Here is a 288,358-nt window from a genome sequence, read left to right as displayed (position 1 = left end):
GCCACTATAATAATAATTTAAATTAGACTACTATACTCTATCCTTGGATCTTAGTCTCTCTTTACATTACTTAGTTAATGCACTATATCAGAAATACTTCATAGTTAACCTAAACATATTCTCTTTCGTTATATACTGTATGCACACCTTAAAAACATTCCTTTTTATGTGTACAGAAAGAAAAATGTACTGTATAGAAAAATATTTTCCTGAGTAGTTTTGTGGCCCAAATAAAATTGTCATTTCTTACCTGAAAAATAATCCACTGCCATTTTGGAAGAAAATGCCAATAGAGCCAACATGGTGTGCAAGTCAATTTTTTCCTCTTGAGTTAAAGCAGTGCTGATACCAGACGGTTTAGCAACGGTTTAGCAAGAATAGGCCTCAGAGTAGGCTCTAAAAGGCCTACTCTGTGTTACCTTTACACAGAATCAACTTTCCTCTCAGTAATTTGCCTTTCAGCTAGAATAACAGAGAATAACAGTATGTTCTGAAGCAAACTGCATGTTTTGTAGATAGGGTCTGCTTATGGGACTGATAACAGCGTTATAGTTGTCAATGATTCTTGCTTGAGCTTAGTCTTAGAAAATCCAAGGTCTCCGTTAAATTCCTTGCTAATTATAAAGAAGGGCCAAAGACAAACAAGACTGTGAAAAACAACTTTGTGATGTCTAAATTAACTTGATTCACAAACTCTGGCGCCGGAGGAGAGATAAGTCCAGTGAGAACCAGAACAACATCTTCTCCTTAAGGCCGCCTGCACTTGTCAACAAGAAGGCCTCGACCACGCTTGCGCAGAAGCACAATTATGGGGGGATTGCGACCACTAGGGACCCCCAGAGACCACCCAAGACCCCTTCCCCAATTTAGTACGCATATGCAAAGACAATTACATAATGTATTAGCATATGCATAAGTTTCTTGGAATAGGTGGGCTTTTCTTGGAATTACATGAATATTCATTTTTCTATAATGTATATAATGAGTGTGCTTTTGTCCCTAGGTGTGCATGCTGGGAGGAGAGATCCCCCATGCACCCAGCGCTGCAATAAACCAATGTCGGCTTTCTAAACTATCATTTGGTTTAGAGAGTTTTCTTGGTTACTATTTTCTGGTAACACTGCCATGTACAATGTCTGCAGGGAACAAAATTTTGATGGGAATTACACCAGTAAAAATCCAGTACAACTCCAATGATTTCATCAGATTATTTCCCCCTGCATTTTATCTGTGTAAAGAACAGAACAACTTGGCCCAATCCAGACAAATATGTAGGGGAATACAGGGGAAAATTGGTACTAAAACACAGGGAAGCACTGAGATGCTCAGATTATACCATATGATGCCAATAAAATCACTTTAATTCAAGCAGAATGGTATGCTTAGGTGATCTTTCAATGGGACATACTGTTTATGAGCTATGCACCCAAATCAGCTAAATGAGCAACCAGTAAAGTGTTCCTGAATTTTGCTCCCTATTGAATTCTGGAAAACAAATCGTACCTCCAGAAAAAATTGAGTTAAAACAATAGAATTAAAATATTAATAATTTTTGACAGGCCTTGCACGGTCTGCACCATTAGACATTGAAAAAGTGCTTAATGTTAATAAAAGTCTCACAAGTAAAAGTAAAGAATATGTGTAAATCATGGCTGCACCAATATAATTTTTTATGTACAAGCAACAATAAATGATGTACCAAATTATGTGCTTTACCTAATAACTGTCTCCATATTATGTAATTTTCAATTTTAAAATAGCAGGACCTTAACTCTCGGTATCAACCCTTGGGTAGCAGTACAATGTCCAACAAATGCAAACTGTGTGCTCCTCTTTCAAACATTGCTTGTTTACTTGACATGCTGAATTTTTTCACATACCAGTTATTCTGCTTTTTTTCTCCCCAAATAACAAACCTGCAGTCTGTACGTTAGTGCACGTGTGTACCACATGAAGAAGCTGGCATAAGCAAGCAGCAGTCATTTTGATGTGACAGATTAGAATGGCACAGAAGGAGCAATTTTGGTGTTTCAAGTTAATAATAGGAAAGATTTGCCCTCTATGATACATTATGCTAAAAACCCACTTTATAGCCACATTCAAATCAGGTTCTTATTTAGATCAGAGAGATTAACAACTCTGAAAAAGTCATTCCAAACTATGAGACACGCATTTGCAAAATACAAGTATAAATTTGTAATACATTCATAAGATTGGTTAAGGCATCAGAGTATATTGCTTTGCCTTCCATACAATTTTTTTACTTACAAATAAAATACATGCATTTTAGGTCTGACAGAATCAGTTAAGGTGACAACCAAGCTTAGAAACAAAAGTACCATATTCAAATATGCAGCCCATTCCACTTATAACTCAAGTCTTTCAAAAGCAAAGAAATTGAGTTAAGACATATGCTACCCTTAGCTGCATGTTCTATGCTTTTCCCCTAGATGCAACAGTTAAAAGAAAGCATTAGTCTCTACACTGATTTCTGCTTTGCTTCTACAATGCCTTTTTCTTCACTTTTATACAGCCTTTATGTTATTTCACCCTGGGAGAAGGGAAACTGCATTTTGTAAATAACTTTGAAAAGTGCTGCCTGTTCTGGAGAAGACGCAGAAATTTGCTTTGTTCTTTTACCTATAGAAAGATTTACGAAATACAGTAGAAAGACGGATTCAACCACGAGGCAGACAGCTGGTTTACAAACCCTAGAAAATTTCTGAGGTGTTCAAAGCAGAGGTTTTTGTTCAGTCAGTTACAGAAATAAAGGCCAGCCATGAAAATTAGATCTTCAGTTAGATTTGGGAACACTCATGTCCCACTAAAGTTCGGGCGTTCTGATCTGCGTTTAGATCCCTATCTGCTACAAAGACTACATTAATTTAATGCGTTATAACAAGAAAAATTCATTCTTGCCACAGACAGTAAAAAAATAAAATTCAAAGACAAATCATTCTTCAAAGGAAACAAGGGCCCCATCTGCTGATGTTTAAATGTACTACATTAACACACGCACTACAGTGCTACCAGAGATAAGAAAGGTATTGAAATGAATTGCAAAGGCAAATCACCACATTAACTGTGCTGCATTCTTCTGGTATCTTTTTTATGGGTTAAAAAAAAACCCACGTTTTTAGGCCCTTGGATCAACCCATTTCCACTGATGATGAGAGATTTACCTGTGAAAAAAACTGGGAGACTAGGAAAGAAATTCAGGCAGGAATTTGAATTTGCACAGCAATAAAATAAGGGAATAAAGCCAGTCCTATATATAGCAAAACAAAATTATGCCTACATACATACAATGAACAGTTATAGAAAATAATAAATTATTACTATTTAAATCTCACCCAAAATGCTAAAATTATGAATGATCAGAATGTCTAAAAACACAACAGAGACATTAAAGCAGAACTTTAAGAGCAACGATGAAAGCAGGCACCCGGGAAATGTAAAAGTCAAACTTTTCTTAAGTTTAAAACATCTTGTTAAAGAGTCTAATGGTTGTTTATTGAGAGTTCTTAAAACTAAGTACTGTTTTGTTTACAGAAAACCCATACATAGCAGACTTTACACTATATTATGGCAAAAAATGGCAGGGACCTTAATGAAGACAAAACAAATATTCTTATTATGGACAAGAATATTTCAAACATTGTATCACCAAAGAGCTGGCATCTGAATTTATAACTTCACATGACTATATTCTGCAATAAAAAAGTATGTAATTCTGGAAGTAGTAAAACATTTTTGTTTATAAGGCTACAACATAGAAAAGGTTTGTTCTGATATACCTGGATGAAGCATGCGCCTGGCCTCTCTCCCCAAGCCTAGCAGCATGGCAAATGAACCTCTGACTAAAGCTGAAGAAAGCACTAAAGAAATTTGTTGCTTTTCTTCTCTCCTGGACTAGCCAGAACTGCAGTCAAAGCAAGCTAGGTGCTTATTTACATGAGCTGTCCTACACCCCGGTATTGTAACTCTACTGTTGAGAATTCTGGTGTCTGCTTTAACCTACCTAAATGAGTTTCTGTGCCATAGATCCTGTTTTCATCTGTGATGCTGAAGGTCACACTAGGCCAAACAGTCAGTGCTACAGGACAAAATCCCATCAATCAATCATTGACTTTCTCAGGAAATAAGAAATGCATAATATATTTCCAGTAAATATTCTAACATAGTAACAAGAGCTATGCAAATGTACTAGACATGCATGCACCTTACAAAATTCTTAGTCTTCGCTACCAAAACCCTGTGAAACTTGAAATGATTTCCAGTTGGGCAGTAGTCAGAAGGCAACATGCAAAACATCTCACTGTGTGGATAAAAACAATAATTAGAAGCTCAGTGCTAGTGAATTCTTCAGTAAGCATGAATACAATCCACACAATAAACAACGCTGGCCTGGCTTTTGACTGAATAAATTAAAATTCAAAGTAGTCTGAATATAGTCCCAAGACGTGCTACCAAAGTTCAAGGCACAAAACAAAACTATAAATAAAACTGCTTCTTCAGAGCATAATGATATCGAGCGTGGTTTTCTGGCATTTCCTTATAACTGTATCTTTAGTAGAGTTCCTTCCATCAGCTTTTGTATTATAAACCTATTTAGAGATGCCCACAGTCTAATTACTGAAATGTACTTCAGGCTGAAATATGTTAAACGAGGGATTTGTCCAGTGGAGTAGGGAGATAACCTTGCCCATCTGAGACCAAGAGAGCATAAGACTAAGGTCTAGTTCTGTGGATACGGCATTTCCTCAAAATGACATTTAGCATTTACGTTAAGCGCTAGCATTCAGCTGGCTGTATATATCCAGCTGCTTTTACATAACGCATGCCTTTTTGGGCAGGTTGTTATTTGGTTGAGCATGATCACTCATAAAAGAGGAAAACAATCAAAAGCTGTCAGAAATCAGCTTCTTCAAAAAAGTGGCTGGGAGAAAAACAAGCATTCTCATTCTTGATCACAGATAACACAAAGTAACTTTACTATCCCCCTTCATTAGATCAGACGTCAATCTCCAGTGTGATAATATATGTCAGGAAAAGTAATTATATCTGCATCAGTTATAAGCATGTTAGAAACAAAGCCGCTGCAACTGAATGTTGTCAAAGGTGAATCTGCTGCTTTGGGTGAAGCTACATGTTACACGGTGAGCTGATCCCACTCACTACTGCTGTTGAAAAAGGAAAAGCTCAACTCTGTCATCTGCTCACAACTGTGCGCTCCTCACCACGCACTCCTGTCTCCTGCCTCTGGCTCTTCCTGGACCTGAGCTCTTTCAGCCAGGCAGAACAGTGGAGAAGCGACCCAGCAAGCAAAGTGGATAGGATAGGATCACGCTACAGAATCAAGTCCAGCAAAGAGTTTGACAAGGGAGGCGAAGGCAACTTCCCCTTTTGGCAGTGAGAGCACAGCTGTGATTATAATTTGATGCTGAACTTCTCAGCTGTACTTCTGCATTTCTGCAGCATTCAGAACCCAATCTATTTTGAATAGTGCCCTGATCCTAACATTATGTTGTCGCTCCTTCACAGGCATGCCAGTGTTTCGCTTTTTGGTTTGTGCATCTGCCTGGGAATTTAGCAGTATCTCATTGCACAGTAGATGAAGAATAAAACTGGCTAGGAATGATAACATTTAGTAAGTACTTACTTCAACTGCAATCTTACAATCTAAATAACTTTCTAAAAAAGCAAGAATTTGGGATCTTGCATCCATAAATGCTCCAGTCAAACACTACTAAGTCCAAAACTCAATTTAACATGTGTTTCAGTGTCACTGACTTCTACGGCATGAAACATCTAACAAAGACCCATTTGAAATGAACAGTGTTAGGACCTACTTACGTCCCAGGTACCACAGATGAACCAACAACTTAAGAGGCTGGCTATTTCAGTGCTTTTCTTGAGCAAACAGCAATATATATCACATTACACGTATATGGCTGCCTTGTAAATCTCAGCTACTTCCATTGGGATCATGCATTTCCAAAGACAAGTAGTTAAAATCTCAATAAGCAAATCCCCGCCTTTTATTGCCTTGGAAGACATCTTTTTAAATTAATGCAATGACGTGCTTATAATTCCTTAATGTTTTAGACTGATATCAATTTCATCATTGATACATCATTTCCCTTTTTACTCATATACACACACATTGCTTTATATGACATTTCTTACAACTGCTCCCTTTCTGTTTTATTTTGGCTTTTGAAAAGCCAGTTAACATTCTTTGAGGACAATGTAATATTGAATAAAAGGAAATACATACTTTGGATAAACAGAAAATATGAGAGCTGCAGCTCAGCAGAACTGGGAAGACACAATTTTGAAAATTTGGTGAAATACTTCACGAACATTTTTTAACAATTCCTGATTTATATTTTGATCAGTTCAATAATTTTTCCCCCTCTTTCCTGCCTTTCTCAACCCTTCATAACACGTTTTAGCTTTATAAGGGAAAACACAGAACTCCAGAAATCTGATTGGTAGATATAAAGGCTGGCAGGCACAGAGGGTGCCTTTTTGATTTAACAACGAAGACTTATATTGTTGTTTTGAAAGACCTGTGAAACAGAATGGAACTCTCCTTTCAAACCTAGTATTTCTATACCACCGCTTCTGTTTGGAAGAAGCAGCTCTATTTTGGCTGCTTTTGGTCTCTTTTGGAGGCATCTGTTGATGCTTACTAACATGTTAATGAACACCATTGCAGTGGTTGAAAGTACTGGATATGAGGCTTTTTTGGAGCTTATTAATAGATCTCTTTTATCAGCCAGTGGAGCTGCTGTACTGTGACACCTGGAAGTGTGCTGTCTCTGAAGTGCTCCCAGTCACTGCTGGACCACAGAGCAACACAAGGGGCTGAAATGAACATCATCACAAATAAGACTTACACAGACTTTGCAAACACATAAAAAGGAAAAAGCTGAGACTGAAGTTACACGATAAACTGAGTGTTCCCATTACTTTTGTCTTTAGTTAGGAGTCTTCATGTTTTAAGTATACTGCTCTACTGCCCATATGCCTACACCTCACTACAAATTAAAGTTACCCTTTATTTATCAATAGTTCTACAACTGCATGTCTTGGGACATGCATAGTTTTCTTCCAGACACAGGGAACACTGTGCACAGTGCATTGTGGAGCTGTCAGTCTAAACAAAAAACAACAGCAATAACTAGCCATTATATAAGAAAAGATTTAGACATCAAACCCACAAATAAGGAAAAGTTAACTTTCTTTTGATAGCGATATTGAGTCTGAAACTCCAGGTGTGTATGGGGATGTGTGATTTTGAAGTCTCCCTTGTCTTCTAAGAACTTGAGGTACACCAAGGAAACATGTGAAAAAGTATTTTGTCCCTGTATCAGCAATTTTGCCCAAATGCTTCCCTTCCCAGGGAACCGTAACTATTGTTTAGGTGAAGGCTGGGTGGGAGCTTTCTACCACTCAAAAGATATCTCATCTCTTACTATGAAATGACCCTTAAAATTGTTATTGCATTAGATTATAATTGTAGTGTATCTAGCTGTGAAATTGCATAGACATTTTTGTGCCTCTACATTTCTAAGTACTCTCCCTACTTGTTAAGTCAAACAGCATTTTGTTTTCAGTGTTCAGTGCTGACTATCCATGGAGACAGAGGCATGCAAGCACGTGCACACTGTCTCTTTGCTCTTTCACGGAGAATTTACATCTGCTTCTTCTTGGGTTTTGTTCTCTTTCAGACCAAGGCTCTCTGCTCTTTCCATACAGGGGAAACCTTGCAATAACAAATAACTATGATGTCCAATAACCTAACTATAATGGAAGTATGCTCAGAGGAAATGGATAGTGTTGCCAACTCTCATTATTTTCCTATGAACCTTGTGATATTTGCTATTTTTCTTAAAGCCCTGACTGCTGAAATCATATGAATAAATGTAAATCTGAGCTTCTGTTAAAAAAGTTTCTAGATTTCTCAAACGTGAAGTAAAACCTGAATATATGAACCAAATGTACCCAAAAGGGCTAAAACAACAAAAGGTCAATTAAAAACAAGGAGAGGTGTTAAATTACATAATAATTTTCATATAATTTCTTGATTTCAATGCAATCCTGAACAAATCAAATCCTGATTTGACAAGTAGTGCAAATTGGCTAAAATCCTCAGATAAATGCTGGGCACTACAATATAAGGAACAAGGTCAAGACAAGGGAGGAATTCTCCCACTTAGGATATAAATCGGCTCCCCAGGAGAGTTTTCTGGCCCAACGTTGGAGTAGTAGCACCGAACAGACCTTCATTGCCAAGTCCATCTTTGCCACCCATGCCTTGCTGTACCTCTCCTCCAAGGGCTGCTATGCTTCAAGGTCTGGAGCTTTGAACTATCCAAAAAGCATTTACTATTTTATACATCCAGATATTTCTTTTTGTCTATGGGTCCTACAAGTACAGTATGTGGTTACTTCAGAAGAACCAAAAATTTCTCTCTGTGTAAGTAAGCAAGTAAAGTTAGGTTTTATTTTTCATGGCTATAACAAAACCATACATCATTTGTGAGCCAATTTGTAACGGAGACTCCCACAGCAATACAGAGAACTGTTCACAAGGGCTATCATGAACACAGGATCTGGTACTCGGAGAGGATATTGCTTTTTCCCATGCAGAATTATTTTTTTAAAGTAATTAATAATATACTTAATATAAACGAAGTAAATAAAACAGTAACCCACACAGCTTGTAATCCACCGAAAGGACATAGAGTTGAAAGCCCAGATGCTGGAATGACTGATATTTAGGAAAAGAAAGAAACATTTTCTCATAATTAATGTTTAATTGATTTTGTACACTGAGAAGAATGGAATGATGTGCTTAGTGTACAGTGACTCACAGGCCTATGGCCACAACCCTAGCCTCTCTGCCATTATACCGGCATCCTTCCCTTTGCCCTGGAGGTGCAGGATGGCAGCCTGGTCCTCAGCTACACTTCTCGATAATATTAACGTGACAGAATTTACCCTATCATCTCACACAACCTCTGACTTAGTGGGAGACGGGTCATGCTTCCTCCACTCTGTTTCAGGGAATCTTATTAGTCTACAATACATAGTTCTTCATGTAAATTCAATAACTACAGAGAGGGAGAAAAAATAACAGAAAATATCTTACCAGATGGAGAAAATTGAAACATTACCCTTGTTTCTTTGCCAGCACAGATCCATTCTGACAGGTTGGAAATGATTTATGGTTGGAGGGGGGCATGGAGGAAGAGTGTATGGGGAGAAGGAAACATACTTACACTAGCAGAGATATTATTAATTGCTGTACAATGTTCAAATCTTTGCATTGTTTTGCATACAATTAGTTACAAGGCTTACATATGCAGCAATGTTTGCATGCTGATCTCTGCATGAGACAAATAAACCTCGAGTATATGATGCATGCTAGAAATTGCTTTCAAACCACTGTAGAAGACATTGTGGTAAAGAAATGATACAATATGGCAACTCAAAAGCTGCATTCAAGGAAACAGATTACCTTTGAATATATGAATAGGTAAATACTACAGCATGTCCAAGATTAATACTAATCATTACTATTTTAATATATAAAACATTATGGATATTGCTACCCAGCAGTGATCAGGCAGATATCTAGTCTTCGTAAATTAAAAACAGATATTTTTCTGTATCTAATTGATTTTTACATTACATTAGGCAGCCAAGGCTGCAGCCTTCCATGACATAGTATCTAAATAAACATTTATTAAAATATTTTAATTAGAGTAAGAGAGGAAATATTGTTTCCAATTATGTTTTCAGGAGGAAAAAAATCAGACCTATTAAGAATTAATGTAAACATAAGTGTAATGTAACATTTAAATGCAATAATTACGCCATATGATTTATACAATGTGAGTTATTTCTAATTCTTAAACTTTTAAAAAAGGACTACTTCTACTAATGTATTGATTGCCTCTTGCATCTTATGGCTATGATCTTGAAAAATAATGAGAAGGGACACTCGAAAATGTGAATAGTGATTTTACAAACTGAGGCATATCTGTGTTGAGCAGAAACTCACAGAATTTATCTTATAGATGTACAAGACTTAATGGTCATTAATAACAGTCCTCTGCCAGGGCAAGAGTGCCTCCCACTCTAAAACGCTGAGGTGCTTTGCCTGGTCTAGCTGTAAATGTCCCAAGTGACTGGGCTTCTGACATTTCCCTTGGAATACCAAACAGCCAAAAACTTATTCCCAGGGGATTTGGCAGGGATTGTTAGAGTCTCCAGATGACTTATAATTTTTTGCTATATACACGCATATACCTGTGTGCACAGATATTTTGGCTCCCTCTACTCTTTTTTATGGAACAGTGAATTTCAGATCCTGACATGATTTAGCACAGGGAGATTGAGTCAGGCACAGTACGCTGGTATAATCTATAGCTTATAGTACTGATAAGTTGTCATGCCTTATTGAAGTCATACATTTCTTGATAGTATAGTTCCACACCACAAGATATATACACGTGAAGGGGAATTAGTTTATATCTCACAAACCAGGCAAAACTTGGTGTGGAAGTGAGGACAGCATCTTCTTCACTTCAGCCAGGAGCTGGCAATCACATGACTGTCACTGCAGGGAAGCAACCAGGGAGTCTTCTATGCCTTTTAGTTTAAGACATTATCACTTACCAAGAGCTGCTGGAAGAGTTTCTGGCTGTCATATAAAAATTGGCTCACTGTTCTTGACATTGATATAATCTTTTAGAGACACTAAAGATGCTACAGGAGTGACTGCTTAAGGAAGATGGGGTTCCTGAATCTTTTAAATCAGGAATTAAATCCTGGGCCATGGAAAGAACTTTTAAAATGGACATTTCAGTAATAAATGTATGCCTGCAACATGCAGACAGAAATGGAGGCCCCTGAGGAAAACCTTAACAATTCCTCTCTTATGAGTCTTGCTGCCTGTTAACTAGTGCCTTCATTTTCCTCACCAGAAATTTCTCTTTTGAGAGACTGCAGTTGTTCCTAGGTATGTCATAAAGGATGCTATTTTTGTGCCCTTCATTGTAAAAGTATTCATAGAGGGCAGAAAAAGAGAAGGAAAAAAGCTAGTCCCAATCTAGACCTTCCATAGGTGGAGAAGGATGGTAGAAAAGAATCCATTGTCAGACAAATATCTTGGAAATGTAAATACTTTCCCTGGATAAAAAGAGTATTCTCAAATACAAATGTGTCTTATTCATCTCCCTCTTCAGCTCCAAGAGGCTAGTCCCTGTCACTCCCCATAATGTTTGTGTCATCATTGACTTTCATTCCCTTTCTCTTCCATCAAGTGTTTCTGCAAGTCTGTAACATACCAACCAAAAAATCAAATGTTTAATATTTCCCATTCATATCCTCTCATAGACTACAAGACTGCTATCCTGCTGGCACTCTGCCATTCCAGCTCCAGTTCCAACCACTGCAGCATTACCACATAAAGCAGAGAGCATGACCACACCATCTCCATCCTCTCTGCCATTCATTTTCAGGGCTTACTCAAAAATGTCCATGGAGTCTACACTCACTTCTAGTCTACACCTTACTACAATCTACCAGCACTGAAAGAGCTGTTATCCCCTTTGTTCTCTCTTAAAAAAAACAGAAAAACAAAAAAACAAAAAAAACCAAAAAAAAACACCACAAACCACTATGTCTTCTTCAAGGCCAGTATTTCACAACACAACATGACTACAGTTACAAATTCATATTTAGTTTCCTAAATTAGTAAGCACTTAGATTTTAAATATTAAGTGCTCAGCTTTTAGAGAGAACATTTAATGGGTTAATTTTAGTCACTTGTTTATTAAAATGTTAGTTTTGTCTCTCTTTCACATATTTCACTTACACAAATATCATAACTTAGTCAGCACAGAATGCCTCTAATATCTTCATACCACTCTGTGTAACAGATCCCCTACATTGCCTTTGCATCCAACATTACATATATATTCCAGTAACCATCTTCACAGGAGGAAGGGGTAGGATTCAGGCACCATCATCCAGCATAAAAATAAAAAATTAAACCTTGATGCTTCTGAAGTGCTTTTTAATTATAATTTATTTTAATTAACATTTGCTATTTTACAAGTGTTTTACTGTAAGCACATATTCTAAATGTTCTATGCTTAATCTATGACTAAATTCTGTTTGACTTTTTTTTATGTTCTACATCAGAGGCATCAGAGTCAGAGTCCTTGAAGATTTTAAAGATTAAAACTCCGCTGGGCCTCAGAGATACTAATATCCATTTCCCTGAGTTAGCACTGAAGGACTTGAACATACCTTCTTGCGACAGAACGTGCAGTATGTGGCATTTTTTGCATGTTTATTTTCAAGGCAGTTACAGTATGAGAGATTCATTTTGGCAGTCATGTTATCTTCATTTTTACCACAGTGGCAACGAATACTCTGATTTTTCAGCAAGAAAACCCCTCCAAGTTTTCAGGATTGTTATTTTCATAGTTACCACAGTACTTCTAAGTATTGTTGTACTAGATAAAGATTTGTGAGCCATTGTGTTTAGCAGCTCGCTTCCAAGTGAATTACACATCTCTTACCAACAGCCATGCAGAAGCAAAAGCTCGGAAATAATGAATACACTGTGCAGTGGCACTTTTGCCAGCCATGGGCTTCTCCAAACTGTACAATTTCCCCAGTGATTGCACTGTCATTATAATAGGTAATCATTAGATTTATCTTTTATATAATTTGTAACATCTTATAGTATTATATGTGCATTTATGTAGCTTCATTACTGCCAGGAGTCCTCTTTTACTGAGATGATAAGTAAATAAAGTAGAAATTACACACCAACAGGAACCTGGAATATGTTGTTTTACTGTATGTCTGAGAGCTCCCTTTAGCAAAGCTAATCTGCGCAGCAGTTACCATTATTTCTACCTCAGTGAGCACTTCCTAATTGCTGTGTTATTGCTTGTGAAGAAAATATATTATTGAAGTCCACAACTTATGACTTGTTGCACATCTATACACGGAAGGAAAAAATCTTCTCATTTCATCAGACCTTAATAGGTTTTGAACAGGATGATCAGCTGAGGCTGTTTTTCTCTTGCAGATCTGTTCATTACCGTTTCATAATGTCAGTGGCTCCTTCTAACAGTCAAGATGCATTCATAATTTATTCAGAAACCTGAAAACATTACTAACCCAAACTTACTTAATTCTCCATGAATCAGCTCAGGCCTGTTTTGGTAGCAATTTGTAATGAACAACAATTATAAGCCCAAAGGAATCAGTATTCCTTTTTAGTTGTTAATGTTTTATACCCAACTATTGGTCCACTGCCAGATAATGATCCATAGAGCATTAGAACTGTCTATTAATATTATCTTTACAAATGCAATAATATTCAGTGGAGGATAAAGTTTTGATGGACTTCTCTTGTGTGCTAGTTAAAGCTCTACATTGTCGAGGAAAAAAGTCAGCACTAGCACTTTGTTCTGATGGGACTGCTAAGAACAGGGCGACCTTCAAAATTTGGAAATATAATCAAAATGGCAAACAGCATCTGCTGAAATTAACACAGAAAATAACTTCAGGATTTTTTCATCTTCAGAATTACTGAGATGCCACAGGTGTTTACAAAGCAGGGCTTGTGAAGGGATTTTAGGAAAAAAAAAAATATTCTGCATTCTTCTAGTTAAAAGTAACAATGATGAGACTTATCTCTTTTAGTGAGCAAGCCAACACTCAAGAATTCCTGAAAAGATGATCAGCTTTCATTCACTCATAGACAGACTGTACTATTTTTGTCTGTTTTGAATACTGAGTGTGACTTACTTTTACAGGATGTCTGGGGCAAAACATACGAATCATTTCAAGAACTGCATTCCATAGATTCTACCTGGGAATAATACTGTGCACTTATCCTAAGAATAAATATTTGCCATTTTTAAGTTGTTTTAATACATAGACAAGATGTGGCTGCACACAGAAAATAAAAAAGCCGAACTCAACTCTTGTAACCTAGAGTGGCTTCTGCACAAAACAGAGAGTTTTGGACAGTAAGAACGGAACTCAACAAACATTTCAAACAGAAGACTGACATGTTGATTGTGTTAATAATGGCAGGGCTTCAGTACACTGAGGAACAGTTTGCATTTATATTATTGACATTCCTTGCTAAAGATCTCACTTCCCGGATTTGACTCCTGACTAGTTCGTGTTGTTCCCAAGTAGCCTGCATCACAACGCTTATGAAGCTGAGTGGATGTTTTTATTTGTTTTTACTATCAAGACCCCTGAGAACCGTAAAAACTAAAAAGCCATTGAAGAGTTGAGCTTCCACTTAAAGCCCTGTTTGCTTTTTTCAAAAATACATGGTCTGTTTCTGTTGTCACCTGGAATGACTAAGCAAGAGAGAGAATAGACCAATGTATTTGTCAGCTCTAGAGACCAGCCATAGAATGTCCACAGTCAAAAGCAGTTCAGATTAAAGGATGAGGGTGCATACTTTCCAATTGTGCTGGTTTTGACTGGAATAGAGTTAATTTTCTTCACAGTAGCTGGTATGGGGCCATGTTTCGGATTTGTGCTGAAAACAGTGTTGATAATGCAGGGATGTTTCAGTCGTTGCTGAGCAGTGCTTACACAGTGTGAAAGTCTTGTCTGCTTCTCACACCACCCCACCAGTGAGCAGGCTGGGGGTGCCCAAGAAGCTGGGAGAGGACACAGCTGGGACAGCTGACCCCAGCTGACCAAAGGGATATCCCAGACCATATGACGTCTGCTCAGCAATAAAGCTGCGGGAAGAAGGAGGAAGGGGGGGACATTTGGAGTGATGGCGTTTGTCTTCCCCGGTAACCATTATGCATGATGGAGCCCTGCTTTCCTGGAGATGGCTGAACACCTGCCTGCCCAAGGGAAGTGGTGAATGAATTCCTTGTTTTGCTTTGCTTGTGTATGCGGCTTTTGCTTTACCTATTAAACTGTCTGTATCTCAACCCACGAGTTTTCTTACTTTTACTCTTCTGATTCTCTCCCCCTTCCCACAAGGGGGGAGTGAGTGAGTGGCTGCGTGGTGCTTAGATGCTGGCTGGGGTTAAACCACAACACCAATGCACTAAAAGACGTAAAGGTCCTTTAATAGCATCTCTCTAAAACACCTGGGCATCTAATTGCCATTGTCTGCAAAGAGAGTCAGGATCATGGGTGTTTTTAAAAACTCCATTAGGTGCCTCTGCATCTTCAGGAGCTTAAATACCTTTAAAAATTTGCCATAAGGCCCTCAGCAGGTAGCCTCAGTAGCCTCATATGTTCTTTGGAACAGGCAGAGAGAGAGATAAATGATGCTATGTTTTGATCAGAGCAGTAGCAAACATTTGGTGTCTTATGTATTCTTTTCCCTTTCACATGGAGAAGATGATGACAGAGTCAGCTACTTCTTTGATGCAAAGCTGTTTATTTTCAAAAATATATATGTCCTGTGCCCCTGAACACAGTGGGAAAACAGCACTTGCTCAGTGCAGCATGCTGCTTTTTTCTAGCCTGTACTGAAGGGCTCCCTTCTAGCTTTCTTTCAGGGTCACAGAAACATAGAATGGTTTGGGTTGGAAGGGACCTTAAAGATCATCTAGTTCCAACCCCCCTGCCACAGGCAGGGACACCTTTCCTCTAGACCAGGTTGCTCAAGGCCACATCCAACCTGGCCTTAAACACGGCCAGGGAGGGGGCAGCCACAGCTTCTCTGGGCAACCTGTTCCAGTGTCTCACCACCCTCACAGGAAAGCCTCACAGGCTCATGTTGAGCTTCTCATCAATCAACAACCCCAAGCCCTTCTCCTCAGGGCTGCTCTCAATCCATTCTTCGCTCAGCCTGTATTTGTGCTTGGGATTGTCCTGATCCACATACAGGACCTTGCACTTGGCCTTGTTGAACTTCATGCAGTTTGCACGGGCCCAGATCTCAAGCCTGACAAGGTCCCTCTGGATGGCATCCCTTCCCTCCAGCGTGTTGACCACACCACACAGCTGGGCATCATTGGCAAACTTGCTGAGGGCGCACTCAATCCCACTGTCCATGCTGCCGACAAAGATGTTAAACAGGACCGGTCCCAACACCGACCCCTGAGGAACGCCACTGGTCACTGGTGTCCACTTGGACATTGAGCCCTTGACCGTAACTCTCTGAGTGCGACCATCCAGCCAATTCCTTATCCATCGAGTGGTCCATCCATCAAGTCTATCCAATTTAGAGACAAGGATGTCGTGCAGGACAGTGTCAAATGCTTTTATTTTCCTGCCCATCCTCCCTTTGCCTCTGCCATACTGGGTCTGTCTGCCATCTTTCCTTCATCCATACTCTTTCCTCCATGTAGCCCAGCTCCTGCCTGGTCTAGCCTTAGACTTTCAAGGGTGTCTCAGCTATCTTACTACATGGCACTTTAATGGCTTCTTATGTTTATCCTAAATGAATGTGTCCTGGTTTCATGGGATAAAATTTATAGAATCAAGTTTCTGTTAGAATTTGTTTCAGTTTGTGGCCAGCCATGGTGATCAGGGCCATTAGCAGTTAAACCCAGGGCAGCTGACCCAGACTGGCCCACAGGTATGTTCTATATCATCAACATCAAGTTCACTACTAAAGGAAAATCCTGCTGGGGAGGAGCAGGGCTCTTTTTGCTCTCCTCTCCTCAGTATTCTCAATGATTGCTATTCCTGGAGCAACTTGCTGCAACTCTGTAGCTAAGTATAATTTTTTGTGTTTTGTATTATCATTTATATTTGTTTCTTTATTTTATTAAATCTATTTAGCTTTAACCCATGAGACTCCCTCCTTTTCCCAATTCCCTTCCTCGGTCAGGGAAAGGACACTGGGTGAGAGCAACTGTTATTGTTTAGCCCCAGGTGCGGGCTAAACGAAGACAGAATGACAGCTCTTACACACAGCAGCTTTCATCAACTCCCCACGTAATACACTGAACAACAGGTAACCTAAACTTCACATAAAGCTATAGGTTGTGCTACGTTTTAAAGATCATATCATCTAAACAGCTTCAAACCCAACACGTAAACGTTTCACTATCTGATTCACATTTCAAGGTATGTTTTAATAAAAAGCATCTCATTAAAAACTCACGTATTAGCATTTTAGACAATTTAGAACTTGCCGGAACAGATTTTACTCTGAATTGCAACAAGCAAATTCCTTGATACTTTAGTTCCCAACAATGACTTTGTATCCTCATCTAAAGATATTCTGCAGCAGGAAAAGAAATTGCTAGAAAAAAAAAGTATGTGAACAAGGAGAACCAAGTGAGAGTTTGGTGGGAAGGTGCAGCTCATTGCCCAGCTCTCCCTATAAACAGAATGAGTATGTACATGAAAAGTAGAAACCCAGCCTGGAATGCATTTTGATCTATCTAAACATTAATAACACATATACAGGAATAGCTGAGTTTGTATTAGTGCTGCCAATAATACACGCACTGTAGCTAATAACACAGACCATGGTAATTTCTCTTAGAAGTGGGTTCACAGCTAGTCAAATCACAGATTGCCACAGCGGAAATCACTGGAACCTCCTCCTTGCATTTCAGATACTGCAATCAGTAAAAGCATCAGGCATTAAAAAAATAAATAACACACTCTTTTTTTTTGACGTGAGGCAAAAACCAAAGCTTGTTACTATAACACCCAAACGGAAATAATTAGTCCTTGGGTTTTCAAGTGGTAAAAGCAAATAGGTTCTTTAAGTGCAATGAAACGTATAGCACATACTGAATTCACTGCTATTTATTGATAGTTGTTAGGATTTTCAGGCTGTAAGCACCAGTTCCTAACAAAATATTGGTGATTACTACTCCACTCTGTACAGTATAAATAATGTCAGAAAAGATCATGAGATTCCTTCATCCTTAGAAAGAACCTCAATAGACAGAAGGCACCTTTCCTAAGTAGAGACTGCATTTGTTATGCCATTATGATATGATATCATGAAGCACCTTAAAAATATCCAGCAACTTTTTTAGCAAGCTAAGTTTACTCCATTGAAAAAGATTCACTTTCATTTCCAAGGCATGTGAATACAACTGTTTTAAACAAGGAAACACCACCACCTACCATAACTCCTCCTGCTTTAAAGTGCCCTTATCAAGCGTAACTCTGAAAACCTCCTGGCATTAATTGTTGTGTTTTAAGGGCTGATCTGAACATCAGAGAGAAGCCTTTAAGTATGAAGAAGCCTTTTGTTTGATGATGTTTGAGCTCAGCATGACATCTACTTTTTTCTATGTCCTGCTTTTATTTTGAATGCAAGATAATAACCAAACAGTAGTTAGACCTGGATAATAAGTGAAAAATGCAGGGAGTTTAAACATCTTACTTCTCATTAGTGACATTCTGCCTAGCAAAACAAAAGGAATCACAAGCTGTAGTTACATATTACTTCAGTTTAACCCTCCACTAGTTATTAAGTGATTTCATAATGACATTTTCAAGAGGGAAGTCAAACTGACAACTTTATATGATGAAGACACATATAGCAGTAGGAGATAACAAAGTTTATTCTTTCAAGAAGGTTTTTTTTCCCCTCCCCTTTTGGAACCTGAGAGTAATTAAAACATTCATCGTCAATCTGGTGACAAGACACTTGAGCTTGATTTAATTATGGATTGCTTTGGTTTTGAACCAAGAACAACAATGACTATATGGAGGTTCACACTGCCTTTTCTGTTATGATTTCTGAGTATTTTCTCACGCATGTGAGTGGTGGGAACAGAAAAAAAAATAAAAGCTGACAGAAAAAGAACTGTCTTGAACAGGAAATAAATATTTTGCATTGTCTGAAAAAAAATAAAAGAAGAAAATTACTTAAAAATTAATAATTTCATGGACAGAACTAAAATATGCAAAGGTTTTGGAAACCAAACATTAAGGAAAAAGATTAAAATAAAGGGTGATGGAGCAGTATATCAAAAACAGTCAGGTCTGCTGCATGCTTGACACTTAATGAAAAGACTGAATTCTCTAGTGCTGGAAATAACCAAAGAACAGGAGTCAATCACGGCCAAAATCTTTTCCCCAGTGATCAGCTACAATAAATTCAACAAGGCACTGGGGAATTCTATCAAATGAAAACTGTGTGTTTGCTGTATTCACACATAATTTGGGGACCAAAAGGTTGCCTCCATAAAGGAAACACAAAAGCATTTTTGCAAACAGTGCAATGAAATTGTCTGCTCAGAATCAGCAAAATTTTAAAATTAAAAAAAAAAGCAAACAAAAATACAATGCTATATTAAGGCAGGGAAAAGAATTAAAAATATATATCTATCTAATTTGAGGGCACCCTTCTCATCCTTAATTCCTAGTTCTAGTTTAGTAACCAGAGCTCAAAAAGAGTGGAGCAAAAGGAAAAAAAAAAGGGGGAGGGGGGGAAAGAAGTTATCAGAGGCTTGGAAAGACTTCCTTATAAAGAAGGATTGAAGTTTTCAGACACGCCTAATGACCAGCTTTGGGGAGAAAGCAACTTTTTGTTTCCAAAGTAACTTAGACCTTGCCTACATTTCAGGTGCAAAGACACCTGATCCGTTTGTAGAGAGAATCTCACCTCAAAAAAGCGTGGTGTGGATACTTTTAAGTGAGCTAGACCCAGGCCCAGAAGCATATACGATGCACAGCAGCACTGGCCCTGAGTTACTATGTGCTTCTAGTTTACTGTTTAAACCCAGGCTAAGGCACCTAGCCACAGGCACAGCACCACAGTGCTCTGCAAGAACATCGCAGCCCAGGCAGTTCAGCATAATGTCCACTGCAGCATCGAGGTGTTCCCAGAGACACATAATAACTTATGCTCCATTGCTTTGTGATTAAATTTTGGCTCCCATGTGTCTAATGACAATGTTTACAAATGTGTATGTTGAGATATAGACATATTCCTAGAAAGAGTCTCCTGAAACGTTCAAACAAATCGGTCACAACTTTCAGTGATTTCTACGGATAAAGACCTCACAGACAAAGTTACAAACAAAACACAAGACCCTTTGCACAAACTGTTGGGCAATGGCAGTTCAGCTAGAGCTGAGTAGAAAGGTGTTATTGACAATAGGGGAAGGGGAAATGCAGGGAGAGTAAACACATTGATGCAAATGCATACAAATATAGGAGTTACTGAGGAAAAGGAAGGGAGCAACCAACAGGAATGGTCACGTGGGTCAAGGGGTTAAAGATATGTACCTTGCAGCATGCACATGCAAATCAATTCCAAACGAGATTAGTTTAAATGAGAAGTATAATCGGGAGGGAGGAACACTCTCATTCTACCATAAGTGTCTCCCTATTTCACCGAAGCATAAACACAGAATAAAGAAAGAGGGGTCCAGTGAAAAGATGATTATTCATCAGCCCTATGGATAGCAGAGTATGTATAACCCCTGAGATTCATACAGGCACCTGCCTCCAGATTGGCTGCGTAAGGGACAATTTATCATAACTGAACATGTAGGAGTGGGGGAGGACACAGTGGTCATTGCCTGCACTGGAATTTATGATGGAAAAGAAAGTTAATTAAGTTCTGTGGTCAGTGCTTAAGGGAAAAAATAGAAGAGCTCCCAAATGCAATTCCTTGCTGGAACAGATATTTTGGCTGAACTTGCTAATTACTATATTAAACTGTTAATTTGGCAAGAGAGAACTAATTTTCTTACAGTAAGTTTTCAGGGAAAAATGCATAGAAACAAAACAGTTTTGTCATCTGGCCTTTTGCTGTCAAAAAGGAAAATACACCTGGCATACTCTGTAGTTACTAACATCATTATAGCACAGCACATAACTGAGTCTAATACAGAGAGAAAGTAAGAGGCTTCTGAAATCAGTGGAAAAGGAACTAGTTTAAGGAAAAATGCAAGGCAACTATATGTGTGACCACATTTGGCTAAATTAAGACAACTACAAATTGTAATGTAGTAATTCAATGCAAAACATCAGATGACTAACAGGGCCCTTACGGCTTTGCATGATATGAGCCGGCATTTCTGGTTTTGGCAAACCCAATAAATTAGTTTTATGTTGCATTCTTTTATATTCTGACATATATATATAAACCCAGAGGGATAACTAATCCTTATTAAGGGCAGAAATCCTCAGGGCAAGACTGACATCAAGTACAATAATTTAGTCAACATCTGCTCCAGCCACATGACCTGGACTATCCATAAGATTCCCAGTTTAAGAGCCTTACATGCCTCCAGTTCTGAAGCCAACTCAAAGACACTTCATTAGACATGGGCGTGAAACATACTGTGAAGATCTGCATTCACACTCTCCAGATATAGCTACAGACCAGAGCTTTTGCTTGTGATAGCACATGGGCCAACAGCAAGAAGCAGGAGTGTTTCTGGTTATTTTCCACGCTACTTATCACCCCATTTTTCATCTGCAGTTCCCTTGTGGAGCTGCATTTCCCTTGAAAAAGAAGCTGATAATAATCCTGAACCTCATACCATACCAATGTAAAGAATTGGTATTCAGCAGTGAATTAGTGCAAGGTGGGAAACAAAATTGTAAAGAAAATACAAGCAAAACTCTGCACACCAATCACTATAAGAAAAATTTGTAAACCAGTTCTGACTAGCTATTACATTGAAACAGAATAACCCAGTGCTCAAAAAGGTCTAAGGACACAGAAGTCCTAGATACGCTAGGCTGTGAAACAGACACACGAAGCTAAGAGGGACTTCTGCAAATTCATAGCAGATAGGTGAAAACGGGATCCAAAACAGAGCAAAATGTTCTTTCCTTCACAAATATGCCCTCAGATGAAAAAAAATCCACTCCCTGGCCAGCCAGAATATATTTAGGAGCTACAGCATGACAGCTTACTTAAGATAGCTCACTTCAGTAACAGTGTTATGCAGCTTCCCAAGACAGGCATCAGAAAAAAAAAGAGCCATTGTTTTATAAAAGGAGAGCAGATGTAGTTTTTGCTTATATTTAGTTGCTGCATTCAGGCAAAAAAAATCTTAATTGGACAACCATGATTGATAGATTCTTTCAAATTCAACAAAGTAATTTTTGCTAACAGATCATAATAGGTGAATGCGAGCGATGTAAAAACACATCCCTTGAGCCTAGGGTGCAAAGGGAGTGGGGGGAACAGACTTCTGTTTCATTTTAACCCATAAATAAACTAAATATTTGAAAAAAATAAACCCACAAAGTACAAGATAACAAATTGAATTACAACTAAAGCAAGCATTCAGTTATAGTGGGTTTAGTAAGGGGGAAATGATTTTTTGTTTACTTTTTAAGCTGTTAATCCTTTACAAATTAAGGCTTTTTCCATAAACAGCAAAATTCAATGGGCAAGAACACTCAGTATGCTCAAGTATGCCTTTTTTTACAGTGAAATGTTACTTTAAAAAAAAAAAAGTCACTTCTACTTACTAGGATTTCAGGATGTATAATAGCATTATTAATATAAAACTTCACTAAACTACATCATTTAATGTGAATGATGAAGTGCAAATTACATGGAAAAGCTATATGCACATTTAGTGATAGGATTTGGCCCTCTACTTCATTTTTCTTACCTGAAGTAGAAAAAAAAGAATTTGTTTCTTAATTTTAATGCATGTCCATGTCTTAAACTATGTTTTTTACTTGACTTTCAGCAACTACAGTATATGAAACCAAAATATATTCCTCTTTATACATATTTTATAATTTGTTTCAAGTTGCATCTTAAAAGGTATTTAACTTTTTCTCCTGGATCCTGATTTTAGTTAATGGCAGTAGAAAAGTCACTGTCCTTGATGTAGAATTGTTTAGTAAGAAGGAGTCAGGGCTAGAGGCACATGAAAACATGTCAATCAGCTGTAATTGCTCTCTAAAAGAAACCCTATCAAACCGAAGAACAAGAACTAACACTAAACACATGGATTCACTGCAGCACCTAATCTACTAATGAGCTCAGCTTGTTATTTTCAGGCTTGCTATTCAAAAAGTTCAACATAAGAAACATGACAGTGAAGGACAACATTGCTTAAATAGTTTTAAATAATGTATATTACAGGTGGAGCCAGTAACATCACCTGTAGGTAAGGTTGCTCAGTACTGCCCATGACACTTCTCTTGCCACTATGTCCAGCTTCAACTGTTTGGGCTGAAATTTTCTATACAAAGTGTCTTCCTCTGACTAATATTTTTATTTTTTCTTTCATTAGCTTGATGATTTTTGTTATTATTTTATCATCAGAGGAGAATGAATGACATTAAGGAAAGAAGAAAAGTAAAGGGAAATGTGGTTTTACCATAACATCACAGCAGGTAGAGAAGACAACATTTACCCTGAAGTTGACTGGTCGTGTTCTTGGCACTAGGTCTGCTCCTCCTCTCAGTATAGAAACACCATATCTGCTCTGCTTCTGGACCCAGATGGACAATAAACCTGGCCCACCCACACAAGGCAGGCACAGTTCAGTCATAGATGTACACTGAGTCTTTCCTTTCCATGTCACATGTACACTAACGTGTTTTTTCCCCACGATTCACAAATCTCAACATTTGCCTGCTGTCTACAAAAAATCTTTCTTCATTGACAAAGCATATGCCTAGTTGTGTGTTGGCAACCTACTACTCTTAACAGTTACCATCCCTGGATGCAAAAGTTTATGCAGTTGATTTAAAGAAATGTTCCTGGTGCTGAAATCTGAGAGTCTCAATTAGTATGCCAAAATTAACACGTATTGAGATCAATAGGAAGGGATCCGTACACAAAACCCATTGCTGCTACCATTCTAATATCCACATTGCTTCAGGCTGCAAACAGTGCCCAGTAGCACTGGAAAGCATAAAGTATGCTCCTGGTGTACATCTTCTGGTTTATTTTCATTCAGAGAAAAGTAATTCCTATGATTCATAGCAAAAAAAAGAAAAATCACACACAGAATCACACAGAATGTTAGGGATTGGAAGGGACCTCGAAAGATCATCTAGTCCAATCCCCCTGCCAGGGCAGGATTGCCTAGACCATATCACACAGGAACGCATCCAGGCGGGTTTTGAATGTCTCCAGAGAAGGAGACTCCACAACCTCTCTGGGCAGCCTGTTCCTGTGTTCGGTCACCCTCACTGTAAAGAAGTTTTTCCTCATATTTAAGTGGAACCTCTTGTGTTCCAGCTTGCACCCATTGCCCCTTGTCCTGTCAAGGGATGTCACTGAGAAGAGCCTGGCTCCATCCTCTTGACACTTGCCCTTTACATATTTATAAACATTAATGAGGTCACCCCTCAGTCTCCTCTTCTCCAAGCTAAAGAGACCCAGCTCCCTCAGCCTCTCCTCATAAGGGAGATGTTCCACTCCCTTAATCATCTTCGTGGCTCTGCGCTGGACTCTCTCTAGCAGTTCCCCGTCCTTCTTGAACTGAGGGGCCCAGAACTGGACACAATATTCCAGATGCGGCCTCACCAGGGCAGAGTAGAGGGGGAGGAGAACCTCTCTCGACCTGCTAACCACACCCCTTCTAATACACCCCAGGATGCCATTGGCCTTCTTGGCCACAAGGGCACACTGCTGGCTCATGGTCATCCTGCTGTCCACTAGGACCCCCAGGTCCCTTTCCCCTACGCTGCTCTCCAACAGGTCTGTCCCCAACTTGTACTGGTACATGGGGTTGTTCTTGCCCAGATGCAGGACTCTACACTTGCCCTTGTTATATTTCATTAAATTTCTCCCCGCCCAACTCTCCAGCCTGTCCAGGTCTCTCTGAATGGCTGCGCAGCCTTCCGGCATCTCAGCCACTCCTCCCAGTTTTGTGTCATCAGCGAACTTGCTGACAGCACACTCTAATCCCTCATCCAAGTCATTAATGAATATATTGAATAGAACTGGTCCCAGTACCAACCCTTGCGGGAAACACCCAAACTCCTCCTTGCGGGAGGCCCAAAATGGCCTCATACACAAGACAGATGAAGGATTGAGGACTTCATTCTGACTCCTGCTTTACCAAAGGATCTCGGAAGTTCCTTTGTGGAGCTTGAACATAGATTCAATGAGTAAATACATGAATTTGTGGAGTAAATATTTAAAAAGGAGATGGATTATTTAATGTAAAGAGTAGTATTCGTAAGACATTAAATACACAGTTACACTGGAAATTAGAAGAAGTCTAGGATCTTCAGGGGCCAGGTCTTGCTCACCTCATAATGTTAATCAATCAGATCAGAGGTTCAGAAATACATTTTTCCTCAGGTCATCTTGGCAAAAACTTGGGTTAAGAAGGAGTGCTTCTCATGAGGCACAGTCCATTTTTTTAGCAATTCGGACACTTCAACTCATTTGAGTCACTAAGCGTACTGAAAATGCCTTTCATCTCTTCTGCTTTTTTCTTGGGAATTAGTTTTTGTTTAAAAGGCCCTAAGTTCAATAGAAGGTGATGGGGAGCTTTTGCAACTTGCAGTAAATAGTCTTGGGTACCATGAGAATGTCCTCTTAACTTGTTCTGGTTTTCCTACCTATAACAATCTGTGACTACACTAATAGCCCAAGTGGCTAGAAAGAGTGTGCCCTTTGTGTTCTAGATGTCCAATTTGTGATTTCCGGAAGCGCTAAAAACTTCTACACATGAGCAAAATCAGGAGGAACTCTACCAGAGAACACACATTATCACATAGTCCGCTAAGCATCCTTAGTATCTTAGACAAAATACTTGGGTAAGTCAGTAACAATCACTCTGTGGCTCAGTTCTCCCTTTGTAAAATGGACATACAACTTCCCTCTTCCAAAGGTATCATGAAAATTAATGTATACATATTTGAGAAGCATTTTGAATGACAGTGGTGAGCAGCCTAGATAAGCCTATGTAGAAGTGAAAATTTCTCTAAATAGAAAAGAATATGAGTATTTCCCAGATAATATGAGTTAGGGCCATACATGAAACAACAAAACTAAAATTCTGAACTCAGAGAACATAACCCATCTGTGCAGTGAATGAGGCAGTGGTCCTGTAGGAAAAAAAACAGCATGTGACCCAGTAATTAAAGACTGTTCATGAAACATAGCCACAAAGCAGGCAAAGGCTTTTAAAGGAGCAAGCTTAATGCTGGCATTTCCTGACTTGAAAGTTTCATTTTGCAACCCTAACATTTTCAAGATTTTTTTACGATACATAATTTAGGCCCAGTTAGAATGAGTACATGCATATATTACATTAATATTTTCTAAAAATTCTTCATCATTTACTGGGAAAGACTGCTCTTTCTCCTTCCACCCAACAAATAAGGTTGTAACAATTATGCAGCTATAAGGACTGCTTTAAGGAATTATGCAGTTCAAGCTTCTTGGTTTAAATTTTACGGTGCAAAGAACAGGCTGTTTTATGTTTGCAGAAAACAAAGGAAATCAGGAGAAAAAATGAGAAGGCTTTTCCCCTTTCTTGACAACACAGTTCTATTATGACCTGAAGACTCTCTAATATCCATCCCTAATCCCCTGTCATCCTCCTGTAAATGCTAAAAAGTGCTGCAATTTGCATCAGCTTGTGTGCTAGATATTTTTATATGAATGCTAACTCACTGAGAATAGTAGATGCTCAGTTTGTAATCTCAGGCGAATGTGTAAAGGACAATGCAACTGAATACTGTACAAGGGCATGGAGCATAAACTAGGGTGTCTCCTTGTAAAATCTAACTAGTATAGGCAGTTGTTAAACAACCCAGCATAAGTGGGCTTGTGTGATGAATCTATACAGATGCCTAGACTTCAGTTTCTCGAAGGCTGGCCATGCCATGAAGCACAGATACACCCTGCATAGCAGAGCTTGTTTTCTCTCAACTCCAGTTCACATGAGGCTCATTTCCTAGATCTGAAAGGTGCATTTGTAATAGCAGTCACGTCACAAGTTAAGCCTATGCAAAACTCGGTTTGCTTCTCATGATTTTCTTCAGCAACCAAGCTCTCTGAGATCTGGAGGCCTCTAACACTTTTTCTCTTCTCAGCCTGTTCACAGAGAAACTCTACAGTTTCTCTATACCTGCTACACATTTGCCAGCAGTTTGTTTTGAGAATTGCAATCAGGTGCAAATCTCCATCAGCTGAGGGAACGCATGTCTGAGACCTAAACTAGCACTCATGAAAGTCAGTTGTCATGGGATTAGATTTCCATATGAACGTTCCCACAGCCTACAGGGTACTACAAAACCATCACTCAAAATACTTGATCATTTCATCTATGTCTGTATTATTTTGCAGGGCATGCAACAAGCAGAAATCCACAAGTCATTTAGATTTCTGACTAGTTTAGTATCATTCCTAAGGCAAATCATCATTCTCTAGGGTACCTGGTAATTTACACAAGTTAGAAAATGAAATGTCCTTCCAGGCAGGTTATGTCATACAGTGGACAACTGTGTGTTCTTGCACTTTCCTCTTAGGAATATGCCTCTGGCTGGATTCACAGACAGAATACTGGAAATCAAACTGTGTAATATTTTTAACTGCCCCTAAATACCTTTGGAAATGAGAATCTAGGGAACTGGTTCCATAATTTAAAACTAGACATCCACTTCAGTGATTAAGCTAAGCAATTGTCCTGAACAGAGCCAATCAGAACTCTTTAGAAAATGTTAATAAAATTAGTCTTTTGAATGTAACACAGAATAAACCGATAATCAAGCAAGGAAGTAAACGGTTCAGCTTTCAGGCAGAGATTAGAGATTTCTTTGCTGTACCAGTGTTGTTCCATCCGATTTGAGTCCAGGACCAGTGTAAGAAAGCTCAAAAATTAATATGACTGGTTTAGTGCAGAGCTATACAAAACACACACTTATATAACAAGAGAAACATAGCGAGATAACTTGAAGGCTGATACAAGATAGGTTTTATTTTTCAGGTCCACAGAAAGCTAGGGGATGGAAATAAGCATTTATTTCATGTCTAACTTACTCCTAAGATTCAGACCTTAAGTCTCCTGTAGTATAATCTTTCATCTCCAACTTCACGAACCTGCATGCCAAGTACAGCTGGTCATCAGATCTAAGAGTCCCCATGCCAGGTACGTCTGGCATATAGGGTCACAGGGTAGGAGAAATGGTGAAGCACTATGTAGCCCTGGAAATCATCTGCCCTCTACAGACAACTTCATGGTAAAAGGTGCCTCATTTTCCAGGCTTTCCCAAACAGCAGCCTAATATCTACCAGACTTCAACAAAAATAGCAGAGTCAACTTTCAGAATATGAGAACATAATAATTTTGAGAGACCTGCAGATCTTTGAGACCCCACTGCAGAATTCATACGCTCCTTTATTACCAATTTGCTCCTAAATAAGCAAATCTATAGATTTACTATTTCTATAGGGTCACAAAAAACATACAAGCTTATTACACTTTTCTGACACATTTTAGGTAATAATTTTATACAAGCAACAGATGTGATTTAATAGAAGTCAACTGCCTGCTTTTCCACACAGGAATTGGAGGGTTTGAAAATACCTTCATAGAAAGAGGAGGCAGGGAGGCGGGAACAAATCTTCTGTTGTATGATTGCTGTAAAATATGTTATCATTGAAATACATTTAACTAGTCATCTTCTGTTTGGGGAATTCACAGTGAGTGAGTTCCACTTCATTACTTGGAGGGCTATGGTGCTACTGTCAAGGCCTCAAATCCAGCGAGCTGGCCTAACCCCCAGGTTAGAGAGGCTACAATAGCAGAAAGGCAATTATACTGTAGGAAAAATGTTGTCCACTAATCAGCTAGCAATCAATTACTAAGAAGAGAAGATAACCCTATCCCCACTCAAGCTCTGCAGTATTAATAGTGCCATCATGTAATTACTTTAGGCATGGGCAGGTGCATGAAAGGACAGACTCTATACTACACTGCATCTAAGATTAATGAGTTCTGTCAATTTACCCAGCAGACATCTGATTCTTTGGCTTTATGTAGCCACTAGTTTTACTCATGCGTAGGGGCTTTTTTTTCTGAAAAAATCAACTACTAATTTAAATCCATCCAAAAAGCTTACATCTTAAAAAAAATCCCTACTTTTACAAGTAAGGCTGCACCAAAAAGATTCCTAATATGAATATTAATACAGCATGTTTTCCTATTTCAGTTATTCTTTATTTTAGTCACAGTAATGAGTGAAACACAAGGTCCTACAAGCATATAATACCTCCTAGAAAAACTGACAACACACAGTTCTGTCGTCACAACATTCTGAATTTCACTCACACAATCAATTCCAATAAGTAAAAAGAAAAAAAAAAAGGAGAGAAAAAGAAACGTTTCAGTAAATAAGTCATTGCTCAGAAACCAAGACAAAGCAAATACAGAAGCATTTTGCTGCTAAGTTAGCAAACACGCTGAATGAGCAGAGCTGCCAAAAGCAGAATCATTGTCTGTGACAAGCTACAGCCTACAGAGTTAAGTCAGGGATACATAGGCCTATGGGTCAAGAAAGAAATGGCTTAAAATAGAATTTCTATCTGGAAAGTGGTTTCTTCTTCCTTAAAGTTACATCTACTGTAGTCAGCAGCAAAAGCCTTTTTTTTAAAAGAAAGAGTTCTCAAATGAAATACGACCAAGTTCTAGAAACATCTTCCCCATTTGGGAGGTGCATGAACAACTCCCATCCCCAGAAAAATACAATCTGTTCAGGATTTTAAGAGACCTTCACTCTTACTAAAACCCAGTTTCAAGAAGGTGCTTAAACACTTGCTTAAATCTTTCAAAAATAATCCGAGATATTTAAAGTCATTTAGCTGCTTAAACATGCAGATAGTCTCTCAAAGATCCTCTTAGGCATCTCTCTGAAAGTTCAGGCTCTTAAATACCTTTGAAAATCTGGCTCAAAGTGCTTGGCTGTACATATACACACAGCCCTCATGAAATAGCACATTGATCTGCATTTGTATTTCTAAGTGGAATCCTTCAATAATAACAATAAAATAAAAAAAGGGGTTGGACTCAAAATCAAAAATTCAAGTACTACAGCTAAGGAGGTTACAACTCATCAGCCAGATTTCACTAACTGATCATAAGCAAGGTCCAGTTCTCTCAACTGCAAAAATCTAAACTACTAACAGCCCCAGGAACCATGATGAAGGTAGTAAGCGTTAACTTTTTTTGCTTCCACTAACTAGGGCTGAATTTGATCCCAAAACACCAGTGTAGCTTCTGCATTATCAAAGTATCAAATTCACTGGCCTGGAAACAATGATTTTTTTTATTTTTCAAAGTATTTCTTCAAAAAATTTAAGTCCCTAAATATGGGCCTAAGCCAAAAACACAAAAAAAAATTGTTCTCCAAGCTTTTTCTGTGACAGGTACAAGAACTGACCTATTTATTTCTCTCCAAAGTCAATGTCATCCTGTTAGTTCCTTTTCTGTCACTTCTGTTTGATTATGGAAAACAGTTAATGGTATCTATTTTTTTCCCTTCCATTTAGTGTCACAATTGACCACCCATGAAATCTTTCTCAAGACTACATTTATTGGATATTAGATTCTGCTAATTAATTCTCTGGATTAATTTCTTCTGAAGAAATGTTATCAATTGTTTCCAGTAAAGAAAAAACAGGCCAGCAGTAACTTGATTTTCACATAAATGGATTAAACCTACACAAATGCAGTGGCTGAAGATATCAGTGATCCATGTTCATGGCTGCTGCTGCTGTTCCAATTGTTATTTGATATGGTAAAGGCCAACAGAGTGGGAAATGGTTTTGATCTGAAGCAACTGTTCTAAGGAGATACCGGCAACTCTCTCACAATACATAACTTACAAAATGTATTCTATGCATTAAAAAGCACTAATCCTTAAAATTATAACTATTTCTGAAACTCACAGTTTATGGTTTGATCCTGAAAGATGCTCAAGTTCACAGAAGACATTTGAATTGAAGCCACTCAGTATGCAATAAAAATGTGTGGGAATAACCAGGGGGAGGAACTATTCTACAAATTGAAAAGAGGCAAAAAATATGAAGTGTCCTTGAAACTATGAACTGGATATCATCAGTTAATGATTTAACATCGAAAGGCAAAGACTGCTGTAGTAGTCAGCATTAAATATGTTAAAGAGAGACCTCCAAAGACATAATGAAAATTTAGGGATATCTCTCTCTTTCTGAAAGCTACTGGGAAATTGTCATCAAACTTTTTTTTTTCTACATCTGAAAATATCCTCTTTTTAATTTCTTGTAATGATACTCTTGGAAATACCGGTTTGGCATGTTGTATTCATTATGCACTGAGTGTTGTACCGTAGCATAAGACCCGGAAGTCCACATTTGAACATTATTCTTTCTTGATTCTGTTCAGTTTTGACCACAAAACAAAGTTTAAATTTAAAGGTTGCTTCAATTCATGTCAGCTGACAAGGGGTTCAAAGAATATCAGAAAGGCTATCCCTTTCAACTCTTCCAATGTGGGAAATGGACTGGGCAGGAAGAACTGACCTTTCTATTTAGATTGTGCTCTTGTGCTCTCTCTTTACCAGCATGACACATCACTGACAGAGTAGGCAGTTGTAGGCAGTTTTTGCATGAAGGTGCAGGAAATTAAAGTTCAAGAAAAGAAGGAATGAAAAGCGAATGGAAAACAATGGATTTCACCTCATTGAATTTTATGTTTGATAGCAGGGATTCCTAAATTTACTTCAGTCACCTACTGTCATGAGCAGCACTAAATAAGAGCAGATAAACTGCTATCACTTCCTCTCTCATCTTACCTCAAAACTTTCTGCTGCACAACCTCACTCCCTCCAACATAGGACGCCAACACATGCCATTAGCTAACTGCACAGATTAAGGTCTCAGGCCCTACCCCCTACCCAACCTTACCATACCAGTCTTGGCCATACAACTTCAGGCCAGATATACAGGTCTCATTTCTTGCCAAGTTACTGCAGGCGTTGCCAATGCACCAGAACATGCATAGCAGATAGAAGCCTGTATCCCAGCTGCTTATGTCAACAAGGTGATGTATAGCTGTACGACCGGGAAGCAGTCCCCATATCATCTGTACTATGCTCTCTACAACATGGGAAAGTACTTCTACAGATTTGCCTTGGACACTCAGAGAAAAATTCTCATTTATTTTGCATGTCTCATTCCTACTGTCTTCTAGAGACAAAATGGATTCATTACACAGCATTTCTGGCACATCAGAAAGCAACTCTTAATTCTGCTTTAAAGGATTTACGTGGCCTTATCTGGCCTGCCTCTGCAAAACTCTTGCATCTATTTTAAAACTTTTTGCTCCACCTTTGCTGATGGTTTTACCAACAAATCTAACATTGAAATACATTGCCTCTGCATCTCATACAGACTAGGTAATAGAAAAAAAAACCTTTGTTTTTTTTATTTACCACAATTTTAGTAGAAACACATTTTTCCACTGCAGAATCTTCTGAAGCTGCATAGAATTGCAACTTTAATATTTTTTAAACTTGGTATAAATTCAGATAAATCCTTACTGTTCTTCTTAATAATTATGTACTAAATATTTAAAATATTTTCATAACCATAATATTTACAGCCAGAGGGGTCTTCACACACTGTATCTTTCATTCTCAGTACTTCATTAAGAAAATGTTATAAAGAGGAATCTGCCTGGACATTGTGAGCATTCACATTTTTTGTTTATTAAAACTGCTTAAGTTGTCAGTGTTTATGAAAGGGTTATCACTGTAGGAAACTTGCAGTGTAAGTTAAAGTATGTCATGGTAATTAAAAAAAAAAGTCTGAAGAAGTTTCTAACTGTTTCAGTTCCTGCTCAGCAGAATATCACCAACTGGTTAATATACTCAGTTCATTTGATTAATTAGCTTCATAAATTAGTGCAAATTATCCTTTTATCTCTGTGGTATTAGCAGCTCTCTGTTTTGAACATGTAGTCTGCCTGTAAAAATAGTGACTGCTTATTCAATAAGTCTGCTCCTCACATAAAAATTTGTACCTTCAGAATCATATTTATTAACTTTAGTGACCAAAATAAATAAATAACCGTTAAAGTGCTATTTTTACTCATGTCAGCATTGCAGAGACAGTAGCTAAAGGAAAGCAAGGCAGATTCAACTCATGAATTGTGAAGAATTAGTCTTATACCACAAATGCAAAACCGAAAGCTAATCGTTCCAAGAGGAAAAGAATTTCCTGTGTTCTACTTACAAAAGATAAGGAGATTACCTAGCTATAACTGAAAGCAGAGTTAGAACTGCTCATATTTTTATTAGTGATAATTACGCTTGAGCTAGAAAGAATCTGACTTCAAAATTCAGAGACCAGTTGAGTTTGCTGAAGAAGCAGTTCAGAAATTCATCTTTGACATGCCATCTCTGCAAATGTAATAGGGAATCACTGAGAGAAATAAACAAGGAATCTGATCCTATTTTAGTACTACATTTTTCACACTAATATTGAAGTATACAGCAAAGGCTGAAACATTATGAAAAAAGAAACAATCTAGTCTTGTTGTACGTATTTATTCACTTGTCATGTCATCAGCCAACTTCCTTCCCGCAAGCAGAAGTGAGCTGAATTGTTGAACAAGCATGGCAATGTTTTAGTTCATGCTTCTCCTCCTGTTTGTCCCTCTGTGACCAAAATATTCACAGACCTATTTTATTATGCTTCACATTTCTCTCTAAAACCTACTAGCATTGTAACGTCCACAGAGCACGACTTGCCCTTAATGGTCATTCAGGATAAGAATGGAAAATCATTTCTGATCAGCTTTTTCTACCCTTTCCTGGCTATCAAAAAGCCCCAAACAACTTGTCTAACCCATACTTTATTTTCATCATCCTTTTTTACTCAATACAGCTATATGTAAAATATGAAAGAAAACAAATTTCACCTTTTGTGGTAAGGTAGGGAGCTATCCTTTTTTAAAAAAACTATTCCCTTCACTCACACAATAGGGTGAAAGCAGTTAGAGTTTCTGAATCCTTTCAGATCAGAAACAAAAGGATTTGAAGGATCTCTCTTAAGATCATATGTTACAATTCGTGCTTAAAATGACCTTTTTCATGAAGTTAGGTATAGGGTGTACCAGACTTATTTTCCGTTAGCACAGGGCACTCACTGTAGTGGACTTTGATCTACTCAATTCCTATCTGATCTACCTAATTTCTAAGAAACTGCTTGCTTACTGCAGAGTTACTTTGACAGTTAGGATCAGCTGTTAACATTATATGAATACTTTCTGGGTGTCAAATGCGAGAGATTTCAAACAGAACATTTTCAGTAACACTTCCTCTCTTTGGTGTACATGTTTGCTCAATTCCAAACTCAGTGTGCAACTCTCTTGCCTCACCAAACTTGAAGGAAGCAGATGTGAACCTGAGAAGTTTAGAACTACACTGCCTGGGTTAATCATATGTCTATAAGCTTTAATGCACGTGCTTTTGCCAGCCATATTTTATAAACAGAGTTACACACGGAATTGGAACTCTACCATAAATTTACCATTTCATTATCATCATTCTTTTTACTCTGTACCCTGCAAACTGAATGACCTCTATCTGGTAACCATATTGGACAAGTTTTCCTGATTGTATTTGCTTGTTTGTTGTGTTTTGTTTTGATTTCTTTTAATTACTAATCACTTCTTCCAGAAGTGCTCTTGAAAGGAACTATACACTGGAGGATCACATTGATGTAAGTCTAAACAATAATCTGAGAGAAACAGGTAGGATAAGGACAAGAAAGGAGTGGAGAAGATTTTAAATAGAAACCCAAAACTTCCTCTACAAATCCAATTGTATTATTGGAAAATTCAGGTTGGAAGAGATCTCAGGAGGTTTCTAGCCCAAACTCCTGCTCAAAGCAGGGCCAGCTCTGAAGTCAGATCAGGTTAAACAGGGCTTCATCTAACTTGGTGTTAAAAACTTCCATGGATGGAGACTGCACAGCCTTTCTGCATACTCTGTTCCAACGTCTGACTGTCCTCAAAATGAAACAGTTTTCCTTCATATCCAGTCAGAAATTCTCTTGTCCCTGTTTAGCTATGTCCTTCCTGTATTAGGGGCATAAAAACTGGACCTGGTATTCTTGATGTGGTCCTCACGGCCTGTAGTTCTAACTACAGATCAACACTAGTGATTCTCTGGAGCGAGCCCCTCACCTCCACTGCCACGACTCTTCCAGTTTAAAGTAGCTGAAAAGCTCATAACGACAACTCTCATTCACAGCTCTGCAGCAGAAGAGGTGTTACAGGCAGGTGCTCTGCATTTAAAAATAAGCCTTCAAAGGATGGTAGAGGGCTCTGTCATCATAAATACATGTTAAAGAGATTTTTTTTTGTCTGAATTCCTCATTAGGAAAAGAAGCAGGTTCCACAAACACCCATTGCTGCTGTAGAAGGGCTTGCTCCCCCATACTGCCTTTTTTTGCCCACCAACCGGTAACATGGGACAAGTTCAGTGTGTAAGGCAGCTGCTTCAAAAAGAAAAGGGCCTGGTTCCAGGTCATCTTTACTGATAGCTAAGCTCATGCTTATAGAATTTCTGCAAATTTTAATATATGTTACAGTATTACAGAACTGATTGATTCTTTCTTTTTCTTTCTCTTTCTTTCTTTCTTTCTTTCTTTCTTTCTTTCTTTCTTTCTTTCTTTCTTTCTTTCTTTCTTTCTTTCTTCCCCAGCACCTCTCTACTCTCTTCGGTTTCTGTAGATCATGATTTTATATTCAAAGAAAATGCTTAACACTAATCACTCAGAGAGATTTGCCAAGGCACCCTAGGGGCTCCAATTCCCGAGCCCCATTGAATTTTTGACGGAACTTGGCACCAAATTCCTTCAGGTTCTTTTAAAAAATGTCATTCTTAAATGAATATTGTGCAACTGGAAGTATTTGCTCTGAGTATTAAAAAAACCTTTCCTGTTCTGCTAGTTTTATTTTCTAAATATTTCTTCTCACAGATTGACTCAACAGCCACATCAGGGTAAATCTAAGTGGAGTAAGAATAAGCTCCTCATTCAGTCACACAGTACACTCCTGCTTGATTGGAATGGATATTGCACATAATATGTCCCTGCAGATGTTTTCTCCAGTGGGGCACATTGAATTTCATTTAAATGCCAAGGCTCAAAATCATAAAACAATGTGACTTTAACAAAAAATCTGATGAGGAATTTGATGAGAAAATGGCAAGAATTCCTGTGGCATTTGGGTAACAATTTCAAGCCTTCATTTTAATAGAATAAACAGGATCATATTTCATTCAAATCTGGCAATGAGATGAGCTTTGGGTATTACATTGATATAAACCAATAAAGAATTTGCAAATTTGAAACACTAATTAACAGACACAATATTAAATGAAAAAAGTCTGCTCGAGGGGCAAATATATTTTGAAGACTTTAAACTTTTATTAAAAGACAATTTTGAATAGCTTCTTCTGCATTTGACTATTTCGTTAGTTTCAAAGAGGGGGATTCTTGTGTTTTTAAACTAGCATGTTTAATATTGTAGGAATATAAATGAATAAAATAACAGTTTCACTTCTTCCTTTCTGAAATAATAACTCAATGTCATGTCACTTCAAGAGAAAAGAAAAATACCTCGTAAGTTGAACCTACACAGCTGAGAGCTGTGGAAGAGGATGTTAATATTTTCTAACCTACATTGAACTCCAATGTTATTTCTATTAAATGACTTTTTTTAAGTCTTACAGTGCTGAATCAAAAAGCTCTCATATTTAGAACCTGACTGCACTATTACGTGAGTCCTAGTAAAAATGTATAAACTAAAAAAAAAAACCAATTTGGAAGTTTTGGTTTACCGGTCACATATGTACCATAGTAAGGATTTTCTCTACCTAATTGCAATGCTGCACATAGTAGCCTTCTTGATACTACAATATCTAAGACTTATGTATCTAAAGACTCATACTTCAGAAAATGGGAATGTCAGCTAGAATATTAAGGAACGAAATCTATGAGACCGACCTTCACATAGGATACTAGAGACTGTTTTTTGAAACAAGTGGTTATTTCGTCCTAAGCATAATACCATCAAAATCTGCTGATGATAAAGTCACCTGCTCTGAACACTCAGCAGCTGTGCAACACTTAAAAGTTGTCACATATTTAATTCTTAGCAAGGCAGTTATCTTCTTGTTTCAAGAAATGAAGTATTTTTTTACTTCTAAATGTAAGGTACCATTTCCTCTTTTACACTCTATGATTATTGTGCACCTGTATCTAACTCTCCAATGGCAGCTCTGTGCTCCCTTGTACCTTATCTTAGGTGATGCCTCCATTTTTTCTAACCACCTTCATTTTTCTTGTCTTAATACAGTTGATTGTGGTACCTTTTTTTTCTTTTTTATTTAAAGGAAAATTATGAGGTAAGTGTTTAGAAAGGTAATTGATCTGTAGTTTAGAGATAAAAGGCCTGATCTTTCCTTCTGATACTGAATGCGCATCAAAGTCAAGTTGAAGCACTTCACATGCACTGCTTCATGAAAACTTGTAGAAAATGGAATATAAAAAAAGCCATTACTCATAAAAATAAATGACAGGGAATTCTGCAACCTATTCACTGAAGATTTGTGTATCACTTGGATTCAAAATTTATACAATTTACACACAGACATGCAATACTGCACGTTTTATGAATACCTGATTCACAAAATCCCCCATGTAGAGTATGCAAACTGTATGCTCATAACTCTGCACCTGAAGAATGCCCAGAATAATTTGGGGCTAGGATCCAAAATGAGGCAGCCTGTGTATTTTTAAAGAACAGACATAGAAAGCCCACACAAAAACAAACGCAAAGTTTGGAAACAGAATGAAATGTGTTTCTTCCTCTCTACACCAATGCATATCTCAGGATTACAGGACATACTCCCAACACTAGACTAGTGGTCAATGTGTGAGAATTTACAAACAGAGCATCCATGCTTCCACATGCTTCTATCCCAACCTTACAGCCTGTTCAAAAACCAAGGGAGAACCGTCTGTAGTATATAAAAGGCATAAAGGCACTAACTGTGAATAGGAATACACATCCTCCATGGCAGAAGTCAGAGCAGAAGCCGGAGTCAACACAGACATGATCTGGATGGGGGAAGTAAAAGAGAGTCTCTGTCCCATGTGCCATGCTGGGTGTGATCACACATGCTCCAAGACATGTGGAGAGTACGATAGTCCCCTTAACCCTCTTCCTAAAACCATGCCCGCATAAGCCCACCACAACAAGTTGGGTTTATTCTGCTGTTAACACACATTCTTTATTTTCTCAGAAAAAGAATGTGATGCAAACAAATGCTTCAGAAGCCGAGTGAAATGTAAAGGCTGTTGGGCTTGTCTCCTGTGCAGCTCTACCACAATAACAATGAGCTATTAGAGAAATTACCTAACCACAAACCAAGGGAAAAAGCTTTAGGTATAGAGAGCAATTATACCATGGACAAGTAAACAAATGGATGCGGTAAGCTAGAGTGGGATATTGCAGCACTACAGCTTCTCTGTATTAATTCCCCCATTGATGCCACATTACTAAGGAGTACGTTATCTTACATTTACCATGAGTTAAGAGAAACCAAGCCTGCAGTTTCCACTGCAGTGCTGCCAGTTCATGTTTTTGCTTTATGGATGCAGTTACTTGTTTGCCCACCCATCTTGTTACAGAATTAAATAACAGATCGTTTCCATATTAAAAGAAAATTCTGTATTAAAAGCTATCATCTCCTTCATATCCTTCTATAGTCCTCACTGCACTGCACTGGTGAATGCAATTTTCCAAGGAAATCTATCATAGCTCGGATATTTAAGATAGTTATTGATCTGTAATTGAAAGTATATATGAGTAAACATATTTGCCTCTGTAGCTGCCACATTATAAGACACTTCTGAGGAACTGATGGAAGGATATAAGTACATTTATTGATGTATGCAATGCAATGCTGAATCTTAAAATTCTACAGGAATGAGTGAAATATCATGAACCAGAAGAAACAATTCAGCCTGAACACTGAGGGGCTCTGAATGGCACAGGAGCAGAGATGGAATACAGCTAGCAGTGTCGTGAGCTGCTCAGCAAAAATGTTTGTCAGTGATCACAAAAGCAAGTAAGATATTCTGCTATGCAGAGACACGGAGAGAGAACAATACTGAAAATACTAGCTCATTATCCAGATTATCCCTTTATTATCAAAGGAAACCATAAGGTGAGATAGCCCAGATAAAGCAAAATCACAGACATCATTATGAAATAAAAACCAAAGTTTTAATTGGGAGAAGAAAAGCTAGCAACACTGAAGTACAGAGATCCTAAATCATGCACAATGAAACTAAGCAAAACCACACAACACAGAACTGTGTAAACTCAGCTATAGCGTATCCAGGCTCAAGTCAGTTCATGCATGGTTAACATGAAAACTTCAATAATACAACTGGAGAACTTAACTGTAGAATATAACACTGATCACAAATCATAGTGCAACTTTTTAAATCGTATTTCATTTAATACACAGCCTGAACTATACCAGGGAAAAATTTAAAAGGCAGAAGTTTTAGAACTACAAAACAATATTTTCAAGGTAAATAAATAAACACTTTGTGGAACTTACTGCTGTATGTAATCCGCTAGGTTGAGAGTTTGGCAAGCCTAAAAAAACAAATGGAATATTTATGCAGAGAAGGATAACTTCCAGAACTACGATAAGGTCTAGATCCTGCAAAGAGACACCTACTTTGCAATGTCAATAGGAATATGAACATTTTAGGAGAGTACATAAGTGCCTGCAAGATTCAGGTCTCAGTTAAGATAAGATGTAGCAATGCTATCAATTCTCATGTACTTTTCTGGATTCAGGAAGAGTTGTTTCCTAACCAAGTTCTATAGTTCACGCTTTTCACTTTGATTACAGTACCTTTAGCCTGTTCTGAAAACAGCCAAACTAGACGAACCACAAGTATAGCACAAAAGACACTGAAACCTCAACCTCATCAATTCACCAGAGATGTCTTAGCTGAACAAAACACAGCACTTTAAATCTGGCAGAATTTACTGATGACTACTGAAACCAGCACTGCTGAAATCAACTGGTCAGCCCAAGAAGCAGCTGTATTTGTTAGCTTCTCTGCTTTACATCCAAGCTAATAAAGTATCTAAATGCTTATATTGGAAGTCTTTAATATTTCTGAATATGGTGTCCTAAATAGGAACAGTCCCAAGAAAGCCGCAGAGGAAAAGGACAAATGCCACTGTGTATTATTGCAAAAAAAAATGCTTCAAGCTGTTGAGACATTTATGATTCTTCAGTAGCTATTTGAATCTCGTAAAACAAGGGCATTATGCATAATTCTCCTTGACATACACAACTTCAGCAAAACGTTACTGTAATTTACTCCCCCAAAGTAGCTTACTTAGAATAGGAAGTTTTTCACAGAATCACAGAATCGTCTTGGTTGGAAAGGACTTTTAAGATCATCGTGTCCAACCATTAACCTAACACTACCAAATCAACCAGTAAACAATATCCCTAAACAATATCCCTAAGCACTACATCTACTCGTCTTTTAAATACCTCCAGGGATGGTGACTCCACCACTTCCCTGGGCAGCCTGTTCCAATGCTTGACAACCCTTTCCGTGAAGAAATTTTTCCTGATATCCAATCTAAACCTCCCCTGGCACAACTTGAGGCCATTTCCTCTTGTCCTATCACTTGTTACCTGGGAGAAGAGACCAACACCCTCCTCGCTACAACCTCCTTTCAGGTACTTGTATACAGCAATAAGGTCTCCCCTGAGCCTCCTTTTTTTCCAGACTAAACAACCTCAGTTCCCTCAGCTGCTCCTCATGAGACTTGTGCTCTAGACCCTTCACCAGCTTAGTTGCCCTTCTTTGGACTAGTGAGGGGCCCAAAACTGAACACTTTTTGCTGTAAAGGAATAATTTATTACATAGTAACTCATGTTTTCTTAAAATTCTTCATTTCTGAGATGTTGGCAGAGATTTTTAAGAAATATACCTAAGAAAGCAATTCAGTAGTATGGCAGCTGACCATCTTCAATAGCAGTTAGGCTCTTTTCAATAGTCATTCCAATAAGAAAAGTACACTACTGGCATCATCTCATTCTAAACAGCACAAGCATGCACAGCTTCCCACAGGTAGGCAGCAGGATTTGCACAAGGAGACAAAAGAATAGGCAAGTGTTTTGGAGATTAACAAAATTGTGCTTACTTTAAATTTTCAACAGCAGCAGTGAGAACCAGGTCAGGCTATTCAACCACAGTTCAGAAAATAAAGTGCTTAATTTTCAAAAGCTTTCAGTATTAATTTAACTCTTTTCTCACTGAAGTCAGTGGGAACTGCTAACAGGTTTCAGTGTGAGAGTCAGATGAGCCTCGAGAAATTTTAGAAATCTGATCTTCAAACTCCACCACCTTAGTCATTGCTCAATATATATTATATTCAAGTACACATCTACACGGTGTTTCTTGCCTTCTCTTCGTTTCTCCCAAAACACACATATGAATGCACTCAGAAACACAACAACTGAAACGAAAATTTGAAGTACTCATGCAATTTCTATCTGTGTGAATTTCTCCCATTAAGAGGAAAAAAAACACAAAACAAAACAAAAAGGAAAAAACCTACAAAGAACAGTACACCAATCTATTTCAACCACTTAGTGGGTAGTTCAGCAAACTTTATAATTATGGATTTCAGAAAGAAGATATTTTAAGCTCTACATACATATCTGTCCCGTAACATTGTTCATAGTTCCACAACTTGGAACATAGCCTTTCAATAACTCAAAAGAATATGGCTGTTTTTAAAACAAGTACAGTGCCAATTAAGCTGCTAGGAGAGATAAGCAGCTACATTTATGGATTCCAGCACTGCTGCTGGGGTAAGACAGAATGTTTAGAATGAAGTCCCTATCATGACTGCCCACTGACTTGTCTTATGGAATAAAAAAAACCCTATTCTCCTCCATTCTAGGATCCATGCTCAGCTCTATGAATTTGAAAAGACATAAATAAAATTCTACATAAGTGTATCACAAGGGTTTCTGAGAAAAGGAAAATGTGTAACAAGCAGGCACTTCTGTGAAAAATGCAAAATAGTCATCTCCATAGGATGTTACTGCTAGAGAATAAAGCCATTGCCCTATTACAATCCCTCACAGAAAAAGTGGCTTAAAAAAAATCATACATCTCAGGCAATCAGTATCTACTGACCACTCAAAGCAAATCTTTCAACCTCTCAGCTCTTTCAAAACTCATAATACTTAGAGATATGTAGACCTCTGCTTGCTGAACACTCCCTAGACTGTTTTTCTGGAGTCCACATCTCAGAATACAAGTTTCTGAGAACAGACCCACTCTCTGTCTCTTTTCTGTACTGTGTCACACTTCCTGGGCAGTCTTCATGTCTCTGTCCCTTTCCTTATTACCCTCTGAGAACAGCACCACTCAGAATTGCTGCTCTCGTCATTGAGACCCATGATAGACCACCAGACTCCCCTACAGCATACACACTCACTTTCCATACATCCATGTCTTCCCCAGTTTTGAGGTTACTCCTTCACGTGTAGTAGCAAAGCCAGCAAACATGGAGGTTTTGACAAGATTTCCACATAAAGCTCTTTTTGGGAGAGCAGAAGAGTCTCACATACAAATATACATATATAGAACATATCCATGCATGGGCGTGTGCGCACACACACACACACACAGAGACATTAAAAATCCATATCCATTTCCCTTTCCTGAGCCTCTTTCTGGGCTCAGGTCTCATGGGTCAGTTCTCGCTCACATACACACTTTTGAGTAGCCAACAATTTTTCTCTAGCAGTTCACACTCATTTTTTGACATGTGTTTTTCCCTTTTCTCCTCAAATCAGTTGCTTGTCCATGGCAGGCTGCACAATTAATTTTCTTCCTCATAACTTTCCAGTTAAACTCATCCATTCCCTCACTAAAGCACCCTTTAAAATGGTTTCTATATTTTTTTTGCATATAATCCCCAGCCATCTTTCCACTGGTGTCCTTACAAGGGCCTCAAACAGTCTCCAGCACATAAATGGAAAACCAATCAGGATTCATATATTTTATATACACAGATTATGCAAGTATGCAAGTAATTTTTCAGTAATAATTTTCCAGGAATACTTTACTGTTCACAGTTTCTTTTGGTTACCATTACTTTGCACAGAAAACGGTTCAATGAAACTCAGCCCTGCGACTATGTGCGTACGTCTGGGTGCTACCAAACTCCACTGTCAGACTACAGCATTCTAAAGAAAACCTGAAGTAACTGTAAGCAGTTTTCAAGTTTCTCCAGGACCGTCATTTGTGTGACAGGAGGACCTTTTATGTTAACTCACAGACATTTCTAGCAAGCATTTAGCATTGATTTTGCCTACACAGGCAATATCCTGTTAAAGACAGCAAAGGAAGATAATAAAAAGACCCTCTCTACACAGACTAAGTTTTGATTAATCCTGGGTAGTTCTTCAGAGGTTAGAAACTCAGCCAAACATGTGACTTGAAAATCAGAACTGTACAAGATTTAAAAAGAGGCATGCTTTGCTAATAAGAGAAAAGAGATGTTAGAAAACATGCAGTGGTTTTTTTTTAAGGTCTAAAACATCCATCTTATTTAAGAGTTCAGAGGTCAATATATCACAGTATGGGTGATAAGTTCAATTTATTGCTAAGATCAATTGGAGCTTAAAATGCTACACAGACATTTTTTGACGTTGGATATCATATTTGAGGTAGGTAAATTACTCATCATACCACGGATAAGTAAACTGAGGCACAGAAGTTCATGTTCTTGGCTGAAATCACATAGTGTTAAGCAAAGTCTACTTTAAAAAACATAAAGTACTTCACTTAGAAATTATTGTTGATGAAAATCAAGTGCCTAATTATAATCAAGTACTAACAAGTTAAGCTGTCATGTGAGAGTAAAAATGAGAAACACACTGAAACCTGCAGGCTTGTATTCTGCATCCAATATATATGGGCTTGGAGTGCTTTCCAAATTATAAACTGTCATTAAAGCATTATCTAAAAACAGGAAATACATCTTACAGTATATTATTTGCCCAGTGCAGTCATCCTATCCTATGAAATTAGGATACATCCTTATGTACATCCTGTCATGTTGCCCTGCTTTTCCACCAGTTTAAGTAAAACTTCATAATGAAATCTAGCAGTTCTTTAAAACTGTTATACAATGTTTATTCTTCAAATATCAATTTTCAGTCTTGGCCCAATCCGGTAAGGTACTGAGTGCCCTGAGCTGCCATTTGACATTCACTTTGGCTTAAAAACTCATAAAATGTATTACAATGTCACATCTGACTGATAAATGCCCCAGGACAAGCCATCATTTTTTTAGGATAAACAAGAGCAAAAGGAAAAAAGCAAAACATAACTGAAAATCGGTGTAGCTTCCGACACATTGGTCACTAGCACTCTCTTTCATTTCAATGCACTGATGGAAAAAGGCCTAAGAAATAAAAAGGAAGACATGAGTCTTTCAGTTGAAAGTTCCATACTATGTAGTCATTTATTTCCTTCTGAGATTGCTAGACTGACAACAAAATCTCTTAAGTTGGTAAATATTAAGGGAAAGGAAAACCATCATTTTTTTCTTTGACAGTTATATAATATCTAGGCAAAAAGGGAACAGTGGACACTGATATTTTTCATGACAAACTGTATGAACAGTGGAGAAGTCACATGTCTTTAATGCTAAGTAAAAAAAAAGCTAGGTTATTTAGGAGTGGCAGAAAGGGTAGTTCTCTTACTTCAAAAAGGGTGTTTGCACATGCTATGAACACGATTAATCCAACTACATTACATCACTACATGTAAGCAAATTTAGCAGGAGTACTCCAGTAAATATGGCATCAGCATTTTTTTCCTATTTTGGTCCTGAATGTGTCATCATCTCTACAGATCAGAATAACTGACTATTACTAACAAAGAGTGTTTACATTCTAATACAATGAAAAGGAAAATAAGTCTCAGAAAGCTCACCCATTAAAAAAAAAACAGAGTACAGTTTAATTAATTTTCAAGGCTAAAAGGCATCATTAGATTATTTTATCTGACCTGTTCCATAACACAAACCTTAAAATGTCACCTGGTTCTCCTTGCGCTAAATCAAATGACAAAATACCACTGCCTCACTGCACATCTGCTCCACCTTCCTCAGAACTGTACTTCCACACATGTACAGAAAAATGTGCGTGACCAAAATGGGAAAATGAAAGGTTTTAATCTAAAACAGTAGGATCTCCCTCTCTTACAGCAAAACACCGTTTGTTTGGTACAAGCAGTTGTTTTGCAGCCAGCACTAACTAGACCACTTATTATTGTAGCCTGTCCAATTTCTCATCCAAAACTGCAAGTGGTATCCAACATATACTGAGAGCCCAAGGATACAAGAATTAGAGCTGTAGTGTCTCTAGCTCAGTGATTCTTGTTATGCAGTATTTGGGGTTTGCTCCATTACAGAGAAACAGATTTACCGCAACTTCTGGACATTCATTCAAGCTTCAAGCAGCAGATAAGTCAGCCCAACCAATGATCCATTACAATATTTATTATACTAACAGAATGATCTTTCAGTTATTGTTCATGTGGATTTACTGACAGAAGGAGAGTAAAGAACGAAAAGTAGAGAACAAAGCTGACAAAAGGCCTGAGAGCAAATGTTGCCTTATGTTAATCATGAGGCCATAAATATGTGAGTATTTTTGGCTGAAGCAACTTTTATTGTTTAGCAGAAAGAGGATTTTAAGATTTTTTCCTCTTTCTCCATCCTAAGTTTCGGCACTAGTCTAACTTCAGACTTTCAAGAGTGGTAAGCTTAAGCAGACAGGCGAGCCTCCTACCTGACTTTATACAGATGCCTAGCAAATACCCATGCTGTTTAGTGGCTGAGAAGTGGGAGGACTCAAATGTCAAAAAACAACAGATCATGTACAGTTTTCAGTACAAAACCCTCTAGCTAATGCATCTGCTAATTGAAGGGAAGGGTTTGAGACATGTTTTTCTCAGGAACATACAAATAGTCTACAATGGAGTTTTCCATGTTGCGTATATTCAACAATACCTGTTTTGTACTTAGTATTTGATGTTGATAGTGGACTGTTTTGAAATGCACCTTAATTATATGAATATTAAATATGATTGATGAAACTGATTCAAAAATGTATAATTAGGATGCAGGGGAGTTAACTATTAAATTATTATCTTTTTAAACTGTTAAGGATAAAATGCTGATATCGAGTTCTATTAGCAAAATAGTTCTTCAGGAATAAAGAAGCTATGAGGACTGACATTAAATCAATTCGAGAACAGTAGTAATGGTAGGGAGTTCTAAGGTTTACACTTTACCTGCATTAGAGAATTCTGAAGAAACAAAAAAAGAGCTAAAAGTTTTTTTCAAAATGCAGCACAACTCAGCTCTTCTAGCACTTCTACCATAAGCAGTGTTGAAAGCTAACTTTCCCTTTTAGTATGACAGGTAGAATTGTCACTTAGACCATCAAGCCATTAAACCAGTTTTTAAAAAGTATTTTGTAGATTCCATAAGACTAGCATTCTAGATAATTTTCCAGTGCCTTTTCAATCAAGAAAATCAGGCTAAAATTGCACTATCTGACCTTTCGATTAATGGCCCTGCCTCTTGCCTGTCATACTAACACAGAGTTTGGGGAATAGTTAGGCTTCATCTGGAAGTGATATAATTTCTGCCTTTGTCTTTCTTTTCTGGACGCTAATGGCTTTTAGTCAGTCCTCTTCACTCAATGTATGACATGTAGTCATTCTATTTTAGTTGTCCATTAACTTCAAGCTTTATGACAAGAACAAAGCAACTTCTTAAAGAAGTTGAGTTCAGCTATATGTATTAAATGTCGACAAATCCTTTGTTTATAAGGTGCTGTTTTCAATTGTCACTAATGCTTATCTGAGTGCAACAGTATCTATCAATAATTAAAAGAGGCTGCTTAAACAAATACAAAAGGTCACAAGACCTGTGGATTCAACATTAGTGTTACTGTTCAGTTTCTCTATGCACTTCTGTCTGATGATTTTTTTTCTACAAGTTATCTACTTTTTAAAGCAAAAACTGTGAAAAAAAATCAACACTCAGAAAGCTACAGTTGGTGGTCTGAAGTCTAAGGCCTCCGCATGGTACTCGATATTGCTTCCTCGAGATCATGCAAAGTAAAGGCTATAGATACCACTCATAAGCAGAAAGTAATACATACATTTCTATGGATACTTACAGGATCACTGATATAAACTACTAGGGGAAATTGATTCTATTAGGAAAAGTGACACCTGTAGTCCTACAAGCTTTTAAAATAATATTTCTGCTCTTTAAATATTTATCACTGAGCTGCAAATTAGACATCTGTAATATCCTGTGGAAATGATGTGCACTGGATGGCTTTTCGAAATATGTTTGGCTGTATTAACATTTTACTTAGTTGTACCAACCTGACATCTGGTCAATATCTGTATTAAGGCTGCATTACAAAGCATTTAAATTCCATTTTTATTCCTCATACTGTTTTAAAGTAACAAGAAATCTCCCATCCATCATTATTAGGACATCAATAAGATAGGAAGTCTCTAGGTATTGCTGAGAGATTCGAGAAGCTCAGCTATTCTTGGAGCTTCTCTAGCCAGGCAACACAGTAAGGTTCCATTTGAATTTAGGTGGCATTAAGGTCTATGTGGCAAAGGTGTTTTACTCTGAGTCAACAGTATTTTTGTGTGATTGGGCTCTGGTTGAAGTTAACAGCAATTTGCCTCCTCCCTGGCCAAATTTTCCCAGGACCAGCCATGCCTGTGAAATGATACTTGTAGCCATGCTTTTCTGTGCCTCCCAATGACAGGATGTTCTATCCTAAGCCATAGGCACACTCACAGAGCTTAAAAACAAAGCGGGCATGTTTATCTTCTATCCGAAGCTGGATTTTGCATTGGGTTTTTAGGACACAGTGGTTTGCAGTACCTGATACTTCCAGATGTATGTGAGACACCTTCTTCGGTTTCTCACCTTGGGACAGACCAGGAGTAATGAGGCAGCATTCCCAAAAGCCTAAAAGCATCAAAGACCTCACTTCAGCTGAGTGAATCTGCAAGACAATGAATAAAACAAACTTCGTTCATAAATAATATGAAACCCTGACAACCAAGGTTTTACCAATCTGAACTATCCAGCCATACTGCAGTATCCCAAACAGAACAGGCATCTTTCATTAAGGCACTAAAACGACATTTCACACAGTATGCTTTTAAACTCCTATCAGTCTCAAACCACAAACCTGCTGCACTCGAAACAATGATTCTCTACTACTTGTCTATCAGGTGACAAGCAATATTCAAAAGATGCCTTATTTCAAAAGACAACTAAATCTATATGTAGTAACTTTTGTGTTGTGCTATATTTTCTCCCTATTCTTTCTTGTCAGCCCTTCATCAGAACACCTCCCTGCAGAGGGTGATAGGCAGTGCAGTAGTATAACATTAGCTTTGCCCTTCAATGAACAATCATCTGCTTCTGACGTGTGCGTCATAGGACACGTTCAACAAAAAGTGCCTACTTATTCCCTGTGCTGTCCTTTCTTTCTCCATCCTCTCAGATTTTAAGAAAACCCAATCATAATTGGGATAGAGAAGGAACCATCAGGTAAGTAAGTATCAACAGGAAGAACCCATTCTCTCTGATCCTGAGACTTCTCTGTTAATCTGGATCCAACAGATCGAAGAAAACTGCTGGGCGCATTTCAGGCAAGGCCCTGCACTCAACCCTACAAAGCTAGCTACTGTCTGTTCAGCTGCACAGCACAAAGTTGGTGGTGGAAGTGAGGATAGGATAGTGGTGTCTGTGACAAAAGACAGCTGAGAAAAAAAAACAAACTGTCACATACCCAATGCACTGCCAGGCAACTCAAAGTGCTCAGCTTCATATAGGCTGATATCTCAGGTACTCTGAAGTCAAGGGAATGGCAGGTAGAAGATTCTCCAAAATCTTCTACACCAACTACTTGTCATTATGAATATAATTTTGTAGGTGAATTTTGAATTACAGGCTCAGATATCAAAATAAAACACAGAAACAGCCCGGTACAAACAGCTATAAAGCAATGTAGTTTTATCCTCTTCCTGAGGATAAAACTCCCTAGAGTATGTTCGCCAGCAAAACCACACAGCAATGCTACACTTGTAACATAAGCTAATCACACAGGCTAACAACATTAGTTATGTTTAAGCTCTCAAAGTAAGGTATAGCAAGCAAAATAATCAGCATGAAGCTTTATACGTGGCTGCAGACTCCCCATGGATTCCTACTGCTCAGCTCACTTCTTCACTCCTACTTTATAGCAATCCAGTAAGAGCTATCACCTGAATCATTCATCTGTTTTCCAAGAGTAAAGGGTACTGCCTGCCTCTTCCTCTGTGACAAATGCATTCAGTCCACCCCCTCAAGCAGCTCGCTGCCACCTGAGCAAGGTTTAACTTACCCATGCCCACACAATTGGGACAGGGTTCATTTTAGACTGCTAAAGAAACACTATATATGATTGTCTACCTAACCACAACTAGCCCAACCACCTGCAAAAAGCTAAGGCTTGGCACTGTTTGTCCAGCTTGTTTGTGTTGTTGAGAAACCTACAACATACATTTCCAGCTTGAACCACATAGCAAATATCTATGTAAGAATTTGAAAATGCGCAAGCTTTTCAAGTCACCATTTCTTAAACGTGGGACAGAATCAACCCTCCATCGCCATCTCTCTTTCATCTTTACATGGTGTGGCTATGTAGTGCATTATATTCACAGACCATGCAGCTGTGTAATAATGTTAGCTTTGTCCTTCAGTGCAAAATCATTTTTTTCTGACATGTGTGTCTTAGGACCCATAACACTGAGGCATCTGAAAATTGAGATTCATTTTAAAAACTTCATTCAAGCATCTGCACTAAACAGAATTTACAAAGAAAGAGACATTATTGTGATCATACGACTTCACTGTTTTGTGCAACCTACACTGCTTTGTGTTTCCTACAGCCCACAGTCACTGAGAGGGATTATACTAAAGGCTGCTTCTTTTTCTGTATGTTGCTAGACAATTTCCATTTACGATACAAACCTAAATTTCAAGGTAAAAGGCATTTAATTCTTTAGGTTAGTTACATGCTTAAATGCCTTAAAAAAAATCCAGCCATTAAATATATGAAAAGGAATTGTTAAAACCCCCAAACTCAAAATAAAAACCCCAAGGGTATGTGCATGTGCCGGGTTGGGGGTATTAAAAATGCAATGAGCTACAGAGCATTTTTTGAAGTAAAATGCTTTCATGTAACCCTTGAGAACTATATACTTGTGTATGCTTATGCCCATACAGACATACACACTAAAATTAAGGCAACTTGCCCTCATCTACTCTGGTGCAGCTCTTTCTGATACCATAATTGAGGTCACGTAATAGAAGGAAATCACACTAGCAGAGATAGATTACTCCTGTTCAGATGATTCTGGAAAATAAGGGAGAAATAGAAAGGTGAATTACAGTGTAATGACAGAAATTAGTTTTTATGAGAAAAATCAGATGAGGGATCTGGACAGGCGGGATCGATGGGCTGAGGCCAAATGTATGAGGTTCAATAAGGCTCAGTGTCGGGTCCTGCACTTGGGGCACAACAACCCCATGTACCGCTACAGGCTTAGGGAAGAGTGGCTGGAAAGCTGCCCGGTGGAATAGGACCTGAGGGTGTTGATCAAGGGCTGGCTGAATATGAGCCAGCAGTGTGCCCAGGTGACCAAGAAGGCCAACAGCATCCTGGCTTGTATCAGAAACAGTGTGGCCAGCAGGACGAGGGAAGTGATTGCCCCCCTGTACTCGGCACTGGTGAGGCTGCACCTCAAATACTGTGTTCAGTTTTGGGCCCCTCACTACAAGAAAGACATTGAGGTGCTGGAGAGAGTCCAAAGAAGGGCAATAAAGCTGGTGAAGGGTCTAGAGCACAAGTCTCATGAGGAGCAGCTGAGGGAACTGGCGTTGTTTAATCTGGAGAAAAGGAGGCTCAGGGGAGACCTTATCGCTCTCTACAACTACCTGAAAGGAGGTTGTAGCGAGGTGGGTGTTAGTTTCTTCTCCCAGGTACCAAGTAATAGGACAAGAGGAAACGGCCTCAAGTTGCACCAAGGGAGGTTTAGATTGGATATCAGGAAAAATTTCTTCACGGAAAGGGTTGTCAAGCATTGGAACAGGCTGCCCAGGGAAGTGGTGGAGTCACCATCCCCGAAGGTATTTAAAAGACGTGCAGATGTGGTGCTTTGGGACATGGTTTAGTGGTGGACTTGGCAGAGCTGGGTTAATGGATGGACTTGATAATCTTAAAGGTCTTTTCCAACCTAAACAGTTCTATGATTCTATGACACATATTACCCAAAATCACTCTGTAACATCAGAAGGTGGCTACATTATAGGCTGAAGGAGAAGATACTTGCAGTGATAGTCATTGATACTAAATGCAGAGAGGAGAAATAAGTCAAGGAAATGGAAAAACAATAAAAGAGACAAATCTTAGAAAATATATACACCAAGCTGATGACAGAATTAGCTTGGTTATATTAACAGGTAGGCTTTAGCATAAAATGTTGGACAATATAAGGTAAAAACAAAAGACATTTTCCTAGTCTACTAAAAACTAACAAAATCATAGATACAGATACCATTCAAAGTAACCAGTATTAGCTGGATGGACAATGAAACCTCTTGTTCTAGTAATGTACAACATCTTACCATAAATGTTCCTAACGGTGTAGTTTATCATGAAATGTGGGACTCAAGACAAGCTGAATGGAAGAACAATAAGGTTGTCTATAACCCAACTGTGACCAAACAAATAGCTGGTAACATTTCCTTCTGATTAGACAGTGTCTGCATAAATTAAAGAATTATAATTATGTCAGGAACTACACATTAATGAAGCTGATTTTAATATACCGTGAAGTATATTGGTACTATTTACTATGAATCAATGTACATAAAAACTTTGCTTACTCTTGTTTTGCTACCAGCATGCAGTGTATATTAACCTGTCCAACTTCACATAGTAACCAGTTGTGACTATTACAATCCATATAATTTATCAGATTTAGAAAAAAAATTAAATCCAAGCAACACCTTTCCATATGGCCAATTAGTGAAGTCATAAAATGCAGCAAATATATGATGCTGTATTGAACATCTGTGCTGGTTATCCTATGGGAATTTTTAATAAAGGACCAAACAGCATATTGATGTTAATTCTATGTTACCAGGACTTTAAATAAAAAAGTAAAATAAATAGCATCCATTAAACTGATCATACTGTTGTAACTCAAATTGTGTTTATTATGCTAATGGAACATGAAATTAAGAAAAAGACCTTTATGCCAGTGGAATTAATTAATGAGCTTTATGAAGGCATTGGGATGTAATTTATTTCTAGATAAGTAAGTCTAATTTGCAGTTCCATGGGTCTCTGCAATGCTGATTGTAATAGTTATTCCTGCAGATGTGCTGCTCACAGCATGTCTTTCCATTAGAACTGAACACCTCATTATATAAACTGTACCTAATTAAACATAATACAGTGGTGACTTGTTAAACTGGCCTTTTTAAGTCAGCAGCTGCTTAAGCTAATAATACCGTACACAAGATTTATATCATCTACCATATAATACTGATATTAAAATATAACGCCCAAGGGATTGACAACTAATTTACCAATATGTAACAGGTACACTTCAGATTCTGCAACGGAGATTAAAGACTACTAGTCTATAAAAATCAATGAATTAAAGTCTATTTGGAGTTCTAAATAATTATGAAAGTTTTTCAATAACTTTGTTCTTTTAACAGGCTATTGTTAAAACCATAATCAGAGAATAACACTTTTCCTATGTTCTTTCCCCAGATCCGATGGGGTGTTTTTTCTTATGTGGTCTGAATTATTACAATATTTGAACACAATTAGGTATGTGCAGACTCACATTGTTTCAGGTAAAACAAAAAGAGAAACTGTCAAGAGAGATACAGCTATTTCTTTAACTTTGCAAGTTTGATTCTGTGACTATTCTGTACATGTCCTTTCCACCAAAATGTAGATATATCTCATATTCAAAATATGAGTCTGTCCCCATGAAGTCTGACTATTTGGGTCAGAAAATAAGAAGGTCAGAAAATAAACTGAGAACAGACTGATTCTCTCATAAGATAAGATAGGAACATTTGAAAACTACACAAGAATATTTTGGATAAACAATGTTTGATCATGAAAACTTCACATTTGTATATACCCTGTGGTTAACACTTGTTTTCCGTTTCTCTCTTCTTCAGAGGCTGAATGAACTGCCAGTTTATGTTCTAACGTAGAGTGGCATTACTTTTGTTCTTCCCATTTTGCCAGTCTGTATGAAATAGATACGTTTTGCTTTCAGGTATACGAGTGGAATGACATAGCTATCCCTTTTCCCCTCAGAAGTCTGGGATTCTTCCTTTCCTTCTTGCTCAGCTATGCAAAACTGGCTCAACTTCCACTAGCTCTTGCTCTATCCCACAACTGAACCATCTGAAGATCTGTGAGCAGCCCTGCATACTGCTGCCACCTCTCCTCTGAATGAAGAAAATGATGCTCAAATTCTAAACATCTTTTCACATATGTCATTCCAGGCAATAAATTTAAAAACATGCATAAATTTAGTTGAAGACTTGAGTCCATTGATGTCCAGTATCAAGACTCAAGTTCAAAGTTAAGGAATGTCAACACGTTTACTCCGTGAAGACTTAAAGTTCCTGACAATATTCACTCTCTTGCACAACCTTTTCTTGCACAAAGAAGTTAGAAAACACACACACACAAAAAAAAAAAAAAAGGAAATGTGGTCATATTACTTGAAGCCCATCACTTTGGATTCTCTTCAAGTTATGGAGGAAAAGATTAGGAATCAGATCAGATTTTCTCTGAGCCACTTTCCCTGTCTTACTGAACACAAAACAAAAAGACAGTGTTCTTAAATCAGCCATTGCTTTATCTTTGTTTTCAGTAAGCTGTGACAATCGAACCACCATCCTCTTCTAAAGACTGCTGCTCTGATAGCAACCTCTGTCACTCTCATAAACCTTAGTATCTGCAGCGTCATACTTTACTTTTAAGGTTTCTTAGTAAAGACAGTTTGACAACCATTCTCCTCTTCTTGCCAGAATCCATATATCATTCTGGACTGTAGTGTGAAATACACGAATCACTGCAAATTAAGGTAAAATTACAGTTTGTGCTAGAGTTACAGGTTCAGAGAAAAGGGATCTGTCCTGTCTTAAAGGATGTGCATCAAGTAACAAAAACATGTGCAGTTTAACTTTATTGGCAGAAAATGAAGAGCAGGCTTCCAGGCTGAAACAGCTTGTACACAACTAGCTTATCCCACCAGCAGAAAGGGGGTCCTGGGGGCAGAGCTGACAGCATGCTCAGAAGGAGCGCAGCATGCCAGGATAAAGAATAAAACAGGTATTTGCATGGGAACCTGTGATTAGAAGCAAAGCCTGTATGGGAAATAATTTCCTATGTAGAAATTGTGTCATAATCACTTTGTTTGAACTCTGTCTCTACCAAGGCTGCATTTAAATTTCCTGGATGTCACCATTTACTTCACGCTTTCAGAAAAGAGTCCTCCAACTATCATGTAAAGTATTTAATTCTTGCTTGGGATCTTTATTGCAAAAGCTTTTATTATAAAATCCCTGTACTAAAACAACTACCTTTAAAATAAAGGATACTGTTTAAATTCAAAAACAGAGATCTTTTTTTCATAGAAGTCCCATTTAAATTGCTTCACTCTCTCTCAGTAATCAAATATGAAATGTAACAGAACAGCAACACAATTTGCTGTGAGAGTAAAATTTAGCAGAATCAATCAACAATAAGAAGAAAATAGGAGTTCATGGGTGCCATGGGTCCATTATAATTATTATTTTTAATTAAAGTATTCCAGATACACATTAATTTTCTTTGCTCGCTACTTTTATTGTTTGACTTGCCTTGAAATGGGAACGATGAGCACTTTGAAAAATGGGTTGAAAGACTCTCTTGTTTCACAACAGATTGAGTAGTTACTTCTCCATCCTCTGCCAAAATGCATTTTAGTAACATCACAGCTAAACTCTTCCATGACTCGCCACAGATATCCTCTGCCTCTTAAAGCAACAGAAAACTAGGGAAATATTTTCTCTATACCTCCATCAATGAAAGCACAGAAATCTCACCAAAGGTTTAGAGAGATCTGAAGAACTGGCCATGTACTGGATCTTGAATTTGAAGAGTGTCTTCAAAAGTGATGTTATTTTAAAATTTACAATATCTTTATTAGTGTCTCCAAAAAGAAGAGAAAAATCCTGTCGTCGTGCTCCTCAACTACATACCAAATTAAAAAATATTAAAGACAAACAAAAGTCTGATAAAATAAAATACACATTTCTTTAATGGGATCAATAGAAGGTTTATGAATTTCATTCAGATTTCAACTATTTTATAGAAGCATTTTACAGTTTCTTACTCTGCCTGGGTCTGGTGAAAAAAAAATTCTAAATACAACAAGAAGGGTGGCTTCAAAAGCCTACTGGTGCAACCGAGTTTTCCAAGGTCATTTACAGTTTCAGGAAATTCATGAAATTGAAAGAAATTGGAGTACTGAGTTCAGCTCTGGGGCCCCCAACATAAGAAGGACATGGAGCTGTTGGAGCGAGTCCAGAGGAGGGCCATGAAGATGATCAGAGGGCTGGAGCACCTCTCCTATGAAGACAGGCTGAGAGAGTTGGGGCTCTTCAGCCTGGAGAAGAGAAGGCTCCAGGGAGAGCTCATAGCAGCCTTCCAGTATCTGAAGGGGGCCTACAGGAAAGCGGGAGAGGGGCTTTTTACAAGGACAAGTAGTGACAGGACGAGGGGGGATGGTTTTAAACTGAAAGAGGGTAGATTTAGATTAGATATTAGGAAAAAATTCTTTCCTGTGAGGGTAGTGAGACGCTGGAACAGGTTGCCCAGAGAAGTTGTGGCTGCCCCCTCCCTGGCCGTGTTTAAGGCCAGGTTGGATGAGGCTTTGAGCAACCTGGTCTAGAGGAAAGGTGTCCCTGCCTGTGGCAGGGGGGTTGGAACTAGATGATCTTTAAGGTCCCTTCCAACCCAAATCACTCTATGATTCTATGATTCTATGACATATCTAGATAATTTGATGCTTACATGAGCTGAGCTTCTAAAACCTTTCTGAGAAAGTGACTCACAACTGGTCTGATCTTGTAAGTGCCCGAGAAGACTGGCTTGAAAATTATACTGCCTATTTAACTTCTTTCTTTGACAGTTAAGTAGCATTATACACACAAGCAGTTATCCTGGAAGCATAAAAAAGATCTTAGACCATCATTTATAGCTGATCTCCAGCACCCTTGGTAGATGAAGGACAGCAAACAACCGGGATCAACCAAAGTCTCTCAGGAACATTCCTGTCTAGAGGAAACTAAAAATATGCAATAATGTGATGAGTGGGGAAAAAATTATTCCATATTAAAGACCTCACAAAAAGACAGTTATTATTTCAGCCAATTGCTGCTACCATAGAGTCAAAAGAAGCTGTTGGATGAAAGAAAATGTTATTAAATTACTCATATTTTTCCTTTCAAACCAAATGCAGAAGCTTATTGTCTGCTGCATTGAGAAAGACTTTATTCATAGGTTCTCTAAAACTTTAATCCTCTTTCTGGAATTCCTAAATACATACAAAAAGACCTTTAAAAAATTGTTAACATACCATCACCTGAATAATCGGTATCACATGGTGAAGTGGGACAATTGCAGGAGACATAAACAGCACCTTCTTCCAAATAACTCTATAAAACCTGTGTCTGGGGGAAGCAAAACCTCCTAATCCACACTCAAGGCAACAGAAAAACAGCAGAAAAGTTCCATTCACTAATGTCTCACGCTATCACTTCTTCTCAAACAAGACAATCATTTTTTAAAACCCTGAAAAATAATGAAGCTTTTTTTTTCCTAATGACTTGGAAGGCAAAGAGAAAGTATATGCATGTTATTTTGAGTTCACTTTGTTGCCAGAACTCAGATACTGTAACATTGGGAGGTCACACAGTCAACTTGACAGAATAGAACTGACCGGTTTGTTAATTGGCGACAAAGTTACAGCACTAATATCTTTTCAATTACAACAATATTTTAATTATTTGATAGGTCAGTCTTCATTCCCCATATGCATACCGTAAAGAACACTAATGAAATGTTGTGAGTACAATTCAGACAGTTGTTTCTGCTCCCATTGAGGACAGAAATCTCCACTGACTTCAATGTAAACAGAATCAGGCCCTTCATTTGTGTATTAAATAAAGCAGACGCTTCTGTCTCAATCTTTTCTGAATACATGCTTTTGATGCCACAAAGGAGACAAGACAAGCCGATAAAAGTAATAGATGAAGGTATATTATTAGCTATACTATCTCCATTATAAGATATAAAAAACTCTGTAGTGTCTGTATGTATTACCATAAGCTACTGTGAAAGTTGACCTGGTTTCTAGAGGACAGATTTTTAAGTATGATGCTGCAGGAATTTTTGATTACATACTTTTCTACATTTCTCATGCCACTAAAGATTAGATATGTCTGCAAAACGCAATATAAATACAGCACCAGAATTGTATCTTATCCCTTGACCATTAGCTATGAAGTAAATGTTTCAATATTGTTTTCTATGTAAATATGAATAACTAAGACTTTTCCTCAGATTTTTTTTTAAAAGACAGACATTATTATTATTGTCGTTGTCACTAATAGCAAGAATTACTACTTTTTAATTGCATGTTCTCTTTCCTCCCTCTCAGGAGGCTCCAACACAGTATCCCTCTACAACATATTTTAAAAGCACTGGCATTTTGACTTAGATTTCTTTAGCTTCAGAAGCAAATTCTCACAGCACCAGGGTGAAAAACAGTAAAAAATCCACAGAAGGACGCACAACTTCCCTGGTGAAGGAGTACCCCTGTTCAGTAGGTCACAAATCTGCAGGGAGAAACAGAAGGGTGGGTTTTGCAGACCCAGCAGGCCTTCCTGGAGAAGAGATGTAGGCTGTTATCATTCGGATGGCACCCCAGGAGGCACACGGGGTAAGCCAAGTACAATCAGGTGACGTTGTTTTCAAGGCCCAGAACACACTCTACTGAATTACAATTTAATACATTAGGAACTGCATTGGAATAGTACTATAAGACCTCAGTTAGGCATGTGTGATGTGCTCTGGAGAGTTTAAACTCCATAAGGAAGGGCTTACACAAGGTGGGAAAGGAATGTTACTGACTCTACGAACAAGGAATCAAGTCAGAATAGATTTTGGCAGAAAGCTACTGGATGATTACCCTGTGTGAAGGAATCCCAGGCCAACTGGATCCCAAAATAACATTTCTTCTTGCCAAATACCTCATAGGCTCCGTCCTGCATCAATTACTGGAACCCTCACCATAATACTCAACAGTGCCGCTGTTAGCGAAGTTCTTTTTTCCTGAAACTGAGAGCATCACAAGTTCAACACATAATTTAAGGGAAAGACAGTTAGTGGGAAAAGATAAGAGAAAAGAAATGCAAAGATGCCTTTGATTCTTCCTCTCTTTGCACAATGAGCCAGTTTCTCAGCTAATGCATAGCCTCATTTTTCCATTCATACCTATTGAACTCCAATATTCTGTACAACTGGTGTTTAACAGGAGGGCTAAGAATAAAGCTGTAAACCCAGCCTTAGTGCTTTCCAGACTCACACAAGCACGTAATATGGTGAAAGGTCATAGTGCTGCCCACATTTCTACCCTTTGCCCAACCATACCACTACTTCGTCCACCCATGAGCTGAAGATTTGCTCCAGCCACCACGTTAGTTGTCAGGCTTAATGATTGAGTCTTTATACAAAAGCTCAGTTAAATCCAGAAGTGTACACACAAATTCTGACCTCCTGTGAGAAAAAAGAATGAATATTTGTGCCTCTTTTAGCTTTTACTGGTTTCCCATCAAATCTCTTAATACTTCTTCTGACTTACTCCAAATTTTCAACTTTTGAATAACTACATTTGCAGCTCTGCTAATTTTGCTGCTCTGGGAACACAGCAAAATCTGGCTGCCACAACTGTGGTTCTTTTGTGTTCAAAACTGCATCACTTACGTATTTAAAAATACATATGATATTTATAAAGCCTACTCAAAACATTACCAAATTGTCCCATTTTCATGTTTTCATGACAATTTATATGTTTTCCATATGGGCAAGTGCTGACAATATGATACAAGCTTAATGGAACAAATTGTGGTTTCTCTTTATTGTCTTGGCATCAAAAATCTACACTTGCATAAAAATAACTCTCTCCACTATTTTCCAGGGATGATTGCTCATTAATGCAATATTAAGTGCTGCTCCCTCTCTCATTTTACCTAAAAATGTGCCAGAAATATTAACTGTTCACCTCACCACCGTATCTGGGAGCATTACAAACCTATTGAAAAAAGCAGCTGATATCCAGAGAGTACAGAATTATTCAGATGAGTATTCTATAACCTACAATGAGCTCCACAAAAAGACTCAGGTTTGGGAGGGGAGGGGAAAGATGCCTCACTCTTTCTATCCACAGGCAGACAGAATTCATCCCTTCTACCTTGTCCTTCTACTTCTGTTTTCTCCTTCCAACTTTCCAGAAGCAGGAAGAGTTAATGCCTACAAGCATTAGCAGAAGACTGTGTACTAAAATACTAAGGCTGAAAAAGCTGACAGTAAATTATTTCCTTAAAAGTTCTCAAAGACTCCAATGTGGCATTGAAAAGAGCTATTATTCCTATACCCCAACTGCATACGTACTTCAGCCACCTCCATCCAGTCTCTGCTGCCTCTCTCTCCCTACTTTACTGCAGAGCTCTCCTTTCCTTCTACTTTTCTCCTCCTCCAATTACTGCAGTCCTAGTGTAGAGAAAGCTTTCTCTGACCTGAAGCTCCTCGGTAGGCAGTCAGATGAACTAGCTTTCTCTTCATTTAATCTAGCTCCTACACACGCTTCACAACATGACAGACATGTCAAATGAGTCATCCGCCAGGCCACTGACAGCAGTTTCTGGGACATGAGAGGCAGCTGATGGAGAGGAGATTGTTGGAGGGAGTCAGGAAGACAAGAAGCCATAGGTAATATCACAAGTACCCTGCTGAAAACTGACAGCTTAATGGGTATGATTCTGTTGGTTATTTCACGTATCTCAAATCTTGGTCTTGAATAATATACTTACTACTGAGAAGTTAAAGTGGAAAATAGATTTTGCCAGAGTTAATAACAAAGGCTAATGCTATAGAAGTTGTGGGTAATAGGCACCACCTCAGTCACAGTCTAAAAAGTTTTACTTCCTAAGAGCTGAATGTTGATGAAAGTTGCTGTGTTGATGGAACAAAACCAAGTTAATTCATCCACAGAAAAAGCAGCTGGTATCATATACAAACCTTCTCCTGGACAGCCTCTCTCTACGATAGGCATTGGGCAATCTGTTTAAGAAGCAGGCTTAAAAGATAGCTGACTCAGACATTCTCTGAACGAGCTTCCTATTAACTAACTAGATATATTCAGCCACCAATTGGTGCTTCCTCCTACGAGAAGAAAGCAGCACTTCCACCAACTGTTCTCTTTTGAGGTGACTCACCTCAGTGACACTACTGTCCATAGACATGCATACGCTTCCATTTGTAACAACTCCCACGTCTGATGGGAAAAAATCTGCAGTGAGCACTATAAAAGTGCATGGATTGTCACTTCCCTTTTTAGCAAGACTGATTTTTTATCGGTTATGTGGGAAATGCACTTCAGGACAGTCTTACTGCCTCCTGTACACCACATCATCCCATGCTCACAGCAAACTGATGCTTCCATGAATGTAAACAGAAGTGCAGATCAGCTTCAGCAGAAGTTTCCATTGTTCGCATTCTGCAACTTATTGTATTCTGTTTATTCCAACTCATGTTTTCTTCACCCATTATCTTCATTTTCCTCAATTCATTACATTTCCTTTAAAAGACCTTGTGGCTCAGGTCTAAGAAAGTTCAAGTAATAATTACTTTCATCTTTTTCTTCAGCAGGTTTTTTAAGGGTAGATCTCTCAACAGCATTTGTAAGATGAGCATTAACAGCAAACAAAATGAGCTTCAGAGGAACAGAACCTAATAATGACTCCTCTTACTTTACTTCTAGATTGTTTTCATATTAGGTACAGTACACACATATAGTTTAATTAGGACAAATTCTCTGCTTGCTTATGATCTCATCCTTTGCAAAACTACCACCCTAGTAGTGTTGAATAGGCTATAAATCAACCTGATGTTCATGCATAGTGTCGAATCTCTCTCACCAATTAAGCAGAGTTTTAGAAAAGCTCTGGATCCAAAAGTTCACATGACGAAACTTTTGGCACAGAGCTGAATATTCTCTATTAAGGTGCACTACACAGGGTAGTAAGCTATATTCTGCAGTGGTTCATTTATCACCTAAGCAGAGTCTTGATTAAACACCTGTCTGTTCCCCTTATGTGTCAATAGCTTGTATTTCAAGCAACTGATTGCTCAGTAACTGAGAAAGTTTGCAGACAGGAAATTGCTGAGTCTATTCTGTGAAATATAATAGAATTACTGAAATTAGGTAAACTTCCTGGAAGCTGTACAATGGAATACACTGCAATCACCACCTACACCCTTAAGTCTTAAAACTTAACAAAATTGCTCATTTGTTCAAACAGCCAGTTGTCATCAAGCTATGGATGATTCTTGCTTTTTCATGTAGCATCAAAATCTACATAGTTTGATTTCGAGTTTTCACTTTAGTTTTTTTCATGATCAAAGTGATTTAATAGTCACTAAAATCATTAATCAAATATTAAGAATTGTGTTGCAGTAAGATGAAATGGTACAGAACATTGACCATCATGCAAACACCCTCCTAAGGAATTTTGGTGCCTGGATGCACAAACAGGATTTTTTCTTTATAAGGAAATTAACAAGTAGAAGAAATCTGTTTACAAGGAAAATGAAAACAGGTAATTTTGCTATTTCTCCAGGCTGAATTAATAGTGCTAACACTCCTAGGGTAACCTGACCTATGAATTACGGTGAATGGAATTCCTCGCTTTTCACAAAACATTTGAAAATGAGTTTTTCCACATTATTAATCATATTATTTAATCCATTTCAGTTACGTCATAAGCTTCAAATGTTCTTTTTCTTCTGGCACTTCTCTGCATTTCACCCTTAAAACTTGCTTTGCAGTTAAAACATCCACACCAAAAAGTACTGATATATGGTCACAAACTTCATGTGCCATTTGCTAGACATTTTATAAAATAGAACCACAGCACATGTATTTAAAAAAACAGAAAATAAACCTATTTTCAGGAATGATAATAGATTGCCGTCACATCACTTTAATTCTTACCAGAAATTGAACCGTTTTCTCTACTGGACAGAAGGGCTTGGTAAGCCCTGGTAGTGAAAAATGAGCCAGAAGAAAATGTTTTTAAAAATTCCCAATAGTAAGACTCCCAGGAGTCAAAGGACGCATTATGTTTACTACATGATTTGGAATTTAAACTATTCCCTTCCTACTCTATTTTCTTTCAACAGATGTATTTGAGGTGTACAAACACCAAAAGTCGAGACTCCTTTTCACATAAATTTGATTTTTCTACCTTAATTATTGTTTATATTGTACATCATTTAGGTGTGATTAGGTTATATATAAGTATTCCTAAATTAATTCACATTAATCTAGTTACCTAAATTACAGTTGAAAAATTATTTAAATGTGACATCCTGTTAATTTGTTCCTTTGGTACTTCAGCTTTGCATCCCTGGGGCAATGCAACCGTATCCCATCTAATGCGAGAGCTTCAAAGCTCCAATATAGTATACAAACTTAGGATCATAGGAATTGCCATACACGATCACAGTCACAGGCCATTTAGTCTAACAACCTGTCTCCTGCAGGGAAGATGCTCCAGGGAAAGGTGGAAGAAACCCAGCAGTAGGCAATAACAAAATATAACTTGCAATGCAGTAATTTGACACAAACAATGAAAACTGTGATTTTAAGGTCAGCTACCATAAGAACCAAGATGAAAAAACAACAATATGTAAGTGTTTTAAAGAACATCAGGATGTTTCTTTTATGTAAGTTTTCATTCCAGTGACTCTTGATAAACCTCTGACATTTCAGCATGGGCTACAACTAAAATGACTTTTCAGGACACAGCTATAGGCAAGAGAGAAAAATGTGCATTTATTCTATATAGTGCTGTTTAAAAAGTGCTCTCCAAGTGGCCCAAATTTTTATTCAAGGGAAATATCTGCTTTTGCATATGCTAGCTTAAATCAGTAGTAAATCTAATCATACTGCCTTTGCTTTAGAAGGGCATAATGGAAAGAAGAATTCAGCCATTATGCACCTTGGGACATACCTACGCAGTATGTGAACCATAAAGAGGCTAATGATCTTATCAACAACTGAATTACAGCAATCCAAGGGCCTGTGTACAGAGAAAGCCCTGACAAAATCACAGCTGCAGAAGCCCCACTTCTCTTACCCTCTGTTCAGTAGAGTATTCCACCAGGGCTGAAAGGCCTGATTTTTTACCCCCCTCTCTAGACAAGACTTCACACAAAAACTGAGAAAAGAGACCTTGGTTTCCCTTCAATGAAAACTTTCATAATAGCACTCTTCCACATCTTCCATGAGAAGACCCTGCATAAAGGAAGCTACTTACTGAAGAAGGTTTGAAATGAGCTTCCACAAAAAGCACAGATCTTGTGCAATAAAACCTGCATCAAATTTTACAGAAAAGGGGAAGGTCTCCTTGAAGCACATGAAACCAAGCCTTCTAGCAGTGATAAGACAGTAACTCCACATAATGGAACTCTGCTTAATATTTTTTCTTTACATAGTAAAAGAAATTCAACTTTGAGATTTTTCAGAAAACTGTTAGGAATGTCACACGACTCAGCCCAGAAACTCAAAAGCTTTTGCGTATACTTTACAGTACAGTCTAATTACATAATCACTTATTTGTCAATATCATATTTTTTCTCCCACAAACTCAGAGACAGATGTAATATCATATAATATTTTTCATTGCCCTAATGGCCTAGTATGTCTTTACTGACAGACTTTTATGGGATTAAATTCTCATCTCTCTTCAGTAAATATTTTATTATTTTTGTCAGCAGTCATATACTATAGACTTTTTTTTAACCAGCAGCAATGCTGCCTTAAGTTCAATGTTGAGATGAGGTTTTACTTCGAAGCTAACTTAGCTGCACGCACAGCTATCCTACAAATGCAAGTCACATCTCACAATGTTCTTAAGCTTGTCTATGTATCTAACAAACAGTCAAACTACGCAACAACAGTGGCCAACCCATGATCAACAAATAACTGTGGTTTTTAGCTGAAAAAAAATATTTCTAGAATGTTTTCTCAATTCTTGGAAAACAAAAAATACATCAAGAATAGAGCTTTGTCCTGTCCTAGAAAGTTAATTAAATATAACTACCCAGATCATCAGCCAGGCTTGAAATATGGATGATCATACCTGCAATGCAGAATAAACCTGTGAAGTAAACAGCTGTGATTTATAGAGTTATTCACTAGACAGTACTCAGATGGTGGTGGAACAGTGAAATCCATGCTTTGCCTCTGACCACAGGAACAGAACACAGATCAGTGGTGAGAGACTGCAGTAGTCATAATGCAGATTTGGCTCATGCACGTTGAAAAGCTGAGACAGATAATTGATTTGCCAGACTCTCTGGCATATACATAGTGTTCAACAGGACAAAATGCAACATTATCTGAAGTGATATGATAATTGTACTTCAGAAATAGTAGCTGACAATGTAGTCAAGAGTTGCCTCTCAAAGGGATTTTATAAGTGTGACATTTCTTACCTTTTCAATACTTAACCTTACTCTTGCTATGTGCTTTTACCACCAGGACTGTTGAAGAAGTGTGCAGAAAAAAATGGAGTAAAAAAAAGCAGCACTGAAAACAATACTGTCTAGTAAGAAATTAATTAAAGCAAGCTGTACAATAAGAAATGTATTATTTTGCAATCTCCAGAAAAAAACTCAGAATATACAATAATAAATATAATATTCTCACCAGTGGAACATTATTTATAGTGTAGGTGGGTAAAGACTAACAAACCAGAGCTCTTCCATATTGGTAAAGGAAGGTGATCTTTTTCTCCCGCTTACATCTTTCTTGTAGGAACAAATAACAACTGATGTCCTTTTCCAGTATTTTGTCTCACCCTTCTTTGAGAAGTAGGGAGTTTGAGCTTCCAGCCAGGCCAGATAGTTTACTAGTTACTATACTCATTAGTATAGCCAAAATTGACTCACATTTCTCTTGTAAAAACACTTAATTTTCTGTTTTAAAAGGCATATTAATACATGCACAGTATTTCCGTGGCTCAGGCTCAGAACATATTGACTAGCTGAAGTTGTTCTTATGGCTCCTTTCCTCTCTAGGAAAGTTACTGCTTTGGCTGAATTTTGCTTATGGAGTCATCCTATTTCTGCCCTATAGAGATTCAAAAAAAGCCAAACCTCCTGGGAAAATAAACTCTTAACTTAGAGGCAAAAGAAAGGATGTGTTCACTGAGATCAGATTCAGTTCTGAAATGTGGAAAGTCAGTTTAAGATAAAAAAAAAAAAAGCCCTTTTGACATATGGTCTTCCTTTATACATAAGACAAGTAACTTAGAGAAACTGCTTCACTGTACCACATATAGGGCCCTATAGGGCTTTTTCAGGTGAAAGGAAAAGATAGTAGCATGATTTGCACAGGTGTCAACAAGAGCCTAATCAGACAACATTGGGACTGCAGAAGGTAGGCACCTAACTACAGAACCATTACTACAAATGATGACAAACAGAGGGAAAGAGCTTGGTTTAATGGTCAGACGTTAAAGTTAACTTGTAAGATCTATGTGGAATAAAAAGCCTTTAATGCTCGTGCACTGAAGAAGTTGGTAAGAGAATCGGTGTTATACAAGGCAATATGGAACACCACAGTGCTATTATAGTACAGGTATTTCTAACAGGAACACTGTCTTAATGACTTCTTTGTACATGTTTTATAATGTAATTAATCATTGGAACATGTGTGTGTGTGACACCTACAGTGTCATCCCTAAAACCAGGTTTAATCAGACATGTAGGCTGTAAAAACTGATGGAGCTTTGACATCTCTCACCTTTACAAGGCTTTCTGTGATTGTGAACACCTGAAGATTTTTATAAATCTGGTCTATGTCTACTGGAACACATGGACTGATTCCTACATGAAAGTATACAGCTATGTATGAAGTGCATCTGCAGTTTCTGATAAAAAACATTTACTCCATCTCTTTCTAAATAACTGCAGTTCTGAAATATATCATACATGGTCACTTTAGATGAACCAACCTTTCTTTATCACTTCTGGAAAAACTCTGATCCCTTTTCCAAGTAGAAAAGAATATTTACATAAAAATTCATTCAGAAAACGGAAACCAAATCTTTGGAGCCCCATACACTTCAGAACATGGGTATCCTTACAGCAATAAAACTTAATCTCCAAGATCTGTAAAAACTAACATATTGCCTTAATAAATATTTTCAATTGTGTGCCATGCAAAGAGTCTGTTGGCTGGCTCTTGATCCTTTACACCAAGAAAACGTAACAGGAAATTCTAGGGAAACAGAAACCAGTGCTGGACTCACAGTGGGAGGTGCTCACAAGTCCAGTGCAGATTGTAAAAGGTGTCTAAAGGAAATTGTTCGATTTATTACTTCTTATTTAAAAAGCAGTATATAACTTTGCTCAGTGCCTGGGAACCAAAGAACAAATGTGTAGGTAAGGCAGAAGACCGAAGGTTCCTCGGCTGTCAGAACTTACCCACTCTCTTCACTGAAATACAAAAGCACAGAATTTGACACCCTCCTGAATTTGTAATTAATCTTACTGTAAATTCCTTCAATACCTGAGACATCATTGGATAGAATGTTTGCATAATAGTTCTAAAGTGCTAGTACTATGGATGGATTTTCTATTAATTTTAAACATAAATATGAATACAGAGATTGGCTTGAAGTATCCCGCATCTAACACTATTCCTATAGGTTCAATCATAAACAGCAATATAGATTTTTTTTTCCATTGAGTAAAGAATCAAAATTTCAAAAATTACCAATGGCATGAGATGACCAGCTCAAGACATCATAAAGAGGCTTGACTGCCTTTGAAAACCTAGAGCAGGCACCCAAATCACTCTCCATTCTTGAAAAACCACCTCGCTCTCTGAAACGGCAAAATAAAGAGCTTGATCCTGATGATCATACCACAAGAATAACATAGAGGAAAACAATGAAAGTATTAAGGTGACTAAGTGAGGTAGAACTGTAACACAGAACAAAAAGGGCACAATCCCATCACTATTCATAAGCACTGAGTTGCTTTGCCTATGCGTTTTAACGGGGACAGGCACAAGGCATCTTGAGTTGTTCTAATGAAAGAAGGTTGTACTACCCACCATTGACCCAGAATGGAAGAAGGGCTGTCTTTGGGCATTCACAGGGGCACAAAAAAGCTTGCTACTGCTCCTCCATACATAGCTTCTTGCAATGAAGTTAAAATGCGGCTTTTTATACAAGCCATGTTACAAGATAATTTCTCCTAAAAAATAAACTCATAAAAAATGCTCTTAAAAAAAGTCTGATCTATGTTTTCAGCCCACATGGATATTAAACCTAGTTTCCTAGACCCTGAAAAGCTAATTATGCATTCAATTAGAGTTTCTTAACAAAGATTAAAACTCTGAAGTCTATTACAAGCCCATATTTAATTCAACTGCCATTTTATCCATGCCATGAAAGTGTGAGTGGTAACAATGAATATAAATTATAATACATGCCATAGAGTGAATGCTATTTGTCCAAGTACGTTACTATAAAGAATTAAATTTTGCTATCGGTTCCATAATCTAGTTAAAATTGGTATTCTTTATTTGGTCTTTCAATGTAGTCCAATTTCCTACTTTGAAAAACAAATTCTAGGGAATAAAGAAAAGAGATTAATTTATCATTAAGACTCTGCTTAATTGAAGTCAATTCCGAACAAACTTGAATTCAATTTCTGCTCATTAAATTGAATGTGCTCTGCGTTTCTCTCTGCATTGCTTTGAGCAAGCAGCTGAGAACAAGGGACTAACATCAAAATTATTAAATTGAGGAGATTTTATTTGGTCTTCACATGCCAGAGCCGCTTTGATGAGGAGCTGTTTTGGCACTGAAAGGAAACGAGAGCAGCTGGAGGAAAAATCAAATGAAACTAAGCCTCGGAAAATTGAAGAAAACGCAAGCTTAATAATATTTAATAATTAAATTTCCACAAACAATAGCGGCAAATGAAGTAATCTGCAAAGTCTGTGAACTCATTTACATAATTGATGCCGGTCCCCTGTAAATGAATAATGAAGATAATAAAAGATGTTGCTAAAAATGGGCACAATAACAGCAAATTTCATCAAGCCGCGCGCTCTGATTAATCTGCTCTTGCAAATCAGCAGTGAGAGGGGGACGCGTGACTACCCGCGCCGCGGCCGGCAGCGGGCGGCAGCCTGCCCTCTCCCGCCGCCTGCCCCCGGCCCCGGCCCGGCCCCGGCGGCAGGGGACCCGCAGGGCCGCGGCGCAGCCAAGGCGCCGCCCGCAGCACGGCGCTGCAGGGCCCGGGGCGCCCCGGAGGCACCGCGCTGCTGCGGCACGGCTCCGGGGCCGCAGCAGGGCGGGGGCCGCTTCCCAGCCGCCCGGCCCCGGAGCGAAGGCGAGCACCTGCGCGCCGCTCGCCCGCGGGGGCAGCGCAGCCCGGAAAACCTGCGGGCCCGCCGGCAACCGCTGGTCCCGAGGCTGCGCGCCGGGCCCTCCCGTCCGCGGACAGCGCCTGTGCGGGGAGTCCCATGCTCTGCCCCTCCAGGTGGGCCGGTACAAATCTCTGCCGTTCAGGCTGTCCTGAGCTAACCACCGCGTCCTGCTCAGCCACCTTCCCGCAAGCCCAGGCGCTCTCCTAGAAAATGCTCTGCCGAGCTGCCCAGGTAACGGGACAAGGTCCCTACATGTCATTGCCTGGTAGGGCCTTCAAAGCTGGAGAAGGTCTCGCTGGGGCAGCTGTGCACCTGGAGCTTCTGCTGAGCCTGTCAGCTGTACCATCGCTCATTTATGCATAAGAATAAGGCTGGCCATATGTGTAACCACCTAACCTTTACGCTGATGGAGTACCTCACGGCTCCGCTCAGGCTCCTGACAGAATGCATGCCCCAACACTTCACAAGTCAGCCTCTGCTCAACATAGATAAATATGAATGCCCCAAATATAGTGCCACAAATGTGACCTGCCAGCCAGGTTGTAATCTGGCTCAAACGTAGGTAGCCATAAAATAATACTTTCAAACTTAATACTCAGTTTACCCTGATTAGGTACTCCCACAAGGGTCCAACTCTGCAGATTTCACGGTGTTAATTAGTGCTTTTCCCAGGGCTGGGATTTTTCACAGATTGAAAAAAAAGATATGAGAAACCAGTTATGCTGCTTCCTGAAGCTGATGCGTAGGCTGGCAGTGGACGCTATGCATTGGAAGCAGGAAAGTATTCCAAAAAGTAATTTCTTTTTATAATACAGCCACTACGATTTTTTTCAAGCATTTAGAAATAATCATTTAGGAAGAAATGACTTCATTGGGATTACTCAGAGGAATATTTATAGGATCAAGCCCCAAACTGTTAATCTGTAGATATAATTTTATTCTGTTGCCTTGAACAAATGATCTCTCAGACTACTGAACAATTGCAGTGAATGAGAACTTTTCATTGTATGTAATATTTCAGTGTGTTATAGCCAAAGTACAAGACACCCTCTATTTTAATTGTGTCATTTTGCTCAAATTCTGGATCCACCTTAACAACTACAATTTGTTTGAAGTAAAGGGCATGTATTTTGCTACAGAATGGAAACTTCAATACTAGACACACCAAAGAGAAGCCTTTTGTATCAGTCTAGTGAAAACCAAAAAAAACGTTATTTTTCTCCTATTTATGGTCATTTGCAAGTTGCAGTTCCATCTATTTAATTTGGTGAGCTTTAAGTTATAAACCACTATCTCACTCCTTTAAACATAAAGGAGGAGACTAGTCTGCCCTTTGTGGCAAATACATCCCCTTCACCTTTCCTTTTGCACTGATACTAAACAAGTGTTTAAATCTAGTTGTTCAATCTATGTACAGCACTATATAAACATACAATACAATTTGATATATCATAATTCATACAAACATATCATGGGCAAATTGCATTCAGTACATACAAAAGCAGTTAAGCCATTCAACCTAGAATGAGCACTTTTTTCACGAGCTTGACAAGGAGGGCAATAAGCAAGCTTATGATACCGGCAGACCTGGATGGCAAGAAAGAAGAAGGTTTGATTGTTTTATGAGGCATGGAGAGAGTTGTTTTATTAGGGAAATAGAAACAGATCCCGCTATATAGAATACAAATCCATATTGTGCAGCTAGGAGGACAGCTTTTCATAGAATCATAGAATGTTAGGGGTTGGAGGGGACCTCTGGAGATCATCGCGTTCAACCCCCAAATTGTATCTTTTTTTTTTTTAATACTTGAGGAATAATTCAGTTCCCAGCATAAGTCAGGGCAGCCTTTGAACGGCTACAAATTCAGCAACTTTGTCATTGAACCTAAGCATCCCCCTTTTGGCTGTGGATCGCTGAAGCACAACATCCTCTGGCTGTAAGCACAAAACAGCCAAGAGCCAAAGGGAGCACTGAGGCACATAAACCAGTTTTAATAGTAGTACATGTTGATATAAAACTGATTTTATTTTGAAGAATCATCTTTTATTTCCTCCTCTTTTTGAGCTCTATCATTGTTACTGTTAGAAGTCATTATCAAAAAATCTTTGTCTGATAGTAGCACTGGGAATAATTAGATTTAGTCCAGTCCAGTGACTCTGGTGCATTCACTCAAGACCTGACCTTTGTTGACTAATTAATTAAAAGGACCCTGTATCAGACGCAAGTGTTGTGATTGGTTTTAACGCCCTACAGCAATCTTAGTCAGAAAAAAAAAGATTCTAGGCTGCTATTCTCAGCATGTTTTAGTACAGGTATTTTTCATCTTTAAACTTGAAGATGAACAACTGTGTTTTTAATTACTTGCCTTTCCATCCAAAATATTGTTTGGAAATATATTAGGTAAGCTCTCACCTCAATGAAACACTATTTCAGAGATGCTGAGACTGGTGCAGTATCTAGATAAACCTATGATCTAAAAAGACAGGAACTGCTTTTATTAATGTTTATTTTTTTCTTTCCTTCCTTTCTCTGTCTCCTCCCCGTTCTGATTCTTAGGATGCCTATGTGTTCCATGTCCTGTTCAACCAAACATTCTAGTATTGCACCTACACAGACTCCATTCAGAGAGCATCCTGAAATACGGATCTTCAGCACATCCCTGTTTTGTCCCCCAGTGTGCCAAAGAAAGACTGACAGAATTTGCAGGAACTTGTTCCATTTTAAGTTTCACTTGATCTTATCTGATAGTTTTCAGGCAGAAGCAAATTACAGTGCTCTTAGTACAAATAAACTAACAGATGGGATGAACTCACATTGCAACGGGAGGAAAGGACTAAGGCTCATTCTTCCTTCTCCCCTGATTTCTACAGTCCCTAAGTGGAGCTGGTGGGTTTTATCTCCAGAGCCACTCAGTAAATCTGGCCAATGTCTTCACAGGCTAAGTCAATCTGGGAAGTTGTGTTAGACCTTTTTGTACTCTCTGCCATGTTTCCCTCTATAGTCATAGTTAACTTGTCCATGTAATTGCTAGGAAACAGGCTTTCTTTGACCACTCCAGCTGTTTATTTACATTGCATCTTGAAATTGTACATGATGGTCTTCCATGCTAACTGGTCTTGAAGACCGTAAACTTCAGCTAAATGTTCTGCCATATTTCTAAAAAAGAAAAATTAAAAATTGACTGGCCAACAAGGCTTCTATCATACTTTTGGGACAGATTTCTTCCTGTGGGAGATTTCTTTTCAAACCTCATACCATTACATTGTCTAAGTTGAGGTTTTTTTGAATTTTCATATTTTAAATGTTCATTTTTCTTTTTTATTTGCTACTCTGTAGCTTTTACTAGATTAGTAATGGAGAAGACAGGTAAAAAGGTGTCACATAAACTTCTGACCATGGCTTAAAGACTGATAAAAGTATCACCAGAGATTGTATTTCTTCTACCAATTCTCCTGACTAGGGCTTTGGCTTATACTGTCATGTATTTAGTCATAGCTGGTGACATTTGGTTATACAACATGGGTTTTCCTTCTAGTAAAGGAGGAGATTTATTGTCACGCTATACCAACTTCCATATAACTGCAAGTAGCAATGGGCAATTAGAATAATCTTATTGGAAAGCTGTTGCTGAAGGGTTATTTTGCCGAAAAGTTAAACTCACTATTTAATTATACTAAGAGCATTATATAGAATGAAGAAAATCCAGGGGGGAAATCTTTACCCCAAAATAGTCCTGTCACTACAAAACATGAGATTCTGGAAAAAATTTCTCTAGCTTGTTCAGCATCATCAAACCATTAATTCTAGGTGGTACTTTCAATGACGCTCCCTCAGAGGGACAATATTAGACATTCACTTGAATGAGCTTCACCTTGCATGAAGAGAATGAATAAAAAATAAAGTTCTTCACTGTGAACTATTCCAGACTAGCTATTTTCATTTTAAAAACTGTTTATTTTACTTTGACAGTCTGAAGGTTAGATTAACTGAGCTTTCTGTTCTTCTACTGTGAAGCTAGTGGGAAGACTTGGAGCATACTGCTGCCTCTTAAGATAGTAAAGGAAGCTGTAACTATAGCCCAAAAGTTAATACTCTAACACTGTTAAATGTCTAAGTCATAGACTCATGAAAAACTTTCTGACCAGTGATACTTTATTCTGTCAAGAGCATACAAGATCTTGATTGCTGATACAGAGCTACTGGAAATAAAAATTAATTAGGATGCTCTTTCAAAATAGACATTCTCAGTGATGCATTTTGAATGCCATGCAATGTTTCCTATGCATTCCACAACACGTGGCTGCATACCTCCAGTAGAGATACTGTTCCTGAGCCAGAAACAGAAAGGATTTAGGTTCTTGTACACATTTAAGGATTTGATGACAATACTGGATTTACTGACATTGCTTAAGCAGAAGAGAAGGTTTTGACCACCCTGACTATGAAAAAAGCATAAAAATGCATTGGTCATCCCTTTGCCCTTCTTAATAACAAACCGTAAGTAGAACGGGGACATACTCTGCATCACAGATTTTGTAATTACCTCCTCCACATCATTAGTGAATCTTAACTGAATTCACGTGGAAGGAGAGTTTTCTAAACAGTGAGGATTTTCTGAAAAAGCTGAAGTTACCAGGCTTTTAGCTGAGGTTACCAGAATCTATGTGGGGAATTTCACATGTCACTGAAGTCATGTCATGAAATACATACACTGCGCTGGGCAGCTACACTGAGACAGACATACCAGCTTTTTCTATAATAAACCTGTAAAGCAGATCAGTACTGGAGACATTTGCTACTAGCTCATACAGAAATGAGTGCAGAGCCTTTTGAACTATTTGTTCAGTGCTCTAGCTGATAAACCACGGCCTATTTATTATACTATTTATGCCTCATCGTTCAAAATTTACTTGCCTATCATGAAAGGCTGCTATACTCTAACTAAATGTAAATCTTAAATACACAAAGTCTTATCAACTATGTAGAATATCTTTTAAAAGTATATCTTCAGTTGGATATTCAAACTGACTACTTGCCTTAATTTATGCAAATATAGCCTATAGCTAAAAGCTTTGTATATTTGTTTCCCTATGGTTTTAGTATTCAAAAAATAGGACATCCTTTCAAGGGCATTTTATAAACACAGAACTGTAATTTATATAGCAAATTAAAGCTCATACAAAATGTGTGCACTGAGGTACAGATTAACATATTTAATTTCAGTATTACCTGCAAACCTATTTTTTTTCCATGCACTGCTCTAATTAGCTATATAAAATCAAGTCAGTATATTGTAAGCAATTATTTTAGTGGGAGTAGAAAGAGAATCTGAATTAAATATATGGTAAGAGATAATATCTTATGGAAATTAATATACTCATTTGTATCAAGAAAAATGTGTTCTAGCTAAATTTTATAAGATAGTTTGGAGTTCAAAAATATGACTCATGTAGAAGTTGTAGTTTTGTAGTTACTAAGATGTTAGACTGTGGAACTGCTTTTAAGTTCCTTATTAATGTGCCAGTGCTCCTTCTTTGATATCTACAGATTGTCAGTAACTGCTAATGTCATTTCATATTGTGAAATTTCTCCTATTGTGAATATTCACTCCCCCTACAGTCAAATGTGTAAACTGTTAGTAACTCTGTATGTTAAAACAAGTTTTTCTTCCGTCGTTTAAATGTATATATCATACTTGGTTTTTCACATTTTTACTTTTGTAACTATTCACTTCAGAGAATTAAATGATGGTGAAAGTCAAAATGCAAGTTTTGCTTCATTGAAATCTAAAAGTAATCCTATAAACAGTAAAGTTTTCTTTCCCATTTTACCCTCAAAAAGTCTAAAAGCTAAATATGAAAATTATGTTTAAGGAATAAGAAAACAAAAAATGATCTGTGTGATAATGAACTTCAGCTGTCTCTTCCTAATGCAGTTTCCAGTTGTGATGGGATTCAGACGACAGAAACCATTTTCTAGCAGTAAAAGCATTTAGGTGATCAAGTTGCTGTAATTCATAATTTTACACTCAATTTCAATTGTAGCGTCAGCAATACGTGCTGAGGTAAGTTGTTCTCAAAATTCCCACTGAAGCCTTTTCATCTTGTATAAACAGAAAAATTTCATAGGATGAGCCTGTTCCTAGACAGAATATTAACTACTGGCCAGTCTTAAGCAGCTGTATTTTATACATATATATTTTTGTATATATACACAAATAGGGAAAAGACATATATGTATATTTACACACACGTACACATATTCCTATGAAACAGCTGGATTTGGACAAATAATCATCTCTCGTGGAACTCATTCTATTTTACAAATCCCAAATAGCTTCCCCAGCTATAGGAGGAATAATTTCCAATCCCCTAAAGTGTACAAGGAAAAGAAGCGTGAATAAAATATTTTTATTTAAAACTTCCCTTAACATTGTAGGACAAATTGGCAACATGGCCTCAACCCAACCTGTAGAAATATGTGGAAGGATTTCAGATGTGACAGCTAAACCTTGCACTCATCATAAAGTGCAGGAGGAGTGACAGAAAAAGTGGCAGACAAATTAAAGAGCTACCTCTGTTTTAGCAATTTTTTGTGACAGCATTTTAAAAGTTTGCTGGGCAATTGCTCTAAAATGACAGTGTGCTGCTGAGCGGGTAGTGCACTGAGTACATAAAAGAACTTGTCAATAGCTATTTCAATAGGGACTTTCAAACTCACAGGAACTTTAGTATAGATCATTACAACATTAAAATATTAAATTCTTTCAGCTTTCACAGATGTGAAATTTTTGCTGCACCAATTTTGCTAATTATATCTGACATTTATACTTACGGCATAAATATTACATACTTCAGGGATGGTTCATTTCTACATGCTAGTTACTAGTCTGTGAGTTGAGTCAACATGCTTGTAGTATCAGAAGCAAAAGACTAAGTACCCAAATACAGACAACTTTAGGCTCAGTGATGCAGTTTTGCATTTAATTTTTCTTCCTCAGTTTCTCCAACTGTCTAAGTCCAGCTTTTGGGGTACTGTAAAGAAATTATTTCCATGTAGCATTTTAAATACATTTTCATCATCGTAACAGAAACGACGTCACATACGAGTTGTGATTTTATTTCAAAAGAAAATGGTTTGCTTACAAAGCAAATACAAATATGGTCATATAACAGGAAATATTCAAGTAATATTACTAAAGAAATATTTTGTATCCGCTCTATATTACTTACCTTCTATGTGCTTTTTTGTACATATTTGCTCAAAATTAATAACGTAACATTTTTGCATTTTGGAACATAGCCTTGCTTGAGCAGTTTAAAGATTCTCTGCATATTTCAGTAAAAATGGAATAGGTTTTCTTTTTCTCACACACATCAAAGGTTTTCCAATCACTTTAACAAGTACTGTCTTAATCTTTCCAGCCAAAGTAACTAGTGACATTTTTCATCACATTACTCTGAGGTACAGAGTAATTACATTTCAACACATTACTGGCTGAGGAGGTGTTAGAATAAGAATTATCCAAACTTAGTTTACACCAGAATTATTCAAGGGATTCTAATGCCTTTGGTAAAAAAATTTAATCCTGGATAAACTCTGCTGACAGAGGGTCAAGACACAGATAAACACAGTTTTTCACTTGCATGTCACCAGTTTGAACCTATTCTACTTTAGTACTGACCAAAAATTATCACTGCTGTAAGCTGGCCTGTGTGAAGTTATATTAGGAAACCAGCAGTAAAACAGAGGGAAGAGAATCTGAGATACACAAGACTATAGCATTTTGTTATATACTGAAAAAGACTGTTTATGAGCCATCCAAGACTCCGTTCTATCCCACCAAACACGTTAGCATGTAAATGTGGGGGGAATAATAAATGCTATTCAAAAGGACTTCCTATCAACCACCGCAAGTATTCCACATTGTGCCCTTTCCCTAGTCCTTCCGCTGGATTTGTTCTTGGTGTCTTCTCATGACTTCTGTTTCCATACTTGACCTTGCATTCTGCTGCTACAGAACAGAGACAACGTGACAGCCTAGTGCCAGTCACATGAATTTTCAGAATTTCTTAAATATTTCTAGTTTTTAAACATACATACTGGGGTAGTACTGGTGGAGCTAAAGCCAGTTTGTCGTTTCCTGAAACGGAAGTGTTTTTTAAAGCAACATAATACATACCACTCCCTGTAATTAGAGTTAGGTTATAGCTGCAGTGAGCATGTGCCCCACACTAGTACATGCTCAAACCCAGACTCAGATCAGTTTCTGCATTCAGACAGGAAATACGTGGGGAAGATGTTACCAGTGAAATCATACCCAGTCCTGCAGTTAAAGTCCACACTGGAACTCCAGTGCATTGGCTCCAATGTGTCACAAAGTCCTGTATCTACCTCAGTGCCTGCCCTCTACCTGTCTACAGACATTGCACTGCTGAAGAACAGTTCACAGGCTCTCATGCACCATTCACAAAATACATCAAATTTTGTGCCTTAAGATTCTCTTTCACTTCAAAAACCAGTTTTATTCAGAGACTGCAGTATCTATATTCATGTCAATAAGCACAGCATTACTACAAACCAATATAACCCTCCGAAGCCCAGGCCTCCATTAGATCCTGCAAACCAATACAATAGGAGGTGTGGTATTATGTTAAAATGGTAATCTTAAAATATTTGTTAAAAACAGACTTCAAATATTTTTTTGTTTTGAGCTACATAATGCCATTAGATTTTGACCAGTAGTTATATGCATAATTAAAACACAATTCTAAACATCTGAATGGTCAATAGCTTTACCCTATTCAAGTATTCAAAGTCATCCTCATTGATTTTGTAAGAAATCTCAACACAGCAAAGAAATAGAGTGCTTTTTAAAATGATACAATGGTTATAAAACAATTCATGAAGTGATACATATCGCTACACATAAAATGTGTCTTTTGAAGATTTGTACCATCTCTTCAATCACACTCATAGTAAGTGAAATAATACAAAAGCAATGGTACAGAATTTAGATAATATTGACATTAAGCTATGTATCAACTACTACATGTATTATGAAGTAAACTTAAACCTACAACACTAAGGAAATTCAGCAGTAAGAAAACAGTTTTCCTCTGATTAGTATACAAAAACTTTCAACAGACATTTATCTCACTTGATTAAGTTCTCTCTAGTTATCACAGTCCAACTGGAGTGTCAAAGAATGGCTTTTGTAACACATGGGCTCAATCTGCATTCAGGCAAAACTCCCATCAAAATAAATGGGAATCTCTCCTACAGCTCTGATTCTGAAAATGCTTACACATGTGCCTAACTTCAGGCTTAAGTAGCCCTATTGAAGTCCACAGGACCACATGCTTAAAATTAATCCCATATAAATTTATGGGCTCAGAGCCTAAAGAGAGTACAAAACTGAGCCTTACATGAACAATGGCTCAGAGTTTCCAAGAGGAATTGCTTACAAAAACTTACATTGACTGCAACGCCTGACTCTTCTAGTCTCCTTTGAAAATCTCTTCATTTGCCCCAGCTATTTCCCGAATAGTTCGAGGCTCCTGTGGGCCAGGCAAAAAAGAGAAAATATATCCTCACTGCCTTAACTAACTCCAGGATTCATGCACTATATGAATAGTTTTGATCCAGATCACTTTATCAAATGGCATAAACATCTAATATGATAATGCTAGACCTGTATTCATTAGTGCTTTAGTCGATGGGGACATATGTTTGTAATGGTAACACACTGTAACTTAGGAGGGAAAAGATCATTTTGTGACAGGCAAATTATTGCTATATCTCATTAGAAATGCTATGTTCCTGTGCTGAGTTAAGACATACCAATTGCAAAGTCGTAATCATCATAATATCATCAAGATGTTGCTATATTTGAATATGATATGAGCTCACCACCAGATCAGCCCACTATCACCTACCAGCTTGGAGTACAGGGAAGATATTGCTCTACAGTGACCCATGTATGAGGGAAAAAAAGTACCTACTCTGACAACCTACTAGGAGATATATTTAGTAATTTGTTTCTAAGAGCCTGTGATTTTACAGTCGAAGGGTGGAATATTTTGAAAGTTTCTAGGCCTGCAAGGAAAGGTGATTTATCCAGTAATGCGATCTGTCTACAGCATCTTATTCTTATTACGTGATAGCTGGTATCTGACAAAATTATACAAATCTGCAAGCCTGAATCAGATACTAGACCATTTTGCTTGACTCTGATAGTGGAAAAGGCCACTATACCCATTGGGAATCCCGTTACTGCTAGCCAGCTCAGTCAGTCTTTGTTTAATGAAAAATTGTACCCTCCTAATGAACAAGTCTTCAGATGCAACAGAACTGTCTCTGACAAACAGAAGTACCACAAAGAGTTCAAAGTCTCTTACATTTGATGTAATTCTCTCTCACACTAGGAGGTGTAAATATCTAATACACAGAAATTTGGAAAAATTTCTTCTCGCTTATCTTACTGTAATGGGAGTTCTTCAGTTATAGATGGCTAGAAGGTGATTCCAAGACAGTGCCATGTGACAGAAAGTATCTCCCTTGTTAAATCTTACTCATAAAACTGCAAGTTCATTTGTGACATTAAAAAACTGGGTTTCATCTGTCCCCTCAATGCCCTTGAAACTCCTGCAGGCACGGTGACACTGTGCTGCACAGTGACTTCATAGATCACTATGAAGGAAGAAACATGTTTCTTCTTGCCAAGTCTACTGACTCGGGCAGTTGTGAAAGTTGGTAATTTTCTCATTACCCTTTCTGCTACACAACAAAATAACTGAATACATACTGCAGAGTAAGCATGTTTTCCTATGCCCAGAACAGCACGAGCACTTCAGTTACACTGGATCCAAAGACAGGTGAGTAATTTCTTTCCTGGAGACCCTAACACAGTCTTCTTCCTTTCTGCCTAGCCAGGGGCAGTCTGGCTCCAAAATGATTGTATCAAATTTTAATAATTGGACTGATCTAAGCAACGTTTGTTTTAGCCTGATGATTTGCACAGCCTGCATCTGCAAATACTACTCTATATATACTTAAATTTCAATTAGATAAGTTACATTTTTATTTATCTGCAAATTATGTTTTAATTCACCTATCATATTTAGCAATATCTAATGATCAAACAGAATTTTTAAGATTGTAAAATTACAAGGAAAATTGTCATTTACTCATGCGTTTGGCAATCGTTCAGCTTCACAGCTGAATGACGGTATTCCAAGCTTTCTGGCTGTGTCCTATTCTTCCTCCTATAGACAATCTCATCTAATTACAGATCCTTGCCTTTTATTGTTTTAGGCTTTCTCCTCCCTCAGCTACACCTGTGGAAAGTTAATCACAAAACAAAATGAAGAAACACAGAATTACTAATCTGGTCCTATATATTTCTCCACCACTACCAAAACGGTTTCCCTTGATGAACCAGAGGAGCCTACTGCTATTATAAAAGTGGAACCACCACCTCCTTTCCCTTGAATATTTCCTCAGAAGTAAAAACACAATATGAAGGAAAGAACTAATTGGGCTCTATTCTTCTAAAGGGGAAAATATTTTTAAAGTCTGTATAAAACTTTCATTAAGGGAATCTAGAAATCAGAAGAATGTGTTCCCATTGGGCCTGCACAGAGATTTCAGTGCAATTATCAATACTTTCCAATTAATTTCTGTTCCCATAAAAGCAATGGTGCACACCTATACTGAAGAACCAAAGCTTTCTTTAGATGGGCAATTCTTCAAGATCCTGTGCTTATAGATACCAGCTGTTTCTCTAGTACAGAATGAGCTGTGTTAGTATCATCTTATTCAGCAAGGAAGTCTTAGAAATGTCTCTGCTTGATGATAGGGAGCAATTATAGTTCCACCCAAAAGTGGTCCTGGACATCACCTGAGAGTCCAGTTGGTCTTATAAGCAGTTCTCTGTCCCCACACTCTACTGACTGTACCAAGTCTTATATGGGATTTTGTTGAATCCATACTGAAGAAGACAGAAACTTGGGACCTCAGACTTTAGATTAGGAATACTGGCATCCTTTCCTCCTGACACAGCTAAAATAAAACACAAGTAATATCAATACTTCCAGTATCAGGCATTTTAAATGCAACCAAAATTTCCTGTAAAAAGGAAGTCAGTTCTTTCACCCTGATATACTGCCCTGACAAAGGAACGCCTCCTGATTTACATTACAGTATGTGAATGAAAAATAGTTATCATATATGTCAAAATGTTACCTGATACATTTTTTAGAATCAGAGATTACACCACAATTATTTTTAATGAAATCCAAAAACAGATGAGTGAATTTAAGCCTCTAATTCGTTGAGAACTAAATCTTCAAGGCTGAGACATATGTTACTTCTGGGGGATTCCAAAGGAATCTAAATTTTTCACCAGAATTTCAGCATCATAGGAAAATGTGACAGTAGTAATAATACACGATATTATATACTGCTAGACAAGTTAGACAAATTACATCTGCTACTGAATAGATGTGGAAAGAGTCTGTATTAGAAAACTTCCTGCTGGGTCACAAACATACATCAGTAATGGTGTGTTTTCAGCACAAGAAAAATTGCCATTGTCATATTCCAAAGTGAGTGTAAATTGTTTTATTATAAACTCCCTGTTGGTCCCTGTTTAACTGAGAAATCATTCAATCTAAATTTATCTTCTCTCTGCATGGCATTGCCATGTGTTGGTATCACCAAACTCTGCCTCAGTAACAAAAAACAGTATTCCCTTAAAAGACAGACTGCACCCTTGATCTTGAGCAACTGTGCCATACATTAACTCTTGGTTTACCCCCACTTACTTTGATTTGTAATCCAAGGCTCTCAACTTCACAAAGTCAAGGCTTCATTGTTATTGATTCACAAGACAAACTTCCACCATGTTTGACAATTAGACATTTATATTTTACATGTATGTATATTAATATATAAATTTTGAAAACATAAAAATATTCCCTAATTACATGACTTCCTGTAGATTCAATAGAGAGAAAATCCTAGTCCAGATTAGCAATGGACTAGATATACCTATTCCTGCCATCCTTATTCAAATCAATTTTCTTTTGATTTCCAAGTAAACTGATCTGCTTAAATAATGCTACTTAAATGTACACAAAACAAATATGTAGCCTTTGTGGTTCTTCTTTGCATTTTTCACCTTCCATCACATTTTCAGCATCTGATGGAAACAGGGTAAGTGACAAAGATACAAAGAGAACTGTGAAGCAACCACTCAGCCGTCACAGAGGCTCTGTTTAGCATGAGGTCTTATTGTTGTTTCTAAGAGCTCCACCAAGGAAGGCATTGTTGAGGATGTAATTTTTCATGCTTAATGCCGTGAGATGTCAACCTGAAGCAAAATCAAATCTACCACACTTTGTGTCACAAACAGCTCTATTAGACCAACAAGAGCACAGCTGAGGAAAGCAAATGAATCTGAGCCCCCAGTAAATACTTATCTGCTAAAGATTAAAAGTGTTATACTTGCATTTATTTGTATTAGAAATATTATAGGTTTGCTTTCCATGTGTAAACAGCTGCCCACATTCATTAGGGGACAGAATTGTTCAAATCAAAACAGGTGTATTTCTTTCATTTTCCTTAACTGGTGATTACAAACAAGCAAGGTATCAGACAGCACTTCCTACTCACTAATTTAACCTCTGGGCAATAGGAATATATTTTGTATCTTACCACTCTTCACTGGAAACCTGGAGCAATTTGTGTATTTTCTTCAAGAAAGGAGGTTGAAAGACAGGATGTTACTAGAAAATGAGGTAATCCAATCCTTCCTATGTCCAGCTTCTCCACATTCTCACTCCCCAAAGCAGCAGCCAGCTCAGTGTGACTTGCACAGGCAAACCAAGCCAGGTGATAGTTGCTGTCTCTCAAGAAAGCAGTAAGGCAGAATTGCTTCTCTAATTATGCTAATCAAGGGCATCCTTAAAGCGTATAATTCATTCCTCTTTTATAGGGTGTTCCAGAAGAGGAAAACTAAGGAAGGGCATAGCAAAAGGGTGACTCTTGTGTTACTTTTTTTTTTTTTAAAAAAAATCCATGATTTACTAGGTGCAAAAAACAGCAGTCCTTCCAAATCTCTTTTTATAATGGGATTTTTCCAGTTCCTCTTCTGCACCAGGATGTTTTTGCATATCTGAAGAAAGTAGAATCCGCAAGTGGTGAAAAATTATAGTTTACTTCCAGGTGACTGTGAGGTCTTCTTCCAAGTTAAGAAGGGAGTTTGCCTATTATTTTTCCACAGTATGCAGAAATTTAGGTGGTTATCTGGAAAGTGGATGTTACAACATGGCTTTCACTCAGCTAAAACTGAATACTGGTTATTTCCTATGAGAGGAAAGAGAACCTGAGTTTGCCACTGCCCTTCTCTTGCCCAAGTGCTGTTTTTCAGTTCAACAGCATGCAATGGAGAAGCTGTGAGTGTTCCTGAACCAGTCTGCCTCTCTCCACTGGCAGCTAGTAGGTCCCAGCTAGTCCAGCTGTGGCTAATTTAAGAAGTCACAGGTGCAGCAATAATCTAGCAGCAGGAACTGAGTCATTGTGGATATTCTTTTGGGTACAGAACTGCAGCTACAGCCTGAGATCTGTCTTGGATATGAACTTCCATCAGATCCTGGAAGATAGTTAAAGTAAATCTACAGCAGGGACCTCAGAAGTTAGAGAAGGAGAAAAAATTTAACTGTACTCTGAATTTTGGACATGTGTGGTATACTGTATTATGCTGGAGTTCCCCTAGCCTAAAACGAGATAAAAATTAAGAGTATTTGTAACAAAAAGCAGTGACAAGTATTCCTGCTACTGGCTTCTCTTTCCTCTTGGGAAAAGCAGTATGTGAAATATTACTAGATAGTTTGCTGTAGCTGCATGATATCTGTTTATTAGAACCCATTGATGTAACTAGGAAGCATAAACATTACATTTGCCAATAAAACTATTGCTACAGAAAAGCACACATCATCGCAGTCATTGTCTTCACAAGGGTATGTTCTAGAGAGACTTACATTAGGCCAATCAATAATTTCACAGAATCACAGAATCACAGAATGTTAGGGATTGGAAGGGACCTCGAAAGATCATCTAGTCCAATCCCCCTGCCGGGGCAGGATTGCCTAGACCATATCACACAGGAACGCATCCAGGCGGGTTTTGAATGTCTCCAGAGAAGGAGACTCCACAACCTCTCTGGGCAGCCTGTTCCAGTGTTCAGTCACCCTTACAGTAAAGAAGTTTTTCCTCAAATTTAAGTGGAACCTCCTGTGCTCCAGCTTGCACCCATTGCCCCTTGTCCTGTCAAGGGATGTCACTGAGAAGAGCCTGGCTCCATCCTCTTGACACTTGCCCTTTACATATTTATAAACATTAATGAGGTCACCCCTCAGTCTCCTCTTCTCTAAGCTAAAGAGACCCAGCTCCCTCAGCCTCTCCTCATAAGGGAGATGTTCCACTCCCTTAATCATCTTCGTGGCTCTGCGCTGGACTCTCTCTAGCAGTTCCCCGTCCTTCTTGAACTGAGGGGCCCAGAACTGGACACAATACTCCAGATGCGGCCTCACCAGGGCAGAGTAGAGGGGGAGGAGAACCTCTCTCGACCTGCTGACCACACCCCTTCTAATACACCCCAGGATGCCATTGGCCTTCTTGGCCACAAGGGCACACTGCTGGCTCATGGTCATCCTGTTGTCCACTAGGACCCCCAGGTCCCTTTCCCCTACGCTGCTCTCCAACAGCTCTGTCCCCAGCTTGTACTGGTACATGGGGTTGTTCTTGCCCAGATGCAGGACTCTACACTTGCCCTTGTTATATTTCATTAAATTTCTCCCCGCCCAACTCTCCAGCCTGTCCAGGTCTCTCTGAATGGCTGCGCAGCCTTCCGGCATCTCAGCCACTCCTCCCAGTTTTGTGTCATCAGCGAACTTGCTGACAGTGCACTCTAATCCCTCATCCAAGTCATTAATGAATATATTGAATAGAACTGGTCCCAGAACCGACCCTTGCGGAACTCCGCTAGACACAGACCTCCAACTGGACTCTGTCCCGCTGACCACTACTCTCTGGCTTCTTTCCTTCAGCCAGTTTACAATCCACCTCACTACCCGATCATCCAGACCACACTTCCCCAGTTTAGCTGCGAGGGATGCTGTGGGAGACCGTGTCAAACGCTTTACTGAAATCGAGATAGACCACCATCCACAGCTTTACCATCATCTATCCACCGGGTAACATCCTCATAAAAGGCTATCAAGTTGGTTGAGCAAGACTTCCCCTTGGTGAAGCCATGCTGAGTGCCCCTAATGATCCCCCTATCCTTGATGTGCCTAGAGACAGCACCAAGAACAAGTTGCTCCATCACCTTTCCAGGGATGGAGGTGAGGCTGACCGGTCTATAGTTACCCGGGTCCTCCTTCCTGCCCTTTTTGAGGACTGGAGTGACATTCGCTTTCCTCCAGTCCTCAGGCACCTCTCCCGTTGCCCACGACTTAGCAAAGATGATGGAGAGTGGCCTAGCAATGACTTCCGCCAGCTCCCTCAGCACCCGCGGGTGCATCCCATCAGGGCCCATGGATTTATGGACGTCCAGGTTGCTTAATTGGTCCCTGACCCAGCCCTCATCAACCAAGACAGATTCCTCCTCTATCCTGACTTCTTCTGAGGCCTCAGGGGTCCAGGGCTCCTCAGGACAGCCTCCAACAGTATAGACAGAGGCAAAGAAGGCATTCAGTAACTCCGCCTTCTTTTTATCCTCTGTCTCCAGGACCCCCACCTCATTCATCAGTGGGCCTACATTGCCTCTAGTGTTGGATTTACCTGCAATGTATTTGAAGAAGCCCTTTCTGTTGTCCTTGACCTCTCTTGCAAGGTTTAATTCCAAGGAGGCCTTAGCTTTCCTAGTTGCCTCCCTACATCCTCTGACAACAGACTTATATTCCTCCCAAGTGGCCAGCCCCTCCTTCCACGATCTGTACACCTTCTTCTTCCACTTGAGTTTGCCCAGCAGTTCCCTGTTCAACCATGCAGGTCTCCTGGTACCCTTCCTTGACTTCCTACCTGTTGGGATGCTCTGATCTTGAGCTCGGAAGAAGCAGTCCTTGAACGCTAACCAACTATCTTGGGCCCCCTTACCTTCTAGTACCCTGTCCCATGGGATTTCCCCTAGTAATTGCTTGAAAAGGCCAAAGTTGGCCCTCCTGAAGTTCAGGGTTGTGATTCTGCTAGCTATTCTGTTCCTGCCACATGAGATCCTGAACTCTACCATCTCATGGTCGCTACAACCAAGGCTGCCCTCAACCTTCACCTCTTCAACCAGACCCTCCTTGTTAGTGAGGATCAGATCCAGCAGCGCTCCTCTCCTAGTTGGCTCATCCACCATTTGCATCAGAAAGTTATCATCAACGCACTGGAGGAACCTCCTGGACTGGGGATGGCTGGCTGAGTAGGCCTCCCAGCAAATATCAGGGTAGTTGAAATCCCCCACAACAACCAGGCCCTGCTTTTTGGGGGTTTGCCACCCCCTTGCTTTTGGGGTTTGGCCCAAAAAGAAAATTTGTGGGTTTTCTGATAAAAAAATCAGTGTCTCATGATATTCAAGCATAACTTTAATCTTCCTTTGGACAAGCATCTAAAAATGAAAGAAGAAATGATGCATTCGAATATAAGAGCCTTACAGAAAAAAAAAGATTCTTCTATTAATCCAAGTCAAGAGCAATAACTATACACACAAGAAATGCATCTAAAAAGTGGTAAGCTTAGTGGCAGGATCTCACTTATTCCAAAGCTACCAAAATCAGAAATCTCTTAATGAAGTATGACTGTATAACTCGGATGCTAAAATGAAGAAAGTGTTCATCTTGTGAGAACAGCAGCACAGAGACCCCATTAAAGGAGAGATTAGAGCTAGAGGATGCAAGTTAGGAAAACACTACAGATAAAATAGGAATAAAAAAGAACCAGCGCACATTTGATTTCTGAAAACTTTTGAAAAAGCACTAGTTGAGAAAAATGAAGGAGAAGAAATCAAAACCAAGCTTGTTTTCTGACATTCCTCTGCCAAGGCCAGAAAAATGCAGACAGAAAAAAGAAAAGCAATATCTGAGGATGATGTGAACACACTAACTGGCAGGCTGGAGAGTGAGTAACTGAAGGGGCTTACAAGGTGAACAACATTCTGAGTTCCAGGAGAAATTACTTGTATGTTAATCATTCACAATCCAGGAAAGAATTAAAAGGCCTACCCACTCCTCAGTGATCATCATTTCTAGGTTTTATTGTGGTGCGAATATTATGTAAATGGAAAAACATGAAAAAGAGTTAAAAAATAAATTTTCTGTTTTGCAATACATTTCAGTGCGATCGTTATTCAACTAACATGAAGTCCTAACTAGAAAAAGCCCTTTTATACCTGAATCCCTTGTTCCATTTCAAAATTCAGCTAGTCAATCTATTTATTTCTATCTGTACATTTTAAAAAACGTTTCAAATGAAAAATATCCTTAAAGATAAGTTTAATGCCATGCTTTCTAAGGCCTCTTTCCTCCCATCTCCAATTTCGTTAACTCTAGCTGTTTGTTACTGCATAGCTGTAGCGCATCATAAACATTGCAGGGTGTGGGAGGAGAAGGGGTTTGGAAAGGGCATCTAGTTCAAGGTTAAGCTGAGATAAAGCCATAACTTGCTTTAGACTTATCTATGTCTCATCTCAACTGTGCGATATGACCCTCTCTTCTTGCTGAGCTGTATTATCTGATTCTGATACTGTGTATCAGCTGACAGACTTCTTGAGCTTTATTCTTGCCACTGTGGTTTCAAAAGGTGGCTGCAATGAAGTATGGACAAATATTTATCAAACCTAAGGAAATTTGCAATTAATTTTACTAGATAGTTTTACAGTAAACTATTTGACAAAAATCAGTAGTTTTCAAACACAAGAGTCAGCTAAACCTGCTTTCTCTAATAAGTACAATTATTCTCAGTGAAATTAAGGTTTAATTAATTTACAGTTCATTGTTAACAGTGTCTTGCTATTTTTATGTTAATCCACATTATTTTAAATAAACTCTGCTGTTTGAAATGCCCTATGAAACATTTTCAAAAGTAACCAATTGGAGAAACAACAGGAGCATAAGTTAAGGTAGGAAAAAGCAGCAGCAGAAGGTTTTAGGGTCTATATTTAAGACAGCCAAACATGGTCTTAAGAGCAGGAGATGGCTAGAAAGTACGGAGCAGGTTTTGAGATTTCAGCTGAATCCTGGAACTAATAGGTAATGATATTATCCAAGCCACCGAACTTCAAGAGGCTTTCAAAGGTTTCAGCTTTGGCCCACTTCAGTGCAAAAACAATTATGTTGATACTGGAATACTTGTCAAATCCTGCATTACAGAAACAGCTAACAGAGCTCTACCATTAAAGACTGATTAGAGCTTTGAGCTTCAGCTGGAACAGGTCCAGAGATGCTAACATCTGTTTTCATACTTCAGTGACCACTGAGTCTCAGTAAAGAAAGGTAATAGTTTGGATTTTGATCCTGTTCTACTCTTGTGCCATAACTGTTAAAAGAAATCCTTGTCTTCTGTCTCCCACCAACCATTCTAAAATGTCTTCTCCTAAGCACGTGTGCTTATTTCTGAGAACAGCTTCAAAGAGTTTAAATTTGTGTTCAGAACAAAGGACACTGCATTTACCAGTAGATTCCACTTACGTTGCTTCTGCAGCACCCATACCTGACATGGTTTGTCAGAGCTTCTGATTTATAAAACTTAAAAGTTATACCAGAGGACAACCATGCTCCCAGAAATACCCTAACTGTAAAATACTTGCTTCTGTCTGATTTGGTTTATTCAATGTCTTTGATTAAGCCTTATTAAAGGACAGTTAGGCCTTCATTATAAATCTTACACAATATGCAAAATCTGTTGGTTTTGTTATTCCACTACCTTTTTGATTGCAAAAATAAATTTTCCTAAAACAAGACTAAAAATTGTTTATGGACTATCCTCTGCTCTGTTTTTCATTCGGCATCTAAATATTCAACGTAATCCAAAGCTTAACTCCACACATTAAGAAAATTACCATTTAAAATTAATTTATGTTTAAAATGACCTATAAAACCTTTCTTCTAAACCTCAGTTGAGATATCAGTTGCTTAAACATATTCAACACATTTAGCAGAATCCTATCACTTCTCCTGTTCTTATTTAATTAAGAATTACTTTTGCCAGCCACAGGAGAATCAGAAGAGCTTTCTTTTGAGTTATTCACAAAGTGGTAAAATAACACATGCAGATACAGCAGCTGACAACATAAACAGGGTCAGTATTAGGACAAACTGGCCAAAAAGAGCAGCTTTTGGCATAATTTTAATCAGTCCTTGGGTGCATGAAATGTCATGGAGTTTCATATGAAATGAAATTATCCCTTTCTCTTAGCTTATTTCTGTTCCAACTAATCCTCTAACTCTTTATTAAACATTATCTTTACCATCTGCTCTGGGTGAATGTTCAACACCTTGCAGAAGAACTCTGGGCTGATTGGTTTTTATGAGCAACATGATCTGAGTTTTATGCACGTACTTAGGATTATGTCAAGGACAAAGAGGATGAATAATCCATTAACTATAATAAGCAAGAACCCGTATCAGTGCAGCTAGAACATGTGTTATGTTTCAAAAGCAAAAGATGAATTAGAGATATGTGGATCATAAAATACCCATAACCCAGGACCCTCTCTATACTAGGACATCATTTCCATACATACACACTCCACTAAACAGCATTTCTGGAAGTGACGTTTCAGTCTTGATGAATCAGACTTTTTAGTGCTGAAATGGCATTTCCAAGCCCACAACATGAAAAGGAATAGCTCCGCTGAACTGGACATTTCCTCTAACATGGAACAGATGGTAGCGAAATATCTGCCCCAATGCATAGGTCTTTCAACCACATCTATATGGTTAATAATAGAATGTTACTCTATTTTCACACTTTTTGTAAGCCTCTAAACTAAATCATCAAGGAACTGCTACTGTTTAAAGTCACAGTCTAAAAATCTACATTTAAAAAAGTAATTGTCAAAGGTTAGTCAAATGTTGCTATCAATTAGATCCAGTTATTGCTTCCACTCTTTGATAACCACAAACATTAAAATAACATTATCCCTATTAATCATAATATTTAGTATAATGTGTACCATCCTACCAAGACCTCATTTGCTGCAAAACACGTAATTGTAGGAGTTTTGTTCCTTGCTCACAACATTTCATGTAATCACTCACCTCTTTCACCTTTACGCATCTGTTGCAATAATTTGTCTTCCTTTGGCTAACCTTTCAGACCACAGTATTTACCCTCTCTTCCACTATAAAGGTTTATGATCCCATAACGAACAACAATTATGATGGTATCCAATCACAGTGTGTATTTTCACAACAGAAAATATCTGGGCAATATGTCTTCACTCATCTCCTTGCAGAAGGTTTGCACCAGATATCCTTGCAGTATGCTCTAAGATGGAATGACAGACTACTTTTCTAAACATTTTCAGCAATTTGCAGAGAATTATTTGACCCATAGTAAGCAGTGTGGTTCACCACTGTATCATTCTGTACGTGAAGGGAAGGATAAGGTTTCCTACTGGTGTAAGTTAACTGGATTCTGTTGATTTCAGTAGAACTACATTAATTTAAGCCAACAGTGTGATCTATACACTTTTAGAATCAGTGACACAGTAAGGACTCTGAGAGAGGTAGATATTACTAACTACTGGATATGCTGCTACAGACTACGAGGGTTGTCCACTTGAGAGCTTTGACTGGCAACAGAAGGCTGTATTACATCCTGCTATTCAAACCTCAGTAGTCTAACATGCTTAGGCTGACCAGGGACCTTGACTTTTTTGCTTGCTCCTCTAGTACCTGCTAGGGGCAAAACAAGTAAGAAGAGAATCACTGAAACTTTCTGCCATATACCATGCTCCAGACCACTGCCCTCATAGCTCATTCAATTAGAGGGAGATCAGATTAATTCCTAGCTCATTTATGATATGGGAACCTGCTCAAGTTGCATAACCTAATCTAAATCTCAAGTGTGCTAGGCAGTAGATGAAAATCTACACAATAGTTGCACAGCTCGGGTTTTTGGTAAACTTATTTTCCTAAATTTCAAGACTAGTGACCAGCTTAGAAGTACAACCTATTAATAAATAAAAGAGAATAATAGAGCTGAAATAGCCTGAAATAGCATTATATTAAATGGCAAACAATAACCTAGTACTTTCCTCCCTGAGTCCTCTAGCCATAGTCAGCATTCAGTGGTAGTAATAGGTAGGCAAGGAAGGATCCAGATACCAGATGCAACACTGCACGTTTCTTTCCTCTCTCCCTTTTCCTCTGCAGGAGTCCTTCACCCAGGAATAAAACAAAAATTCACATTCCTATTTCATCTCAAACACAAGTAGAGGAGCCCTGGGGGGTGAAGAAGGAAGTGAAGGGGAATGGTATAAGGAGTCCTTCTACAGGCATTTCTAGCTGAGATCCCAGCCTCTAACTGTTGTCATATTTTTGCCCCTATCAGAACCACACTTCATTACTTCAATTAGTTTAAACTTGCAGTCTCATGTTCTCAGATTTAAGCAGCCAGTGCGTTCTTCAGTTAAATCTATTGTATCTTGGAATCGTTCTGTTTCACAAGAATATGCATGTACCAGTGGAATAAATATGACATAATATGGCACATATTCTGACTGTTTTCTACATTTCTGTAGTTAACCATGTTTATATCACAGAATTTCTCATGTAAATAATTGGCTGCTTAACACACGCAGAGAGTTCTTAGACTAACTAGTCTTTGTGAATGCTCCAATTCAGAATACAAACAGCATTACTAAATGAAAGTCTTCTGAATAAAGGTATACGTAATATTCACAGCGAATCCCATTTAAGATAGGATACTTCCATCCCTGAGTAGGCATAAAAACAGGTTCCAAACACTCAAGTCTGGTCAGAGGTCCAGGCCACTCACCAGAAGACACTCCTATCAGCTCCCATCCTAATCATTGAACTTCAAAGACGCTTTGAAAGTACACAATGGAGTTATTTTTTTCCTGCCAATACTTCCATTACACCTCTTCATATGAAAGAAATTACTCTTCAGATGTGCCTGTTGAAGAGTGTCAATTTTCAACCCAATGGGAATTTTAAAACAAAAGATAAACTTAGTATTCATTCTTATCTAGAAAGTGTCTCTCCCCTCCTCAAATCTTGTTTATGTACATACATACATGCATGATTTACCTGAGGTAGAAGGACAGTGGGAGATGTAGAAGAACCCTCTCCAAAATAAAAGCTTTGAAAGTAAAAAAAGAGGAAAGCAAAAGAGTTATCTAAAGTATTAAAGGGAAATAAAGATTTTATACATATCTTAGCTGTTAGCATGAGTAATACACAAACTGGATTTGGTTTAGGTTACCAGCTTTTATCCAGATTATCCAGACAATCAGCATCTGGTTTAAGTACCCTATGTAACCATCTGTAGTAATGTCACATGAAGGATTAGCCTTATCTGACATTTGTAATGAATATACGGATGGAAGAAGAGGAAGGAGTGTGAAAGGGAGTACAATTGTTAAAACTTAAGATCAGGTGAAACCACATCTTTATTTGCTGATTCTGATAATAACTGGGGGGGGGGGGGGGTTTGACTTTTCAAACATTAGCATATGTATTAAAAAAACAACATATCCTCACTGATTTTTTAAAGAAAAGCAGGCAAATTAAGAAAAAAATAATTTAATATATGTTTATATTTGACCTTTTAAAAATAACTAGAACATTAAATAAAAATAAAGCCTAATTCTCCATGTTCAGTTATGACAGATGGGTGCGATCACAAAAACATCAAAGGCAGGCTTATCCTAATCCTGTAAAGTGGTAAGTGCTTCCTGAAAGGTCCTGAGTGCCTTCTAATCCTACTGAGGATAGTCTGCAAGTGCATCAAGAGGTAATGGGAGTAAGTAACAAGGGTAATAGTGGGCTTTCCTGTCCATAGGAGGAACAATATGTATCAGAAAGATCTGCTATGTTAGGAAATAACCTGATTTATCTCAATGTAGAGATCAGAAAGTGGGAAGATGTGTGTTTATTTTCCACTCTCCATGAGCTTATATTGTATGTATAGCATGGCCTTAGGCACAGGGCATGCGGCATTTTCTACTTCAGAAACTCTGGCTTCTCTTCCAGGCTCTGTTATTTGCACAATATTGCACGGTGCCCAAGGCCAGTATCTTTACCTCTTGGCATCAGTGTCATCTTTCTACAAATGGTGGAAATTGAAATGACCTCTTCTCAACAGATCATAAGTTGTGCAAAAGTGATAAGACATAAGAATCTATTACCATGATTAGTTTTAATGCATCAGAATGTATGATGAAAAAGCTAATTTTTGAAGCAGAAAGAGAAACTCAGATTAAATCCTAAGAAATCTTTTGATTTGGGGGTTTTCCCTTTGGGCACAATCAAATATTCAGGAAAATGGGAAAAAAATATAGGGAAAATAAGAATAAAGGATCCCATAAACTTGAGGCAGGTAGCACTACCTTTGGAAGAACAACTGAATTGGAATGACTGTCAATGAGGTCAAGAAAAATCTTCTCATCATAAGATGGCCAGGTGAAAGGTCTAAATGAAGACTGGGCTGAGCCTTTTGAGGTGATATGAGAACATAGTAAATAGTACTGCAGTGGAGTGCAGCAGCTAAACAAACAAGGTGTATTGTGACAATGCCAACTACTCCTCCACAGTTTAAAACAAGCCTGCTAAGTCACACAGCAAAAGTACCTTGTGCAAAGTCACAGATGATATCTGTGCTTTCATAGCTTAAGAACTAAGCCTCAGCCAGTTTTATCTCAATGTCTCAATGAAACTCTAGGATAATTCCTATTGGTCATATAAGACATGGATATCTCATTTCCTTTGGTGAAATGGCCACAATTAATAGCTGATATTAAAAAAAGGCTTCTTCATATGTGTGTTATTAGAAGTCACATGTCCATGAGGTAGCTCAATGCTTTTTTTATTTCAGATATCCAGATACTGCTGTTACCAGGCAGAATGTCACTAATGACTACATTTTATAAATTTGTGTGAGACATTTTTATAGCACATGCTGTATTGGCACCATTGCCCAATATTGCATGCAATTACATTGTTGTTGCTGTTGTTGCTGAGGGCCAAGCTCTAACAAATTAAATTTAGAGAAGGGAAATAGGCTTATATGCAAATGGAATTAAATGCTGACACAAGGATAAAACAGCACTGGATTTAGACAGGGCTCCCCCCGCTCCCGACTTTTTAACCAATCATTAGATTTAAATTTAGCAGACAGATTCATCTTTGATTTAACTCCACTGTAATCAATAGAACTGCAGCAGGGATGAACCCGGAGCAATATGTTTTTGACAGTTTTTATGCAATGGCTATCCAGAATGAAGTAGATGAAACAGATTTTTTTTTTTTTGCTTATAATTTATGAAATTATTTCCCTGTTCCCAAATCCCTACATCAAGGAAATTGGTTAGTGCATAAAAATGGATGAAGTGGGCAGCTGCATGCCAAATACCAACTGCTGACCACAGGCTCTGTACCCATAAAGCCAAAGTCAAAATATTTATCTGACTTACCTGTGATCCAGAAAGAACTCCCTAATGGTGTAAGTACAGCTGGATACTTGCACGGTTTCTCCTCAATATCACTTGCGCTGTATAAAAACAATGATGAAGTACATTTAGTGTTTCTATAATATTAGTATCATATATAAATTATAGCTGAACTTAGAAAATTATGTTCTTTGGTGATCTATAGAAGACCTAGGAAGAAAAATGACTGTTGGTCTGATCATTGCATTAGACAAGATCCATCTTTCAGTAAACTTTTAGAACCCCTGGTTGCATTTTGTGCCTTTATTACATGACTACTCCTATACATGGCTTCCTCCCTCACCTGTCTCCACTGGCACTTCTTGTGGAAAGAATAAATTGTTTATCAAAATACTTTGTAAATTAATGTAGGACCAAAGGACTCTGGCAACATGCACTGTATGTGGAACTAATGAGGAACTAGGGATCATTGCTCGTACCAATCTGACAGACCCTGACTTTTTTGGCACCTTGTTTTTTGGCACCCAATCCTCTTCATTTTTCTCTCCCTTTCTAGTTTTTCATTGCTTCTTTTCAGCTGACAGCTCATTGCTTATTCATTTATTCATGGGTCTTACTTTTTTGGTTTTGAGGATTCTTTATTTAATGGTAAGTTCAGAGGAATTCCAGTTTGTTATTCCACACAGCCACTTCTCTGTATTAAAGCCATCAAATGATACGGAGAACTTCTGTACAGGCATGAAGTTTTACCCTTATTGTGTCACAGTTTTCACTCCTACATTACTTTCTCCCACACAAACAAAGTCCTAGCCTCTTTTTCACTGTAGACATATAATGCTATTTTAGGTAACTGTTAATGGTTAACCACCTATATTTGAGGGAAGCATAACAGACCTCCTACTGGCTGCTATGACATGGTCACCATCAGCCAGAGTTTGCAGATGATCTGGCTGAAATATTAGATTAGTACAGTGCTTTTTACTTTGAAGCCCATGGACCCCCTGGGTCCACAATAGGTAATTAAGAGAAGTCTATTGTCAAGAAATGAGTCCACGCATTGAAAACATTTGTCAACTGCTACAGTACAGTTATCCTCCGCTGGCAGAGTAGCCTTGGGACTATAGGTTCTCTAGGCAAAGACAGCAAAGCAGACAAATTTCGAACAGCAAAACTAATTTCAAAGCAAGACTCACTTCAGATCAAAAAGCCTCAGCAAAGCATCTATTTCCTTTGTACACCTTGGCTTACATACACAAAAACAAGAGGTAAGAATCAAACAAGACAAATACCTAGCATTGCACTTAAATTGGTGTGATTACTGATCTTTCTTTACATTTGCTGTTCTGTAGCAAATCAGTAGCAACATAGCAAAACAGTGCTTATCAGTACCATTATACTAAACAGAGGTGCTTCAGGTCTGAAGCACATACAAACTTTCTTCCTTTCCTCAAACATAAGTATTTGCTTCTTCCCCACCCATCCAAAAAAATTATACAGATACTTGCTACCAACACATTTTGCTTACTGGAGATTTTTGAAAGCATAATCAGAATTAGTTTGGCCACATGCAGTCCTATCAAAATATCAACAACCAAGAGAATTTACTGTGGTATCATGTATTTTAATGAAAAGCTAGTTCCAAAAAAAAGCTTAACTAAGTTATGAAAACATAAGCCAATAAAGAGTGAGGAAAACAACTGCTTTCATAATACACATACAGCTTTAAAGAGAAAATACTACCTTTGCAAGGATGTAACTATATAACTTACAGGAAAATTAAGATTTTACAGTTCAGCTACTAGTACTTTCCAGAACATGAAGCATGAAAGCCTGAGTATTCTCCTTTTTTCAAGCAGTAAAGGTTTCAAGTTTTTCCCCTGTTCATATTTCTTACCGCCTTCCCAGCATTTCTATTTTATTGATTTCAAAACACAGAAAATGGTCCATCAAAACAAAACATTTTATAGATGTTACAAACTGTATTACAATCCTTCTAAATTTTGACCATGGAAACTACAGTAGTTTTCAAGTAATACAACTTTATGCTTACTTTCTGGAGTTCTAGTTCTGTTCTGTTCTGTTTAGTGCTTCAGTATGATCTGGTAGTAGCACACTGTATAGAGTATTCATTCTTATATGATGAAAGCAGAGTTAGAGATGGTAACTAAGATTAGCATGAATTCAAGGGTCTAAGCAAAACTAAGATACAAGATGTCTCTTACTTAAGTCAAATCTGCCCCTTTGAATATTACTAATATTAGTAAGAAAGTTTTCAACTCAAGCATTATAAGCATAATTTTTTTCTAATCTTTCAACAGATGAAAAACAAAGAGCATTTTAAGGAGAGAAACTTGCATCAGGTCTTATATCCAAGAAAACAACTATCAGCCTCCTGGACTAACATTAACAGCTTGCCTCGAAACTTCAAGGTAAGTGGTCCCTTAATTTCTAGATCTTTCTTCCACTCTAGCTTTGAATTTCTCCTTTCTGTCTACCAAAATACCCAAACTGGTATGTAGTTGCAAGAATGTTATTCTCCCTGTGTTTCTTATGTCCGCAAAGAATCAGTTTCACAACCAGTTAGGGCATTCAAACTGAAAAGATGCTGTCCATATAACGAGTTAATCAATTCACAGACATATTATAGGGCTTTAACTTGAAATAATAAATAAAATTTATCTATTTAGTACTCTTTAAAATGCCTTTCAGTTCTGCGGGGTGACCGGCTGCTGTTCAGTGAAATCTCTCTGCTGCTCTGGAGCCCCCTGCTGTAACGTGAATACATACCTTGCCAATGCCAAGGCGGCAGGGGCGGCTGCCTTTGCCTGGCCCCTTCATCCGGAAGGGCTAGCTAATTAAATCCACAGCTGCGAATGGTGCACAGCTCTCAGACTGACATAACATCTTCCACTCTTCATGTTTCCCCAATGCTAGAACCTTATCTCAGTCTCTCACCCAAACTAAATAATGTCCCTAAAGAAAGTTTTATATTCCTGTGGGTAGGAAGCAGTAAAATGGAGAGTCAGAAAAGAGTCTTTTATATAAAACAGGAAAAAAAAAGGATTCAAAATATTCGAGTATGTAATCATCATAGTAATCAAATGAATTTCCAAAATGGAATTCAGAAATGGGTTCATTGTGAGAAACTGCCCCATTAATTGGTAAGCAGCCACAACAAAGACAGAGAAAACAAGTACAAGTAAAAGGCATCATCCAAACACAGACTCTGAGAACTATCCAGTGAAAGCATTTTACCACCTCTAATATGACGAAACATCCAGCTTGCAAATACATAGTCCAAACAGTGGGGAGAAAAAAAGCTAGTTACATTTTCAGCTCAAGTTAAAATGAACCATTGGATGGCACTGAACTGTGAAACAGGAGAATCTGGATTCTGTTTGCAGTGCTGTGTCTGACTTGTTATGAAATCTGAAGGGGTCACTACTTGACTCTGTGCCTCAGTATCTTTCATTCTTCTTCTCGACTCTGGTGAGCTACAGAAGGTATGGACCAGTTCTCACAGTGGACACATCTATGCCAAAATCAGAAGAGTAACAGAGCGGTGTCAATGAAAACATTCCCAGACTATCTTTACTCCCACTGGCCTGCTCATCTATCCTAGTGAGATCTTAGTCACGCCAAGAAGCACTCAGGATGTCTGGCAGATTATTGCATCCTGTGCTGTAGCCCATGTTTCCTGTCAAAGTCCCTTGATAAAGTTTCTTTCAGCTGTGCTTACCAGTCCTTCCTCCCACCACTTAATTACAGTGTGCAATAGTCACTTTCTATAGGTGGCACCTGGATCTCAATGGATCTCTTAGGTACCACTTTACAACACATAAAACTAGGTGCTGCTGAAACAAAAGCAACTTTCTTGCACTGATGGTTTGCTGATGAACTATCTCTGCTTTTCTTCAGATTTGGTGTTTAGAAGCATTTCCTGCAATTTTGAGCAATTCATACCCCATCTGCCTAGAGTGTAGATCCCTGCAGTTAGTGTATGGAGTAGTCAAAGAGCAGTCTGTGCCCTCTACACCAGTCCTGCAGCACAGACATATACCTGTAACGTGCCAGGTAGCAATGTATTGCCTCCTCGTGAAAGCACTGCAACAGCCACTGCACAGGTGGTTGGTTAATGCCAACAGAATCACAGAATCAACCAGGTTGGAAGAGACCTCAGGGATCATCGAGTCCAACCGTTGCATATTCCCTGGGCTGAGGGGAACTGCATCTTTCAGGAATTGTATCAGGCTCTGGCAAAAAAATAATACAGCCAGGGAGAACATATTTCAGTATGAGTGAGCTAATTATAATTTTGGCTCCTAAAGCTTTCTAACAGCCAAAATATAAAGTCCAGCTGGCATGTCCTTCCGCCTGCCTGAAGGAAATAATCCCAATTTATAGCATAATCAAAAATCATGTTTCCATATTTTGGGGTTTTATAAGTTACTGCCAATAATACATCAGCCTATGGAAAAGCCTCAGATGACTTTCCAAGTGATGGAGTGCCAGGAAGAAAAAGTTTCAATGTATACACATTTTACTGCCTCTACACTGGTTTAAAAAGCACACAGGATTGCCTGGCTGCAAGTGCGGGGACAAGAAATATCAGTCAAGTAAAGACTTCGTGAATCACATAGCCCTGTGCAATTAAGGGGCCATTGTTAATTTTTAGACTGTCATAAATCCATTGGAGAATTTGAGACCAATCAAAACCCAATTACAATAGAATGAAGAGGGGATTGGGCAATCAGCTGAAATGAAATCCAGCCCACAAAAACAAAATGTTGCAAGAAACCAGTCCTGAAATATGCTAGGAGAATAAAAGGCATATGGAACTGAGCAACTGCACACATACAGTCTTTTAAAGACCAAGGTTATTTGGCATGAAGGCAGAAGCTGTTGTATAGCTCTGAAAACTGTTTTGCTAAGTACATCAGGCCATCTTTGTTTCAGTCAATTATACGCTAAAAATGAGGAAACTACCACAGATGTACAGGAAAGCAGCTGTATGATTTTCACTCACTATACCTGTAGTAATAAATAAATAAATATCTCTCAGAAAAATACCATAGCACTACTTGCCCTCAAATAGCATTTTGAGTACGCACCTGCAAGGGCAGATAAATTTTTCTACATCTCATAACTAAAACACTGCACCACAAATAGCAGTTTGCAATGATCAAAACAGCATTCGTATGTCTATTTTTAAGTGATGTTTCTTTAGAGATATAATTACAATTTTGATTACTTGTGCACCAATGTAAACTAAATGAAACATATTCTAGGTTTTATTGAAAAAATGTAAGGGACCAAGCCTACAAACTTTATTAAAATGAGCAAGTCTTAAATAATCAACAACGTAGACTTCAGCACGGCTCTTTGTGGATGTGAGAAGTTTATGTAGTAACCCTAAATGACTTAAAGCCTAGACATGCGATCACCAAGGATAGGAAACCACATTTACTCTTCGGCTGATTGATAACTCATCTTGTGGGATCCGCAGTACCTGAACTTTGTAAAGCTTAACATTGGTTCAGATTCTGCAATTGGAAGTCAAATAGGGTATGCCTCCTGCCTTCTATGGTCCACTGTGACTTGAATGCAATCTTCTTCGCCACACTCATCCACTCTACATTTGTATGCTCAGGTATTCAAATTCCTTCAGTTTAAGTCAATGCTTGCCGAAGCCATCCTGTCTAACACCAGAATCTAGATGGAGAGGGCTTTGCTAGCTAAGTGCCTGAAGAAACTGCTAGATTCAGCAATTTCTGCAATTGCAGAAATTCTGTAACACTCTTTCAGTAGTTCAAAAACATGCAAACTTAGAGTATGCTTTGGATGGCAATAAAGACAGAATGGAAACTTGCCTCTACACACTGCCTGCTACTTCAGCCTTTGGCCTTTATAACACCAAACCCTTCAACTGTTCCCTGTGCCTCTCCTCAGCATGCGTTATATAATTAGACTATCAAGGGTATAGTTTGAAGTACCAGTATTTTTTGACCTCCTAGTTCAATCTATTGCTACATTATCACAACATACATATCTCTTATAACAGGGAAGCACCTATCAGTCTCCCAGTACTAATACCTAGTTATTTACTAGCAACTACAGCCAGAACCCTGATTTTCTCTCAGGATTCCTGAGGATTTTCTCTCTTATCAGTTAAATACAAAATTCCATACATCTTTATACCTTGACTGTCTGGGTATCTTAACTACGTGTCCTTTTGAGATAACATTTCCTTGGTAGAGATCAAGTTTGTGGCCAACCAAAGCTGAGGAAAGCAAGCATTCAGGGACAGTAATCATATAGCAAATTTACTGATAAGATTATCCAAGGGAGGGCTACCAGCACCGTGTAGCAGTGAAAATAGCCTCCTGCATCCAGAGAAAGAAAATACCAGGCCACTGAGTCAGATGTCTGGGGGTAGTGGCAAAGATAGGGGAAGACAGGATACTCAAAAAGCCATCACTGTCACATGGTAGGAAAGAATGGACTGGTTTCCATATGGATAACAGCACTGACTGGAGCAACCACCCCTAGCACATCAGAGGTCTTAACTCAGATGAGCTCCTGAGGGAGGATGCAGTTCTCCAGGTCTGGGTCCGCAGTGATTGCCAGGATCCTCTCCCTGGGGCTGGGGCAGGTGGAAGCAGCATCCTTGCCTGCAGCAGTGAGCTAGCAGTGTGTCTGGCAGTGAAGATAGCCCACATCATCCTGGACTCTATTAACAGCATAATCGGCAGATTTAGGGAAGGGAATAGAGACTCATCACTTGTTAGACCACATCTCTAATACTGTATTTGGGTTTGGCATCTCTACCACTAGAAAGACACTGGTAAACTGGTGAGCCACCAACATAGTCAGGGACAGAAAATATATATATATATATTCTGTCAATTTTTTATATGTATATATATACAAAAGAACTCCATGGAGGGTAACTAACTGCATAGAAACCACCATAGACACTTTTTGACTCACAAGTGGCTGTAGGCTAGAAAAACATACAGGTGATATATTTGATGTATATTTTCATATTTTTCTCTAGGTGGGGTTTTGGGGGGTTTTTTGCTACTGTTAGAAATAGGATACTGGGCTAGACAGACCTTTAATATGATTCAATATGAAAGTTTTTATAAAGATTATTTTCAACTGTTTCAGTAACATGCTAAGCTTACTATCTCAAAAATCCACACAGCGTAACTGAAAAGAATCCCAATAATTTAGAGGGGTTTGGATTAGCTCCTGTTTTCCATAAGGAAAGTATGAAGTTCAGGAGACTGGAAGACAAGATGAGCCATAAGAGAATCAATCTTCTGACATGGTCCATGAAAGTCTGAGAACTACCAAATCACTAAGTACTCAAAATTGTATGCAAAATATGAATAAAATATTGATTTCATTAAAAATGTTAAGGACTACTTAATTCAACAACATTTTATATGTTTGCATATTTATTTCCAAATTTGCATATCTGTTTGCATATATCTTGTAAAGCTGAACATTAATTATACTTTAAAATCATGTATAAATTGTAACCAAGAATGTTGTATGAATTTTTGATATAAGAGACACACTCAAGTACCATTAATTATAAGCTGCCATTTAAAGCACACTGAAGCAGGTCTCATATTGAAAAAATATTGAGCCCTTGACAAATCAAAAAGGCAACAAGAGTTATTAACTGGTCTAGCTGATTAAATGGCATCTCCTATAAGCATGGCACAGATTTTTTTTTTCTCTTTCTCCCTCCAGAGCATGGCTTACTTTTACTCAGAAGAGACACATGACAATTTGCTGGCCAAGATAAATACTGCTATATACTGCAAGTATGATACACTGGTTTGTAATTTCTGTTTAGGCAATTCTCTTTTTGAAGTTTTCTTCATATAGAAATGACATTCAGTAAGATGTAACAATAGACAAATAAAACTTCATGGGTTACTTTAATGGACTAGTATCAAATGAGGTGAGTTGAAGTGATTTTATCACATGCTAATTAGATTTGTGAAATGATTCTGAGTAATTTTAAAAGCATTTACACAAGGTCAAATCTCAAGCAGCTTCCAAAAAGCTAGACTTGCTAAGTATACAAGCTATGATGATCTGACTATCTCTTAAAAAGGCAATCAGAGACAGCCAAATTTCTAATAGATATAAATCCAAGGTCAGGTATCCCTGTAATCATTAAGAGCCATGAGTTTTCTAAAAAACTGTTTCTTAAGAATATGGCAGAAGTATTATTTGCTCTTGTTAATTTTGAGAAGATGTGTAGAAGATCCAGTAATACTGAAAGAGCAAAATTCAAACTTACAGCTTGAATAGAGAAGGCTTGGCAAGTTTATTAGTGCAAATCAGTGTTGCTGCCCTTAACAGTTACCTGTCTCTGCGAAAGGTTATCCCGTTAAGCAGGGACAGCAGAAAGGTAAAAATCCACACCTCTCTCTAGTCACTCCAAACCTGACATCTAATTTACATGAACAGTGAAGCTGAGTTTGCATTAATCCATCAGGTTGGAAAGTATATAAGCAGAGATATGAACTCACCTATCTTGTTCTGCTAGCTTTGCCTCAGGGGTGGTAACTTCAGTGGTGCAGGGAGCAGAATGACAGCCAGGAGCAGTGAAGTCTCAAACTTCTGCACGCACTATGCAAATAGGACTACCTCCATCAGCTTTAGTGATGTAGAACATACAGATTGAATTTGGCCTGCATTGGTCTGGCCTAACATTGGCGTGTTATCAGCCATTCATGGTCCTTGGTCAAGGAAGGGAACTCTCTTCAAATCTATGGAAACTTCTCTACATGATCTGTATTTCCCATTAGAAATATAGACCACTGCAGTAAGAGGGAGAGACAAGAGATGTGCCACAGAAATAAAACTCTGGTTACCGCTGTGTTAAAGTTTGATTACAGGAAAATAGCCAAAGAGCAGCCACCTTATACACACAAAACTCATTTAATTCTGTGTTTGGTGAGATACCTATTCTCCCCACACATCCTTTCGTCTTCAGCCCACACTTGAGACTAAGCAAGTGGTTCCATTAGAGGACAGACATACTCTAGCACAGAGGACTATGGTTAACCTTGCTTCTACCACCATGCAACCACTGTTCACATTTGCAGAGTTGAGTTAGATTTGCACTAAATTTTAATAGTTGTGGGTTCATGCTATACTATGTCAGTGGTAAAAAATCAGGGCCAATTTTCTTGCTCTCTGCAGGAAAATAATGTGAAGCCTCATGACTTTTGACTCTCAGTTTTTCAAGATTTACTAATTTTTCTGATTTTTCTTTCCCTTTTCACAAAACAGTCTGCCAAAAGAAAGAAATGCCCTAATTCCTGTGACCTTTCATAAAATCACATGCCAACACTTCTAACAGTAAGTGATTCTTGGCCTTGGTTCTTTCTCCTGTATCAGCCACTAAGTATTTAAAAGAAAAGAAGAAAAAAAAAAACAAAAAGCACAAATGAACAAAGTGTACTTTTATTAACATGGCTCTGAGTTGTTAGTGAATATTAATTAACCTGTTTAGATACTGCAGTCAGCTATATTTATATATATGTCTGTGCAAAGTAAAGCAAGATAGTACAGTGTAGAGCTTAGACAACTTAGTTCTTAATATTAGCAACCAGCACCGCATTAAGCATGGCTGTATAAAGCAAAAAACTTCCACCATGGTTAAAAATGTAATGACTCAGTTACCAGACATGTGATGCTTTTCTTCCAGTGCCCATGTCCTTCACTTACAACTGTGGAACATTTATATTGAAACTAGGGAAAGGGAAAGGGTGCTTCTGCTTCTCGAAACTAAGACATTCCTACAGATAGAAGAGAGGGACCTGACAGGATCCTGTAAATTTCACAGCTGTAATTTTCCATTCTAATGAGGATCTACACAGAATGAATTACTACAGCACTACACAGGCAACAAATAGTTCTTCCTCCTGATAGATTATACTCTAATGGCAACAAAATGTCATGGGGGCTGTGTGAAGCCCCTGTAATCCAGGAGGAGATGGTTAGTGACCTGCTGTGCCAATTGGACACCCACAAGGCTATGGGCCCGGATGGGATTCACCCCAGAGTAATGAAGGAACTGGCAAAGGAACTTGCCAAACCACTCTCGATTATCTACCGGCAGTCCTGGTTAACTGGAGAAGTTCCAGCTGACTGGAAATTAGCAAACGTAACACCCATCTACAAGAAGGGTCGGAAGGACGATCCAGGGAACTATAGGCCTGTCAGCCTGACCTCGGTGCCAGGCAAGGTGATGGAACAGATCATCCTGAGTGCCATTACACAGCACCTGCAGGACAATCGGGGCATCGGGGCCAGCCAACATGGATTCATGAAAGGCAGGTCCTGCTCGACCAACCTGGTCTCCTTCTATGACAAACTGACCCGCTTAGTAGATGAGGGCAGGGCTGTGGATGTAGTCTATCTAGACTTCAGTAAGGCATTCGACACTGTCTCCCACAGCATCCTCCTAGACAAACTGGCTGCCCGGGGCTTGGATGGGTGGACTCTTCAATGGGTTAAAAACTGGCTGGATGGCCGAGCCCAGAGAGTGGTGGTGAATGGGGCAAAGTCCAACTGGCGGCTGGTCACTAGCGGTGTTCCTCAGGGCTCAGTTCTGGGGCTGGTGCTGTTCAATATCTTTATAGATGATCTAGACGTAGGGATTGAGTGCACCCTCAGCAAATTTGCAGATGACACCAAGCTGGGTGGGAGTGTCGATCTGCTGGAGGGTAGGAAGGCCCTATAGAGGGATCTGGACAGGTTAGATAGATGGGCTGAGACCAACGGCATGAGGTTCAACAAGAACAAGTGACAGGTCTTACACTTTGGCCACAACCCCCTGCAGCTCTACAGGCTGGGGGAAGAGTGGTTAGAAAGCGGCCCAGCAGAAAGAGACCTGGGGGTGCTGATTGACAGCTGGCTAAACGTGAGCCAGCAGTGTGCCCAGGTGGCCAAGAAGGCCAATGGCATCTTGGCCTCTATTAGGAATAGTGTAGCCAGCCGGTCTAGGGAAGTGATTGTCCCTCTGTGCTCGGCCCTGGTGAGGCCGCACCTTGAATACTGTGTCCAGTTCTGGGCCCCGCACTTCAAGAAAGATGTTGAGGTGTTGGAGCGAGTCCAGAGGAGGGCGACCAAGCTGGTGAAGGGTCTGGAGGGTTGTTTAGCCTGGAGAAGAGGAGGCTCAGAGGTGACCTTATTGCAGTCTACAACTACCTGAAGGGAGGTTGTAGTGAAGTGGGAGTCGGCCTCTTCTCCCAGGTAACTAGCGATAGGACAAGAGGACACAGCCTCAAGCTTCGCCAGGGGAGGTTCAGGTTGGACATTAGGAAGAACTTATTCTCAGAAAGGGTCCTTAGACATTAGAAGGGGCTGCCCAGGGAGGTGGTGGAGTCACCATCTCTGGATGTGTTTAAGAAAAGACTGGACATGGCACTTAGTGCCATGGTCTAGTTGACAGGGTGGTGTCAGGGCAACGGTTGGACTCGATGATCCCTGAGGTCTCTTCCAACCTGATTGATTCTGTGATTCTGTGGTTGAGGCACTAACGAGCATTAGATAACCCATCTGTTTGTAATAAAAGCATTCTGTAGTTCCTGTACTAGAAGGAGATTATATTGATATTTTGTTACAGAAGGGTCTAGAACTAGAGTTTTGGAAGAACTGGGATCCAAATGCAGGTCTTTGCTGTAAAAGTGCCAATTGCAGGGGATAAGCCAAAATCCTGACTCAGTGCCATGCACTCCTCAAACTCTGGTATGACTTTAGGTATCTAAGTATAAAATCCATTTATTTTGCTGAGCTTTCATGATTATAGTTATCTATTTAGGTAAACATGAAAGTAATATGGCAGTATGATTTAAAAAGATTGCAACACATGCTAAACTAATATAGCTCAGACTTTAATTTCCTAGGTTCCTTTATTATGGTTTGCTACTTTGACAAAAAACAGCAATTGTATCAAATTTGGGACTCAGTAACTAAGGAGTAGGTGGCGGTGGTATTAGTTAATAATGCTTCAGAATGTTAATACAGCAATCCACCATCTGGGTCATCTTTCTTTAATTTTAGTGTAGGTAGGTAATTCTTTAAGGTCTGATAATAATCATTGTAGTTTGGCATATCCAAGACTTGCAAGACAAACAGAGGTAAGCTTATGTCTAACTAAAATCTTTTTCTTGATTTTTCAAGCCTAAATATCCTCTCAAGTGTTTTAGCAGCAAATAAGTTTCTTAGCTGAAAGTAGTGTATCTGCAGCCATAATTTCTTCATTTATGCAAAAAAGTACAAATACCAGTGTAGTTGTTGGTGATTTTCATATGCAGCATGCCTTAGATGACTGCTTTAAAGTATGCAGCAAAAAGTGGAAGACCTGATAAATGTCCTAACTCCTTACTATTCAGCAGTCTAATTTTCAGTGTGATTCTCAATCAGTGAAAGAAATGGAGACAGAGGAGAGAGAAGTGTAATTTTCTCCTTTTTCAAATTAGAATAAAGAATAATTAATACTGAAAAAAATTCTTCTGAGAAAGTGGAGGGAACTTTTTAGGATGATTGCTATACCTTGTCATTGTAGTCTTATCAATAGACCATATTCTGATCACTTTTGCACAGTTCTTCATGAGATGTAAGTTTCAAATTTTACAGGACAATTTGGTCTTGATATTTGTAAAAAAAAGGTCTGCACTTATTGCAAATAAATACACCTTTTAAAATGTTAGGTAGCCATGGCTGGAAATGAGCTACTGTCCTGTGCTTTTAGGTACTCTACAACATGGGTCTCCTAGTCATGGGTCCTCTAAAGGTGCAAAAAAGGCCACAGGCCTTAAAAGATAGCCCATCAGCTTTCAGGCTAGCCTGCTGGCTGCAGTCATAACCATGATAAAAAGAGATCTCAGGCAGAGTTTGCTGCATTGCTTCCATTTTACAAGGAGCTCTCTGAACATAATGGTGATCCACAAAGGAAAACATAGGGGTTGTGCTCTTTTGCTGGTTTTATATATTTTACAGAATGCCAACATGATGTTGTTTTACAGGATGCTTAAAATCTTATTTTTTTCTTTTTGAAATACAAGGGAGACCAGGTTTTGCTCAGTGCTTATCTGAGGGGATAGAAGTGCTGAACCTCCGTCAATTTCTTTTCTCACAACTGTTGTTTCTTAGTATTTGAGGCATACTGAATATACTTTTGTTATGCTTGTTATAAAGACTGCATTTTATGTAGCGTATTATCAATCACTCCTACTCAGCTCTGTGAATTCTGCCTGGAAAAATATAAGGATATAATATATAGACAGTTTGTGGCGGCAGTCCACCTTTTCATGCACTCTCACATGCACAGAAAGCACTAAAACAACAAAAACCTCATTCGATAATGTCAGGAAAGATAGTCTCTGATCTTCAAAAGCTTGATTTTTGCAACTACCAGGCTAATCAAAGTGTGATAATACAACTCCATCCTCGAACACACTGTTCCATAATGCGTAAGCAGTGATGTCAGCATTGCAAAGGAAGGGCTGTATGACCATTTTAACAATCCTATCACCTGCTTTCTAGCTAAGTGTCAATTTTTCAATGGTCATAGAAACTCTCACAGCAGAGCCTGTCCAAAACTTAGTAGCACATTGCTTGATATGCTTAACTTCGTATAGCTTTGAGGTTTTTTAAACTGACCATGTATTTAATTCTAACATGAAATTAAAATTAGGCTTATGGAGAGAGTGAGAATATGGGCAATAGGAACCATTCACAAATTGGATAAGGTAAAACTTTTGCTGAATGTATACATGTTTGGTAGACTGAGAAATTCCTGTGCATAGATCTACTCTGAGCAATCTGATCAAGGAAGGGGCAGAATCAATGCCATTGTGTGTATATAATAGAACAAAGTCTTAACTACACAGAAAGAGGTTTTCCCTCTTTTCTTTCCCAATATTGAAATGTCCAGTTTGATGAAGATAAAACCAATGCTTATTCAAAGATCAGTCAGTTCTACCAATAGAAAAGGCAGAGTTCTCTTGCTTTGAGAAGTGCCTGTGCAATATATGACACGAGAGAAAGCACAGAGCTCAATGACACCTGCTCTTGCAGGATCACTTAATTTGGCTCTGACATATGAACACATTTATGGCTTTGTAAGCTAGTTTTCAGATGAGTTTTGCAAGCTAACTGTACACACAGCCTCATATTTCCAAATGTTGTACCAACCTAATTAAAAGGAACAGAAAATGAAGATTGCTTCCTTAATGCAAGACACTTTTCTAAAAGGATCAGTATATGAACATAAATGTATCCATAGATATACAGATATCCACATGTATCTGTGCTTAGAGTAACTGCTCGGCTGAGTTGAAAACAACAAACAAGGAACCCTGAACGTGGGATTCCCCCCAGCCGCATATTGGAATCCCCTGGAAACCTTTGTCTTAGTCGTGTTCTGAAAATTATTTCCGCTAGGGGGCGCTCCACCAACACTTGGTACGTGGCCGCGCTGTTGACATGAGCCTGTTCCCAGCAGCCGTGCCAGCAGCCTCCTGACGAGGGCTGTAAGAGGAAAACCCTGATATTCTATGCTGATTTGAAATTTCTCCATTACTCTGTGTTCAAGGGCCTCAAACATCACTGTGAAGTTGTAGCAACACAAGTAAATAAGTATGAGAATCTCATACGAAATATGCCTGCTATTTGTTCCTGCTCCAGACGTACTATAAGCACTCTAATACAGGGATACCCCCAAAGTTCTCATATTGTGAATGTGACAGTGATGTGCATTATACCAACACAACGAAGCCATAATCCACAGAACAGATTACAGCAGCAACTATTTTGCCAGTATAACTTCATGTACACAAAACTTCTACTGGCATAAAACAGAAGGAGATCATACCTCATGTTACCCCAGCTTTCCTACTTGTTACAAGTGACAGCAGTAGCATAATTAGAACCTTAGATATTTACCAATGCAACTATTTTAATTGGAGATATTACGTTTGGGGTATTTAAGGGGGCAAAACTTCATATCAATTAAAGCTTGGCTTCCCTGACCTCATGTCACATGTGGCTCCAGGGCACCAGCACCTCCACCTTGCTGCTTAAGTTCCCCTGGTGGAAGGAAGTCAGAGGCAGTTTCATCGCATGTCCACCCACCACACTCTGCAAGAACAGAACATTTATTCCTGCTTCTTCAATGTAGGCAAGATGAGTGCATCAGCACCTTTTAACTGGCTGAAATAAGGGACCCGGAGTTCAAAGCGCTGGACCCTCTCTAAGCATGTATAACCTGGACAATCAACAAACAAGACAAATATAGGTCTATAAGCATGGGTTAGGTAAGGGTAGCTAGGCACTGAGGTAAGGCTTGTTACACACTGAGATTTGCCTACAGAAACTATAAACTCTTCAATACTAATAATTCTCTGTCCGGCGTGTCGTAGGCTTAGCTGACTCTGTGCTGGGGCAGGGGGTCTGGTTAAGAGAATGCTATGATACCCCTTCAGTCCATATTATAAGAGATTTTTTTGTGCTGCCACCTCCCCCTCTGCAGATGAAGAACCCAGGAAAATACACATTGCAGCAGGTGACTGATTCTATTAGTAGCTGCCCTGTACTAAATATATATATATATATGAGAATTTCCATCATTTCATGGGTGCCACTTCAAGAAACAAAATACACTGAACTTTCATTGTGCTATGGGAAGCAAAGTTGAACAGCACATCAGCAGTTATGGTAGTATATATGGACTTTTGCTTCCTCCTGGGAGCTGTTTTCCTTAGAAACAAAGCTGATTCCTATTTTCCACTTCGTTGATAGCTATGTTCCTGAATAGTTTGTAGTATGGTAGGAACTATTGTGCACCCTTCCCTCTCCCTCCCACCCCCGCATAGCCACACACTTCCTCTTTTCTAGAACAAAAGCCTTTTCCAATTATTTAGGGAATTTCACAAAATTATATTCTATATCCTTATATAGTGATAAAAATTATGAAAGAATTCGTTCCAAAACATAATTTCAATAGGGAAAGGATAATTGTTACCCAGGAGCTATGTCCCTACCAACTTTGTATTTACTCTTAAAACAGTCATGAGAGAAAAGCTTTTGGGGAAGATGGGCTCCCACACCTAGTTCTGGTTGCACTACCTGGGGTGAAAACAACTTGGTTTCAGATGATTGCTTATGCAACGATTCCAGAATCAAAACTTACTATAAATTCTGGTTACCTTCAGATATTCTCAGTTACTGTCTTATGGAACTACCATTTGGGATTTAGTTCACAGACTGCAAGCAGCAATGACAGAAAATCAAGACAGGGCAGGTTACTACAGCGTAGCTATCAGACTGCTTAAAAATACACTCTATAACCTTTAGAAAAAACAAGCTTCCAACAAATACAAGAAGCAGGTTCCAGTCTATAATCAAGAATTCTCTTATCTCTTAACCCTGGTTCACAGGCTAATGAGACTACTTTGAGCAAACAGTCTTTTAAGTGTCTCCCCTTTACCCTTTCCAGAATTCTGCAGGCTGTATGGCTCATTACATGTTTCTCATAATACTGACTAGCCCCAGCCATAATCTGTCTCCTTGCTGCCTGAGTGTAGGAACTCCTCACATCAAATTAAAGGCCCAGAAGCACAGGACAAGGAGGTGGCAAAGCTCACTGAGCCTACAGGGAGCAACTGTTGTACTTTAACAGAAGTATTTAATCTACTCAAGAAGTCTGGAAGATGTAATTCCTGGGAGAAGGTGGTTCAGTGCTGATATAAGTGCTAATATAAACCGTATATAAGACTACTGTTATAATTTTAAAATTAAGAGATATATGGTTAATTTTTCAGCCTTTCCCCTCTCCCAAAGTCAGTAAGTTTTTTATTGTTTTTAAGACTTTGCATCAACACAGTGCCAACCAAAGGCAAACACTACAAAATACAATCACAGACCCTGCATGTCACTTTGCACAACAAAAATAGAATGGGGAAGAAGTGCTACAATGACACACAAAACATTTCCAGGCCTAATTAAAAAAAAAAGAAGACAATTTTAGACAGAGTGAGTTCTCCTTATCCTAGAAAAAGGAACATATTCAGATCCAGGCACTGGAAGAAAAACAGTGCCACACAGTATTACATGACAAAAAAAAAGCCTCAGCTAAACTCAGTAGCATTCTGTAAATGAAGACTGAATGAAGAATTGCAAGCACCTGAACACTGCAAATTAATGATTTTTGTTGCAATCCATATGAAAATAGCACCTGAAACTGGAGGCAGAATTTTTTTGGAACATCTTATGAACTATTAACTTGGTTTAAAACATCTAGCCGCACACACAGAACAGGAGTCGACTACTTGACGTGAGGGAGTTGTGGGGCACAAACCACACACAGAGCCACAAACTGATCTGTGATTAGCACAAGGCAGTGTAGCAGGCCTTGATAATCAAGCCTCAGAATAGGATCAGACTAAGACCAGAGCTCTTCTTGCCAGCAGCAACCTTATTAGGTAAAGCACCACCATTCTCCCCATTGAAAAAAACAAAAACAAAACAAAACCATTTCTTTTCTTTGATTATGCCTTTCTTTTTGAAGAATGAGTTTTCAAACAGCATGGTGGAGCTTCAGTGCTCACTGTAAGCCTAGTTGAACTTCCAGTGGATTCAACAAAAAGGATTTCCCTTTTACATTAATGGAGCTGTAGTAGGCCTCATTGGGCCAAGTTTACACAGAGTACACACCTGTAAATGTAGTCAGGTTGAAAACAATGGCACTGCTCATATACGTAATGATAATTCTGAGCAAGTAATGCTCATAGGAAGGAAGGTGTTCATGATACAGCCCTATTGACAGCTTTTGTGGCACAAAATCACCTCAGCAAAAAAGAATAAGGCAGCATATACTGAAGTTTAAAAAAGAGGAAAACACACTTTGCTACATAAGAGGCAAAACTAGAGAGTGTCTTTGGATACTTCCTTATCACCCAAACCCAAAAATATCACGGAAAAATTCACTCAGCAGTTTCAATCATCCATCCAGCATGAAAATAAGTGTTATTCATTTCATAACAATTTGTGATGGTTCTGAAACAATAAAGAAAACATGCAAATTACACCAATACAATAAAGACTTGATTATGCAACTGCTTTGCGTATTTCACTGCAGCAATAAGCAAGCAAATAGAGACTGAATGGAACACAATTTAGCAATCTTATACTGCAAAAGAACATTCACTTCTCTTACTGGTTCAGCTACTTAAAATAAATAATTTTGGTAAATCACTATGATCGGGGGACCTTATTTAATGAATTTTCACAATGATCCTGAGACCAGTTTCATTGTGTTTGTGCTCCACTTCCAGATTTTCAAGACAGAATTGTTTAGCTCTCAAAAGACTGCAAAATACTTTTTACAAAACATGTTCAATGAATTTTTAAGAGGTCAGCATTCCATTTTTCAGAATTAATATTTTGAAATAATCTCTCCTAAGTACTTTCTAAGTGAGAATACTTAAGCATATTAGAATTTACAAGTATATTTTAACCTCATTAGAGCCAATGGAAGTTAAGTACAGGCTTAAATGTGGGGTTTTTTTTTCCTGAAGCAGGATATTCCATTGCATTTTAGATTAATAAGACAGAAGAACACTGATAATTATATTTCAGGCAGCTTTCAGAGGGCACATACAAGATATTGTATACAAAATGTGGCAATATAATATGCTAATAAACTCAGTTATATCTTTTTTCCTGCTGTGGCAAGAAAAGACACTAACAACACTGTTTATGGGGGTGATAGGAAGGAAAAGGTACGTTCGATGCACCTACATGAAATGTAAATTTAAGAGAAGGTTTCTCTTCCCTGGTTCCTTTTCCTCAGAGTCACGAACCTTTCCACACCACTGTGGGTTAGAATCCACGTTTAAAATTTGATTCATTAATGCTGCTTGAAACATCATTAACTCAACCTTCATGCTCTACGAGCTGCGTCAGAAGGGGTCACAAAGTACTGGTGCTGGCCAGCAGCCAGTGACAGCATGGCGAGCAGCCAGCCATTCTGCTATGGACTGGAGGGGGTTCCTGAGAGAATTTTAGAGTTCTTCTGTATTTCCACCACTATTACAGCCCAAGATCTCCTGCAGAGTTTGCATGTGTACAGCCTAAGGATATAAAAGGCTATGCTCCTCTTGCTGTATTTTTATGTTGTTGACTAACACTTACTTGTTTGCTGAATGCTTTCATAAAGTAACCAAATCAGCAGTAAGATTTTTACACAGTTCCATGCAGCTTAAGTGCACGAACTTCTTTTGGCCAACTCACATCCATACACGACTTTGAAGAATTGATAATTTAAGGTAACTCCTGCTTTCCTTGCAAGCTGAGAAAAAACAAATATAGGAATTAATGACACTATCTTGTCCAAGTTCTCTTTTTAGGAGGAAAATAATCAACTTTGTTACAGTTTCCTGTACTTTAACATTCTTACGAATGAATTACCGGATTTGGTCCTGAAGCATTCTGTAGCAAGATTTGGAAAATTTGTACATACATTATGAAATGACACCAAGTTACACATGGCTTCCAGGAAAATTAATTAATCAGAGCTTATATAGAAGAGAAATAGGCAGTATGGGTTTTGGAGAAAAAAAAACAACAGACAAAAGTAGGCAATATCACCAACGCATCATTCTCTCATGCATATTTAGAAAGATCCATATGTAAAAGCTCCCACCCACAAATGCACAACACACAAAAATGCTAGTTCTTTGGGAAATGGACTTCGTATAATCTGATAGAAAAACTTTACTGCGGCATACTTGAAAATAGATTGAAAATTATTGCCCCACTTTGAACATTTCCTGAAATGCCCTGTAATATCAGTACAAAGCTGACAGCATCAATCAGGAATCTTCAAAGATGCTCCATTTGATTTTTCAGAGAGATGAGAAAGCAACAAAGCAACCGGACCAAGCAGTTCCAGATACTTATAGCACGTTAATCAATTTGAAATGAATTCCTTTTGTCTGCAGCTGTAATGGTTTAGAAGACATTTTCTAAACAAATAGATAGTATTTTCTTTTCTATTACAACTGATCAAACTCTCAGACTTCTACAAGAATTTTTTAAAAAAACACCTAACAATAGTAGTATTTTTTTATTAAAGAGCATGCTTACAAATGTGAAATCATGGTTACAGAAGTTCAAATAAAGCTTATTTTTCAAATGCTATCTGACCTTGAATTTGACAAAACTGTATAGGGGTCAAGATTATGAAAGAGCTTCCGTTACATGGTTATCTAAGTATCGTTCAGACTGGTTTTCAGGATGAAATACTAGCTGAAGTTTGTATTTACTTCATGCGCAATCACTTTAACCTTGCTATTTGCACAGCAGATGTCTTCTTCACAAGACTACAGAAGCTATTGACTATAAATCTTGATAAGCTGTTCATTCCTTGCTTGTCAGAGCACTCTAAAGAGTCACATAATAGAAAACAAATACTGCACCGAGGCAAATACTAAATGCTGATCCTGGAGTTCTTATGGGGACTTCAATAGGACTTCTGTCCAAGTAAAACCAGCAGAATTAGAACCATTGTAAGAAAGTAATTATACCGAATTCGATTCACTTGTGAAATTTAATTCGTACGAATGCCAAAACTGCAGTTACAATTTATTCTAATTGGCACCATTTCTGAAATCTCAATAGTTAAAAAAAAAGATGAAATGAGCATAGTAATTCAGCTACCTCCTCTGTCCTTGCATCTACCCATTCAGTCATCAGCGACACAATGTGTGGCCAAAGCAGGAGCGCAAAAGCTTGTATTCCCCATCCTGTGGGGGAAGAGAGTGGCCAAGACTGCCAACTTGATAGTTTAAATGAACAAAAGCCTCCACTGAGTGCTTCCCACTATCTCTGGAAACAGTTGTGGGAAGCAGGTTCCATTTATCTTTCTGCTTTACTGAGTTGATTAAGGAAGTTTGTTCCACTTACAAAAATGACCAAATCAACACAACAGGGATTGAGGGCTCAGACCTCCTGTTAAGAGCAGAAAGGTATGAAAAATACACAGCAGATGGTATTTTGCGCATGTGTGTGTTCACAATAATGGTTAAAATAAACTATACGAGGTGGACTACCCTGTAGAGATGGCAAGATTGTTCCTTCATTTGGAGAGTTATTAACGATCTCAGGGCAAAGTTTCTAATTGATCCCAAGAAAGTTTGGCATTTTTGAATTTAAATTAGTTGCCTTCAGAGAACTCACTATAAGGAGAAATTCTTATCTTCTTAATCTCTGTCCACAAGATGAAACAGAAAACCATCACTCCTGTTATTTCAATTGTCTTCTACAAACGAACTTTCTAGAAATACAAACCTGACTCTGCTTTTACTTATGTGACACTAATGAGCTACTCCTGAACTTTCTGAAGCTGATAAGCAATCAGGATATTTTCTAAGGCAAAACTGGCTTTCTGTGGGATAGTAGTTCACTAATGCTGACTATCAAAAGGTGCGTTGTGATTGAAGTTCTCTTTTACAGGATTCCATGCTTTGGCTTACAATATTCTACAGCCTTTAGACATCTGGGAATCTCAGAACAAACAGAAAAGTTATCAAAGTCACCTCTTGTGTGGAAGAAAAGAAAATAGTCATAAGATCAGATATGTAACCTTCTGAGGACAGGAAGTTACATGGTGACAATGATGTGGGTGAGCCACAGAATTAAGTCTGTAATTGGAAAGCATTCCTAATAGACCTAAAAACAGCAGACTGAATAACTGTGATGGTGCATATGAAATTCAGGATGCAGACCTATTTGCAGAAGAATATGCGCAGAAGTGAGTGATTACTGTCTTATGGCAAATAAACATAACATTATCTTTAGAGGAGACAAATTTCAAACTAAGTTAAACATGAGCCATCCATCCTTCATGGCAAAGCATCATATCAGCCTTAGGAAACAATCTCATTGCTAGAAAGCCACAGGTGTTGTTTCTATTTCTCAGTAAGTTAGGTGCATTTCCTTAAGCCTTGTTGGACTGCTAGGGAGGTGATTCTGCCCCTTTACTCCACTCTCATGAGACCCCACCTGGAGTACTGCGTTCAGCTCTGGGGCCCCCAACATAAGAAGGACATGGAGCTGTTGGAGCGAGTCCAAAGGAGGGCCACGAAGATGATCAGAGGGCTGGAGCACCTCTCCTATGAAGACAGGCTGAGAGAGTTGGGGCTCTTCAGCCTGGAGAAGAGAAGGCTCCAGGGAGAGCTCATAGCAGCCTTCCAGTATCTGAAGGGGGCCTACAGGAAAGCGGGAGAGGGGCTTTTTACAAGGACAAGTAGTGACAGGACGAGGGGGAATGGTTGTAAACTGAAAGAGGGTAGATTTAGATTAGATATTAAGAAGAAATTCTTTACTGTGAGAGTAATGAGACGCTGGAACAGGTTGCCCAGAGACATTGTGGCTGCCCCCTCCCTGGCCGTGTTTAAGGCCAGGTTGGATGAGGCTTTGAGCAACCTGGTCTAGAGGAAAGGTGTCCCTGCCTGTGGCAGGGGGGTTGGAACTAGATGATCTTTAGGGTCCCTTCCAACCCAAATCACTCTATGATTCTATGATTCTATACTGCCACCTGGTACATTTTTGTAAGGTATCACGGGTCTGTTATCCTGTTAACCGATACAAGACCATATGATCCAGATCCATCAGCCCTCCAGACTCCTAAATTTTTCAAATACATTAATACCCAACTTTTAAATTTGCTTTGCACAAGACATACTGATACATACATAGCTGTATCTGTATATACTTCTCTGCCTCAGTTTCGACAAAAGCTTCTTTTAGGCCTTTAATAAAGGTTAAAACCCAACTGTTGCATGTTGTGGGCACCATATACAGACTTTTTCCAGAAAAGTGTTATTAAACAGGACCTGTGTGCTTCAGAAGCACATCCTTCCTTTCTGTTGGAGCTTCACCTGACAAGGCTGACAACAAACCTTTCTTTTTTTAAGCACCATCTTCTCCCCCTCTCTAGCACACACACACACATACTTGTTACAACATAAATAGTAAACTATTTTCATGCAAGTTGGTTGGTACCTTTTTGCAGAGATTTGGATACTTCCTACGGCATATTCCCTTCACTGACTTAATTCAGATGTTAATGCTTCCAGATAATACTTCTCCAAACCAGATACACTTCCATGATCTTCGTGCTTAGTACATGCTTAGCTCACAAATTTCCTCTTTGAAAGAGCTTCCACAGAAAAAAGTAAATTCAGACTTCAGCTAACAAGCAGCAGAAGTTTCAAAGGAAAAGTAAAAAAAACCCCAAACATTGCTACATTTCCTGTGAAACTTAATTCCCCCATGCATATTAGTACTCAAACACACCTCTGCAGTCCACAAGGAGCCATCCACCATGTCCAGTTCTACACTCTAATGCACAAATCTAATGCTAAACCTGGAAAGCAGACTGAAATATGCTACTTCTAGTGGATGTTTGCCTTCATTGCAATCCCTTGTTCTCTTCTATTCCAAATCAGCTTGCATATTGTAACCGACCTCCTACTCACAGGACAGAAGGGAAAACTTAAAGCCCACATTTCTACTTTGAGAGAATAACAGGACAAAATTCAGCTTAGAGAACCAAAAAGAAAAAAAAAAAAAACAAAAACAATTGAAAAAGATAAGAGTCCTTAAACACCTAAATTTTTTCCTACTATGCCTGGTTCATATCTCCAGCTGCCAGTCTGTCAAGTCTGACAATAATTGCTGTGATAGAAATCTGCTAAAGAAAATAGGATGCCGCCAACAGCCTGTTTAATGAAACAGTGGGAAATTCACATTAGCAATAAACACAGGAAGTGTGAGAAGTCTTGGCAAAAGACAAATAAAGTGCCACTTTTCTGCTCTGTCCTTTTCATTGGTTATCTTTACGATGGAGCAGAGAAATTCAGGCCTTCTACATGTGGATTCATAGGTATGTTACTGTAACACCATGTCATTCCACCTGTTCCAGAATAAGAATGCTTTGTTCCGATTCAGATGTTCTGCTTCTAAAGCTTTGATTCATAGTATCTGGAAACATGAATGTGGACATGGAGAGCTTGCTGGACTGCAAATATGCCTTTCAATGTGGACGTCTGCTTTGGTAGCAGTAAATCTGGAAAGGAGCACCAGAATAGTCCATGATCTGTTCTGCAGTCACGGGAGAGATGTAATGGAAATCATTTCAGATTAGCTACAATATTGGGACTGAAATTATTCCTGAAGACCACACAGTATCAGAGACTGGCAAAAAAAAACACTGAACAAGAAAAAAAAACCTGAGTGGAACAATTGAGTAGAACACTTTGTCAGTACAGAAATATGTATAAGACAAGAAGTCACATACTGGTTTTCTTTGTTCACAGTACACACCAGTGAAAAGGACATCATTTATTTCTGATTAGAGGTGGGTCTGAAAATCATTCATTTTCAATTAGCTTAGAGGAGGCCAACTATGGAAACACCACAGCAGTTAGAATATCATATTCGATAAGAAACGTATGAAAGAAGGTTTGGGAGGGGGTTAAACCTCCATATATGTATTTTTCATTCATTCAAAGGAAGTTTCTACTGTTTTAAGATAAAGCAATCTCAAAACCCTGGATCGTTCAGTACCAGAGTATACACTTAAAAAGTTGGAAATCTAAATAACTAAAAAATGTTCCTCACAAGTGAGGACCTCACCAACAGGAAAAAGCTAAGTTGTCCTTGGCCACCTCCAAAAAGATACCTTACCATACAACAAACATGACCAAAACCAGATAATCATTATTTTTTCCTAGCAAGAAATGTGTGCCAGACTGAGAAAACTGGCACTGGTTAGCTGAACCATAAGATATTTACTACTACTGTCTAACATTGCCTAGCAATTCCCTCCAGAAAATAAAGATGTAGGTTTGTAGCATATAGAGACAAAAACTTGCCAACTGAATCTTGATAACAGATTAAAGACGGGTACTTTTTAAAATGGGATGTAGATAAAATGGAGTAATCTATGGCTAGATAATATTATGAGAAATCCTTCTTTCAAAATAAATACAGACTGATTGCCAAAGCAATCAGGGCAAGAACCTAACCCCTCTCAAAATTACAGTAGGCATTAATTTGTTTCCAACTAGTTGTAAAAGAAGATTAGTCCTTCTAAATTAGTCTTTCCAATGAAAACTTTGTTTGGAAATACTAAACACATGCAATTGTGTATGTTAAATGCTTTTTCAAGAGACAGGATACATACCTGAATTAGCAATATTTACCAAATTTGTGTAACATTAGTGTAAAGGTATCACATAATTTCAAGTGACAAACTGGATGAAAGCCACTATTCCAGACTAAACTGTCTTTGGGATGTGTATTCCAAACTATTTCAAACTGTGTAATTATTCAAGCAGCACTCTCTTTTCTCACTTTTACAAACCCTTCAGTAGCCACTCCCCTGCCTTGAACGTCACCAGTTTTTGGAAAAAAAAAAAAAAAAAAAAAAAAAATGGTCACTGATACCTCTCAGCTTTCCAGTCCAACAGAAGGAGGTGCAAAGGCCAAGGCTTCTTGTTCAGTTTCTGTCAGTACTGCTGTAGATGCCAGTACCAGGGAAGAAACTCAACCACAGCAACACTGATAAAGATTATTTGCAGGAACTACGCTCGTCAGAAAGAATACCCCAAAATCCATCAGGCAGTAGGAAAAGACAGAGATGAGGTACAACTAACTGGCTTTACTGCCTGAGAAGGCCTCAGCTATGTAAGAACCATAGAAGATGAAAGACACCATTCCAATTCACAGTAATGTTAATTTTTTGCTCATGCACTATTATCAGGATGCATTACCTTTTATTTCAAACACTGCAAAAGTTCAGACAAAAGTATAACAGCTGAGGTTAAAAAGCATGCTGCAAGTAAACTTTAGTTAGCATGTAGGGAAGTTATGCAATTGTGATATTTAATGGGTTCATTTCCCTGGGAAAGGAAGATAGGAACAGTGATCTGCAATTTTAAGTGAACAACCTAATTGGGGAGAGGAAGTCTGGAAAAGTTATTATTCAAGTGAATAACAACAACAACAGTCTTGGAATAAAGTGCAACTCTTCTAGTGTTATAGAGCAGTTTCTTAATATAAAAGGAGTATTCAGACATGGACTGAAAAGTGAGAATTAATCCATCAGGAAATTAAAGGTGTAAAAATTATTTATGTAGCAGATTAACCAAAACTGAAAAATGAATGACAAAAGTAAAGGATAGGGAGTCAGCGAGTCCAGTGCATCTGTTACATTCTCAACAACAGCCATCTTTTCTTCTTTTTTTTTTTTTTTTTTTTTAATCTAATACTTAAAATGTGGTTTTAAACTATTTTAGTTCTTTTCCTTTTTCTTGCTTTTCATTTTTAAATATTTTTGTTTCTCTGCAGGACTTCAGCTGCTGGCTGCATAGTTTTGGGCTCCATTCAGAAAGCGAAAAACAATAGCACGCAACCACTCTAAAACTGATTCATTGTTCTACGATCTTGCACTCTTAAGCGCATGAGTTCCCTTTAAAGCCAGCTGCACAAGTGATCGCAGCAGTGGGCAGAGGGAAATACGCAAGCCTCCTCAAGAGCTCCCTTCTTTTTAGTCAGAATGTGTCTTTTCAAGGTGTGCAAAGGAAGAAGGCATCAGAGACATCTGGATTAAACCTTTCCTTGAACTTTTTCCTTTTGAATTTTCTCCCTATTTTCATATGACTGGGAAAAACGGGGTTTTGCCTTGACTGGAATAAGAATTCCAATTGCTTACAAAGTATATTGACATTAACAAATCGTTCAATTAGTTCATTATTATTATGAAAAGTACAGTATCAATGCCAGTTAAGGTTTGAATGAAACAATCTGCAACATAAACTTATGTTAGAACATAAGATGCATCTCAGCATGCTGTACTCAGTACATGATTCACTGTGTATTTTAACTCTTCGCCAAAGAATCAGAGACTTCATCTTTATTGTATTAATTATTTATGCAATCCAGCTTCCCCATTTTCCCTCCCAGCCCCAAGGAGAACTCAAACCAAAGGTATTAAGGCACTAAAACCAAGTTCTCAAAAGCGGTTCAGACACTTGGAAACATAAGGCTGTTTACTGTTTTACTGTTAACTTCCAATAAACAGTAAAAATCCTCAGAACTAACTGGAAGGAAAATCAAGGTTTGTATCTTGTCATATAAGGAGTTCCCTTGGCAGTGGACTTCCCATGGAAAAGAAGAAAAATTCAGTCTTAAATTCTTAAAAAGAATAATAATTACTAAAGGATAATAATCACTAAAGAAAAATTATCAGGTTTAGCAGTTTGTCACTAGATGGAGCAATTTAATATTAAAATTTCCATTTATAAAGAAAATCCTCTTGAAGTTTCAGCTCCTTCACTAATACCCCTTTCCCATTATCAAATTTTTTTTTCCTTCCTGTGCTAAGGACACTTAGAAATACTGTGTCCTTACAGATTATGCAAGTAAGAAGAAAGTTGCATATGAATAAACACAAACGTTTCTATATTTTACCTGTATTACAGCAAAGACTAGAAACAGTGTGAGGTAAACTGCAGTTCTAAAGCACTTCAGTTAAACTATTCATTTCATTTATCCACCAATCTATCTACACTGCATAATTTTCAGAAACATTAAGCATTAAGAAATATTAAGCAGTTTATCAGAGTATTATGTTGTCTATTCACCACAGACACCAGAAGAACTTTTTGACAGCAAAGATTGTTCCAAACTAGAAGACTTAAGCATACCCTGAACCTTAACCTAAATATTATATATTTAGAATTTTTCTCTGTTTTAATATCAAAACTGAGAATTAAGATTTTGTACTGGCACAGGCGAAAAAGAGACTCAACCTCAGTAGCCAGAGTCCCAGTTTACATCAGTTGTACCTAAGATCCCTGTAGAACTACAGTGCATTCTGTCAGTGCAAGACCAAAAGTTGAACCTATGTATATCTAAATTTCAAATGTTAATTTCAAGCAACAATTTACAGATGTTGCTATCCAAAATACTTCCTGGTAACATCCATCTGTACCTTGTAAAGGTGAGGTGTATGCTTAAAAAACAAACAAAACAAGTGTTGTTGCTGAACGTAGCTCTGAGGCACCAAAGAGGTAAATCCTCAATGATCACATGGGTCTTACAATCCTTCTTAAATACTGGATTTGCTGGGAAAAGGGGAAGCAATAAACAGAGTTAAGGACAGCCCGCAAATAGCAACCCCCAAATGACCTCAGCTTCACCTTTTTCTTTTAAGTTACTTCTGTTGTATTATACTTATGAAATATTCATATTTTTGAAGTACGATTTGATAATCTGAATGTTATGAAAACAAGTTATAATATACTCTCTGCCGTATCTAAAGTCTGCCTGCCTCATAATACAGTATACAGCTTCATTACCCTGCCTATTATTGCACTTTTCTAATGTTAAACCAACTTCTACCTGCATAGCAGGTGTAAAGAACAACTGGATTTACTGTTGTGTTTAGGTCCATGGTGAAAACACATGCTTTTAATGTCTAGATGTGGTGCTTTCTTCTAATAATTGTTACTATTATCTATCATGATTAATAAAAGAACAAACATTAGGCTGCTTATGCAACTCTTAAGGTATTGATGTACTTCTGTCCAACAGAATTTGGCCACGGTTCCAAAGATACTGAGGACATATCATTGGTACGTTCCCATCATCTCCATCATTATTATGACCACATTCAGCTCACGTCCAATTAAGCTAAGCTCTTCTACCTCAATCAAATAGTCTTTAAGGACACTGCAGTTCAAGACTGGCCTACTAGGTGGATCTCAGGATGGAGAGAAAGAATATAGGACAGGAGGAGGGTAAACCTTATTATTTTATTTTTAGATTATTACACTTCATTTCCATGCTTTGCTCCATCACTGCACTACTTCCAGTATGGGGGTGTGTGTAGGGAACAGAGAGAAGAAAGCAAGGAACAAGTCAAGAGGAAAAGAATGAGAGCACACCGAATAAGGCATTCCATTACTTAGAGACATTTCTAATACTTGTGTAAAAGCTGCCTTCATTAAAGCTAACATGTCAACATAGCAGCAAGCAAAGAGGTAAATGAATGTAAAGAAAATCCAGATTATCACATTTCATAGATCAACCCAGCACACTTCAGCCCTCTCCTCCATTAACTCCACCTCAGTGTTTGCCTCTGGCTGACTGCTCCTTGACAGCATAGATACAGAAAACAGATCAAGGCTCCAAAACATTTTTACACACGTTCTTCAGCAGCTTCTAGCCTCATTTTTCTTACAAAGAAGAAACAAGTTCACTAACTGCAAACTACCTGCTAGGCAGCAAACCAGCTTGAAAGTGTTTTATATTTCTATTAGAATATTTCATTACATTATTATAATAAATGGTTCAAATCTGAGGCCATACTGACAGTGTGGGATTTCAGCAAATGCATTTCAAGATACTTTGAAGCTACTTAACCCAAACTGATTCAGCTTAGTCCTTTAGACATCCAGTGTTTGCTCTATAACATAAAAACAGGCTAAACCATAACATTGTTTACAAGAAAAAGCATCACACTATAAAAAAAAAAAAAAGTAGTGGTACCTATGTATCTAAGCAGATTAAGATAAGCACAAGAATTTGATTGTTGTTGTTGTTTCAGATACCTAATCATTTCACTTTTCAGTCAGAAAAGCCACTCCACAATTAACTTTGCAACTAGTCTCCAGTATAGAAATCTCATCTAAGCCTTTCTACATTGTGTGTATTTTCAGGCAACATTAGAATGCCAGCAAGTTTATTCACACAAGAGAAAATGCCTTTGAACATCCTGAAGATGCGTGAAAGTTTCAGTTACAGCTAGTTAAAAATGTGTGTGATTAACTTCCCTGCTCGCCCGTATTATGACCATCCCACTCAAAGCAGGGGGAGAAATAGAAAGAAAGGAAAAAGGAAGAAAAAAAAGAACGAAAAAAAGAGAGCGATACTATTCTTACTTCCTCACTTATTCTCAAACAACAGTATATTAAGTGGAACACACTGTAACAAGCCATCTCTGAACCACAGGGTTCAAAAGCAGTGGAACATGAATCAAAGCAATATGAAGCTGCACTAAGTTACACAAGAGCAAGTTTGTTTGCCATAGCATGAGAATAAAAGAATTGGGGGTGAGGGAAGACAGGGAATGAAAAGAAGGAAGAAAGAAGGGGAAGCACTAACATATTTGGTATCAGCACTAACATTTTTTAACGTCTTTCTCTTGATATTGTTTGATGCAATTGTAATTTTCTCTGAAAGTTCTTAAGCTCTCTTCTCTCCTGGGGATGTCAGTCCCAGCAGAGCAAGGAGAATGCAATTAGAGCTAGCTATGAACCTGCCTGGTAACTCTCTTGTTTTAAGTGTTCATTAGATGAAGATAGATCTGCCCTTTTAATTCAGAGACACTGCATACTAAGTACAAGTTAATAACTACTTAGGACTTCAATCCCTGACAGAGTTACATACGCAGGCTACTGTCTCTGAGAGGAGATAAAGACATGGAGAGAAAAAACAGCCATCAAGTTAATCATGACCAAAAATCATTACCATCTAAGACTGAGTGTCTGATGAAGTCTGTTTCAGGATCATTTGGCATAGCTATTTATAATGTCCACAGACATATTCGAGCTAAAGAAAATGTTGATGTATGGACACTATCACCAGACATGGCTGCACATGTTTTCAGGCAAAGGACTTAGTTCCTGTTTCTGTCAGTCTTTGCTGTAGATTTCAAAACAGCAAATTAAAATTGGTTGAGGACAACCAAAAGTTCACGAGTCACACACATCAACTTCCACAACGCAGGGTGAGACCAGTCAGTCAGTACCATGATGCAGAGGAGAACGGACCAGCGTTCTGCCTTTTGCACACACTGCTGGGAGCTGCTAGCACATCTGCAGTCTAGTATTGCTGGCAGCAACAGACTTTCCAAAGGCAGGTCAAATCCCACCTTAGAAGCACACAACAGAGACATCCCCGCAGCAGCCTTTCAAGCACAGATCTCCTACTTAGCAAAGATTTCTCTGCGGATGCCCATGTCTGACTCATCCTTTGCAATACATTTCGCTCTCCTCCAAATGCAGACTGGGACTTTAGCTATGCTGTGACTCTCAAATTCTTTGTTTGTTTGTTTGATATTTGCAAAGCCTTTTGTAGGAATTTGACTTCCTAGAATCATGGAAAGTTGCACACCCTAAAGCTGCATTTGAAAACACTTCAATTATCCCCAAAGCCCCAATTTTCTAATGTCTATTCATAGCAGCTTTAGGTCACAGCCACCTACATTTCTTCAGAAAGTCAATGTTCTTCATAACAGGATAACATATTTTGAATCACTCTTGAATGCATCTTGCCTTGGTTTTGTACTGAACTAAGGCACTTTACATCAGCCACCATTTGAATTAATGTGCTTGCAATTGACAGAAATAAAGCAATGAGACCAGGAACTATCCAAAGGGACAGCTTACTGATCTCTTATTTACATTCTTAGAAAATAAGGCCTTGATGTTACCAGTGCTGCACCAGGCCCTATTCACTTCAGTGGATTCAATGAAAGCAGAAGAGTCCATCTGTGCAGCGCTCATTGCAGAAACAACACCAAGTATGTTAAGCTTGATCCTATAATCAAGTTTAATTAGAATCACTGGGACTTAGCATAGATGTAAAGATCCATCATGTTGATCCACTTGTAGGATCGTAGCCTTAATGTAAAGACATAAAGCATTTTGTTATTACTTCAAATAATCCAAGCTGATCTCCTTTAAAGAAATGAAGTCTGATCTTACAGCTGGTTCTGCACAGGTAGGGCACTTCCTCTCCACAGAGTTCCATTGCCATTAACTGACACAAGGCAGATTTTTCCCTCTTAAGAGAAGGAGCGAAAAGAACAGGCAGCAATAACAGGAATGAACCTCCTTCCCCTGGAGCACTGTTTTCCCACTGACTGCAAGTCTTCCCAGGGTGCAGAATTAATAAAACAGTAAGATAACGTTTGTTACACTCCACTCCTCATAGCATCTGATAATATGCCTACAGCTAGCCCTGGGAAATAGTATGTAAACACAGAAGATAAAAAAAGGTGGTGGGCTGGCCTAGTATTGCTCTGCCCCCACTCACCTACTAACACAATGCATATAGAATGGTATCTAGTTTTTTCTTTCCCAAGAGTTTAATTTAGTCCATACCCAAGCATGTCTCTACATTGTTGTCCCTCTAGAAGTCATCACTAATTTAAACAGGCAAGATTAACGAGAAGCTTAAATAAAAACTTACTTTTTCCTGGTAGACTCTTGCTGGTAGTAAATATAATAATATAATAATTAACACCTGTCTGGTGTTTGTCACATGTCCTTAATCCTCATTTCTACATGCACCACCAAGTGGAGGCAAGCTCATCCTTAGATGATATATAGGACTAGTTAGACCTATTCTAAAAAAAAATCCTAGATTTTGCTTACAGTAGCCTGGATATTTTTCTAAAGAGTTCTGTACTATGCTCAAGGGTTCACAAGATGTGATTTGCCCACCTGGAACACTGGAAGTCTCAGCTATTTACTTTTACAGGTCTTTCGGACAAAGACTTTAATAACACAACCTGAAGAAAAGAAATAATTGAAGGCATTAGCCAATGGTACTGACATCCCTTTCCTTCAGCTTGCTTTTCTAACACATTAATTCAGTGTAGGGAATAAGCTAATAGAATAATGGTTGAAGAAATAGCATTCAGACATTTTAAGGCACAGGCTGAACTCAGGATTCCATACAATGCTAAATTCTTGGACTTACATACTTAACTGCCTTCTATTTTGAGACTCACTCGGAATGTTCTCTCTTGCTCAGTAATTCACTGTTCCAGTACTTAAACGCAGAGCTACAGTTGTCCAGCACTGCCTTGTGTTTTCCAGACTCTGAAGGAAGAACGATTAAGTATCAGAGACTTAGCTAAGATAATGTTTTTTCAAGCCAGTTCCTCTTTTGATTCCTGTACCACTACACTTGTATCAAAGAATTTAGGATTTTGTCTTTCCAAGTTGTGTAAATGACATTGGGAATATGAAAAAGCTTATAGGCCCTGCCTTGACAGGGACAACTATTGTTTTAGGCTACACTCAATGGGCAGGCTAGGTTAAGCATGAACTAAAATCAGCTGCCTGTTTTAGACCGAATCTCAAAACTTCAGTAACTTTGTTGACACCCACTCATACACCTATGAATGTTCTTTGGGGCACAATCTGTGTTTCCCTCTGACCGCATCTCGTAAAATATACATGCTAGCGCATTGGCTCCTCCTCCCTTGCAATGGGGGCAGGCTGATAGACAAGCTGTGGTAATAGACCACATACATGCTGACAAGTATATGAAGTCACTAAGTCACAGTAATCCAGCCATTTCTAATTACATCTACATACCCTTAAACATCTGTTCTCAAAACCAGTTCAAATGAATTTTAAATACAGTTCGGCATAATCCTATCATGCTCAAAATAAGAATTATTGTATAAACGTCTGTCTTTGACCCTCTGCCCCCACCTTCTTCCACAATGTGCCCAAAACTGCACCATGCTCCACAAGTAAAGCCAATTCATGCCTTTTGACATGTGACTGCTAAACTAAGACTACTTCATACAATTGACAGCAAAGCTGTGCTAGCACAAATTTAATGTGAAACGTTGGCTACGGGAAAAGTTGAGCCAGGAACGCTGGTGAAGAATAATTAGGATTCCCCCACGCAGCCTTTTCCACAACTGAGTCATATGAATGATTTCTGAAATTCTCCTTCATTATAACTAAGGTATGAGTTATGTACCTTGTGGCTCTTGATCCCATAAAGATGTTTACCTGATGCCCAGACTCAGAAAAGTGACCTACATGACCTCCCAAGTTATCATTCTTCAGGTAGTTTAAAACTGCACAGTAAGTAAAAAAATCACTCAAGAACCCAAACTGCATTTGAGGAATTTACATTCACTACAGAAGGTGTATGCCTCAAATATTTTATCCAAGTGCTAAGCCAGTTCCTGATACAATTTAACACAATTTACAATTTAGCCTTGGATGTTGTATATTTCTTTGTGATATCTAATATATGTTTTTCTCACTGGTTGCTGTCATGTACCAATGCAGCAGTGAACAGTAATTAGAATTTTGTATTAAAACTCTCAGATTTATGAACTTTTGATATTCTTTGTAAAACAGTGACTGTTAGACAACTGACAGGTAGTTTTCTTCCTCTCTACTTTCCCCTTTTCCTCCCAGCCTGTAATTGTGTGGCCACACAGAGCAGAAATTAAGCCACTGGCTTCAAGTGGACTAAGTCTATATGTAGATTTGTGTATGTGCAAGATTATGAACTGTATCACCACAGTTACTCAGGTGTAGGTCAGTGAGAAAGTCTGATTTCTCTAAAGATGCACATTGTTACTGTAGAACTATCATAGTATTTCTTTTACGTGAAATTAACTGTGTGAATATGTCCATAAACTTCTTTTGTACTGTATGATAGACAGTACTTCAGATTGTTTGGTGCTCAACATCGGAAGTATAAGAACACTTAAAATGTTTCAGATTTGCTAGGAATAGTAGTGGTAATTTAATGTTTACTTCTCCCGTTTCTTTTTTCCTCAATTAAAACCACCACAAAACAACCAAAACCACAAAACCCTCCAAAATTTAACTTGCAGTTCTAGAGCAAATAGATTACTATTGACCTGTAGCCATAGAGATGCACTAGCAAAAACAGAACAAATATTAATGCCTGCATGAAGATGAATCTATCAAAAACACCTCATCTTATAGGAGTTTGACATGAACTGCACAGATATAAATTTTTAATTGCTTCCACACAGCGTTTTGCAAGAGTCCAACTAGCCCAATGTAACATCCAATATTAAGGTGGCATGAGAACACATGCGTATGTATAAACTAGCCAACAGAAAGTATGTGTTTATGAACAGGTGAAAAAAAACCCCACACCGACAAGGGCAGGAAACTGAGTATAAATGCTAGTGTCACATGCTGCCAAGAGGGAAGAGAAACCACTTCCTCCCTGACACTCAAATTGACTTTGAAGCTCTCAGAAGCTTATTACCCTGTGGACGAACTGAACAGTGCCAACCCTCGCCAAAACTCACCAAGCACGCCGCGTACATATGTTTGGCCTTTAAGAACGGCATTTACAGCCCCCACTCACCACAACCTCCTGGGCCACTGCTCCAGGTCCCTAGGGCGGCAGATGGCTGCCCTCTCTCCGGGCGCTTGAGACAAGCATAACCTTTCCTTCCTGAGCTAGCTGCTTTTGCTAAAAACGGCCAGGTTTTACCCGTCTCCTAGGCCTGGCTGAGCGGAGCCCCAGCGACTCCTAACACCAGGGATACGCCACACGCCCCCCCTCCCCCGCCATCACAGGGGGAAACGACAGGACTCCCAGCGCTGGAGCTTTACTGAAGGGGGAAGCGCCGCCAGGGGAGCGCGGCGACACGGGAGGAAGGCGGCGAGGAGGCCGAGGGGCTGAGGGGACCGAGGGGGCTGAGGCGCGCGCGCCCCCTCTCCCGCCTCCCGGCCAGGCCGCGCTCCGCGCCTCGCTGCCCGCGGGGGGGCGGGGGCGGGCTGCCGGCGGCCTCCAGGGAGCCCGCGCTTCCTCCCCCCCGACACACACACCATCACGTGCTCCGGGAGCCGGAAAGCAGCGACGCTTTTGCGACAGGGTGACAGCCAAATGGTGCGACATCCGCGGCGGCCGCAGGAGCAGCAGCCGCGGCGGCCGAGCGCTGCCAGGGCCGAGCGCCGCGCCTGGGCGGGGGAGCGCACCGCGGCCCGGCGGGGACCGCACCGCACCGCGCCTCAGCGCCCGGCGCGACCCCCATGAGAGCAGGGGGGCGGCAGCAGCCCCTCCCGCGTCCCCCTGCTTGCCCGCCTGAGCACGGAGCGCTCCCCCCACCCCCGATGCGCCCTTAGTCCCGGCCCCGGACCCGCCTCCCTCGCTCCCCTCCCCGCCGGCGGCGGCGGCAGCAGCGTCCAGGTGCGGACTTCAAACCCCAGCGCAATGGCGTCCAACGCGGCCGAGAGGGAGATCCTCTTCACCGAGCTCCAGGTACGCGGTGGCGGCGTCCCCCCGGGGCGCCGCCCCAGCCCTGCGCCGCTCCCCTCCCTCACAGGGAGGATGGAGCCGCCGCCGCGCCCCGCTGCCCCCTGCCCGCCGCTCGGCGCGGCGCGGGGCGCCCACCCCACCCCACCCCACCGCGGGGAGGCGGCGGCGGAAGCCCGTGCCCACCCCAGGCCTCTTCCCGCTGCTCTCCCCCGGGAGCGGAGGCGCCGCCGCCCGGTCATGGCCCCACCCCGCTGCCGACCGCGACCCGCTTTTGTCTGCTCTCGGTTCCCTCCTTCCCCCCGCCGAGCGGCCGCGTCTCTCCGGCAGGGCCTGCCCCGGGCCGCGCCCCCCGCCCCGGCCGCGGCCCCGCCGGCTGGGGAGCGCCTTCCGCCAGCGCGGAGGCTGCCCGCTCCCGCGGCGGCGGCTGGTAGCGCTCGCCCCCGCCCGCCGCCGCCCCGGGCACGGCGCTCGTCAGGGCTCGGGCCGGAGGGGCTCCCGGTAGCCGCCCCACCGGCTGCGTCAGGGTCAAGCAGAGAGCTTTTCTCCTGTACATGGCACCGCTCAGGAGTCGGAGCAGCTTCCTTTATGTAGGCCTTGACCTCGGAGCCTGTGAAGTGGAGAAAATGGGCCGACTAACGTTACTTGTCACACGGCAAGGGTTCTTGTCACTCCAAAAAAACCTCCCAAACAACCCCCCAACACTGGAAAAGGTCCGGAAAACTCAAGGGTTGGTTGTTTCCATCTCTGTAGTTTGACCAGTTTTGGTTGCCCGTGCAACTGTTACTTTTCTGCTCGTCAGCCACAGGGTTAGATGCAATTCGGTAGCTTCACTTTTGTGCTCTTATCTTTAAATGTCAGCTCAACCTGCTAGATCTTCCGCTTCCTTGTCCAAAAGAAAGCTTGCTTTTTTTCTCTTCTCTTTTTTTTTTTTTTTTTTTTTAAATATACACCACTAAATCTATGCCGGTTGTTATGGTTAACCAGGCAAAGAATGTGTCTCTGAATTTATTAGTTGGACAATTAGCTGAAGTAAGAAACCCATAAATGGAAAGCATTGAATTTAATGTTCGAATGGAAATTAGAAAGGTATGCTTTTTTAAAGGAGAAATTTTATTTCCTAAGTGCTGTTAAATTCTCCTGTAGTTTTAAATGTTAGTGATGTGCTCACTAGAGTAACAAAGGAAAAGAAGGCACAACAGCGATGTAGCAGTCTACTTAATATTGTGGCACATGAGATGGCTGAAGGCTAAGAATCCATCTAAAATGCTGAACTTTAATCAGTGGCTCGTAAGTGTCTAGGAAGAATCGCTATGTTAATACCAACTTGATACAATGATATATAAGCTGGTAAACCTGTTTGAAGTGGTGAGCTGTGTGAATAAGTAACTACGGTAGTGTTACAGGTAAGCTAAATGGAAGCAGAATTTCTATAGAAGTACTGAGAGTGGGCTTTGGATTAATTTAAACAGAAATGAGTGGGTTTTTTTGTTGGGGGGGACTTTTTGTTGTTGGGGGGGTTTGGTTTGGGGTTTTTTTCCTTGGAAGATGAGACTGACAGTGATACTAATTAAAAAAAAAAAAACAAAACCAACAAAACAGGATGGATTAGATCGTTTGGTTGCACTGTCTCTTCCATTATATGTGGTAACTTCTGTATTGATAAATACAGTTCTTTGGGCAAGACAGAAAAGTTACAAAGTTAATGTGGAAATCCCAGTGTGGTTTAAGCTTTGTAAACTGTTAACTTTTAGGTATTTTTTAAAAGGAACTTCCATATCAGGAAGAACCACTTTAAAGGTGGTGTTTTGTTTGCAGTGGCATATATTAGCAGTAGAATGCAAAGGCATCAGTATCATTTTGGGGGGGGAATTCTTCAAAACAAATTACTTTTACTATACTTGTGCGTAAAAGCTAGTTTAGTAGCATGCTCCCAAAGTAAAGGGAACTACAGTGAAGTGTGAGATACGCCATTTCGGTCATGTTTCTTCAGGAGGAAACTTCCTCAATCTGAAGAACTCTAACTTTAAAAGTGCTTATATGTAAAATGGGCTTTTACTTGCTTATTGCAATCTTGCGCAGAAAGATGAGGAAGTTGTAGAATGCGTGGCTACTGTAAAGGTTGAAAGTGTCACATAGCTGGGTTGATCTAGATCACGAACAATATGTGGTTTAGATGTTTTGCTAATACTCGTGAAAACCTACTGAAAACAAGCTAAGCCCAGTGTTAATCCCAAGCTTGATCCTGACATGGAATCTAAAGTGAGTATCAGTCAGTGATCAATCTAACACATTGCTTATTGATATTGTACTGCATGCACTTGGTTACGATGGCCCTGCATACTCCGGCGTGCTGTACGTGGTTAACTGTTAGGTTTGGGTGAAGTCAATAAAAGTGGACCAGTAGTCACGAATCGATTGAACTCTCCTGATATAAAGATTGGCAAACTTTCACAACTACTGACTAACAGGATGTGAAGTGAGTTCTGAGAAAATATTAAAAACAAAAGAGCAAAATAACTAACTGCTAAGAAGAAAGTGGTAAAACAGAGATGTAGTATACGTACTTGTTTCAATGTCTACTGGGTTTAATTAAATAGGCCTTAGATCACACCTCTCATAGTGACAGTTTTAGACTTAAAAAAAGTGACTCTGTATCTGGTAGAGTGATTTCTTAAAAACCTCTGCTAGCAGATATCCACTAGATATTTCTGTCTTGCTTTTTCCACAAAATATTTTCTCCAATTCTTCTATATATTACTTGAAACAATTCACAGACAGTTAATAGGATGTGGAAAGTACCGCTTGCTTCTAAGCAAGTTTTCACGTAAGTTTGTTCAAGGTGAAAAATGCAACACTTATTCCTCGGTATTTAGCAAATGCATAGTACAAAATAAACTTGGCAGCAAATGAATCCTCTTTTTAGTTTGTTCTGTTTAGTAGCTTCACCAGCAAAATAATTACCTGATTACCAAAGATTGAAAGATTACGTAAAGCCAGCTTACCTTTTTACCTCCTTTTATCTCCAGTACAGGTTCTTTTGTGTGAGGGGGAAGGAGCTTGAGTAAGAACCAGTATTGCTGATGTTGCCTTCCCTTCCAAAATTCTGCTGTCTTTCTCTGGGCTTGCATCCTTTTAGAACTTTGTCCGGCAGGTAAACTAGCCTCTCCAGTGCTTGCTTTCAGGTGAATTGCACTGCCTTTAACTCTTTGCTTCCTGGTGGAAGTGGCAACTGTTTCCTCATGAAATTAAACTTTAATTTATGATGCTGTAGGCTGTTAAATAAGGCATCCATGAAATAAAATCTTCTAAGTTTTATAAGAAAAAAAATTTTTTTTAAAAAAATCATTTAATTAAAAAAAAAACGGTTTTGTGAGGTAGTGTGTATTTCCAAAGATGTTCTTGGCGGTAATGATAGATGTCAGCATAGTAAGTTGATATCACTGGGGTAACAGAAATTATTACTTTGAGTATTTAAATGAAGCTATTGTGTGTGCAAACTGATTGCACTTTTGTACTTCTAGGTGTTCTCTACTACTTCTTTTCTAGACAGTAATGTAAATGTTTTAAACTTTAGACTTTTCTCATTAATGTTATAGGCTTTATTTTAAGAAAATTTTTGGTTCACTCAAAATTGTGCTTCCAAAACAATACATTTTATCGCCAGGAAAAAAAGTATATTACTTGGTTTTATTTGCTTAAATGAAATTGTTTGGTCAAGATAGAGAACTTGGGCTATGCCCTAAAGTAAATAAGCATGTAACAGACCCTCATTTGCTTCAACTGGGAGTGTTAAAGGCTCTACTTGGAATGAGTTTTTCAAACTCTGCCATAATACATATTTCTAAAATTACAAAATGTTGGCAAAAATATCTTTATTTCTGTATTGGTCAGAATAAAGGGATTTTTTAAATGGGTATTTTGTTTTAATGGAAGCCCATGTCATCTAATTTCGTAAGATGCTGTACTTGGGGATCTTAAAGCATAAATTTCAGGACAGGATCATGTTTAAAGGCCATTGGTAACTTTTTTTTTTTTAAGTAGTGATGATCAGTACCACAACTGAAATATATGTAAATTATGCTTACACGATGGCACATCCAGTATAGTTTTGAGTTTGTTTCATTTTTCCGTTTCATATCTGGGACAAGAATATTAATTGAAAAATGCCCAGTATTTTGTTAGCCTGCATGATATAAATTGGACAGCTGAGTCTTAGGTTACACAACTATGTTTTGTATATAAATGTATATAAAGTTAGGCACTTGTACCTCGCCGTGTTGGGTTAAACTACTAGATGGGACTCTGAAGACCTGCATTTCATTCCTGACTGCTCTGCTCTCAGCTAGGTGACATTAGGCAGATGACTTTGCTTACTCATGTCTCAGTTTCCCCATCTTTAGAATAGAGGTAATGCTGCTTGCTTTTTTTAGAGATAAAAAGTACTGAGTATTTATTATTAGCTGTGCTCAAGTGCCTAAAGACACCTTGAAAAGGTACAAGTAACCTAATTAATCTGTTTTGAACAGACATCGTAATTAGGCTGAACACTCAGCCGTATGACTGCCTTCAAATACTGTTCAGCTAGGACAGATTAGCCTGAAATAATTTTTTATTACTATTGTTTCTTCAGAACAAGAAAATGTCACTTTCAAGTGAAAATATCCTGAACTAGTCTACTGCAGTTTAGACATGAGAATGTGTGTATAGCTGCTTGGGACTTCTCAGGTCCCTACAAATGAGAACCAAATTCCAGAACTTGGTGGATTTAGGGAAGCACTCCAGTTTTTTTCCATTTGTGGATATATATTACCCTTTAAACAGTACTCTGTTCAAAACCTGTATTAGTAAAATATACATCCTGTTCTCAGTGGAACATAAACAGTCCTTAAAATACCTTTAGGTGGGTGCATGGGTGGGGGTTTTGGGTTTGTTTTGGTTTGTTTTTTTTTTTCTATCTTCTGAATTCTGTCCATCTGCCTGTTAACATAGGAACTTGTATATGATGTAGACTTGTATACATTTGACTGACTTTTCTTTGTCAGAGCAGATGTCTTTCTAAGACCCAGATCTGTTATTTTAACTCAAGGTAAATTATTAGTGATGGCTAATAGAAAAGTATATTTAGTTACAGTATGTGTAACAGCTCTGCTGGAACAGTTTTATACCTTGTAAATGGTCATTCATTACAATGTAACCTAAAATCTGTAGTAGAATAACTAGATAAACATTCCCTTTACATTGGGAAATGGTGATTTAAGGGCTTAATGATAGGATTAAGAATCTCTTCATCAATGTCTCAGTGCTTTGCTGAATTAGAGATTAAGACATTACATGGCCTCTACTTAGACTGGAGTAACAAAGCCTTATGGTGTGGTACATGCAGCATGACGGTCTCAGTCTGCTTTTTGGTTTTGCGTTTCCTAGAAATCACTTGTACAACTGGTACAAATTGGTTGATGGTAGGCTTTTTGTTTGGTTGGTTTGGTTTTTTTTTTTACTCTACGTGGATCCAGTAAGTGAATGGGTTCAGGAATGGACTGAGCTGAAGTATCTCTCATGAGATACTGCTCTGTAGCATGGGCAAAGCATTTGTATGGTACTTTGAATCTGTAATTATTAATGCTTGGTCTGCAATTCCTAGCACAAGCAAAATAACTTCTTTGCTAGTGTTTGGGGAGGGGAGCGTGTTTTGTTTTTAAAGAAAAGAGGTTTATGTTGTAGGATCCGATCCGTGACTGCTGTTACTTTGAGATACGATTCGGAAGTACTACCTTGAAACAGAAACCAGTAGTGCCATTAGTTAACAAAATGCTTTGGGCTTGTCCTTACAGTAACATTCTATCTGATTAGTTTGTTTATTTGAACTGCAGCAATATAATTATGTCACAGTGACACAAGTCCACACCATTTTTGTTACTGCCATTTTGCAGTTACTGATTACTTACTACGTTTGACAGCTCACCAGTGAATTGAACGACTTGCATGGCAGTCTGGGCATGCATCCTATGGAGCAAAGTTCTGCACTGTGGGTTTTCTCGTGGTGCTTTGTGGGGTACTTTCCCAAACCTTCGGGAATTCTGACCGTGTGTCAAACTAACACGGTTTTGTGGCATCCATCATCTTTGCCAGTGCAACTTCTGGCAGCTGGCGAGGAGGATATAGCTGAGTTCTGTGGTGAGCAGGGACAATACGAACAGGATAGTCGTGTGCCGTTGCAGGCTTGTGTTCAGCTAAGTGGACTAGCTCTGCTGGCAATTCTGCTGCTGTTGTGCTGTGGGTAATACAAGAGGCTGAAATCAAGCTATTCAGGCTAATGCATTTAACTTCACAAACAGGGTAAGTTGGGAGAGTTCACGTGATCAGGTACCATGGCTCAGTTGTGGGACCACCAACTGTGGGTGGTGGTGATCTGATTGTTTTTTAAGAGTAGGCCACACCTTCTGTTTTTCTTGCTATTAGATATAGATGCAGGTTCCTATCCTGTATATCAACATTATGCCCACTTTGGCTGTAGTTCCTGTTTGCTGCTACAGTGGTGTACAGAGCACTTCTGGAGTGGATGCACCGTGTCGGCAAAGCTGTGCTCTCATCGGTGTAGTGTATCGCTTCTGCTGGGTAACCAGGGGAAAAACCCAGGAATATTGGCATGAGTGTAGTTTTGCTAGCACAACTGCATCTATATTAAAGGCCTATGTTATTTTATTATAGATATATATGTAGCTATCAGGTACCAAATAAGAAATGATTGGCTGGGAAGGGCTGGGCTGGGCTATGAAAGGTTAATATATGCAGATTTTTCCTGTTCTTTTTTTTGTGCCGTAAAGAAAGGTTGATGTATGGCAGGACCCAGGGCAGGTTTGCTCTGGCCTATTATGCAAATCAGGAAAACTGGGCTATGTTGGTAAAAACCTTAATGTGGACATGACTAAATTAGTTAGCTTTTTCTGCCTCCAATTCCTGTGGATTTCTTTAAGCCTTATTTTCTTCATTGGAGATGTATTGGTTTTTAAATGACACAGAATTTCTGACTTGTTCTCTAAATAACTACAGATCAGAGAGCTTGAATCAGAAGCTTATACTATCTGTTTCATCTCTGTAGTGTTATGTATGGTAGTCCCGTGCTGAAGCAAACTGTTTTTTCTGTTGGGGTTTTTCAAACATTTGCTATCTCACAACATGGTAGCAGGGCTCATAGATTTTAAGTTTCCATTAAACACAAGAACATGTTAACCTGAAAATGAAAGTAGCAGAACTGGTGCTGTTTGTGTTGAGAAGAACCAGGTGGGGACCTTACCACTAACTTTCCACAATCGTTATTAGAGTGTCACAAAATATAATAGGTGGCAGATCTATAGCCAGGAGAAGGCATAATTAAATCTGCAATACCAAGGTACTAATAGATTGTATCAAAGTTCTGAGATAAATCACAGGGGTAATGTGGGGCTCTGTCTGCTAGCGTGATAGAAACACTTGCAAGCAGATCCGGTCAGAAACGAGAACTTCTCATGTGGATTACTACAACAGTAGTAGTTTTCTGAATTAGTGCTGGGCCTTAAACCCGGAGAATATTGCTCAACTCTTGGAATGTAAGGGCTGATACACCTTTTTTTGTTATCTTGTAAAATTTAATACTCAAAGCACTTCAAGATCACCATCATGTACAATTTCTTTATGAAATTTAAAAATAAAATACATGTACATCAACTTAATAAGTACATATGTAACATCCTTCTGTGTATTCAGATTTGTTAGACTATTGAAATAAATAGGTTATTAAAAGGAATAAGAGCTAATAGTAAGTGTAATTGTTATTTACGTGATTTGGAAATAGTACTTGCAAATAATCGTGGTGCATAGTTGTTCTGAAATTATTTTTCTATCTATCCGTATGTATGTACATAAATTTTTTTACATATACAAACTTCATGTAACTTTTGAGGAGAAATTGAGAGTTGGTGATTAAAAGAAGCAGGAAAAAAGTCCTCTTTTTTTATTTTAAAGTCCCAAATACAGGCTGCCTAATTAAACAGGAAATAGTATTAATGATATGGTTTAGTATATCACTGGCACTATAGTTTGCTTATGAACTTGGGAATTTTAACATCTATTTTTGAAAATTGTCAAAAGGTATATTCAGTTTGTGTTTTTGTTGCAGATCACTAAGACGCAAGGCAGGTTTGTGATGTAAATTTGTAAATTTACATCAAATATGTAAAGGGCAAGTGTCATGAGGATGGAGCCAGGCTCTTCTCAGTGACATCCATTGACAGGACAAGGGGCAACGGTTGCAAGCTGGAACACAGGACGTTCCACATAAATATGAGAAAAAACTTCTTTACGGTGAGGGTGACCGAACACAGGAACAGGCTGCCCAGAGAGGTTGTGGAGTCTCCTTCTCTGGAGACATTCAAAACCCACCTGGACGCGTTCCTGTGTGACGTGACCTAGGTAATCCTGCTCTGGCAGGGGGATTGGACTAGATGATCTTTCGAAGTCCCTTCCAATCCCTAACATTCTGTGATTCTGTGAAATTTAGGATGGAAAAGTTGTAGTTGGTTCATTGACCATGCCATGTACTGGAACGGGAAGCTTTGCCCGTACAGACTTGAGGCTGTTGTTCAAAGAAAGTGTCAGACCTTGTCAGCTGCTCCTGCTGCTGAAAATGAGTATGTGCCATGTTGTGTTGCTTTACATTTGTGCAGACAGCTATATGGTGAACAGCTTTTGTTGTTAGTTTTGTTTTGATGGGGGTTTTTTTCCCCTAAATTAGTTTTCAGCCAGATCATATTCACAATCCACTTCACTGTGTGGCCATATAAAGGTTTGTACTGGCATATATCAGCAAATGGTCTGGGGCAGGAACAAACTGTTAGGGGAGGTCAGGACTGCTGGTTCTTCAGGGAGCTTTTTTTTTGCCTGCAAAGCTGGTTTATGCAGTAAAATGTTTATCGGATTACAGGCTGAGATTTACTCTCATGTATGTGTCTTTGAGCTAGGGATTGTGAAAAGAGTCCAATTCTGCTGCAGATGAATATACAGATAACGAACAGTCCATGCACTGTCTATGGCAGTTCTTCCTTAGCTTCGCATTCTTCAAGCGGGAGGTCTCATAATATGCTACATGTGACAGTAAAGAACAGTTTGTCTGAAAAAGCATTGAAAATAGAATTGTTTTGGACGTTATGCGTGGATGGAAGATGTAGTTTCATTTAGTTTGATGACGAACGTTGAGAACAGTCTTAAGGTTTTGTAGCAGTACGCTAGGCGAATGTGGGGATGTGACCACAACTTTATTTGCTAGCTTTCAAAAGTTGCTGTTAAACCTTTTACACACTCAAAGCAAGGAGTGGTTCTGAAAAATCTTGAGTCTTTTTGCTATTTCTCTTAAGTGAAAGAAAAAGTGAGCATGCAATTGAAACAGATGGGATCGGGTTTTGGAGTGAAGACAACTTAGTGTGCAAATAGTAATATAAAATTACTGTCCATAAAGATAATGAAAAGTGTGAAGTATTACAGTTTGGTATTAATACATTTGTCAGTTATTGAATAGTTCGATAACTGTGAGCCATTTGAATATTTAGTAGGAAAAAACCCCAAATAATGATGAGTTGAATGTTTGCAACAACAGAATACCTCTTAATGGTCACATGAGCATCAACTTAGAGGACTTTGAGCTACTGTGTAGAAGATTGATGCTGTATTTCAGAGGTCTAGCCAAATTTGGGGGGGAAAAAAGGCCTGAAAATATGGTGCAGAAGTAACAAACTTGAGGTAACAAAGTGAATAAATGTTTTCAAAGTTCTCATGGTGTTGAACTCATTTTCAGAATCACAATTCTTTCTCCTTCTCCTTGTATACATTGACAAGCTCTGAGTGTGTTATCTTCATGACTCAGCTATGCCATTAGAATCTGGGACTTTTTTTTTTCTTTTTAATTTGTACTGTTGGGGTGAAGGATTATATTTAGAATAAACAAGGAGAGTGTTTTTGGTGATTACAGATGTTCCAAAGCTCTCTACTAACAACTGGCTTATTTCTGTTACGTGGGCAAGAAACTTTATGCCAGTCCTTAGATAAATGGAAAAAACTTGCTTAGTTCTGTTCTTCTTCCTACTTTTCTTATTTCTCTAATGCAGTAAGAGGAACATAACCCCTTTATGATTTTAGGACTTACACAGTTTACTTCACTTAGGTTATTAGCTATGAGATTGAAATTGCTCTTTCATCATTGTGATGCATATTATCTTATCACTTGGATTTTTAAGAAATGTAAGTCCAAAAGCCTCCAAAACTATTCTTGAGAATTTAGGAGGAATGCATATTGACTGTGCAGCCTGTTGCTTTTTATGAGCATAATATGTAAAACCATCCACTGCTTTTCTACTTCATGTGTGTGTTTATATGGGAAGACTTTGCAAAACAATTAAGTGGAATGTGTTTTAAAAGGATGTTCCCTTTATAGACAGATCTGCATATCGACAAGATTATTTCTTCCCTAATTCTCAAATCATGTAGGCTAAAATTATAAGACATTATGACAAAGAAGTGTCAGCTTTTTGTAAAAATAAAAGATCAAAGTACATTGTTATCCTCTGGAGTTGTAAGGATGTATGCTGCTTACAACCTGTCCGGAGCACGTGAGGAACTACGTGGGCGTAATGGGGTGGGGAGACAGAATACAGTAAATTAGATTCTAGCAAAAGGTTATAGAAGACAGAGTCAGACTGAAGGCGGCATTTCAAAGACTTGTATTGAAAAGTACCAAAATAAGCATACTACAGATCTACAGAACGTTTTAAAGTCAGCAAGGCCTTTTTGTAGGACATGTTCTAAACTTAGTGGCAGCAGTAGAAAAGTAAAAGTACTGTAAATCGTACATGCCTGACTACTAGTGTGGCATTCTTGAACTGCTGCCCATTTAGGACTCTGCAATCTCCTTTAATGGAAGCATGTTTTCTTCAATATTTGAGTTTGTTTATTGCTTATTTATAAGCTCATATGAAGCTGGTGTTTTAGGCTGAGAAGGGCTAGATGTTAGAAGTTATCATTTGCAAATTATAATATCAGTATAATCAGAGATCCTCAGGAAGATTATTTGCATTTTGTTCTTGAAACTTAACCCGTTATTTAATGATTTTTCCTCAAGTTGCTAGGATTTTTGTCTTCAGTCTCTCCTCTCCTGAAGAGATGGAAACATGAGATTTTGAAATTTAAAACAGATAGTACTTTAACATTATAACAAAACAATTTATTTCAGAGGGACTTTTTAATTGTTGTTCTCTACTTATTCATACCAGTTAGTCTGAGTCAAACTAAGTATTCTTCAGTTGGGGGAAAAATGTAATCAGTTTTAACTGTTCATCTTTATCAAGTTGGTTCAAATATAATTCCTCACCACATAAGCCACTTCACAAAGTAATATCTAAATCTGACTTCTTTTCATTTTGTATGTGCACTTTTCAAATATAATGAGTATCTATGGCAAAGTACTTGGCATTCAGCAGCAGCTAATTTTTGTTTTGGGGGGCAGACTCCTTTCTTGAATTCTGCCTTTTATTGTAACATACTGCAAAATGCAGAAACAATTTACGATAGTTTAAATGCTTTAGAAATTGGTGTTCACCTGTATTAGGATTCTGTGAGAGTAAGTGAATGTATTCTCAAGCTCTAATTAAACTAATTCTAACAGATTTAAAAAAAAAAAGTGCAGGAGGAAAAAACATCGGTCTACCGTAGACTCAGTATCATCTATTTTTCAGGTTAGCAGCCAGCACTAATATTAAAGTGTTCCTTTTTGAAGTGGGGTTTTGTTTTGTTTTGTTTTTTGATGGGAGTAACTCAGTGACACAGTTGGGGCAGCAGCTGCCGTGCACGTGGGAATTGGTTTCTTTGACTCCAGTTTGATTCTTGAACCAGATGACCTTGGGTATGAAGGAAAGGCAAGGGAGATGCAAGTTCTGCAAGTGGTCTCCCATTTTCGTAACTCTTTCCTTTCTATAATAGACAATACTGTTTTGGATTTGAAAGTAACATTTCGTTTCTTTAATATTTGTCTGCCTTCCCGTCTGTTGCATTTACTTGAATTAATTTACTGTCACTTCAAGGTTTATACGGTACAAGTAAACAGATTTTTAAAATTTAACTACAGACAGCCATATTCTGCATTTATTCACATATTTTCTAAACTATGCAGTTGAATTTTCTTCTTGATTTGCATCTAGCATATAATATTTTCTGTATATTTCTTTCACTAATTTTTGTATTGCACTTTGCTAACCATATATGTTGAAAATGTCAGAAATTTTTAATTACTATTATGAATTTTTCCACTGTTACGAAATAAGCTGTCTACTGTCCCGAAGTATTTAAGTGTTTCTTTATCACGATGAATATACTTGAAGTGGTCAAGTACATCTACTGGGAATTCCTGCAAGTCTGAGTTACAGCAGCAATGAGCATTTTGGTGGCATATACTGGGAATGATCAGAGATGCCACTTTCTCTCTCAGGAGAAGGGAAGGGCTGGCTGTGGTTCTGGCATCTTCACAAAATGGGGAGAACCTGTGTCCAGGCAGAAGCATTGGCTGTACCCCAGAATGTTTATAATAATGCCAGTTCGTTGTGTCCTGGCTAGGTAAAACAGTGGGAAGGGTGTGAAAAAGAAACCAGTAACGCTCAGAGAGGTCAGAGCAGTGTACAGTTGAGAAGGATGCTAGCCTGAGCTAAATATAGTATCTTATTTTGGAAGATGGTGTAGACAGAATGAGACTGTACTTTATTTTTGTGTAGTTTAATTTCTTTTTTTATTATGGAGACTGCTTTTTATTTTTCTTCTGTGACTCTTGACATCTTTAATAGAATGCTTGAGAGAGCCTCAAAACACGCACACACATGTCCCCCCACCACACTACCTCCCCTTCAAATACAGCTAGTAAATAGCCACAACCTCCTACGATGTCAGTTTCTGTCAGAATATACTGGTCTCTTTGATTGAGTAGAAGTCTTCCTGCTGGCACTTTTCAGACAAAAGTTAGTTTGTATATTTTTGTCTCCTAAAGATGACATGCTGTAGATTAGATATCTCATTATAGAGGAATACATAGTAGATACTCTTGGGAATGCAACAGGTTAAACTTCAACCATAAATAGCTTCTGACTGTAGTCATTTCTTTCTTTAGCTTAAAGGACTTCATCATGAAGGTTTTGCTGAATGTCATATCTAGAGTATTTTTTGTAGCTCTTGGTTATTAATAAAGCAGAATATTCTACTTCTATTTACCATATTTTTCATGCTACAGTTTCGATTACTAACTAAAGGCTTTCTCAGGCTGCTAACTAAAATGCTTCTGAACTGGAATGAAGTGGAAAACTTTTAACCTTGAAGAAGAATGTCTTGGAAGTTATGAGCATATCAAAATCAGTTACACTGGAATATTGGCAACAAATTGTCCTAGAACATTTTTTAAAATTGTGTGTGTGGAAACTACTGTGCATATATGCCCTGTAAAATAGAGTGAGGCTTTTAATATTAAAAAATGTATCAGTTTAGGATAAACAGAGGTTAAATACCACGTTCAAGATTCCACTCACGTGATTGGTGCTGGAAAACACACAGAATGCATGTGTAATCTTACCCACTCTGAAAAAGGAAGGGCATTGAAATCACGAACAAGTATGCCTCATTGTGGGCTTCCTGAGTACTCAGCAGTATAAAAAGCAACAAATCATTCCCTTAATTTAATGCAGTTTTGAGAACTTTTTGCCATTATTATGTAAACTTTGTTTTATAGCATATCCTTTAAGATTTACTTTTATAGGCACAGGTATACATGATGCATTGAAAAGCAGTTGGTTTATGCTGCTTTATTTCTGTTATGTTACAGGTCTCATTCGTGCATTGGTTATTTGGAAACTGATGCTTCCCATTTTCAATTTAGCTGATACTGAGACTGTGCTGGTAACACGAGCTGGATGGAAGAGTCCTACACAAGTATATATGCAAAATGGAAAACAGCTTACTTGGGAGATGGTACTGTGACTGAACATAATGAGTAAAACTTGTTAAATGAGCATTAAGAAATCCTTCAGCTAAAATCCTAGGCTTTTCCACACTTCTCACTGTCATCTTCATATAAATGTCAGAGGTTCATTTTGGGTTGTAAGAAGGTAGATTTGGATTACTGTACTGCAGGTCAGTGGGGGATCAGGGCTCCTAAAAACTAAGAAAATGTGGAAAGGTTTTAAAACCAAAACTTTAAGCGGGTTTGTATTTTGAAATGTAAAAGTATTAAGGATTTTTGTAGTTCACATAATCAGTAAGTGAAATAGCTGCCTCTTTTTCATGACTATTGCATATAGAGCAGTTATTTTCTTTTTGCTTGTGTTGTAGGTTAAGATGGGCTTCTGTTTCTTCATGACTTGTCTAATACCCGAGGAATTCTTAAATAGAAAATGGACATCAAGAGCCAGTGAGAAATTTCCTACCGTACTTTAAGGGTCAGAGAAAGACGAGTTGCAAAAACACTAGTCAAATGTATCACAGCATACATCAGTGATGCTCTGTAAAAGTCTCAGACAAATGGGGATGTGAAGTAATGCTTCTATAAATAACACTGTGTTCATCCATAAACTTTTACTGGAAAGGCATGGAATGAGATGCCTGCATCTCTGCAAGTGGAATTTTGGGTGTGGCAATACTTATCCCCAATAGTGAAAAGTGATCTTTTCTGACCACCTGTAAAGATGAGGAAAGGATTTAAGAAGGCTTTTCCATCCTTCTTCTGCTGCTGGAGATGAAAACAGGAGCAGTATTTCCAGCTGGTTGGAGTGTAGGGTGTGAACTGAAGTAACTTCAGATATAATAGCTAAAACTACTGTGAAAGAGTTCTCAATCCTGGAACTATGGTTCCTTGGTATAAATACAAATATACATCCCTTTCCTGTAAGAACAGATTCGGCTACCAAGCTGGGGAACCCACAGGCTGCAGTGAAGGCACTGTTACACAGTCCTAGAAAGCAAAAAAATCTGGTTCCTTCACCAAGATCTAGTATTTAGCCACTTGGCCTATTGCCTCATAAAACAGATGTTCGTATTATCTCTGATACGTATTGCTGCATTTATAATGTACAAAATAGTTGGCTGCTAAAGATGATGGCTTAATTAGAGTGGAATGTAGACTCTCAGCTCTTCCATTGGTTTTGCAATGGCTAAAAATAGCACCTCTAAAATATACTAAAGTTAAACGGGCTAGTATACCAGTTGTCTGTGCTGAAAGCTGGAATTGCCAGAAACAAAGATATTTTTTTTCAAATCAGAATTATCCATCCCAGAAATAGAGATTCTCATATATGGATCACTTTGTTGTGCTTTTCAGATTAAAGGAATTAGTGTGTTCTTCTTTAAGAGTGTCCTGACACTTGTATGTGTTATTGAGAAATTCCTGTTTACTAGCTGAGGATTTCTTTTACGTGATTTCAACGATTTAAGATTTTTAAGCTGCACTGAAAGAAGAGAGAAGTCCCAAATTGTACTGACTTGTTTTTGTAGTAAGGCGTTTTAGCATTCTTTTCCTGCAGTTTAGTTAAAACGTGTAACACTTTAAGTACCGCCACTTACAGATATGACAATAGCTGATACTGTAATTTGTGGATGAGCAGAATGGTCAACCTGTTGCATGATCTGAGATAGGCAATAATACCTTTTAATTAGGTAACAGTAGCTATTATCTAATTCATTTTTATCATAGTAGAAGAAAACCACCTTACAAGTGGGAGTGGACCTGTTTGTCATTAAGTATAATAACTGGGGTTTGGGTTCCTTGGGGTTTTACTTTGATATTTCTGCATAGTGATTAAAACTTCTTCACAAGCAGAAATTTAACCACGGATGTTTGTCTTAATGTTAACATTACAGCTGTTGAAAATGTGTAGTTGCAATGTTAACTTTACATTAAGGTAAGTATAGTTTTCGGATGCATGCCCAACAAACTATCACCTTTGTACAGTGGGCGTTGTGTTTGAGGAGGAGTTATCAAAGTCATAAGACGTGATTGTGACTCATGTCTCTTGACTGACCTTTTTACCATTGGAAATCTCTTCTACAAAATTAAATACCATATCCTATAGCTTGGATAATATAGTAGTATTTTTTCCCAACATCTTGAGCTATATGTATAATGTTATTCTGCTCTGAATGTTAGACAAAGTTAGGTAAATATTTTATATGAAAAAAACAATAAAAGTATTTCTATTGGGGTAACATAAAACAAAACTATACTAACTTTTTGTAGTAGCAGAAATGCTTTATTTTAGGTGTTTGCTTTAACACACACTTCAACAGATACCTTACTAGTTATGTTTTATTTGGGGAAAGGGAAGAGTGTTTCTTTCTTGTGGACAGGTTACTAGCTTCTGTACTACCAGTACTTAGAGGCAAGTTCTCCACACAACATTTGCATGGCCTTAGCTTTATCTTAAATAGTTCTGTTTCTTCAGTAAGTTATGTTGGACTTCAAGCATTTCGGAGTGGTAAAACAACTGCCTGCACCAAACTCGAGCTTAATGTAACTACAGAGAAGTCAATCAACTCAAACTGAGGCAAGTCTAGTGATAAGAATTTCTCTCAAAAAAACTTGTTTTAGTCTCTAGCAGTAATTCAAAATGAGTGCATTAATTTCTAAAATAAATGGATACCATGCATACCCATATGTAGTATTTGGCAAGAATATTAATAAAATACACTTTATTTTAAAAGTATATACTATGTATATTCAAGAAATAACTCTAGGCCATTAGGATGAAGTTGTTTATATATTTACAGGGTACAGAAAATTATAGATGTTCCCATGAAGAAAACAATAACTTTGTGTATATTTGAAAGTGTTTAAAATAATAAACAAACAAAACCCCAAAGCCTAAATCCCTTTCAATGCTTATTTTTGCTATCAATTTTAAAATTTAAGGGTTTTTTTTTTTCAAAGCAGCCTCAAACTGTCAAACACACAAAAATAGTAATTTCTCTGCTATTTACCAATCTTCACATTTTTATTTGTGTAATGGGATCTTAAGAATTTTTTCCCAAAGTATGTCTCAAAAGACGACTAAATTTTCCAGATTAAATTTAGAAAATGCAAAACTAGTTTGTGCATGGAATTCCTGTGTTGGCTGTAGGAGATATGACACACATGCGTGTCCATTTTCACTGCCCAGTCCAGTATGTTAAATGCACAGCTCCAGTTCAGAATCTGTCACTAAGGGACTTCTTTTCTTGAAATACATCGTGCTGCTTTGAACTTGCTTCTCTTTCATATATTGAACTGTCATTTAATCCAGCTGGTTTTCCTCATCTTTTGAACAGGAGTGTGTGCATTTATCAAATTATGAATACACGCTATGATAATGTTACAAGAATTAGATGAGAAATTATCATTTCAGTGTTTACTGCATGCATCTAGGTGAGGCTGCATTTCAGGGGGAATTACTTCAGTCTTCTGGGCACAGTTCTATGATACATCATTATTGAAGATACTTCCAGCATACAATATGGTATTAACAGCTCATAAAATTTTTTTCCCTGTATATTGAAAGAGCTCGTTTCTATTTTGGCATTTAATAGAGCTTCTACTACTGTGTGTGGTCTGCTTGAAACCATATTAATTATGTAAAATGCATTTTTCTTCTGAGTATGTGTTCAGCTTCTTTATCTTGTTATACTAACGCAGTTACTGTAGCATGACTGATAATCATTGGTACTTCACATGCACTTAAAAATAAGAAGCGAAATTAAAACTAAGACAGCAAGGTCTCATAGAGAATGGAGGAGCGGCGTTATTACAGGCATAACTTCCTATGCTGATCTTGTTCCTGGACACATGTAATAAAAGTTGTGACAGCAGGTCCCATTCATCGTAACAGGGGTTTGTGCTGTTTCTTTTGCATGTCTGAAACTAGAGAGGATAAGGTTTGTTTCCACTGTGCTGGGCTCCATTGGAATTTTTTGGCTGTGAGTACGAACTTGAAGTTATAGACAAAAGTTTGGAAACTGCCTAAGTGTCTGTACTGTGCACGTTGCCAGAATATCTGGTAACGCTTCTTGGATACTGTAGCCATCTGCTGATCTCAGATTCAGGTGCTCGTTGCTTGTGATGTGCCATAGCCTCCGTCAAGTCCTCGCGATCCCCTCACCTGATCGTGGGGATTTTCTTTCAATGTCATATTTCTTTGCAAGCCTCCTCGCAGGTCCTTCTCCTAGCATAAAACCATCAGGAGCTGCTACAATGAGAAGCAGCTGAAGGCAGCATTTCTTAAAATGTTTTCCTTCCTTTCCATGGTGAGGAAATCTCTCTCTCTTATGCAGCTTTCTATAATCGCTGTTGGCACAGCACTGCACGGGCACAACTTCCAGTTCTGTAAGCAAGTCTGTGCTGCTGTTGGAGCATCTTTTGGGGAGCATGCTCTTTGCGTTAGGAAACGCTGGCCTAATCAGGGATTGTTTGTGGCTACAAGCCTAGATGTTAGCAAGGGATCCCCAGGGAATTGTAATACCAGTTGAGGTGCAATGTTCTGGCTGAAGGAGGCCACACAGCTTTTCATACAGGTGGTGCAGGACTGAGAGCTGCAGCCCATCAGCTATGGTGTGATTAAAAGCAAACATTCCTTCTGAAGTGTTCGTCGGGGCAACAGCTCAAGCTGGGAGAGAGGGGCAGAGGGCACCAGCTGATTGAGGACTGTAGGTTGGACATCCCTATTTTGAGGAACACTTTTTTAAAATCTATTTCATCTCTTATAGATGCAGGCACTCACTGTTTGCACACAGGAATTGAACCTCATTTAATCGGTATCCTACTTGAATTCACCCACATATAATGCAATACACTGTGGATATTTGTGTCTTAAACCCTCTTGTTACAAAGCAGAGAGCTGTGACTTAGATTAAATTTAAATCCTGATTTGTGACATGTTAGCACAGCAAACTAATGCCAAAATCTATTAAGCCTCCAAGGTTTTTTTTTGTTCTTGATGTTGGGTGAGTGCTGAGATCTTGACCACAATCACATTTGCTTCTGGGCAGGAGGAAATAGTCCATGTAGTTCCAGTAATCCAGACAAGCTGTCACATCTGGTTTTATGAATGACTTCAGGGGGGAAGGGAAGTTTGCAATTGATTAACATTGTTCTTAAAATCAAAGACTACTGTAGTTTCAGGAATTACTATAGAAAGCTTCAGGGACCTTGGCAGTTAGCTCAGAAAAACAACTTTTTTTCCTCTTTTTTTTTCCTAAAAGATTATTCAGAAAATTATACTGAGAGACCTAATAGTTCCAAATCTGTACTTCCAGCTCTTCAAAATTAAATGAAAAATTAATAAACATTTAGTCTTTCTGGATTATGGTAATTTTTTAAATCATACATAAGATGAAAATCCTGTGTTTATATTTGAAACGAATATGCTTATATTAAATAGCCAAGGATTTTTTAATACACTCGTCAAACAGGTTTTCTTATTGTTTAATTGTGTATTATCATCTATGGAAATGGTTACTAAAATTCAAGAGCATATAAAAAATGAATGCTAATAGTTTTAGGAAAAAATATACACAGTTTGACCGTGAGTTTTGATATGGTCTTTTTTTTTTTTTTTTTTCCCCGAAAGGTAGGTTGAGTATGCGCTAGTAGCAAGTCAACATGAAGTGTAAATAATATTATGCATGAGTACTCATCAGCTGTTAAGCGTGCTGTAGTTTAAGGCTGCACTTACCTTTCTATAACAATTCCTACCAGAAGTCAGCAATCTGAATTCTTGCCCTATTCAATATTCTCTATGGTGGATACATGGTATAACGCAGTGCAGCTGTACTATGCTCTTAGGAGCAAGTCTTTGAGAGTTATTAAATGCCTAGGATTTTAGTGTTATCTTTTTCTTCTAAGAGGTGGCAATTTGAGAATCTCATTTTGAATTGAAAGTCATTCAGTTTACACAACTTAAGCAGATTCTCTGATGGTACTCTCTTCTATTCAGCAGAACCATTTCCATCGTTCAGCAGTTTAGATGCTTTATTCTTAAATGGGAGTTTGAGTGGTAAATGCTGTTTGGCAAGGCACCTGCTTCACCGATTAGTTGCTTCAGAATTGACCTGAGGAAAAAGTGCAGGGCCCCCATGGGTTTTCATAAAGAACATTACTACTCTCTTTTACCACATCAGTCAGAATAGACTCTGTGTATTATTAAAAGACATGCTCAGACCACTACCCATTATTTTCAGCAACTATACTTAAAACATTTCCCAAGAGTACAGAAATTGAAGGCTGGCATTTGGAATTCATCTGTGTAAACAGATAGTCTTTGAGCCAGCAATCAGTGAGGTTGAGTCAATAGGCCATTGCAGTAGGAAAGCTATATATGTGGGTTCCTTTTCATATTTTTTATTAAGCAGTAGTATCTAATTTGTGGTCCTTGATGGTTTATTGTAGTAAGCATAGCTTCAGTTTCATTACATGCTGAAATATTTCAGAAATCTCTGCTCTGGCTCATAAACATGTATTTTCCCATTGCAAAGAAGTGTGCCCCACTGCCTCTAATTGCTTTCCGTGCAGCCCAGAAGCAGGTTGTTAGGAGCAGCACCGGGTGCCTGCTGCCCTTTGCTGCTGCTGGGGCAAAGAACTGGGTCACCAGCGGCCTGCCATGGCGCAGGGGGGAGAAGGATGCTGTGCCAAGTGTCCGGCCCTGCGACCACCCAACAAACATGGGCTCCTCTCTTAACCAGCAGTCAAAACACTACCAGAATTAAAAAAGAAACTGAGAATCAATAAGTGGCTGCCTATTCTTTTGTCTTAGATTTTAAAGCACTGAGGCCTGTTCTCTGTTCTGCCATCAGGAGTGGTTTAGTCATTATCTGCTTCAGATCATTTCCACTCTTAAGGTATTTTATGTTAAATGATTCTGGGAGGGAGAGTAAAGGAAGTGGCTGTGCAAAATCCACTGGTGGTTTCTTGGCATAAAGAACGTGAACAATTTTTTCTGTCTTTGCACCCTGCTTGCTTGAACAGTGCAAAGGAAAGGACCTGGCCCCCACCTCCAACTTCTGTTTCTTTTGACATACTTAATTTTCAGGTTGAGGGGACAGAACATCTACGTCATAGTGGGTGTGAGGCTCAGCCTGGGAGGGAGTTTATCCAAATGGGGAAAAGAATTTTTTGAAAGAATGTTCAGCTTTAACAAGAGACTTGTAATAGGTTGTCATCAACTAAAGCTGGAATATCCTGTGTTTTAAGTCACTCTCAGTTTAAAAGTAGAGTTTGAGTTTGGCATTTTGGGAGATGCTTTTCTTAAAGAGAAAATCCTACCTCACTTCTCTCACTCAACTATTAGATGTTCTGTCCAGTTGTGTCCATCTTGGCATTATCTCCATTCTAAAATGGAACATTGCTGAGGCTGCTCATCTCTCTGGCATGAGGATCTGTCTCAAACCTTTGTTGCATCCCAGCAGCAAAACGTGTCAGCCTAGGAGCAGGGCAGCTTCACTTGCAGAACACGGTCTTGCTCTGCATCACAGCAATCTTCAGGGTAACTGAGTGCACGGTTGCTTCCTTGGAAGACTGTTTGTTTCACAGTGACCTTTGTGCCAGGTGACACATCTAGGTAACTAGGTGACAGGATACTTTTAATTCAAAAGTATAATTAATTCTGGATGACAAGAGAGACAGAAGGAATGTCATCTATGGCTTTTGGGGGTATTTAAAGATGAATGCTTAAATGCATAGGCAATGTGACCAGCTTCCAGTGTTATATCCACAGTATTGAACTCCTAGCTGTCTCAGATTGAAGAAGACTCTGTATCCTAAAACTCTTAAGTCCAGGGACAAAGATGCTGCTGAGACTGCTCAAGCTGAGGAGAACTTTTAACTTAATCACTGGAAATTTGGAATGCAAATTACTAATGATCATGGAGATTTAATTTAGTTGAAGTCTTGTTAGAGATTGTATATCTGGAACAAGGGCTCTAAAAACCCGTTTATGGAAGAAGATAACATCCCTTTAACAGGTGGGATGTAGGGCTCGTAGAGGGATAAAAACCTCCCCCATAACAAAATACAGTATTGTTCAATAGGTAAACAATTAACTGAAGTCTCTTTGGGAAACACTAGTCAAGAATATTTCTGAATTATTTATATTTTAATTACATTATTCTGTTTGAGAAGTGTACATTCTTAGCATAATTTTATGTGCTATTGGAATATGGAATAAAGGTATTCTTTTGGTTTTGGGGTTGTTTTGTATTTTTTTTTTCACATTTACCGTTTGTCTGTCTCTCACTTGAGAAGTGTAATATGCTTTGAAGGAGGTAGATGATGAGTGTATTTCTAGGAAGCTTGCAGAACAAGTGCAAAGGATAGTGGTTTAAAACTACACTTTTTTTTATTTATGAACACTGTTTTGATCTCTGTTTTTAAAGGCGAAATAGTGGTATACCAGTCTTGAACCTCTTTTTTTACATCCTAAATTTTTATGTGTTAGACAAAGAGGGAAATCAAAGATCTGAATCTAATTTGGATATACTTATTGCTTAAACAATAGTTTCCTATACAATTGTATGTGGATTTATTTTCAGTTTCAGTTGTTTCTCAAAAGAAAACACTCAACAGGTGGTGGTTGGTTTCCTTCATAATCGATATGAACCTTTGTACTATTCGCTCATCACTATTGATTATTCTTTAAAAAAAAGTTGGTTCTTTTTATACGCCTATATATGGAAGCAATGTCATGTATTTCCCAGTACAACTATTAATAGACTCTCTACATCTGCATAATAAATTATTTTACTCTGCACTAACAGAAATACACTTACAGGAGTCACAAGTGCACTTGACATATAAAATTTGCATGACTTTTTCCCCTTTCTTATGCAGTTTGTAATTTCTAAATTGCTTCTTTGTTGTCTTTTTCACTGACAGACAAATTCTGTGACAAGACGGTGATTCCGACTACTTTTAATAATTAAGAATCTTCAAGTTACTAACTTTTTCTACTAAAAGTAGCAGCTGTGGGTAGAAATGTTTTAATAAGAGGGGTTTAAAGATGATTTAGTAAACTTGTAAAATTATAGTTGAGGACTAGTAGATTGGATCTTGCTTATGGAAGCCAGTATCACTGGAATGTGCACAGATTGCAATAGTTTGCCTAGCAAACCTGTTGACAGGTATGACCCAGGCACAACCTTCATGATCCTCATTTCCCCAAAAAGTCTTTGGAAACAAGCAAGTCACAGTGGACTATATCTAGACATGATGTCTTTGGGAACGTTCTTACAGTTTATTAGCCCGATGCTGTCCTTCTTGAAGTCCTTCCTGAATGTTTTCTTCTACTATTTCCTTTGCTGTATTGTTGGTGTTTCCAACAGCAAATGGTGATGACAACTAATTTTACACCCAGAAGTTTTGAATTTTTAACCATCTATCTCTTCAAATATCTTATTGTCCACCCAAATATTTTAGAAGTCTAGGCAATTTCTTCATTGTGTTTAAGAAAATTTAGTGCAATTTTGGTCTTTTGGGTAGTTATGTACAGATCAGGCCATACATTTACTAAATACATCCTGAGTTACGACTGGATCAGACTCCAAGTTCAGGAGAGACCTTCTTTGATCTTCACTCACTTGGCTCTAGCTAGAACACGTTGGGTGGGACCTAGTGTCTACTCATTGTACAGGGTCCATGTGTAAGACACACAGGAAGTGTTATTACATACATAATTAATTGTATTTGTACTTTATTGATGTAGGTTCTATAACATGCCCTTTGTACTCTTACTTCTCAATGATATGTTAACATATACTAGGCACAAACATTACTTTATCTGTACTGATAGTCTGAAGACTTTTCATGCCCTGTTCCCTTACTACACGAACTCCTACTGATCACTGCAACATTTTTTAATGTTTTTTTTTCATTTCAGCCTAGCTTGCTTGCACAAGAAAGTAAGATTTTTTTTGTTATTATTTTTTAAAGGTAAAGGCTTTACTTGAGGGATTTTAAAAAAAAAAATTAGCTAATTTATTTTCCAGTAACATCTTGACTAATCTTTATAAATATGCCAGTATTTCTGTAAACATTTGCAAACATCACTAAATTTTTTAACTTCTCTTTTTTTTACAATCTTTAAAAGGAATCTGTTCTAATGAATGTATAAAAATTCATCATAGTTAATAATTGTTCAAAGTTAGTCTTATTTCCTATATCCATTTGGTCTATTAAAACACACAATTAAATCTAGAAAATTACAAATGTGAGTCATTAGCTCTGAGGCATATAACTGCCAGGCAAGCAGCCATGACAAATCCAGAAGTATTTAAATATCTTGCTGTTAAAAATAGGCATAGTAAAGATGTCACTAAATTTAAAATAAATCTGTTGTAAAATGTAACTCCAGTAAACATGTAATGTCTTGTGAGATTGTTGCTTTAGGGAAACATGAGTGTAGACCCATGGTTAGTAAATGGTCTTACAAAGTGACTGTTGAATATACAGAGGCCTAAAGCCTAGTCATTTTAAGTTTGTAGCATGCGTTGTCAAGAAACAGTGTTTCCTGGTAGTTACATTACTGTTTTTCTTTCTAGGGGGATGCCAAAAGTCTTCTAGCCTCTGAGAATGTGAGCCCTGGCCAAAAGTTGGACTTTTCGGATACAATGGTACAGCAGAAGCTGGATGAAATAAAGGACCAAATCAAGCGGGAAATAAGGAAGGAACTTAAAATCAAGGAGGGAGCAGAGAACCTCAGGAAGGTCACAACAGATAAAAAGAACTTGGCATATGTGGACAACATTTTGAAAAAATCGAATAAGAAGTTAGAAGACTTGCATCATAAGTTACAGGAGTTAAATGCACACATTGTTGTAACAGATCCAGAAGATGTTGCAGGTACCATACGTTATTGTGAAATCAGTTTTTCCTCTTAGCTTAGATAAGCTGTATCCCATTTCACTTGAAAAAATTGCTCTGGGAATGAGCAAATCCGTAGCTGGTGAGTTTGTTACTTATGTATGCCTGTTTGTTTTGACTGACAAATAAGTATCCGGTCCCTTTAAGTTTTAAATTGTTTTCTGGGGAGCACTGTATTTCACAGACTATTTGTTAATGCTCTGAAGGCTAACTTAATATGTACCGGTTATTCACATTCAGTCATTACTATATTAAAATAGTTTCTCCGTCACCGCAATATTTCCTAATAGCTTTTCACTGCATAAAAGCAAATTTCAGTAGCTCTTCCAGTGATTTTTCTCTGAGTGAATGCTGTAGGCATCAGCGTTAATACGCCTTTTTATTCTGTGGGGAAAAAGAAATTATGAAATCTATACTTTAAAGTTGTTTGGGTTATTTTTAAACTTAAATCTATCTTTTAAAAACTCTTCTGTTGAGCCATTTATCTAACTTATCAAACATTTCTTACTGTGCAAATAATTTGTTAAGTCTGCAGGCTTTTCCACAAGGAAACTGTCATTTTAAAGACAACTTGAAATTGTTTTCACAGAATCACAAAATGGTTGTAATTAATGGTTTTAATTAGTATTTTCTGTGGCATGGCAGTGAGTCAGTACTGATTTTGAATGTACTTTTTAAAAATACCAGGGTTGGTATTTTAAGATGGAGTGTTGTGAAAGTAAACAGTCCTTTTTCAGCTTTGTGGAATGACTCGGGAGATATTGCCAGCCTGGTGATTTCACATGGCACAGACTCTTCCTGGCAAAAAGTTAATAAACGTGCACAAACCATCAAAGGTGTTTGTGAAGTGAGTGCCAAGCCTTAAGACGCTTGGGTAGTAGAACAAAAGACCACATCATCCTTGTGAAGAAAGGTTGGTTACAGTGAGAATTTAGGAAAATACTGGCAGGTGATGTCAGCAATTCATACTCTCTGGCCCTGTGACATGCTGCTAAAGTGTTGAAGTGTCCATGGTGGCCTGCACAGTATTCTCTGTATTCTCTGCATTTCTTGCTTTTGATCTTTATGTGACACAAGGGGCAGAGGGGGGTGACAGCTGGAACCGGTGAGGCAAAGTAGTTGTTGCGGCATGAAATGGGAATGAATACAATAATATATGGTTCATAGATAACCATTGGGGTTTTGGTAGGCATGAAGGATTCTGTTCCATATCGGCTATAAAAATCCTCTTCAGTGTTGACAGTAGTGTGGCTTTTAAAGGAACAGGAGGAGTGGGACAGAAAGAAAATTGTATGCAAACTGTGTATAGACAGAGTATAAAAATCTGTGCAGACATAAATTTGTGAAGTTCATCTAGTAGTAGAACTTGAAAAGTGAATGAGAGCAGAATGCTCATGTTGGATTGCCCCCTTCCAGTGTAGTGTTTTAAAACTCTGTCACAATGAGTTAATGAGGAATATTGTCCTTGTGCATGACTCAGGAAATGCAGTATACTCGAAGAAAGCATTCACTAGTTCTGAAGAGATGGTTTGGGTACAAAGATCTAAATACTGTTGTTCAGACCCTTAGCACCTTTCTGAAAAGGCCAGCAGTGCCCGTTGCTTTTGTGACTAACTTAGCAGCCGGGCTCATCTCACCTTGTGTTTAAATACCAGAGACTTTGTGAAAGGCTCAAGGGGTAAAAGATCAAGGCTGATAAACTTAGGTGCTTCTACCTGCTTTTGATGCATGCTAAACTTCCTAGTGCTATGTTTTTAACTTCCATTCAGTTCAAAGTGTTATTGGTAGATAGGTTTTACAGTCTTACTTAATTATTGAAATATGCAAGAAAAAACTTACTAATTCTGTTGAGATCTTTATAGTCTCCGTATAGTATCACATCAAATATTCCTATATAAGACCCATTTTAATAGAGTACATTGCGTAACCTTCTAAAAAACAAAACGTAGTCTTTAATTCTTTTAGCATTTCCTTTTAGATCAAAGATCTACAAGCACCCACCCTCAAAAATTGAAGTGCTTGAGTTTTTTATACTGTTTGCCTTGTGGTTTAATTTCTTGTCTCCTTCCTCATTCATGGTCACTAATTCACGGGTGCGTAAGCGCTATCAGTAAACGCTCTGTCTGTCTTGAGACTAATGAGTGCAAGTTACCTGGGTGATATTCTGATTTTTAATACTGAAGTCTTAGGTTTGACTTAAGGTATTAGTGAGCTTGTCCTTTGCAAGGTAATGGGAAATTTTTAGGCTGTGCAGAGTATGAATGCTGAAAATAAGGTAAAGAGGGTTCAAGACCTGTGGGAGTCAAGGTCTTGTGTTTTCTTTATGTACTTTAATATTTTTGGGGAGTGGCCCTATGTTTTCGCTGCCTTCTAGAGTATATTGTGTAGGTTTTCAGTAGAAAAGTCAGGACTGAGATCCATTGAGAAGTAACACTGAGAGCATCGTTGCCTATAAGATGATGATCCCTTTGACCTGTCAGGCCTGAACTCTTCAGATTTTTGAACTGGTTCTGTTGATTGGTTGAAATTGGTTGATTGGTCAGTGTGGTAGCTTGGAAAAGTCATTTAGTCTTTCCTTGTTCCTGTATCTGAAAAGTGGTTGTGAACATATATTTGTAAAGTGCTCCTGATTTAGAGCTGAAAAGTGCCATGCAAGCTGTGGTGATTTCCTGTAGCTTATGGTATCAAGCAGTAATTTACATTACTTTTTTTAATGAACCACTAATTTGTAGTGTAACTTCTTTGTAATCAGCACAGTGTAATCAATACATGTTAAAATCATTAAATGTAGTGTTAATGAATCTACCGTAGAAAAATGTGTTTTAATAACATTCCATTTCAAGCAAATTAAGATGTTTTGATGGTAGTGTGCCTAGAGCTGAAAGCTTTCCGTGTCCTAATGCCATAGGAAATTATTTTCACAACTACTTGAAGAATTGGTATTAAACCTTAACCAAAAAGTGTAGTTTGCCAAAAAGCTGTATTACTGAATGTGAGGATAGATTTGGCAGCGGATGTATGATTCAGAAACAACTTTTAGCATAACATAGGTTTACTTTACATTATGGGGTTGCCGGTGAATCTAGATTTGTTTTAGAAGTGAAACTTTGTACCCAGGTCTGCCCTTATCATGCAGTGTATTAGTCATACTAGGACACAGAGTTTTAAAATTTGTAGGTCAGCAGTTAAAAGTGAAGCAGAATGCAGCAATACAAAATGAGTAGAACAAGCCTAGTGATCACTGCTGCTGAAAATCAGAGATATTAATGTGTAACATGGGGATGATTACTTCAGTCTTAGAGATGAAGAAATTTTGTGTCTTGACATCATAAGTCTACACAGTAGCACAAATTTAAATTTACATTCTTTTCATGTGTCTAAAAAGTAGCAGTAGAGATTGTGGTTTTTAATATAACAGTGAGGTATAAGATTGAAATAGTTTACCTATAGCAAGTCACTGATTTAATTAGGCATATAGTTGATACATAGGATATATATAAATTGGGAAATTAATCTGTTCCATAGAGCTAACGTGAAGGTCGATAGGGAGGTGTGATGACAGAAAAACCTTTGAGGGAATTGAGGAGACTGAATGAAACATGGAGAACGTGAAATCAAAAAGACTGAAGTTCACACCTCTTTTTCCATTCTCCTTCCTAACTTCTAAGCTATCCACTTTACATCAAATTTGTCTGTAGGGGTCACAAAGAAAATAAATGATTTTGTTTAAGAATATGACTAGTGGATGGGGGAGTGAGAGAGACTATTCTGGGGAATTTTTTTTGTCCCTACATATGACTAGGTTAATCTGTCAGACACCGAAGTGTCCATATAAGACCAATTACTGGAAACTGGTAGAGGTAGCAACCAAACTGGTAGAGGTAGTGACTTATAGACAGCAGACTCCACCTGCAAGGCTCATATCCGTAGGAACTTCATGGTAACTTTTAGGAATCTTAATGTAGAATAACATTATTGAAGCAATTTGAAACAATCTTCTGTCACTTGTTTAGTAGTTAGAATTAGCCGTTACTCAGTTGAAATTCAGTTCAACTTCAAAAGTTTCCAGGAGGTCAGTGCTGGATGTTTTCTGAGTGCAGAATGTCTGCTGCTGCCTTGGACTTACTGATGGCTTAGTTCAAGTGCTGATGCAACCGTCTGACTCCAAGAAAAGCCTGATGATGCCTCTTTCTTCCCCCCCCCCGCTCCAGGAACATCAAAATGTACATCACAGGTATTTCTGTTGGGTATAACACTGATGAAGCTAACTACAATTAAATATCCTCAAATAAGATTAAAATTAACTATTTACCAAAGGGCACTTGCTGCTAATTGTGTAGCTTAGCAGCATGCTGCAGTACCATCTGGGAACCCAAATTCAGAAAGTTACATGGGATCCTAGATTTCACACTGAGCTTATTGAAGAAATAGCGTACCTAGCATCTGGGGAAGAATCCCCAAGGAGTGAGCAACAGTCTCAGAAGAGTAGAGTTCTGTCACTACTCTAATAAATATAATTTAGACAGGAGTGCTGGTAAAAGGCAATTTAGAAGTAAGAAGTGTTTGCAGGTGAGCACTATGCAAAGACTCAAACTGGAAAGGTTTTCAGAAGAGCAAAGCTCATGGTTAAGATAAACATTTCAGACTGAAAAATGCCATTGTCCTGATGCAGGCTGGACATTTAAAAAAAATCAGTTAAACCATCACTATTAATTTAAGTCTTATGAATATATTTTCGTGAAAACAGGATATCGCAGGTGCTGGGAAAGCAGTACTGCAGCTCTTCTAGCAGCCTGGATGTGTGCTAACAAGGCACACAAAACTCATTAGTGTTAAGCAACAACATTCGTAGTTGTTCAGCAAAAATAACGTGCTAGTTACTTGAAATGAAGTCAAGTTCACTTGAAATACATCTGTTACTTCACTTATATTCAGTGTCAAGAAGAAAATGCCTAGGGGCACTAATCCATACCCCAGCAAAGCTCTTGCTGTCCTATGCAAAATTGAACTTGAATGCATCCAAAATGACAGGTCTTGTACTGTCCTTATTGACCAACAAATAAAAAAAAAAAAGGGCAAGCGTAGAGTCCTGCATCTGGGCAAGAACAACCCCATGTACCAGTACAAGTTGGGGGCAGACCTGTTGGAGACCAGCGTAGGGGAAAGGGACCTGGGAGTCCTAGTGGACAGCAGGGTGACCATGAGCCAGCAATGTGCCCTTGTGGCCAAGAAGGCCAGTGGCATGCTGGGGTGTATTAGAAGGGGTGTGGTTAGCAGGTCAAGAGAGGTTCTCCTCCCCCTCTACTCTGCCCTGGTGAGGCCGCATCTGGAATATTGTGTCCAGTTCTGGGCCCCTCAGTTCAAGAAGGACAGGGAACTGCTAGAGAGAGTCCAGCGGCAGAGCCACGAAGATGATTAAGGGAGTGGAACATCTCCCTTATGAGGAGAGGCTGAGGGAGCTGGGTCTCTTTAGCCTGGAGAAGAGGAGACTGAGGGGTGACCTCATTAATGTTTATAAATATGTAAAGGGCAAGTGTCATGAGGATGGAGCCAGGCTCTTCTCAGTGACATCCCTTGACAGGACAAGGGGCAATGGGTGCAAGCTGGAACACAGGAGGTTCCACATAAATATGAGGAAAAACTTCTTTACGGTGAGGGTAACTGAACACTGGAACAGGCTGCCCAGAGAGGTTGTGGAGTCTCCTTCTCTGGAGACATTCAAAACCCGCCTGGATGCGTTCCTGTGTGATATGGTCTAGGCAATCCTGCCCAGGCAGGGGGATTGGACTAGATGATCTTTCGAGGTCCCTTCCAATCCCTAACATTCTGTGATTCTGTGAAATGTGGCAAACTGGAGAATCTCTTGTTTTCCCCATTCCCTACTTACCTACTTGAGTGAAATATCAATTTGGTATGAGTATTTAACTGTTGTTTAAGCATATAAATAAATCCCATTGCTTGCAATTATCTGCATGAATTTATTACTTATTTGTATTATGAAGATGACTATATGTCTCCCGATGAGATTGAGCCCCTCTGTAGTGCTTTACACAAATAGATAAGAGAACTAGCCATACCAAAGTGATTACAACCTCAGCAGACATTACAAAGAGAGAGGGAAAGAGCTAATACAGATGTAGCTTGTAGTGCTACTGCAAAGATTGTCAATGCTTTCCATAATAGGACCAGTTTGTCTGGCTGACTTAAAACTTTAATCTGAATTCTTCTATAAGAAGCTGCCCCAGGCTGCTTACTGAATTGTAGTGGGGTAAGGGAGGAGGGGAACTCACTTTGTGAAAAGCTGTTGGTAAACTCCCCCCCTCCGTCCTTAAACAAAAACAACAAAAAGTCTTTGTTAAGAAACTATATTGTTCCATATTCGGGAGTTTAGTGAGCAGCTATTATGCCTGAAAGTACAAAATTGTTTCTTCCTAGCAATTAGTCCATACTGCAGAAAAGTTTCCTTTGCTGCTGGTTGCTAACAAAGCATATAGTAGAACTATTTAAACTAAACGTTAGAGGGGAGTTTAGGTCCACAAGTGCAGACCAACTCTTGAGGTGACCCAGGTAAGTGATGTGGTTACACCTTCACAGTGCAGACACGTAAAGGGAGATAATAACAGCTACCTGGGCAGCCTGAACCGTGGTATCTCTAATTAGTCCTTGACTTGCAACTTGAGTGTTGTTTTAATGAAAAGGAAGATTGCTTGTGTGCATCTTTACAAGCTGTGAAAACAGACTTCAGGAGCACCACAGCCTTCCCAGGGTTCATTAGAAGGCTGCGATCTTTAAGTGGTAGAGGCCTGCATCATAAATCTGAAGTTGGTAAATATTTATTTATATGATTAATCTACTTTACAAGGAGACCTGACACTGTGACTTTCAAGTTTCACGTTTTGTCTAATTTTGAATAGATTATTAGGTGAGAATTAGTTGAATGTGAAGACACAAGTGAGAGGAAAGTGTGTTGTTAATCTTTGTTTTATTAATAACAGATTTAAGGGAAAGCTGTTCAAATGCAGTGTTTCATAGAGAAACCAAGCCAAAACATTGAGGAGAGGATGAACAACAAAAAAGATGAGGAATAGCACATATTTTTAAAATTTTTTTTTAAACATCTGTTATTTTCTGTACAACCTTTAAGTAGTGAGGGTACAGTAAGAGTCTTAAAGTGGCTTGCAGTAAAGAGCGAATTAGCAGCAGAGGAAATTAAAACTTCTCCTTACATGAAATCTGTATGTAGCCTCAGCAAAGGTTGCAATTTAGGAGGAAATCAGACAGCAAACATGACAGTAAAATGTATTAAATCTCCAAACTAGTTATCAGAAGCTTCTACGGAAGAAATATGAAATGGCAGATAAGACACCTCCTCCCCATGACACCTCATAATTAACAATTTGTAAGATACCTGTGTAATGCCTGTGTTTTCTAATCATTGAGGATTTCAAGAACTTAATCCATCATCCTAGTTTTAATTCAAGGAAAATTAATTAAAATTGGGAAAAAAAGACTGTACTGTTGGTATCGGGTAAATATGATCTTCCAGGAGACCAACTAATGTCATTTGCCCATAGAGAAGGTATTCTTTCAGTTGTTAGGGTAAAAGAAATCAACAACAACAAAAAACATTACAGTGGACATAATTTATGCTCTTACAAAAAGTTTGAAAGAGAATCCAATGGAACTGTTAGGGAAGATAATTAGCTAAAAGGACAGTCCGTGTTGGAAATAGTTAAGCACTAGGAGTAGTCCGGTGGCCACTTACCTTCAGTTTGCTAACAGTTCATGTTGCAGAAGCTGAAACATGAAACAGTGAATACAGACTTTTCTGCAGGAGGACAGAAAAGTTAAGGAGTTGGGCTATATAATTTGATTGATAAAACTAACTTTCATTCCATTAAATTAATCCAGCAAGATGAAGATCTAACCACAGTAATATGTCAAACGAAAAAGCTTTATCCTTCCCACAGATCACAGTTGTTCAATAACCTGTCTGCCTATATATCCAGTTATCCCAGGATTCTCTTACAGTTCCAGAGCAAAAATTGTTCAGCTTTATGACTAAGGAAAAGGCTCATTTTATCTATTCTTACTTTTGACATAAACCTGCAGTGTTCACAGTGTTCTGTTCACAGTGTCTGCAGTGTTCACACTAGAACCGATGAGGGTCTGCTTGATATCTGTATTTAGACCATGCTCATTAGTATTGAATATTATTGTCTTAAGTTTGGTTTTAAAACACTTAGATTTAAAATCAGGAGTGTAAGAAAGCTTAATGGAAAACTGCATTTTTATTGACTCAAGCCATTCAGAAGAAATAAATCTCCTTTGAAATGAAAACAGACCTAGCTGCAAACCTGCCTATTTCACCACTCCCCAAAGTGATTCATGTGCATTAGGACATGTGTAGGAGTCACCAGGCTTTCGTGAGGCTTTTCATGTTAAGCAGCATTTGCAGTGCTGTTGCAAAGTAGCTCTGGACAGGAGGGTCAGTCTTAATACTTCAGTATGATGTTCCAGCTTTGTTTAATCTATAACTTAATCAAAAAGAAAAGTTTAGGATGTTTTTAGGGGGAGGGGATTGGTTTTGGGGGTTTGTTTTTTTTCTTCTTTTTTTTTTCTGCATACGTTACATCTTACCTTTAATTCACAGATTGTCCTAGGACTCCTGATACTCCAAATAGCGATCCTCGTTTTTCTACTAACAACAGATTGATGGCCTTAAAGAAGCAATTGGATATAGAACTGAAGGTAAAACAGGGAGCAGAAAATATGATACAGATGTACTCCAATGGCTCTTCAAAGGTAAGGCTTTGGAATGCTTAAAGAACATGAAATGATTGTAGATTTTCATATTGCTGTAGTGTGAACATACAATATATAAACACTATGCAATTTCAGTGTTTTTAGTTTGGGGTATATTTTTGTTAAGTAGTTATGTCAAATCTGCTTCAAATTACTGTACCATTTTTTATTGTGGTTTCATACCCACTCAAGTGATTGTTTTATCAATTTGTCCAACCTAAATAACAAATCTGGTTTACTAAATTCAGTACAGCTAGTAATCTTTGATCCTGTGCCATTCACTTAGCAGCAAAGGTTGTTATGGCACTGACTGGTGTCTGATGCTTTTCCTAGGTCCACTAAAAAAAAAATCCATTAGTTTAAAGTTGTAATGTGCATGATAATTACACAAAAGGCAGCATCACCAAGTATGCTTCTGAAATGGTCGTCTAGTTTTAGTTGGCAGTAAAAAGATTTGTACCAAATATTTGTTTTAATAAGATGTATATAGTATTCTGATAGAGTTGTTATAATCTGCATTTGTACACATGCACGTAAAATACACATAAAAATACTTTTCTTTTTTACGAAGTGTGGTATTCTAGAGGTAGCATCTGATAGCATCAAACTGAAATTAAAAATAAAGCCACACTTATTTCTAGATCTGAATTTTAAACACTTGCTCACTTGCGCTCAATGTCTTGATAGCACCAGAAGTTCTCCAGGGAGGCAGGGTAAGGAGTGTTTGCTAACCCCTAGATGGGTTTGACTTGTTACATAGTCCTAACTATAAATTGAAGAAGAATAAAATTCATCATACACTAAGAATCCCTTAACTCAACTGAAAGACAAGCCAAACCTTTTAAATGAAAAAAAAAAAAGTCAACCACAAAAAAAAAGGCCAACAAAACAAAAAACATATTTTATGAGTATAAGGGAGTCATAGTTCTCAAATGAGAAAAACAGGGGGGAGGGTGTCCTCTACTTACCTGCCCCTTTACCCTTCATTAGTCACTCATTACCTGTTCTTTCCATTTACTTTTGCTAAATCATTGAGGAGGTGAATTTCCTAACTAAGGGGAAACACAAGCATAGATCTAACAAATGGTATGTAGTAGCTTGGTTAGATGTTTCTGTGTCCAGACAACAGTAAATAAAATTGAAGTGTTTTAAGTTCTTAACTGGCTGACCCAACACCTAGCTGGGTCAGTAAACTTTTTTAAAAAGAAGTGTTTGACTTGAAGAATAGACATCTGTGAATTGCATTGCTACTCCTTATAATTGATACTAACCAAAAAGCATTGGAAAGGAACTTCATGTTTCTGAGTGAATTTCTGCTAGGGACTGGTGTGGAGGCACATTATTTTGTATCTGCCTACTGTATGATTTTCTTACATCTCGCAAAAATCACAGCAAATGCTGCTCACTCCCAGAAAAATGAGTTGAGATTAGATGTACGGTAGGTGCATCAAGCTCATTCTGTCCCAGCAGCACTTCTGTTGAACCAGCTGGTACTTTGGTGGCCTTGTCTGAAAGTGACCTGTAACCTACTGGCCTGGGGCAGATGGAAGAAATATCTGGAGTGCACCTTATGACTAAGGGCCTGGGAATGCTGTCCATGCACCACAGTCCCTCAGCTCCTGTAAACCCTGGAGTCTACATCCTCTGGGGCCATGTACTTAAGATCAGGTACACTTAAAAATAATAATGAGCTGACCCAAATGGATCAAAAGACATACATGAGTTATGTTCCTAATAAACCCTCAGTAAGTAACCTTATAACAGCCTGAAAAAACTTAACTAAACACTCGGGCTGTGCTATTAGACATTGTTAGCAGGCTTTGATCAGACTAGGTAGAAAAGATAAATTCTGGCTTGCTTTGTGATTGAGGCATGTAATTACAATTGATGATTGAATCTTCTATTTGCAATTGATAAATGCTTAAATAAGCCAACCAGATTGGGTGTATATAGTAACTGGACTGGGCAGAGCAAGCTGGAAGACACAAAAGCGTTGCCAGCTGCTTCAACAAACAGGATGGAAATGGTGCGTATTCATTCTCTCATGTTCTGAATACTCAGTAGTGAGTTAATTTGGCAGGTTTGAAACTGTAGGCTTGAGCATGGTGATTACGTTTTAAAAAGCAGAGCTTAAAACAGCTCAAGTGTCTGGATGAGGTGTGCAAAAGGGGCAGAAAATTCCCAGTTTGAATCCAACCCCAGTAATGCAGTAGTTCTTTACAAAGTAGTCGCGAAACCCTCTTTAAAACATGTTAAACTCTTTTGTGACCTTTATTCAAGTGTACTATATGATCTAATGTCAAATTTGTTTTATTATTTTCAGACCTAAATTTGACGGAGGGAGATCATCATTTGTTTCTTACAAATGAAAAAGCAGTCTGTTAATAGTAATAAAACCACCACCTCATGGGAAGGTTTTCCCTTTGTACTTTACTTGCTTCAGCAACATTCAGCTCAGCCTATTTAGACTTAAGAGTTTCTGAGATATTGATCATCTTTCCGTGGACTTGTGTGGATTCTCTGAGATCCCATGACAGCTTTGCAGATCAGTTTTACAGGCACTGTCAGTTCTTCTGTGCTTGGGACATGCCTTGAAATAGTTTGTATTCAGCCTCCATCACTAGAAGAGCTGCTGAGTGTAACATATCCATTTTGATTCTGAAGATGGGATTTTCTGTCTCTTGAAAACATAAGGATATCTCTATAATCCTGAATTACCGCTATTTTACACATTAAAGGGCTGATGTTGCCTCTGAGCAAGCAAATTCATTGCAGTAAGAGGATATGAGGGACAATCAAGAGCAGCAAGATAAAAATAAAATAAAAGTGATGATACAGACAAAGAAACACAGCATATTTATACGTGAGAATGATGCACGGCTAAGGTTTAATACAGGATTCTAGAGTTGCTTGTAATCTGTTAATTAGATTGTATACTCTGCTGTAGACAGTGGTTATTTCAAAAGTTGACATTTGTATTTCAGAAGACATTCATTTAGGAAATTCGGTGTACTCAATTGGATAGCTAACGTGGAATCTTAAAATATGAAAAATAGTGGTATCTCTCTGAAATTAATACTAGAGCTTAAAACCAAGAGATCTGAGGCTATGGTATGCAGAGTAGACACAATCTCTCCCCATGTAGCTGAAGCCTCTTCATGTGTATATCTTGGTGTATCTACCCTGCAGAACATAGGGTAGCATTAAAATATCTGAGTGAGTAATATATTAGGTGCAAGGTCATAATGGAGCTCTATGAAGGTAAATTTCTCTCTTCTCAGCAGAGAGATTTTTCTCATAGTATACTTCATTGTGCCAGTGTGTCTAGCTCTGGGCATCCGTGCTACACTGCAGTTCTTTGTCTTGGTTGTGGTAAGGGGAAGAATTGAATTTCTTTAACTTCTTAAATAATTGATAACTTCATTGTAAAATTAAAAATATAAGTGTAAACCATGTCCGTGGGAAAGTAACTTATTAATGAGGTTATAAAGTGGCTACAAAATGAGTTAACTAAAATACCCTTTGGGCTATAACAAGTGTGATACTCATCTGTGCTGACTACTATTAGTTACTGTGATTGACTGGCACTGCACAGACAGGACAAACAGACTGCCTTAAAATTCTCATACCCCTTTTTTATTCTTACTGCAAGTCAGATCACCTTTAAGTTATCTGGTAACTCCCAGAACATTTAGGGAGAGCCATGCAGCAGCTGTAGAAGCACATGCACAGTTCCACATCTAAGAACCATTTGATAATCCATTGTAAGTAAGATCTCCAGTAGCTGGAGGACAAAAATGGTATGCCTGAGAAACATGTGGATGGCTGGCTGTGCTCCTGACAATGAAATGGGGTTATCAGTTAGTTTGAAAATTCATCTTCAGAAATGTTTTCTTCTAAACTGCTTCTTGTGTTACTGCTTTTGAAAACAAAAATTGGTTAGTGTAGTTTATTTAGATGAAAAATACTGTACTTTTAAGTTGCTGATGAAATAGCTAATGAAGTAACCCTCGTATATTATGTATTTATTAATGCAAAAAATCTTCAGCTTTGATTTGTTCAGAAAAACATACAGCAGACTTCTTTATAATGTGCTATGTAAGCTAACTTCGTATTTCTAATTTCAAGATTGAAAATCAGCTCAAGTGAATTGGTACAATAATTTTTATATGGATTTTGTCTATTAGAAGAGTTATCATACTCATAGTAGATTTGGGTCATTCTACATAGCCTGGAGGGATTTTGCACTTAATATCTTGTCCTTTCTTTAGTATCAGCTTACAAAACATTAATCCACACATGTAATGTTGCCAGATCATGCCTCCTTTATTCAGCTTTAAACAGATACAGTTTCCATGGGAGTGGCTTGTAGTCTTTAATCAACCAGAATATGCCTCTGTCCTAACTTAATTTCTGCTAATATCCTAATGTGGTGAGTTGAATTGGTTAGCTATACCAAATGAACTACATAGATTTAGTTCTTGTTCCTAAAGCATGTGGTTTTTGAAGCTTTCAATGTGTTTTGTTCCGTGAAGAGTTTATGATATTAACTGGTTTGTTTGTTTCAATAGGATCGAAAACTTCTTGCCACAGCTCAGCAGATGCTCCAGGACAGCAAGACAAAAATAGAAGTTATAAGGATGCAGATCCTTCAGGCAGTCCAGACCAATGAATTGGCTTTTGATAACGGTGATGGAGTAGAAATGAAATATGAATCGTTAATGTCAGAATGCCATGTAGATATGTACCCATATGCACACGGAGTTATCATAAATTTCTAGTAGGAATGTTAGACAAAACTTGCATGAACCGAAAATAATCGGAAACTAGGCATACCATTGTGTGTGTTAGGATGCCAAATACATCTGACTTGAAGCAAAATACCTTAAGCTTAATGAAGAGAAATACAGTCTCTCTTCATCATCTTTTTTATACCTTATGCAGTCCAGTTTTGCTTTGTGGTCTTCGTTCTCCCTTCATGCATGCTTTTTGTCTTGACAATAACTAGTCGTTTTCTTTAAAGCATATAATCTTTTCACTATCCTAAAAAAAAAAAAAATCTGATGCAGGTACAAAGCCTGCTTGTCATGCTTAAATAGATTGACCTTATTATTACTGATGGGAGCACAGATGGAGGTGAATTTTTGCTGTCTTTATGGGTATTTAGGCTAGACTAAGTAGTAAACAACTGTTTTAAAAACAACAAAAAAAATCAGTGTTTTTAAAACACCCTGACTTGAAACACTCATGCTGTATTTCAGAAGTAGTTTTAAATTTGCATTTCTTATGGAAATCTTAAAAAAAAAAAAAAAAAAAAAAAAAAATATTACCCCTGAGCTATAATGGCATGAGTGTACTATAAAATTGGGGGCATATCGGTACATCTCTAAGTCTTGAACTTTATTCATATGCATTTCTGAGTATTGAAGTTGTATGCCGATGCTTGTAATCAGGGCCAGATAATGAAAAACTTCTCTGTGTGTGGGTTTTGTTTTGTCGGGGTTGGGGGGGTTGATTTTGTGTGTTTGTTTTTGTATTTACAACACTTCTGGCTTTTTTTAACAACCCATCTTAGCACATGGATTATGTATGTCATTTGTTCAAAAGAAAAAGAAATGTACTCAAGCGAGAAAGAGCTTTCAAATGCCTTTTTGTGTTCCTGCTACTCTTAGAGCTTTAAACAGAAATTAATATATCCAGGAAACTTTCTAATTATTTTTAGGAAATCTAAACATTGTAGGAAGCGGGCATTAGAATGGTTAACCCAAACCATTTGGGGAAGGCAGTGTATGGGACCTCTTACATTCTCTGTGCTGGCAGAAGCCAGATTCCCTGTGATTTCATGTGAAGCAGGAGAATTATCAGAAACCGACCAGAGATCTCCTTAGCTACAGAGCAGTTTGAAAGATAAATCCTCAGAGCATGGTTCAGAAATGTGGCAGTCTCAAAACCTCCTTCTTGCCAGCTGAATGATGTTTGGGAGATTTGGCTTTTGTCCCTTAACTCCCCTGAAGACATGTTTGGGTTTTTTTTGCAAACTCTAGCAATTACAGCTCTTCAAGGAGTAGGACCTGTTTATTGGATTGAGGCCCTGATCAATTATTTCTTCCTTCAAATGCAGATGCTTAAAATTTCACTGTTGCTTTTATGACATACTTCAAGCTTTTCTTTGATACCAAATCTGCATCTCTCACTCCTTTTTTCATTTTTTTTCCTCTCCTCCCCTCTGTTTATATGGGGGAGGGAATAATATTAAAGAAATTAAACATGGGCATGGGCTTCAATGAAGATTGTTTGTTCATATCTCTTTGCAGCGAAACCTGTGATAAGCCCTCTTGAACTCCGAATGGAAGAATTACGGCATCATTTTAGGATAGAGTATGCTGTAGCAGAAGGTGCAAAAAATGTGATGAAATTACTTGGATCTGGGAAAGTTACCGACAGAAAGGCACTTTCAGAAGTAATTTACATCATTACAATTTCTGACACTTTATTTTAAATGTTCTTCCAAGATCAAAAAAAAAAAATATTTCATTTTTTTTTTTAATTTTAAAAAGGCACAAGCAAGATTTAATGAATCAAGCCAGAAGTTGGACCTCTTGAAGTATTCACTGGAACAGAGATTGAATGAACTTCCTAAAAACCATCCCAAAAGCAGTATTATTATAGAGGAGCTTTCACTGGTCTCTTCACCCACATTAAGTCCTCGTCAAAGTGTAATATCTACTCAAAACCAGTATAGTACATTGTCCAAACCAGCAGCTTTAACAGGTATGATATATGAAGCTGCTTTTTATTATTATTATTAAATGGTTTAGAAGAAGTCTTTAATGCCAACTTTATTTCTTTCTGGATATATTTCATTGTTGTTCTTTTCCTAGACAAAGGCATTTAGAATTTCCAAGTGTCCATGCACCAAAAAAAAGCAGATAAGTTTCTTTGATTTTTTTTTTTTGACCTTTTTATAATCCTGTTGAAAAAGTGAGGTTCTGGCCTTAAGTTATGTCACTATGGAACAATGTTACTAGCATTCACCTAACACCTTTCATCTTTAGATTATCAAGCACTTTAAAAGGTGGGTAGGTATCATTATCCCCATTTTACAGATGGGGAAACTGAGGTGCAGAAGGGTTAAGTGACTTGCCCTGGTCATACAACAAGTCAGTGGCAGAGCTGGAGATTAGGCACCCAGCTTTTCTCCCAGTCCCTATTTTACCTACTGGACCACACTGGTTTCCTAGAAGGTGAGATTTATGCTACAAAAACATGATTTATATTTCTAAACCAGAGGGAGTTCCTAAGGAACTATTGACACCCCTATTTATTGGTGAGAATTGTTTTTCTTGCAATTAAACATGGAGATTATTTTTTTTTTCAAAGACTTAGCCTACTGTGAGTGAACAGTACATTTATATATAAATACAAGGCTTAGGAACTTCTCATCGTTTGGATTCACCTGGAATTGTCCTTTATCAGAGGTGAACTGTTTCAAGAGATGAGCCATACTTTAACAAAGCTCTTAACAATTGCCTCCCAGTGCTCTTAAAGAAAAGCAAATACTTTTGAGTACTTAGGGGTATGTTGCTTTATTAAATTTGTTTAAGAAGTGGTCGCGTAAGAATTACTAGTACATAAAGGTTTGGTTTTTTGTTTCCTAAAACATTTTACACGTAACTATTAAACCAAGTATTAGCAGAGTAAGTTTATTACAAAAACAATCTCTAATTCAAATGTTACTCTAGTTATACATGTATAACTGAAATGAGAATTTAGTTTTGAAGTACTGTGGGTTATATTTTAAAACAAAATGAGGAACTCTTCTGCCAAGCTGCAATAATAATAAAATGGAGTGAGTCTACTTGTCTTCCATTTTGGTTCAGTAAGACAAGTAGAAAAGGGTAAAAAAGCATTGAGACCTCAGCCAAGAGCCCTTCTGAAGTTGCGGAGTGGTGAGGGGAACTTATTATCATCATATGGAATCTCAAATAATCAGTGACCATGGGCAGGAAGTATCGTGCCTTGGTTTTAAAACAGCTTTTTTTTTTTTTTTATTCTTTTCCTGTAATACATAATCATGGGTCAGATACATTATAGTGACAAATAATTCATCTTTAAATGTGATTTACTGATACATATGAACAGTTTCTAATAGGAATTACCAAAACAGAGCTACATGCTTGTGAAGTTCTTAATAGTTTCACTTTCGTATTAGCTACACAAAGAGCTTTTGTATTGAACTGGATTTAAATGAACGGTGTCTTTGTGTTTTGCCTCTTAACATTTTGTGAAGAATAGATCAGTGCTACTGTCATATGTTTTGAAGTGCATCAACAGAACTTTCTGGTACGCATCCAGTCCTTATACAAGATTATAGCCTTTCTGCTTATTAATTTTATTTTTTTTTCCTAAACAGAGTTTGGGAATGAAGTATTCTTTTACCTTTTAACCTGTTTTGGGAGCCGATAGCATCCGTTGTCTTCATAGCCTAATGGTTAGCTGTCACTTAGGGCTGTTAGCTCCCTACAGGATGGGATTTCTTCTTAGACTGGTTTCTCGGTGTCTGTTCTCGGTGTCTGGCTGTAATGTTGCCAGACCATTTCTAGGTCAACTCTGACTTAAGTTTCTGTTACAAAAGAGTACTTTGAAGTTTCACAGTAAAGTACATTTGCTGTCAAAAGAACACTGCGTTTAGGAGCTGCATTTCTAGCTGACAGTATGATTATGAACTGGCTAATTTCACCACTTCTAATAGTTAATTTTGTTGGTGTCAGTGGTGTCACAGTTTTACAGATGCTATCTTGTACAGGATGAGGTAAGCCTACCGTTCTTGTAACCATCTGTGGTATTCAGATGTTTCTGTGCTGCTGGAGGAAACTCTCTTAAATTAGAGCAGCAGCCTCTATACCTCATTTGGTTAAAGATGTAGAAGATTTTGAGAAGTAGCTTCTTGTCTCAGCTGTTATAAATCCAAATTCAGTCAAATTGGAACAATCCAATGATTTTAAATAATGTACTAACTCAAATTTAACTTTAACATGCAGCAGGCAAATGCCATTTCTGAATGTATCTTAAACAAATTTGCAGTCTCAATATTCAATGTGTTCATTTTAGTTACCAAAGGGATCTATCAATATTAATTGGTTATATAAAACCCATGAAAAAATGTTATTGTCCATCTGCAAGATCCATCATTTTAATAAAACTTAAAAAATGACATTGCTTACAACTTGAACCCAAGTCAGTTAGGTTCTTAAGTGAAGAAAAGATACTTCTGAGACATAGAACAAAAACTTACGTGGTGTTATTTTGGTGAACTGTTGCTCATTCTAGAAGGTTGAGTCCCACATATTTGACTTTTAATACTTATTTTGAGTCTATTTGTCTGTCTTAGTTCTGTCTCTTGATTTCATCTGATATTTCTGTTACACCCTGCAGTGGTCAGAATGTGAGCTATTGCCATAAATCAATCATTAGTAATTCACTTTGTTTACTTAAGAACAGAAATCTTTGATAAATCATTGTCCATCTTGTTCTAGGTACCCTGGAAGTCAGGCTAATGGGCTGCCAAGATATTTTGGAAAATGTCCCTGGTCGATCAAAAGCCACATCAATTACACTACCTGGTTGGAGTCCAAATGAAGCCAGACCATCTTTCATGAGCAGAGCCAGTAAAAGCAAAAGTGGGAGTAGTAGAAACCTTCTGAAAACGGATGACTTGTCCAGTTCAGTATACTTCTCTTATTTTTGTGCATATCTTTTATTTACATTGTAATGTGCATGCCACGTTCTCTAATTTAAAATACTAAATTGATTTTAAGCTTTAAACTTATCTGCTTCTTCATCTGTCAAGTTGTTTAAAAAAAAAAAAAAAACAAACCAAAAACACAACCACACTATTAAGCCCACAAGAACCAATTAAATATGAGATTACATTTTTAAGGGAAACTTACTGAAGATTTTTTTGTTTGTGGAAAATCCTCTTAAAGTTTAAGCTGAGTTGTTGTACTTTCCTTACAGATGAAGTCTGTGCTGTACTGAAGCTGGATAACACTGTGGTTGGTCAAACTAGCTGGAAGCCTATTTCCAATCAGTCATGGGATCAGAAATTTACACTGGAACTAGACAGGGTAAAAATGTGGTCTTCCCTCATTGACAGCTGTAGTCAATTCTTTAGATTAATTTCATGTAGCTTTATTTTTTTTTTCCTGTTGTGATTATGTTCAAATTTCATATGTGCAAGTATTCTCATCCTTAACAGAATGAGCTGTCTGGGGTTAAGCCGTTATGCTGGTCTGGCACGCTAGAAATTTTACCTTTTCTGGCCTACAAACTGACATATTTTTATCCAAGATCTAACACTTAGCATCTGTTTAGCCTGTGATAGATGGTGCTTGAATTTTAATAGGATCATCAACTTCTCATTATTTATCAGTAAATTCTAATATCAGATACAGTTTGGATATTTACTTTTGGTAAAGCTATGTCATAGATTTTTTACAGTGCTTCTCTAAAAGTGTTCTCACGTGAAGCTGATCAATTCTTCAGGAATAATAAGTAAACCCACTAACAGTTCTTTTCTAGAACTTTAAATGTTACTTGCAGGACACAAGTATCTGAAATGATGTTTCTTTCCTCACACCTTTTGAAGAACATTTCTGGTATAAAGGTTTAATCAAGCATTTGTTTTTCAGATACCTGATAGTCATAGTATTTTAAGGTACAAGGACTTTTTTTTTCCCATCAGTGTTTGAAATAGACTGAAAATTAAACTGTATTTTAGGAGCCTAAATATAATCTTCAGTATATATTTAAAACAAATGAGGAAAAAAAAAAAAGCCGCCTTCCTGTTTTTGCTGTCTCCCCACTGAGCCCCACCCCTCCAAGCCCCAAACCAGGTCCGTCCATCTAGGAAGGAAGCAGTTTTAGACCTGCAGGTTGAGAAATTCAGGTTCTGGTTAGGAGTACTGCAGCTAAACACAGTATTAGATGGCTTTTTGGTGTCAGAAAAGGACCTTGCTTCTGCTGGGCACAACCACGCATCCTTCCCTATTTGAAATGCACATTTCAAACCCCATCGTGTTTTTATCTGTTGCTTCTTAAATTTTGTTTCTTTTAAAACCTACAGCTATCCTATAAAGACAGTAAATTGATGCATCATGATGGAATTAAACTATGCGAACTGAAATTAGTAACATACAATGCTGCTGTTATATTGTATTGCAGGATTCTTCATGTTTTGTAACAAGCTTTTCTAACAAGCATGTAAGATACCCTAAGAATACATAAATCCCACCAGCAAGATATAGCAGTACTTGTTAGTTTAAAGTTTTTGTCCCCTCTTCACAACCATGTTACAAAAACTGTATGAATTTTTAGAGATACTGTATAAAGTCTTGTATGGTGATGTGTATGCAGGTGCTAAAATGTCACTATGCAGGCAGGAAATGCAATTAATACTTGTAAATAGCATGGAAAACTAGTAAAGTTGAGGTTTCTAAGCACTGGTAAAAATTTGTTGTCAGAGCATGAGCTAAAATATCTTGAACTAGTACTGTTGTTAGACTGACTCAAAAAGTCTGGTGACTGTGACTCTCTCCTACTCTTGGGGAATTTTACACTTACACTTTTGTTTGTACACTGGAGATCACGTTTGAACTGAAGCGAAATGCTACAATCATCCTAATGAGAGCTTGCTCAGTGTGGCTAGTTAGCCCTGGCACTCTTGAAGTAACAGCTCTGCATCTTGATCCTTGAGTTACTAGATCTTATGGTTGTACAGAGGGAACTCTTGCAGAACAATTACTAATAAGTAATTTCCTGTGTATATGTTTCCTGTTGTAGTCACGTGAATTAGAAATCTCAGTTTATTGGCGTGACTGGAGATCTCTGTGTGCAGTAAAGTTTCTGAGGTTGGAAGACTTCCTGGATAACCAACGGCATGGCATGTGCCTCTATCTTGAACCCCAGGGCACTCTGTTTGCAGAGGTAAGAATGTTTCTTTGAAACACTTGAGCATACTTGCATGTATTATATTGCAGAATAGTTTAAGAAGTTTTTCTTAAACTTTTAAGAATGCATTTTGTTCTGAAACTTGAATTATAACACACGTTATTTGAACTGTAGGTTACGTTTTTTAATCCAGTTATTGAAAGAAGACCAAAACTCCAGAGGCAGAAGAAAATTTTTTCAAAACAGCAAGGTAATTGTTTAATATAAACATGTAAAGCTTAAAAATTGTACAGATCTGTGGTATTTTTTATACAGAGACCTAATATTTGTCTGTGAATAAAGCTGTTGATAATGAAGGATTTGGCATTGCATTTAGAAATGTTTTGTTTTAGAATTCCTTATTATGCATTAGCATTTAATAGTGAATAATTAGGAGTTGCTAAGGAATATGACAAATTCAGTTTGTTCTTCATAAACTATAAACTGATTAATATGAATTTTTTTTTTAATTATAGCTTTTGGTAATAAGTAAGGAAATTACTTGCACTCTGTTTTCTTTTTTTCACAATATCCACAGGCAAAACATTTCTCAGAGCTCCTCAAATGAATATTAATATTGCCACTTGGGGAAGGCTGGTAAGAAGAGCTATTCCTACAGTAAATCACTCTGGCACCTTCAGCCCTCAAGCATCAGCGCCTGCTACGGGGCCAGTGGTTGATGCACACATTTCTGAACTAACACTGCCAGCCAGGTAGGCGATAGCTACAATTTTTAAGTACTTTTAAGAGAAAGAGTAACAGTGAGATGCTTATGCCCTAATGTACCTAATGTATGTCAAATCTGTTTATTCTGCAAGATTGCAGACCTTTCAGTGTTTTAATTTGGACATCCATTTTATAGACAGAACTACACACATAAGATTTGTTTTAGGAGTAACCTACATAACGTGCAGTTTTAAGTTGGTTTTCGTACTATTAAAACAGTCTCTGCTATACACTGAGCGATTATTGGTTTTCTTGCCAGTGACTCTCCTGTAGCCAAATTGGACTTTGAACTTGAGTCTGAGCCTCCACCCGCTCCACCCCGTGCATCTTCCCTTGGCGAAATATGTGAATCTTCCTCTGAGATAAAGGGTCCTGATGCGCCATCTCAGGCAAGTAACTAAGAACTTTGGCTATACAGTTTAACGAGGCTGTAATATTGGCATCTTTATGATGGATTTCTTCCCTTGTATTTCAGCATATGCTCCCTTAACTTACACATACAGAACTGTCTCAACACTCCAATTACTGTTGGTGGCAAACTGTTTCCATGGTTGGTGTGTTTAACTCTCTCTGTCATTGGTTCTGCCACAGAAAAAAACAAAAGCCCCAAATCATGAGTCTTCAGGAAAAACTGGATTTACTAACAAAGAGCAAAATTACTGGAGCAGTAGGTTTCATCTGTCTGTTAAAAGCTTGCTTATCTGTATCATCTTAAAGTATACCATTTTAGCTTAGATAATTCTTATGTTAAGAATTTCACGTGCTTATAGTAAAATTTCTGCATTCATTTGCCTTCACAATCCACTTTAAATTTTCAGACTTCTTTTTCTTCACAGGATGAAGTAACAAATTTTGATTTTGAAAATGGCAGAAATAGTATTGTCCCAAAACTCCAGCCTGAAATAATCTGTGAGTCTGATGCTCCCCATTCAGATATAAACTACACCAACACCCGAGAGCCTGAAGACAGAAGGTAAAAATGCAGTGTTTTTGCTGTTGATATGAATAATATCTCTTAAAGTTAAAAAACTAGAAGATTTTTGACTCTCTTGTTATTTACATAGATCACAACAAAGATTTCAATTCAGTCTGAAGGATTTCAGATGTTGTGCTGTACTGGGCAGAGGACATTTTGGAAAGGTAAATGTCAAAAGGCTATATCAAATGTCAAGGCTATATCAAAAACTAGGTAGAGCTCTTAAATGAATCGCTTATCTTCTGTTTTAGGTGCTGTTGGCAGAGTACAAAAACACAAACGAGATGTTTGCTATTAAAGCCTTAAAGAAAGGAGATATTGTCGCTCGTGATGAAGTAGACAGGTCAGTTTGTAAAATATAATACATGGATTCCATAAATGAATTGTGTTTTCTTTCTGCATGCAACACAGCTATAAGCTCTACCAAAGAGTAGTTAAATTCAGTGAAAGAGCAAAACAAGTTGTCATCTCCCTGCTTAGTTGGCTGCTGCAGACGTGTAGTCTTTCTTCTGGGGCAAGGAGGGAGCAGTGTAGCCCAGGAGTACTGGTTCCTTTAGTGCCCCTCTTACCATGCCTGTACTACAGCTCTGATATAGATATATGTCTATAATATTGTTACTGTTTTTCCATTTATGTATTGTATACAGTTAAAATAAAAATGGATTGACGCTAATGTCACATGATCTCAATGCATACTTAATGCAAGTCTGAGTATTTGGAAGGAAAATTGGCAGGGCACAATTTTCATGGACTGCTAGGTTTCCTTTTTCATTTGTGAAAGCTAAATGCAACTTCATGGAAATCCTGGCATCAACTTAATGTGTGTGCAAATATTAAAAGCTCTCTCTTGAAACAAAAAAATGTACTTATCTTATCCTGAAGAATAGAGGAAAAAGCATAAGGTATAAATTACCCATAGTTTCTGAGAGTTGAAAAATTGTGGCTCAGCATTCAGCTTTAAATTTTTACTGATTTTCTGTTTGCAGCTTGATGTGTGAAAAGCGAATATTTGAAACTGTGAATAGTGTAAGACATCCCTTCTTGGTGAACCTTTTTGCTTGTTTCCAAACCAAAGATCACGTTTGCTTTGTAATGGAATATGCTGCTGGTGGGGATCTGATGATGCACATTCATACTGATGTCTTCTCTGAACCAAGAGCAGTGTGAGTATCCCTTCCTTTTTTGTGGCATTGAGTGAAGGGCCACTGTTCTTATCAGTGGATAAGAACAAAAAGATCTTTATCACCACATGCCTCTACGTTATGTCATTTCAGTAAATACTGTTTAAGTTTTTAAAAGGGTCAGATCTAACTGATTTTGTTAGAAAAAGACACATGCAGGTTTACTGTGCCTGAATCCACATTGGATTTAAAATTATGCACAAATATTTACTGTTTATAATTTTTTTTAAAAAAAGTTTACATAAAAAAGCTAAATGAAAAGTTAAAATAGCAGACAAGGCTAAAAAGGAAAGAATAAGCCAAATTAGAAATCCTTCAATGCCGTGGCAGTGGAAACTACAGAAAATTTAGCCTTGAGGCCGAGCGAACATACTACAGCTTGAAAGCTGCAAGTTTAAGCATTTTTGCCATCTGACTTTAAAACTCTGGCCTTGTATAAAACTAATCTGTACCTGAAAAAGCAATCAGTAATCTCCAGAGGATGGTTAATAAAACAGATCAATAATACCGGACTTCACCTTCTGAAAAGCAAGAGTAAAATCCATTGACATTTTAACTTAAATGTTTTCAACAGATTCTATGCTGCCTGTGTGGTTCTTGGACTTCAGTATTTGCATGAACACAAAATAGTATATAGGTAAGTAGTCACTGACCCATTTCCAACCGATGAATTGCAGCTCTTCTGAATAGCACTGAAGAAACACGAGTGATGCAATTTTGTTCTCAAATTTTCATTTAGAGATTTGAAGTTGGATAACTTATTGCTGGACACAGAAGGCTTTGTGAAAATTGCTGACTTTGGTCTTTGCAAAGAAGGTAATGGCCCTTAAATTTTCTTTCTAGGGGAATTCCATAGTCTGTCTTACTCTTGACTGTTTCTTGAGACTTTTGGACTGTCAAATGCATATCGCGTGTACTTACCTTGTATCATTTGAAGGAAAAAACACATCTCTACAAATGTGGAGACAGGAGGAAGTTCCTCAGTAGGGAAATATCAGGAGCATCTGAGCACAGCCCTATTTTTTTTTTGTAGTTGTGAGCATCACCTATTCTGATTCTTACTTCATTGTATCTCTGCTTATTCATAAGGCATACTGCTGCATTTTGCAAGTTAGCAGAAAAAGCATTAGGTGTTTTTCCTCATTCTAAACAGGTTGACACTGTACGACGAAATCAAGTACCATTATAATCCATACCTCACACTTACATTTTTACAAATTCATTATCTATGTTTTTTTAACTTTGAAATACTCGCAACTCTAAGTATATGGAAATGACATACAAAGTATACTATAGGTAAAATAAAGAAATTTATCCCAAAAGGAAAGCCTAGATGCTAAAAAGTTACTTTCAAGCATTCTGCTACTGGCAACTGCCTTTCAAATAAGACATAAAATAGAGGTAGCAACTGAAATTGCAGTGTCTTTCTCAAACCCCGTTGTGGGGGAAGACCTGGAAAGGTCTGTTTTCTTCTCTTAATTTGTATACCCTGTCCTCCATATCTCTTCCTTTTAGATGATAGCCTAAGAGGGAATTCAGTGAATTTGGTAGGTGTTCAAACATTACCGCTGTCTTTAATATCCATGGGCAAGTCCTGTGACTTCAGCTACAAACAAGTTCCATAAATGACCAAAGGAAATGAGGACAAGGAAAGCTCTTTGGTTCACTGACTACTACGGTCCATGGTTTTCTTAAGCTTTCTGCAGCACCTCCGCTTGTAGTGTCACAGCAGCCCTTGCAGTACTGATGTCCCAAACTGTGCCCCTCTTGCAAATATACAGGGCTTACTTGGCACAAAGTTGTTTCACTACACTCCATGTTTTACTTTACTAGATGTATTTTACTGCTACAGAAGCACCCCTAGTAGGCATGTTTAACTAAACTAGCACACCACATTTTCTTCTACTGGCTAGTATAAACATAGCATAACACTGTTTGTATCTTTCCAAGAAAAGGTAACTGGAAGCTTAATTTGGCTCATCATTGCATACAGTTAGGGATAGAAAAACTTAACACTGAGGCGCATGTGGAACAAGGGTGGGGGAGGGAGGAATGGGGGAATGTTTTACCTCGTTGGCCTGAGCGTTCAGGACAGGCCCTGGTGGAACTGCAATATTGGCTGAAATGGTTCTAGAGAGAAGTTTTACTAGCTGGAGGAATAGGTTGTAGAGTGGCAGAAAATACTGCTTGCTTTTCATTAACTGTAACTTTTCAGGAATGGGATTTGGAGACAGAACAAGCACATTCTGTGGCACACCAGAATTTCTTGCTCCAGAGGTGCTGACAGAAACTTCCTATACAAGAGCGGTAGACTGGTGGGGTCTTGGTGTACTTATCTATGAGATGCTAGTGGGTGAGGTAAGTTCTAGTAAAATACATGTTTAAAAGGCTACAAAACTCAAGATACCAGCCTGTCAACGTTTAATATGCCCTACCTGTCACAGTTGTATCAATACTTGTATATACAGTATGAGCAGGCATACCTAGTTTTACAGTGAGCATCTTAGTGTGTTTCATCAAGAAAAAGAAGTATTAAATGCTGGGCAGCTACTTACCTGATACTAGCTGCTGTAATGCTATAGAAGCTGATGAGTCATGTCATGAGCTTGAATTATCAGCAGTTGTGGAAGTGAATCAGTTGTAGCTAGTCCAAGACTTAAACTCTAGATTTTTGTTTTATTTTGGTTTTAACTACATCATCTAAGCATGAACATAGCACATCTGGTTTGGGGGTGCTCAGTTTCTAGCACACATCTGTTGTTATTGTCAAATTTGGATGCATACAGCTACAGCAGCCTTCTGCTTTCAAATGCTTTTGGGTAGAAAATAAACTCCTCAACTTCTGTAGCTTGAATGGAAGTGAACTTTAATGCATAAAACTGGGCAGTAATGACAGGTTATGGCAAACGCAATGCTGTTTACTGTTTGAATTACACATGCACTAAAACAGGATACCCCAGTTCCATGCAAATGAGCTGGTATAAATAAATTGCTATCGAATAGTTATTTACCATTGCGTATACTGCTTTACCTTCTGGTCCATTTTGTTATAGTATCTCCCAGGTAGCACAGTGATGGCTTATGTGCTAAAAACCAGAGAAAAACTATAGATTTGCTCATCGTTTTGTTCTTTTTTGAAAAAGATGATCATTCAACTTCCTTTTATCTCCTTTCAGGTAAAAAAGGGGAAAAAGCTTGTAGGTTGTCACCTGCATCTGTCTGGTCATTCCAAAACAGTTGGAAAACCCTTGAGCTGTAACATGCTAAAGATATTACAAAAACAAATTAGTCTTGACCGTGTTACTTGTGAATGGCAGCTGTCCCAAAGAAGAGCTGATGCATACTTTCCACATTCCCTGTATATCTTGTGTCAGAGTTCAAAAATTACCCCAGCTTTAGATGTTTCTACTTCTAAGAGCACATTTTTAAAGCATCATCCTTCAGTAAAAATTAAGGGATAACACCAACTTGCCTTACTTTTCTCTTCCTTATGGAAAACTATGCTGTTTCTGAGAAAAGGAAGACTCCATTTCAGGGTGTCTAATTCCACCCTGTCAACTTGAATATATGTTGTTTTCAGTTGTAAGGAATTTTTAAGCCTGTTTAATAGTATTTTTTTTATTACTTTCATTATAGTCTCCCTTCCCTGGAGATGATGAAGAAGAGGTGTTTGACAGTATTGTAAATGATGAAGTAAGATATCCACGATTTCTGTCTACAGAAGCCATCTCTATAATGAGACGGGTAAGAACATAATAATAATAATAATATTATTACAGTATTCCACTCTTGTCCTGTTTCCTCTCCAACATTAAGGAAATTAATTAGTTTTGTGAGGAACAAAATACTTTAAGAACCTATGCTTGGTATTTTCTATCCACAGTTAAATTTCAGAGTTGCTTCATTTATGCTGTGCCATGCTGTTCATCACCTTAAATGAAAATTGTCAGTGCTATTCCACTTTATTCAAAAGCAAGTTTTTCTTTTTAAAATGTAAAACACTAGAGGCTCTACTTTCTCCCTGAACTAAGTTTCCTAGTTGTAGCTAATTAGAGAAGTTCAGCTCTCATTTCCTAGTAGAACACTGCTGCATTGACCTATTTGGTAGATTAACATTGTCACATGAATATTTTAATTCAAAGACTTCTAAATCTGTTTGGTTTCATTCCAGCTGGGGCAAGGAACACTGTACTGTACACATGGCATCTGCAGTCACACTCTTGGCAAAGAACAGCTGATTTTGTTTATGATTGTTATTAGTGCTATTCCTTAGTGTAATGCCGCTACTTATCTAAAGATGCTTGAACATGTCTGAGTTAGAAGCTCATCACAGTTGATAGAAAGGCATCTCCTGTCATGGTGCTTAAATGTCTGATGCTGACTACCAGACTAGCACCCCATTTGGCAACGTGATGCAGCATGTAAGTTAAAGCATGTCACAGTAACTCCTGTGACATAAGTATTTAAGTAATAGCATAAATATTCTATAGCTTAAAATGATTGCTTCCTCACAGGGAGAGAGTGTTTGTCTAGAGAAAGAAGGAAGAATACAGTTTTAAGGCAGTACCTGAGAAGGGTATTTTTACTGTGAAAATTACCACGCCAGTACCCACAGGGGACTGCTACGCTGCACACAGAATATGTGTACCATGAACTTTGTGCTTCGAGTTCACTAGTTGTAGCTTTGTGTGTGCTGTTCCCATCTGAGAAATTCTTACATAAGTAAGACATAGGAGGCATTATTTTTTGATGGCTGCATCATGAATGTATCAACCCACCCTGATGTTGGGCACTCCGCCTGGAACAGGGGTCTTCTTACAGCAGCACGATTCACACGTGGCTGGTGTTAACTAGAAACCCCTTTTGTTTGGCTGGGTGCGTAAAGCAGCATTTGACCCTCTCTCAGTAAAGCAACCGCTGTGAAGTAGCTGGGTGCAGGAGACAGCAGAGTAGGCTCTCTTCTCAGCCAAGCAAGAAATACTGGCTTATGTAACTTGTGTATCCTCTCCAGCAAAAAGCACACTTCTGTGTCTCTGTGCTGAACACTAGCCCCACAGTCACCTCAGGTGCTGAGGCTTGGTACCACAGGTCTGCAGTGAGCCAGATGAGCCTGCTCTCTGTATGCTCACAGCTAGGCTGCTGGTTGAATTGTGCCAACAGGTTCAAGCATCTCTAAAAGAGCACCGCTGTCTCTAGCTACGTACACCTAAAATTTTGTCTTTCCCTTTCTTTGAGGACCAAGAATTTTCTATAGGTCAGGCAGCATGAACTTCACTGTCCATCCAATCTTGGTGTTGGCTCTTACACAGCAGCACTCCTCCCTTGTTCTTCCTCCCCCTACCCCTGAATTTTTGCACTGAAATCTCACGTGTTTTGTCAGCTGCTACGAAGAAATCCAGAGCGGCGTCTTGGAGCTGGAGAGAAAGATGCTGAGGATGTGAAAAAGCATCACTTCTTCAGGGTGAGTATAAACCAATATAATTTCTAAGCACACTAAAAAAGTAGAGACAGGAAACTAAACATCAGTTGGTTTCTTTTACAGCTAATAGATTGGAATGCTTTACTGGCCAAGAAAGTGAAGCCTCCTTTTGTACCCACCATTAGAGGACGAGAAGATGTTAGTAATTTTGATGACGAATTTACCTCTGAAGCACCTATCCTCACTCCACCTCGGGAACCAAGGATACTTTCAGAAGAAGAGCAGGAAATGTTCAGAGATTTTGATTACATTGCTGATTGGTGTTAACTTCTAGACACTGTGAAACCCCAGCTGACTGGCTCACAAGAATGCCTCTCAGAAGAATACCAACCCTTCAATTGCTCTCTGTGCCACCTGTAGCTTCTGGGTTTTTTTAAAATCACATGAAGACCCTTTTAAGTACTGTTTTAACACTCCTATGAAGAGTGGCCTCTGTATATTGTTTTTTATCTGAGCACTGGAAAGCAGGTCTATGGAGTTCTTAAGCTGAGTTGGTGAACCCAGGCTGTATTAAGCTTCCCACACATGGGCACACGTGGATCTGTACTGTTTCTCTCACTCTTCTACAGCAGATAACATCACTTTTTAAAGTATCTGCCTTAAGTGGGAAAAGCAGACTTTGAGCTAGGCAATCACTTCTCTCTGCTCAGCCACACTGAAACAGAAGTTTGGGATACTGATGGCACCCACACAGAACACGGTTGTAGCTGGAGAAGGCAAATGATTTCAGTTAAACATAATCTTGTGCAGTCTATAAAACTACACATTTCTATGTACACCTTCATCTTGTGTTCCTAAAATAATGGTAATGAAAACAGATATGCCTTGTTTTGTAAATTTTCTATGGTATTTATTAGGAAAAATGTTAAACACCTTGCCTTTGAGATAACAACAGTGTAAGTGCTTCCATTACAAAGAAAAATCCGGAAAGTTTACCAAAGCCACTTGCCAAACAGTTTTGCCTTCAAGCTTTTTAAGCATGGCTTAAAATCCAGTTGATACAAGGAATGTAACAAGGATGTTGCTCAGTCTAACCACAAAGAGCAAAGCATGTGCATTTCCCAGGCCCATCCACTTCTATACTCAAACTCATGCCTTCCCCGCTCCCCGAGGGGGCAGATAAGTTAACCAGTCTGTATCTAACCACCTCGATCCTCCTGTATCTGCTGTACAATATCATATCACTTTTGGAAAACATAAGGATTTTCAATGTATACATGCTGTGAACATGTATATTTGGAAGTTGTAATGTATTCTTATGTCCAGGCAAGTAATTTAATTATACCACTTCATTAATTTTGTACAGTGGCTGAGTGAACAACATAGAACTGAGTGAAAAAAATACTTGTATACACCTAGGCCACTGAATTCCAGAACTTAGATTGGCAGTTACCGAGGGTAAAAGCAATATGTTGTAACAGAATGTATAAATATTTTTGATAAAAACAGTGTATATTTTATAAACCCCTTAACACTAAAAGCTGTACCTCAAAAGCTGAAAAATTATTTAGACCAGACACTGTGCATACTTGTAAACCAATACCTGGTTTTGGCATCTGATGTTCTGTGGGCAAACATTAACTCTTGGAAAATAAATTTCCCACAAGGTCTTCAGCGCTAGCACCATTGAGAGCTGACTGCATGTCACCTCACCGGTTCATCCTAGCCAGGAGCTTGCTGTTCATGGGCTAAGACAGGGGGAATCAGCTCTCAAATAAATCTAAAACTTGTCATTTTATTCATTCAAAGAAGAAATGCAAACCACTTGAGTGTGCCACACTAAGGTGGTGGTTTAAAATCATGATGCTGGATAGACCTGCAGGGTCAGGCAGGGGAGAGGCTTAGGGAGAGAAAAAAAAAAAAAAAATGGTTAATAGCTCTAAATCTGGCATCCCCCCACCCCAGGAGCAAAGCAGGCATCTTTACCAGCTCTACAAATCATGTTTGGCAGAGTGAGTCAACTTCTCAGCATACCTTGTTTCCAGATTCTAATTAATAAGAAACAAATTCTGTTCCTGTATCTGGCTGAAACCAATACTTTTGAGGTACAGTCAGCTCACCCTTTTTGGTTCCCAAATACATATCTATGAGCATCTAACAGGGTGCTTAATCCTTACGAAAGTATCCTCAAAAATACCTTTTTGTAACTACATCTTGTACAGAAATCTTTTTTTAATCTAAGTAAATCACTAAAAAAAAAAAATTTAAAAAAAATTAGAGGGCAGGGTATGTTCACCCAGTTAAGCTGAAAGAAAGCACTAATTTTATCGCTGTAGTTTTTTAAATATTTTTAGGCAGATTAAGATTTTAAACCCTAGATTGTAAATATATTTTGCTATACTTTATCTGTATGTGGCTGCTCAAGCACTTTGTAAGGAAATTAGGATATTTTAGAATGGTACACTATGCATTAAAATGAAATGTGCCTTTAACAAATGTCATTCTAAGTGTTTTGCAGTCATTAATATCACAAATTAAAGTTTTAAATAGAGTAATTTGTAAATTGTGTCCCAAACATGATTTTGCTGTTTCTTGAAGTGACTTGTGTTTTCTCCACAGGTACCTTCAGAAAAGAACTTGTCATCAGGAGGGGACTTACAGAAACCCAATCGTAGTGGTAGCTCAGCGTACTCCTGTTCATTCTTTAAAACTCAAAATAACTAACTGGGGGCGTACCTTCTTTCCAGCTGAAGGAAAGCAGCCTCCTCTTGCCTGGGGGAGCGGTCCCAAAGGAAGCAGGAGAAGACCACGTCTGCTGAAATCTGGCCAGCTCGAATCAGCATTCTCCCTTCACAGGCTTCCTTTGAGGGCAGGGGGAGACAACACTCCCTCCCCTCCTGGGTATTTCTTCATTATAGTCTCTTCTCCCCTCCATGATACAGGAAAGCTCTGTCAACAAACAAAAACCTATACCCGACCCACAAGGAGCTTGTTCTTTAGGCAGAGTATGAAGCGTTCTTTGCCAAGTGCATTTAGAAAAGAAATCTTTACTCTTCGGAACAAACTGAAGTTTCACATGAGACCATTGCCCACAGACACTTCACTTCAGTGCTGAACTAAGCAATCATTCCAGAAAGGGCTGGCTCCAGATGAAGATATCTAGTCAAAATTGCAGTTGAATTAATATAGGAAGTGCCTCAAGATACTATACCATTGCCTCTGTGGTGGGTGGGGAATGCAATCCTTCCGCACTCCTGTCTTCTCGCTACTGAACCACCTCCCAGCAATGACATACACACCTTAGCAGAGAACCCAAAACCTATAACACCTGACCTGCAGCCCAGCTCCTTGCTTGCACTTTAGGCTCTACATGTCCTACAGCCTTTGCTACTAACTCAGCTTCAATAACAGAAGGAGGTAATTAGCTAACACAGGCTGGAAGCTGGTCCAAAACTCCACAGGAGCAAGTGTCACAGTCAGTACATGGCCTGTGACTGCTGGCCAGTGACACTTCCAGGAGGACAGAGGCAATGGCTACAGGAGTGCAGCAGAGCTGCAAAAACCTCCTCTCCAGCTCCCCACACCTGTCCCTGCAGCCCTGAGAGCTGCTGCTGTACCATGCACACAGACCCCCCCCCAGCACTGCTGAGAAGTGCTCCAGCCAGGAACAAGAAGAGCTCATTTCTGAATGAGAGGCTTCTAGTAAGAGAAGCCAAATTCCCTAGCTTCATCAAAGCAGCTTACTACAGGGGTCCCAACTGCCTAAAAATGAACTCAGAGTCATGGAATTTTTTTTCCTGGAATGCTTCACATTAACTGTAGTCTACTGGGACCAGTAGTAACTGGTTTTCAGAACACATAGCCCCTTCAAGCACATTCCTAGTTCTAGCTCTTTGGGCTGCACAGTCAACCCCATCTCCACACCAAGGGAAGGACAGGAACTGCTTGTGGAATTGCAGGAGGAGGCAGGGTGAAGCCAGGATAGCTCATCCCTGCCTCCATCTGCTGCACTCCAGAGCTCTGCACAGATGTGTTTACATTTCAGCCCAGACAGCTTTTGCTCCATGTAACAATTTCAACTGCAAACACTCACCACTCACGTTAAGTGCTTGTGCATAATGCCTGAAAGCATTAAAATAAGAGCATTATCATAACTGTACGTTTCAGCCATTTTTAACCTGCATGTAGTAGATTTAACATACTGCTCCGTGCTGAAAAGCACACTCACGGTAAGAGAACTTTCACCTTTGCGCTTCCAAACTGTAACAGTACATTAAAGCTCAGGCCCTGCCTATTCAAAGCATCACACCTTCTCCCACAGAGGAGGCAGGTAGAGCAGCTCAAAGGAAGACAGGGACAGCCCAGGTAATAGAAAATGTTGCAACAACGTTTAAGGAAATATATCAGCTATTAGAATACAGTCCCTCCAAACTACCAAGACCACCGCCTTTAACATCTGCACCACAGAATCACAGAATGGTTAAGGGTTGGAAGGGACCTCTGGAGATCATCTAGTCCAACCCCCTGCCAAAGCAGGTTCACCTAGAGCATGTTGCACAGGGTTGCGTCCAGGCGGGTTTTGAATATCTCCAGAGAAGGAGACTCCACAACCTCCCTGGGCAGCCTGTTCCAGTGCTCTGCCACCCTCAAAGTAAAGAAGTTCCTCCTCATATTCAGATGGAACTTCCCATGTTTTAGCTTGTGCCCATTGCCCCTTGTCCTGTCACTGGGCACCACTGAGAAGAGTCTGGTCCCCTCCTCTTGACACCCACCCCTAAGGTATTTATAAGTGTTGATAAGATCCCCCCTCAGTCTTCTCCAAGCTGAACAGACCTAGCTCTCTCAGCCTCTCCTCATAAGAGAGGTGCTCCAGTGCTTTGATCGTCTTTGTAGCCCTTTGCTGTACTCTCCAGTAATTCCTTATCTTTCTTGAACTGAGGGGCCCAGAACTGCACACACCAGAATTTTTCATGACTGCAACAGAGAGCTCCAGTGGCATAACAGAACCATACAGCCTCTGTTATTTGTTTACAGAAAAAAATGTTGAGCTACCCCCTTTCAATAGTCTGGACTGGCAAAAGAGGATTAAAACTAAACCAGCAAGAAAACAGCGAGGGCTATTGACAATTAGTGCTATGAGCATTGGACGCACAGCCTTCCCTCCGGATGGCTTAGGACCAGATGCGTAGCAAGCTGACCTCCCAGCTGTTCATTTCTGTAATTAAAATTAATTTGCACCTGTAATACAAAATTAACGCAGGAACCAGAAGACTCCCAGTTAAGTACATTTGTTGCTTTGCACACAAAGCGACCCTGTCAGGAGGCAACTAGTTCTCAAAGCTGTTAGTCTGGGGAAGGCTGAATAACTTCTGGCCTTTACTCCTCAGCACCTGGTGCATCATTTCAAACAAGCAAGTGCTCACTTAGAACGTAACAGTGCCAAAAGCTTCACCACTGGCCAGCCAGACTGCAGGGGGGACTCATAGGTCAGAACACATAACAGAAACTTCTAATAGAAATATTTTGTACCTTCCTTCCTACCGTACCAAGCACCACAAAGTTGTCAGGAACTCAGCTGAAGCCCTTATGTTTCTCTTCAGCTGCTTTGTCATGTCAAATTCACAGAAGCAAAGCCGAGAGACATCAGTGAAAAGGAGGGAGGCTGGGCCAAGGCTGTGACTGACCCACTCACAACAAATTTGGAAATCTTCAGCAGCAGTTGTGCAAATATTCAAACCGCTGTTCAGCAACTGCTTGCATTCTGGGTTAAGTCATCCACACTCTACTGTACAGCTAACAACAAATACTAAAGCCACACTAGAGATTAAAAATTGTCAAGAAAGCGAGCACTGAAGCAGCCTTGTGACCAAGTCCATGAGTACGAAGCTAACTCTATCTTTCAGGGACTGCATTCCAGTTCTCCGCCTGTGGAACAGTATGTGCATGTCAAGTTGCAGTGACAGTCACAAGACGGTAAGTGTTTTTGGAAAACAGTTTATTTGGGAATTACATAATATTTTCAATTTTCCAAAATACATCTTAACTAGATCCCTACAAAAGAACTCTAAATAAGTACAACAATATGAAATTAAAGTTTGTTGCAACATCATTAAATATTTACTTCCACTAATATATACATACAAAACGCCACACAAAGAGCTCATTTACCCTTGGAATGTGTGCTGTGTTCCAACAGTTATGCTCCATCTCCACATCCTCCAGTTCCACAACATGAAGACTCAATATTAACACTTTGTACATCCTTTATTATAGGCAAAAATCAAGTTTGTTGTTGTTGGGGTGGTTTTTTTTAATAGAAATTAAAAGTTAACCCTCTGCAATTTCACAGCTGTGGCAGTTTGTCTACTGGGGTATCAAACTTGAAGTCTGCTGGGAAGAGATCTGGAGCTCGAGGATAGATCAGCCTGTACGATTGTCTAATCGTAACATCAGCCACACCAGCAATATCACCAATTTCTAAGACAAAAAGCAGACAAGTAATTAGTTTTTATTTTTGCCATTTGTATTGAAGAAACCAGAAAGCATAATTTATCAAGTGCTACACACTTAGCTTAATTCGTAACTCTCCCAAAAGCCTGGAAAAAAATGGTTTTAACCACTGACTAATATTTTGCGTACAAGTGAGCCTGTCTTCTCACATGCCATAATTCACCTTATGCTATCAATGATGGAATAATATCAGTTTCAAATTGACAGAGGGCCAGGAGTGCAAAAGAACATTCTAGTAAATCACTGTCAAGATCAGGATCTTCATTTTTGCACTTTCATTAAATATAAGCAAAACCAGCAGAAAACTTAAGCCCTGGCAAAAAGGAATACCCTCAGCTCAACAGGAAATACATTTACCTTAAAATGCACAGAGAAATAAGCCATGGGCGCAGAGCAAGCTACTGGTTAACGGGCGAAGGAAACACTTCTTTGAGATGCACAAAACCTCAAATTTATTCGAGATTTAACCAAGCTTGGAATTTAAAGCTTCAACTGCATGAAAGCCTTCAGCATTGTCTGAGGACACTGAAGGAGTATGGAGTCATGTCTGTAATCATGGCAGGCAGCTATATTTTGTTTTAATGATCGCTCTTTAAGAGACATAGTCCAACAACTCAAGGTGAGCAAGGATGAAGGCACCGTACTGCTTGGGCCCTAGATCACTCACATGCCCAGGAAACTGCCAACACGATGAAAGCTCCAGGGACAAAATAAGCACGGATTAATGCAGAACAAAGCACCACAACCTGACAGATAAAGGCTATTCTTTACCTAAAAGCAGACCTCCACTAGGAAATTGCTACATTTTTAACATTTCCTATCTGAACTGGACTAGACACATCAACGGAGCTTCCACAGCCAGCTACCAGTCCTTGGATCCATTTGTCACACCAAGTTCTAACCACTGCAGCCTTAGCTCCCTTCGTTCCCCACGCGCTGCCGCCACATAGGCCTGATTCTCCTGAGCCCCGGAGGCTGATCCGTGCTGCTCTGAAGCTCAAGAACAGCCCTGGGACTCTTTACTGGCTTCCTAAGGGCTACCCTACCAAAGACAGTAATGCCAAAGGTGATCTACGGCCAAGCCTGCTGTCCCACCACTCTCAGTCTCTGTCAGAGGCTTGTGAGAAGTCAAGGAACACGTACCATTTTAGGCGATTCCCTGGCTGCCAGAATGATTAAAGACTCAAAGTAATCTAAAGCCATAATGCTACCTGAGCCCGCCCCCAAGTTTGCATTGGGAGTATTTTAGAGCAGCAGAATGTACACATGCAAATATTAGCAAGGGTAAAGTTAAAATTATGCTCATTTGAATGCACTGGTCTATTGCATTCAAGAATCCAACTCCTAGTGCCAGAAGAAAGTGGCTATGTCACTCAATTTTCATTTTGGAGAGTGGGAGATCCTGGTTCAGTCCTTGCTGTATGTAATTAGAATGGCAGCTTATCACTACCTGCACAGACCTCGCCCAAGTTTTACACTAACACCGAATTCTCTTTCAAGCAGCAAGACATGGCAGAAAAAAAAAAGAAAAAAGTGATGCTTTACCTTTTTGTGTCCTTTTCTCTGCAGAAGCTTGTGATGCCATATAAATAGCTGCAGCTGCTACAGAGATAGGGCTTCTCCCAGGAACCAAATCTAATTCCACAGCTTTACGGGCAATATGTGTTGCTGCCATTTGTACTTGTTTGGGAAGACCCAGATTGGAACAGAATCGTGACATGAAGTCTCCAGTTGTAATCAGATCAACACTGGTTTCGAGAGCTTTCAAAATAAGTTTAAAACACCGGCCTATTTCCTTCTTTGAAATCCTGGACACTGCACATATTTCTAAACAAAGAGTAAAAATTAAACTGTAGACTTGACAGCATTTGCTCCCCCAAAATCACCAAATTTGATTCTCAATATATTAAGACCCACAAAGAAGGCCAATGTCATGAAGGCCACCATCACTAAATAAGCTTTGCACATTTGTGAAACTTCCAAATTGCTTAAACCAGCGCACATTTTCCAAAAGGAGCTAATTAATACAGTTTTGCTTAGCAAGGGAAACTTGGTACTCAATGTTACTGCAGAACTGTTGGTTCCAATTGGGTTACAACAGTCCCCATCATCCTCCCATCAAAGCAATACCTTTTAAGTTTCACCACTCTCAGAATGACTTTCAAATGCTAATATTTTTTTAATGCATTATGACTAAAAATCCTATGCCCAAGAGCCTACTCACTTCACAAATGTAACGAATTTCCAGACTCCCTCCTACCCTCCCCCTCGAGGTGAGCTGTAGCCAAGAACAATCCATGCAGCAAAGTCCAGGAATGAGAAAACCAGCCTTCTACAGTGACAGTAACCAGACGTTTACTTCATAGCAAAATTGAATCTGTATCACTGAGAGCTTACCTTTAAATGTTCTTGGAACACCCTCTTGCCTACAGGCTATGTAGAGACAAGCAGAAGCAATAGCATCATTACTCCTTCCCTTCAGGCTCTTTTGCTCATACACTTGCTTGAATAAATTATTTGTTCGATCCTTCAAAGCAAGAAGACTAAATTTAATTAACTCTAGGCCATTTAATTAGCAGCCATATCAAAAATTCATGTGCTCATTATATTATGCTAACTAAGTCAATGCCAGAACAATTTAAGGAAGGGAGACATGAACTTACAACTATATTTCTAGGGAGGTTGATTCTGTCTGCCATGTTCGTTATTTCTTTAAAAGCATTCATCATTGCACGATCAGAGCTGCTCATGGTTCTGCGATTTTGGTACTTTGAATTCCCAAATTCATCAAAACTTGCTGCACCTGTGCCCTGAAAAGAAAAATTTTTATTGTCAATAAAACACAAGCAACTTCCTCCTCATTGCAAGAGCAAACATCTGCCAGCTTTATACATCTTAATTCAAGGCGTTCAGTTCAAACAGTTGTGCAAATAAACATCTCTGAAGTAAATCACACAATCGAGCATTGTTCCAAACATCAGGTTCTACACTTTGCACAAGTCTCAAGGAGTGAATTGATTTCCAAGGACCACAGATTATGCAGGGATTTTTCTTTCCTAATGTAACAATAGTTTAAAGAATAAAATTAATAGTATGTAGCCAATGTGTGTGTCTCAACACTCCTGTTGCCAATGCTGAGGTCCAAGATTAGATTTTATGCAACCCATATGGCATTTGGGCTGCATCTGCACTGAGGCAGACTGGTGAGTCAGAAAAACAAATTTTTATGGCCAACTGGAGACCAGTCGTTACAATGATAACTCAAATATGAAAATGAAGGCATGGACAAAGAGAAGACCCAAACCAACTACCTATTCAAAACCAATTTGATACTGTGCCTGCTAGCAGTTGCAAGCCTTAATTGTGGCAAAACCTAAAAAATCAATATATTCTGCCTTTACAGGAAAACCATGGACCCCTTACAAGAAAAGCTTGAGGTCTTAAGAGAAGAGCCACCAACTCAACCTGGCAACTTCAAAACAAGCTTTCAACATGCATTTTTTTGTACCTTACAACTGACAGTACAAATTGCATACTTCTATTAAATATGCAATCGATTTTGCCCAACTAAAAGGGTGTAAAAATGTTTAAGGTCTTCAATGAGCCCTCAGCCTGAAACATGTCTTTAACAATGCCATGTCACATTAGTAATAGCTGATGATGACAACACGGCCTGCAAGTTCAGAAGAGCAATGTGTGTCATTTATATTGTCTACTTATGTGTTTGCTGTCACAGTGTGCGGGGTCACAAGTTCTCTCAGGGGGAAAATGCTTCTTCACAACAATTCCACATCATGGGCAGAAACCTGGATTTCCTGACTCGGCAAGCATTTATTCCTTGCTGGCACCTTCAAACAACTGAGCTGGGCAGAGCCATCCAACTTTCACTGCAGACAGATTTATTTGGTCATTTAAACAAGCTGACGGTGGCCGCTGCAGACACAGGCTACTGCGCTGTTCTGTTTTGCCAAGACCAGTAAGCGTAAAGCAGATCTTGATCTCTGACCGACTGCTAACTCAGCTATTCGCATCCAGCACTTGCACACAGAGTTCTCAAGTTGAAGACTCAGCAATGTCTCAGGATGCCCAGGTGGTACAAAGTGGGACCAGGATACAGCAAACAAAGGGCAGACCACACCCTGCCACCACCTTATTCCTCTGAGCTGCCCAGGACAGAGTCAGAGATCATTTTTTTCCTTATCCATGTTCTTGGGAATTGCCCTTCTATTTTAAAACAGCCTCTAATTCTATAATCTCTCCCTGGTGCACATCTGCATTTAATACAAGTTCTTTGGCTGACACTAATGACACTCATTCTCGACCATTCACTTACACAGTTCTGCTCCCCTACACCCAAGGACTCCAGTTACACACCATTTCTGTTGAGCTCAGTGGATACCTCTACTGTTGAGACCCATATCTGTGGCGCACACACCTCGATACTGCTGTGGAGATCGAGGACTCCAGCACAGAACCCTCCCTCAAACATTTCCCTAGCCCCTTGAATAGGCCCCCCTATGACAGGCACTAGATTCCAAGACCATTCTTGGTTCTTTTCTACTCCTTCAAACATACTTTCAGATGAAAGAACCACCCAGAAATGATCCTGGCACCAACACAGCAGAGAGCTGCTCCAAAGGCAATCCTACTTCCTTAACTGGATGAACACCTCCAACTATCCAAAGGTTCCCAAAAGCAAGAATCAAGCATGACAAAGTTCAGACCACAAAGAGCATTACAAATACATCTGCAACACTAGACCCTCCTTTTGGAAATTATGCCAGAACAACTTTCCTTGGCCCAAAATACACACAAGTCTCTGGTCAAAATGCTCCTTCCTGGCCACCGCTCATACCCCTGTTCCCTGCAACACATTACAACAGTCATGTGCATCATGGCCTCCTAGACTAGCACTATGCACAAATGCTTACAGGAACTGCATGTGCTCAAAATCTTGTAGATGCCAGGAGAGTGATCATAGACAAAAGGCCTATCAACCCTGACAGCAAGTCCCCAGTCCTTGTCTATTCAGGCTTCATGTCAGACACTCATTTACCAGGAAACACTGCTCTGTCCTGGGGCCATCAAGAATTCCCCTTCACCACAGAGGTCTTCCCTGGTCCGCTATACAGCACCTAAAAGCTTTTTTCTGGTAATTGTTCTCCTTAATATCTCATTTTTTACTTTATTGCTGGTACTTACGGTTACCTTTTCCTTTGAACATTTGCTTATGTATCTTGAACCTATCAATGCAGCTATACACAAGAACTGCTAGCCAAAGGATTTTACCCTCTCGGTATGAGCACTCTCCAACAGCCATACCCAATATACAGCTCACAGCTATAAAAGGGTTGGAAAATACTCTTCCATCTCAACAGCTTAAATAAACCACAGCAATTCTCCCTGTGTTTGCTATTTAAATGCACCATCTACTTTCCTTCTGGAGCTTTCAATTAAGGGACAATGCTTTGTTGGCTTCAGCCCTTGACAACCATGTCAGGAGTCCCTTTCCCTTCATACAATCCTGGAAACAGCCTCAAAGATAGCTAGAGTGAGAAAACACAGTCCAGTAAACAGTGGTAATCTCTGACAGGGCTCAAGGGAGGTTAGGTTTACAGTGCTGGCAGCCAACAGCTTTGTACCCCAGTATATCCCCTTTAACAACAGGAAGTAGAAGTATCACCAACATCATCCACATCATTGACTTGAGGTTATCCACAGCACCAATGAATGCCCCCAGATCTGACAGTTATCTTGCCCACTACAACCAGCTCATTACAGCCTGATGGATCCTTTCTTCTTTTTCAATTATCAGCCCTTGATATCTCGCCACTGCTTATTAATACAGCACTTCTAGGTCCAGGCCATGAGGTCTGACAACAGCTAGCTTCCTTTCAGAGGCACCTGACCAAAGGATAGGAAGTCTATACCAAGAGATTGCATTAGTTTCTTCTTTGACCAACCTGAATTCTCTTGTAGTTGCAGTCACTACAAAAAGGAATGGATTAACTACAAAGGGTGACAAAATACAACTTTTTGCACAAGATCGGTAGCAAAACTTAAAGTTTTCTTTTAGATTCATCAAAGATAGTTCTTTATATCAAAAGCAGATCGAGAAGCTGCTTGTTCAGTTATTTTTCTTGAATTTTACATGAGGATTTTAGAAACAACTATAATATTCTGGCAATCAAGTCACAACTAATGCCAGACTTCACCACATCTCCAATTGATCTGCATTGTCATCAGATCAACTGCAGCACACAGTATCTACTTTTAGAGAGATACAGCTCTGTGCCAATATCCTAACGATCTGCCTGAAGAATGCAAACCACTTCCACCACAGCCAGCTATGCTATTCATCCTCCTCTTCACAGGCAAATTAATCTTTCTTCCAACGCAGGCTGTTGCTACCTCAGACAGATGGGTCCCTTAAGTACTAAAACCAATTAGGAACTAATCCCTTTGCATGGGCAAAGCAGACTCTCTTTTGCTGCTAGCAGATACAGACCACATACCCCCAGCAGAAAGTAGTCGCAAAGCAGCACCTTCTGGTTTCAAAGAGGAAAGAGTGACAAACCATTCTGTGAAGCAGAACCAGTCCCCTTCCTTTACTATTTCAAGGCAACAGCCAGTCACCAGAACTTTACTGTTGTAATCAGAAAGTGGTTCGACTCCACTTCCACCTACATTCCCAGGCGTTTACAGTAGATCTCTAATACGATGTGCCACCAGAATTATCAATGTCCTCCTCTTTCGGATTTTCCACAACACAGGTTGTGTTTTGGGTTTTTTTTGGAGGAGGATGGTGGTTTTTTGTTTTAAAGATTCTATTATCTGCAGCTCTACCTCAAGCAGAAAGGGATACCTCTGTTCCCTGACCCACGCGAAAGGCTAAAGCAATCTCTGGCACACAAATCTGGGTCCACTCCAGGCCATTCTAGGAATTGTTGTTAACTGAGAAAACACAATTTTATCATAGAATCATAGAACGGTTTGGGTTGGAAGGGACCTTAACCTGCTTCACACTCTGGAATTCATTAAGGCTGTTCTGTACTCTGTCAGATACTACTTACCTTCTCATGACTACACCAATTTCATCCTTATTCAACCCGCTGTTCATATCTAGGTCAATCCTCATCCTAGCCTACTGCTGGCATGGACTTCAGCAGACTGCTTGAGAAATGTACTACTTCCTTGGTTTAGTTATTTTTGCTGCAAAATTCATGCCCTTTCTGCACTGACATGAAATTTCTTCACCATCTTCTGATCTAAGCCGTCCTCTTCCTTTCAAATGACTGACGAAAAATGCAGCTCCTGATATAGAGTCCACGTCAACGAGCTGACATCCCAGAGCCCCTGCTCGCTGGCAAGACAAACACAGGAACTCTCATCCAGAACACACCCTCGTTTGTCAGAGAGATTCCCAATTTCCTATAGAAAATAATGTGTCTCTTCTGTCATTCCTCCCCATGCAAATACAATATCCACACTAGGACAGACTGTCCCCCTCTACATTCTCCAACATGATCTTGGCAGTTCCAGTACCTGGACATTTTTGCTCACAGTTCTCATAGGCTAAATTGTGCCACACTGACAGCCATGCCTATTCTGGGATGTTCCAGTTAACAGCAAAACTGTTTCATTAGATGAATGTCCATCTCTGAAAATTTTTAGTTTTCATTAAAAAACAGTTTTCATAGATGTTTCTTTACATCTTTAATTCTCTCACTGAGGCTGCTACTCTTCTTATTCTAAATGAGGATCTGAACCTCCAGAGAGAAGAGGGTTAACAGCACAAGTCACTGTTCACCTGGATACAAATTCTATCTTTAGCCAAAGTATCTTTTGTCTTTTCCAACATGCAGGTTCTAAATGAGCTCAGGTCGTCCTACCTACTGAATATCAAACTGAATTCCCAGAAACAAATCCTGTATTTCCACAGTCCCAAAACGAGACAACAGTGTGAACCTGGAGCAAACAGTCCATTTCTGTCTACAAAGGTGTATTTTTGATCTTTACCACAGCTGACCGAATCAGCAACAGCAATCCAAGCCCCGAGAACTACAATCTTTCTGGACCTATATAGGTGACATTAAAACTCCAGTGACTTCTACAAGCACTGCTTCACAGAGCTACTTAGCAATGCCAACTTTTTTAATGGAGCACTGCAGAAATTTGTTTGCCTCAACAGGTTCCAAAAGCCACCACCATAAGGCATCCTAAAATCTAGTGAGCAGCAATGCCTGGAGTTGTCCAAAACACAAGAATCTACCTTGACAATCATTTGAACAAAAGGTTTCTTTTTCACCAATGGAGCTTCAAGATTCGCTGTCCATATCAGTACTTATTAGTTGTCTTCACCTCTTTGAAGAATTCTTGGTTGAGAAGTATACGTATCCCCTATACGTATCCATACATATTTAGGTATGTCTACTTCTTCATCCTAGCAAAATCACTGGAACAAAAACTTCTGAGAAATCTTGATGTGCATGTACCGCAACACCCAAATCAGCAACACATTTTAATAGTTATTTATCAGCAACTGGACCACCTTTCATGAAACATTCAAGAAATCCACAAAGAGCAATTTGGTTCTTGCAGCAGAAAACATAACACAAAGTACAACAATGAAAACTTACCTGGGTCACTACTTCTTTAATTGTGCAATTGCTCTTGCTTGCTCTCTCACGGGAAACAGCAGGATATGGCTGTACCACTAAATTTCAATTCAAATATACACTGAGTACTTTCTTCTGTAGCACTTACACCATGAAGAATTCTACATTTAGTGCTTTAACATTAACTGGAAGAACATTCACAACATGCCTGTAGATCTCCAGGTCTCCAATATCAATCTGGTCCAGATTTTATTACAAAAAAATGATAGTTCAACTTGGGCAGTACTAGCTATCAAGACCTCAAAACTAAGCACCTGTTATTTCAGAATCATCTCATATACACATGCTAAGTCAAAGCGTTTCTTTTAAAGATTGCAACATCAGCTTTTCTATTTGTAGCAGCACACCAAAGACTGGCAAGTAACCCCACAGCACTGCTAACTTTTCTTCTGTTGGAGAGGTCAGCCCTTTCCTGCTACCCCCAGGCAAGAGCCACATTTTACACATCATCGAGATGCAAGAGTTCAGATTAGACAACAACTCTCTGTAAATACATTCCCTGAATAGTTTCCCTATGGACATACAAATATGTACTTGACATTAAAATGCTCAAATTTAGTAAAATTTAGTATTTTAAGTGTTACCTTGCCAATCATTGTACTCAAGTCGCCATCGCTCAACAAAGGATTCTGGGTATCCCCGACGCGAGATGGATCTTTTGTTGCTTTGTCATTGCTGAAAGTTCTCCACTCTGACCCTACGTCTATGACCCGGTCACCTGAGTTCACAGAAAGCAATAGTCTGCATTAATGTAATATTTTGAAATATTTCATGAAACATTAAGTTACACATCTGAGCTCTCCATTATAAGAAGGCAATCTGTTGACATTCCAAAACAGAGCAGTAACTTGCAGGACAATGTACTAAAATGCTTGGGACTTACAAGTTAAGTTGAAGGCAATGGAAAAAAATGCAACTGGGGCTGCACAGAAAACATAAATAACTAGAGAAATGCATCCAGAACACAAAGAGTTAAAGAGTATCATGAGATCTTCAACACAAAAAAAGGAATCAAGACCTTGATTTCAAATTGGAGGTCATGGTTGCCTACAGATGTTCTGAGCGCTGACAAATGAAGAAGTTATTGTAACTTAATAAGTTTTCTCACATTTGCCATGTGTTCAAAGTACATGTGAATTATCTATCACGCACAATCTCATTAAGCTGCAGTAAATCACTTCTGTGCATGAGCTCCAGGTCCTTGGTACTCTGAAATACGCCTTGGTACTTGGTACTAGAAATACCTTCTAACCCCACCATAACAACATTTTGCAGCTCAATTCTTGTTCTTGAAGGAAGGTCTGACCCTGCCCAACTCCACTTCATTTATGATGCTTGACAGTATCAATACACAACTATTTCTTCTTAAACTCAATCTATCCTGTTATACCTGGAACAGTTTAAATATAGATTCAGAGTAAGCAGAAAAAGCACTAAACTCACTTTCTCTGAATGAAACAACTTTCCTTGCAGTCCTCTGTTCATCTCATGGTCATCTAAACCTTTCCTACAGCAACCTTTCAGATTGAGAAATACCTCTAACCAACATTCTGATGCAGGCAGAAGTCCTACAGTAATCAGAACAATACAACCTTAAAAAAAAAAAAAACACAAAAACCAAAACAAACCAAACAAACAAAAAAACCAAACACCCACACAAGATATGAAGCTGAAGAAATAAGGAGCAATGGACAGTGTGGTGCAACTGCACAATTACTTGGAGGGGATCTATTTGGAATAAGGAACTTTATTCTTAACACAAAATTATGCAAGGAATATGCTTGAAATTGAAAGCTGTGAATGAACCATGAGAAATCACCACAACCCAAACCAATAAATGTAGGTTAGAGGTGTTCTCACCAATATTTGTCAGACATGCTCACAGCCATGCTCCACCTTTATTTACTGTACTAATGAAAACCAAGGGGGGCAGGGAGGGATCAAAAACTAGAGTGTTAAGAATATAGCAGAGTAAAAGAAGGCACAGATCCATTCTTTCTGCTCCCCCCACTTGCAAGCTTAAATCAGCAGGCAGCATGCCCCTCTAGCTCCTAGAGTCTCTATAAATATTTGATACAGCAATGCTCCTTCTATGGCCTAGCAGAAACTTTACTTAAAGACAACCCCCCAATACTGTTTACAGCATCTAAAAAAAGAAAAATGTACTTAAAATTCTGGCATGGTATAAATAGAACACTGAGTACAGGGCAATGATGTAATATTTTTTCCACACAAGTGGGAATGACCTAAATGACTCACACTCAGGGATCTGCCTCTTGTGAGTTATGAACCATTCCCGCTTTAACAAAAAAGTGTTGTATCACTGCCTGCTTTGGCAAACGTATTACAAACAGAGGATTGAGACTACTATTTCAGAGTGAGAGAAGATTAAGTAGAACAAATCGCTGAATATAAAGCATTTGTGTAATTAAGATGCAGTATGCAAATACCTTTACTTTGCCAAGAAATCTGCTATTGCAGAAAAAAAAAATTTCTGTATACTCTCAGTGTCTTATTTAAAATATACAGAGGTCCTAGGAAGTGCATTCCACCTTTCAAAAGGCTTCTATAAAAGTGTGACGCAAGCTAGAAATATTAATGAAAATGGAACAAATAGGCCAAAACGTTTCCATACATGGAAAATATACTCAGCTACAAGCAGCTAATTATCCCACTCTACAGACAGAAAAAAAAATTGTGGCATTTATTTTTTTTAACTCTTCAAAACATAAAAAGCACTTTGGAACTGTGATGTTAGTACAGCTGCAATTAAGCTCCACCCTAAGGGATCGAAACAAAGCCTTAAAATACTAAAGTCAGTCTTACAAAAGGTAGTATACGGAATCAGCCTTGAAGACTGGTCCTGAGTTAACATTTCAAGTCCTAAACAGAATTTGCTGGGTCATACACTACCGACTGGCTTTCCTGAAGCAGCTGGAAAAGGAGTCTGACAGTCAAACATCAGAGTAAAAAAAGCTCCCAAGAAGTACCTTATAAAATCGTCTCTGCTTTCTCACATTATTATTATAATATTGGTTTTGGCAACGGTATCAAGCTGCGGTAAGTATGGGAGTGGCTGCATATTCCCTTCACTACTTCCTTTTGATGCAGTCCTTTTGAACAAAAATAAGCTTCACTAGATTTTCATCACATGAGTTCATCTCCTCAGCTTCCTCCTCTGAAGTACATACAAAAAAAAAATGCAGTTTGCAGGACCAAATCTTTGTGGAACCCATCTCCAGACTGATATCCTGAAGCATCCTTCTGAACATGCGAGTTTTTCTCCACTGCCCCATTTCATTTCGTAAACCTTTCTTCCAGTATTCAGTTACTCTTTAAAATACAGTCTAATAGACTAACAGACTGGCTCTAGTGGAAATACACACTGCAAACTTCACTGACTCAGGTTACCCACCATCTGAAAAGCTCATTTAGAAAATGCAGAACTGTTATTCAGAACGGAAAACCTCAGACCAAAGTTACTTTTCTTCACAACTGCCAAATGCAAAGAACATGCGCTACAGAAATGCAAGAGTAAACTCAGGTCAGTATCAAAAGTTAAAATATCATTTTGAACAGTTTCTAAAAATTAGCTTAAAACGTCCACACATCACACGTTATGTATGCTTACTACCCCCCTAAAAATTGAAAATGATTTCTCAAGGGAAAACATTTTCACTCAACAATCCCTAAATTTGCAATTACGTATTTATAAAGAAATTTTCACGATGCACTCCACTTGCAATAACTCATAATAAGCATGTATTTTATTCTCTTTTTGCATTCTGTATTATCTGTTATATGAGGACAATACAGCTGCAAATTGAAGATGTTTAATCGAAACAAGAAATAGGATGAAATTCAAGCCTCAAGTAATGTTACCTTCCATATCCAGTCTTGAAATGGCTCTGAGAAGGTGTGTTCTAAAGTCTTTAACAGAGGAGCTCTAATGTTAGCAGTACATTGCATCAAGTTCTGCATATTATTAACTAATATTTTAATCTTAAACATAAATATGGTATTAACTTTCTATGGTATTAAAGTTTATTTGCACTTTAAAGTATCAAAATATCTATTGTTTCTACAGAATGTTTCATTCTTACAGTTAGTTAAGGAATCTGCTGCCATCTAGTGAGGACATATATTATGCTTTTAATTAAAAGCATTTTACAAGGCCAAATTTAAAAAAAATATATATGGAATTACAATTAATTTCAGTCAACTCCTTATTAACCAGAGCAATGAGGTGCTGAGAGAAACTACAATGAAAAACCTAGGTAGCAGACTACAAGCTGAGGAGAATTGTGAAGACACGTAATGGCACAGAGCCAAGCTGAACAGAGTCTTCTCTTTTCCAGGCTGACAGTCTCAGCCTCTCCTCATACAGAAGACACACGAGACCCTAAATCACTTTTGCAACCTTCTGCTGGACTTGCTCCAGCCAGCCTCTATCTTTCTGAGCCCAGAGTTAGCCACAGTACTCCAGATATCTACTCCACATTCTATTTATTAGCTTACTTGCTGCCCCATACAGCAGTACTCAACTTTATAGCTTCCAAAATATAAACCCAACTTTTTCTTCAGTTTTCAGCTTTAGAATGTCTATATAAGACCAGATGTATTAAATGTTACCAAAGAATAAACTCTTGTGAAAAAAACAAACAAACAAAAAAACCACAAAAAACACCAACACAATTTTACAGTCACAGATTTTTCTACAAAATTTCCAGCTTTTTGTCAGATACTAATATTCTTTGCAAAAAGTTATCTTGTTTTCAATAAAGTGTTAACACCACAAATGCATCATCACCAACAGCACAACACCAGACTATTCACAAGACTCAGCTGAAATAACAAACAGAACCAGAGCAGGCTTTGAGATGTTAAACAACAACAAAAAAAAAAATCCACAGAAGACTTAGACTAGTTTCCAGACATCAACAGCTTCATACCAGTACCTATAGGCAAGCATGGATTGAAACAGACAGCATAGCACTGCAGGCAAATGACTGTTACAAGAACAAAGATTTAGCAGCTCCTGCATATCAAAATGATGACAAATTTAAAAGGACTTCGGGCTTCCTAAGCCATCAACTTGTAATAATTTTGGAGGACACAAATGAGAGTAGAAATGTTAAACAATCTGGTGGACAAGTCTGGTCAGTTGAAGTTAAACCTCGCCAAGACTTGCGGCCTTTAAAAAACAAACAGCTCAATTACTTGCAAAGGATGCTCCAAACTACAGAATCGCAATGAAAAGCATTGTGCCGGATCTACACATCACAAAAATAAGAGGCTTTAAACACTTCTTCCATCAGAGGAGTTCAGATCATTTCTAGCCCTTATTTGCCCTAAATCACTTTGCCAATCCAATAAGGAAGCAAGTAAAAAAAAAGCATTCCCTAAAATAGGATGATTCAAAATGTTACTGTTACTCCACTAGATACATTAGTACTTCAACTAATGGAAGCATTCTTCATAGTGGCTCTCAAACACCTTTGGTTCCCAGCCTAGAACCCACTAACTAGAAAATCTCCTCCACCTCCAAGAAATTTCATGCTAAGAGCAGTGCTTATTACAAAGCCTTACAAAACATGCCAACTTCCAACATCTAAAGTCTAAGTTTCCACCGTTACAAATGTTATTGCTGAAACAGCTAGAATCATCACCTTTGTCTTTAAAGCTGAAATGGGTTAGACTTAAAACACAAACTATTTGAAATGCTGATTGAAAAAGGCTAGCAAATGACTTTCTTCATGTTACAAATTCCCTGTGTAAATCAACCATCTGTGAATGCTCATGCAAGAGTCAACTATTCAGATTTTCTTCAAGTATTCATCATCCTTTATAATTAGTTTTCCTGTGGATGCAAAGAGTTTTATTTGCAAGGACTAACTTTGTCACACCAAGCACGGAAGCAGTAACCAGATATAAGGTGCTAATACACATCCATACCTGAAGATTTTTGCCTATTTATTTAAGTAATATCTTAAATTGAGATTTCACATTTTAGTTCCAAATGTTGATAATACTCACAGAAAGAAGTAACCATGGACATACACCCAAACACAAGAAGATTTTTCACCATTTGGAGGTATAGAGATACTAGAACAAAGGTAACTGCCCTCTACTGACCCAAGTCAGAAGTACTTAAGCACCTTCTCCACTTACAGGATACTACCAACAGCTGAAAAAAAAAAAAAAAGGTTTCTACAGTTTTCAGAAAACAAGCATCTATGTATAGACACAATCAATCTTATCCCTAATGACAGTCATCCCGAGTAATGGACTGGCCAGCAGAGAGGAAACCGTGAAACCCCTTCCTACGCATTTGTTACACTGTAGAGAAAAAAAACAATCTGTGGTATAGTTAAATCTTACATATTCTTCATAGACCATACCTGAAATTAAGATATGCCATTTAGATCTCAAACTTTTCAGAAGCATTAGCCAACCAAATATTCTGACAGAATTTTATAATAGCCTCACTGCTGACCACAAGCTATTGAACATTTTTCCCCAAAATTCTTTAACTGAGCACTCAGGTATACACAGAACATAGAATAAACATCTGAATATAAGTCATAATCTGGTTCAAAGCTTTAACAAGTTGGTATGTGTACAAGGATTCTCATCAGCTGAAGACGGACTTCTGCTTTTTTATTTAAGAAGGCTATGCAAAAAGACTCCATACAAGAGCACTGCTCTTCTCTAAGCCATACCTGCCTACTGAAGGAGACAGAGCTAACCAGTTAATCACTTACTAAATGCTGAAAATAAATTCCTCACTGCTCCAACTCCTGCACATCAAGACATTTAATGAAACTATACAGAAGTTTAAGGAAAGCCTTAGACCAGAACGGCATTCCTACCTAGCTCAGATGCCACACAGCTGTGCATGCCACTAGACTGACTCTGACCCCCTCTGAAATTCAGCTCACCACCTTGCTACATCAAGAAAATTCAGTGCTTCATATTCCACTTCGATTCTGCTTTCTTCAGCCCCTTCTGGCATATCAGCTGACTTCCAGCCTTTTTTACTGCCTAAAAGGCGGTAAGCAAAATATTTACCTGTCAAGAAAGAGGATTTACTAGCCTTGTGTCCTTGAACAAAATGCTTCTCCCACCACCAAGTCTGCCTGAAGAATGAGATATGGTCAACGTTTTAAATGAGCACAGAACTACTTCTCCAAACCCGAAGAACTCTGTGAATTCTCAAGCCAGCACATGAACACTCACCATACCATGTATTCTAGAATTACTTGAGAAAAGTATGTATAATAAAACACAAGACTTATGACAGCAGATAAACTTGGACATACACTTGTAAAGTTTCAGATGCATATCAATCCAGATTACTATTAAAATTCCGTGGATAATTGCAATTTAGGTCTCTTATGCCTTTCACAAAAAAGGCAATTAGCAGGAGCAAAAGTTAACAAGTTGGAAACAGTTGCCATGAAAAGATGGAACACAAGCTAACCCAGGAAAGGTAACAGTGAAAAGGCAGATGAGAGTTTTTAGTAGACTGAAGCTGTATTTTGAAGCAATAATAAAAGAGCCACCAGCTTCAGTCATACTGACATTACAAGATTTAATTGTTTTACTACTGCACAGCAAAACAGCACAGTTTATTTAGAACAAGTGAAAAATGCCATGCAAAGAAAGAGCAGCATACTGGATTTAAAATTTCAATCTTATTGAGACACTAAGAACAAAACCTATGAGTGACAAAGAACTTTTATTAAAAATCTTCCTCAAAAATCCCTTTAACAAGCAGTACTTTCAATATACAGCTCTGCCTAAGACACGGAATTCAACTGTTAAACAGTTATCAGCTCCTCTTCCTCCTAGCCTCCTGCTCCTCCAAACTTTTCCATTGCTTCACCCTTTCAGCTACAGACCTGATAAATGCAACTTCAGTCATAATACTAATTTCACCTCATATTCTCAGAAGATTGATTACAAAACCTGAAAATTATCTGTGCACCAGCTATTTTATCCTATGACACAGTTTTGCATTTAATAAACTCACACTTTTTCCACAAATGTGAAACTTTAGCTCTTTGCCATAGCAAGCAAGAAAACCATCAACTGGAAATACACTGAGTTCAAAGACTCTTTGCTCTGATTTCAGCCAAATTGTACTAAAAAAATAAATTAAAAAAAAAAGCGAAGCCACATCACTATGTACTTTACAACAGTAAAATAAATGCACAAATTCAGCATTTACCATTCACCCCACGTATACCAGCAGTGCTCTGCAGACACCAAAATCACAGTATTTTTAAATTAACCTGTAGCACTTTTTGGCTACAGAGTATATTCAGTCTTTTGGATTTTTTAACTTTTCTAATTGATCCCCTTCAGCGATAAAGATCTCACTGACTTTCAGCCCACCTCAAAACATATTCTCAGCAGGCCCTGTGCACATCAGCTACGCATCATGACCTATGTAAGCCTTGAAACACAAATCCACAACTTTTCTACACAAGAACAGGAAATTAAATCACTGCCCTCTGAAGAGGAACACGTATCATGGAATCTGCAACAAGTACATAAAAGTTTTATCATTTGGAATCAAAATTTTGACTTCACCCCTTTAAAACATCCCTACTTCACATCTGCAGAAAACAGATATCAAGAATTGGATCTGTTTTTCTCCTCCTCTAGATTTCTTACCAGACCAGAAGAGAAAATGTTGAATGTTCACACTTCTGTTTGGTCATGCACTCTCCAATTATTTATCTTCATCTGATTTAATTGGTTTTCCAAACTAGCTGCTAGATACCCTAGCTAATGAATTGGACATATGCAAGTAAACTAAATTGCTGAAGGAAGGCAAGACAGAATGAGAACAACCAGCACAACAAAAGTAAATGTTAAAGCCTTTTAGTGATAAATCCATAGAAAGGCCTAGTTAAAGAACATTGCATGCTTAAAGAAAAAAACTATTTACACTACCAGTAATGTTGGCTGTGAAGAGGACTAAGACCATTTTAAACACATTTCAAAGATTCGACTCAGCAAAAGTTTGTATTAATATTCTAATGATTCTGCTCATCAAAAATGCTGACAGCTTGAACTAAAAAAGTCTCCAATGCCAGTGATTCAGAAGAGACCAGAGAGTAAATCTCTAAAGCAAGAATACCTTGTGACTAGGTGTGTAACATAAAGTACATGAAGTGAGATTTCTGATAAACTCCCAAGTTCCTAAAAATGAAACATTTCAAGCAAAATCTTTCCCTCCTCTTCTAAAGCCAGAACTATCTTAGAAGTTATGAACTGATCAAGATACACTTTTCTAAACTTTGGTTCAATTTCTGTGGCCGCCACAGAAAGAGCTGAACAGGGACCAAACTATTCTTAAGCAATAACTTAGAAGCCTATTACCATCTTTCAATAGGAAATATTGCTGTGGACATTCGAATTTTTAACCAGCAAACTTATGATTCATTTACTTTTATCAGAATTTATGCAATTTAAACCCAGCCCTTCTTTTAATAAAGCAAGTAACAATCCTCCCCTGGCCTTTTAAATGGCTTCATAATTTTAAAGGAAACTAGTACTCAAGTTTATATATTTTAACACTTACTTGAATAACTTTTGTAGAAGTTTGCCTTTTGCATAAACAAAGGACAGATATTTTAGTCACCTGGCTAAATTAGTACTACTTTTACTGCAGCTTATTAAACCTTTAGCTTTACATTAACAGATGTATAAAAATTTTTAATTCAGTGCAAGACGAGCCAAAACAAAATCACCACAGTCTAGGAGAGATGGACATAAAACCATGTGAAATATTTAGCACCACTGAATGAATCACTTGAACATGCACCCTCTAAACAAAGGATTTTCTTTTAGTCATGGCACGTCTAAAAAAGTTTAATAGAAATAAATGAGAATTAAAAGAATGATCATAACAAGAGCATGAAATGTTTCCCATGCAAAGCAAATAAAGACAATAAAATGCACAACAAGATGCTCATTCTAGAAAAGATACATAAAAATGAGTATGCAGCATGTTCTATGACAACATGATTCTCTCTCCCTCTCTCTCATTTAAGCAAAGACAATACCTAAAAGGGCTTTCATTTTAATTATTCCATTATACTTAGAAATGCAGTTTAGCCTGTGGAAGGTGCTGCCACATGAACCGAGTAAAAGAGCTCAGCAAAATTCCAGAGGAAAAACTGGATATTACTTTGGATAGTATTAAAAGCCTTAGGAGAAGCAATTAACAAAAACAGGTGCTGGCAAGGGTATAAAGAGAAATCCTTCAGGGCAGAAGATAACCTCTAACTAATGGGAAACAGAATTTTTTTTTTTGTAAGCAAGTTACTTGACAAAGAGCTTTTATTACATTTCCTATATTTTCCTGACTGAAACAACGTCATGATTAAAGACAGAATACTGCACTGGACAGTACAATATTCTAATTCAGTATTACAATACATTTTAAATTTTCAACCTTTAAAGAGAGTTTGAGACTTTTCATAATGTAAGAAGTTACCAGAAGATAGACTATTCAAAACAGTAAGCTTTTAGCCAACAGAATATCATAAAAGAAAACATTTAAGCATCAAGAAAAAGCCTTTTAATACTTGAATTATCATATACCCATTTTGTGGGACAACAAATCTACACACACAATTTAAGCTATATGGTAATTCATAGAAATATGAATAGTTACTTACCTACTACTAGCCCACACTCAGAACAAATCATATCACCAGCTCTGTAATCCTCTACTAAAATGGAATCCGGATGATTTGGGCAAGTCACTCTCGGAAGTACATCCAAACTAAGAAAAAAAAATTAGAAGCATTAATTACTTTTCACAGAATCACAGAATGTTAGGGATTGGAAGGGACCTCAAAAGATCATCTAGTCCAATCCCCCTGCCGGAGCAGGATTACCTAGACCATATCACACAGGAACGCATCCAGGCAGGTTTTGAATGTCTCCAGAGAAGGAGACTCCACAACCTCTCTGGGCAGCCTGTTCCAGTGTTTGGTCACCCTCACCATAAAGAAGTTTTTCCTCATATTTATGCGGAACCTCCTGTGTTCCAGCTTGCACCCATTGCCCCTTGTCCTGTCAAGGGATGTCACTGAGAAGAGCCTGGCTCCATCCTCATGACACTTGCCCTTTACATATTTATAAACATTAATGAGGTCACCCCTCAGTCTCCTCTTCTCCAGGCTAAAGAGACCCAGCTCCCTCAGCCTCTCCTCATAAGGGAGATGTTCCACCCCCTCAATCATCTTCGTGGCTCTGCGCTGGACTCTAGCAGTTCCCTGTCCTTCTTGAACTGAGGGGCCCAGAACTGGACACAATATTCCAGATGCGGCCTCACCAGGGCAGAGTAGAGGGGGAGGAGAACCTCTCTCGACCTGCTAACCACACCCCTTCTAATACACCCCAGGATGCCATTGGCCTTCTTGGCCACAAGGGCACACTGCTGGCTCATGGTCATCCTGCTGTCCACTAGGACCCCCAGGTCCCTTTACCCTACGCTGCTCTCCAACAGCTCTGTCCCCAACTTGTACTGGTACATGGGGTTGTTCTTGCCCAGATGCAGGACTCTACACTTGCCCTTGTTATATTTCATTAAGTTTCTCCCCGCCCAACTCTCCAGCCTGTCTAGGTCCCTCTGAATGGCTGCGCAGCCTTCTGGTGTGTCAGCCACTTTTAATCAAGTAGGCTGCATATCCAAAAGTATAAGAGCTCCTTGCTGAAAAGAACACTCCAATAATACAGAATTTACAGTGATTTGAATGATACACTATTAACGCAAGCACCTGAACTTCACCCCTTATTTAAATGCTGTAACACTACATTTGACAATCAAGACTTCAGGTCATCTTAAACTCCAATTTTTTTGTGACGTATTTTGTTCTAAGAACACTTCAAATTAAAACATCAGAAACCTAAAAACCAGACTTGATTAAGCATCATCTAACTCAGTGTCTATCACTAAATGAAGTTCCCCAAGAAGTTAGTGGCAATTGCTCCATTCCAGCTGAGCATTATCACTCACTCTAATCAGATCAATATTACTTGCCAGATCTCTAATGCAGGAAGTAGTGCGCACACAACATATATTTTTAGAAAATAGCTGATTCTACCACTGTTTTATTATTTTCAAGTATTTGAAGAAAAAGTCCCCTTTTAAATCAAGCAACTCATTAATTGGAAGATCTTAACAAAAAACAATCAGCTCACAAAGGGGATCATGTGACAACTGCTTCTGACAACAGGGATCTGTCTCTCTCACACCGATGCATCTTCAAGAGTTACAGCAGATACAAAATCTTCCTATAAAGCATTAGCACCATTTAACACAACAGCTTTCAGTTACTAACTAGAGTAATAACCAATTGCTTCTAACCAAACATTTTAAAAGTAAATACCTCATTCAAGCTCCTAGTGACTGTTCAGTAATTCTGTTAAAACTGTTCATTTCAAAATTGGAATAATAAATATTTACAATTCAGGTCCATATATTTAATGAAGCCATTTTGCTAGAGCTAAAAAGCAGAGGGTACGGAAGTTGACCACAAAAAATTTGTCATGAGTACCCACAAACCTCAATCTGATTGTGCCAAAAAATAATTTATAATCCTTTCAATTGCAGAAAATATCCTATTAAAAATTAAATTAATCCAAGTTGCCTTCTTTCCGCCTAGTACATTATTACAGCCTAATCTATACATTCTATCTTATTTTTACTTTTTAGATATTTCTGATGAGTCAAAAGTACAAAAAAAACAACCCCAAACATTTAATCCAGTGACTGTTCAGAAAAATATCTAAGACTTGACACCAAAACTGAAAATGAACATCACTACTAATATTAAAGCCTCCAGAAACAACATGTATACATAGGATTTTCAGATGTAAATTATGTTCAAAACACTACGTAAAAGCTCTTTTGTTTCCTTCTCACTAGTCCCAGACAGCAGTTTCATATGACAAGACAAAACTGTTGACAAAGCATGTGCAATCATCTGACACTTGGCATTACCCAAAAGGCTAGTGACACACTAAGCAAAAGAAAAAAAAAATCCAGAAACCTGAAAGAATGCTAACAGGGATTTTGTTTCAGGTTTTACCTTCACAAAACATTGTAAAAATTAGTCTTCCTATCCCAGTTTTAACTCATTTATCTAGACATACAACTGTACTCGTCGTAACATACAGGTCCAATATACTAAGCCAACTATACTGAAGAAAAACGCATGGCACGTGCGTAAAGGTCCCTCTCAGCAAATAACTCCCGAGTTGCAGTAAGACTACTCGGAAGCACTCCCTAGATCCTAGGACAGGTTTGGCAGGAGTGGCAGAGTCCCTCCACGGTCTGACCCGTGGGCCTGCCTTCATTCCTGACGTGAAAGAAAGCCTCGATGCATCTCCGGGGAAAGCAAGCCTCGATGCATCTCCGGGGAAAAAGCCTAATTCCGAGCCCCAGACGCGCGTGGTCACGGACTAGTGCCAGCACAGATTGAGGGTGGGAGCCGAAAAGCTGCTGTCAGGACCCGATAATCTGGAGCCAAGCTAGGGAGCGGCCACCTCGGCTCAGAGGCGGTGCCGACCGCCAGTGGCGGCGCAGGCCGGGCGGCCCCGGGGGCTCCGCGCCCCGGCGGTCCCACCGCGGGACGCGGAGGAAGGCCCTCGATGCCCGTCCGACGGCCTTACGCACGCACCGCCCCGGACCGAGCGCAACCCTCCCTCGGCTAGAGAGTACGGCGCGGCCGAACCCTGCAGGAAAACGACTCGATCGCAAGCGCCGGTAGGACCGAGCTCACGCTAACGAGGGGCCCCGGAATCAAGTCACAAATCGCCACGAAATCCCCTAAAACGCTCACTGTCCTCGGAGCGCTGCCGACTAATAACGACACGCAGAAGCAAGGCGGGGAGCTGCGGCCAGCTCGGCCCCCCCGGCACTCCCAACCTCCGGCCGCGGGCGGCCCCTCAGAGGCAGCGCGCCCGGCGGCCGCCCGGCGCGGCCCACACGGAGAAGCCCGGTTCCCCGCGGCCCTCCCCGGCCTCCTGCCACCGCGGGAGCCTCACACAGGACGGCCCTGAGGCACGGGGAACCGGAGAGGGACCGGCTGCGCCGCGAACCGAGAGCCGTGCCGAGCCAGGGACACTGGGGCCTGGCGAGGGCGGCGATGGCCATCGCTTCCTCCCCGGGTGGTAGCAGGGACAACGCGGCCATTCTCTCTGCTGTGCCGCCGACAGGGAGAGATAGCGGAGCCCCTCCCGCCTCCTCCCTCGCCGCCCTCCTCCGCACGGGCCCCTCCGAGCGCCCCGGCAGGCTCCCGTACCGGCTCGTGGACGCCATCTTGCCTCCCTCCTGCCCCAGCGCCCTGCAAGTCTGACGGCTTCGCAACGCCCCCTTATATACCAACAGAGGTGGGCGGGGCCTGCCGAGCGCCCGCTACGGGTCGCGCGAAGGGCCAAACGCACGCGAAGCGTGAAGGGCCAAACGCACCTGCAGAAGCTGCCCCGCCAGCCTGCTTCGGGTCACCGTGCTGCTGCACCAAAGCAGAGCTGCCCCTGGGACGCTGTGCACAAACACTCAGCCTCACGCAAGCGCATACACACACACACACCGCCCCCCCCTCATGGTATGTATGGGTTTCCCATGTTACCCTACACACTCCTGCATGACGTGATCAGCTCCCCCTCGTACCCAACTGGGCAGCAAACATCAGGCCGAGGAGAAGGAGAAATCCACAAGAACTGTTGCAAAACCAAATCCCTCCAGCACTGGACTCTGTCTAGACTCTTAATTCCCTGGGAGATTATCCATATGCAAAACTGGCCTATATATTCAGCAGCAACAACAGGTTTTCAAGCCCAAGCTGTAGAACAGTGGAAAAAACCTATTCCTTTGTTATGAGCCTCTCCTCACTGATGAAGAGAGGGATGAATAGGACAGGAGGGTCTACAGATTTTGGGAAGTACCATTACTTCAATGCTTCAAACTGATCAGTATTGAAGTCTCTAAACAGTTGTAAACTGGCTATCTATTAATCAGATAAAAAAGAACTGTTCACACCACTTAAGACCACATCTCCACTCTATAACAAGAATATTTTTCAATTTGCTAGCTCAAAAAACAAAATTCAGCGGGGTTGAAAAGTTCTCTTAATACTTGCTAATATTGAATCAAATTCATTATTACACAACTTCTAAACACTTTCCTGCTGACTGAAATGCTGTGTGCTGGTTGAAAACGAGCCAGTTTGAACTTGCCAGCACATTCCTTAGATTTAAAAAAAATACATATCTTTTGCAGTAAGTGGAAGCTGAACTATTAGAAGATACAGATGCTAAGATATAAATTTAAAGCTTCTCTTTCTCCATTTGCAATGACCTTTTTCACAAATGCTCAATAAACCCAAAAGATGAAATAGTAATTAAAAAAAACCACTGTAACTGTCAATGTGAATACAGAATGCGATATTAAGTTTCCCCATAAACTCTGAAATGTGTACGTAGCAGTGTCTGCAACAGACGTGCCCCATCAGCACTGTCAGTCCCATCAAGCTTTCCAGGTTTGTCCTGGCTTCTCATATAATCCATTCTATGAAAAAGATCATCTGCTGGCAATCACTGTCAACAGCAGGTCCCTCCTGACCCTATTCTCATTAACTAGAATTGAAAGAGTTTAGTTTCCACCACAGAAAAACAATAATTTTCAGAAATGTTGCAAAAGATATGATAGATTGTATCTCAGCATTTCTTTATTCCCTGTCTGCAGCAATTTTTCAAGCACTTTTTTCACAAGCAGCAGAAAAAGAAGTGGTTGATGTGGCAGATGGGAATACCACTATTAACAGACTCAGTCAACAACAGATCATTTTAATAACTTACAGAAAGTTCACCTTGTTGTCCCCAGCTGTATGTGTTCTTTCCCATCACTGCAGTTACAATATAATCCTATTTTAAAACTTAATTTGTCATTCTGGAGTTTCTTAAAATTTCACCCGAAGTATCTCATGCTAGCTACTGTCAGTAATAACAATGTGTAATTAAACTGCAATTCTTACATTGCTAATATTACCAGCATCATTTCAACACTAAAGCAATGGGATATTCAGATGCCTTTGCAAACACAATGAACAGTACATTAATGAAAACAAGTCACTGGTTCTTACTTGTCTGTGTAAAGGTCCTTTGTAATGGGTTTGTTGATTTAGCCAACAGTCATTTTGTTAAAACAGCAGATGTCAGTCAAATGCCTCAAAGGAGCAAATGAAGGAAACAATAAATACCCAGAGCAGCTGAATTATGCTTGGTATGTTAATTCATCTCTGCATCTTATGTGTTCAGCCATTTGATGAAACAAAAAGATTACCTCATTACAGCACCTGGACAAAATAGGAAAAAAGAAATTTAAACTACTCAAGTCTAATACAATGGGTCCTATAACATGAGGGTAATGGTTTAACCCCATCTGGCAACTAAGCACCACACAGCTGCTCACTCCCCACCCTGTGGTGGGATGGGGGGAGAATTGGAAGGGTAAAAGTAAGAAAGAAACTTGTGAATTGAGATAAAAACAGTTTAATAATTACAAAGAAATACTAATAAAAAAAAAAAAGGAAAAGAAAGGGGAAGAAAAAACAAAGAGAGAGGAAAATAAAACCCAAGACAGACAAGTGATGCAAATGAAAACAATTGCTCATCACCAACGGACTGATGCCCAGCCAGTGCCCAAGCAGCAGCCCCTCCCATCAGCCCCCCCCCAGTTTTATTGCTGAGCAGACATCATATGGTCTGGGATATCCCTTTGGTCAGTTGGGGTCAGCTGTCCCCGCTGTGTCCCCTCCCAACTTCTTGTGCACCCCCAACCTACTCACTGGCAGGGCAGTTTGAGGAGCAGAAAAGGCCTTGACACTGTGCAAGCGCTGCTCAGCAGTAACAAAAACATGTGTATTATCAACACTGTTTGCAGCACAAATCCAAAACATGGCCCCACACCAGCAACTGTGAAGAAAATTAACGCTATCACAGCCAAAACCAGTACACACGGGTAAGGCTCTGCACCTACACACAGTGCAGAGCTATCTTTAAACATTGGCCACCTGTGTCCCAACTCAAATTTAGTGCTTCAGCAGGTGAGTTATTAGCATATTAATGAGATATTTGAAGCAGTCAAACATAACAATGGAAAAAAAATTTTGCTATAGTTTTCTTAATTTTCTCTTCAGCCCTGTGTATCATTTTTCTTTCATGCATATTCTAGACTGATTTTACAGAGGGTGCCCCATTTGCCAATGAGAGTAATATAAGCGTGTTACATCCAGTCTTTTGGAAGCAGTGAGGTGCTGCCTTTTTTTTTTTTTTTAACAGAGCAATGAAAACACTGTAGAGAGGTGAATGGAAGAACCCTTAATACCTTACTACTGTTGTGAGGCCACATAACCCAATTATGTATGTGCTCACATGCTAACAACCCAGCTATCTCAGAAAATCTTAGAGCATAGAAATAAGGTTTTAAAAATACTTAGAGAATTGTGCTCTGTACCTGTTATCTTCAAGAAAAGCATGATGCAATGACCTTTAAAACTTTTTATGTATAACAGCGATGAAAATAATATTACTTGCATAAGGTTTAATTGCATTGAAAAGCACCTGTTTCAAGGACAAGAAACCAAAATTCAAATATTTTATTATTTTTGTATCATTTCAGAGGCTTAAGAAATTAGAAGATTTTTATTCACACAATCATACAAACATTTCATAGAAGCCTGTTTTTAACATGTATTTATGCTAGAAAAATTTTCTTAATTTTATAAAAAATTACTTTTCGATTAAAGTGACAGACTGTTTTACATTTTCCTTTCCCAAATTATCATGCAGCTCAATAGACTGTTGCACTGCAACAGCACGGCTCCCTAGGGCAACTTACAAAACCAGATTTTAAAGTCCTTGTAAAATAGAGTATAGATTTCACAGAAACTTACTATCTTAAAAAAATAGTTCCTGCTGGAACTTAATGTGGGAATTTCCGCATGAAATTCATGCTCAAATTTCAGTTAAGTCATTTTAATTACTAAATAGATTTTTTACACAAAGACTACACACCACCTTAAAAATACGAGCCAACCATTTTCTGGTGAGATTTGGGGAACAGCAGTGCAAGACAGCTACAAAGACTACATAAGTCCCTGCTACTGGACTCCCAAAAGCCCAAGGCCAAGATGTACTAATGAAAAAGCCTAGCAGCTGTTCTCACAGTCCAGTTCCTGTACTTTTTTTAGGCCCTGCCCATGGTCACAGTCTAATGGAATTCAGTTAAGATTCCAGCTGTTTGTTCAAAGAGTGAGTAAAATATTTGCAAAACTAGCTATTGAATTTGTTCAGGCTTTCCACCATAAGGCCTGTGGGAAGAATATAGAAACAACATGGAGAACATAACACACAGCCTTAAAAGGTTACCTACCTGGACTGCTTCTGCTAGTGGGAAACCCATCCACAGAAGAAAAGATCGCAGAGAACTGAAGTAGGAGGCAACTAGAAATGAATTCCCCATATTGATCTCTTTTGAAACAGTCCTTTATCAACTGAGCTTGAAATAAAGTGAGTTGAGCTCCACAGCACGGTATTAGGCCCATCTCTACGCTCCCCCTAGATCTAAAGAGTTTGAAATGAGTTTGGTGTGAAGCTACCAATGTTGTGAACATGGTAAGGAAAAGGATGACAGAATTAATCATGTCACTGTACATCTGATTGTGAAGGAGCCTCTAAGGCAAAGTCTTCTCTTTTGCTTTGTAGATTCATCCAGGTAATAAATAAATAAATAGACATAAGTAAATAGAATTCCTATTCTAGATGCCACTTTTATAATTTTATTGAGGACTGAACAGTTTCAGAACAGCACACAGGACTATTGTGGGAAAATAAAATAGTAATTACGCAACTTAGCACTTTTCATTCTTGCCTATAGTATAAATACTGTATTGATTTAACTCAATCACTTTATTAAACTGATGCAATTTGTGCATGGACAGGGTAGGTAGGCATGTATGTAGAAACTCACTGCAATTACCTAACATGAGGCATATCTTCATTTTCCTCCACTGCAGGCTATTGGGTTTCACAATGTTTAAGTCTCACCCCTAGTTCCTATACTCATACCAAAAACACCTCCCACTTTTTTCTTGTAAGTTTTAAAATACCTGTATCACGTATTTAATTTACACAGTCTCCTACAAATTTTTGTCTTTCAGTACAAGAAATGAATCCCATAGATTTTTTTTTTAGGAAAAAAGTAAATGATTTTGAAAAGACTGGAAATAACCTCCAAGTTGCATTACACACATTTCAGTAAATCATTGTTCAACTTCTCAGCAGGTGGCAGCACAAAGTTATTTACAATGTCATATTAATTCTGTACTAAGTAATTTGTTCTTAAATTTGCAATAAAATCCCTACTATTAGATAATTATACCGGATGGAAGACTTGATAAGAAAAATCAGGCTGTCTGTTTATTCCAGTTCTTCAGGATCACTTCAGCTGCATCTAGTGTGCTGTCTTTCTGCAAAATAAGGAATATCACTATTACTGCAAGTATGGAGTTCTTAAAAAGAGAGTAGCAGTCATGATTATATCATCCCAAATCAATATTTGGCAGTTTCACTTGCATCCTGTAAATACCTGTCAGTCAGTTTTTCATTAACAGTTATAGCTACAAATCTAGACTACACAAAGAATTTGATGCTGATTCCTTGCAAATATTTATCAGGTATGTTTAAAAGATAACATATTTTCTCAGCATTCATGCTATCAGATTTAATGAAAGCAATACTTACATAAACGCCTGGCATTTATGCAGTGATGTACTTGGTAGCTGTATACTGGAGACATGCTAGCGTATTTTCCTGATCTTTATGTGTACAGTTGGGATTTTTAAATCTCCATGCAACCAAGTTGGGCCGTGAACTACTTAAACATAATCCCTCTAAATACGGGTAATCTATCCACTGGCCAGTTGTGTGGCTTGGCTACAACCCGGTGAGTCATACAAGTAGTCTTTAACTTGACATGATTAGTGCTGTTCATCCCGGGCAAGCCACATTTACAACCAGCAAGTTGCATCCTGGTTGTTACTGGCTCAGTTTGTATCATAGTCTTTATACCTCATCAAAAGAACAAAGTAACACAAGCAGAAACCCCCCTTCATTACTGGTTCAAGCTAAGGCTCCAATCTTTATATTAGCACAGTTAAGGAGTTGCACATGTTCCATTATGCTGACCCTGTTACAGAACAACTGGGAAACATCTTAGGGCTGCAGGCTTATCAAAGCTTATGTGCCTGTCCTCAAAGTCTTCCAGTCATTTGAAAAACAGATGCAACAGGAGGAAGAGTATGTGAAAAAGAGGTGCTCACAAAATGGCAAAAGCCAGCCAATTCACAAAAAACACATAAGATAACTTCCTGTGTCTTTGTTTTCTTTTGTAATTTGGAGCTCGTGTGAAACCCTATGTATTTTCAGGCAAGTGAGCTAAACTTGAAGGTGACCTTTTCACTGTTTTTGTTGTTGGAAACTGAACGGGCATGGGGTATACCACTCTGCTATACAATTATTCTCTGCTCTGGATTCTAGAATTCACCTTAACTGACAGCATACCTGTGTCATTCATTTTCACTGTCACCACTGGTCAAGAATGTTTTTAAAAATCAATAGAGTAAGCTAAAAAAGGCCTACCCACCCAGCTGTTTTCTGCCAGTTGCCCTTCTTAGCCCTGCAACCCACATTTATGGTTTAAAGTCCCTCAGCAAAAACACAGCTGAAGCTACTTTGTGCTGAATTTTACACCAAGCTAACTTTCTGTTCCTAAAACCATCCAACTCGGGAGATCCTGGGCAAAATGTAACAATCAGTCTCTTGCAGATTTCTGTACTGCATTGATTTTTAGGAGTCTTAAGTCTTCCCAGGACACAAATTTACCTTAATGAAGCAAAAACGTATATATTTTTCAAACTGCCTTTTTGTCTCAGGACCACAGAACGCTGAAAGAGGAATTGCTGACAGCTTCTGAAACAAAAAATAGAAATATCACTTGCTTATTTTATATGTGTATTAAAAAAAAAATCTGTTTTAAACATGTTGATTTTACTATTCCATTTCTAGATTTCTCCCTCCCAACATATGAGGTAAAGACAAGGTTCAGTTTTGTATGCAATACTTAGGCTTAACTAAATTCAAATTACTTTTCTTAGACAAAACATTTCAAACGAACTTATTATTACAACTAGCATTTAAGCAGGCTGAAAGAAAAGGGCTGGGAAGATACACAAACCTACAGGGTACATTTTCAGCATATTTAGCAATATTTTAGCCACATCATTATTAGCAGTTACTATAAACACCAAATAATATTTTGAATGCAGTATCTCTACTACATTATTTAATAAGTATGGTTGCACTGCTCTTATTTTCAATAGAAAAGCATTTCTAAAACTAGAGTATGACTAAGACATCTTACCTTAGACGTTATCATCCATCTGACAAATTTATAATCATAAGGTTGTTTCTCATCTACATCAGAGAGATCAACATCTAAAAATATAAATTTAAAACAAACACATTCTAAGATTTCCTAGACTCCATTGGGAAGGCATTCGTTAACAGCACTTTATTATAGTTAATACTTAAGAACAAAGATCTATACTTTTGTTTTAAAATATAATTTTAAAATTATACTATAACAATTAAAATAGGTCAACAGATTGAACTATTCCATTCTGACCTGAGCATTTGCTTTCCATTCAAAGCAAATTCAGACATGTAGCTTGGAAGAAAGCCATGCAGTACGCCAAGAAGTCCTCAAGTCTGGGTTATTGAGGGATCAGTGCTGTGGAGGGTACTGAAGAGTGTATTTATTGCATGGACAGCAATAATCACTGCAACTGCAGTTTTCTCATCTGTGAAACTGGGGTATCTAAAACTTTCTGACACATGGTAGCACTGCAAGGTCCAGCTGTGTTTAAACATTTCTGTGTGAATGACAAGTGCCATTAGGACCAGTTAGTGAAAAATGCAGCACTAGAAAATGTTCCCCTGTGGGAATTATTCCTCCAATGTTACCATAACCTGAATCTCCAAAAGGTTTTGTAAATTTTGGTAGCATTTTATAGTGTTTAGAAATCAGAATGCCTCAAAGAGCCTTCAGGGTATGACTTCAGATTAAGAAAAACAAACAAACAAAAAACAACAGAAAAGGGAAAGTACAAATGGTAAAAACTCAGGATATTAAGCCAGATGCTTGGCCCTCAACATTTTTCATAATCGGAGACCTTTAGAAAATAGAAATTTTTATCCACCTCCTTTATCCTCCCTAAAAACCTTGCCAAAGCCTTGCAAAACCTGGACAGTAGTTAGGATCACAAACAAAGGCTTTGCTGAAGCTTATAAAATCTACCTCCCAGGTTAAGGTCAAACAGCAAATTTCAGTCTCCATTAGTACTTCTGACAACATTATCCAAACATGAAATGAGAATATAGTTTAAAATGAAAGTTGCATTGTGAACTTAACTATAATATTTGCTTTCCGCACCCTTTTTAATAAACTTCATACTAACTTAATGTAGAAACATCAACAATCATAAAGTATCCTCCATCTGGAATGACAGGCTTTAGTCCAGCTTCTTGAAGTAGCTGAGCCATCCGATCACGCTTGCTTTCCAGCTCTCGAGACAGTGAGTAAAAATAGCAGTCTGGGTCATCCATGCGTTTATAGTCTATCCAAAATGCTTGTGCCAAAGCCTCCTGAAAATATAATCAATGTTCAGAGTACTCATGGACACTCAGTAAACTCACACACTTCCTACTGAAATCAGATGGATTTTTCTTCGATTCTGGCCCTTATTAAGCAAATTAGCATATACAAATTACACAAGCTACGTCCAAGAACGTAATTTGTTTGTTACTTTGTGCTTGGGCAACACCCAAAGCAGCCAATCTATAGGCTAGGCACTAATCATATACAGAAGTCACAGTCCTTGACACAAGGGTTTACAATCTGAACTGAAGCTAAGTTTAAATTATTGATGATTATGTATCACAGCAGACTAGAAACTGGTAGACAGAGGTAATGCTCAGTAAAACAAGACCTTCTTGCAACAACTTTTATTTGTATTTGCTAGGAAAATAACTAAGATTGTCATGTTTTATGCAAGAAGCAGCAGTTTGTAGGTGAAAGAAGAAAGAATCTGCAAGACTGTGATTTTTTTTTTTCTTTAAATGTCTGGTGAGCTGATTTGTCTCCTCTTCTTGCACCCCAGAAGATGTATTTTGAAAACTAAAAATTCATTGTTCTGATTATTGTTTTATTACAGTGAGGCCTACAGTTTTTCTACACCAGAAAATAACCTCCTCTGCCCCATCTGTACCTACCTGCAATGGAGTTGGGCAAGTATACAGTGTATTTTGGTGAACAACTTGCAAATGCTTAATCAGGTTCTGGGGGCCAATAGACCAACCAAGCTAAGGGAAGAAAGCATGTATATGTTATACTTCCAGCAATGCTGTTACTAAAAATTAACAAAGAATTAAAATTAGCCAATGTCTTAAGTTTTCCTGTTTTAAGAATTGGTACTGAATTTGTTTTGATAAAGAATTCGGAAAAAAGATGGTTTACACAAAGTTTGCTGAATGACGCCCTTAAAAAAATTCTAGATTCGAGACAACAGTTATAGTTTTGCTTATCCCTGTCTCTCATAGGGTACTGAGCAAACTTTTAACTTTTCATATAACAAGGATTAGAAATTAAACTGAGCATTTATTAGGAATGTTACTCCTAATTGTTTTAGAATCTTTCCATCTCATAAGCCTCTGTGTCAAAGGTGGTTCGAGCATAAAGCAAAGCTCACTAGTGAATCATATATGTCATGGTTCCATTTGAACACAGGTATTGAAGAAGAATTTATTTGCCAAATGGTTTAAAATACATATCAGAAAGTAAACAAAAATATTTAAGTCAAGCAAAATATTATCATTAAATATTTTACAGAAATATAAGCCATTCCAAAACATACCATTATTACAATCTGAAAATACCACCACAAAACTGGAAAGTTAAAATATTATATTATTCATGTTTTCTCCAAGAATCTTGACTGGTTTTGAACAAATCACACTGTTTATTTTTTTTAGTATTGTTTTCTCACAAGAGCTTACTAATTGAGAGACAAGAAAAGAATTAAAACATGGGTGTTCAAGATAGGTAATTGCTCCAACTGAATGCTATCTTCATGTTTTGGAGACACGGAGATTTGCCAGAAGCTTTCAAAAGACAGGTCATAAAAATGGAGACTTTTTTAGTGTAATAAATGCATTGTTATTTATATAACTGAACTCTTTTATATTGATTCTTCTTACCTTCCAGCCAGTTACGCTATATGTTTTTCCGGCACTTCCTATAGTTATTGTTCTTTCCCACATACCTGGCAACGTAGCTGTATATAAAATAAAATTAATTGGGTACAGGTGCACTCACATATTTCATAAAGTCAGAAAAACTGTACTGCCCCTAGCTCAGAGCTGTATGATGATATATCATTGCAGCATATTAAGCAAGCAATGAGAATATTGTAAAATTATAGCAATTGTAACAAATGAGAAAGGATATATGGGCCAATGCTTTTTGGCATGAAAAGAAGGTAAGGATTAATGAAAGGAAAAATAAGAGGCAGAAAACAAGAGGCGCAGTTTGTGAAAACTACATGTTAGTTACCCTCAGCTAAAATGCATAATTATTCGTAAGGAAGATATGATCTAAGAAGTGGCTACCCATTCATCTCAAGACAGCATTATTTCTGATACCTGATAATAGCACCACATACAACATTAACTCAGGCACTGCAAACCAATTTAATAGAATTGTCCAGTTCAGTGTCACTGGCTGTCTCAGACATCAGAAAAAGAAAAGAATTACTAAGACTTCTAACCCAGAACACCACAAAAATCAGAAAACGAGCAGAGTGAGTAAATAAATTACATTCTGTTAATAATTTGAACAGGCCTAGGCCTGATTGACCATAGCAGCTAAGCTAAGGATGTCTGCAAGGATTAAGGGATGCATGGAGGCCTATCTCTGTCTCTGTATTTGTATCTGGTAGGAGACCAAAATCCTTTGTTTCCTTTCCAAGGAGATGATGGAGCAAAGGTCTCTTCCTGTAGTTTGCAAATTTTTTTCTGTACACTGCTTCAGGGGAGCTCTATTTGGACTCTTTAACTTAATTAATTTTCAACAGAAACAGATAAATCAATACACACTTAAGTCTGACACAAAGTTAGACAAGGTCATACCTCTACTGCAATTGCAGTGGCAAACAACGTCCGGCTCCACCTCATTTGTACACTAGAACCACTACCAATGAATCTGTCAATTGTTAAATCCCCTCTTTAGGGAGACCAATGAACAATGATTTTCCAAATAAAACCACTGAATCACATAAGGAAGTTTTTGCAGCAGTTATCTGCATTAGACATGGTATAAGTCTTTGCAGATATTTGAAAACATGTATTGTATTTTTTTGAGCACACTTGCCAAGAAGAGAAATAAAACAGCAGGAAAGAAACTCATTCCTATTAGCCCATCCATATTCACTCAACTGCTCTGTGACCTTGAAAACAAAAAGGCAGTTTGAACAGATGCATCTTCTAGCTAGCTAGGTCAAGAGTATAGATCACTTCCTAAAGGCAACCAAACCAGCTCTGACAGACTGCAAAAAGAATTGAATTTCAAAGCTAATGCCCTCTAGCGAGGGGCAGTTTCCCACATAGTCATAGGAATTCAACCTTGGAGACGGAATGTAACAGCATTTCAAACAATAGCAGCAGCAAAAGGGCACAGGGGAAGAAGCAGCTCTATCGCTTTTACAAGCAGCAAGGTTTAAATAGAGAAGAAAATTCCAACGTGCCATATGGCAACATCATTATATGACACCCTAACCAAGACTGACTACAATTTAAAAACTAATGAAGTGCACACTAACACATATAATAAGCCTGTTACCTGGGATGGCTTTCAGCTCATTGAGAGGCTTGTTCAGAGTCCTCAGTTATGAGACACAATCTCTATATCTGCCAGTGCAACCCTAATCATTACTTAGAGGAGGTCTACGGTTTTACGGAAGTCAGAAAATGATGAGAAACATGATGAAGTGCTCTACACTACAGAAAACTGCTTCAGTGACAGCACAAAGACTGTACTCAATTTATGATCTGTGGCTAGCAACCCCTGTTAAATTGCGTTAAGGAACCACCACCAGATCCTGTAAATTGAAGCAATATCCATTTTGCATCTCTCACAAAAAAAGTGTCACTGCATTTGATGGAATACGTAGAAGTTAATATCGAAACATAAGAGTTTTTAAATAGTGAAGTAACACATTCATTTTTTTCTTGTATTATCTTTTCCAGATTTAAAAAAAAAATCTAAGAAACTTAAGTTGAAAAGAGCAGATCTTGTTCCTTTTACTGAAATAATGTTACTCTTTACAGTGTTACCCTGAAGGTTTTATAGTCATTTTAATACTAAAGGCAAAAGATGGTATCATGCGATTTGTTAGAGAATATGTACCTAAACCTAGCTGACTAACTGTCCAGGCTTTAACTTGCATTATCAGTACATGGTATTTTTACATTTTATGCTAAACTACAGAATGCCTTTTGTTCAACTGGAAATGTTTTGGTTTGAAACATTAAAATGACAATACTGACACTAACAAACAATAGAGTTACTATGTCTTAAGAATTCACCACCTGTCCACTAAGACAAAGCATAGCTGACAACATGAGTGCTTGGAGCTCATGAAGAAAGCTTTGATTTAACTCATTTTACTTGGCAACTTGGACAAGATAAGCCACACATGATCAGTTACTGTGGTAACTTGTTAGGATGCACTGACTCAGATTACTATCACATGAACGTACGCAAAGTGTTCGCCCTTCTTCCATGTCTGAAGGTCTTCAAAAAAGTATCACTATCAAGGCACCACAACACCCATGAAATTAGGCCACTTTCAAAAAAGACTCATAGCCTATGCATGGCCAATGCTATCAATGTACTGCAGCTGTATGATCAGCAACTGTGTAGCTGAGCTAATAAGTATTGCAAAGTCATTTAGAAGCAAAACAAGAGGAACTGGGACATAACATCATATTTGGTTTTCTGGTTTGTTCTTGCAATGGTGCTTTACCCCTGTAGCAATGCTGCCTGAAGACTTCAGCACGCTTTCACACCACCTATGCAGCAACTTACTTAACTGAATTCAATGTTTAACACTGTCTCTGCACTTTGGAGGGACAGTGTTCATGCACTATCTCCTACTAACCTTTATACTTTTTTTTCTCTTTTTATAAGTAGTGGCGCAAAAATAATTGTGTTTCTCATTATGCATTTCCCTCATTGATTATCTCTACAATGCTTTGAGAAGGAAGTTTTAATTCCTGTTCCTTCTATTAGTTCTTCAGCAAAGCACAGTCCAATATACATGAACGGCAGTTATACTTGTCACAGCCAACAAAGTAACTGAATAAGGATGGGATGTTCAGTTGATCATAACTGATTTATGAGCATCAGTCCCACTGTTTTTATGGATATCTGCTCCAAAGTCACTTAAGAGCTTTTGGAAATTCTATTTGGAAATTATTCTTTAAAATATTTTCAGAAAAGGGGGGGCTCTCCTCCTTAGAGCCTAAACATTGTCAAATAGTCAAAGCTTGACGTTTGAGCTCCTTGCAGCAACCATTATCTCTGAGAGGCACGTTTACAACATCATTCCACAACCACTTCTAAGATACCAGAAAAAATCAGTACCTATTTTAATGTGTTTCTTTCCTTTGTACACCAGCCATTCATACACCTCGTCACTGATGCACAGGGTATCGTGTTTAATACAGAGATCAGCTATTACCTGGAGCTCTTCTCTGGTAAACACCTAGGACACAAGAAAGTAGGGGACAATGCATTAATCATAGCATTTAAGGCATACTCTGAAATTACAGTAATGTTAAAGCAGGACTCTTACCTTGCCTGTAGGGTTGTGGGGGGTATTCAGAATAATCGCTTTTGTTTTGGAATTAAATTTATTTGCAAGTTCAGCAGGTTCTAAGACCCAGTCAGCACTAGATGCAGAGTTTCCATAATTTTTCTAAAAAAAATCAAATAAATTTATGCATTGCTTGAATACAACATGTTACATCCAAAACAGAGATGCCCAGCTTACCACACTCAGACGCTAATAACCATACTTGAACAACCTATCTAATCTGTCCTGCTCTCCTGGTAGAAGGCACTTCTAGGAACAGGCAGGGAGGCTAAGAGCAAGGTAAATTATTATGACAGGGGCTGTCCTCTCCTGGCCACTGTCCGTCTTAAAGACTCCCCAGGAACTGGTTTCCAGGATCTGGTTCCACACGTGCCGATTATATAATAGTGTGTAATGCAGGAAGCCCAGTCACATGACAGGAGAGTTTATGGCCTTCCCAGACACTAGAACAAGTGTGTGCATACTTGGCTGGAAAGATTGATCACCACTGAAGAGATTCAAGGTCTTTTCCTCCCTCCTTGTCCATATGAAAATGGTCAAACAGTTAAAAATTTGCACCACTGAGGCTCTGAAGTTGCTGTGGTATTACACAAGGATAACAGAAGTTTGGGACAGTTGCTGCAGAAAACAAAGAGCTTGTCCACACTAACTTTCTGACACCTGCACGTTACTGGAAGAGGGCCAGACCAAAAACAAGGGTGTGAAACAGAAAATACTTGGAGGAACTCTGTCATTCAAAACGTTCCTAGAAGGCGGGCACCCAGAGGAACAGTCTCACCTACTCCCACTGCAGTCCTAGAGGTTTTGTCACTGTGTTGTTCTGATTTCATGGTGTTCATGGAACAGTCCTGCCTAAAGAGCCCCTCAGCCCTCCCCACGCAAGGCTGCCAGTCACCCAAGGCAACAATAACAGGATCGACACTTTGCATCCGGAACAATCCTTGCAAGCTGCCAGCATAATGCCAGCAGTACCAATCTGAAAATTAACCCATACCAAAATTATTTCTTTTTACCAATAAAAGAAACCGTAATTCCAGGATGTATGGCAAATATGTCTACTGCATGATCGCCCCTTCTTTAGTAAGCAGATTTTGAAAAAGAAATTATATTCTGTCATTGTAGGAGTTGTTGAAGAGATCAGAAACCAAATCTTTTGAAAACCAGCAGATACAGAAATTGCAGAGATATGTTATCCTCCTTGCCTTATTTGCACTGAAAACGTTTTCTGATGATATCAAAAAAAGGAATTTTGGTCAGCTTTCAGAATGCACAAATTAAAGTAAATGAGAAATATTGTCCCACATCCTCCAACACTAATAAAATATTCTGTCTGCTTTGGATTATTATTGTCTCAGACTTACACTATAGCAATCTATCCCATTTTTATATAATTGGATATTATGAAAAACTATACGGAAGAGCATCACCTAGAAGGTGTTCATCAAACTGTATTGAGTATGGATGAGAAACTTTATATGATAAATATTTTTTTTAAAGCTACTCACATATCTCAGTGGGATAAAAATAGGCTTTGCACCCGCCATCTTCACCATCGGTTCGTAACAGTCATAAAACGGCTCTACTATTATTACCTGAAATTACAATCATTAGTATCAGAAATAGAGAATTTACCACGCATGATACCATCGTATTTCCAGATGTACTTTGGTGGTATAACTTGAGAATGTTTCTGGCTCTCCATCCTGATCTAACATTGCAGAATATTCCTCCTTTTAGAACATCACATAACAATGTCCTCAGTATAAGTATGATAAGCATTACTCATTTTTGACAACACACACAGGCTGTTCTTCTATAGTTAGACATTACAACTATTAAGATATAATATTAGGAATGTTTGGTTCCTGCACAGAGCTTTAAAGGTGCAAGGCAAAGATGCAAAGACCAGAGACAGCAACAGCAAATTTTTGAACCACAGCACAGCTGCCCTAATTCCGTCCATGAAATTCTGGGATTTCCAAGTATCCAGAAATCCCAAAAGAATGGCTTAAGGCCTCAAATTCAATCAGAAGAAAATTTTCAGGTAGAAAAAGAGGACAAATTCAAGGAAAATTGCGTAGAGGCTAGATAATAGGAAAACAAAAGAACACCCAAAGGCTAATAGCAGAGAACTGTTATAAAAAAAGAGAAATTAATTATCAGAGCTACAGAAAAGGAAGATACACATGAGAATACATTATACAAGTGAAACCAACAAAACACTGAAAGCCAAATGCATGACAACACAAAAAGTTTTGTCCACTACAGATACAAATAACCCCTCTAAATAACTTTTAATATCATTGTTAAAAAGGCAGACATCAGTAGCAAAGGGATGAATCGTCACAGCTAGTACAGTAAATTAACAATTCTTTCTTTAAAGGACTTTGCTGCTTTTCTGGTATGCTGCTACCATGCAATGGTCCAGAACTTGATACACAAAGGTTATTCAAACACCAACAATAATTCACACCACCCTTAGTCTTCTGTTGCAGACAACAGCCCACAAGTTTTCTCAAATAAGTAATCAGTGTATATTGTGTCTCCTAACAGTAATAGTGATAAAGAAACTGCTACAGGTACCATAAGTGTGAAAGAAAGAGGTTTGTAAGTTGGTGAATGATAGGAAGACATCCAAAGGATAGTCTCCTGATCACAGCTTCTGAAACTGTAACTCAGGTGTGCAACTGTAACAAATGAAATTAAAGGAGATCAGAAAGAAGCCCCAACATTAACTAACAAAAGTAGACAAATAAACAACTGGCAAATTCTCATTTCAGTGAGTATATGTGAATATTTCAAACAAAAACTTACTTCGTCTCCCTCTTCAATTAATGCCTGTATTGTACTAAAGAGAGATCCATAAGCTCCCACGGTCACCAGGATATCTGTGAGAGGATCAATCTTTCTTCCACAAACCCTCTCATACACTTGAGACAAGGCTTTCACCAGCGATGGATGTCCCTGTTTGAAGCAAACAAATGCAACTGATTGGTGCGTTCCTCTGCAAAGCCTATGTCTGGGGTTTTTTCCACATATATCAAAAATAATACATTTTGAAATAGAAAAATACGAGATGACCCCTCAGTGTTAATGGCTGTTAACAGGCAGCATGGTTTAAAGTTTTTGCACGTTAGGGGAAAAAAAGTGGTTCCAATTTATTTGTATCTACTAAGAAATTCTTTTTATATATCTGACACTTTTTAATTTCTACCTTATTATCACATTTCAGAATAGCTCCAGATAGCCTACAGGAGAGCTAGGACAAAACACAGGAGAAGAGAAGGGAATTCTCTGACACCAATTCATCCTCACCCCATTTAAAGTCTCTTTCCCACCTGCTCATATTCCCATGTAAAGCTTCTATTCTGTTTTCTTTCCTTATCGTTCAACCAGAAGTATTTGGTGCAAGGTAAATCTTTTGTTCTGTTTATATACTGCTGATAAACAGCACTTGTGATCAGAATGATGATTCCTACCGTCATATCCCCAGTCTCAGAGCACCATTCACCATTTATGTTCCCTACAGGGACGTCGCGGTTAACACACTCTTCTCAAAATGTGCAAAGAACAAGAAAACAAGCATGCAGCAAAGATCATATACAATATGGAAATAAGAAGTCACCATTCTGTTTACTCAGGAAGACTACAGGTTTCCTGCTGTGAAAATCCTTTTTCTTTTTGGATACTTGGTAGAAATAGACAACAGTTCAATGAGAAAATGCAACTATGTAACAAAAATCCTTTTCTAAAATATTGAACATTGTACCTCTACACACAAGGCATAAAATCATGAACCCTTCTGTAAACAAGAACATTACCATAAATTAAGGCTTACAAGTCATTGTTGATTCAAATGACAGCCATTTCTTGCCATGAGTGTGTCAGCTACACAGGAATGCTGCACCACCCAAGTCACGTTGGGTCACAACAGGCCATAGCCCCACAGTCAATGAGAGGTCCAAGTGCCACAGCAAGCTGAGACAATGTCTCAATTATCAGATGGATGTGCATCATCCATACTCATCCCTTCCATATTTGCTACCACAAATACTTGTGCTCAAAAACCTTAGCAGTGCAGAAGTTTGTAGAGGAAGTGCAAAGGCTGAAGATGGGAATATTGGTAAAAATTCCTCATTAATTACTATCTACAGTACAATATATCTGCAAACATTCATCATTATCATGGGAATTATCAAACTATTTCGAAATAAAGAACAAAGTGACAGAAGTAAATATTGAATACTTGCATGCATTTGGAAATGATATTTATGCTTGATTTGCAAATTGGTTTAGAGAATCAGTCTGTGAATATTTGCTGCAAGGTAGACTGTAGCCTCTATTCTCTCTGTAACCTTTCCCCGTGTGCCAAGGGTCCTCCAAAACCTATTTGCCCGGTGAGCAAAGATTTTTCAGGTGCCTTATTGTGGGTGATGAACATACTAATGCCTAGCCCAGAAGTTCAGTAAATCCCAGCCATCTTTTGTGTGTGTCCAACACTAAATAATTGCTTTATACTTTCAAGTTTACATATATACATAGAAAGAGAGGTTTTTATATAACTCTCTCTCTCATACTTGCAGAGACTATTTGCATACAGGTATAGGTGATTAAACAAAGTGACCTAGAGAGGGATGGAGTGACACTACATTCACTGGGGATTTTTTTTCCTTTCTGTTCTTGCCAGGGCCCCAAGTGCCCTAACAGGCCTCAATGGCCCTAACTAGACTCACCTGGGGCCTCTACCTAGAACTGTGCCCCTAGTCCAGGGGCTTCATTTAAGTGCTATGCAGTAGGGTTGCTGGTCTGCAATTCAATTACAGCCATGCCTGTACCTGGTCATAGACCCTGTTGAACCTGGCCCCTTCCTGTAGATTGATTTTGTGGCTTGACCTTACACCTGCCTTGTCACCCTGGACCTGTCCAGTGATCACTGGGTTATGTCCAACCATGGTCAGCATTGCCAGGCCTGACCTGTGGATTGACTTCCTGGCTCAACCTCAGGCCCACCTCACCACCACAAGCTTGCCTGGTGATCTGCGCTGACCTCAGCCACCATCTCTGGGCCTGGCCTGCTCAGGTACTGTGGGACTGGGCCCTGGCTGGTGAGGCCTCCACCCTGCTCGCTGTGATAGCTTCTCCTTTAGGGAGCTGCGGGCCACTGCCGCTCCCCATCAGTTCTAACGCATGCAGATTCTCAAAGAATAGGCAAAAAGTTACGCTGGAATATATACATAATGATATCACAACTACCAACGCAATTGCTGGCCTACGTGGCTATACAATGTTTTTCTATCACTGTTGCATAACATGGTCATCTAGTAAAATATTAGATAGACTCCTTAGGGTCTTGTAGCAATCCTGACACATGATTCTCAGTTGGGCAATATGGTTTATCTTTACCACAAAATAAAAGAAAGACAAACCAAACAAGGAAGCAGTCATACTAAAACACCAATGGTCCACTTGAATATCCTGCCTTGGACAATGATAGATGCCACACACTCACACCCACCTCAAGACATAAACTCTGCAAGCAAACTTACAGAATGGGTAGTGACTATCTTCCAGGGGCAAAAACTTACTGTTTTCATCACTTCCTAATCTCCACTGAAATCTACTAAATGTTCTGGGCGAATCTTTGCTTGATCCTAGAGGTGCTGTCTCAGGTGGTATCAAGTATGTCTTTCTCATTCTACCATTATCCTATCTGATTCATGTTTACACTGACCAAAATCATAGGTAAATGTATAATTTACACTCTTCAAAGACAACCTATCCCACATGTGCTCTATCATTTTGCTCTTGCTGAAGGATTCTGCCTTAAAGAAGCCTACAAAGAGGATGTTCATTAGTCACAGATAAGGCTACTCAATCAACTTATTTTGAGACATAAACAGTATGGCCTACAGATAAAACTAATTTAAAGCAAAGTCAATTTTTTTCCCTGTGACACGTTCTCCACTGAACTTGGGTCCTTAAGTTCCACAGTACTTACAAAGCCTCGTGTGTACTGGTTCAGTCTGTCAACTGCTGCTGCCTTTGCCAGTTCTTCTTTAACATAGCTGGGAGGGGATATATCGGGAAGGCCTTGACCAAGATTAACAATTGAGGGATCTGCTGCCACCTTTGTAAATTCAACCCTAAAGGCAAAAAACATCTTAAAGTTAACATACCAGATAAAATTATCTTTTCCTTCATTAACATTAAAAGGCAAAAAAAGTATTTCACTTTGCCAAATTCACAGCAGTGGAAACAGGTTTAAGTAGAGTGCTCCCATGGACAGGTGGCGGCTGGGACAGTGATAAGTAACCACAAGAGTCAGAAGGAACCAAATAAAAGGCTGACTTTCTGCATCCATAGAATAACTTTTCTGCCAGCAGAACTGTGCTCAGACGTGCACACACGCAAACACACAGTAACTCTGATATGGGCAGAAATGAAACGCTACCCTCTTTGCAAAATGAAGTAGACCTAATTATAACAGGCACATTAAATGATTTAAAGGCCAGATTCTGTCAAGTGAAGGCGTCATTTAAACCATGCAGTCACCTCAGAGTGCTATAATTTTTTTTTTTGTTATTTTAGGCAACAGACTGTTTCAGGCTGTTCGTTAACTGTTCCTAATAGCCTGCCAGATATGAACATTAGGATTCTTGAACATTTTTTTTTTCCTCCCTTCACAGGTAAGCTTTGCATTTTACCCTTTCCTCACTACCCAAATGTTAACAAAATCAAAAAAAAAAAACCAAACAAACCAAAAAAAACCCCACATAGCATCACAGTTCTGTCAAAAATGAATACAAATTGCTAAAAATGAGTTTGAGGCTGGATGACCAAAACACCTTGTGTGTCTATATACACATCTATACATACAACTAATGTAAGCCCAAAACAGTGTTTTCGCCAAGTAACAAAATGCCATATTTACCAGTGATGGCAATATTGCTTTAAGACCAATTTAATACCTAGAAAAAAGTGTATTAAAAATAATGAGCTAAATAATAAAGACAAGTATAATAGCTTTAAAAAGGAATCTGACTCATTTGGTAAACACAAATCAAGCATAATTGAAATACGTTACTCAACAAAATTAACATTGAAATTTGGAAGTCAGCTATACTACCATGTCCAAGTGTTATCTTATGTGGTTTACTAGATGAAGAGAAGCCCAAGCCTAATATTTAAAGCTCAAGAATAAGAATTACTTCACACCTTTAACAGAATTTGGTTCACTGCTACTAAGCAAGTGCGAAATATATTTCAGCAGAGATAGCAAATGCTATGTACCTTCTTATTGGCAATAGTTATCAATTTGGAAAGAAAATACATTGGCCAAAGACATTTTCTGAAATTTGCAGATATTTTCCTTTTACTTACCACACATTGCTATCAAGGCCTTCAATCCGTCTTGTGTTTTTGTGTCTGAAGGCCATTGTCTGCAAGATCAAAATATACAGACAGAAGGGTTTTGTTAAGAAAGACAAAGTACTGTATTGTTGGATTCTGCATGACAAACCCTCCTTCATGCTTTCTCAAATATACCATTGCCAGCTGAGTTCAGTAGTTACACAAAATTATAGACATGTTCTTTCATTAAAGCTTCTATAAAAGCTTGAATTCAGACTAAGAAGAAAATACACAAAAACGTCCTAAATTCTCATTCATCATTATCTAAAGCCACTGAACTTTCAGCAAGGATGGAGCAGGGGCGTAATTTAGCTCAATAGCTTTAAAAGATGACCTAAAAAGAAAAAAATAGGGTACATACATTCTTTTTCCTTTCTATGATACACTAACAACTTAAAGACTGTGTTATTTCTAGCCTAATTCCTGCTCAATCCAGTTTGGAAAGCACGCATTTTCAATGTAATTTTATTTGTTAAATTGATGGCTGAGAGGAAAATAGAACAGACATTTCCTATTTTCATTCAGACTTTTAAAACTTTAAAGTATTAACTTACAGCACAGCAAAACCACATTAGAACATGTTTTTGCTGTATATTCAGACCTCAATTAAGGTCTTGGAAAACTGCTTTAGAATAGACTTTCAATGAGTACTCTCTATAAAGGCAGAGAAAAACTTATTGATAGTTGTGGTATTTTTAAGCTAAAAAGAGAAAAGAAAGTTAGGGAAAAAAACAGATTTATTTCTATGTGCAAACAAAAAAGTGCAAGCCCATTTCTATCTTTGTAAACCACTTTGATACTGGAAAAAAATTACATAGGAATTACATAGTCCCTCAGTACTCGAGACACTCCTGTTTCTGAGTCAGACTACTGATTTTAGTGACATTTACCACTGCTAGCTATTGCTATTGTCTCAAAGATTCAAAAACCATACTCTAGCTACCATACTCTGAGAAGAAAACGTCTGTGTTACCATTACACTCCAAGTTTCAACTTTGAATCAATGGGAATGACTCATAGTAGAAATATTATGCAGGCACATGTTTGCACTCAACCTGTTTAAAGTAATGAAGCTACCATATACATAATGATTTGAAGAATGGGAAGCTATAAAATTAAACAGATCCTTCTCTGCTCATATGTCTTCTCTATAGATCTTATTCTGACCTCATCTGTGAGACTCAAACACGAGAGGAATTGAGCACAGGACACCTTTTATTTGTCCTCAGGAAGAAAAGCATTAAGATAACTAGACAGATGAAGTTGTACTTCTTGACACAGAACAAGACAGAGTTAGGAAGGAGTTCTGACTAGATAATCTGTACTGCATCTATTTAAAAACACACATATAGTTTAGAAGATTAATCCAATTTTACAGTGTATGTCTTGATAAATATGATTAATGTTTGGCTGTACTATATAAATACAAATAGCACAGGTACTACTTAGACTGAGCCCCACACACATATCTTTTTTCACATGCTAGACTACCTCCCATATCAAAAGAAATAAGACTTCTCACCTTGAATCTTTCCAGTTAATAATGAGAACTCTGTATCCTGCCATGGGTAAATTCGTTCCATTGACCAGCTCTTCTTGAAATTGTTTCAATTTGTTAAAAGCGAACGGCTTAGCAACTGCATGGCTTTTATAATTAACTATAATGTAAACCTACATTAAGTAACCTTCTCTAGCTAAAAATGTATTGACAAGTAAAATAAGTCTTCACCTTACAGCTCTCATGCTATTTTAAGTTTAAATATTTAATGATTCAAGTCTTCCTATTTATTTTTTCTTGTGCCTTGAAACTAGTTTTAGAACAGAACAGCTGGACCTGCATTAGCTTTCAAGTTTTCACAGATTCAGCTTACAGTGGGGCTCAGGTCCACCTTATTACTTTGAGAAAGCCAACCAATTAACTGACATTTTAAAATGATACCTTAATTAGCATTCTTTCTTCCAGAAGATCATGAAAATTCTTAAGACTCTTTTTTCTTTTAGCCCAGTTATGTCATCACTTGATAATCTGCAAGCCATTTCTAGGTACAGGGCTAGGATTCCCATGAGTTTAAGATTGGTGTTAAGCAGGAGAGATATGTCCTCATCAAGCTCTAACTCTGACCTCCTGCTTTCCCTAACACTTTCTATCAGGGAAACCACCTGATAGAAAGTCAGTGGCTGCTCATATTTATCTTTCTTCCTAATACAAAGAAACTTGTGATTAAATTGAATGGCAATATGTTTAATAATGATAGAAGCAAATACTTTTACATGGTGCATAATTAAATTGTGGAGTTCAATGTCAAAAGCTACAACTGAAGCAAATATCTTAAGAAAATTAAAAAAAAACAGTATTAGATTTCGGCACATTCAGTGAGAATATCCAACTCCATTAAGCAGAATGCAAGTACTTACAGCATATAAAAAATTGACTCAGGCAAAAGCTGACCTTCAAAGTGGCTTGCACGCTAAAAGAAACTTGTGATATGGGCAAAATATGCTACAACTGTTCAGTATAATGGTTCGAACATCAGTTTTGAAGGATCTGACATGTGCCTTGGTTGACCAAGTTACTGACTAGATGAACTCCTGTTCTGACCTGGGAACACAATTTACATTCCAGTGTTCTATACGCAATGCAGACTGTGACCTCCAACCACCTCCCATATTGCAAAGCTCTGTATTCTCTCAACAAAACTGGAAGACTTAAAATGAAGCTACACAATCTTATAAGTAGTAAAGCTGGGAAACTGAGAAGATTCTGTATAAAATTAAGTTTGAGGTACTTATATACCCCTTGTTATTGCAGCATCAAGAAGCATCACTACTCTCATTTCATTAAAGGAAAACCAAGATACAAAGAAATTCTCTTACCAAAAGTCTGTGATAAAGCTGAGATTGAACCTGTCTCCTGTATCTGAAGTTCTAGTGCCCTAACAACTAGGCAATCCTTCTGGCCTGATATGTGCTAGATGTGACTTTAAAGACTGAAAAGAATACACAAAGCAATAATCACCAAATTGTTACACTAGCATGGTAAAATATTTGACTGATTCAAATATCTTACTTTGTTCTCGATATTGAATGTTTGGATCAATGTAACAAGAAATAAAGAAAACACAGCTAATGCATATATATTGGCAACATTGCAAAATTAGTGCATATCTAAAATATTGCACAAAGTAGTTTTATCTATGAAGCTGAAGGAATACTTACTGCAGAGGCTGAAAGTTTGATGGATCTGGAAAGCAAATCTGTTCGTAGTTGGTATGTCCTAATGCCAAGGCAACAGAAGCTTCGTGAAGCAAAAAGCATGCCTGCGTAATAAGTAAATGACCTGAAAAAAACCTTCAGATTCCAGGAATGAGTTTCTACACACCACTAAACAATTTTACAAGATAAGATCCCCTTCTCTTCCCTTCAGTGACTTTGTTTCATTAAAATACGTTCTAGTAAATTATTACCTTATCACATTTGCAAGCATAGAGGATGAAACTTTTTAACCGACAGGGCTGCAAAATGTTTCTGGATGTTTAGAAGGAAGGTTTCCTGTATTTGACAGCACTGATCTTCTTTTCCTTGAATGATAACTAAGACTAAATGCAATTCAAGGTTCAAAGTTTCTGTTGGAATTGTCATGAAAATGTGTTTCTGTAATAAAAATTGCTATTACAGTTGCCAATTTAGACAGAATAAAAAGAGCCCCATTTTTAAAAAGTCACACAGCTTTAGACCTGGTCTCCATTCTCAAGTGTTTCAAATCAGGTATTCTGAAACTGAGATAATTAAGATCACCAGTCACACTGGAGAGGCAGGCCTACGCACTTTATATAACTCTATCAAGTTTTGCCACAGTGACTTGGCAAACATCAAATATCTACCACGGCAGAAAACAGACAGCTAGAAAGGACGTTCTGTGTGGAGTAACAGATCATTCACTGATTGGAGAAAATGTGCCCTGATAATCAATAACTATAAAAAAGAAGTAGGAGATGGTACTTCAGGCAACTACTTCTAGAATGTATTTTTAAACATATATCTTGGATAACATTGTCAGTCAAAATGACTAGAAAGAGAAAAACATGCAACCCATAGACCTATGTTAGAAACACATAGCCACAGCAGTATAATTACTAACTTTGTTTTCCATGGTCTGCTCATTAAAGAATAGATAACCCTTGCTTCCCCCCAGACTTTGCCACCTGAAAATGGGAAGAAAACAAAAAAGAAAGAAAAAACTACGCTATTTGTACTAGAAACAAAGGCATGCCATTGCCTGTTAAAATAATACCATGCAAGCCTTGCAGATAGAAGTAGAGAAGGTAATTCAATATCAAAGCAAAATATTATTTTTTCATTAAGAAAAATGGATTTAGTCCAACAAGAAAGTGTTTTTTACACTATCAATGTAAACTAATAGAAAAAGTCAACCAATACTCCCTTTTAAGAATGCTTCATTGAATGAGTTAAGTTTTGAAAGTGTGTTGATTTTGCCTTTCTCTTATTCCAGTGCTACATACTCAACCTCAATTCTGAAATTGAGGTCTTTCTCACACAGTACTGAGTTGTAGCTAACTCAATTAGACCCTCAATGATATCCGTGTAATCCCACTGCATTTAGCAATCTGCAAGTATACAACTCATTGATGCTTCCTTTACAAGAAGAAACACCGGTGATTTCCTCAGCTCTACTGGCCTGAGGACTAGCCAAACTAAACAGCAATTAAATCTTTGACTCTAGTCAGCAGATACTCTGAAAGACACAAAATAAATATATCTGTTTAAAAAGATCTGTAAATACATTTTAAGTTACTTTTAATAACAGCACTTAGCTCATTTGACATAATGTTTGATAATAACTACGTAAAAGCAAAAAGATTGTGAAGGCCTCTATTTCTCTCCTTGTATATGCTTATAAAAACTACTTATGTAATATAGTGATACTATCTTAAAATGTGACTATAACAATAGCGCTGTTCTCTCAGGGTCAGACCAGAGACGGGGTTACTCTTGCAGCACACTGTGAACACTTGCAGTAGCTAGCACAGAGGGACAAACATGCATATCTTTGCCCGTTTCATTTTGTATTGAGGAGTAGCAAAATGAAATAAAAAACTTGCAAACCTTGCATGCAAAATTGCAACTTTTTTAAGAAAAATTATTAACAATTGTAAAGACTTGCAGCATTAGTGCCATGCTGCGCTGAGTGTGTTATTTGACAAGCCGTTATGTGACAAAAGGCAATCATGCAAAACAACAACATAGCATGAGGAGCAGCAGACCTGATCACTGTGGCGTGGTCGATCTCTGCAGGTACCTAAAATACCTGGAGTAAAAAATGATATCCACCTTTAACACCACATAAATGTACAAATTGTGAAAACTTCATGAGGAACATAGGCAACAACACTTTGCTGGACAGCCTCAGTAGGGAAAGTCAAGGCACTAGCATGTAACATTTGTCCCACTACATTTCAATCTTTGTGACACTTTTCCAGCGAAAGCTGAACAGCATTTGTTCAGACTCAAGAGCACTCGAGACAAGACTACTAGCCACTAAATGGGAAAGCCTCCTATAAAATACTTTTATGACTTTCTTTCTAAAAATACCTCTTTCTCTCTTCTGTAACACTGAGTACTTTCATCTACGCTACTCTAGGGAGTAAAGGCAAAGGCCTCCTTAATATAACCAGATACTCTCCCACACTGATCTCAAAAAAAAAGCAAGACCTACTCTTTTCTTTTCCCCCCAAACACACACATTCCCACTATAATTGTATATGACACATTAATATATATCACAGGCTCAAGAGAATTATTTACTGTTACTTTTAGGATGAGTGCACACTTAATTATTACCTTTGTATGTGTTTTGGCAATGACCAAGTATGTCTAAGACATCAATGAGATGTTTTATGTCCTAAGGTCAGTTTTTCCCATCAAGATAGAAAGTTTCTTGCAGCTCAGGGAAGTTATACAGTACTAGGCAGCTACAGAGGTACTGCAAGCCCTGTTTCAACTCTCTTGAAAAATTGTAACGTTCTTCAAACACAGAAAATGCACTGGTCTTTGTGGGGGGGAATGAAAAGGTATTGATTTTTTCTTTCTTAGTCTGATTAATATATTTTTTTCAATCTTGGAACCAGGTACGGCTTTTTGGCCAAGAGTCGTGTCTGTTAAACTCAGGAATTAACAGTAAGGAATACTTTTCATCCCATTCTAATTTTCAGTGCTCTGAAGCATTCATGCTTTAACTCGTAGTCAGTCCTCCTAGAATTCACGCTTGCATGCTTACAGAGAAAACAGGAAAATTAACGTTAGGGAAAAAAGGATTTTGAATGACTACTCCTGCAGCTTCCTATTTTTGCAGGGGAGTGAGAAGCAAGGAAGGCTACCAGAAAGGTCAACACAGTAAATGTTTTTTAGCGGGGCTGGGAGGAAGACATATTCTGGTTGCTAATCTGGTTTAAATTCAGATTTGGCGATTTAAACTAGACTGGAAGATATAGTCAGACTTTGTTGTGGGAACTCTATGAATACATCTTTGTACTAACAATCATTTAGTTCATGCTGTACCAATCCAGCACATAAACCTCTGAGTTGCAGGCTCTTCTGCTCCCTGCACAGCTGCCAGCCTCCTGGTCATACAGTACCCTGACCTCAGATGCTGCTGTACCACCGGGGCATTTTATGAAAAGTTACATGTTTGTAATGAATTGATTTTTTTTCCCTTTGAAACTAAAGGCCAAATACTGCTGTCCCTTCATTTTTGAGCTTCAGTTATACCACCTCTATAAAAACAATGCATTTGAGCTTGAAAGACTTATGGTCAGACCCTGTAAGCTGCCGCATTTTTTCCATGTAGCAAGTAGTCTCATTTTACTGTGCAGTCTCAGTGATAAACGTTACTAGAAACACTGCAAGCCCATCAGCCACCACAATAATATAAATATAATCCCTGTTAGATTTGTGTTGTGTTTAGTATTTGTTGGATACACAAACCTGGAAACTGTTACATCTCAGCCAAACTTTGTGAATCCTTGGAAAGACTGTCTCTTCTATGGGTCTAGAGGATGAACACTTTACAGAAGGAAAGGGTGCCATCTTAACGAGGCCCCTCCAAAACTTTTTTCCTACCATCTAGAAGTAATAAACGACATGCCAAGCCAAGAGAACTGTTGCTAAAATTGCTGGACTCAGGGAAGTTGGGTATTCTTATTAAGGACACTGAACTTAAAAACTGTTGTATGCAAAGGATTTGTCACAGTAGTAAACATTTTGTCGTTTCTTCTTCCATAATCTACATGGAACAGAGAAAACTGAGCATGGAGAAATAAATTTTACCGTCTAGAATGAGGAGAGGGATGAGGTTGTGGCGGTTTTTGTCACTTGTTCCCCCCATGCTGCAGCTTTGCCATTTAGCCACTTCATATCGCACTCACGCGTTCACTGACCCCCTCCACCCACACGTATTTTCAGCCTGAAGCACTCCGCCTTCGCAGCGCAAAGTCTGAAAGGCCAGAAACTGCCGGGCACCAGCAAACCCCCCGCCCTCACCGACTGCGCCGCGTTCAGCAGGAGGGAGGGGGCCGGCCGCGGGACGCCGCCACACGTTCGCACTCCGCGCTCGCCGGGCCCCCGGCCGCTCCGAGGGCCAACAAACGCCGCCACCCGCCACCCCCAGCTCAGGCTGGCAGCCGGCGCGGCCCGGCCCGGCCCGGCCCAGCCCGCCCCGGGGCCGCTCCCCCGCAGGCCCCCGGCAGAGAGAGGCCCTGAGGACAGCGCCTGCGCCTCCACCTCCGCCCCGCGCCGCCACAACTCACCGCCCCGGCGCCGCCGCCCGCGAAAGGAGGTGCAGAGCCGCCAGGGCGGAGCTAGGCCGTGAGCGGCGGGGGGCGCCCCCGCCCTGCCTCCCGCGAGCGCTCCCTCGCGGCGCCTCAGGGGAAGGGGCGGGAAAGCCCTGAGGGAAATGGCGGCCCCGGGGGGCAGGGGCGGCCTTTCCCTCATCGCCCGCCGGGGCAGGACACCGACTGGGCCGTGAGCGGCCGAAGAGAGTGTAAAGCTGCGTGGCCTGAGATAGGTGAAGTCCTGCCCCGCATCTGGAGCGGGAGGGCGGGCGGGAGCGGGCTGCCCAGGGCGGGTTTCCCAGGGCGGGTTTCCCGCGGGCGCCTCCTCGCAGGTGCCCCAGAGCCGCCGGGGGAGTGAGGAGCGGGGGGCGGGCGGTGGCACCGGTCGGCACGGCCTGGACAGCGCGGCGGGAAGGCAGCGCGCCCTGCCGTGGGCTCTCGGGCCTCACTCCTGAGGCGGGGGCGACCCGCCAAAGCGCGACGTTAGTCACGGTACCGAGGCAGGCGACTGAGGTGGCACTGCGCGAAGGTCTCACCAGTACGCCATGCGGGTGAAAGGCTGCTGCTAGGCGGGAGGTCTGCTGGCAAAGTAAGGCACAGCAACCTGGCTGAACGTTTTGGAAATGTCTCCCCATTTCCAAGTTCTGGTGGATTTTTTGTCAGATCTTGAATTATGATTTTTTCTGATCTCTTCATGCTCAAATGCTTCTTGATACGGAGGTACACACACATACGCGTAGCATCTCCCGAACAACACAAATTGTTGCTCAGTTGGGATAAACTGGGCTAACTAGGTACCTTCTTTGGGCTGCCTTTCTGGAAGGAATAAAGTGTCAAAATCGGTAACAATCATCTCATACCTAAGTATCAACCCTGTATCAGGAAAAGAATGGGGTTTTCCAGATTTCTTAGGGTATTCCACAAAGTCACGGGATTTGTATTTCTAAGGTTCACCTTCACAACCAGGACAAACAGAGACTTAATCCATTCGTAAATGAAAAAGTTCCCTTTAATCAGAATCTCATCATCACTAAATTTGATTAGTCAGTTAGAAAAATATATATTTGAAATGTCTTTGCAACCTGTTTTTGCTTCTTTTATAAATCTTTACAAAACCGGTTTGCCTTAATATCAACATCGTACAGAGCTTTAAGAAAGAGAAAGCTTGTATAACTCCAATTGATTTTGTATGCTAAGTAACATTGTGATCTTAAGGTGCAGTATCTCAGACCACTGCAGAGCTGAAAGAACTTCACAAATCGGATTTTTACAGGGGCCTGGCATGACATTATGTGTCAAATGCATTTCTTGTTCTAAAATGTCCAGTAACACAGATAAATATTTTAGAAAGAACTGTACAAGCCAATAAGAAAACACTTTCTATAGCAAGTCTTCATTGTTTTTTTTAAATGTTGATGCTAAAAAGAGGTCTAGTGTACCAATAATAATCACAAGGGGATGGATTAGAAGGCAGAATGCAGATATTATCAAATGCGATAGATACATCTACTACTTGGATATAATTGCTGTATGTATTGTGTTATATATATAATCATTAGATATATTTGTATAAAATGAAAGTGAGAGCTGATTGAAGAGAACCACTTTCATCGAACTAGAACACCTCTACTTAGATGTAGAAATACTCTGACAAAGCCAGAACAAAATAGTGAAATTAAGAAATTAGTCCCAACTAATGTTTTTTTTATCCTCAATAAGATGCACGAAGAACTTAACACTTTATTCCTTTTTTCTGTCATGCTCTTTGAAAATTCTTCTGTTCTCAAACGCGGTGCTCCTGCTGGCAGAGGACCTCCCCAAGCATCCACCGGAGGGCAGCAGATCCAAAACCTTGCCATGTCACAAGGCGATTCAAAAAGGAAAAAAAAAAAAAAAGAAACTTCAGCCTTGTGTTGGCCTTTCATCACATTGATGCCCGTATTTTTCACAGAATGCCGTGTACAAAGCAGACATCATGGGGAAATCCATGCAATATTGTATTTTCCAGGCTTCTGCACGACACCACTGCTCAAGGTCTGTGATACAGATAGCTGAAGGGATGTTCTTAAGATACTGCTGATTCATCCTCAGCTGATAAAACAAGCACTGTTTGAGTCCTTACCCTGTTAAGTGATGCTCAGTGTTTACCAGATCAGCTGAGATAATGAAGAATAAAAGCAGTTTAAAGTCTCGTCTGCCCCAGCTGGCTCTGACATTTCGTCTCTTGCAAGACACCTGATTATGTGACTCCTGTTGGTAAAACAGAATCTTATGAGCGCATGAGTTAATAGGATCCACTGCAGTTTAACTAACACAGCAAAGGCAATATTATCTGCTCTTTTAGTTACAATTCTATAGCATCTGGTGCAACTGTTTTTGGTGTAAATTTCAGCTGAAGTAATATGAAAAACATGTAAGAGGTCCAGACCACTATGAAAACTCTAGTTGCTACCTATGGTCAGTAGCATTTTTTTTGAGTTCTCCCTGAAAATTGGCAATTTAATTTCTTTAACTTAATAGCATTTTGTGCTTTAAGCAGGAAAATCTCACTTTGTGTATCACTAAGAAGTTCTTGAAGGAGGCCTGTCTCAACAGTGTCAGAGAAATCGATTATGCAGTTCAGCCTTGCCACACTTGCAGCAGTGTGAAGGGCCAAAACTTCTGTTTCAAAGATTGCTAAATTAAAAGGATTTTCCGAGTTCTAGCACAGCAGGGAAAACGGGAATACTGACATCTGAGGCTAATGATTTAAATACATTAAGTCAAGTCTTCTGCATTCAACATTCAACAGTTTTCATAAAATTAAATCAGTCCTGAATCCCAGGACTCAGCTAAAGTAATGAATTTAGGTATGGTGACATGTTTGCTTTTTCACGTTTGTCTTTCATACTTAGAAGTAACATTTATTTCCATATTTAAAATAAGTAATTTTCCCAGCGCCCTCATTCAGCTTTTCTCGCTTTTTTTAAGCACCCCAAGTATCTCATACTGACTTTCAGTTTAGAAGCATCTCAATCATTTTGTAAGTGCACAGTAATGTGTTCTGAATTTTTGATAAAAGTCTTGCATGGCTTGTCTAACTGCTTAACACATTCTCATTCATTAGAAGTAAGAATTAGTGCATTTTTAGGCTAATTTCTTTTCATATAACACAGCTGCATCTTATTTGTGAAGTAGGAATGGTAGTCAGGAATTTCTACACTTCAAAACAGATTAGTGAGAGGCAGTTAAACTGAAGAGGAGAAAATTCTTTGGCAGAACTTGGATGCACAAATGAGACTGCACAAATTGACAGTCCATAGAAAATCAGCTGACTTCAGCTCAGTTTTGACCGTTGGAGTTTTCTACCCTAGCTACAGTAGATAAGACTCTAATGAACCTGTATCTTGGTCAAATCAAAGTAGAGACGAAAAACATAAAATTTAGAACAGCTTTCCCTTGGGATACAGCCAGTACTTTCCAAAGTGGTATTATGCAAGTCATAAAAACAAAACCTTGCACATGGCAGTTCAAAAAGGCACATATGTGTTGTAATTTCCTTTTTATATGAATTTAGGGCCCCGAGGATTTTTTTTGTCAAGAGGAAAAAATATTAAATTACTGATGGGACATATAAGTCTTTGACACAGTCTAACAAGAAATGGATGAAAGCCTGTTTTTCTGATGAGAAAAGCAACTGGACAGCAGATGAGAGGATCTCGTTGCTCGCAATTCCCCTTCTTAGTATATTCTTCTATTTCTTTTCTTCCTCAGAACTGCACAATTATGCTGTGCTAGCACTCCCACTTTTCAAGCAAAAGCACAGGAAGATATGCTGATGTCTGCAGCAGTTCAGTGTCCAGTCCTGTACTCACGCCTGTGCAATAGCTTAGGCAGGACACCCACACACCTCTTAGCCGTGGATAATTTGGAGTCTCTCAGGTGGGAGGTACCATCCTTACCGCCAGCCCGTTGCCATGCTGCCTCTTCACAGTCTGCTGTGTTGTGGTTTTAAGCCCTAGTCAAGAAAAATATTATGAATCTTGTCTTTTGCAAACATTTATTAAAGAGATGTTCTGAGAAATTAGTGTGCCATTTTAAATATAATGTATGATGATACAGATGAAGAAATACAGCCCAAATATCTCGCAGGCCTAACTTTATTCCTAAAGGCTGAGTCCAGCCAGCATCTGGACTGGGGAAGAGGATGTGGCTATCTAACTGCTCCCACACTGCGTGACTAACACTGGATTGCATCAGGGGAGTCAAGGAAGCTGGAAATACTTCAGTGAGAATTTCCTATATTACTCACAGTATGCAGTATTAAACAAATGCATAAGATTTTTCGGTCGTTTGGGGTGAGCTGTATGACTTGAGTCTAACTCCATTTTTTCATTATTAAACATCCCAAATATATACCAAGGAACTCCTCATATCAGGCTGTGCTGTACACATTTATTATTTACTTTCATTCAAAAATAATGGCTTTTTCTTTTCTTTGCCTGGTAGGCTGCACTGTAACGATTGACTTATCAGATAGTAGCTACTGTATATGCTTGGCACTATTTTAAAAAAGACATCATGGCCAATTAGTTTGATCCTAGAGTTCAGATTATACTGGCTTTATTGCCTCTAAAGATCTAATCTTAGCAGGTGCTGAGAGCGCTCCAATTTTAAATGACTTCATATATTTTGTGTATCTCAAAGAAAACTGAATGCAACTGCAGCGTGAAGCAGCTGGTGGATAACCAGCATTTCTTAACAGTGTCCATAAACAAATTAATATTCATATATTTGGATATTGTTCATACTGCCAAGGCTGATTTTAAATTGTGTCTCTGTATCTTTGACTTCATTATAAAATTATGTATTTTTCTGTTGTGAAGGTTTGTGGACAAAATTGGCTTTTTCCCCCCTATGGAGTCAAGCCATTAATAATGAAAATGGGTATGACAATGGAAGCATTTTCTGACAGATTCCAGAGGTGCCTTCTTTGTATTTACATTTAGGTATAGATACTTCGGTATGACAGGCCTTTTTGTCTTATTTTTCCCATGTTCTCTAGAAAACAGAAGACAAATTTCTGCTTGAGATGTAGCAAAGGCATCTTTTATTATGGATTCCTCAAGCTACTAGAAAGTTATTCTGTGACATTTTTGCTGGCAGGGGCTACAAATAGTACAGAACTGGTGTTCTCACCTTCTGGAGGGATATTTGGAATAAATTTTTCAGATAAATCAGTGGCCAACCTCAAACTACGCATTAGGCAAGAAGACTGAAGAGAATGCGGAAAAAAGGTCCAGAATGAAAGTGCGCTGAAAGGCAAATAAATTGCCTTTGGTCTTTTGATCTAACAACTTCCCTGAGGATCTGGGTCTGCAAAAGGTGCAGAGCAGATCCTGCTTTATTGTAAGGGCAAATTAAACAGGAAAGAGCTTACACCAGTGGATCCCAAATTGGGTCTTTGGAAATGATGCAAATTAAAGAAACCTTGTAACCAAAAGTGTTTAAACTCATCACGTTCATTTTGGTAGCACCAAACTGGGGAGCAACATCACACACAAACCAGACTGCAGTTCTGAGGTAGCACCAAACTGGGGAGCAACATCACACACAAACCAGACTGCAGTTCTGAGGGAATGGCAGCTGCTGGTGAAAAATTAGCTGGGGATTATAGTCAGCAAAGTTATTTGAAGAGACTGACTCTCTTGAGCTGTCACAGTGGAAATCAGGGCCGCATGTCTGCGGCCTAACAAGTAAAGCAACAGTGATTACATAAAACAACACAGTAAGTAGTTTCCTGCTGGAAGACTTCTGATTTCTACTGTGTTAACCTCCACAGCAAGCACAAAGTTGTCTCCAGACAAGTGCTGAATTGACTAGAAATGCAAGACTTTGCCAGAGTGCTGAGCAAGGAGAAGCTAGCATCGATGAAATATTCACTAGGTGTAAAATTCTTTCACCTCTGTGCAAGGTGAGTGAAATGTAAAAAGTAAGATAGCATAAATGAAAGAAAGACCTAGGACACTTGTGAGAAACCAGGATCTGCCTAAGAATACACTGAAGTGTGTTTCCTATGTTTCCTGAAGAAAATTATGTGATGTAGAGTGTCAAGTGCTGGATTCTTAATTGCATTTTTATGACTTGTAGTTGCAATACTAGAACTGTACAATGGAGTCAAAGCATTTGTAAATAACAGGAGTGAATGGTATTGGAATCCCAAAGCACTAATTTTAATTTTTTTGTTAGCAGCATTCTAGCAGACACACATCAGTTGTTAGTCATGCAGAATTAAGTGTCATGTGTGAGCTGTTAATGCCTGTAGGGCTACTAGAGCCAACCAACATTTATTTTGTGTTGAAAGCTCTTGGGAGACAAATACTCATCTTTAGTTGCTTTGTCTACTTGGAGTCCACCTTAGAAGTTTTCTTGGGAAGTCTGAGGCAAAGACTTCACAATTAGTCAATAAGAGTAAGATACAAGGATCACCAAGAGGCAAGAATGCAATACCATCTAAAAGAAGCAGAGAGTAATCCTTATTCTTCAGCATTTGAAAACCAGGTGATGACTGGAAAACATCCTGCTTATAAAAGCATTGCTTATGCCACCTTATGTGCATACTTTTTAAAATTTCCTTTTCCTATTGCTGTTACTTAGAATGTCTCCTTGATCCTGACATTCTGGTTTCTTTATTCAAGCCTTTTATTTCCTCTCCAAATGTTTTGAAAACTTTTTTTTCATTAGAATTATTTCTTATATGATCTTTCCTAACTAGACCTTCAGTGTGCTTAGCACAGGCTTTGTTCTGAACACAAATCAGTAACCACCTACAGCGTAATCACCTGTTTCCTGTCTTCCAATGAAGGTTTATTCCGGTTTACTCAGTATGGCTTTTAGCACTGTTACCTGTTCTACCTTTTAACATTGAGTACCACTTTGATCCAATCTTTTGACAGTTTTTCTGTGGAACATCTCTGTCTCCCTTTTCAAAGTAAATTTCTCTAACTGGGAGCATTGTTTCAGGATTATATCTGTATTTTCTACTCCCTTTCCCCCATCTTTAGCTTATTCGTCATCTTCCTGTGTTTTGAAGTCCACCAAAAGCCTTCATTCAACAGAGAATGTGAACAGAATCTTTGTTCAGCAAAATGCTTAATTATGTTTTTCAGTCATGTTTGTACAAGTGAGTTAGGAGCACATGTAGTACTGCACTGGGACCAGTTCCTGTCCTTGTGCAGAGCAAGAATGAAGCACAATGTTACTCATTTATCTCTGCAATTCTCTCTCCCCTTCCTCTTAACACTCCCTTTCCCTCAGTTGTGGACAGTATTCCAACAACTGTATGACTTGAATGCAAGACAGCTGTATCTGAATATGGTGATTTCCATCAACCCCCCCGTAAACTGTCATACCCTGGTTATTGCTGGCAGTTGGGAACAGATGGCCAGATAGGAAGTGTAGCGCTCAATTAAAATTCACTGTAGTACTGTTCTTGGTTTCCATTTGAGTCACAAAAAGTGTGGCCAATGTTTCTCTCTCTTAAAAAAATTAATATTTTTTTCTGTGGTGCCCTGTATACACACTCTACAAAGAAATGCCTGTTGATCTGGGTAAAAGGTGTTTTTAATATTGACTTAATTTTTTCTGGCATGAGGGTCCAGTTGACACTTAAGAGTTGTCAACTCAAATAAGCATAGGCTGTGTAGAGAAGATCTTTGCAGACAATAGATCTATAGATATCCTTTGCTGCAAAGTGAGGTTCATGCTAGCAACCCTATTTACTGTACATTTCTGGGTTTTTTTAGGCTGCCTGCACTGTAATGGGCCAAAAAAAATGATATTAACATGGTGCTGTCACTTTGTCTGCACTCACTTCCTCACAGGTAGACATAGAGAATAGGTAGCAGCACGGAACAGAGAAAGAAAAAGAACATGCCGTCTTCTCCAATGTCCTGTGTTTTGAAGGATGGCTGATGTATGGTCGTGTTCTTGGGATACCCTATCACCCTGATGCTTTTTCACTGAAGTACGTCCAGCCAACGATGCATTTCCAACCCTGAACTACTGTAGTGCAGCTCAAGAGCTAATGTGTCAGGGTTTTGGAGTGCATATGAAATGGCAGTCCCTAAGACTCCAAATTTTAGCAATATCTACAGCTTTGAGATACTCCTGTTGAGCAGAAACTAAATTGATATTCCTGTCCAGCTGAGGCTGGATTAAACTCTTATGATTATCATATTCATTTGATAAATTAAGAAGACCTTTTCTAGTCTCTTACTGTCCAAAACCGTCTGGAAGGAGCAGGGGTCTTGCCTGAGCTAGAGGCAGAGGCTTTGGGCAGATCCCTCCAGTGCAGGCAGAGCTGTGGCTGCTCACAGATCCAGCAGAGGGAAGCGTTGTTCTAAAATACTCACCCCTGCGGGGAGAGCCTTTTTTTGTTAACGGCAAGCCACATTACTGCACCAGGAAACCAATGACCTGGAGCCTATGAAACATGTGATTTATAACTTCTCAGAAGGAGACAAAGAAGCTTTAGCAAATGCCAGGGAGAGCAAGTGTGATAATAATCAGGATGTGCCAAGGACTGAAATTAAATTATATGGAGAACTATGAAGCTTACATGGTTTTTATTCTCTTCGGGAGAATAAATGGTATTATGGCATTTTAGAGGTTAAAGGATTGTGATCTGCTGGTTCATGCTTCAGCTAGCTATGGAGCTGTAGCCTTTCATATCAAAAGATGGGATCTTGAGAAACAGATGCTCAGAAATGCACTTGGTGATCACAAAGCAAGTTGTCATCGGGTGCTTTATTCAAAGCACTGGCTCAGCTTCAGGTAACTGCTGCCAGTGCGATTGCCAATCAAGGTGGTGTTGCTCCTGCAACTCCAAGCACTACTGGAGGGTCAAAAGACAAGTATAATATCATCTCGCTGATATTAAAAAGAATGCTCACTAGGAAATATTTTAAAGTGAAACTTTGACTATAAATTTTACCCTCTTAAATATACAGGACTCTGCTATATAGCTTTCCCTTCCTTACTACATGAGATTTCCCAAGATTGTACAAGTGAAGGGATTGAAGTAGATGCTCAGGACACCCATTAGTCACACTGAGCATAACATTTGAAACTGTTACCTCTTTTGAGATTCAGAGCTGGTTTCATAACATCTAAATATCAAGTTTAAAAAGATCAGGGGATGGCATGATGTGTGAAATGAAACTCAACATTCCCTGGATTGTCAAGCTGTTGTTTTTCAGTCTCTTATAAATGGCTGTGACAAACAATTAGAAAGGGCTTGAAGAACATTTTCCAGATAATGCTGCTTGAAAAAGACTGGAAGAAACTCATCCTAAAATAATTGCACTAAGATAACCCCAAGGAAGAACTTGAGCTGCTGGGTGTACAGTCAGGAGCTGCACAGCAAAAACCAGCGTTGGTTTTGAGCAGGCGGTTAACAAAATATTCCCTTTACTCAGATATCATCATTGCTTAGAGATTTGTGGGGTGTGATTGATGAGTGGAGTGCTCCCCTTGTGCTTCCCCAGGAGCTACTCAGTAGCAGAGTAAATAAGAACCAAACCTAGAAAGCTGGGTTGCAATCTTTTCCTTAAGCAATTATGAACCTTGTGACCATTAACTTCAGTGTTCTGACTTAATTCAATACTTTTATCTTTAGCACAAATAGTTCTTGGTTTTATAATTTAATTAAACATTCATTTGTCTTCCTAGCCTGTTGCTGACAAAAAGAAAACGTGGCAGATCCTGGAGACAGACTTTTCGAGTTAGTAGGAAGAAAGACTATAGAATAAGATGTACTTTTATTTTGCTCACAGAAAGGGGAAATAGTTCCAATAAGGTAAAATGGATTAAATCCTAATAGAGCAGAAGGTTTGTCCTGGTGATGGAGGTACAGTCAGCTAGGGAGGTGGCAGGTCATGAGACAAAGGGCGTTGGTCTCCTGGGGGGATTGCTGGCGTGCTGGCTGCTTTTTGCTACCTTACCAAGGGCTTCTGGAGTGGTGGTTGCAGACATCATTGCCATGCTGTTGTCGTCTTTGTGATGCCAACGGCGGCTTCTCTGAGGTTAGACTGCTATCAAAGTACATCACCCGAAGTAGAAACTGTCAGCCTAAAACATACATTCGCTGCTACGCTGCCCCTATGGCTGCAAACTAGTGAAACAAACATGCTTTTTTTTTTTTAACAACATATATGTTTGCATTAGTTATTTCTATGTGTTTAGAATAAAAAAGCGAGCTTCACTTTTATTTGTGATTAGTTTCACTTCTGGCTCAACTGCAATGCTTGTGTTTCAAAACATAAAGTATGTTATATTTTAATGGCTCTTTTAAGTTGAAACTAATAATAATAGCTAAATGTGTACTGAATACAATTTGCAAATTGTTATTTTTGCAAAATTTAGTGTCTGTGCTGTTTAAACGAGGGGGTACAGCTGAGAAGAAAAGTATTTTGGTGCTTTATGGAGGAAAAGCAATATTTTGAAAATAGACCCTTTTCCCACACAACTGATGACTAGACAAACAAACGTTACTATAGCAGAGCAAGTGTAAAGTGTATAATTGTAAATAGAATTTTGAATAGATTCTTGCAATGGAGTTGCTAAGAATGAAAATACGTCAGGACAATTCCTTGAGTAGATTGAGCTGTTTGTATGACTATGAGGGGGCAGATGCAGCCTGTTTGTCCCAGCTATTTGGAGAAATCTAGGTAGGAATCAAAATTTTCTTCAGGCTTTCATGCGCTTACCCAGCAGACTCAGCCTCTTCAGGCATGTGGAGGAGGGAGCTGCACTGTCCGCTGGAGCAAGAGGAAGTGAAGTAGCAAAGCCAAATCAATCTGTGATTGATTTCTTTAAAACATTGTGTATATTGTGGACTTTTTTATATTGTTAACAGATTTTCACTGGAACTGACGAGCCATGGAAGGGCCTTGCCATACAGTAACACGGACTTTTGCCTGTCCCTTGCAAAAACGGGGGTGGACGTTGGATGTGCCCGGCCACAGTACCGAGACTGCCATTGCTGCCGAACGGCTACGGCGATCGTGCGTCTGGCGGGGTGCAGCGGCGGTGTAAGCTTATTCTGAACGGCACCGCGCGGTGACATCCCCGAGTATCCCCCGTCGTGCTCTCCTCGGCTGGGCCAGACCCGCTGCTCCTGCTCGCCCGCGCAGGGCTGGGGTTCACCCTGTTCCGCTGCCCGCGCGGCCGCCTCCGGGCTGCTCCGGCACCCGCGCCCCTTCCCCCGGTCCAGCGCCCGGACCCAGACGGGGCCTCCGCTGCCCGGAGAACCGCGCGGCCCCTGTCAGATCAAATCGCCTCTTTGCACATTTCACCTGCTTTAATCTTTATTTTTCACCCGCCGGCGATGATGGCTCTTGTACTTCTGCCACCTCCTCCCGCTTTCGAGCGACTCCATTTGTTTAAATGCCGGCACTAAGGGGGCGGCTACTGCCCGCGGGTCGGCGCGGCCGCTGCCCCGGCACCGGGGGGCTCTCAGCCTGATGGGGCACCCCGCCGCGGGCACAGCTGCGGTGCCGGCTGCGCCCCTCGCCCCCGGCAGGGCGGCCCGGGAGGGCCCGTCAAGTGCCTCCACAGGTGAGCGCCGCGGGGAGGGGAGGGGGCCGGGCGCGGCGAGGCGCTTTTGTCCGCCGCAGCCGCCTCCCCCGCCCCGCGGCCTGTCAGCGGTTCCTCCGGCCGCGCTCCATTGGCTGCCGCGGCCGGTAACGTGACAGCGGCGGCGGGGCGGGGGCGGGGCTGGATCCGAGAAGTGCCGGTTGGAGCCGGTGCCTCGCGCTGCACTGCCGGCTCCTCGCGGACGGAGCGCGCGGGCGGCACGCCGTTGCGCGCGCGGCGGCTGCTGCGGCGCCGTCGCCGCGCGCGGGCGGGCTGGTCGGTCAGTCCTGCCAGGCCAGGCGGGAGGGGTAGGCGGCGCGGGCAGGTAAGCGAGGGGCAGCCGCCGCTGGCAGGTGCCCCGCTCCCCCGGCACGGGAGGGGGGACGGGCAGAAGGAGGGGGAGCGAGCGGGGGCAGGATGGAGCGGGGCTTTCCCAAGGGCAGCACGCGGCTGGCCCTCACCGCCGCCGGGAGGCCGCTCCCGCTTTTCCCGCCTCCCCGTGGGGCCGGGGTGCCCCCTCCACCCGCGGGAGTGGAGGGGGGCCTGCCGGGCCGCCGGGCGCCCTCCGCTGCCCACCCGCCTGCCTGCCGAGCGGCGCGGTGATACTGCGCGGCAGCCACCCCTTCCCTCGGCGGCGCCCCGCAGCGGGGCCGCTCACCTGCCCGCCTCCCCGCAGGCCGGCCGGGGCGGGGGGAAAGGCCGGGCGCGGCGCGCCGGAGTGCGTCTGTGGCTGCCCCGGGGCCTGGCGGCCGCCCCGCTCCCGCGCGGGTGGGGCTCGGAAGAAAACCGTTCTCTGATTTGCGTAACCGATATTTACGCGTGTCCTCAAGTGACCCGGGGCGCTACAGGTCGCCTGGGGCTTCCTTCCTCTCCCGCGGGCCCGGCGCGGCCGGGCGGCAGCTGCCACCCCTCGGCCCCAGGTGTGGCGGCGGCACCTGCCTTCGAGCAAGCGGCAGGCGGGTGCGAGTCCCAACTTCTCCGAAAGCGAGAGCAGACTTAAACTCAGTGTTGAGGCCTGACAGTGCTGTGTGTGAAACAGGCAGCGTCCTCCTCTTTGTTCTCTTCCTTTCCTCTGTCTTGCCATTGCATTTCTCATCCCCAGCAAGACAGTGATCTTGTAGCACGGGGGTTCTTGCGTGGTAGCTTTTACTTGTACCCTAGCCAGCTGTTTTAGTGATGTGAGGCTTACTTTGTGCCGGTCTGTTCTGTGGTGAAATTGAGGCAGCTTTCTGGCTTCAATTAAGAATTTGTCTGTGGTGAATATTGCAATTAACCAGTTCTGTACAAGTGATTAAAGCAGACTTCCCTGAAGTTTTATTTTATATGAAGATTGTCATTAATTATGCTGATCAAGTAAACCGTGTTTGAATTGGCACCTAGTGTGCCCATTTAAAACAATACCTTTGAGGTAGTGATAGAATAAGCTAAGAGCTATGTGGTCACTTGCAGTTTCAAGTACTTAAGTGACATGTTCTGCTGACTCCCAGCTTTCCTTGTCTATTTGCTGAAGTGATAAGGTAAGGCATCAATTATCTCCTGGAGTCTTAGAATTTTTCCTTATGTACCTTCCTAGCAGAGAGGGCAACAAACAGATTTGTCTTTTTTGAGCTCTTAAATTTTCAAGAGAGTGGGGAAAAAAGCCCGCAAGGCTTAAGTGTTGAAATCTTATAGTATATCACTCATAGAATTATTGTGTAGTGTCTAAGGACATGGTGTGCGTTTTCTTTATGCTGTGTAACTCAGCTGACTGTGTGGGGAATAGAAGAGGTGTCTGAAGTAGTGCTTTTCTTCAGTATAAGCAGTGCTGAGCACGGCAAGGGACATGAACTGAGAGCAGAAAGGAGAATGTTGGTAATAGAGAACCAATAGTTAGGATAGGGTACAAGTTTTCTTAAGGGTTTTCCCGTGTTTAAAACATTCTGTTGTAGCTAGAGAACAAAATGTTTATCACAGAGTTTTACATTAGCACACATTTTTACATTCTACTGAATTTTACATTAGTGTAGTGTAACTGAGTTTCAGCTTCAGTAGGATTCATGTAACTTTTAGAAATTTGCAGCATTAACAGGCTGCTTCCCTTGCACTCTTGAGAGAAGAAAGTTGCTGGTCTGGCTCTTATTTTTTCCCTTTTTCAGGAAAATAGGATTCTCATGGGGAGAAAAAGAAAATTGCCTTTTGTTTCTTGCAAGATACCAATACAGCTGCTCTTTTGAAGTTGATGAAAGCACGTTGAGTAGATTTTTAGAGAGGGACCAACAATGCTAAAAGAAACATCCATGAGTATTTCAGCATTGTGAAATGAACTTTGTAGAGCAGTATGTCACTGCCAAAGAAGTATTTTTATAATGGATTTCTGGAGTGGGGGAGGTGGAGGGGGAAATCTTGTGTCCCTTTATCTGCTACTGTGCCTGCTCTGCCTGACATGCTGATGGTAGTGAAAGAGACTGTGGCACTAGTAATACTACTTCAGCTGACAATACCTGCTGCTAAAGCCATAAAGCTTTACTTGGCTAGATTTAGAAATGGATATTTTATGTGACTAAGGGGATAAGGGATGGTTTATACCAGTCTCTATGTTGCTTAAGTGTTTCACGCTGCTGTCTGTATTCTGTGCCCTAACCTGCGGGCTCTATTTATCCTTTCTGTAGGCATCCTTGTAACAGCTGTTCAGCTGTTGTCTTGCAAATAGAGTTATTCTGCCAGTTGCTCTTGCAGTTACTCTTTTTAAAGATACATTAGAAGTCTGTGCTGTGGTTATGAAGATACTTGATTCAGATACCATGGGTAGCCATGTAGAAGGGTGAGGAATGTAAAGTGGAATTAATATTCCAATGTTTAAATATGCTGTAATTTTAATGTTTAAGTGGTATAGATTATATGTTGGTTTAGCAACATATATCTATTATTAATTTGCTAATAATTAACTGATAAATAATATGCTTTATTCTTCTTAACTGGTGACAAGCTGTGGTACGCCTTGTCTCACATGTTTGTATCCTGTACGGGGTGAGTAGAGAGCCACACGTTACAAACTTTTAACTGTGCTTTGTGGTAGCTGGTAAATGTATCTGAGAGGCTGTGGCCTAAATTTTATTAACCCTACAACTACCCTGTGGGCAGTCAGCCTCATTAATGTCAGAAAGCTTGTTATGAATCATGTGGTCTTAAGTTGTTAATAACTAAACTGCTTACTTGTATGAACTTTCTTGTGTATACATTCCAATCAGAGTTGTACCAGACTTCGTAAGTGGGCTTCAATTTATTCTAGTTATGCTTGGGTTTGGTGATTCTTTTCCCCAAGAGCTGTTAGTGTGCTACAAACTGGTTCTGCATTTAATTTCTAGATAGTTGAAATCAAATTGTAATTCAATATTGAACTAAAGTTTCATAATACTTATGAATAGTTTCCCCAATTATTTGATTAAACTTACTGATATGAAAAGACTATGCTTTCTAGTGGTGTAGTACATTGGAAAGAAGGCAGATGGTGCAGCTCTCAAGCAAGCTGTTGCAAATGTGTTTTGGGGCATAGTGCTGGCACTCCCTCCTCCGATGTACCCCAGAGAGGATTCTAGCATCTTTCAACAATCGGAGGGAATTGTGGAGAACACTTATAGTGGAGTATCTTCAATTTAATTCTCATTAGTACCATTCTGTTTCAAAATAGTGTCTTTGCACACCCTGAATTAAATTATGTGAGTACATTTCCATCAAAAGTGCTCAACCTCTCAGTATGTTCACAGAATCACAGAATGTTAGGGATTGGAAGGGACCTCAAAAGATCATCTAGTCCAATCCCCCTGCCGGAGCAGGATTGCCTAGACCATATCACACAGGAACGCGTCCAGGCGGGTTTTGAATGTCTCCAGAGAAGGAGACTCCACAACCTCTCTGGGCAGCCTGTTCCAGTGTTCGGTCACCCTCACCATAAAGAAGTTTTTCCTCATATTTATGTGGAATCTCCTGTGTTCCAACTTGCACCCATTGCCCCTTGTCCTGTCAAGGGATGTCACTGAGAAGAGCCTGGCTCCATCCTCTTGACACTTGCCCTTTACATATTTATAAACATTAATGAGGTCACCCCTCAGTCTCCTCTTCTCTAAGCTAAAGAGACCCAGCTCCCTCAGCCTCAAGGGTTCTGATACTGTATGTTCTGTTACTGTAAACTGGAATGCAGTTTCTTATACTGAAGTTGAGAATTTAGTTGATTGTGAGAAACTGAGGGGATTGAAAATGCTAGTAAGGGATCCCGTGATACCAATAAAGAATATGGTAGTAACACAGTCAGGTTTTGTTGCTGCTAATTGTTAGTAGGCTTAAGCCATTGTTATAAACACTATTTGTTTGTTTGGGAGATACTAGTTTGAGTTGTCGTTTTAGTTTAATATGGAAGCAAAGTTTCCATTTTGTGGCACAGCAGCTACAAAACTATGGTCATGTAGTTTACTCAGGCTTAATTAAAGTGACATTGATTTTAAAGCTCTCACTTAAAACCCCAGGAAATGTAACCCCTGATTTCCCAGACATTATTGCCTTAGTTTTCTGGGGAAAATTTTGATATTCTATGAGCAGTTCTGGTTGTCAAATATTTATTCAAATATTTTCTGGTAGCTAAAGTTCCTCTGCATGCAAATGTAAAGGTCTACTGAGCTGGAATTTAAGAACTGCAAATTTAGACTCTAATGCTAAAGTATTTATCCTTTAAACTAATTGTTCCATCTGAATGAAAGCACAGTCTTGATGTGCATTTGTTGTGTAATCCAAAATAGCTGAAGAAGGGAGGGCATTTGAAAAGTTTTAACTAAACACTGTTTCTAGGCTGTGTTTAAATTATTAACAAGATAAACTATCACTTCCAACCCATGCCAATGGAAGTGTGAAAATGATTATTACTTTGCCAGTGCCTTTGCTGTACAGGAAAACTCTTTTCTAAGTAAATGTTTTTTATTAAACATTAACATTGTTTAAATACTAACTTTGCAATGACACTGCCTCAAAGTCAGGAAAGCACCAAACCTTGCTTAATTGAAGTGAGACGGGCTCTGTCAATACTCAAGTGCTTTACTGAACTGGAGTTGTTAAAATCTGCTTTGCTTCAAACTATTACTCTGTATCTTACAAATATGGGGCGGAAGGTTTTTTTTACTTCAAAGTTCTTAATTGATTCAGGTGATGATAAAACCTTGACTTTTGTTTTTGCAGTTATTAAACTCAGCTTCATACCAGAAAGTGTTTTTCTTATAGTACTTCTATCTGAAAAAAACGTGCCAGTTATTAGGTCTCCTCAGAACATCTTACTCAAAAAGGGAGTTTTGCGCAGTAGAAAACTGTTGCACAGCATACTTGGGCTTGATGGAAGTATAAAGTGTGAACATAGGTGCTAAGCTGACTTTGTGTTTGTTCAGGAAACAAAGGGGGATTACTGGAGGTTTACTGTAGCATTGAAGTCTGACTACTTGTACGTGGTTCTGAAACTTAGCATTGTTCTAGGAGATGCTTCTGATAACGCCGCTTTTAGCTCTCGTGACTGCATGAGTGTGTGCAGTTCTCAGAAACTGAAGAGTTGTGTTTAGGCATTAGTATGTAATTTGTACATATGCTATTACACAGTACGTGCAATGTGAAATTTGTCCTTCAGTCCTTTCATTTTATTGAAAGAAAAGATGATGTAGGTGGGTGCTTTGTCCAATTAATAAATACATAATGTAGAGTAATACAAACAGGAAGATACTTAAGGGATCGAGGTGATTGTGCAGACAGCATGCTCCCTGCCGGAGGGTTAGTAAAACCTATTCCATTTCCATTTCAGGTGAGTTTGTATCTGACTGCAGAGTTTCACGAGTTTTTCTTTTTTTTGCTTTGGGGTGGGGAGATTCTTTAAAAAGTTAACAAGATGTGTTTCAGGAGAGTTTGCATACAAAAAGTGCCTGAGTTTGAATCAGGTGTAAATTTGAAACTTATCTATTCTTATTATTTTATTTTGGATGTTTAGACCAAACATCTAGAATCAAGTGTTTCAACTTATCCGGCTGGCTTTCAAGAATAACAAGATGAAAAACTGCTGCTTCTAAGAAGAGATACAAGCCTCTGCTTGAAATCTGAATCAGTTTTCCAATGTCAGAACTAATAGAGTGAAATCAGATGTGTTTCTGTATTGCTGCCCTGATAATTATATTTTCCTAGCTGCAGTTAAGTTCTTCTCTGTGGTCTGGGGAAGTAATAATATTCCCTTCTGGAAAGTTCTTTGTGAAACTTATGCAGCATCAGGAAAACTTAAAACCAAAACACTGGGTTTTGACTGTTTTTAAATCTTGTAGCTATATTTGTGCGTGGTAATAATTCTCTTGCAGAGATAGAATGTATTTGGTATATAGTGACCTCACTTGATGTTTCTGTTGGTTATCAACATCTGTTATCCTGATAGGACATAGTTTGGTCTTGGCAGTCTATAAATGTCGCAAAAACATCAGTTTCCTTTTTAGGCCAAACGTTGGAATTTTAATTTATTGTACTAGGTAACTGTTCATATTTTAGAAATATCAAAATGATTCTAGATATATTAGGGAGTATAAATATAAATTTATATTTCTGTGATTAGGCAAAGGTGATAACTCTCTGACTGCTATTAGGAAAAGTAATAGCATGTGTGCTTCCAGCTCTCAGAACCTAACAGAACCTGTAATACAATCCAGAATAGCCTCTCTGATTACCAGTAAGAAGTTAAGTGTTATTACTTTATAACATTCCTCATATAAATACTTTATGAAGAATGGGAGAAACATGACCATGATTTTACTGTTGAGGAATCTGAGATAAGAGAGGAATAAAATTATTTGCAGAGAGCTATTCAGCTGTCAGAGGTAAACATCCTTATTAACGGGTTATTGTATTGGAAAGCAGTGTTTGAGCTAGGAAAATAATGTAGAATGGAGGTTCCAAATATTTAAAATGTTGGATTTCAGTACTCTGCTTTCTGCAAAACTAGCAGGACTTCCTACGGTCTGAAGAATGTTGGCCCCTTCCACCTCCGTCTAAATGCAGTGCTGTTAAATTCCTTGTAGGACCTTTATCTAGAAGTATCAACTCAGAATATGAACATGCTTCAGTTAATGGTATTACATTACCATATAATGAATTATATTGATAGATTAGTTATAGCAGCATAATATCCTGTGGACTACAAAACTGACCGGCCCAAATGCTTACCTGACTGCTTAAGTAGGATTTGTAGTCCACTCTGTGTTCTGCTGTGACAGCAGCACTCCTGGTAGTACTTGAGAAATTAATTCAGAACTAGTTTAGGTGTGTGGACATACTCCAAAGCTCCTCCTTCTGAGAATATTTTCTTATTTCAGACTTGTTTCCAGTGAGGTAATGAGAGTTGTCTTGGCTATTTCAAGGGTCTCTGGCCATTTATGACTTTATTGACAAGTACACTGAAAATGGAAGAGCATGTATGAGCAATTCCCTGCCTTTTCCCAAGGAAAGAGAGTCTTTTGTTAAATAATCGTAACTGTTTTACACTGCTGGCTCTGTTGTACTTTTACTGCTCTTCAAGACTGATGATAATAAACTATACTATAATTAAAGAATCTGCTACTAGAGAAACCTTATAGTATTTCAGTTGTGAATATTCTCCAGTGTTACCGTCCTCAGCTTTGCTTTCTGATGACCTGAGCATAGCAGCACAATGAATGGACATCATGAATATCTGTCTGGCTTCTCGAAACTAAGGGGATAAAAATTAATTTTCTATTGTAGTACTTATCTTGGTATGCAGAATTAAATACATACCATTGAGGCTTCCTTTAGAATGCTGGAGAGGGATACTGCTGATACCATTGTCTTACGGTTATATATTCATATTTGTCAGTGTGAGGAAGACCCAAGAATGTGGTTACGAGAATAAAGAGGCATTATAAGTGAACTTGAAAATCTAATTTCATGAAGTTGGAAGGTGTCTGGCTGTGTTAACTATGTTAGTACTGGGATGAAGGACTTGATGTACTGTTGTGTAAGATGGTTTCTGGGAGAGCTATAAAAGGTACAGCATGACACAGATATCAGTCCCAGTCTAGACCTTTTGAGATTGCTTTTGGTTTAATCTTCCTTGGAAAGGAGATCTTTCCTTAGGAAAGAATGGGTGGAGAACCAAGGAGACTTTTCATACTTAATGCCCTAACTTGCTCTAAGGTTTCTTTGAAACTTGGAAGTAAGGATTGTTTGTAGTGTTGGTGTACTATTTCTGTCTTCAGCATTGCTGTACTGATTTTAAAACCTAATGGGGGGCGGGGGGAACAACAAAGGAGGCCTGTTCTTTTAAGTATCATTTGAGAGTGTAATCTGTGCCACTTTCCTGATACCTTCCATGGCATCTTTGGGCTGGAATGTTTGACAACATGGCATGTCTGCAGTCATCTCTGGAGAGGGTTGTCTCCTCCCACGCTGGTTGGAATAAGCATTAGCTGAGCACAAGACTGACTATGTACTTCTGTCCTGAGAAGGCAGATGCATTTCCCGTGCTGTTCTATCCCTTCCTCTTCATCTCCAGTATATTCTTATTCCTCTTTTTCTTATGCCAGAAAGCCCACTGTCTTTAGTCTACTTTCTTAAGAGTCACCATTCCTCTGAGCATCATTAGTCTTGCTGTTTTGTAGGCTTTTTCTAAACAGAATGATAATGCTCTCTAGGCATCCAGATGAGGTTTGTACAGGGATGGTGCCCTTGTATGCTACAAGTATTTTCTTGGGTGTTAGTGGAGGACAGCCTTTGCTCTTAGGGCTACATCATTGGTGGCACATTCCTTCTACAAAGGATTAGTTCAGGTAGGGTTTTCCTGCTCTTACTTCGGTTGCTTCCAGCCAATGACTCAAAAATAAGACCAAAAAACCCTGTTGTTTGCACACTTTAACATTTTTTACATGTTCCTGTTGCTGCAGTCCCTTTAAGTGTTAAATCTTATTTTGATCTAGTCTACCTTTTCTTTGTTCAGTATGGCCTGTGACCTGTCTCCTTTTCTGGGAATTGCTTGTAATTCTTGTGAAATTGCCAGCTTTGTCTTAGCTGATATAGTACGGAGTCACTCTGGAAGTTATTTTCTGTAACCTGAATTCAATCTCTTACTCTTGGCTTGTTTAGAAAACCATTTACTTTACCAAAGAAATGCACCTACTTGGTCTGGCAAGCTCTGTTTAATTTTTACTTCTGTAACTTGAGTGCCATGTTTTTTGAAAGGAAAAAAAAACCTAACAGATTTGTAACTGGACTTGTTTGTTTCTTTAAATAGATATGAAGTTCATGATTGTATATTTGTTGGGTCTGTGATAGCATGAGCAACTCTGGGGTGATGTTGATGATTTGAGTACATCGCTGTGGGTAATGCGGTCTAGTATCTGAGTGCTCTCAATCCTATTTCACAAATCCATTAACATTTAGTAAAAAAAAAGGTAGGTTTGTCTACAAGGAGATAACTTATACATGCTTTGAATGTGCTTGGCTTCAAATCTATTTGTAAAAAAGTCTCTTGTACTGCCGATTCTCCTTATGTACCTGTGTCCCCTTTTTGAGACTTAACACGAACTGACTTTCTGTTGTGTTAAATTGTGTATTCCATTATGGGCTGTCTAATGCCAAGCTTAAAAATACAATTCTTTGGGCTCTCAGAAATGTGTAGATACTTTGAAAGTAGTAGGAATGCATGCCCCTATCCTACTTTTTATTCAATGCTGAAGGGTTTTTTTTTTTACTTGGAAGTGTTGTAGGGCCAAAAAAAAGGGGGGGAAAGGAGGCTGACAGAAGACAGTGCTTCACTTTAAATACTAACCTCTTTGTGTTGAAAATGAATGAGATGTGATCAGACTGTTTGGTGCCACATAACAAATATCTGGGACTTGTTCTTTGTTTCAGTTTCTTTGGACCCTTGTTTTTACTTCATGAGAATTTCAGAAGTGACCTTCTGGAAGACAACCTATATGGTTTGTGTTTTGCACCAAGAGGTGCTGGTCCATGATGATCTCAGTAAGAAATATACTCAGACTCCGTACAGTATCATTTAAAATGCTTTTTATTGAATTTGACACTATAAAGAAAGAGAATAGTATAGATAAACTTACATCCCTTTAGAAGCTGGGAAGACGAGTTGTGCAGCATCAAATGAGCCTTCAATCCTTGTGCAGCGCACTGTGCAGACCCTGCCTGTAGAAAGAGTTACCTCATTTTGTTCATTTGAGCTATTACAGAACTTTCTAACAAGAAAACAAATCTGTGCATCATTTCTGCTGTCAATCAGGAAGGATGCTCACAGGACAACTTCTTGCTGTACTTCTTGATAAAGACAAGGACACGCAGGTGGTATAATTGCTGGTACCAAGTGGGAGCTGCCTGCAGACTCCTCTGTTATGAGTTGGCTAAGTTTGTTCTGTGGCCAAGAGATCTGCACAGCACAGGCCTGGGCCTGTGGATCTCTAACACCTCAGTGTGCCATGGTCTTCCAGTCAGAACTGCTACACTTTGTCATACTCTTTTCTTTTTTAAAAAAAACTTATGAAACTGTCTCCAGTTATTATCTGTTAATGGGTTTTGCTATGTTTCTTTAGGAATTGCCAAGCAGACTCGTGATAGCAGAGCTATTTTTTAGTGGGTAATACCAATGTGGATTTTTGGCAGTCTTTTTCTATTTATAATTTCCTTTTTAAAGGGGAATATGTGAATTGTACAACTGTTTGAAGAAACGTAAATTCATGGAGCAAATTAAAAAAAAAAAAAATCTGCTTTCTAAAAAGAGTGCTAGAGTTTCTGGTGAGAATACAAATTAGATAAGTTAAACGATTAGTTTAATATTAGAGTGAAACAAAATATGTCTCAAAGTGAATTTACTCTTTGGATTCTTTGTATAACCAATACAAAGCACTCTTCTAAATAGGTGCTTGTTTCAATATTTATTGTAATCGGTATTTAAGATGCTAATAATCTCTTAAGTTAATATATTTATATTTGTAGTTAAAAAGAGTTAAAAGTGTGAGAACACAAGCTGAAAATAAATCTACAGTCTGGCAAAGCTACTATGGCTTGGCTGCAGGTTTATCTTTGTGTCCTCAAGGAAAGAGGAGACCATAGCACTGCAAAACTTGTCTGTGTAGTTGAAGTCTTTCCTCTGACATATTTCTATCATCCACTGATATAACCTTAATTTATAATTTTTAAAAAAATGCATCTCTGAGTTTGAAATTAGTGCTGGGACACTAAAGCTGTATGAACTACAGCTTACTAGAAATGTTAAGATTTGATTCAGTCTGGATTCTGCTTGGTTTCATAGGGGTCTTAGAAAGCACCATGACGAAGAAAGAAGTGAGATTTGCCCAGAATGTAGACAGCTTGCTTTCAAAGAGATCAGTTGTGTGGATACAATTATGTGCAAAACAAAGCTGGTCTACCTTTCGTTTTACATTGGTGTTTTTACCATTGGATTGCTTGCCTGTTTAACTCTGAAACATGCTTTTTCAGAAACCTAGGTTTGTACCTACTTATCAGCTTTTCTTCATTTTGTTTTGCAGTATTTTTTGCGTAAAGTGCTTGTCTCTCCTACTGTCTATTTGGTCTTAAACTTGGGTTTAAACTGGGTATTTTTCTTGCTAGTACAGGCCTTTTTAGGAGCATGGGTTGTGACCTTCTGTTTTAACTAGAATACAATCCTTAGCACCTTGAACTTAACTTGAGGAGAGGGCTGGGGAAAGTGCTTTTACCAAAGTATGTATGTCTGAATATGAATTTGTATTTAAAATGGCTCTCCAGGCTAGATTAGTATGAAATAAAAAGCACATTTAACATACCTTTTAAATACGAACCTTGTAATACAACTTCATTATAGAGTTTAACCCTCAAAATAGTTGACTTGGTTTCTCCCTCCCATCCACTGTTGGGAATTAGGCTCAAGTAACTTCATGCACTTCGGTAGACATTGCTGATGTGATTCATTATCACGTGGCCTACAGGTATGTAATTTTAACTACCTGTGCAACCAGAATGTTTGAAGATGATCCATCTCCCTAGTGAGTGTTTGACTAGTGACATATTTTGCTATCCAAGATTAATTCTTTACTGGCCTTCCATGAATAGAGAAAATATAGTACTTGCATATTGATGGCATTTAATGAGAAGTTAACTTAATATGGCTCAAGGAAGACAATGGTCTCTTCTGGAGTGCTGCAGGCATATGTTGGAAATGCATAATGTAGTGTATCTAATCCTGCACAGTCAGATTTCAAGAATAAGCCTTGTGCTTGTAAAGCAAATCAAATTGGAGTAAAGCTTATTTTCAATTTAGATTAGACTGCAAGATAAAGTATTTCACTTGCACTAAGCGTACCAGAGAAAGGAAGTAATAGAATAAAGACAAGTATACTTGAGTTCAGGTGAAGCTGCCTTTATGATGTTTCTTTTTCACCTACTCTAAGGCCTTTTGTGTTGAAGCTAGGAATGTTCAAGCTTTTGGGTAGTTGAGGAAACTATTTAAAATATGCTTGCCATGTTGTACTCTATTTTTCTCAGCTTGCTGAAGGTATGGTAGTGATAAAGCTGGGTAGTAGTTGCTTAATTTTGCAAGACTTTTTATCAGCTTATGTGCTGTGCAGTTAACTCTGAAGCAGTAGCAGAGAAGAGTAACCCATGTAATAAGTGTAGGCTAACTTACTAAATTTTAAACTAAAAACATGTTTACAAATTTTTTTTCCCAGAAATTATTGGGCTACATAGTCTTAGTAAGCAGCCTTCTCCAGAGAACAAGGACTGCTTCTTAAACAGCATAAGACTTTGCTATTACTGTTCCACATCCTGCGCTCAAGAGTACTGTTTTGAGAGCAGGAGTGTTTAAGAAAGGCAAGGCCTCTAGTTAATCCAGACACCAATGGTTGAGATTGCCTGTAGTTATAATTACAGTCTTTGATTGTTTGGAAGGACTTTAGGTCTTTGATTGTTCTAAGTTTTCCATATCAACCTTACAAACAACGTTAGTGTAGTTTTGAACATCCTGTGCTTGAGGAATATGCTAGTTATTGTAGTGTGTGGTAACATCTTTGGGTTTATTTTAAATACAAAAGGATAATCACTTATACATGTTTAATTATCACTTGTGACCTTCTTCAGAAGGAACTAGAAAGAAGCTTTCTGTAAGCTTGTTTGCATGTTGTTCTGCATTCAGTGGAATACAAAAATACAATCTCCATTGAAAAGACCCACAACTGAATCTGCACGTGCACACCAGTGGTTAAAGTACAGATTCTGAAAGACCGTATTATCAAATGTAGTGCTTGAATTGAGTAGTCTATTACTTGTCAATAGGAGCCTTAAAGGGAGAGGCAGTCATCCGAACACATCTGCTAAGACAGTATGTATGACACATTTCTTTATGAAGTCAGACCTGCCCCACAACTCTTGCAGTACCTGGCTTTTTGTTGTTTAGGGAATGCTTGAAAAAGGAAATGGTAGTATGCCAATAGGAGGGGAAGTTTTAGCCAGGAAAGATGCTTTTTGGGTGATGAGTGTGTGTGGGGGTAAAATTTGTTACTTTTTTTCCTTTGGGAATATTCATGAGGGCTTATTTGCAAATAGAGGTTCAGGCTGTGTGTGTGAGACCGTACGCAGGTACTAGGAATCTCATAGGAAAGTCTCAAAACTGCCTGTTAAGCAAAATTGGTTGCATGTTTAGTTTATTATTGAACTTAATTTTGCATCCAAAACTTTGGGGAAAAAGTGATACATTTAAACTAGATAGAAGTTATGTTGGTACTGTAATTCAGGAATCACTTTTGATGGAAAATTGATAAAACAGACACATTTACTTAGTATATCAGCATCTTCTTACCTCAGTTGAGAAGCACATCGTGCTGTTGGAATAACAGCATGAGTCTAAAGAGATTGGCTGAAAAATTGATGGCTATATTTCTCCGAGGGGGAGGGGGAAAAAAGCAAGATAGAGGGACCACTGGAACACCCGTCAAGGTGTGCTTTAGTTGTATAAATCTATTTTGATTAACTTAATGTGTCAGAAACACCAGTTGAATACTTAAACAATCAACAAAAACACTGTACCCTTAAAAATAAAACAAAGCCTCCAGTCAGGTATTGGCTTTTTGTAGCCCATTATTCATTGGGGAGGACAAGCAAGGCACTTATCTTGCTGCAGAGTCATCCCTAACTAAATGTGCCTAAAATTATGTAAGCAGTGACCAAAGGACAGAGTAATACAATGTTAAGTAACCTTTTGGCAGCAGGGGAGGGCAAGGGGAGGTGTCTAATGCTTATAGATAACCTTTTTCAGAATGATAGCCTTTTATTCATATTCTGGATATGTTTCTATTGATCAGATTTATAAGTCCTGAAGTAACTAAAAAGTGCCTAGATATTAGTAATCTTTATTACTTTATTTTTCTGGCCTGAATCCCAGTACTGGTCTGGGGTAACTCTTCTGAAGTCATCAGTTAGCCTGGAGCTAAACTTCTGTCTCTCATCTTCGAAGAGAGATTGCCAATTGAATTAGGCCACTTTGAAAAGCTCTTATGGCTTTGATATGGGTTGAAAGCCGCTGGAGATGAGATTTATCAAACCCATTACAGTTCAGCATTATTCCATTTGATTAGTCACTCTTGGCATACAGATAAGATTTGAAAGAAAACTGTCTTTAGCAAAATTATCATTAATAATTCACATGTTTATATTATACTTGTCTATACTGTGTACTTCTCTGATAGGAAGCTTCATTTCACACACATAGAATTGTAATGAATATGCATGCTTCATTGGAAGGTTTCAAAAAGTAGTCATTAACATGACCAGAGTTCAAGTATTTAAATACTTAATATTGTGACACTTCCTTTCTGCTAGAAAGTGTTCTAAAACCACAGCAAGAATGTAGCCTTTTTTCTGGGATACGTGATAGGGACTAAGGACTTTCCAGGTCAAGGCAGGGAGGTGACAAAGAAAGCATTTTATAGACACAGACCTTACAAAATCACATGGGTCAGTCTCACTGAGTTCTCAATCTGTATAAAAACAAACCACTCTGTTTGAGCATTACAGCATTGCTTGAAGAAGGTGTATAGGGTTATGGATATTCTCAAGTATACCAACATGTTTTTAATAGAATTAGCTTAAGTTCCATTTTCTGTTTTTTCTTTCTGTAACTTTTGCAGAAAATACTTTATCAAACAGTGTTAACTGTTTTGTTGTACTCTGGACTCCGTCCCTTATACTCAACAAGAACCTTGCTTATTCACCAAAATAGGTCTGTTATTAGGAGAGTGGTGTTCTTTGCATAAAAGTGCCAAGCACGTATATGCATTATTAAATTGTGTTACTTGTAACTTTCTCTAATAATCATTTAGCTATATAAAGCATCTTCTCAAAAGAAAAGTATCTGCCTAAGTCTCTGATGAGGTTTACATGTTTGTCAGGAAAATAATTGCTCTCATCCTCATGCTAATTAGACCTGTTCAGTGATCATTTGGACTTTTCAAACATTTTTCTTTGTTAAAAATATGCTATTTATACCTTTTGCTCTTACTTTGTTGAATCATTCAATATATTTATCGCTTAGTGTGTTCTCTACAACTGTAACAGGGGTCCCAAGTCTTTCATTTTTGTAACAAAGTTCAAGTGAGAAGAATTGACTGGTTTTAATTATAGGTTGGAAATGAAAAAAATAATACTTTTTATTTTTGTCTGCATTCAAATCAAGCATGTTTGGCCTGAGTCGAGATATGATCCAGGTATTCTTTGCGAATAAAAGCCTTAGTTTGGGTCAGTTTAGTACCTTTTTGTGCTTTTACATCTACGAATTTATATTCAAACCCCAAAGAATTATACCAAAAGAACTCATTTCAAAGGTATTTACAGATGTGTGTTGTGCAAGTTGAGCTGGAGTGATTGAAGAAATTGCTATTTCTTAGCTACGGTTAGAGCATCTCAGCTGCAGGACTAGTAACTTCATGTAAACTTAAAAACTGTTGATCTTAAATGGCTTTTCGTGCTTCAAAAGGGGACAATGACAAGGGCCATTGCTTTATCTCTACTTTAGGAAAAGCAGTTTTCAAATGGTGAGGAAGTAAATGATTTGATGGGGGTGGCTTCTTAAATTATTCTAACAAGATCTTGTAGATCTAGTTAGATCTTGTGCTCATTAAATGTTGGATCTTGAAAACACTGCTGTGGAAGGAGTAATGAGCTGTAGTTCTAATACTCACAGTTAATGGAGTACAAATATGTCATGATCTGATGCTAATTTATTTTCTCTCCAGGAGTGTATTGTAACCATCCTGTCCTCCTTCAGCTGCTTCCCCTTCAGTGGGCCTGGTAAGTTTCTACATTCCATTAAAAGTAGCCTTGTCGGTGCAAGAAGGGTTAGCTTATTTTCAGCCATACTTCTCCCTTCAAATGTGAATGTGGAGTAAGAATAAGGTTCTGCCCTAGTTCAGTTGTTGTCTCTTTATAACAGCTTGTCAGCTCTGGAGTTGAAATGTCCAGTACCAATATATTATGAATATGAGCCAGCAGTGTGCCCAGGTGGCCAAGGTGGCCAAGAGCATCCTGGCTTGTATCAGAAATAGTGTGGCCAGCAGGACTAGGGAGGTGATCATCCCCCTGTACTCAGCACTGGTGAGGCCGCACCTTGAATACTGTGTTCAGTTTTGGGTCCCTCACTACAAGAAAATCATTGAGGTGTTGGAGAGAGTCCAAAGAAGGGCAACGAAGCTGGTGAAGGGTCTAGAGCACAAGTCTCATGAGGAGTAGCTGAGGGAACTGAGGTTGTTTAGCCTGAGGAAAAGGAGGCTCAGGGGAGACCTTATTGCTGTATACAAGTACCTGAAAGGAAGTTGCAGCGAGGTGGGTGTTGGTCTCTTCTCCCAGGTAACAAGTGATAGGACGAGAGGAAGTGGCCTCAAGTTGTACCAGGGGAGGTTTAGATTGGACATCAGGAAAAATTTCTTCACGGAAAGGGTTGTCAAACATTGGAACAGGCTGCCCAGGGAAGTGGTGGAGTCACCATCCCTGGAGGTATTTAAAAGACTTACAGATGTGGTGCTTAGGGACATGGTTTAGTGGTGGACTTAGCAGTGCTGGGTTAATGGTTTGACTCAATGATCTTAAAGGTCCTTTTCAACCTAAACGGTTCTGTGATTAAGAAAAATACAGAACATCCCCATTGCTTCAGATCTGTATTGCTTAGCACATTTTATAGTAAGTTTTCTCCAAAACTAATATTGTCTGAGGTATTGCCATTGACCCTGGATAGTTTATTCATTTGTTTCAGGATGTAAAGTATGGGCCTCTGTTTTTGAGAAACTTGGCCTTTCTGCCAAACCTTGTGTATCAGAATTATGGCTGAATTCTACTTCTTGAAGTCTTGCATGTTGCATATTTTATTTTCACATAGTAATTTGGAAAAAAAAGATAATTACTTCCCAGTTGAAACAGAGCTAGCTGTAGGCGGTTTCCTGGTTTTTGTGTTGATGTGACTCTGCAAAACTTTGGCTTCACATTCTACATGATCATGTCTGCGTATGTTCTGTTCCATTTCATGTAGCTGTAGCAATACAGAGCTTAACGGATCCTGATGTCTGCAATAAGGCAGCAGTTCTAATGAAAGCTGAAATGTTTGCCCTTTATTTAGGTGAAGCCATTAAAAATAAAGTTTATTCAATATTTTCTCCATCCAGAATGAAGACAAATGTAAAGATGGCATGTCCAAGGAATTTTAAAAGGTGTAGACCTCCTGACTGAGCGGTGCCGTGTATTTTATTCTCTCTAATTAGTAAAGTAAGTATGAAACAAACCTATGCTGCTGGGGGGTTAAGTGTGCCATTTTTATATACATGACAATATTGGACAATAACAAGTTTGTTAGCTTCACTTTCATTCTGTCAGTATGCTTAATTCTCTTGATGGGAGAAGATGGGAAATTATATATAAGAATATGTAATGCAAAACTACTCTTTTGAGAATTTTTGTGTATTCTTTAATTGGGTAGAATGATTTGATCTAGTAGAAAATTCTAAATTACAAGAGCCATCATGTTAATATATTGCTCTGATTTTGGAGTTCTTCATAAATGAGCAATCACTTTTGCTATGTAAGCTTAGGACAGTGGTGAAGGACTGATAGTAATATATCAGGCACTTCTTTAACTTGTACCTGCTTGTTGCTTCTACTTGAACAGTACCCAAATGTTTTGTCAAAATATACGTTCTCCTAATCTCTCATGCTAGTTTCACTCTTAATTTAAATTTTGCATTCTGAGTAACTTTCCTTAAAATAAATAAATAAATAAGATGATGTCTAGGGTTAGGTACCAGGAGTTCTTGGATCTTTTTGCTATGCTCTGGATGCTAGGCCAAATGTTACACATATCTAAAACTGCGAAAACAGTAATAAGCTTCAAGTGTTTAATGGTGAGATAAATTGTTTTTAACAATTCTCTAAGGATGTCTTTTCTTTTTTCCTCTACCAGCTGCTGTTCCCTCACAGGTGAAAGTCATGATCACGCTAACAGAACTCAAATACTTAGCAGATGCCCAGTCATCCTACCACATACTAAAACCATGGTGGGATGTCTTCTGGTATTACCTCACCATGATAATGCTGCTAGTTGCTGTGCTCGCTGGGGCTCTCCAGCTTACTCAAACCAGAGTACTGTGTTGTCTTCCTTGCAAGCTAGAATTTGACAATCATTGTGCCGTGCCTTGGGATTTAGTTAAAGCCAACCTTAACATGTCGGCTAGCTCTACAGCACAGATAATCATCCCGCTTAAAATCCAGAATGATCTACATCGGCAGCAGTATTCCTATATTGATGCAGTATGTTATGAGAGACAGCTTCATTGGTTTGCCAAATTTTTTCCATACCTAGTGCTTCTTCATACCTTTATTTTTGCAGCTTGCAGTAATTTCTGGCTTTACTATCCTAGTACAAGTTCCAGGCTTGAGCACTTTGTAGCCATTCTTCAGAAGTGTTTTGATTCTCCATGGACAACGCGTGCCCTCTCAGAAACAGTTGCTGAGCAGTCTGTGAGGAAGTTGCCAACAGCCAAATCAAAAGCAGTGATTTCATCACCTGGGAGTTCAGTAGATATAGGGGCCAGCAGACAGTCTCTGCCGTATTCGCAGCCTGGCTTGGAAACAACTGGAAGAGAAAATTCCTCAAGTGTTCTTGACAAAAAAGAAGGGGAACAAGCTAAAGCTATATTTGAAAAAGTGAAGAAATTCAGAGTACACGTTGAAGAGAAGGATGTCATATATACAGTGTATATGAAACAGATTATAGTGAAAGTCATTGTATTTGTAATAATAATAATTTATGTCCCCTACTATTTATCATTTATTACACTTGAAATTGATTGTGTAGTCAATGTTCAAGCCTTTACAGGCTACAAAAGGTACCAGTGTGTTTATTTGCTAGCAGAAATTTTTAAAGTTTTGGCTTCATTTTATGTTGTTTTAGTGATCTTCTATGGCTTAACTTGTACTTACAGTTTGTGGTGGATGTTAAGAAGTTCACTTAAACAATATTCTTTTGAGAAGTTGAGAGAGAAAAGTAATTACAGTGATATACCTGATGTAAAGAATGACTTTGCATTTATTCTCCACTTGGCAGATCAGTATGATCCTCTTTATTCCCAACGATTCTCAATATTCCTGTCTGATTTGAGTGAAAACAAACTGAAACAGATAAATCTTAATAATGAATGGTCAGTGGAAAAACTGAAAAATAAACTAGTAAGAAATTCCCAAGACAAGATTGAACTTCACCTTTTCATGCTAAATGGTCTTCCAGACAGTGTCTTTGAACTGACAGAAATAGAAGTCCTAAGCCTGGAACTTATTCCTGAAGCCAAACTTCCTTCAGCTGTGACCCAGCTAGTCAATCTCAAAGAACTCAATGTTTATCATTCATCACTAACTATGGATTATCCAGCAGTCAGCTTTTTAGAAGAAAATCTGAAAACATTGCGCCTGAAATCTAGTGAGATGGGAAGAATTCCATTTTGGGTCTTTCATCTTAAAAACCTACAAGAATTGTGCTTAACAGGATATTTCATGCTAGATCATCACAACTCCATACACAACGAAAGCTTTCAGGGGCTAAAAAATCTGAGATCAATTCACTTAAAAAACAACCTTTCCCGTATACCTCAAGTGGTTACAGATCTTCTGCCTTCTTTACAACACTTGTCTATCAACAATGAGGGAAATAAACTGATAGTGCTAAATAACCTGAAGAAGCTGGTAAACCTGAGAACCTTGGAATTAATTTGCTGTGATTTAGAGCGCATTCCCCACTCCATTTTTACCCTAAACAATTTGCATGAAATTGACCTAAAAGAAAATAATCTCAGAACAGTGGAAGAAATAATTAGTTTTCAACATCTTAAGAACCTTTCTTGCTTAAAATTGTGGCACAACAGTATTTCATATGTCCCAGTGCAGATTGGTGCATTATCAAACCTGGAACAATTGTATCTAAATTATAATAATATTAAAAATGTTCCATTGCAGCTATTTCTTTGTAAAAAATTACACTATTTGGATCTTAGCTATAATAAGCTAACCTCCATCCCTGAAGAAATCGGTTATCTGACCAATCTGCAGTACTTGGCTTTGACAAAAAACCACGTAAGTAGAACTTTGAATTACTACTTTAAAAAAAAATAAAATCAAATATTGACTTAGCCTACCATTTCATCTGGAACAGCCTCTGGTTCAAAATGCTTTTGTGCTGTTCATGATTAAAGTAAACCCAGTAAAGCTGAAAAAAGGGGTGGTGCTTGTGTAATTACTAAAATTTTGTTGTCATCAAAGCTTGCGTAATACTGAGTAAGTACTATCCTGGTCAGTAGCAGCTTAAGGGCTCTGATCCAGAGATAGTACAGGTTAGGATGGCTGTAGAAATGTATCTTTCCTTTCCTTGCAGCTGTCTATCCTGTGTAGTATTTTAATGGAAGTGAAGAGTCTTCAATTTTTACCTTAAAATGTCAAACTGAAAGCTGTAGTGAATCAACAGCTAGTTGATAATCAGCTCAGCTGTCTGAGTGGGAAGAGGGAAACAATTATAGCTGGTAACCTCATCAGCAGTGCTAAACTGTCTGGCTCGTTAGTGTGGGGTCCTGGCTTGTGACTTAAGACTTCTTTTGAAGTTTATAATTGTTTTCACTGGTGAGGTTGGTTTTGAGTGTTATGTGTCAATACTGTGGACGAGGACTAAGTTACTACTGTACTGCACAGATAACTGCTTGTGCAGGTTTCGTAACACAGGAGCTGCTAATGTATCTCCACAATCTGTTTGTTCTTCATTAAGTCATTCTTACGAGATAGTAGCCTATTTATCTTCCCTGCCACTTGCACATGTTTGTACGCAGTTCTGCGCATGCACGCATGTATGTGCTCCCCCTGCCATGCTTACGTCTTGACTTCTGCCAGTAGCTAAGCATTTGCATAACAAACCAGGTATATAAAACCATTGTAGCATTCTCAAGCACTTTATTGCATAACGATAGAAGCATTACAATCTTCCCTTTCCTTATCCTTCCATAAACTAAGAGGTTTCTAACCCTAAAATAAAACCAGGAAATGTCAAAACATGCAGCTGCATGTAGGCTAACAACTTCTAATGCACATTATTTTTGTTCTTTTCTTTCTTTTTTCTAGATTGAAATGCTGCCCGATGGATTATTTCAGTGCAAAAAGCTGCAATTTCTTCTTCTGGGAAATAACAGTCTGATGAATTTGCCCCCTTGTGTGGGTCAGCTGCTGAATCTTGTTCAATTAGAGCTCATTGGAAACTATCTTGAATCACTTCCTGCTGAACTGGAAGAATGTCAGTTCTTAAAGCGGAATAGTCTAATTGTAGAAGAAAGGTTGTTAAAAACACTTCCACCTCGCGTAAGAGAGCGTTTGCAGACAGGCTCAGATAAGTGCTAAGTTTAAAATGAAACTCTGCATCATTGCATTCTATATATCTTTTTGCTCTCTAAAGATCTGTACAGGTGGAGACAAGTGAAGGAGAGAGAGCAGTTTACACATCGGTCTTAAATGCATTGAACTGAGTTGATTGTATTGGAGAAGGAAAATTTTTTTAGATTTGAACAAAAAATGCAGCCTTTAACAGGTATTCATATGTTTGAATAATCTGAAATATGAATTGTTGGTTGGGTTCTACTGGTTGAAATAATTCAGTTAAATGTTTATGATAGTATTGAAGTGGAAGGGTTGATTCTCTGGCTATAGTGAGAGTGTATATACTTTCTTTTCCTATGGGAATTTTTTCTGTTGATAGTGATAATTTTAAACAGTTTCATCTCCTGCCATGTGAGGTCTAAGAACTGTCTGGAATTAGTTTTATAAATATGAACTCTTGACTAACTTAGGATATGTTAAATTAAGAGTTTAAACTATTTGAGCAGTTCAGTTGCATGGGGTATACTGAAAGTAATTTTTCAACATACCTTAATTTTTAAAGCTTTTGACAAGTACTGAGCATTAATTCTATAATTGTGGAAGATGACATTTGAATCTTGCTATTAAAGCCACTTGGACAATAATACCTGAAACCAGTTTCAGTATTGTGTCTTAAAAATAGTAAATAGAAAATGAATTGTTGCCTAGAAACTGGGAGAAATTGGAAGAATCTGGAGTAACTGTTGTGTGTTACTAGCCAACAAATCTTACAGTACTGATCTTCACAGATAATGATGGCAAACAGAACACAATATAGTTGCAAAGTTGTCTTCTGTATGTTGTGAGCATCCCAGGTGTTAGTGTAGTGTATGTTGCTGTTTAACACTTTTATAACTTCTCATTACTGACTGCCTCAGTGCTTGTTCTCCACACCCAGTTACTGTATTTTGGTGACTGGGGAGAAGACGAAGGAGGTTTGTATTAGATAGGGACAGAAAGACACAGTTAAAACAAACCAAATAATCACACAGCTTATAAGCACTTGAGAGAGAAAAACAGGAAGCATTATAACCTTTGCCTCTTCTAGGGATGTAATAATTTCATAAATTATAGTGGTGGAATGAGCTCTTATGCCATCCTTAATACTTGCAAAGCTGGATGGAAATAAAATGGTTCCTGACTTCATTCTTCTGCTGTGCGCTGTTTTATTGTATTTGAAGTCTTAACTCTCATGATGTTTATGACGTTCACTAAAAACCTAAGTTATGCCCTGGGGGAAAAAAAAAAAAAGCATGCTTTCCAAAAACATATTTGGAAACTTTTTGTATTATATAAAGTTTTCAAACACAATCTCAATGATGGGTTAAATAGTTGAGGTAAACTGTGCTCTTAATGACTTTGTGTTCATCAAGTGTGCTAACTATGCATTCCAGTTTGTAATAACAAATCATCACAGAAAAAACAGTTTTAGTACTAGACTACTTTTAGTCTTCTCTTGCTCCCATTCCAGTGCCACGTTTGTGGAAAGTAAGGTTTATTCTGAATAAAAATGCCAAAACCAAGTCTGATCAACATGGAAGTGGGAGATAGATGTCTCTGCAGTAGGAGTGCAAGAGATGTATGTTTATTCCCTGCACTGATGACATTCCAAAGACCTTTGTGGTTAGAGCACTTTTCTCAGGGAACAAAAATATGGTAAAACTGTTACTTTTCATGTAGTTCTAGAAATGTTTAGTGTAAACTGATTAGTTGTGTTTATGTGCAGACCAGTACTGCTGTGACAGTCTTTCATAGTGTCCATATATAGCTCTTCCAAATTCTAGTTTCAACTAATTTTGAATTTTATAATAGTTCCATAGGAGTTGACATGGTTCACAGAGCTAGTTGGGGTAGATGTGATTAAACCAGAGTGCATTGATTCGCACCCCTGTGGCAAGAGTTTTGTTAATAATTGCAATAGGTCAGTCAGGACTTTATAACTTAACATTGAAGAAAACTTCATGCCAGAATTTGACATGCAAGACTTGCAGTTTAGTAATTTTTAAAAGATTAAGCAAGCATTTTCTTTAAAGCTTTTTTTCTAAATTGGAAAGCTGTATTGAAAAAGTTAAACAAGCAAGTTACTGGCTTAGCCAATAACTTCAACATTTTAGAAGTGCATCTGTCCTTTTCTGTAATCAACAAAACTGATGGAGGCAAACAATGATCTTAAATGTGCATTTTATGGTAGTTCTGTTAGAGTGAAATAACGGAAATAACTTGGAGAAAGGTACTTCATTTCTAAAATGCGTAACCTCAAATGATTTGAGGAAACTCTGAGAAATGCATAAGAATATAAACACTGTTTTTTAGGTTAAATGGGTTACATTTTTTGCAGACTTTAATTTTTCACTCTGCACCCCCTCAGGGGGGTTGGCTTTTTTTCACTGCATGTTTGACTGTTTATAAAACACCCAGGCAAAAGCCAGAAAGTTTAAAGGCTAGAATCTCTAGCCTTGGTTTCAAACCACAGTGTGCCTTTATTATCCATTTTGTACAGTGCAACCCAATCCCAGTGCTTAGAATTGAGGGTGGAGACAAATGTAACTCTGAATTTATTGAATTTACTTCAGCCATCACCTTAATATTCAATATTTCTTCAAAATGAGGGGATTTTCAGGGAATCAATAGATGAATCCATTGTCATAAACTTTGTACAATAAGTATTGTTGGCATCTAGTCTTTGTATTAAAAAATCACTTCCAATCAAAAAAAAAGGCTTTTCAACTTGTTTTAGTGTTGTATTATGTTTAACAACTGTATTGTGACCTTCCGTATCACGAACATTTTTTTAAAAATTAAATTTTTTTTTGCATTACACTTCTATGAACTGTTTTTCATTTTCCGTATGATATGTTGCATTTAATGCAAAGCTTAGAAGTCTGCTTCCAGCTATCTGTACCTATGTGCTAGCAGATATATCTTCCACAGGAAAGTGTGAAGATGAACAGCAGTGGGAAATGAACACTATGCTCCGTATCAAAGCCGTTCTTATGTTCTGGGCTAGGAGAGATGCTCCTGAGTTGATGTGAACTAAGCTTCCATCTTAATTGTTGTTACAGAACCTTTTCCAAGTCTCCCACTTTAATTTTTGTGAGCTGGGTAAACATTGAATGCAGCCTGGAATTGTACTGGGAGAAGCGAGAAGGCAATGATTTTCTTCCCAGCTTGGCACATACAGCTGTCGTGCAGCTAAACTGCCAAAAATAATGCTGCCTTTAGTAAATCATGAATGTGTTTCAAGTATTGCACATTGTGTTAGCTCAAAGATCTCATTTCTCTTGAAATGCGAGATGATGCCTGATGGCTTTTTGTGGGAACCTGCATTTGGGTCCATGTTTTGAAGATAAGGAAAAAACCAAACATGCAAGTAATGATATGTATTCAAGTGCTAGCTTCTTATCTTTCAAAATAAGAACCTTCCTAGCAAGTTTTACAGTGGCCCTTTCTTCTTGGAGATTAAATGCAATAAGTGATAAAAAATGACTTGTGGTTTACCTGTTTCAAGATGGTAGTGTTAGTAAAATAAGGCAGATGATTCTTCTTAAAGCTATTGTTCCATGCTCCTACAGATCCATGTATTTTGTTTTCATGGCAACTTATTGTAGTTCTAGTGATTTATTTTTTTTAACCAGTAGATTTACATCATGTTAACAAACTTCCATGGTATGTAGACGTCCCATCTTCAAGAATGTGACCTGAAGTTCATTCTGTAATCACTTCTAATGAGTGAGTCTTTCCCTCTTTCCTTTCCACCCCAATAAATGCTGGGATTATAGAGAACAGTATAGGAGCAACTGAAGAACTATACTAGCAAATACTTGGCTGTAAATCCTGAAAGCAGGAGGCAGTGTATGTCATCCTATGGATTGTTTATATGAAGGATTTTACAGAACTTTGGGTATTTCTGGAGATCAGGAATTGATGAAGCTGTCATGCTTTATTTGGCCTTGTTGAGTGGGTGAGTCCCTCAAATGTGCAAGCATGGTAATGCAGTTCCCAGACAGAACGCAGAGGCTGTGCAGTTCACTTGCTGTCGTAATGGAGACAACAGCTAATGTAGGCTGTGGCAACAGAGGAGGAATTGTAGTTAATTAACAGGAAGAAGCAAGCAGTGATACTGTAGCCCCATATGCTTGTAGGATACAGCAATGTCTCAGGAATTCCTGTGTCTGGAGGAGTCACCATCCTGGCATTACATGAAGAGTTTATCCTAGTCCTCCATTGCTAGGACACATAGGTGATGGAGGGGGCAGTAGCAACCCACTCGGCCTGGACTGGCATCTGAAAGGGTTTAGGCATTAACTCCGTCTAGCGTGTTTAGTAAATGAACCATTACATCTTTGTCTTGTTGCTTCCTTATGTTCCTCCATTTATGTGAATATCTGTTCTCTCTTTGTCCAAACTCTAATAACTTATAATCCATTTATATTATTTTGTACAAGTGTGCTCTCTGCTTGACGGGAGCTGCCTAAAAGACTTTCAGGTGGTATGGATATGCAAGCCATATGCATTTAACACTTGGAGAGGTAGAGAAGAGAAGGTGAAAATTTGTCTACCTGCAGAGAAAGGGAGAGAGGAAAGGAATAATTGCTCTAAGTAACAGGGGAGAGACATCTGAGAGATCATTATTATTACTTAGCCCAGCAAGGCTACCGGGAAGCTATTGGGAAGTATTACTTGCTAGCAGGCAGTTATGGCAGTATGGTGCTTAAGACAGTGAGGTATTAGTCTGTAGTGCTTGTGGGCATGCTGTTAAACAGCTGAATTTATTACTTGCTATTGCTTTTTTGCTCTTATAAAAATGCTATTTATAAATCTACTGCTGCTATTTATAAAACTTACTTACAAAACTGAATAAAATTTTTCTTTTCTTTCCCCTCCCTCATACTTGCATATCTATGTATTGCAGAACCAATACTCTTGTCAAAAGACATTGCAAAGCAACTAACATGATTAGTATTTGAAAAGTGTGCAAGGATGAAGACTGTAACGGGAGGTATGTAGAAATGTCAGTCACTGCAATCACACTAGCAATGCAACTTGAAAATCTCTTAAGTCAGGGTTAGGGCTTAATATATGGATGATAAGGGAAAAAGGAGGAACATTGCTCGCTACTCTTCATTGAAAACATAGCTAACCTGCAAGTAAATAGTGAATTGATTGATCATTTTAAATCAGCCTTGCTCAGCAGCAAAACTGCATAAAATTGTGCATGAAACAGTGTGGTGGTTGTTTTTCAAGCGAAGTTGCTCATTATAGCTAAAGGTGTTTAACCCCTCTGCATCAGCACAGGGTAGGTCCCAATCCTCTGGCCCCTGTGCTTTGGCCCTGTGGTCTGACTGCACCATTATTTTGGCTTTTGCTGGACCTTATGTTGAGTTGATTCAATGCAAAAGCCTGGCAAAACACCACTTATTGTACTAGTTTTGTGCTGGTTTAACAAGCTGAGTTAGTTTGGTACAGTCTGACAAGTACCAAAGTCAATAGGAGAACAGGACAAAGATTAGTACCTCCTCTTATGGTGATTGCTTACGGTGCAACTTCGTATTTGCTTGTAAAGTAATTATCCTTTTTTTTTTATAGTACATTATTACAACCCAATGGTCATGACTTCTTTACATGGGCTATAATATGTATGTATATAGCTTCATATATGCACATACATAGGTATTGAATCCAGATCTGGTATTAAACAGGTCTAGGACACAGTAATATACTAAATATGTGTATCTAAAATAAGGTATTAATGAAGTAGAAAGTGTAAGAATAGAAAGATTAAAAAAACTCTACAAGAGTTCATAAATAGCATGTCTTGAACTGATCTTACTGGATAACAATATGTTCAGTTACCTTGGCTGCAATGGTTGCCTGAAAACATATGAGTAGGAGGGACAGTAATCAGGCTTTCAAGATGTTTAACCCATGATAACTGGTGACTGTGTGGGCTCATTAGTGGGCTCATTAATCCCTCACACTGTCAGCTTTCCTCATGTTGCCTATGTTTTATCTAGATTAGTGCTCTGAATTATGGAGCAGCAATAGCGGTTTCTGTGGTCCTTTGAGAGTTTTCTGCTACTTAGGGATGATTCAGGTTCTCCAGTAGCAGCTGCTGAACTGTTGTATTTTAGTCTGGGTCATTAAGGTAACCCAAAGTTGGCATCGCTTTTTGTGAGGCAGACAAAAGTTAAAGCAGCTATGTCAAAGCAACAAAGCCACTCCAGTAGTGGAGATGGAAAACTGAAGAGGCGAGAGAAGCTAGGGCAGGAGCTAGTCCAACTCTTGTAGAGCAAGCCATTTTCACTCCTGAATCAGTTCCTTAGTCTGGCTGATGAGAGATACTGCTAGTTTTTCTTCAAAGCAGTCTGTCTCATTACAGAAAAGTCATGAAGTAACTTGAGGGCTGTGCAGGGGCCGATTCTGTAAGGTGCTGAGTTTCTGAGTAACCACTTAGTGAATGTGCTTGACTCCCACCCAAAGCTAGTGGGAGTTCAGGGTATTCATACCATTCCAAATAACCCTTTTTATTCTTAAATATGTCTTGATAAAAGGAGCTTGTAAAACAATGATTTGTTTTCTTTCTGTTCTGTGGGTATAAATTATAACGTGCATGAAAAGGAAATGGATAACAGTTTTCTGCTTTAAAAAATGGCTAGAAACAAGCAACAATGTCGAAGGCAAGGACATAAGAATCTTATTTGATTTAAATCTGGTTTTATGCCAAATGTGTGTGGTTTTGCTAGCTTGAGAAATAAATGCACTGAATGATCTTAACTGATAACATATTTCTTGCATTGGTTCAGAGAAAACTCTGATTAACTTTAGGTACACAATTTTAAATTTACTGAGTCTTGCTTTTAGCTATAGTTGCCTGTTTTTCTGGATTTAATAATGCTAGCAGCTTATAGAGATTGGTCTTCATTACTGTAGATTTATACAGATCCATCAAGAGTATAAACAAAGCCTCATATTCCATAGCAAAGGAATCTGAAATTCTACATAAAGCTTCTAGTTGCAGTGGGCTACAATATATAGTTACATTATTTATTATGTTAAAATTGAGGCTTTTAATAAGTTAAGATCACAAATAAAGATTAGTAGTCAACAGAGTAGTACTTTGATGAAAAGCTCTGCATGTTTTACGCTGCCCTGCACTTAGTTCTTAATATATCAAAGATGTTTGTGCTGGAAATGCGCAACTGTCAGTGAGAAGCTGAAGCAGTGGGCAGATGGGAAAGTGGAATATGTACATGAACTGAATGTTCTTGAGTCAGCAGTGAAGTAGCAAATAGTGCATGACAAGCTGTCTTTTAAGACTTCAGGCTTAATCAGTTCAGATCTCGGCCATGCTTCCCTTGGAGTATTGCTTCAGGACCTTGCAGACTCACGAAAACACAACTGGAGCAGAGCACAAGTTGAGGTTTGGGGATTTTTTTTTTTCCCCGAAAAAAGCTGCTGTTTTTTTTAAAGGAAGGTAACAAAGCCATGCAGCAGAAGTCTAGTGTGGCTAATAAGGGTTTGACCTCCTTTAAGTTGCAATATCCCTCTTGCATTTTTCAGAAGTTTCTCTCTTTAACGAGGGCCTGTGTGCCAGTTGATTTCAACTCTGCCTTTTCTCGTTAACAGCCTACCCTTAAGTGAGTTTTAATCGTAGCAATAATTGTATACGGTAAAGGAGTCCCCTACAGCTTCTAGATGACAGTGAAAGTCATCTCCCTTGTGTCTAGGTAAACATTCCTTCGGTTTCTGTATTGAGGGCAGGGAGATGCTGAATCACTGTGGTTGCTGCCTCCCCCTTAGAGTCCAGCTATTGATTAAATTACAGCCTGGTACGTAGGAGAATTCATGCTTGTGCTGGCACAAGAGAAAGCGCTGGGAGAGGCACAATAGGGCTGATTATTTCGGTGGCTGTGCCGGTTTTGATTGTTCATAGACAGAAATGTGACCTAAATAGTGGCCATATTCAAGTGTAGAACATGGAGTAAGAAACACACAGACTGGGAGGCAAACTCAGTCCTTCTCTAGAGGCTGTCCCTGCTATATGTTGAAAGAACTGAGCTGGCAAAGAGTACCGCAAAAAATACTATTTGGAGGGGAAGGCTTTGGTTGTGTCTGAGTCTCTCCCAAAACCAGCATTTCTGTTTGCATCCTTAGCGTTCATTTAGCTAACAGCTGTATCTTTGCTGTCTTCATAGGGTTAAGCCAGTGGCTTCTTTGACAGTTATGTAAGTCCATAGGTCAGTGGGGAGGGAGTAGCATTTACCTTAATTCTTTCTCAGCCAAAGTAATATGCTAAAAAATAAGAGCGCTTTTTTAGTGTAAGCTGTACATAGAATCATAAAATTGTTTGGTTGGAAAGGACCTTTAAGATCATCATACTGATATTGAATCAGATTGCCAGTGAAGCATGGGAAATGCATCCTGTGCAGCTAGGGACCTGACACATTTCGATATGCCGAGTAATGCCTTTGCCTTTCCCTCCCAAAGTGATACATGTCATGAGAACATCTCCAGTTGAGAGAGAATGTGTGCTGAGGAATGCTAAGTCATTTAAGAACAGCTACACAAAATGATTCTATGATTCTAGGAGGTATGTGTGTATGATTATTAAAGATTCAAAAATTAAGCTACTAGGTAAGTGTTCAGAAATAATCAGCTCTGCCCAGAAAACTAAAAAAAGCATTTGTAAAGAATGTTTGCCTTGTGCTCTTGCTCCTTAGTATTTTGGTTTTAATTTGTTTTATTTTTCAGATCTCCTATTTAAATGCCAATTTATTTCTGCTTTTAAATGCTCCAAGACCCCTGCATAAGGCATTTCTACTGTAAAATTTCTCTCCTACCCATGCTCTATGCAGCTTTAGGCATATTTTACTCTTCATCTCCCCCTGCTGACGCTATTGCATGACTAAATGGTACTGTAACATGATTTCAAGTATGGACAATGTTGACAGTTGAAAAAAATATTTTAATGAATTAAATACAAATCACAATTTAAGCTCTCTGAGGTTTGACTGTAAACACACCCTCTATTTCCAGTCACTGCAGTATGGGGCAAAGCCCTGGAAACCAGGAATGAAACTCTCATGAGGGACAGCAGTACCAGTTCATCTTCACACTGCCAGTTAGCCACTGTGTGAAAAGCAAATGCATTACCCAAATAGCAAAAAACTAAGTGAATTCCTGTTTTTTAGTTTATGTATTTAAGTGGCAAAATACACATTTTCAGTTTACTTTGTTGCTGCCAGGGTGTCTTTGCCCAATTTTGATGCTAATCAGTCCAAGATGAGAAGTAAGCAGTGATATTAAGATGGATGTTAAGCTTTATTAGAAAAGTCATATTAGAAAAAGTTCTCAAAAAATGGGAAAAGTTCTTTTCTATTGAGAAACAGCTATTATTACTTAGTTCTGGAGAGACAAGAAATTGTGTTAATTTTCTCCCTACTTTAAATCCATGTCAGAATAGTTACCTGGGAGCATGTTCTGCTTGCTGAATTTCCCTTTTGCTGGTATGTCTCTCTGCATGGGGCAGTATAGTCACTACATTGCTTGGGCTGTGTCACTAGTTTGGAATGTACTTTCCTTCCCAATCCTTGAGTTATTTTTGTTCTTTAACATTTTCCTGAATATCTGTTATTTTCTTCATATGCCTTGAGTGGCTCTGCTGGGAAGAGGTTTTTTTTTTTTTATTCCTTTTGAATAAATGGGAAAATAAAACACTTGTTATTTTGAATCTGTGGATGAGATCTGAGTAGCTTCGTAAGGCGTCATGTATTGTCTTCTGTTTCTATTCTATGAATGTGCAACATAACATACTCTGCATGATCTTCAAACATAATTGAATAAATAGTTTCATTATGTAGAATGGATGAGATTTAAAGATCAAATGTATAACTCACTGATGCCCAGTATTTAAATGTCTAACAACATTTTCCATTACTAATAATCTGGCAAAATGTTGTGTCTAATGGGCTATGTCAGCTAAGAAAGACAGTGGGTTGGGGTGTTCTTCTGCTGTTTTGCTTATTTACAATGAATCACCATTGTCTCCTCTTGCTTCATTTCTGTGTTTTGAGAAGTCAATTTAATTCATTGCTTCCAGCTCAGGTCCTTTCCTAACTGATTCCTCACCGTCTGGTTTTCTCCTGGGATTATACCACTGTGTCTGCCTCCACGGGCTGCTTTGTCCAGTCCTTTCACTCAGTCTGGGCGCATTTTCCCTCCTAAGGTTGCAGCCACTGTACAGCTCAAGGCATCCATGTACAGTCGTCCTCTATTTAAATCTCTGCATGCATAATTTAGGCTAGATAGCAGCCTTGCTGGGGGTCTTTGTTTCAGCTGGAGGTTTCTGTTCCATGAAAGGAATGTGTAATTACTCACCTCAGTGAGGAGGGTGACTGTTCTCATGTACCAGCTTCAGCAAAATTTTTGGCTAGCTGTTCACAGAAACGTTTCACTGTGATCATGCCACCAGGTATCCCCAGACTAGGCACTAGAGGTCAACATCATCGTCTTCTAATAGAGCACTAACTACCACGTAATTAAAGGACAGCCTCTTGCTTGTAGTAGTTCATTTCTCTAAACGATTTAAATGTTCATGGTGGGATGTTACTGATCCTGCCACTGTCCAAGGTTAGGAGGACAGAAGATGTAAAACAGGAGTTAGTAGTTTCTCAAGTGTGAGCTTTTTAAAGGTACCAGGAGCAAGAAAAAAATAAATGTGAAGGCCTTTGCCTTTCTGTGCCTGAGGTTGCTTTTGGTGAGTGCATTGGGGAACAGTGGCAAAGCCAACAGGGTACAGCAATAAAGAAAACTTTTCTGGAGCCATTGCTGTGTGTCAGAGTTACAGGTCTTCCAGCTAATGTGTGCGTAGCCAGGGACTCCTGTCAGTACAACATGCACTTCATCAGCATCATAGCTCTTGCGGATCCCTAGGATTTTCCAGATGCAGAAGTGTTACCTTTACATTCCTACCTGGAGATGCTTTTTACTGTTTCTATCTTGCACATGCATACAGACTATCTGAAGTCTCTGACAAGCTCTTCCATAACTGGATGGAAGTTAAGAAAACAAACCAGGGAGGAAGAGCCTAACACTGCATCATTTCATAAGCAGCTGAAGGAACAAAGCCTGGCCTACAGATCAGTGTCCCTGAAGATTTCCTCATAGCTGGGGTATTTAAAAGTGACCTCCCTCTTACAGATTTTTCTGGCGTTTAACTTAATCTTGCAGGCTCTTTCGGCTGGAACACTTGCAGGATCTTCTTCCCCTAGGTAGCCAGTTGCCTATTTTCATGCAACTTGAAGGAAGTCTGTTTATCT

General features: G+C 38.8%; 4 protein-coding genes across 15 annotated transcripts; 2 read left to right on the top strand and 2 right to left on the bottom strand.

Annotated features, from left to right (window-relative positions):
* The first annotated feature begins 130,607 nt into the window (after nt 1-130,607).
* On the top strand, nt 130,608-188,308 carry PKN2 (protein kinase N2). Of its 5 annotated transcripts, none has more exons than XR_011048628.1 (23): nt 130,608-130,893; nt 155,500-155,800; nt 164,475-164,626; nt 169,198-169,315; nt 170,941-171,086; nt 171,184-171,397; nt 174,163-174,348; nt 174,644-174,753; nt 176,468-176,611; nt 176,750-176,825; nt 177,153-177,327; nt 177,600-177,729; nt 178,177-178,313; nt 178,405-178,480; nt 178,568-178,659; nt 179,303-179,479; nt 180,072-180,134; nt 180,237-180,313; nt 181,713-181,855; nt 183,134-183,241; nt 184,878-184,958; nt 185,040-185,781; nt 187,536-188,308. XR_011048628.1 is itself a non-coding variant. In XM_068406125.1 (23 exons), exons 2-23 carry the CDS (start codon nt 144,886-144,888, stop codon nt 185,241-185,243), a joined length of 2,943 nt encoding a protein of 980 aa, XP_068262226.1. In that variant the 5' UTR covers nt 130,608-130,893; nt 144,827-144,885; the 3' UTR covers nt 185,244-187,479. The 5 variants fall into 5 exon arrangements, 4 of the variants coding, with proteins under 4 accessions (XP_068262226.1, XP_068262225.1, XP_068262228.1 ...); XM_068406125.1 differs by lacking the exon at nt 187,536-188,308 and adding an exon at nt 144,827-144,918 and having other exon boundaries at nt 185,040-187,479; XM_068406124.1 differs by lacking the exon at nt 187,536-188,308 and having other exon boundaries at nt 185,040-187,479.
* Nucleotides 188,309-190,894: 2,586 nt separating this feature from the next.
* GTF2B (general transcription factor IIB) lies at nt 190,895-214,475 on the bottom strand. Its single transcript, XM_068406323.1, has 7 exons — nt 214,438-214,475; nt 210,802-210,908; nt 200,689-200,822; nt 194,090-194,236; nt 193,824-193,953; nt 192,972-193,253; nt 190,895-191,393 (listed from the first exon to the last, which is right to left on the bottom strand). Exons 1-7 carry the CDS (start codon nt 214,452-214,454, stop codon nt 191,260-191,262), a joined length of 951 nt encoding a protein of 316 aa, XP_068262424.1. The 5' UTR covers nt 214,455-214,475; the 3' UTR covers nt 190,895-191,259.
* A 1,977-nt stretch (nt 214,476-216,452) lies between these two features.
* On the bottom strand, nt 216,453-243,620 carry KYAT3 (kynurenine aminotransferase 3). 8 transcript variants are annotated; one of them, XR_011048654.1, is made up of 17 exons: nt 243,420-243,617; nt 240,879-240,922; nt 238,813-238,944; nt 235,567-235,625; nt 234,185-234,329; nt 231,001-231,150; nt 229,692-229,778; nt 228,166-228,288; nt 227,955-228,075; nt 224,510-224,586; nt 223,526-223,615; nt 222,712-222,898; nt 221,616-221,689; nt 221,078-221,164; nt 218,568-219,663; nt 217,650-217,756; nt 216,453-216,489 (listed from the first exon to the last, which is right to left on the bottom strand). XR_011048654.1 is itself a non-coding variant. In XM_068406525.1 (16 exons), exons 4-16 carry the CDS (start codon nt 238,909-238,911, stop codon nt 219,601-219,603), a joined length of 1,362 nt encoding a protein of 453 aa, XP_068262626.1. In that variant the 5' UTR covers nt 238,912-238,913; nt 239,735-239,798; nt 240,879-240,922; nt 243,154-243,307; the 3' UTR covers nt 217,819-219,600. The 8 variants fall into 8 exon arrangements, 7 of the variants coding, with proteins under 7 accessions (XP_068262626.1, XP_068262622.1, XP_068262621.1 ...); XM_068406525.1 differs by lacking the exons at nt 216,453-216,489; nt 217,650-217,756; nt 243,420-243,617 and adding exons at nt 239,735-239,798; nt 243,154-243,307 and having other exon boundaries at nt 217,819-219,663; nt 238,813-238,913; XM_068406521.1 differs by lacking the exons at nt 216,453-216,489; nt 217,650-217,756 and having other exon boundaries at nt 217,819-219,663; nt 221,078-221,161; nt 243,420-243,620.
* An 11,729-nt stretch (nt 243,621-255,349) lies between these two features.
* On the top strand, nt 255,350-278,186 carry LRRC8B (leucine rich repeat containing 8 VRAC subunit B). The gene is made up of 5 exons (XM_068406341.1): nt 255,350-255,384; nt 271,349-271,403; nt 272,768-272,867; nt 273,559-275,720; nt 276,753-278,186. Exons 4-5 carry the CDS (start codon nt 273,585-273,587, stop codon nt 277,023-277,025), a joined length of 2,409 nt encoding a protein of 802 aa, XP_068262442.1. The 5' UTR covers nt 255,350-255,384; nt 271,349-271,403; nt 272,768-272,867; nt 273,559-273,584; the 3' UTR covers nt 277,026-278,186.
* Nucleotides 278,187-288,358: the final 10,172 nt, after the last annotated feature.

The sequence above is a fragment of the Nyctibius grandis genome, chromosome 8 (assembly GCF_013368605.1).
Source record: "Nyctibius grandis isolate bNycGra1 chromosome 8, bNycGra1.pri, whole genome shotgun sequence".
In the NCBI taxonomy this organism is placed as follows: domain Eukaryota; kingdom Metazoa; phylum Chordata; class Aves; order Nyctibiiformes; family Nyctibiidae; genus Nyctibius; species Nyctibius grandis.
This window is presented reverse-complemented; position numbering and strand designations above follow the sequence as displayed.

Excerpts from the sequence above, each read along its gene's own strand:
- PKN2 (XM_068406124.1), top strand. The coding sequence starts at position 130,846 with ATGGCGTCCAACGCGGCCGAGAGGGAGATCCTCTTCACCGAGCTCCAG. Across the intron at positions 177,730-178,176 it reads GTCCTGATGCGCCATCTCAG|GATGAAGTAACAAATTTTGA; the intron begins GCAAGTAACTAA and ends TTTTCTTCACAG. Across the intron at positions 180,135-180,236 it reads GAACACAAAATAGTATATAG|AGATTTGAAGTTGGATAACT; the intron begins GTAAGTAGTCAC and ends ATTTTCATTTAG.
- KYAT3 (XM_068406520.1), bottom strand. The coding sequence starts at position 243,603 with ATGAGGGAAAGGCCGCCCCTGCCCCCCGGGGCCGCCATTTCCCTCAGG. Across the intron at positions 238,945-240,878 it reads GACCACGCCACAGTGATCAG|GTTTTTTTCAGGTCATTTAC; the intron begins GTCTGCTGCTCC and ends TGGAATCTGAAG. Across the intron at positions 221,690-222,711 it reads TGTTGATGTTTCTACATTAA|ATGTTGATCTCTCTGATGTA; the intron begins GTTAGTATGAAG and ends TTATATTTTTAG.
- GTF2B (XM_068406323.1), bottom strand. Across the intron at positions 193,954-194,089 it reads ACCTCCCTAGAAATATAGTT|GATCGAACAAATAATTTATT; the intron begins GTAAGTTCATGT and ends CTTGCTTTGAAG. Across the intron at positions 193,254-193,823 it reads TGTTCCAAGAACATTTAAAG|AAATATGTGCAGTGTCCAGG; the intron begins GTAAGCTCTCAG and ends CTCTTTGTTTAG.
- LRRC8B (XM_068406341.1), top strand. The coding sequence starts at position 273,585 with ATGATCACGCTAACAGAACTCAAATACTTAGCAGATGCCCAGTCATCC. Across the intron at positions 275,721-276,752 it reads TGGCTTTGACAAAAAACCAC|ATTGAAATGCTGCCCGATGG; the intron begins GTAAGTAGAACT and ends TCTTTTTTCTAG.